Genomic DNA, 257,957 nt, shown 5'->3' with positions numbered 1-257,957 from the left:
TGAGTACTTCATGGCTAAAAATGACACACGACCCTGAAGAAATCCTTTAGGGTCAGCTGGATGATAGAGAGGGCTGGGTTCCCAGGCAGAACTGCAATCTTCTTAAGATAATTTCTCCACAGCTGATCAGCCACTGTCTAAGTTGAGGCAAGATGATAGTTGATATATCGGCCATTGGCTTTTAAAAATGTGGAAAAGCAGGTCACTCTAGGGATACTGTATATTACGCTCTTCCAGTGAGGCTTATGGGCCAATAGAGATGAGGACCAACAGTTCTGGGGCTGGTGGGTCAGGACACAGTCAGCACCCCAGGTGGTGTTTGCATCAGGTGCCAGTCATGCTGAAGTCCTGAGTCCACTGGGGTGGAGGGGGTCCCATTCAGAGGGAGGATCAGTACCACCTGATGATGCTGTTATTATATCATGATGCATGATGATGATGCTCTAAATAGTGCATGATGTGCAGCACTTATTATTTGATGTGGGATGACATGGTCTGACAATAGTTGTGACTACACCTCTTTCTGACACCATAGCCTATTACAGAATACCCTATTACACCATATAATTAAATATATAATGGTAAGCACATCCTGTCTGTGACCACAACAACCAATAGCATTGAAGCGTGAGGATCAACTTCTCTACTGTTTTGGTACCCTGGCAACCACACTGTGAACAGCGTGAAGTGAACCCGTGCACATGCGCCGATACTGTGCGTGACTGTGTGAGAGCAAGGTCTTGCATCTTGCTCATCTCAATATCTGCGGTGCTGTTCGTGGCATCATTTAGCTGAGTCCACCTTTTTAAAACAAGATCTCTCAAGACGTGATGGCTGGGTATGTTATACTTTTTTTCCCTTCACTGTTTCTGTTTACTCGCCAACTCTTTATGGAATTGTTATGCCAAACTGTAGTGAATTCCCACTCCCAGTGGTGCTGTCCCTCTGTTATCACATCTCAGACCTCACGCAACCCATCCCCGACAGTGCCAGAGTGAAACCAAAATAAAAAATCCCTGTGACCTCTGTGACCAGGCCACTCATAGGTTGCTAAGGGGGTGGACACCTGACAGCACTTCTGCCTGCTCAGATCCGAGACTCCTCAGTCTCTCTCCAGGTGAACATGTGTGATGGTGTGCCTGGACAGAAGTGGGTGTGACTATTGTAACTTGTTGTGTACTTAAACTTGTTATTGGTTGTAGTTATTTTGTCTAGTTGTCATGATGTTTTTGTTGTAAACATGCTCAGGAAGCAATCTCATATTCATACAGTCCTTGGATATAAGAGCAACGTCAACTTACCAACATTACGTCCAGGAATATGACTTTCTCGAAGTGGATCCTTTGTTTGGACCACCACCCAGAACATTGGATCGGATCCCAGTAGACGACCCAAAACAACGGCGAGCAGAAGGGACAGATGGAGCGGCCTCCTGGTCAGGCTCCGTAGACGGGCACATCGCTCACCTCTCCTGAGTATAGACCTCAGGAGGCTTAAGAAATTTGGCTTGTCACCGAAAACACTCACAAACTTTTACAGATGCACAATTGAGAGCATCCTGTTGGTCTGTATCACCGCCTGGTACCACAACTGCTCCACTCACAAGTGTAAGGCTCTCCAAAGGGTAGTGAGGTCTGCACAACGCATCACCGGGGGCAAACTCCCTGCCCTCCAGGACACCTACACCACCCGATGTCACAGGAAGGCCAAAAGGATCATCAAGGACAACAACCACCCGAGCCACTGCCTGTTCACTATCATCCAGATGCGAGGTCAGTACAGGTGCATCAAAGCTGAGACTGAAAAACAGCTTCTATCTCAAGGCCATCAGACTGTTAAACAGCCATCACTAACATTGAGTGGCTGCTGCTAACATACTGACTCAAATCTCTAGCCACTTTAATAATTAAAAATTGAATGTAATAAATGTATCACTAGTCATTTTTAACAATTATACTTTATATAATGTTTACATACCCTACATTACTCATCTCATATGTATATATTGTACACTATATCATCTACTGCATCTTGCCTATGCCGCACGGCCATCGCTCATCCATATATTTATATGTACATATTCTTATTCATTCCTTTAGACATGTGTGTATAAGGTAGTTGTTGTGAAATGGTTAGATTACTTAGATATTACTGCACGGTCGGAACTAGAATCACAAGCATTCCGCTACACTCACATTAACATCTGGTAACCATGTGTGACAAATAACATTTTATTTTATTTTGATATAGATTGCTCTAGTTTGCTATTCACTGTTAAATTCCCCATTGCATTGTATTGCTACTGTTTGCATTGTAATGCTACTGAATACTGTATGAACAGTATTCTTTCATATCGCTCTTTGTACAGAACCATGTCCACCTCATATGTCCTCTGGAAATAAAGATCATTCTTGTGTGTAACTTCGGTGTAATTCCTCTGACCAGCAAAGGTCGCACTGGATTTGTGACTTATTGGCACCACTAAATCAAATCAAATCAAATCAAATTTTATTTGTCACATACACATGGTTAGCAGATGTTAATGCGAGTGTAGCGAAATGCTTGTGCTTCTAGTTCCGACAATGCAGTAATAACGAACAAGTAATCTAACTAACAATTCCAAAAAACTACTGTCTTATACACAGTGTAAGGGGATAAAGAATATGTACATAAGGATATATGAATGAGTGATGGTACAGAGCAGCATAGGCAAGATACAGTAGATGATATCGAGTACAGTATATACATGTGAGATAAGTATGTAAACCAAGTGGCATAGTTAAAGTGGCTAGTGATACATGTATTACATAAGGATGCAGTCGATGAGATAGAGTACAGTATCAACGTATGCATATGAGATGAACAATGTAGGGTAAGTAACATTATATAAGGTAGCATTGTTTAAAGTGGCTAGTGATATATTTACATCATTTCCCATCAATTCCCATGATTAAAGTGGCTGGAGTAGAGTCAGTGTCATTGACAGTGTGTTGGCAGTAGCCACTCAATGTTAGTGGTGGCTGTTTAACAGTCTGATGGCCTTGAGATAGAAGCTGTTTTTCAGTCTCTCGGTCCCAGCTTTGATGCACCTGTACTGACCTCGCCTTCTGGATGACAGCGGGGTGAACAGGCAGTGGCTCGGGTGGTTGATGTCCTTGATGATCTTTATGGCCTTCCTGTAGCATCGGGTGGTGTAGGTGTCCTGGAGGGCAGGTAGTTTGCCCCCGGTGATGCGTTGTGCAGACCTCACTACCCTCTGGAGAGCCGTACGGTTGAGGGCGGTGCAGTTGCCATACCAGGCGGTGATACAGCCCGCCAGGATGCTCTCGATTGTGCATCTGTAGAAGTTTGTGAGTGCTTTTGGTGACAAGCCGAATTTCTTCAGCCTCCTGAGGTTGAAGAGGCGCTGCTGCGCCTTCCTCACGATGCTGTCTGTGTGAGTGGACCAATTCAGTTTGTCTGTGATGTGTATGCCGAGGAACTTAAAACTTGCTACCCTCTCCACTACTGTTCCATCGATGTGGATGGGGGTGTTTCCCTCTGCTGTTTCCTGAAGTCCACAATCATCTCCTTAGTTTTGTTGACGTTGAGTGTGAGGTTATTTTCCTGACACCACACTCCGAGGGCCCTCACCTCCTCCCTGTAGGCCGTCTCGTCGTTGTTGGTAATCAAGCCTACCACTGTTGTGTCGTCCGCAAACTTGATGATTGAGTTGGAGGCGTGCATGGCCACGCAGTCGTGGGTGAACAGGGAGTACAGGAGAGGGCTCAGAACGCACCCTTGTGGGGCCCCAGTGTTGAGGATCAGCGGGGAGGAGATGTTGTTGCCTACCCTCACCACCTGGGGGCGGCCCGTCAGGAAGTCCAGTACCCAGTTGCACAGGGCGGGGTCGAGACCCAGGGTCTCGAGCTTGATGACGAGCTTGGAGGGTACTATGGTGTTGAATGCCGAGCTATGGTAGCATACAGAGAGTTCACAGTGGACTTGCCATCCAGACCTCCGCTCTATTCACCAGCATGCTGAGTAAATGCAGCTTCCGGTTGTGGGGAGGATTCAAATAAAGTATTTAAAATGTGTGTGTGTGTGTGTGTGAGAGAGAGAGAGAGAGAGACTGTGTATGACTGTGTGTGTCTTCAGTGCACTCTGCACCTTTCTGTCTAGATCTGACACACTTTGTGCTTTTTGGAGCAGTGGACCAGGGGTAAGGACTCGGCATGTAGAATTATGAATCTGGCTTTTCCACCACAATGGCTGTGAGATGCATTAAACTTATGGAGTTGCTTATTTCTATCTAGTGGTTTGCCTCCCTTCTCCACTCTGCTGACCCTGTTCTAGATAATTCCATAGATCACTATAATAAAGCACTGTGGCCAATAGGAGGTTCACACTTTGATTAAGATCCATGCTATTATGCAACCGTCAAAAACTGTAATGCACCTTGGAATATTGCTTAAATTTTAAAACCGTCTTTTGCTAGTGGACCCACTCTTTATATGCACGTATGTAATACATTAACAGAATAAAGGATTTGTATTGAGCTCTAAATTCAGACTCAATATCTGTGGCTTCCTGCACTCACACACACACACACATACAAAGAAACAGTCTTGGAGTGGTTATAGCTGTCTCACCTGGGCCGCTGGCCATTTTTCTCATACTTAATTACATTACAGGGCTGCATATTTTAGGACACGGCTTGTCAGCTGAAGCTGAAACTTAGGCAAGTGACTTCCCTATCATTATACTGTATTATAAGATATATTTGTTTGTTTGTTATGGATTCAACAGGTGTGTGTGTGCGTTTTAGTGCGATAACATAGACACAGTCCTGTGTGTGAACAATACATGGGATGGGAAAACGTGTTGTGCTAGCTTTTGCAGTGTAAAAGGTAACCGTTGTTGACATGGGATATGTGTGTGAGTGTCTCTGGCCAGGTTCCTGGTCTGCAACTATCAAGAAGCTTTCTCCCCAGGCAGGAGAAGAACTCACACTCAGTCCCTCTTATTTCCTTTTCTCTTCTTTTGTGGGTTTTCTCTGCACTCTGTGGGTGTCACGCCCTGACCTTAGTTATCTATGTTTTATGTATTATTTTGGTCAGGTCAGGGGGTGACGAGGGTGGGTATGTGTGTTTTTAGTCTTGTCTAGGGGTTTTTCTATATCTATGGGGGTTTTGTATGTCTAGGTATTTGTAGGTCTATGGTGGCCTGAATTGGTTCCCAATCAGAGAGAGCTGTTTATCGTTGTCTCTGATGGGGGATCCTATTTAGGTTGCCATTTTCCATTTTTATTGTCTATGTGTAGTTGCCTGTCAGCACTCGTGTTATATAGCGTCACGGTCGTTTTGTTTCTTTGTTTAGTCGTTAATTAAAAGAGGAATGTATCACGCTGCGCCTTGGTCTCATCAATATGACGAACGTGACAGAATAACCCACCAAAAAAGGATCAAGCAGCGTGAAAGGGAGGAACCGCGCTTTGTGGAAAAAATGGACCTGGGACGAAATACTGGACGGTAAAGGATCCTGGACGTGGGAGGAGATTTTAGCAGGAGAGGATCGCCTACCATGGAGGCAGGTGGAAACAGCACAGGAGGAACGGTGAAGTAAGAGGGGACAGCAACGACGCCGGGGAGGTAGGCCACAGAAACACCAAAATCATTTTTGGGGGGGGGGCAACATGGCGCAGTTGGCGAAGTTGAGGGGTGAGTCTGAGATGGTCGAGGAGTTATTGGACAGATTGGAGGAGAGTGAACAGAGGGGAGATTATGAGACCTTCGAGGAGTTGTTGATTAAATTGGAGGAGAGTGAAGAGAGAGAGCCGTTGGTTTGGCATAGTATGCATGGCATTCGCCCTGAGGAGCGTGTTAACTGTCCGATGCCACCTGTGGCAGTTCCTCGTACTCATCCTGAAACATGCGTTAAAGTTTCGGAACAATTGATGCCGGCTATACACACCAGGTCTCCAGTGTACTTTCACAACCCAGTGTCTCCTGTTCCTAGTCCTCGCACTCTTCCTCAAGTGCGCCTCCAGAGTTCAGTACGTCCTGTTCATCCTCCCTGCACTCGCCCTGAGGTGCGTGTCACCAGCCCAGTACCACCAGTACCGGCACCACGCATCAGGCCTCCAGGGTCCAGTACGCCCTGTTCCTCCTCGCCCTGAGGTGCGTGTCCCCAGCCCAGTACCACCAATGCCGGCACCACGCACCAGGCATACAGTGTGCCTCGGCAGTCCAGAGCGTCCGGCGACAGTCCCCAGCCCGGAACCTCCGGCGACAGTCCCCAGCCCGGAACCTCCAGCGATGGTCCCCAGCCCGGGGTCTCCGACGATGAGCCACGGTACAGCTCAACAAAGGCGGAGGGACCAGTGTAAAGATGGGGGGGTGGCGTCCAGAACCAGAGCCGCCACCGAGGGTAGATGCCCACCCGGACCCTCCCCTATAAGTTCAGGTTTGCGGTCGGGATTCTACACCTTTGGGGGGGTTCTGTCACGCCCTGACCTTAGTTATCTATGTTTTCTGTATTATTTTGGTCAGGTCAGGGTGTGTCCCCAGTCCATCTGACCGTGCTGCTGCTCCAGTTTCAACTGTTCTGCCTTATTATTATACGACCATGCTGGTCATTTATGAACATTTGAACATCTTGGCCATGTTCTGTTATAATCTCCACCCGGCACAGCCAGAAGAGGACTGGCCACCCCACATAGCCTGGTTCCTCTCTAGGTTTCTTCCTAGGTTTTGGCCTTTCTAGGGAGTTTTTCCTAGCCACCGTGCTTCTACACCTGCATTGCTTGCTGTTTGGGGTTTTAGGCTGGGTTTCTGTACAGCACTTTGAGATATCAGCTGATGTACAAAGGGCTATATAAATAAATTTGATTTGATTTGTGATGAGGGTGGTTATGTGTTTTTTGTCTTGTCTAGGGGTTTTTCTATATCTATGGGGGTTTTGTATTTGTAGGTCTATGGTGGCCTGAATTGGTTCCCAATCAGAGACAGCTGTTTATCGTTGTCTCTGATTGGGGATCCTATTTAGGTTGCCATTTTCCATTTTGGTTTTGTGGGTTATTGTCTGTGTAGTTGCCGGTCAGCGCTCATGTTATATAGCTTCACGTTCGTTTTGTTTCTTTGTTAGTTTGTTTAGTGTTTATTCGTTAATTAAAAGAAGAATGTATGCTTATCACACAGCGCCTTGTTCTCATCAATATGATGAACGTGACAGTGGGTCTGTTAATGCTACAGAATTATTCATGCTGTAACCCTTGTCGTCATCAAAGGGAGACTGCAAAAATGGAGAATGCAGGTGTGAACACTCTCCGTACTCCGCCATGTGTATTAACTCTCCCATCTGGTCTGGGACCCAAGGAATACCAAGCACACATGGCCTAAGGGTCAAAGCATTGTTATAATAAAATCACTTGGGATCATGAGCAGCAGTGTGCAACTGTTTCCTTTTTGTTTTCCATGAATTCACCTACAACTCCAGCACCTACAAAAAGTACCTGGATGTGCATATGTTCTTCAGCTTTTATACAGAAATAAAAGATCCCCGAAAATGTCCATGCGCACAAAAAGCTGATTTCTCTCAATTTGTGTACACAATTGTTGACATCCCTGTTAGTGAGCATTTCGCCTTTGTCAAGATAACCCATCCACCTGACAGGTGTGGCATATCAAGAAGTTGATTAAACAGCATGATCATTGCACAGGTGCACTTAAAATAAACAATAAAAGGACACTCTAAAATGTGCAGTTTTGTCACACAACACATTGCCACAGATGTCTCATGTGCTATTGGCAGGGAGTGTGCTATTGGCATGCTGACTGCAGGAATATCCACCAGAGCTGTTGCCAGAAAATGTTCATTTCTCTACCATAAACCACCTCCAACGTCATTTCAGAGAATTTGGAAGTACATCCAACAGGCCTCACAACCCAGACCCTGTGTAACCACACCACCCCAGGACCTCCACATCTGGCTTCTTCACATGCAGGATTGCCTGAGACCAGCCACCCGGACAGCTGATGAAACTGAGTTTGTTTGCATAACCAAAGAAGTTCTGCACAAACTGTCAGAAACCGTCTCAGGGACGCTGCCTGTCCGTCGTCCTCACCAGGGTCTTGACCTGACAACATTTCGGCGTCGTAACTGACTTCAGTGAGCAAAGGCTCACCTTCGATGGCCACTGGCACGCTGGAGAAGTGTGCTCTTCATGGATGAATCCTGGTCTCAACTGTACCAGGCAGATTGGTAGACGGCGTGTTTGGGATTGTGTGGTTAAGCTGATGTCAACATTGCGAACAGAGTGCCCCATGATGGTGGTGGGGTTATGGTATGGGCGGGCGGGCATAAGATACGGACAACGAACACAATTGCATTTCATTGATGGCAATTTTCATGCACAGAGATTTTTATAATTTAAAAAAATGTAACCTTTATGTAACTAGGCACGTCGGTTAAGAACATTCTTATTTACAATACCCTGACGAGATCTGGAGGCCCATGTGCCATTCATCCGCCGCCATCACCTCATGTTTCAGCATGATAATGCACAGCCCCATGTCGCAAGGATCTGTACACAATTCCTGAAAGCTAAAAATGTCCCAGTTCTTCCATGGTCTGCATACTTACCAGACATGTCACCCATTGAGCCTGTTTGGGATGCTCTGGATCAATGTGTACGACAGCGTGTTCCAGTTCCTGCCAATATCCAGCAACTTCGAACAGCCATTGAAGAGGAGTGGGACAACATTCCACAGGCCACAATCAACAGCCTGATCAACTCTATACGAAGGAGATGTGTCGCGCTGCATGAGGCAAATGGTGGTCACACCGATTCTGACTGGTTTTTTGATCCACGCTCCTACCTTTTTTAAGGTATGTGTGACCAACAGAGCATATCTTTGTTCCCAGTCATGTGAAATCCATAGATTAGGGTCTAATGAATTCATTTCAATTGACCAATTTCCTTATATGAACTGTAACTCAGTACAATCTTTGAAATTGTTGCATATTGCCTTTATATTTTTGGCCAGTGTAAATTGGTCATCACTAGTTAGCACATTCAGTTATAAACAGATAAAATCTGATTTTTAAACCTAACCTTAACCACACTGCTAACCTTATGCCCAACCCTAACCTTCAATTAAGACCAAAAAACTCATTTTGGTTTTCAGGAATTTGTATGATATAACCAATTTGGACTTTGTGACTATGGTAACTAGTGCCACAATCGTATTACATGTTAATATATTTGACTGTGAGACAATTACTGGACAAATGCAATGGATATTTTTGGCACAAATGTGATAATGAAAGTGCCTTTTCAGTCATTTTGAAACGGACCCTCTGAGGACTGTGGAAAGTGTGATTCCAGAGCTGAACCCTGGCCCCCTGATGGGGAGTGACAACTTGGAGCAAGGACATGGAGAAAAGAGCGATATATAAATATGTAAATTTAAAAGAAGAAAGTGCTGTTGTGTTGCGTGGCGGGCGCGCAAGAGAGTATGAAACGCCAGCCTCTCTTGCGGTTGTCAAACTGTGTCTCACCGACCACACATATCAAGTCCCATAACCTACGTAGACTGTAGTCAATTAACATTCATATCGAGAATCGATAACTTTCCAGAACAGATTCCCACTGTGGAGCCAACAAGAGAAGTTATCATCACTTGGCCATATTGAAGTTGGATATTCCACTCTAGCCGGACAGCTGTCGGATTTGTGTCCGGACTCCCAGTTTATTTCTCTTTCCCATCGTCCGCCTACAGTCCATCTTGGGTGGCCCGTCAGTCTTGGAGGGCGAAAGTGGAGAGATGAGCGGCGCCATGCGCTCGGTTCCGAAGGGCATCTCGTGTCCGTTCCAGGACCAGAACTGCACGTGCATCGTGGAGACCCTCTCCTCCTGGAACGACACGGGGGTCAATGAGTACCGGATGGTGGACCTGCCGTCTGTTACCACCTCTGTAAGTGTTTCGCCTGTTTATTATTCTATCCCAGGTTGAAGTAGCCTGATCATTCATGCAGGACATGCGTTTGGTTTGATCGTGATTGTAAGACTTCGCTATGTTTGTAACGATAACAGATTGCCGTTCCTCATGTCAAAATATTTATTTCAATGACTGATGCAGCTATAATTTCTGAATGACATTGTCTTGTTCAGAAATAATAAATAATTCAGATTGACATCCACAACAAAAGTAACAATGAGATAGGCAGACTGCAGAGAATCTGCTCAGCTAAAAAAGCTCTCTTGACAGCTGTCCTGAAATGCATGAATAACCTTATTCTCTTGGGGCACATCTGAATGATCAAAAATGCTCATTCATTCACCCTGCAATACAAAGTGTTCTGTTCTACAGTGCAGATTTGACTTTAGAGAATGGAAAGTAAGAAAGATGTGCATTACATTTACAGTCATCTAGTATGTGCATCAAACGTCCACTGTACATCAAGATTCAGATGGACTCCCTTACTTCAGCCTCACTCTACCTAAGGCTACCATGGTGCTCTATTGATTTGGCACCTACTTGCAAACCTTTAATTGATGATCCATTTCAATGATCCTGGCTTTTGCATTTACTCACTTTTTTTGTGGGTTAAAATGTATTTATTAAAGAATTCGGAGCAAAGGGGTACCTTTTAAAGGGTAAACAAATTATGTTAACGCTCCATTCCGATTGTGCTGTTCAACTGAAGCCCCTTTAAGATGCTGGTTATTGGTTATTTGTGATGGAGTGACTACTCTCTCTCTCTCTCTCTCTCTCTCTCTCTCTCTCTTCCTATCCTCTCCTCTCAATTGGCATGGAAAACATATGTTAACATTGCCAAAGCAAGTGAAGTAGATAATAAACAAAAGTGAAATAAACAATCAAAATTAACAGTAAACATTACACTCACAGAAGTTCCAAAAGAATAAAGACATTTGAAATGTCATTATGTGTATCTATACAGTGTTGTAATGATGTGCAAATAGTTAAAGTACAAAAGGAAAAATAAATACACATAAATATGGGTTGTATTTACAATGGTGTTTGTTCTTTATCGTTTGCCCTTTTCTTATAGCAACAGGTCACAAATCTTGCTGCTGTGATGGCACACTGTGGTATTTCACCCAGTAGATATGGGAGTTTAACAACATCGGGCTAGTTTTTGAATTCTTTGTGGATCTGTGTAATCTGAGGGAAATATGTGTCTCTAGTATGGTCATACATTTGGCAGGAGGTTAGGAAGTGCAGCTCAGTTTCCACCTCATTTTGTAGGCAGTGTGCACAGCCTGTCTTCTCTTGAGAGCCAGGTCTGCCTACGGCGGCCTTTCTCAATAGCAAGGCTATGCTCACTGAATCTGTACATAGTCAAAGCTTTCCTTAAGTCTGGGTCAGTCACAGTGGTCAGGTATTCTGCCACTGTGTACTCTCTCTTTAGGGCCAAATAGCATTCTAGTTTGCTCTTTTTTTTTGTTTATTATTTCCAATGTGTCAAGTAAATATATTTTTGTTTTCTCATGATTTGGTTGGGTTTAATTGTGTTGCTGTAATCCTGGGGCTCTGTGGGGTCTGTTTGTGTTTGTGAAGGGAACTCTCCAGGTTCATCTGTCTGTGGGTGATGGCTTTGTTATGGAAGGTTTGGGAATCGCTTCCTTTTAGATGGTTGTAGAATTTAACGGCTCTTTTCTGGATTTTGATCATTAGCGGGTATCAACCTATTTCTGCTCTGCATGCATTATTTAGTGTTTCACGGTGTAAACGGAGGATATTTTTGCAGAATTCTGCATGCAGAGCCTCAATTTGGTGTTTGTCCCATTTTGTGAATTCTTGGTTGGCGAGTGGACCCTCTCTCTCCCTCTCTGTGCGTATGTCCCTCCTCTCTGTCTGTCTCGCTCTGCATGTGTGTTTTTGTCTGTCATACGTATTTTAGTGGTAGTTAGTGTAAATGTCTAGCTTACATTCTCATCTGTCTTACTAAATGGTCTTACAGAATGTTACCCACAGTGTAAATACTAATGCTGTTTTTTGTGGGGGTTTTTTAACCAAAGGGACAATGAGGTGCAGAGCCCTTTCAGTGGGTAAATATCACCTGCCACCTTTGATGAAATATCAAGTACATTCTGATGGCATTTCCGTGTTAGTCTGTCCCAATCCCTGAGATGACGCAGCTGTGAATAATTGCATTCAGAAAAAGGTTGCCTGAGCATCACAATTAGACAGCCCAACTTCAGTCAGAACCGTCCTGTCAGATGGCTAACTCATTGTCACAACTTCGGCCGAAGTTGGCTCCCCTGTCTGTTCAGGCGGTGCTCGGCGGTCGTCGTCACCGTCCTACTGGTTTTGTCTTATTAGTTTCACCTGTGTGTATTTTGGTTTAATTAGCTTCCCTATATGTAGTATTTTGACCCGCCCTTGTGTTGTGCGGGATTGTCTTTGTTACGTGTGTACATATTCGGTCGTGGTGTATTTATTTTCTATACTGGACACCCTGTGGTTTTGGGTTGTCTGGTATAGTGTCCTTCACCCTGTATTGTATTGGGCTTAGAAGTTTGGCGTGCAATAGTAAAGCACTTTACTCCGTTACTCTCTCTCTCTGCGTCTGATTCCTGCACACACACCAAGTCCCGCGTGACACTCATTTTAGCCGCCCCCTCCAGATTTCCCTCCAACACGCAATATTTCATCTGGGTTATTGTTATTTTAGCTCAACATAACTCCATAAAATCCACTCTCAATATTCTAAAAATGCAGATTCCTGCATTTCCAGATTTAGTTTGTCTGTTCATTCTGGGGTTTATGGTTTTGATTTTGGGCACACACTCAAACTGCCGCCGTCCCCTTTCAAGAGATAACGCTTCTTGGCATGCACAGACAGGTGCTGAGTTGCTCGGGCATTACTATACATGGTTGGGTTTTGCATAGAGAGTGCACTTCATTGATGTTGTGGAACAATAGCAGGACTCCCTCATTGAAAAACAGCTGTGGCAAATCTTTGGCAAATTTGCCACAAGTTCATATTTTCACATGGACATTTGTTTTGTGACAAACTTGCAGCAAATTTGCAAATTTGCGACTTGTGAACTTCTGGGAAACAATTCTGGGAAACTTGTGACTAACGTACTGTTTGCTGCAAATTATATCTGTTTTTTGGTTACTTTGTGTATTAACGACATTGAAATGTCGTATCTATGTAAACCAAATCACATAACTTTTAAATTAACTTGCTTCTCACAAAGTAAAAAAAAAGTAAACTAAAAAAAAAAGTAAACTAAAAAAAAGTAAACTAAACATATTAAAAGTACTAAATATACTAAACAACGTGTATTAAATGTCTTACCAGTATGATAAAAAGAAATCCAATTCAACTTCAAATCATCAGCATGCTAATGACGGAAAGAGCAAAGACTGAATATTTCCCAAATAAATAGTTTATTTAATATTTTTATGTAGCTTCAACATTTAACATCAAATCAAAATGTCTTGGTCGCGTACAAAGATTTGCAGATGTTATTGCAGGTTCAGCAATATGCTTATGTTTCTAGCTCCAACAGTGCAGTAATGTCTAGAAACAATACAATAACTAATTTATTACAATTTTTATTTAAAAAAAATACCAGAACGAGCAATGTCAGAACCTGTAATGTCAGACTCCAGAATATATATGGTGCCAGTGCCACATTTGTGTGGGAACCTCTTAGCCTATCACATCTTAGCCTTAGAACATAGTCTGTGGTAGTCGTTCAGGAGGGGATACACAGAGTGTGCAAAACATTATTGCTCTTTCCATGACATAGACTGACCAGGTGAAAGCTATAATGTCCTTATTGATGTAACTTGTTAAATCCACTTCAATCGGTGTAGATTAAGGGGATGAGATTTGTAAGCCTTAAGACAGTTGGGACATGGATTGTGTATGTGTGCCATTCAAGAATGGTCCACCACCCAAAACACATCCAGCCAACTTGACACAACTGTGGGAAACCTTGGAGTCAACACGGGCCAGCATCCCGGTGGAACGCGTTGGAACCAAAAATCTTACATTTGGATTCATCAGACCAAAGGACAGATTTCAACTGCTCTAATGTCCATTGCTTGTGTTTCTTGGCCCAAGCAAGTCTCTTCTTCTTATTGTTGTCCTTTAGTAGTGGTTTCTTGGCAGCAATTCGACCATGAAGGCCGGATTCATGCAGTCTCCTCTGAACAGTTGATGTTGAGATGTGTCTGTTACTTGAACTCTGTGAAGCATTTATTTGGGCTGCAATTTCTGAGGCTGGTAACTCTAATGAACTTATCCTCTGCAGCAGATGTAACTCTGGGTCTTCCTTTCCTGTGGTGGTCCTCATGAGGGACAGTTTCATCACAGCGCTTGATGTTTTTTGTCACTGCAGTTGAAGAAACTTTCAAAGGTCTTGAAATGTTCCGCATTAACTGACATTCATGTCTTCAAGTAATGGACTGTCATTTCTCTTTGCTTATTTGAGCTGCTCTTGCCATAATATGGACTTGATATTTACCAAATAGGGCTATCTTTTGTATACCACGACTACCTTGTCACAACACAACTGATTGGCTCAAAGGCATTAAGAAGGAAAGAAATTCCACAAATGAACTTTTAAGAAGGCACACCTGTTAATTGAAATGCATTCCAGGTGACGACCTCATGAAGCTGATTGAGAGAATGCCAAGAGTGTGCAAAGCTGTCATCAAGGCAAAGTGTGGCTACTTTGAAGAATCTCAAATATAAAATATATTTTGATTGGTTTAACACTTTGTTTTTGTTGGTTACTACATGATGCCATATCAAATTAAATCAAATTGTATTTGTCATATGCATTGAATACATGTGTAGACCTTACAGTGCAGTTTTAAGAAATAAGTGTTAAATTATTTACTAAAATAAACTGAAGTGAAAAATAAGAAAATAGTCCACAATCATCTCCTTTGTCTTGATCATGTTGCGGGAGAGGTTGTTGTCCTGGCACCACACTGCCAGGTATCTGACCTCGTCCCTATAGGCTGTCTCAACATTGTCCTTGATCAGGCCTAACGCTGTTGTGTCGTCGACAAACATAATGATGGTGTTGGAGTCGTGCCTGGCCATTGCAGTCATGGGTGAACAAGGAGTACAGGAGGGGACTGAGCACACACCCATGAGGGGCCCATGTGTTGAGGATCAGCGTGGCAGATGTGTTGTTACCTACCCTTACCACCTGGGGGCGGCCCATCAGGAAGTCCAGGATCCATTTAAAGAGGGATGTGTTTTGTCCAAAGGTCCTTAGCGTAGTGCTGATCTTTGAGGGCACTATGGTGTTGAATGCTGAGCTGTAGTCAATGATTAGCATTCTCACGTAGGTGTTCCTTTTGTCCAGGTGAGAAAGGGCAGTGTGGAGTGCAATCGAGATAGCGGGATAGCGGATAGCGGGATTTCACATACACATGGTTAGCAGATGTTAATGCGAGTGTAGCGAAATGCTTGTGCTTCTAGTTCCGACCGTGCAGTAATATCTAACAAGTAATCGAACAATTTCACAACAACTAACTTATACACATGTTTAAAGTAATGAATAAGAATATGTACATATAAATACATCGATGGCCGAACGGCATAGGCAAGATGCAGTAGATGGTATAGAGTACAGTATATACATTGAGGGGGAAAAAGTATTTGATCCCCTGCTGATTTTGTAGGTTTGCCCACTGACAAAGAAATGATCCGTCTATAATTTTAATGGTAGGTTTATTTAAACAGTGAGAGACAGAATTACAACAAAAAAATCCAGAAAAAACGCATGTCAAAAATGTTATAAATTGATTTGCATTTTAATGAGGGAAATTCCTCCTCCTCCAAACACGGCGAGTTGAGTTGATGCCAAAGAGCTCCATTTTGGTCTCATCTGACCACAACACTTTCACCCAGTTGTCCTCTGAATCATTCAGATGTTCATTGGCAAACTTCAGACGGGCATGTATATGTGCTTTCTTGAGCAGGGGGACCTTGCGGGCACTGCAGGTTTCAGTCCTTCACGGCGTAGTGTGTTACCAATTGTTTTCTTGGTAACTATGGTCCCAGCTGCCTTGAGATCATTGACAAGATCCTCCCGTGTAGTTCTGGGCTGATTCCTCACCGTTCTCATGATCATTGCAATTTCACGAGGTGAGACCTGGCATGGAGCCCCAGGCCGAGGGAGATTGACAGTTCTTTTGTGTTTCTTCCATTTGCGAATAATCGCACTAACTGTTGTCACCTTCTCACCAAGCTGCTTGGCAATGGTCTTGTAGCCCATTCCAGCCTTGTGTAGTTCTACAATCTTGTCCCTGACATCCTTGGAGAGCTCTTTGATCTTGGCCATGGTGGAGAGTTTGGAATCTGATTGATTGCTTCTGTGGACAGGTGTCTTTTATACAGGTGTCATGACATTGGCCTGGGGAGGTAGGTTTATGACAGTCAAAAATACCTCTTCCCCGCTGTTTCCTCTCTCTACCATACTGATGTGACATTTGAAACCCCTTGGTTAACAGAGATTCTGGGAACATCAGACAGTGGGGGGAAAATAACTATATTCTGGTAATCTGACCAATTGAACATATGCGGTGGTACTTCATGAATATAATGTCAGTTCGGTTGTCATCTGAGTCATTCTCATCAATGATAAGATGACAAACGCTACAGTGGAAAGTCTGCACATTGTAGTTATCGGATTCACATGGAATTGTTGTTCAATTTAAATGTTTGAATATAAAATTATTGGTGAAGAGATGAAATGTAATTTTCGCTTCCAAATGAGAGATTTAGGGTTAGGGCTCTGCTCAATCAGTGGCCCGCCCCTGTGAAGGGATGGGCCAAAGACACGTGACAAACTTTTCAAACACGCCCTCCTCTCCCTTCCTATATAAAGCCTTTTCAACAATATAACCTCCTGTTCCAAGTACGTGAGGTCTGCAGCCTCTGTGTTAAAAGGACTAACATGTCAACCACAGAACTAACCCAACCCCAGCGTGAGCTTTGGTTGCGAATTGTATGAACTTTAAACTCTTATTCACTACAGAAGTGATACCTCCTAGCCGTTGAGTTAGCAACAACAGCTGCACACACAGGCTAGGAAAGAACAGAGTATCCCGTCTATCACACAACAACGTAACTACAATGTATTCAATTGACCAGCAGAGACATTCTTCAAAGGACTTGGTTTTGCAACATGGCTTTCCATCTACCACCAACCTACCGAAGCGCAGCTCAGAGTAAATATTTATTTCCTTTTCCTTTTCCAAATGGGCGGTAATTTAGAATGCATAAAATACTGTATTTACGATATCACAGCTTCTCCCTTTGTCCCTCAGTCTTCCCGCTCTTTTACTCAAACCCAGCCACTTTTCTTTTGTGTAACCAGCTGTCATATCTGTTCCGTCCGCTAGGGACCGTTTCCTTTTATGATGTAATTTGTAATCAAGGTATGATTAATTATGTGTATTTGTAATTCTGTGTGATTAGTTAGGTATTTAGTAAATAAATAATTAAACCCCATTTTTATTGCTGATTCAAATTGTTAGCCAGGGTTCGCGAAGATAACCAAGAATTTACCATTTTCAGATGAGACTGAATTAAAGTGACTATTAATATTGACTGCTATTGATGTAAAATATTACTAGGTCTTTAAGAGTTTATTCGGAAGATAACGGCTCTATAAATATTATTTTGTGGTGCCCCGACTCTCTAGGTAATTACATTTACATGATTAGCTCAATCAGGTAATATTAATTACGGAGAAAGGATTTTATAGAATAGCATGTCATATCACTTAATCCGGCATAGCCAAAGACACAACACAGGTAACAAACTGAGATTAGGAGCACTCCCTTTAAGAGTGTGCTCCTAATCTCAGCTCGTTACCTGTATAAAAGACACATGGGAGCCAGAAATCTTTCTGATTGAGAGGGGGTCAAATACTTATTTCCCTCATTAAAATCCAAATAAATTTATAACTTTTTTGGCATGTTGTTATTCTGTCTCTCACTGTTCAAATTAACCTACCATTAAAACTATAGATTTGGGCAAACGCACAAAATCAGCAGGGGATCAAATACTTTTTTCCCTCACTGTAAATATGAGATGAGTAATGTAGGGTATGTAAACATTATATAAAGTGGCATTTTTGAAAGGGGCTAGTGATACATTTATTACATCCAATTTATAAATATTAAAGTGGCTAATAATTTTGCACGCCCAATTTTTCAGTTTTTGATTTGTTAAAAAAGTTTGAAATATGCAATAAATGTCGTTCCACTTCATGATTGTGTCCCACTTGTTGTTGATTCTTCACAAAAAAATACAGTTTTATATCTTTATGTTTGAAGCCTGAAATGTGGCAAAAGGTCGCAAAGTTCAAGGGGGCCGAATACTTTCGCAAGGCACTGTATATGCATAGTCAAGCATCTTTTCGTGACAAAATATCTTGTTTAAAACGGGAACGTTTTTCATCCAAAAAATTAAAATAGCGCCCCCTATATCCAAGAAGTTAAGGACAACAAAGTCGAGGTATTTGAGTGGCCATCACAAAGCCCTGACCTTCATCCTATAGAACATTTGTGGGCAGAACTGAAAAAGTATGTGCGAGTAAGGAGGCCTACAAACCTGACTCAGTTACACCAGCTTAGAAATTCTAGGGACAGTAAGGAGGCCTGCATTTTGTGACCGTAGCGTACGTGTAGGTATGTACGGCAGGACCAAATCGGAAAGATAGGTAGGAGCAAGCCCATGTAATGCTTTGTAGGTTAGCAGTAAAACCTTGAAATCATCCCTTGCCTTAACAGGAAGCCAGTGTAGAGAGGCTAGCACTGGAGTAATATGATCACATTTTTTGGTTTTGGTCAAGATTCTAGCAGCCGTGTTTAGCACTAACTGAAGTTTATTTAGTGATTTTTCCGGATAGCTGGAAAGTAGAGCATTGCAGTAGTCTAACCTAGAATTGACAAAAGCATGGATACATTTTTCTGCATCATTTTTGGACAAAGTTTCTGATTTTTGCAATGTTACGTAGATGGAAAAAAGCTGTCCTTGAAACAAATCAAATCAAATCAAATTTATTTATATAGCCCTTCGTACATCAGCTGATATCTCAAAGTGCTGTACAGAAACCCAGCCTAAAACCCCAAACAGCAAGCAATGCAGGTGTAGAAGCACGGTGGCTAGGAAAAACTCCCTAGAAAGGCCAAAACCTAGGAAGAAACCTAGAGAGGAACCAGGCTATGTGGGGTGGCCAGTCCTCTTCTGGCTGTGCCGGGTGGAGATTATAACAGAACATGGCCAAGATGTTCAAATGTTCATAAATGACCAGCATGGTCGAATAATAATAAGGCAGAACAGTTGAAACTGGAGCAGCAGCACAGTCAGGTGGAAGTTGAAACTGGAGCAGCAGCATGGCCAGGTGGACTGGGGACAGCAAGGAGTCATCATGTCAGGTAGTCCTGGGGCATGGTCCTAGGGCTCAGGTCAGTTGAAACTGGAACAGCAGCATGGCCAGGTGGACTGGGGACAGCAAGGAGTCATCATGTCAGGTAGTCCTGGGGCATGGTCCTAGGGCTCAGGTCCTCCGAGAGAGAGAAAGAAAGAGAGAAGGAGAGAATTAGAGAACGCACACTTAGATTCACACAGGACACCGAATAGGACAGGAGAAGTACTCCAGATATAACAAACTGACCCCAGCCCCCCGACACATAAACTACTGCAGCATAAATACTGGAGGCTGAGACAGGAGGGGTCAGGAGACACTGTGGCCCCATCCGAGGACACCCCCGGACAGGGCCAAACAGGAAGGATATAACCCCACCCACTTTGCCAAAGCACAGCCCCCACACCACTAGAGGGATATCTTCAACCACCAATCAAGAAACAGTCTTGATATGTTCGTCAAAAGAGGGATCAGGGTCCAGAGTAACGCCGAGGTCCTTCACAGTTTTATTTGAGACGTTCCCCATGACAAACCCGGATACTAGACAAAAACCTCTAGGGAACATGACACAATGTCCCAAGAACGTCCATAAAAAGTCCTTGGAACATCCCCGGGACAAACCGGGAACTAGACAAAACCTCCAGGGGACCATGACTCAACGTCCCAAGAATGTCCTAAAAACATCTTCCCAATGACTCATTATTTTTTACAGGCAGGGCTCCTAAAGTGTGTCCAATTTGGGTTATCATTTTTCCCTGTGTGAAAAACGCATAATTATGCATTAAACTTGCGTTATCTAAGCAAGTGGCTGAATTAATAAGGTCACAGGGTGTCATATAGTGTTCGCTTTCTGCAGTGTTTGAGAAGTCAAAGCCCTTTGGATGAGTTATCTGTACAGCTGCCACTGCTTGATTTCCTCTCTGTTCTCAGCCTGTCTGCTCCTCCCCCCTCTTCTCCTAGCAGAGCAGGCAGACCTGTTGCCCTACAGACTCCAGACTCCACACAGACACCGCATGTACACATGCTGCTTTGGAGCGAGTACTGTTCTTCCTTCATGGGCCTATGATTTCTTTATCCAGTCCTGGTTCCAGAGTAAAACTTTGAAGGTCCCCTGGTTTTAGTGTTGAAGTGGGTAATTCAGTCAGCTACCTTGGGTGTGAATTGGGTAGGTACTTGACTGGTGAGACTATGGCCCTGAATGTTTTAACAAAGAAAACCAAAAAATGCAATTCCTACAGAAGCTCGGACCTCAAAATAACTTGATAGTGACACCTAAAGACTCTGGCAGGTGCGCTAGTTCAGTGTCACTTTGATTATGGCTGCACATCATGGTTCACCAGCAGGCCCAAACATCAAAAGAATAAGCTACATGCCAAACAAGCTGGTGAGAATTGTACTTAAACTCCCCCCTCTTACTCATTTTAAGCAGCTAGGCTGGCTCTCTGTAGAAAAAAGTGTAATATTAATTAACTCTGTCTGGTCCACAGAATTTTTACAGACTCATCCCCCAGGTACATTTCAAATAATTTCACAAATATTAGAGATGTCCACCAATGCAACACCAGGGCCAGAGACTCTGATATTGCCGGTTTTAAATTTAAGAGTCTATCTGGTAAGAGCACCTTTTTATACCAGCGCTGTGGAGTAGAACAAACTACCACAGCAACTCAAAGCTACGCCAACCATAACTTATATTAAATAGAATGTCAAAAGCTGGCTAATGATCAAAGAATAGAAACATTGTTTAATATCTGCATCTACTGTATCTGTATCTATGTAATGTTGTAATGTTTTTGCTCTATGGAATTTAGGGACCACAATATCAATGTCTCTGACTTTTTTGTGATATCCCTGTCACGTTTTAAAAATGTATGTACTGTGAGTATGTTTGTTTTTTTAACTGGCAAATAAAATCAATCCATCAACTTGTTTTCCATTTTCAAACAGATTTTTCTTCTCCTGGTCTTCAACGGTTACTGGTCTTTGAACTCATATGATCACCAGAAACGGCTTCTGGTAAACTGTTTGCCACTACTGGCAATAAATATTGTTGCCACAGATTGAAATAGAATCTTGAGAGAATTGTATGCCACAAAATGGCAATACATATTATTGTGCCTAAGGTTTGTTGCAGATTTACCACTAGTGGAAAAACCTTTGCAAACTTCGGGCAACATTTTTGTAGGACAATATTTAGTTTGCAGCAAATTTGCCACAAACTTGGGGAAGTTTGCCCCAACAAATTATTTTTTGTAAGGGAACTGTCCGTTTGTGATAAGATGTGCTCATGGGAGATGTACCCATCCCACTTTATTTCTGAAGGAAGTCAGGCACTGAATGCAGGAGGTTAATGATTTGTGCAATAAAAAGACATGACATGTATATTAATAGTCTTAAATACTATCCATATACCCCATAGGCACTTGACAGGTCGGATTTTTGTGGCACTTCTGCATCTGTAGCCAGACATAATGATATCACTGGAGGCTGGTGAAAAATGGGTTAGTGGCACTCGAGAATCAGTGTCTCATTCATATAAACATGAATTTAAAAAATATGAATCCATTAACACTTGTTCCAGAGGGACTAGGCTTGTTGATTCATAAAACAGGCCTTCCAAAGATTGAAACTTGAATCCTGGCCTCCCAGGTGGCGTAGTGGTTAAAGGGGCTGTACTGCAGCGCCAGCTGTGCCACCAGAGACTCTGGGTTCGCGCCCAGGCTCTGTCGTAACCGGCTGCGACCGGGAGCTACTAAACAATTGGATACCACGAAATTGGGGAGAAAAAGGGGTTTTAAAAAAAAGAAAAAAGCCTTGAATCCTTGGTTGCTAGATACATGTTTTGTGGTGTGGCGACCCACATTTTTAGCTAAAATGTTGCATGTTTTGCATGTTATTTTGGCATTGATACGTTTCACATATCAGTTTGCAAGCAATGTAAAAAGAAATATATACTATTGAGTTAATAAAGCCACATACAAACATGGTCTCTTTTTTGTTAAGAAAGGCAGCTCCAAAATGCAGGTGTTTCAGCCTACTGTAGCTCAGTACTTTCTGTGATGGTGGGGCATCCGGCGGAAAATACAGAGCGTGCCACATGATTGGCTCAGTGTTCTTTCACTCATGGGGACACTACGTCACCACCAAGTCTAAGGGTAGAGCTAAAAAATTCCAGCCCCTTGGGTGCTGACATAGAGTTACATTAGAAGTGCCCATCCAAGAAGGCTCAAGGTCATTGGTCACAGATAACATTACGTCAAATCACGTTATATCGATAGTAGCTTTGATTGGACTGATCATGTCAACATCATACTTTCAAAATCTTAGCTAGCAACCATCATCATGAACCAAGTTGACAATCTACTGGCAAATTCTTTTTAATCATTGTCATCCTTTTTAATCCTTGTCATATGAAGAGAAATAATGAAGAAAATCTATTGGTGCTCAACGGCCATTAGACAAACATTACACAAGTTGGAAATCGCAAATTTAACAATGAGTGGTTTGGAAGGAATCAGTGGCTAACTGCAAGCACTGCAAAGCAATCACTAGCTTACTATTCAGTGGAGTGGCTGTGTGGTCCCAAGTCTAGGATTAATGGTGTCTTTTCCAATCTTAAAATTATAAACATTCAACATTGGCCATTATGTCAATGAAGGATGATTTGTGCCGCGCTCAAAACAACTTAACTCGGAACTGCAACATCTGACTAGTGAGTTCAAGACAACTAGTAACTAGGGAAAAAAATGAGCTACGACTGGGAAAATTAAGTTTTGAACGGTCATCCAATTCGAAATTGTACATCTGGAACTTGGGCCTCTTTTCTAGAGCTTTCATGAATCAACCTTGTTCCCAGTTGTCTTGAAAGCACCATAAATCCAGAGAATGACAGACTTTGATGACAAAGTTTGATGACAGAATTTGCCCACGAAGGACCTTCCTGTTCAAGTGACCACAGCACGACAAGGTGAGTCCAAAAATGTTTTGTATGCTGCTGCATAAATTATGTAATATGCCAGGGAGATATGCACTCCATACTGTAGCTAAGAAAGTAATACTAAATGCACGTTGTGTAGTAAGCTGTTAGTAGCCCATGTGCCTCACCCTAATAATACAATTTGCCTACTGTTCTGACTTGGTGGTGCACATGTAGCCTATAACCTGTTTTAGAGAAATGTAGTAATAAAATATTCTAAGAGCTTTCATTGTCTGCTTATATGCCCCCTTTAGTTATCCTACGGTTCTGACTTGGTGTACAGGGAGAACACTGTAAGAAAGGTCCGTGTTCTGAATTCTGTCGCTGTAGGCTACATTTCAAATAGTTATATTGACTACGTCCGTCCTAGCTCACTAATTAATGTCTTAATCGAAATTACGGATTGCCTCTTATCCGATTGTCGTTCCATTATGGCATAGTTTGTACATATCAATTGTCAGCAGAAACCACATTTGTTTAAGCAAGTCAGCCATATCAGCTATGTTTTTTAAAGGCAGTAAATGAGGCTGAATGAACTGTTTCACTGCCAGACAAGGCTCCGCTGTTAGCCAGGTGTAGCAGTGGTAAGGTGTTGGGACAGCTTTATGTAGGCCCTAACAGTTTGTGGGCACCGTTTGTCACCCTTATAGTGCAATTCATGTATTGTTTAGTGTTGTGATGTGGCTTTGCTGGCATGCATCCGCAATTTCTTTGTTTTGCCCAACCAAGATTTACATGCTAAAATCACCACTGATTAATGATATACACTGAGTGTACAAACATTTAGAAACATTAATCAAATCAAATTTATTTATAAGGCCTTCGTACATCAGCTGATATCTCAAAGTGCTGTACAGAAACCCAGCCTAAAACCCCAAACAGCAAGCAATGCAGGTGTAGAAGCACGGTGGCTAGGAAAAACTCCCTAGAAAAGCCAAAACCTAGGAAGAAACCTAGAGAGGAACCAGGCTATGTGGGGTGGCCAGTCCTCTTCTGGCTGTGCCGGGTGGAGATTATAACAGAACATGGCCAAGATGTTCAAATGTTCATAAATGACCAGCATGGTCGAATAATAATAAGGCAGAACAGTTGAAACTGGAGCAGCAGCACGGCCAGGTGGACTGGGGACAGCAAGGAGTCATCATGTCAGGTAGTCCTGGGGCATGGTCCTAGGGCTCAGGTCCTCCGAGAGAGAGAAAGATAGAGAGAAGGAGAGAATTAGAGAACGCACACTTAGATTCACACAGGACACCGAATAAGACAGGAGAAGTACTCCAGATATAACAAACTGACCCTAGCCCCCGACACATAAACTACTGCAGCATAAATACTGGAGGCTGAGACAGGAGGGGTCAGGAGACACTATGGCCCCATCCGAGGACACCCCGGACAGGGCCAAACAGGAAGGATATAACCCCACCCACTTTGCCAAAGCACAGCCCCCACACCACTAGAGGGATATCTTCAACCACCAACTTACCATCCTGAGACAAGGCTGAGTATAGCCCACAAAGGTCTCCGCCATGGCACAACCCAAGGGGGGCGCCAACCCAGACAGGATGACCACATCAGTGAATCAACCCACTCAGGTGACGCACCCCTTCCAGGGACGGCATGGAGAGCCCCAGTAAGCCAGTGACTCAGCCCCTGTAATAGGGTTAGAGGCAGAGAATCCCAGTGGAAAGAGGGGAACTGGCCAGGCAGAGACAGCAAGGGCGGTTCGTTGCTCCAGAGCCTTTCCGTTCACCTTCCCACTCCTGGGCCAGACTACACTCAATCATATGACCTACTGAAGAGATGAGTCTTCAGTAAAGACTTAAAGGTTGAGACCGAGTTTGCGTCTCTGACATGGGTAGGCAGACCGTTCCATAAAAATGGAGCTCTATAGGAGAAAGCCCTGCCTCCAGCTGTTTGCTTAGAAATTCTAGGGACAATTAGGAGGCCTGCGTCTTGTGACCGTAGCGTACGTGTAGGTATGTACGGCAGGACCAAATCAGAGAGATAGGTAGGAGCAAGCCCATGTAATGCTTTGTAGGTTAGCAGTAAAACCTTGAAAGATATAACTCTTTCCATGACATAGCTTTCACCTTGTCAGTCTATGATCCCCTTATTGAAGTCACTTGTTAAATCCACTTCAATCAGTGTAGATGAAAAGGAGGAGACAGGGTCAAAAAATATTTTTAAGCCTTGAAACAATTGAGACATGGATTGTGTATATTTAAAAAGATTTAGTGCCTTTGAACGGGATATTGTAGTAGGTGTCAGGCGCACCAGTTTGTGCAACGCTGCTGGGTTTTTCACATGCAACAGTTTCCCATGTGTATCAAGAATGGTCCACCACCCAAAGGACATTCAGCCAAATGGACACAACTGTGGAAAGCATTGGAGTCAAAATGGGTCAGCATCCCTGTGGAAAGCTTTTGACACCTTGTAGAGTCCATGCCCCTGACAAATCGAGGCTGTTCTGAGGGCAAACATTGCCTCAAAACATGGTTAAAACTATCATTCTGTTATCATAGATGGTCAGTCCTTGCATACATAGCTCTCGCTTTTGAATTTGAGAGTAATTACAGACTGCTTTGGTATTTCCATTCAATTCCAGCTTTAATTAAGCCAGTGTAATGCCAACCTCTGGGAGGCCATATCCCAATCATCTTAGTCACCTTGTGTCGAACAGGACTGTATTATAATGACACAGCTGAAGCTGCAGGGTGCGCATAGCCTCCTGAGATTGGCTGATGGTCACTGACCTCCAGATTACTGACATGTGGCCTTTCCTCAAACCTTACTCTCTTAATACTTGATAGCATCTCTGTTTTAAGAGTTGACAGGTAATAACTGTACCAGAGTTGATCACTGGACTGTAAAATGGACTCATTCATGTTCATGATCACTAATGATGAGGAAATCGCTTGGCTGATTGAAGAATATCACTGTGGCTGCTTCTTTGAATCGAAAACCCTTCATATCTTTCTATATGCGTCTCACGTGCCTTCTTCACACTCTAAATACTCAATTAGTAAATTAATTGATTTTCAAGGTCAAAGTCATGTTTTAATTGTTTTAACCTTTAACCTCTGTTTTTAGTAATTAATTTAAGCATGATGCAAAACCACACCAAGTTCTTGTGTGGTATTTAATCCAAGCTTTGAAAGACCGTGATGAGATGAGGAGCGCTCCAAATAACGGCCTTAAGTCCCCATATCAACAGATCTTCCCATGGAGGAGGCCTTGTGACTGGGTTCAGCACATGAGTAAGGCTGACGCTGGGGCGTTGTCTTTACATGCAGGTGATGGATGAGCGTCTCGCCTGTCGGAATCGATTCTCCCCCACTGAGCTGTAGACACACGATAGACAACCAAACACCCAGCTAACCCAGCCAGAGGCCTTCAGAATTATCGAGAGAAAATGAGAGAAACTCCGAAAATAAGCTCCCCAAGTTTACCGTCTATCGTTGTGTTATGCTTCAACGTTAGGCTTGGAGAGTGAGAGAGAAATTCAGAAAACATGAAGGAACGTTCACTAGAGTCGTGGTCGTCTCATCCTCAGCCATGTGTACCCTGTAATACTATAATCCTGGCAAGCAAAGTCAGGCTCTCACTCACTGAGATTCTTATTTCTACCCCACCATAACCATTTCAAATGGTGGTTTTCCAATTCAAATATCCAGATTCCAGAAGCATGGGGGTCCATTGAGAAAATGGATTGTGAAGAACCACAGACACACTGTTTCCACAAAGTATCCTCGTCCTATAATAGATGAAAAGCCTGTCAGTCTGTGTGCCGTACATTCTCAGCATGAAAGGTTGTGTGTGTTAGCATACACAGTGCTTTTGGAAAGTTCAGAGCCCTCCACTTTTTCCACATTTTGTTATGTTAAAGCCTTATTCTAAAATTGATTAAATATGTTTTCTTCTCATCAATCTAAACACAATACCACATAATGACAAGGTGATAATTAGGTTTTTAGAATGTTTTACAAATTTATTAAAAATATAAACAGAAATATCTTATTTACATAAGTATTCAGACCATTTGCTATGAGACTCTAAATTGACCTCAGGTGCATCCTGTCTCCATTGATCATCCTTGAGATGTTTCTACAACGTCATTGGAGTCTAACTATGGTAAATTCAATTGAATGGATATGATTTGGAAAGGCACACACCTGTCTATATAAGGTCCCACAGTTGACAGTGCAATGTGAGAGCGAAAACAAAGCCATGAGGACGAAGGACTTGTCCGTAGAGCTCCGAGACAACAAAACATTTCTGCAGCATTGAAGATCCCTAAGAACACAGTGGCCTCCATCATTCTTAAATGAAAGAAGTGTGGAACCACCAAGACTCTTCCTAGAGCTGGATTCCCGGCCAAACTGACCAATCGTGGGGAGAAGGGCCTTGGTCAGGGAGGTGACCAAGAACCCAATGGTCACTCTGACAGAGCTCCAGAGGTCCTCTGTGACCTTCCAGAAAGACAACCATATCTGCAGCATTCCACCAATCAGGCCTTTATGGTAGAGTGGCCATGCTTGGAGCACGCTTGGCACCATCCCTACGGTGAGGCATGGGGGTGGCAGTATCATGCTGTGGTGATGATTTTCAGCGGCAGGAACAGACTTGGGTGAAGGTACACCTTCCAACAGGACAATGACCCTAAGCACATAGCCAAGACAATGCAGGAGTGGCTTCGGGACAAATCTCTGAATTTCCTTGAGTGGCCCAGCCAGAGCCTGGACTTGAACCCGATCGAACATCTCTGGAGAGTCCTGAAAATAGCTGTGCAGTGACGCTCCTCATCCATCCTGACAGAGCTTGAGAGAATCTGCAGAGAAGAATGGGAGAAACTCCCCAAATAAATGAATGACAAGCTTGTAGCGTCATACCCAAGATGACTCGAGGCTGTAATCACTGCCAAAGGTGTTTCAACAAAGTACTGAGTAAAGGGTCTGAATATTTATGTAAATGTGATGTTTCCATTAAAAAAAAATACATAATACATAAACCTGTTTTTGCTTTGTCATTATGAGATATTGTGTGTAGATTGATGAGGGAAAAGAACAATTTCATCAATTTCCCTATCTCAGCAGACTCTGTCAACCCTCTGATGTTAGCTCTCTGCCCTCGTATCATATGTGCTCTGTAACTGATCTCAACCCAGCTTAGTTGTATCAAATGAAGTGTCCCCTAGCGTCTTAAGAATGTGCAAACTCATTTGCCTGAAATCCTCAGTGTGTGAAGGGAATATTAGAGCAGCCTGATATGATATTGCTGTTTATTTAATTCTCTCCTTTTCTAATTAGCAAGAGATTTAGTCTCAACAATACATGCCCGGGTGCCGATGGGAGGGTATGTACTGTATGGATTGATCACTGTGTTCCTTTTCACTCGCCTCACAGAAATTGAAGCGTTGTGGGAAAAAAATGGACCCCAGAAGGACAACAATATGCTGCAAATATCAACCACAGGCTCTTCCAAAAGGGGTAGGAATGTTTCAGATGAGTGAGTTGGACGACTAGCGTACTGTTAGCATGACTGGCCAACACGGCTTTATCTCTTAACAGAGCGTCACAATCCCAATCTCACAGGCCAGGGAGAGGGCCAGGAAAAAGTGTCCACAGATAACTGAAATAGTGAAGCTACGGCAGAATTGTTGCCATACCTCCCACATGATTTTTAGCTGACTACTGTAGTGTGTCCTCAGACAGTAAGGATATTGCTAATTTTGGATGTCAGCTTCATACATGAATTCATATGAGCTCATATTTGTCAAATCAAATTGTATTGGTCACATTTACTTGTTTAGCCGATGTTATTGCATGTGTAGCAACCTGCTTTCTAGCTCCAACAATGCAGTCCTTCCTGTGACATCAGGTCTGGAGTTTATTTAAATTCCTTCCATCTTCAGAAGAACATTGGAATTCACGGTTGGAGGAAGAGGAGTAGAGGGAAGATTGAACAGTTATTCAACACTCTGTTTCCTGTCTGGTGCCCTTGAAAACACTCTCCCACTGACTCTCACATGCCTCTCTCACTTATTACCACCCACCACGCCACTGATCGCTGGCTCTGATAGCGACACCTTGTAGTTACTGTTCTAAAGAGGGAGACCTGAACTATCCCTGCTCCTAATTAATGCCAAATTAAATTAATTAAGCTAATGTGCCAAGATGGCAGGACTTCAGTAGCTTTAAAGCTATCAATTAATGCAAATGGTATTCAGATATTGTTGGCATTAGCAAGTTTTGGAATGTAGCATTAGAGTCAGAACTGGTTTGGTTCAATTAGATATGAGTATCATTAATCCCCTCTGGGATTATTATTATGGCGAGAGATCATACGAGCACAATTATATCCTCCACAAGAAGACAGAAAGAGACATTAATGTTATCTTAGATCTGACAATTAGACTGTAAAAGCGCGATAAAGGATGAAACAGGAATGATTAAGTCCATGATGTAATTGATGTTGCGTTAGAATTGATTAAACTGTGGAGAGACAATGACCCAAATACTGTATACCCTGATGTATTTAGTATATCTCGAGGTGCAGTATGATGGTGCATTCTGTCGCTCCCAAAGAGAGGGTCGACTGCCTTTTAGCACGCACACACACAGCGCGCACAAACACAAATACACACACAAACACGCGCAGGCACACACACCACAAAAAGCGAGTGAGGCGGCAGTGTAGCCTCCTCACTAATGAACAAGCACTGCATCTGCCATCAGACAGAGACGACTCTCAGAGAGAGAGAGAGAGACCAGGGAAAAGAGCCCCTGAGGATCTCTATGGCATTATCATTTGCTTTTTAATAAGCAAACCTATTCAGAAATTATACATCTCAACAACATGGTGTCAGGAAGGAACTCTCAGTAGTCAGTCATCCAGATCTCAGTTGGTCTTTAGTGTCACTATGTCAGAAGTCCCTCTCCTGGGCTACAGAGTGAGCTCCAAAAGTATTGGGACAATGACACATTTTGACACATAATGACGTGTGACAAAGTTAGAGATGCACAAATATCATACCAGAAGAGGACTGGCCACCCCTCAGTCTGGTTCCTCACTAGGTTTCTTCCTAGGTTTCTGCCTTTCTATGGAGTTTTTCCTAGCCACCGTGCTTCTACATCTGCATTGCTTGCTGTTTGGGGTTTTAGGCTGGGTTTCTATGTAGCACTTTGTGACATCTGCTGATGTAAAAATGGTTTTATAAATACATTTGATTGAATGTGATTGATACCCCCAAGACATGCTAACATCTCACCATTACAATAACAGGGGAGGTTAGCATTTTTTTTTCTTCACGATTAGTTCAGGATTATTCGTAATTATGGTAGCATCCACATTATTAATGAAGACGTGGTAAGAAACATATTCTATTTTGATTTTCAATAAAAGAGACTCCAACATGTCAGAATACATTATTTACCATTCATTTCTATTTGGCATAAAAGTATCTGAAATACAACCACAACAAACAAATGTGTAGAGTCACAAGCTTGATATAGTCATTGCCTGCTTTAAATATGGGACCAAATACTTAACATTTTACTACTTTAATATACATAAGTGCATTTGTCCCAATACCTTTTGTCACCTAAAGTATTTCTAAACGGTTCACCCAATATGGACAAAAATACCCTCAAATTAAAGCTGACCGTTGCACTTTAACCTCAGTCATTGTATCATTTCAAATCTAAAGTGCTGGAGTACAGAGCCAAAACAACCAAAAAATTGTCACTGTCCCAATACTTTAGAAACTCATGGATGTACTGTAGTAGCACATGTCATATCTGATCCATGTTCATCAGCCAGAATGTAAAAAAATATTTTGCGATTTTCACTGCGATCCTTTGAACAATTCCCAATCGATATGCTCATTTGAATGCTGTACACTTTCTGTTCGGAAAAGCCAGCCCTGTTTTGGGGATAATGACCAGTGCTCTGATCTCTTTGCAACCCAGTAGCACCAGATTGTATTGTGCTGTGTATTGGTACCTAATGGTCTAATAGCTGACCTGCATGCATACCAAAATATGGGCAGAGAGATTTAAAAAAAAAATGTATAGCTCAGAAAGCAAAGCTAGAAACAGTCGCCTTTTCAAAAACCACGTTGGGTATTATCTTCAATGTTTTTTTCAAGCTTGATGTATCACTGCTTATTTGTTAATTGAAAGGGCAAAGCTTTTAAGATAATGACCTTTTTTGTTCATCCACTCTTGTGATCCAGAGCCTTTTGATAATATTCGGACTACTACCTACATTGATTTAACCTCATGGCCGACCCAAACACATTTTTGTTGAATCAGGGTGTCTTCTATAGAAAAAGATTTCAAACAAATGTGCAGCCAGAGACAAAGTTTATATCATAAGAGTCATCTAATCACATAGAATAATATGAATGATGGAAACTGTCCCAACTAAATGAAATAAAAGGAAATGGAGAAATAAAGTGGTTGCCAGATGTGTATTGTTCCAAATTTTTCCCTTTTATATTGAGGTTTCCCAGGTGTTATGTCTGAAGTTGTGCAATTGGATTGTTATTAAGTATCTTATTGGCGGCCCACGTCTCATCCAATACTATGGTCATAATGGGGGAAAGAAAGTCTTAATACCCCATAGTAATCACTCCAGGTAAAATCATTCCGGTGGACTTCTCCAAGGTATCAATGGATCAAATAGATGGTGTGATAGTGACAGAATAAGATTGACTGCCATAAAAGTTGAGATCTTCAGCTTAACATTGGCCCAGAGAGTTGGACGTGGAACGCATTGTTCTCTTTGAAAGTTGTCAGTTACCTGGAGAAGCCCAAACTATCCCAGACATACAAAGTATTCAGCCCCTTTGACATTCTCCATATTTTGTTACGTTACAGCCTTATTCTATAATTCATTTTTAAAATAATTCCCCTCATAAATCTGAACGCAAAACCCCATAATGACAAAGCAAAAACAGTTTTTTAGACATTTTTCTAAATGTATAAAAAAATCTAAACTGAAATAGCATAAGTATTCAGACACTTTACTCAGTACATTGTTGAAGCACCTTTGATAGCGACTACAGCATTGAGTCTTCTTGGGTATGACACTACGAGCCTGGTACATGTGTATCTTGGGAGTTTCTCCCCTTCTTCCTGCAGATCCCCTCTAGCTCTGTCAGATTGGATGGGGAGTGTTGCTGCACAGCTATTTTCAGGTCTCTCCAGAGATGTTTGATCGGGTTCAGGTCCGGGCTCTGGCTGGGCCACTCAATGACATTCAGAGACTTGTCCCAAAGCCACTCCTGCGTGGTCTTGGCTGTGTGCTTAGGGTTGTTGTCCTGTTGGAAGGTGTACCTTCGCCCCAGTCTGAGGTGCTGAACGCTCTGGAGCAGGTTTTCATTAAGGATCTTTCTGTACTCTGCTCTGTTCATTTTTGCCTCAATTCTTACTAGCCTCCCAGTCCCTGCCGCTGAAAATCATCCCCACAGCATGATGCTGGGATGGTGCCAGGTTTCCTCCAGACGTGACGCTTGGCATTCAGGCCAAAGAGTTCAATCTTGGTTTCCTCAGACCAGAGAATCTTGTTGCTTATGGTCTGAGAGTCTTTAGGTGCCTTTTGGCAAACTCCAAGTGGGCTGTCATGTGCCTTTTACTGAAGAGTGGCTTCTGTCTGGCCACTCTATCCTGAAGGCCTGATTGGGGAAGTGCTACAGAGATGGTTGTTCTTCTGGAAGCTTCTCTTATCTCCACAGAGGAACTCTAGAGCTCTGTCAGAGTGACCATGGGGTTCTTGGTCACCTCCCTGACAAAGGCCCTCCCTCCCCGATTGCTCAGTTTGGCCAGGCAGGCAGCTCTAGGAAGAGTCTTGGTGGTTCCACACTTTTTCCATTTAAGAATGATGGAGGCCACTGTGTTCTTGGGGACCTTCAATGCTGCAGAAATGTTTTGGTACCCTTCCCCAGATCTATGCCTCGGCACAATCCTGTCTCAGAGCTCTACGGAAAAATGGCTTGGTTATTGCTCTGACATGCACTGTCAACTGTGTGACCTTATATAGACAGGTGTGTACCTTTCCAAATCATGTCCAATCAATTGAATTTACCACAGGTGGACTCAAATTTTTGAAATGTCTCAAGGATGATCAATGGAAACAGGATGCGCCTGAACTAAATTTCGAGTTTCATAGCAATGGGTGTGAATACTTGTGTAAATAAGGTATTTCTGTTTTTTGTTTTTAGTACATTTGCAAACATTTCTAAAAACCTTTTCTCTTTGTCATTATTGGGTATTGTGTGTAGATTTCTCAGGACGTTGTTTAATTTAATCCACTTTAGAATAAGGCTGTAATGTAACAAAATGTGGAAAAAGTCATGGAGTCTGAATACTTTCCAAAGGCACTGTATATAGACTAGAACAGTCCTCATCAACATTTTCCTAGTCGAGATCATTTTCAGAGTCAAAATGCAAGCCGAACGAAGGTTACTGAACTAAATGACTATTGCCCTGTAGCACTCACTTCTGTCACCTTAAAGTGGTTTGAGAGGCTATTTAAGGATCATGTCACCTCCACCTTAACCAACACCCACTACAATTTGCATACTACCCAAGCAGATCCATGGATGATGCAATCGCCATCGCACTGCACACTGCCCTATCCCATCTGGACAAGAGGAATACTGACACTACATGACCAAAAGTATGTTGAACATCTTATTCCAAAATCATGGCATTAACATGGAGTTGGTCCCCTGTTGCTGCTAAACTGTAACAGCCTCCACTCTTCTGGGAAGGCTTTCCACTAGATGTTGGAACATTGCTGCGGGGACTTGCTTCCATTCAGCCACAAGAGCATTAGTGAGGTCGGACACTCATGTTGGTCAATTCGGCCTGGCTCGCAGTCAGCATTCCAATTCATCCCAAAGGTGTTCGATGGGGTTAAGGTTAGGGCTCTGTGCAGGCCAGTCAAGTTCTTCCACACCGATCTTGAGAAACCATTTCTATATGGACCTCGCTTTATGCACAGGGAATTGTCCTGCTGAAGCAGGAAGGTACTTGCCCAAACTGTTGCCACAAAGTTGGAAGCACACAATTGTCTAGAATGTCATTTTATGCTGTGGCGTTAAGATTTATCTTCAATGGAGCTAAGGAGCCTAGCCCAAACCATAAAAAAACAGCCTCAGACCATTATTCCTCCTCCACCAAACTTTAAAGTTGGCACTATGCATTGGGGCAGGTAGCATTCTCTTTGCATCCGCCAAACCCAGATTCGTCCATCAGACTGCCAGGTGGTGAAGCGTGATTCATCACTCCAGAGAACGTGTTTCCACTGCTCCAGATGCTTGGCATTGCACATGGTGATCTTAGGCTTGTGTGCAGCTGCTTCACCATAGAAACCCATTTCATGAAGCTCCCAACGAATAGTTCTTGTACGGACGTTGCTTCCAGAGGCAGTTTGGAACTCGGTAGTGAGTGTTACAACAGAGGACAAAGATTTTTACTCGCTACACGCTTCAGCACTCGGCAGTCCTGTTCTGTGAGCTTGTGTGACCCACCACTTCGCGGCTGAGCCGCTGTTGCTCCTAGAGGTTTCCACTTCACAACAACAACACTTACAGTTGACCAGGGAAGTTATAACAGGGCAGAAACTGAAATGACTTGTTGGAAAGGTAGCATCCTATGACAGTGCCACGTTGAAAGTTACTGAGCTCGTCAGTAAGGCCATTCTACTGACAATGTTTGTCTACGGAGATTACATGGCTGTGTGCTCGATTTTATACACCTCTCAGCAACGGGTGTGGCTGAAATAGCCAAATCCGGCCTCCTGGGTGGCGCAGTGGTTAAGGGCGCTGTACTGCAGCGCCAGCTGTGCCATCAGAGTCCCTGGGTTCGCGCCCAGGCTCTGTCGTAACCGGCCGCGACCGGGAGGTCCGTGGGGCGACGCACAATTGGCCTAGCGTCGTCCGGGTTAGGGAGGGCTTGGTCGGTAGGGGTGTCCTTGTCTCATCGCGCACCAGCGACTCCTGTGGTGGGCCGGGCGCAGTGTGCGCTAACCTAGGTGGCCAGGTGCACGGTGTTTCCTCCGACACATTGGTGCGGCTGGCTTCCGGGTTGGATGCGCGCTGTGTTAAGAAGCAGTGCGGCTTGGTTGGGTCATGTATTGGAGGACACATGACTTTCAACCTTCGTCTCTCCTGAGCCCGTACGGGAGTTGTAGCGATGAGACAAGATAGTAGCTACTACAACAATTGGATACCATGAAATTGGGGAGAAAAAGGGGTAAAAAAAATGTAAAAGTAAAAAAGAAATAGCCGAATCCACAAATTTGAAGGGGTGTCAAAATACTATTGTGTATATATAGTGTGTATATACAGTACCAGTCAAAAGTTTGGACACACATTCATTTCAAGGGGTTTTCTTTATTTTTACAATTTTCTACATTGTAGAATAATAGTGAAGACATAAACTATGAAATAACATATATGGAATCATGTTGTAACCAAATATATTGTATATTCTTCAAAGTAGCCAGCCTTTTGCCTTGATGACACTATTTGCATGCTCTCAACCAGCTTTACCTGGAATGCTTTTCCAACAGTCTTGAAAGACATCCCACATATGCTGAGCACTTGTTGGCTGCTTTTCCTTCACTCTGCGGTCCAACTCATCCCAAACCATCTCAATTGGGTTGAGGTCAGGTGATTGTGGAGGCCAGGTCATCTGATGCAGCACTCCATCACTTTCTTTCTTGGTCAAATAGTCTTTACACAGCCTGGAGGTGTGTTGGGTCATTGTCCTGTTGAAAAACAAATGATAGTCTCACTAAGCGCAAACTAGATGGGATGGCGTATCGCTGCAGAATACTGTGGTAGCCATGCTGGTTAAGTGTGCCTTGAATTCTAAATAAATCACAGACCATGTCACCAGCAAAGCACCCTCGCACCATCACACCTGTCGTGGTACTTTCCTGTATTACTAAACATTGAGAGAGCAAACCACACACAAGTCAGTTATATTATGGTCCAAAAATAAGATAAAACATCTTATTTATCTATGTTACCTAACTAATTCTGATTCAGCCAAGACACACCTCCTTCTCCTTCATGCTTCACGTGGGAACCACACATGCAGAGAGCATCCGTTTATCTACTCTGCGTCTCACAAAGACACTGCGGTTGGAACCAAAAACCTCAAATTTGGACTCATCAGACCAAAGGACAGATGTCCACCAGTCTAATCACGCAGTTGATGTTGAGATGTGTCTGTTACATGAACTCTGTGAAGCATTTATTTCGGCTGCAATTTCTGAGGCTGGTAACTCTAATGAACTTATCCTCTGCAGCAGAGGTAACTCTGGGTCTTCCTTTTCTGTGGCGGTCCTCATAAGAGACAGTTTCATCACAGTGCTTGATAGTTTTTCTGACTGCACTTTGAAGAAATTTCCAAAGTTCTTGAATTTTTTTGGATGACTGAACTTCATGTCTTAAAGTAATGCTTATTTGAGCTGTTCTTGCCATAATATGGACTTGGCCTTTTACCAAATAGGGCTATCTTCTGTGTACCACCCTTTCCACTACTGATTGGCTCAAACGCATTAAGTAGGAAAGAAATTCCACAAATTAACTTATAATAAGACACACCTGTTAATTGAAATGCATTCCAGGTGACTACCTTAAGAAGCTGGTTGAGCGAATGACAAGAGTGTGCAAAGCTGTCATCAAGGCAACGGGTGGCTACTTTGAAGAATCTCAAATATAGAATATATTTAGATTTGTTTAACACTTTTCTGGTTACTACATGATTCTATATGTGTTATTTCATAGTTTTGATGTCTTCATTATTATTCTACAATGTAGAAAATAGTAAAAAATAAAGAAAACCCCTTGAATGAGTAGGTGTGTCCAAGCTTTTGACTGGTACTGTGTATATATATTAGTAATTCGCGGGTTGACTCATGACCCGCAGTCCCCGCGGTTATATCCACCCGGCAGACAGGTCTAGGGTCATGAAATATTGTGTGGCTGAGGGGCGGGTGAGTGGCGTGCGTAATAGAAACAATAACTTTAAAAAATCCATACATTTATATTCTTGTGGAAATTATATAGGCTACAATTAGTTTTTTCTTTCATTATATTAGGCTGTCTGGGATTTGTGCATGAGCCTAAGCTTCAAGATGTAACTGTACGGGTGCCAAATAGCCTACACAGCCAATCGACAAATAATGCTTTTGGGAATGGGCAGAAAAAGTTCATGTCAATACATGGAGGCAAAAAGGGCATTGTCAAAGTGTATTTCCATAAACAAAAGCTATGAAAGGAGAATTGAAAATAATGATAAGGGAGGGGCTGAAAAGTCATGTTTGGAAAAGATTTGGTGAAGTGGTAAGAGGATGATAGCAGTGCCAGTTATGTTATGTTTGATGATAATGAGGCGCTATACAAATTTGACAGTCACAAGACGGGAATTCAAAATATACCTGTGGCATGTCAAGGGAACTGTAGCCTACTGTTTAGATGGGTTAAATGGAAATTGAAATCTGGACACTGACTGTAGGTCTATAATCTCTCATATAGCCTTAATAATAACTCCTGCAGAATAAGGCATTTCTTGCAATAAAATGATATACCAAATGTAGGCATTTGGACTCCACAGGAGTGGAGAAATATGATTGATTTATTTCTGCATCTTGAGAGAATGCCATGCTCAGTTGGATACCATCTGTAGAGGTGTTGTCTTCACCATGAAAGCTGATAGTATTTTAACCACATAACACATGTGTCGAAACCACACTGAAATCTTATCAGAAACACTTTGGGTAATTTTCACAGCTTTCTTTTTCCTTACAACAATTGTATTTTCTCCCCAGTCCCTAAACGTCTTTGCTCGGTGAAAGATGACAGAGTAAACTTTACCTATGTCAACTAGATTGAAGGATTAATTCGATCGATCCATTACATTATTCTGTTGAGAAAGGGTTTATTTGTACTCTTCTAGGGCAACATATAATGACAAAAGAGAAACTACATGTATCTAATTATAGACAAGCTGAGTAACAAATAGCCTACCAAAATGTCGAAAATTATAAGCAGAAATATATCTAAATCAGACCAAAAAAATATCCTCCAACCCCTGTCAAAAAAATCACTGTGCATATCCGATGGTGCATTTTCTATGTTTTTGGATTAGGGTTGGGTGGAGGCGGATGGGTTATTAGCAATTGCGGGCTGGTGCGGGTGAACAAACGGCTGACCCGCACACCACTAAAATACTGTACATATATATCTTTATATTCTTGACTCTGACATTGCTCATTCTCTTAATCTTTGGGATTTGTGTGTATTGTCTTGTATTGTTAGGTATTATGCACTGTTGGAGCTAGAAACAATTCTCTGCTGGATGCGAGAGATCAAGGGCGCCTACAATGTATCAAATCAAATTGTATTTGTCACACGCGCCGATATACAACAGGTGTAGGTAGACCTTACAGTGAAATGCAACTTACAAACGCTAACCAACAATGCAGTAAAAAAAAATAAAAAACTTAAATAAAATAAGAATAAGAAATAAAAGCAACAAATAATTAAAGAGCAGCAGTAAAATAACAATAGTGAGTCTGTATACAGGGGGTGCAGGTACAGAGTCAAGGTAATTGAGGTAATATGTAGGCCTACATGAGTTAGAGTTATTAAAGTGACTATGAATAGATAATAACAGAGTAACAGCAGTGTAAAAGAGTGGGGGGGGGGATGCAAATAGTCTGGGTAGCCATTTGATTAGATGTTCAGGAGTCTTATGGCTTGGGGGTAGAAGCTGTTTAGAAGCCTCTTGGACCTAGACTTGGCGCTCCGGACAGCAGAGAGAACAGTCTATGACTTGGGTGGCTGGAATCTATGACAATTTTTAAGGCCTTCCTCTGACACCGCCTGGTATAGAGGTCCTGTATGGCAGGAAGCTTGGCCCCAGTGATGTACTCGGCTGTATGCACTACCCTCTTTAGTGCCTTGCCGTCGGAGGCCGAGCAGTTGCCATACCAGGCAGTGATGGACCCGTCAGGATGCTCTCGATGGTGCAGCTGTAGAACCTTTTGAGGATCTGAGGACCCATGACAAATCTTTTCAGTCTCATGAGGAGGACTATGTTTTGTCGTGCCCTCTTCACGACTGTCTTGGTGTGCTTGGATCATGTTAGTTTGTTGGGGATGTGGACACCAAGGAACTTGAAGCTCTCAACCTGCTCCCTTACAGCCCCGTCGATGAGAATGGTGGCGTGCTCGGTCCTCCTTTTTCTGTAGTCCACAATCATCTCCAATCATTGGAGGCCCCTTAGTGGCTGGGGGCCCTAAGCAACCGCTTATGTTGCTTATGCCTGGGGCCGGCCCTGGTTAGCATGCTCTACAGTCAGTAACAACTTTGCTGTGGGCTCGTGGAAGCTGCTGAAGACACAGTGATCTAAGCTATCCATTTGGCCAGTGGTATGCACCTATCTGATTGGCCAGCAATATGCCTACAGGTGAACCTGATTTAGCTCTCTGGGCCTGCCAATAGGAGGAGTTTGTATCTTTAGACAAATTAAATGGTTCAAAATGGGAACACTTCACCTACCCGGCATGCAGGGCAGCTGAATCAAGTGCACCTATCGTATTATTGGTGAATAGGCTACTAAATATAAATATTTATAAAAATAGCTAGCCTGATTGGCTGAGACAAGATTCAAATTCAGGTGCCCTGCCAGGTCGTGCCGTGGCTTCAGCCCTGCCAAATTGTCTGGTTGCCAGTCTGTATCTCAAAATTCAATATTGTTGCTTTTCCCTCCCAAGTCCACTACCACGGATGCATTCACAACACTGCCAACAGACAGAAAACATTCCCCATCATTTTTTTAAATTTTAATTTTTTTAATTTGACCTTTATTTAACCAGGCAAGTCAGTTAAGAACAAATTCTTATTTTCAATGACGGCCTAGGAACAGTGGGTTAACTGCCTTCAGGGGCAGAACGACAGATTTGTACCTTGTCAGCTCGGGGGTTTGAACTTGCAACCTTCCGGTTCTAGTGAATAGAATAGAATGCCATTCAATGTTCTGTGAATAATGTGAAGCACTAGATTGTACACCTCTGGACACTTCAGGATTGTACATTTCTTGTCCAGTCGGGCTGTTATATACACTGAATGTACAAAACCAGGAACACTTTCCTAATATTGAGTTGCACCCCCTTTTGCCCGAAAAACTAGTCGGGGCAAGGACTCTCTCTATAAGGTGTCGAAATGTTGAATCCAATGCTTCCCACAGTTGTGTCAAGTTGGCTGGATGTCCTTTGGGTGGTGGAACATTCTTGACGCACATGGGAAACTGTTGAGTGTGAAAACCCAGCAGCGTTGCACTTCTTGAAACAAACCGGTGCGTATAGCACCTACTACATTACCTCGTTCAAAGGCACTTAAATATTTTGTCTTGCCCATTCACGCTCTAAATGGCACACATACACAATCAATGTTTCTATTGTCTCAAGGCTTAAAAATCCTTCTTTAACCTGTCTTCATTCAAGTCTATGTAAACTGGAAACCATATATCCTGAGGCTGCATTTATTGTAGCTGGGGATTTTAACAAGGCTAATCTGAAAACAAGGCTCCATAAATTATAACAGCATATCTATTGTGCAACCTGGGCTGGCAAAACCCTGGATCATTGTTATTCTAACTTCCGCGATGCATATAAGGACCTCCCCCGCCCTCCTTTCGGAAAGTTGACCACGACTCCATTTTGTTGCTCCAAGCCTATAAACAGAAACTTAAACAGGAAGCACCCGCGCTCAGGTCTGTTCAACGCTGGTCCGACCAATCGGATTCCACGCTTCAAGATTGCTTCGATCACGTGGACTGGGATATGTTCCGCATAGCGTCGAACAACAACATTGATGAATACGCTGATTCAGTGAGCGAGTTTATTAGCAAGTGCAGCGGTGATGTTGTACGCACATCGTCTATTAAAACGTTCCCCAACCAGAAACCATGGATTGATGGCAGCATTCGTGCAAAACTGAAAGCGCGAACCATTGCTTTTAATCAGGGCAAGGTAACCGGAAACATGACCGAATAAAAACAGTGTAGCTATTCCCTCCGCAAATCAATCAAACAAGCTGTGTCAGTATAGAGACAAAGTATAGTCGCAATTCAATGGCTCAGACAGAAGAGGTATGTGGCAGGGTCTATAGTCAATCACGGACTACAAAAGAAGAACCAGCCCCGTCGCGGACCACGATGTCTTGCTCCCAGACAGACGAAACAACTTTTTTGCTCACTTTGAGGACAATACACTGCCACTGACACGGCCCGCTACCAAAACCTGCAGGCTCTCCTTCACTGCAGCCAAAGTGAGTAAAACATTTAAACGTGTTAACCCCCGCAAGGCTGCAGGCCCATACGGCATCCCCAGCCGCGCCCTCAGAGCATGCGCAGACCAGCTGACTGGTGTGTTCACGGACATATTCAATCAATCCTTATCCCAGTCTGCTGTTCCCATATGCTTCAAGAGGGCCACCATTGTTCCTGTTCCCAAGAAAGCTAAGGTAACTGAGCTAAATAACTACCGCCCACAGGTGGTGAGGGTAGGTAAGAACATCTTCACCCCACTGATCCTCAACACTGGGGCCCCACAAGGGTGCGTTCTCAGCCCTCTCCTGTACTCCTTGTTCACCCATGACTGCGTGGCCATGCACGCCTCCAACTCAATCATCAAGTTGCAGACGACACTACAGTGGTAGGCTTGATTACCAACAATGATGAGACGGCCTACAGGGAGGAGGTGAGGGCCCTCGGAGTGTGGTGTCAGGAAAATAACCTCACACTCAATGTCAACAAAACAAAGAAGATGATCGTGGACTTCAGGAAACAGCAGAGGGAGCACCCCCCTATCCACATTGACGGAACAGTAGTGGAGAAGGTGGAAAGTTTTAAGTTCCTCTGCGTACAGATCATGGACTAACTGAAATGGTCCACCCACACATACAGCGTGGTGAAGAAGGCGCAGTCGTGCCTCTTCAACCTCCGGAGGCTGAAGAAATTTGTCTTGTCACCAAAAACACTCACAAACTTTTACAGATGCACAATCAAGAGCATCCTGTTGGGCTGTATCACCACTTGGTATGGCAACTGCTCCGCCCATAACCGTAAGGCTCTCCAGAGGGTAGTGAGGTCTGCACAACGCATCACCGGGGGCAAACTACCTGCCCTCCAGGAAACCTACACCACCCGATGTCACAGGAAGGCCAAAAAGATCATCGAGGACAACAACCACCCAAGCCACTGCCTGTTCAACCTGCTATCATCCAGAAGGCGAGGTCAGTACAGGTGCATCAAAGCTGGGACCGAGAGACTGAAAAACAGCTTCTATCTCAAGGTCATCAGACTGTTAAACAGCCATGACTAACATCGAGTGGCTGCTGCCAACACACTGACTCAACTCTAGCCACTTTAATAATGGAAAAATGTATGTGATAAATGTATCACTAAAAAATGCCACTTTATATAATGTTTACATACCCTACATTACTCAGCTCATATGTATATACTGTACTCTATACCATCTACTGCATCTTGCCTGTGCCGTTCGGCCATCACTCATTCATATATTTTTTATGTACATATTCTTATTCATTCCTTTACACTTGTAAGGTAGTTAGGTAGTTGTTGTGAAAATTGTTAGGTTAGATTACTTGTTAGATATTACTGCATGGTTGGAACTAGAAGCACAAGCATTTCGCTACACTCGCATTAACATCTGCTAACCATGTGTATGTGAAATATAAAATGTGATTCGATTTTATTTTATTTGTCTCCCCCTTCATCTACACTGATTTGAAGTGGACATCAATATGGGTTCATAGCTTTCATCTGGATTCACTTGGTCAGTATATGTCATGATGTGTATACTCAGTGTATACAGTGTGGTCATCTAGGTGAGTCATTCACGGCAGGCCTTTTTAGATCACTGGGAAAGGAGATTACCTATTTTCAGATGTCTAGTGGAGATTGTTCCTATTGACTCTTGTTAGCTCACAGAGATGCTGCTGTACGTGATCTTGAGGTGCACAGACAACCCAGGTTCAATGTCTGTGTTCGGTAATTATTGTGTAGGGGTCTCCTACAGCTCAGTAAGTCCTCTATGTGAAAAGTCCCGACTTTGAGAATCCCTAAGTCACTCCGTACAACCTTTTGTCAGTTAAACTGTAGAAAAGATGTCCACGGGACACATAATGGCCCCAGAATGATATCTGGCAGACAAGGTGAGGTGAAACAATTTAAAACAGATCTCCTCAGATAATAGTTTCTTGACAAGGGCTTTTGGGTGATCTTAAAGTTTGAACATGTATTTTCTCTCTGCTCTTATTGAGGAAGTTGGGATTTTACCCTATGAGACAAATAGAAATAGAAAAATGTAAATCATTAACTCATTCCACCACAATCAAAAGTTGATAAAGGGGATGCTGAGAACTGGCGCCAAAAGCCCACAGGACACAGTCATAAGCCGCTGTTACCAACTTCATCAATTTACTGGGAGCAACAAAAAAAAAAAGGTTTTTACTGGGAGCAAAGGTACAACTGTGAAACAGATGAAACTGACATTTCTCTTCCCACCATGCTTCATTTTCATGCATATGCAAATTATATATATATAACATTCAGGAGAGGAGTCCATTTCATTACAATTCACAGGATGAATGCATTCCTATTCACATCATAATAAAAGAGGGAGAGTTTATTTCAGTTGTTTTTTTATCTAGACGAAGGTCCTGGTGCAAGCTAGGTTTCCGCTCTTGCCGTTTTAAATTAGCGGTTAACTTAGTTTTGGGCAGTCAGTGACATTAATTCTTCAACTAGGCTTCAGGGGAAAATAAAAACTAGCAGGACTGTGACTGTAGACAACTGGATTTAGACCATATGATGCTGTTTTCAACCTTTTCCTTTTCTCTTAACAAGCTGGAAACAGAAAGATGAAGTGATTATCCAACCTTAAAGCACCAAGCACACTAACTCTGCTAATAATCATCTGGAGTTGCACATTTAAATGAACTTCTCTGAGCTTCAATATGAATGGAGACCCATTTGCATCCAAAGGCTTGAAGCCAGTTTCCCCATTAACTCACACCAGTTAAACTCAACATACAAACATCACACGTTGTTTTTGAATCCCTCTCCATCTGTCATGTTGTTCTGGAGTCTCTCCGGAATGTCTTTAATGAAGAGATCATTTGTTTGAGTTAGGAACTCAGGGCACGCAGGGCCAATTTCCTGCTCGACTGCTCTGAAGCCGCCGCAGGAGAACACAAATCAACAGGGATAAGCGTCCCCACCATCAAAGGCGTGATGGAATAAATAAGACCAGGCAACATCTCCCTCTGTCATTTAAAATCTCAGTAATTTCAGACTGAGTGGAATGTACATATGGTTGTCTCACTACCTCACTCTAACATAGTCTAACAGAGATGGCTAAAGCATGTTTAGTGAAGGTAAGAACATGGTGAAATACAATGATGGGGAGGAAGAGGAGGAGAAGGCGGAGAAGAAGAAGGAGCAGATGGAGGACAATTATGAGGAAATGGAAGAGGTAAAAGAGGTGGAAGAAAAAGAAGAGGACAATTGTGAGGAAGCTGAGAAGGAAAAAGGAGAGGACAATTATGGTGGTGATGGTGATAATGGCTCCCACTCTCACTGCACCCACACAAATACACCCAGACAAATAGTCCAAGGCCAATATCACTGTAGACAAATACCTTGAATTCCTCTGATAACTTCAGAGAAAAACAGACCTGTCTGTTCCCAATTTACAATTCCGAGTTGGATGACCATTCAAAACGTATTTTCCCAGTCGGAGCTCGTTTTTTTGCAGAGTTCCCTTTTCTCTTGAACTCACTGAAGTCAAATTTTGCAGTTCCGAGTTAACAGTTGTTTTGAGCGCGGCACAAATCATGTTTCATTGACATCATGGCCAATGTTGAATGTTTATCATTTTAGGCTTAGAAAAGAGACCCTTAATCTCAGACTTGGGACCACACACTCCACTGAATAGTAGGTTAGTGATTGCTTTGCAATACTTGCAGTTAGACACCGGTTCCTTCCAAACCATTCATTGTTGAATTTGCATTTTCCATAATGTGTATGTCCAATGGCCGATGAGCACCGATACGTTTTTTCTACCATTTCTCTTTGTTATTTCTCTTCACGTGACAAGGATTAAAAAGGATTTGCCAGGAGATTGTCGACTTGATTCATGATGATGACTGCTAACTAAGATTTTGAAAGTATGATATTGACATGATTAGTCCAATCAAAGCTACTGTCGATATAACGTGATGTAATTTTATCTGTGGCCAATGACCTTGAGCCTTCTTGGATGGACACTTCTAATGTAACTCTATGGCAGCACCCAAGGGGCTTGAATTTCCAAGCTCTACTCTTAGACATGGTCTTAGACTCTTCCCCACCTGCCCTGTATGACGGATCATCACTGTGCTGTAGGGATGTTTTTCAGCGGCAGGGACTGGGAGCCTAGTCAGGATCGAGGTAAAGATGAACGGAGCAAAGTACAGAGAGATCCATGATAAAAACCTGCTCCAGAGTGCTCAGCATCTCAGACTGGGGCAAAGGTTCACCTTCCAACAGGACAACGAATGTCCTTGAGTGGCCCAGCCAGAGCCCAGACTTGAACCCAATCGAACATCTCTGGAGAGACCTGACAATAGCTGTGCAGTGATGCTCCCCATCCAACCTGACAGAGCTTGAGAGGATCTGTAGAGAAGAATGGGAGAAACTCCCCGAATACAGGTGTGCCAAGCTCATAGCGTCATACCCAAGAAGACTCGAAGCTGTAACTGCTGCCAAAGTTGCTACATCAAAGGATTGAGTAAAGCGTCTGAATACTTATGTAAATATGATATTTCAGTTTTTATTCGTAAGAAATTACACTATTTTTGAAAAACCTGTTTTTCCTTTGTCATTATGGGCTATTGTGTGTAAATTGATGATGGATTTGTTTTTTTTAAATCCATTTTTGTATAACGCTGTAGCCTAACTACATTTGGAAAAAGTCAAGGGGTCTGAATACTTCCCGAAGGCACTGTAGGCTACAATATGCCCTATTGTTATGTGTATTAGCATATTTTTGTCATTTATGTTTCCAATGTGATGGTGTTTAACCCTTTTCTGACTTTCATTTATCTGCATGTCCAACACTTGTTTTCCCCGTGTTCTTTTCAGGACAACCATTTCTACAAGTTAAACACCAAACTATTTGACATAAACATTCATGAACATTCATCATGTTGCATTCATGAGTTTTATTGAGAAATGTCGATAAAAAAAATAAGGTCAGCGAAAGTAAAAACATTATATGAACGCTGTAAGTACAGAAATTGTACTTAGTCAGTGACAACAGTGTGGAGTTTGGTGTCAAACTCAACTTGATATTGAGTCCCCGAGCTGACAAGGTAAAAATCTGTCGTTCTGCCCCTGAACAAGGCAGTTCGGTAGGCTGTCATTGTTAATAAGAATTTTGTTCTTAACTGACTTGCCTCGCTAAATAAAGGTTAAATAAAAATGTTTCAAAAAATATCCTCCATGTGGCTTGTGATGGTCTTTGGGTAAGATTAACTTATAAGTAGACTCATGCAAATCTCAAATGAGGATTCTGGTCTCAGTCCAGTCATGTGTTGAACGTGTACAGCTTCCCCCCCCCAGTTGTTTGGCCCCCTGGGATCACATTTCCTGGGTACATCCTATCCTAATGACTATCAAATAGGCTCATGCAAGTGTGCAGGCCAGCATTTTACAATTGTTCTATCCTGCATAAGGATTCTGGGGGCAGGTTTCAAGAACAAAATTAAGAAACTAAATCCTTGTTTTAAAAGAATACAAACCAGAGGGGAAACAAGTTTACTGGTTAGTTTATTTTTGAAATGCCAACATGAATCAAAGGATTAAGAATTAGAATGAGACAGGATGCATTGTTTGATCCTTCACAAAGGACTTGATTTAAAACCCAATTATTTGTGAAATGTCAGTCAGTTTGAAGAGAGATTTGTAACATATTGCACAAATTGGATTCTTAACATATCACATGAATTGCAAAATTCACATATCATACAAATTGCTAAATTCGTAACATATCACAGGAAATGGATGACTAAAGGAAGGACCGTTTTGGCTCGTGAGCACCACTTTCAAAACTACTGGCTGAAATTATACAAAAAGTTTGAGAGTGCACATTAACAAGTGGACAAGTGGATACGGTTAATTAATCACAATTTAGTATTGCCAACTGTGGCTGTTGCACAGGTTCCTGTTTAAATGCAGTTATTTTCGTTTACCTGTAGGTGGCCATGGTGCACGAGGCCCCTCGTCACCCCTTCCCCACTGTGGATGTACCTGACCACGCCCATTATACTATAGGGGCCGTCATCCTGGCTATCGGCATCACCGGCATGGTGGGCAACTTCCTGGTTATCTATGCCTTCAGCAGGTAAGGGACAGTTGCTCCCTATGGTAGTGTAACTCTCTCTCTCTCCACTTTAGAAGAGCAGATAATCTAGGCTCTGTCGTAACCGGCCACGACCGGGAGGTCCGTGGGGCGACGCACAATTGGCCTAGCGTCGTCCGGTTTAGGGAGGTTTTGTCCGGTAGGGATATCCTTGTCTCATCGCGCACCAACGACTCCTGTGGCGGTCCGGGCGCAGTGCGCGCTAACCAAGGTTGCCAGGTGCACGGTGTTTCCCCCGACACATTGGTGCGGCTGGCTTCCGGGTTGGATGCGCGCTGTGTTAAGAAGCAGTGCGGCTTGGTTGGGTTGTGTATCGGAGGACGCATGGCTTTCAACCTTCGTCTCTCCCGAGCCCGTACGGGAGTTGTAGCGATGAGACAAGATAGTAGCTACTAAAACAATTGGATACCACGAAATAGGGGAGAAAAGGGGGTAAAATTCTAAAATAATATACATACAGGCATACACACACAATCATATGCAGATATAAGTCATACGTGTTGGACAAATTGATGGCACAAGCTCTATCCATAGCTAAAAAGTTGTCAACAATAATAAACCCTTCACCATAAAAAGAGGGGTACTACTGTACGCAATTACAGAACAATAACCATCTTGTGTTTCCCTGTGCTGTATGTGTTGTGTTCGACAGGAGCAGGTCACTGAGGACTCCAGCCAACATGTTCATCATTAACCTGGCCATCACTGACTTCATGATGTGCATCATACAGGCACCCATCTTCTTCACCAACTCCATGCACAGGAGGTGGATCTTCGGGGAGAAAGGTACTCAACACCCATCTCCGAACATGTCTGAGGCCAATATTTTCCACTCAGACACCCCCCCCCCCCCCCAAAAAAACAAAAAAACTATAATTGACTTCAAACCAAAAAACACAAAATAGCATAGAATTGTGTGGACAAATTCAGTCTTTGAATTGCGTCCGTTTCCTATAATTGACTGGAAGGAGGTGGAATGAAGGAATTGACAGAGCTTGTGTCTTACAAGGTTAATACGTTGGACAGAAAAGGCGGGGGATGGAAAGAGGGAGAAGTCTATGAAAGGAATGTGTTTATTTATTACCATAGTCATGGAATTAAAGAACATATGAATGGAAAACTCTCAATGAGATGTTGCCTAGAGATACAGGGAAAGGCTACTTACTTCTGCAAACACCTCACACAACATCACTACACTCTTAGAAAAAAGGGTTCCAAAAGGGTTTTTCAGCTGTCCCCATAGGAGAACTCTTTTTGGTTCCATGTAGAACCCTTTTTGGTTTCATGTAGGAACTTGCAACCCAAAAGGGTTCTACCTGGTACCGAAAATGGTTCTTCAAAGGGTTATCCTATGGGGAGAGCCGAAGAACCCTTCTAGGTTCTAGATAGCACTTTTTTTTCTAAGAGTGTACAATAGCTGTGGGAGAAAGAAGAAGCCCTAACTGGCACAGCTGCTTTATTCTCATTCTGTATTATAAACAGCAAGTGCTAGAATATCTCGATTTTTATTTATGAGCATGGAAGATAGATTTATTCTCGTTGAATTACAGACCTTTTGACATCATGAGGAATTATATTGAACCTAATCCATTTTTATAAATCCTAGTGATCTTCAGATCACATATCTCTAACAACCCCCTACCCCCACCTACCCTCCTACCTTATTGTTGTCGTCCAAATTAACTGGGAAAGAATAAATAAAGTGGAAATTGTGTTCAAGTGTATTTCCTGTGTCCTGGTGGGCAGCACTCATATACAACTCAATACCTGCAATTTAGGTGATTACAGATGACTCAAGCTTGATATTGAAAATCGTTGTGCCAAATCTGCTTCTTCATTGATATATTCAAGAGTTTTAATATCTTTATCTATTTTTGCTCAGTTGAAATAGCCAGAACCGGAGCTGTACTGTGTATTCCCAGTTCTGCCATTGGTAAACCCAACTTGCTCCAGTAAGTTAAGGCGTCAAATCTTCCCTGGCATCACCCACCATTGAGGGTGTGTAACAGCCTTAGGCTACTGCCATACCACACTAACACAAGGTATTACCCCAGGCAAGACATCACCCCTGGAGTGTGTGATTTGTATTAACACAGCTATGGAGTGGTCTATCATGACATATATACAAATAATATGTTGCACAATATCTATATTTTGCGAGACATTGAGGTTTTGATTGAGGTACAGTACCAGTCAAAAGTTTGGACACACCTACTCATTCAAGAGTTTTCTTTATTTTGACTATTTTCTACATTGTAGAATGATAGTGAAGACATCAAAAACGATGAAATAACACATATGGAATCCTGTAGTAACCAAAAAAAGTATTAACAAATCAAAATATATTTTAGATTTTGGATTCTTCAGAGTAGCCACCCTTTGCCTGGATGACAGCTTTGCACACTCTTGGCATTCTCTCAACCAGCTTAAAGGAGTTCCCACATATGCTGAGCACTTGTTGGCTGCTTTTCCTTAACTCTGCAGTCCAACTCATCCCAAACCATCTCAATTGGGTTTAGATTGGGTGATTTTGGAGGCCAGGTCTTCTGATGGAGCACTCCAACACTCTCCTTCTTGGTCAAATAGCCCTTACACAGCCTTTAGGTATGTTGGGTTATTGTCCTGTTGAAAAACAAATGATAGTCCCACTAAGCGCAAACCAGATTGGATGGCGTATCTCTGCAGAATGCAGAGCCATGCTGGTTAAGTGTGCCTTGAATTCTAAATAAATCAGACAGAGTCACCAGCAAAGCTCCCCCACACCTCCTCCTCCATGCTTCACGGTGGGAACCACCCATGCAGAGATCAGCCATTTATGTACTCTGCGTCTCACAAAGACACTGCGGTTGGAACCAAAAACCTCATATTTGGTCTCATCAGACCAAAGGACTGATTTCCACCGGTCTAATGTCCATTGCTCGTGTTTCTTGGCTCAAGCAAGTCTCTTCTTCTTAGTGTCCTTTAGAAGGGGTTGCTTTGCAGCAATTTGACCATGAAGGCCTGATTCACACAGTCTCCTCTGAACAGTTGACATTCAGATGTCTGTTGAACTCTGTGAAGCATTTATTTGAGCTGCAATTTCTGAGGGTGGTTACTTTAAGGAACTTATCATCTGCAGCAGAGGTAACTCTGGGTCTTCCTTTCCTGTGGCGGTCCTCATGAGAGCCAGTTTCATCATAGCACTTGATGGTTTTTGCGACTGCATTTGAAGAAAAGGGTGGCTACTTTGAAGCATCTCAAATATAACATACATTTTGATTTGTTTAACATTTTTTTTGGTTACTACATGATTCCATATGTGTTATTTCAAAGTTTTGATGTCTTCACTATTATTCTACAATTTAGAAAATAATACAAATAAAGAAAAACCCTAGAATGAGTACTGTAGGTGTGTCCAAACTTTTGACTGATACTCTATATGTTCTGGTCCCTGCAGAGTGGAGGTGGATGGGTGTCACAACAGGGTGAGTGTTGAGTGTGAATCTGAGATGGGGTGAGTCATTACCCTCTGCTAGGCCCACTCTCTCTGCAGGCTGGCCCTGTGTTTGACCTGGTTCTCTGCTGATCATTATCCAGGCTATGGAGTGACTATCACCCACAGGGGGCATTACAACACACCAACCGACGTATCTCTTTCTCTCTCTCTCTTTCTCACCCTTTCTGTTTCCTTCTGGGGGGTTTTAATACTTTTCTCAGTAATTAACAGTACTCTGACTCTCTATCAATCTGTTTCTTTTCTATTCCCACCTTTGATCTCAGTAGTTAACTGTACTCTCTCTGTCTCTGTGTCTTCTAGGCTGTGAGCTCTATGCATTCTGCGGGGCTCTATTTGGGATCTGCTCTATGATCACTTTGACGGTGATAGCAGTGGACCGCTACTTTGTGATCACGCGTCCGTTGGCCTCCATTGGGGTGCTCTCCAAGAAACGAGCCCTGCTCGTCCTCATGGCTGCCTGGGCCTACTCACTGGGGTGGAGCCTGCCCCCTTTCTTCGGCTGGAGTAGGTCCACACATACATGATCATCACTCACGCACGCATCCGCACATACACACATATTGGGATGAGATTCAGTATGCCAGGGCTGTACACGCTGTATGGGAGAGTTGTGGTTGTGTCAGTGTATGCATGTGTTAGAAAGAGCTAAAAAAGACAGCAAGATAGAAAGACAGCGGGAACGAGTGCTCCCCCTGGCTCTGTGTTCTCTCTTTGAACTCCAGTTAGCAGTAGCTTAGTTTAGGAATGAGGATTTAGGCATTGGATCAGGTGTTCTGAGCTGCCTGAGATCTTTCAGTGATAAGGAATTAAATTAAACTAGTGGGCGAACTGGCTGGAATGGGCCCCTCATAAGCCTCACATGGGCCTGGCCTTACAGTATGCTGTCCTCAGAATTACTCGCACCCCATCATTGTGTGAATCTCTGGCAAATAACAAATGTATCCAGCCCGATTCTGCCCAGCACGTTAATGGGTGATATGCTGGAAAGGACCTTGGGGTGACACTAACTCAGACAATGTGGAGGGTAGAGGGGGTTTGGGGAGAGGGATAGGGATAGGGATAGGGATAGGAGATCATGGACTGGCTACCTCCTGCAACAGTCTGGGGCTGGGCTCTGCATGCAGGCGTGCCAACCCAGACATGGTTTCGCAACACGAATGTCCTATCTGACAACAAGAAGGGCGTCTGTCTCCTTAAACCCATCTGACGTCCCCATCTTTGCCCCGTCTCCGCAGATTACCACATCATTTCACCCCCTCTGGGGAAAAAACATTAATAACATGAAAGCAAAACAAAACTGCGCCGTTATACAATTTGAGGCTTTGATCGTCCAGAGCATTTAGTTAATCAGGAGTGCTCCCTTGATCCAAACTTTGGTTTTCTTGTGTCTTCCTATTGATGCGAATGTCCTTTGCTTTCCCTGACTGATTGTTTTACCATAGCAGGGCTTCAATGGATGATGCATGACAAACAACTTGTAGATGACTTTGAAGTGGTGTTGAAGAAAGAACATTGTCTCTCTCCTTATATGTTACCCTTTTCCCCCTCTCTGTTCCCTTTCTCTTTCCCCTTCTCTCTCATTTCTCTATCCCCTTCTCTCTCCTTATATGTTACCCTTTTCCCCCTCTCTGTTCCCTTTCTCTTTCCCCTTCTCTCTCATTTCTCTATCCCCTTCTCTCTCCTTTCTCTATCCCCTTCTCTCTCCTTTCTCTATCCCCTTCTCTCTCCTTTCTCTATCCCCCTCTCTGTTCCCTTTCTCTTTCCCCTTCTCTCTCCTTTCTCTATCCCCTTCTCTCTCCTTATATGTTACCCTTTTCCCCCTCTCTGTTCCCTTTCTCTTTCCCCTTCTCTCTCATTTCTCTCTCCTTTCTCTCTCCTTTTTCTCTATCCCCCTCTCTGTTCCCCTTCTCTCTCCTTTCTCTATCCCCTTCTCTCTCCTTTCTCTGTTCCCCTTCTCTCTCCTTTCTCTATCCCCTTCTCTCTCCTTTCTCTATCCCCTTCTCTCTCCTTTCTCTTTCCCCTTCTCTCTCCTTTCTCTATCCCCTTCTCTCTCCTTTCTCTATCCCCTTCTCTCTCCTTTCTCTCTCCTTTCTCTCTATCCCCTTCTCTCTCCTTTCTCTATCCCCTTGTCTCTCCTTCCCCTTTCCTCTTCCCTCTCCCTTACCCCGTACCCCTCTCCTTTCCTCCTTTCTTTATCCCCTTGTCTCTCCTTCCCTTTTCCTCTCGTCTCTCCCTTACCCCCCCCCCTCTCCACCCAAGGTGCCTATGTTCCAGAGGGTCTGTTGACCTCCTGTACATGGGACTATGTGACCTTTACCCCGTCTGTGCGTGCCTACACCATGCTGCTCTTCACCTTTGTCTTCTTCATCCCCCTGATCGTCATCATGTACTGCTACTTCTTCATCTTCAGAGCCATACGTACAACTAACAAGTGAGTGGATTTGACACCAGAGAGCTGGTCTAGAGATGTCACTGGAAGTGTCAAATTAAGTTACTGCATTGGATTCTCTAAGCATTTCTAATTTCTCACATGAAAAAATAAATCTGTGTGTGTGTGTGTCATAGGGCTGTAACCAAGATCAACGGCACTGGTAGCACCAGAGACTCCATTAAGAGTTTCCATCGGCTGAAGAATGAGTGGAAGATGGCTAAGATCGCTCTTATTGTCATCCTCCTCTATGTCATCTCTTGGTCCCCCTACTCTGCTGTTGCCCTGACCGCATTTTCAGGGTGAGTGGTTTTGATATACTATACTATATAGACACAATACACACCCACTTCTAAAAGCATTGCCGCAGCCACAACATTCATACCTTGACCATTCAATATATTATACAATATATATTGTATAATTCTACCTTAAAGCCTAACAGCCCTCTCTCTCTGCCCTCCTCATGTCCCCTGTAGGTATACAGATTTTCTGACCCCCTACATGAACTCAGTGCCTGCTGTGATCGCCAAGGCTTCAGCCATTCACAACCCCATCATCTATGCCATCACCCACCCCAAGTACAGGTACTGTAGTCTTGCTGCCACCCCAAGTCCAGGTACTGTAGTCTTGCTGCAACCCCAAGTACAGGTACTGTAGTCTTGCTGCAACCCCAAGTACAGGTACTGTAGTCTTGCTGCAACCCCAAGTACAGGTACTGTAGTCTTGCTGCAACCCCAAGTACAGGTACTGTAGTCTTGCTGCCACAAAATAAAATATAATGGTTTCTATTGTTGCAGTATGGGTCAAATCTGCTTACCCAACCCCATTTGGAAATTCCGCTAAGCAACAAAGTCAAAGGGCTATTCTGTTGTTTTTAATTTCACTAATCTGATACTGGCCAAGTGAACCATTTGCATTCCATCCCATAAGAATCGATCAAATCTGAGAGACAGGAAGGGTATAGCCCCTGTCAGCTAGCGATCAGACTGGTGTTGTCACGATACCAGAATGTTTACTTTGATACCAATACCAGGTTTAGTATCACGATACTCAATACTAAAACAATACCACAGCAAAAAAAGAAAGAGAGGACAAACTTTTTAAAATGTGTTCTTAGTTCCAAACAATTCTTACATCAGGAGATCACACCTAGTTAGCACTGTTGTTTTGGTTAGCAGTGATTCTGTTGTGTTGGAGTTTGCAGAAGAAATGAACACTGGATTGCAACAAATAATCATAATTCTGCCCAGTAGACATACTGTTACAGTAGGTAACTTTGTACTTTGTACTTGGTTAGATTCTACAGTTGAAACAATAACAAAGTGTTCACCCTCCTTCCCACTGGACACAGACGTCATTTAAACATCACGTTTTGATTTACATTTGTTTGAGTTGTCAACTCAATGTGAAAAACTGTCACCATGTCATTGGATTAACTGTAGGTTAAAAGTTGGAAGAAAATGGTCACTTCCCTTAATTGAATGACTTTTTGCAAATCCAATCAGTTTTCCACGTTGATTCAACGGCATCACATATGTTTTGGTTGAAATGACGTGGAAACAACATTGATTCAACCAGATTTTGTTTTGGTAAAAAGCTGTGGGATGGGCCTGGAGAAATATAACTCTCAAATTCACAGACAGAGCTATGGATGCAAGGACTGAACATCCATGATATCAACATTATAGTTGTAATCATGTCTTGGGGCTAAACAGTGTTTGTTTACATTTTGGGTATATAACATACATTTATTAGTCCAAAAATGGATGTAGCAACCAAGGATTCTAGCTTTAACTTTTAATTGAGAATATCAGGAATCAAGCCAGAGCAGAGTCCAAGGTACAGGACGGCAGGCAAGCTCAGGGTCAGGTCAGGTCAGGCAGAGGTCGGTTATCCAGAGGTGGAGCAAAGGTACAGGACGGCAGGCAGGATCAGGGTCAGAGACAGGCAGTGGTCAGGCGGGCTGGTACAGGGTCAGGATAGGCAAAGGTCAAAAACCAGGATGAGTAAAAGAGAGACTAGGGTAAAACAGGAGCTGAGACAAAAAGCTGGTAGGCTTGAACTAACAAGACGGACTGGCAACAGACAGACAGAAAACACAGGTATAAATACACAGGGGATAAATGGGGAAGATGGGTGACACCTGGAGGGGGGTGGAGACAAGCACAAGGACAGGTGAAACAGATCAGGGGCGTGACAGAGAAGGTTTTTGAAAAAGCCTTTCCGTCTACCTGAAGACTTACCTGAAGGTTATCATTAGCATCGCTAACGGCTACACAAAACGGTAGAAATATGCGCACTGCCCACATACAGACTTCAGAAAGTTGCAAGGGAATACGAATCACTGATGCATTCTGGTCATGTCTTTTGACCCAACATGGTCCCGCTTTGGTAACTGACGTGCAGCTTTTTAAAGCTTTCATAAAGCCGGCATAAACACTGCATCAATGTGTTACAAATCATCTAGAACCGTATACCTTTATAAAGGGTTCATAAATATGGCCTAACTGTGTGGCAACCACCAATGTCAAATGTGACATAACCCACTATGTCAAATATGACATAAACCTGTGCTTTATAAAGGGTGGCATAAGCACCACTTTAAAAAAGCCTTATAAATCATGTTAAATGGAAGCTTCACAAAGCATTTATAACACTGTCATTGCAATGCCGGGATAGTGGGTTTGATTCCCGGGACCACGCCATATGTAAACATTTATTCACCAATCGCTGTAAGTCACTTTGGATAAAAGCGTCTGCTAAATTGTATATATTACATTACTCTAAAACATTTCTAGGGTGGCCGAAATGCTTTCCCTCTTAGGTGCATTGTCAATATTGGACCTAACCTCAACTTTCCCCAAAATGCTGTGCTGCAGGATGACTCACACTCTAAATTGCAGTCATGCACATCAAAAAAAACTTAGTGAGGCCTTTTAAAATCCATTTACACTTTTTGCTTTACTTCAGTTTTTTCCCCCAAATTCCATTTTCTCAGTTTTGTTTTCCAGGTTTCGATTTCCCCCAGATTTTCCCCAATTATTTTCAAACTTTTTTAGTAGAAAAACAACATTTGACTTTCTGTGTTCACAACAATGCTTGAACCACATTGGGGATTACTTTTGAGGTCTGTGAAAAATCTACGAAACTTACAATACCAGTCAAAAGTTGACGCACCAACTCAAAAGTTTTTCTTATTTTTCTTATTTTCTACATTGTAGAATAATAGTGAAGACATCAACACTATGAAATAAATATGTAATCATGTTGTACCAAAAAATATATTTTAGATTCTTCCAAGTAGCCACCCTTTGCCTTGATAACAGCTTTGCACACTCTTGGCATTCTCTCGACCAGCTTCATGAGGAATGCTTTTCCAACAGTCTTGGAGTTCCCACATATGCTGCTTTTCCTTCACTCTGCAGTCCAACTCATCCCAAACCATCTCAATTAGGTTGAGGTCGGGTGATTGTGGAGGCCAGGTCATCTGATGGAGCACTCCATCACTCTCCTTCTTGGTCAAATAGCCCTTTACATAGCCTGGAGGTGTGTTTTGGGTCATTGTCCTGTTGAAAAACAAATGATAGTCCCACTAAGCGCAAACCAGATGGGATGGCGTATCCCTGCAGAGTGCTGTGGTAGCAATGCTGGTTAAGTGTGCCTTGAATTCCAAATAAATCACTGACAGTGTCCCCAGCAAAGTACCCCCATACCATCATACCTCCTCCTCCATGCTTCACAGTGTGAACCACACATGCAGAGATCTTCTGTTTATCTACTCTGCGTCTCTCAAAGACAAGGTGGTTGGAACCACAAATCTAAAATTTGGATTCATCAGACCAAAGGACATATTTGCACTGGTCTAATGTCCATTGCCTGTGTTTGTTGACCCAAGCAAGTCTCTTCTTCTTAGTGGTGTCCTTTAGTAGTGGTTTCTTTGCAGCAATTCGACCATGAAGGCCTGATTCATGTAGTCTCCTCTGAACAGTTGATGTTGAGATGTGTCTGTTACTTGAACTCTGTGAAGCATGTATTTGGGCTGCAATCTGAGGTGCAGTTAATCCTAATTAACTTATCCTCTGCAGTAGAGGTAACTCTGGGTCTTTCTTTCGTCATAGCGCTTCGTGTTTTTGCGACTGCACTTGAAGAAACTTTCAAAGTTCTTGAAATGTTCCGGATTGACTGACCTTCATATCTTAAAGTAATGATAGACTGTCGTTTTGACAGTCCTCGCCATAATATGGACTTATGATCTTCTGTATACCAATCCTACCTTATCACAACAAAACTGATTGATTCTAACGCATTAAGAATAAATAAATTCCAAAAATTCACTTTTAACAAGGCACACCTGTTAATTGAAATGCCTTCCAGGTGACTACCTTATGAAACTGGTTGAGAGAATGAAGGTAAAGCAGCCAACAAGTGCTCAGCATGTGTGGGAACTCCTTCAAGACTGTTGGAAAAGGATTCCAGGTGAAGCTGACTGAGAGAATGCAAAGAGTGTGAAAATATATTTAGATTTGTTCAACACTTTTCTGCCAGCTCAGGGACAAGCTACACTATTCACACTCCTGTGTAATCAAATAAAAAATGCCCTGAATACAACAGGTATTCCTTACCGTGAAACGCTTGCTTACAAGCCCTTAAACAATGGTGCAGTTCTAAAAAATAAAGTTAAGAAGGGGCTTGATTACAACCTGTTACAATGGTGCCTACGTCATCCCCCAGGCCATTGCACACACAGCACATAGAAAGAAGCCTGAGATATCAACTATTCAAAGTTGGCCTACAGTAGGTGGGAGTGACCATAGAATTCTAAAGGAGTGACCTTACTGAGTAAAGTTATTGTCATCGTCACTAGTTAACACAGTAACAAAGTCCTAATTATGGCAAAAATGTGACTTGATAAAGCTAACCCTAACTAATGAAGGCCAAGTTTGATGCGTTGGTCCACCAGGCCTTCAGCACATTTGGGGGGGATGTCTTGGAACGAGATTAGGTGTAATGTGACTACCATGACTTCACTTTAGAGCGCTTTCCAATCCTTCGACCCAACATGTGACCCTTTATAAAGCACGTTTAGATCATATTCGACATAGTGGGTGTCGTGGTCATTCTTACACAGGGACACTCAAAGTCAATCTTAAATGAATCATCCTTTATTTGTCAGCACGCTGGAAAGGTTCCAACCAACTCAATGCACCAATATACACGTTAATCAGGAGCTCTGCCAAGGCAGACACAGCAGTTGTCTTATATACAACTATACACAGACAATCTAAACTTTCCTCTCTACAATCACTCATTAACCTGGATGTTAATACAACTGGACATTATTTTATTCCCACCACACAGGAAGGATGCCAAGGGTTAATAAACTGGATAGGGCACCTAGATTGTTTCCTCTGACATGATACATCAGGCCAAGTCCCTGCCATGTTCTGTCCCATCAGACTGCCTATGGTGTCGCCTTGTACTGTATGGTACTTTGCCTTTCTGTCTTATGCTAGAGGAAATATATTAGTTAACCTCTGGACCTACATCTCCTAAATCTGCCCCCTGCACTCTTGGTCTTCAGGATGGCCATAGCCAAGTACATCCCATGCCTGGGGTTTTTGCTGTGTGTACGTAGACGCGACCTGCAATCCACCAACAGCAGTTTCATGTCCACCCGGCGATCCACTGTCACCAGCCAGACCTCCGACATCGGCGACCGCTTACACCGCACCAGCACTGTCAAGTCCCGCCTCTCTTCCGCCTCCGACAGCGAATCGGTATGAATAAATATGTCCTGATATGAAATCATGAGATTGTCTGTGTGCGTGTGTGTGTGTGTGTCCGACGTTTATATAATGGTTCCATCCCCCCAGGCCTGGACAGATACTGAGGCTGACCTATCCGGTATGGGCTCCTGGCTGGCTAGCCGCCAGGTGTCCTGTGATATCAGTAAGGACACCGCCGAGCTCCCACACTTCAAGCCCTCCAGCTCCAAGTCCAAGATGAAGAGCCACGACTCTGGTATCTTTGAGAAGGTAACTAACACATCAAGGCAAGGTCAGGTCAAGCCTGCTCCCTGTCCTCTTTCACATGTGTGACAATGTACCAAATGTGTGGAGGATATTTTGGGCTCTAGAGGCAGAACAGTGTGAATGCGTTGTCTAACACAGTAAAGGTCGGTAAGTAAGCCAATTTAGGGTTTAAAAAAAAATCCCACTTGCACTTATGTGCTCATCTCCCAACATCAATACACATTAATGCCACCAATGATACCTAACATTCAGTGCCTCTACCTGAGAAGCACCTAATCAAACAGTAACACACTTGCTGTACTGTAATGCAACAAGATTCATAGGAGAATTAGGCAAGAACTAAGTACACATTTCCATCATAAAGGATTCTTCTGTGTAGTCCGCCACAAATCTATTAAACCAACTATTGGCCTGGAAAGCACCCCTGGATTTGTGTCAGCCAATCGCATGGCTCCTAAATTAATCTGGCACCTTGTTACAGACAGGATGGTAAGATGAATCCACAGCAGAGGGGTCACTCCAGGGAGGAAGCTTTAGGAGGGCTTTGCTGTACCATAGACGTCTAATCCAATTTTGACATTTTTGAAACGTGTTCATCTTTACGGCGTCTTTCAGTGTTACTATTTAAAATGTGATGTCACCTGCTAAAGCGGTGTTTTATTAACTGTGGTATAGGGTGCCCCCATGAGAACACAAGCTATAGCTCTATGGAGCACAGTACTTGTAGAGGCAATCTGTATCGGAGGATAAGAATCTATTTTTTAAATGTATGAGCAATCGTATAGGGGTCAGCAGACATATTTCTGTAAAGCGGATATATAGAGATAGCTGATGTGTCTTATCAGGGTTCATTACAAATAAAAATGGTCTTTTAAATGTGTCTTAAATCTCTTTACAACATATTGTGATACAATTATAATCTTTATTGAGAGGTTAGATTTCACTGTTAATTAAATGTCCTGAAATATTCTTTAGGAGTTCTTTAAATTAAAACTGTGGTGGAACCCCTATTAGTTCTTCAAAGAACCCTTGAAAAAAGGTTATTTAAGGAACCTTGTGGGGGAACCCCTATAAGTTCTTCGGAAAACTTCTCAAAAGGTTATAATGGTTCCTCTAAGAAAGAACCTTTTGGGGTTAATTTTTTTCACTCCCTGTCCACCATTATACAAACATATTTTAATAACAATGACAATATTGATTTAAATAATTCATTGCTAATTTAGTGGCACCACTGTAACGGCTTTCTTTAGGTGAAGTAGAGGCGGACCAAAATGCAGCGTGGTTGTTATTCATTGTACTTTAATAAAGAAACTGTACACGAATAAACTAACAAAACAACAAACGTGCGAAAACCTAAAACAGTCCTATCTGGTGCAAAACACAGAGACAGGAACAATCACCCACTAACACACAGTGTAACGGTTTTCTAGTGGTGATGAAGGAGAGTCGGACCAAACTGCAGCGTGTCGATTGAGATTCATGTTTAATCAAACAAAGAAACACGAACACTACACAAAACAATAAACGTAATCGAAACCGAAACAGCCTATCTAGTGCAAACTAACCGAGAGTACACATAGGACACTAAGGACAATCACCCACGACAAACTCAAAGAATATGGCTGCCTAAATATGGTTCCCAATCAGAGACAACGATAAGCACCTGCCTCTGATTGAGAACCACTCCAGACAGCCATAGACTTTGCTAGATAACCCACTAAGCTACAATCCCAATACCACCACCAAAACCCCAAGACAAACACACCACAATTACAAAAACCCCATGTCACACACCCTGGCCTGACCAAAAACATAAAGATAAACACAAAATACTTTGACCAGGGCGTGACAGAACCCCCCTAAGGTGCGGACTCCCGAACGCACCTCAAAACAATAGGGAGGGTCCGGGTGGGCGTCTGTCCATGGTGGCGGCTCCGGCGCGGGACGTGGACCCCACTCAGTTAATGTCTTAGTCCCCTCTCCCTTCGTCCCTGGATAGTCCACCCTTGCCGCCGACCATGGCCTAGTAGTCCTCACCCAGAACCCCACTGGACTGAGGAGCAGATCGGGACTGAAGGACAGCTCGGGACTGAGGGGAAGCTCGGGAGTGAGAGGAAGCTCGGGAGTGAGAGGAAGCTCGGGAGTGAGAGGAAGCTCGGGAGTGAGAGGAAGCTCGGGAGTGAAGCTCGGGAGTGAGAGGAAGCTCGGGAGTGAAGCTCGGGAGTGAGAGGAAGCTCGGGAGTGAAGCTCGGGAGTGAGAGGAAGCTCGGGAGTGAGAGGAAGCTCGGGAGTGAGAGGAAGCTCGGGAGTGAGAGGAAGCTCAGGCAGGTAGATAGATCTACCAGATCCTGGCTGGCTGGTGGTTTCAGCAGATCCTGGCTGACTGGCAGATCCTGGCTGACTGGCAGATCTGGAAGAGTCTGGTTGACTGGCAGATCTGGAAGAGTCTGGCTGTCTGGCAGATCTGGAAGAGTCTGGCAGATCTGGAAGAGTCTGGCTGACTGGCAGATCTGGAAGAGTCTGGCTGACTGGCAGATCTGGAAGAGTCTGGCTGACTGGCAGATCTGGAAGAGTCTGGCTGACTGGCAGATCTGGAAGAGTCTGGCTGACTGGCAGATCTGGAAGAGTCTGGCTGACTGGCAGATCTGGCGGCGCTGGGCAGACTGGCGACGCTAAGCAGACTGGCGGCGCTGGGCAGACTGGCGACGCTGGGCAGACTGGCGGCGCTGGGCAGACTGGGGGCGGCGCTGCTGGGCAGACTGGCGGCACTAGCTGGGCAGACTGGCTGACAGCTGGGCAGACTGGCGGTGCTGGGCAGACTGGCAGCTCGACTGGCTGGGCAGACTGGCGGCGCTGGGCAGACTGGCGGCACTAGCTGGCAGCTCCATATAGGCTGACAGCTTCGTTACAGACTGAGCCGCTCTGGCAGCTCCGTGCTGACTGGCAGCTCCTTGCAGACTGGCAGCTCCGTGCAGACTGGCAGCTCCGTGCAGACTGGCAGCTCCGTGCAGACTGGCAGCTCCGTGCAGACTGACAGCTCCGCAGACTGACAGCTCCGTGCAGACTGACAGCTCCGTGCAGACTGACAGCTCCGTGCAGACTGACAGCTCCGTGCAGACTGACAGCTCCGTGCAGACTGGCAGCTCCTTGCAGACTGGCAGCTCTATGCCGACTGACAGCTCTGGCTGCTTCATGCAGACTGACAGCTCTGGCTGCTCCATGTAGACTGGCTGCTTCATGCAGACTGGCAGCTCGGGCTGCTTCATGTAGACTGACAGCTCTGGCTGCTCCATGCAGACTGACAGCTCCATGTAGACTGGCTGCTTCATGCAGACTGACAGCTCTGGCTGCTTCATGCAGACTGGCAGCTCTGGCTGCGCTGAACAGGCAGGAGACTCCGGCAGCGCTGTAGAGGAGGAAGGCTCTGGCTGCGCTGAACAGGCGGGAGACTCCTGCAGCGCTGTGTCGGAGGAAGGCTCTGGCTGCGCTGAACAGGCGGGAGACTCCGGCAGCGCTGGAGATGAGGAAAGCTCTAACAGCGCTAGATAGGCGGGAGACTCCGGCAGCGCAGGAGAGGAGAAAGGCTCCGACAGCGCTGGAGAGGCGAGGCGCACTGTAGGCCTGATGCGTGGTGCTGGTACTGGTGGTACTGGACCGAGGACACGCACAGGAAGCCTGGTGCGGGGAGCTGCTACCGGAGGGCTGGGTTGTGGAGGTGGTACTGGATAGACCGGACCGTGCAGGCGCACTGGAGCTCTTGAGCACCGAGCCTGCCCAACCTTACCTGGTTGAATGCTCTCGGTCGCCCTGCCAGTGCGGCGAGGTGGAATAGCCCGCACTGGGCTATGCAGGCGAACCGGAGACACCGAGCGCAAGGCTGGTGCCATGTAAGCCGGCCCAAGGAGACGCACTGGGGACCAGATGCGTAGAGCCGGCTTCATGGCATTTGGCTCGACGCTCAATCTAGCCCGGCCGATACGTGGAGCTGGAATATACCGAACCGGGCTGTGCACCCGCACTGGAGACATCGTGCGCTCCACAGCATAACACGGTGCCTGCCCGGTCTCTCCAGCCCCCCGGTAAGCACAGGGAGTTTGCGCAGGTCTCCTACCTGGCATAGCCATACTCCCTGTAAGCCCCCCAAGAAATTTTTGGGGCTGACTCTCGGGCTTCCATCCGCTCTGCCGTGCTAGCTCCTCATAATGCCGCCTCTCTGCTTTTGCTGCCTCCAGCTCGGCTTTGGGGCGACAATAATCTCCAGGCTGATTCCAGGGTCCTTTACCGTCCAATTCCTCCTCCCATGTCCATTTCTCCCACTGTAGCAGCTGCTGCTCCTGCTGCTGCTGCCTCTTCTCCTGTTGCACCTTTGGGCGGCTACACTCCCCTGGTTTAGCCCAGGGTCCTCTCCCGTCGAGGATTTCCTCCCATGTCCAGAAATCCTTATTTAGCATCTCCTTTTTCGGCTTCTCCTGCCTGTTGACACGCCGCTTGGTCCGTTGGTGGTGGGTGATTCTGTAACGGTTTTCTAGTGGTGATGAAGGAGAGTCGGACCAAACTGCAGCGTGTCGATTGAGATTCATGTTTAATCAAATAAAGAAACACGAACACTACACAAAACAATAAACGTAATCGAAACCGAAACAGCCTATCTAGTGCAAACTAACCGAGAGTACACATAGGACACTAAGGACAATCACCCACGACAAACTCAAAGAATATGGCTGCCTAAATATGGTTCCCAATCAGAGACAACGATAAGCACCTGCCTCTGATTGAGAACCACTCCAGACAGCCATAGACTTTGCTAGATAACCCACTAAGCTACAATCCCAATACCACCACCAAAACCCCAAGACAAACACACCACAATTACAAAAACCCCTGGCCTGACCAAATACATAAAGATAAACACAAAATACTTTGACCAGGGCGTGACACAGTGACACCCAGGCTACCTAAATATGGTTCCCAATCAGAGATAATGACTAACACCTGCCTCTGATTGAGAACCATATCAGGCCAGACATAGAAATAGACAAACAAGACATCCAACATAGAATGCCCACTCAGATCACACCCTGACCAACCAAAACATAGAAACATACAAAGCAAACTATGGTCAGGGTGTGACAACCACAAATGTGAATGAACAATTACACAACAATTTACCAAACAAAACACATAAAAAACATTGGAACATCTATGCAGACATGTCAGAACATAATAAATAATACATTTACTTTGTATAGTGCTTTTCACTCTCATGGTGAAAATATAAAATACAATAAAAACAACATACATTAAAAAATAATTAAGGTAAACTAACAAAATTGTAAACTTGATGCTAAATACAAATTTGATTTTTTTTGCTTTAGTGTGTGTGTGTGTGTGTGTGTGTGTGCGCACGTGTGTGTGTGTGTGTGTCCAACAACCACTTGCCCAACAACCATTTATTTATGTTAGGAAGTTTGCCATCTTTATGTCCGGCCCTAGTAACTTTACCCCAACTTCTCTTATACCCAGAACACCGCAACTTAAGAACATCACAAATGTTCAGCTGTAATTTTATATAAGCATGCACACTTATGTTTATGAAGAAACAGATTATTTGTGCAGAGACATACCTTGTCACGGACATAAAGGGCACTCGGGTCCTCATTGAAGCGTTAGGGCAAGAGCAGGATCGCTGCTGGGGTCTCGAGTCCTGGGGAAAAGTAAAGTAAAGATCTTACTACATTTGCAAAAAAATGTGTTACAATTCTATTACAAAATACATATTTTGTATGTACTATGTACTGTATAGGCTACATTAGAGAAAGGGAAGGAATAAGAGCAAATACCCGTGCGCCTCTTCTGTATTGTCCTTCAGGACCTGTCGAAATAGCAGGTCCTCGCCCATGCCTCGCCTCTCTGCCTCTGCTATTATTTTGCCACTAGCCTTGCAGAGTCCTTGAATGATCTTTTTATCTATATCCATTCCATGGAAGATCTGAAAAGATAATTTGCACATATTTTTTATTTCTGGAGGTTTAACTTGATTCACATAGATTTAAAAAATAGCAAATGTGTAACCAAACTAAAAAAAAGTGAGAGTTTGTTTCATATTTGCAGACAAGAGATTGCCTTTCTTTTTTTTCAATCATCCCATGCCACGATTCCTTCGTAAAGGAGAATTGAGGTTGAGTTATTAGTAATGACCAAGTGTACAAAAATGTCATAAAAATATCACTCACATATCCTTGTCCTGTACAGTCCCTTAGAAATGGGTACTTGGCCACCAATGATGTCACTATATAGTCTGCTTGTAGGGTACCTTTGAAAAGGGTAGATCAATGTGGTGTTCCATTACAGTATAACACATCCTATGACTACACACAAATCAAATCGTATTGGTCACATACACATATTTAGCAGATGTCATTGCGGGTGTAGTGAAATGTTTGTGTTTCTAGCTCCAACAGTGCAGTAATATGTAAACACACACACACTCACATGATGTACCAAATGTATAAACTTACCAGGTATATGTGCACGTGATATCAACTAAAACCTGGATGATTAGTCTCCTCCACTTGGACCAATTAGTGGGAAAGTTGGAACTCTTCTCTCTGTTGGTTGAGTTTACACTGTAGGGCTGTGAGGAACTCAGGAAGGGTGCATATTGTGGGCCACAGTTTTGTGTTGGTTGGTGGATGCTGGTTATTGGTTGGTTGTTGGCTTGTAGCAAATTGTGGTGGGTTGGTCTTTTTGGAGTGGTACTGTGATTCCTAAGCATGTGTTCTTTGACTGCTCCCAGCATTGTCTCATCTGGTGTCTTTTGGCATGTGTCTTTGCAATGTGTTTGTAGTCACAGATGACATGTGCAATTCTCTTGAAGTGCTGATGTTTGGCTTCAAAGCACATACACGACAGATGGATAAGTGGTCCTTATGCCATCAGCAGTCGGTAGTAATGGTTCGGAAACTGCATCTTGGGTGTTTGCTTGTTTGGGAAAAGCATGAAATTGAAAAAGCATGAAATTCCATTATTTTCTCTTCCAGGTATGGTGCCCAAGACCTTTTGATAGTAGGTGCCATTATTATGTCCCCAAGTTATCTCAGTAACAGGCACACTTCCCATGCATCACAGCTGGCTATTTGCCACCCAATCATTAGCATTTCTCAGATGCACTCCCAACCAGATGTCCATTATTCCTCAGGACGCGCTCAGATAGTGGTATTTGTCTAGATGATCTGTCGTAGTTGCCATTCGGGAAGTCATCAATCTCGTCATTTAGCGGAGCCACAGTGATTTGTTTCGTCTTCACAAGCTTGTGTAACACCATCCAGGTATGATGCCCTCAAGGAAGTCATGCATCACATCGAGGGGAATAAATACATAAAGGGTAAAGGTGCATATGTCATCTCAGAGACGTGGCACGGACTTCTAACACCATAGACTCTGGCATTTTCTGGGTTTTCTTGGACTGCCTGCAGGTGGTAGCTGTAATTTGTTGAGTCGCGCATGGTGAGCAGACGGATTACCGGGAGGTGTATTCCGAGCATGCGCTGACCAACTGGCAAGTGTCTTCACTGACATTTTCAGTGAAGACCCACTCCAATTTGCATACCGCCCCAACAGATCCACAGATGATGCAATCTCCATTGCACTCCACACTGCCCTTTCCCACCTGGACAAAATAAACACCTATGTGAGAATGCTATTCATTAACTACAGCTCAGCGTTCAACACCATAGAGCCCTCAAATCACTAAGCTAAGGACCCTGGGACTAAACACCTCCCTCTGCAACTGGATCCTGGACTTCCTGACGGGCCGCCCCCAGATGGTAAAGGTAGGTAACAACGAGGGACGCAGCGGTCTAAGGCACTGCATCTCAGTACAAGAGGTGTCACTACAGTCCCTGGTTCGAATCCAGGCTATATCAAATCCAGACGTGATTGGAAGTCCCATAGAGCGGCGCACAATTGGCCCAGCGTCGTTCAGGTTAGGGGAGGGTTTGGCCGATGTAGGCCGTCATTGTAAATACGAATTTGTTCTTAACTGACTTTCCTAGTTTAACAAATATTATGATTCTCCACTATACTGCCCTGCATAGTAACACAATACTTCTCTCTGATCTTCACCATAAACATGCAGAGGTTTCTCATAAGGCCTCTAACTAAGTCTTCAGTTTTGAAGTCCATGGACTCAACAACATTAGTTGCAGGTGCCCACGCGAGATCAGAGTCATCATCATTCACATTTTCCTTAATGTAGTCAGGCACAGGGATTACAGAACCATTAGGCCTACTTGTCAGCAAATGATTGTGTTTTTTTGTATACATGTGTCCTATATGAAGCAAAGCATTTGCATGAAAACATGTAACCTCCAAGTCCACATGTTAACAGGAACCATTGGTACAGACCAATGTGGCGAATCCGTTTTATGATTCCTCAAAAAATGCTTGTTGCATATTTGGCAGTTAGCAGGTATTTTGACTGGTGTTGACTGATAGGTAGCTTAGCATTTAAAGCATTCCAATTGTCCAGCCGACAAGGTGAAAAAATCTGTAATTTGGTCCTTGAGCATAGCAGTTATAACACCCCCACAACAAGAGCTACCTGGTAGTTGGGTTAAAAGCAGAAGTAAAGTTTTGGTTGGACCTAGCATGCAATTGATTTTTTTATTTAAATGTAAAACCTTGGAAAGGAGAGGTGTAGTCCTCCAACTGATTTTGCTGAAGCCACTGGCAGACATCCTCCACTGACCATCCAGATACTTCAGAATTTCTGAAAATAAACAACAGAATCAGGTTCAGTTAGGCTATGCAAAGGCACTACATACAGTGTCCCGGAATACCCATGAAATTACCCAAAACCAACTAAAAGACACTTTGTTGTGCCATTTGAATGCCATTGTTAGTTTGTATTGACTGCTATGTAGGTTAAATTCACACTTCAAATGCAGCTGTCCTACAACATATCCTTACCTTCTTCTTGATCCCAATTGCATTGTGTCCATGTTCTGTCTTACAAGAATTTAAATAAAACATATATTAAATAAATATTAAAAGATAAATGGCATCGACATACAATTGAATGCAAAATAGAATAACATACTGGAGAAAGCACTAGCCAATACAGTACTGCCAAACAGTAAAAGTACTGCCATACAGGCCTAATATCACATTTAATTGTGTCTGTTGTTTTATGGAGAAATTGGGGGGGTCATGTTTGCATTAACAACAAAAAGTTACAGTGAAACCAAGGAAAAAGGCAGCAGCTGCCATCACTAACCTCAGTTACTGCTTTTTACCTTTGGGCTGCTGGCTCAAAGGTTTACCTTGGTATTATGTATTGTTCTTCGCTGATACAAGTATAAAACTATATGACACTGACAGCCACATACAAATAATTATATTAACAAGTTTTTGTATATAAAAAAAATCGTAATGGAAACGTATTCCAGTGGGTGTACCAAGCAAGAAGGCAGTAACTGCCGTCTAGGGTCAGGTCAGAGGTCAGGGTCAATATGAATAAAAAAATAACCTCCATAGTAAGACAACAGAACCACCTATCCAATGATCTGCCTACAATTCATTTGGCCGGACAATAATAAAAACAAAACGTCATTTTTCCACATTTTGTTACGCTACAACCTTATTAAAAAAATCGATTAAATTGTTGTTATTCCTCATCATTCTACACACAATACCCCATAATGACAAAACAAAAACAGATTCTTTGAAATTTTTGCAAATGTATTAAAAATTAAATATCACATTTACATAACTATTCAGACCCTTTACTCAGTACTTTGTTGAAGCACCTTTAGCAGCGATTACAGCCTGGAGACTTATCTCCCTCACCAACTTTAAACATCTGCTCTCTGAGCAGCTAACCGATCGCTGCAGCTGTACATAGTCCATCGGTATATAGCCCACCCAATTTACCTACCTCATCCCCATACTGTTTTTATTTTATTTACTTTTCTGCTCTTTTGCACACCAGTATCTCTACCTGCACTCTACCTGTTCATCTGATCATTTATCACTCCAGTGTTAATCTGCTAATTGTAATTATTCACTCCTATGACCTATTTATTGCCTACCTCCTCATGCCTTTTGCTCACAATGTATATAGATTCTTTTTTTTCTTTTTTCTACTATGTTATTGACTTGTTTATTGTTTACTCCATGTGTAACTGTTGTTGTCTGTTCACACTGCTATCCTTTATCTTGGCCAGGTCGCAGTTGCAAATGAGAACTTGTTTTCAACTAGCCTACCTGGTTAAATAAAGGTAAATAAAATAAAAATAAATAAAGTCTTCTCGGGTATGACGCTACAAGCTTGGCACACCTCTGCTTGAGAAGTTTCTTCCATTCTCAAGCTCTGTCGGGTTGGATGGGGAGCATCGCTGCACAGTTATTTTCATGTCTCTCCAGAGATGTTAGATCGGGTTCAAGTCAAGGCTCTGGCTGAACCAGTCAAGGACGTTCAGAGACTTGTCCCGAAGCCACTCCTGCGTTGTTTTGGCTGTGTGCTTAGGGTCGTTGTCCTTTTGAAAGGTGAACCTTCGCCCCAGTCTGAGGTCCTGGGTGCTCCGGAGCAGGTTTTCATCAAGGATCTCTCTGTGCTTTGCTCCGTTCATCTCTCCCTCGATCCTGACTAGTCTCCCGGTCCCTGCCGCTGAAAAACATCCCAACAGCATGATGCTGCCACAACCATGCTTTCCTGTAGAAATGGTGCCAGGTTTCCTCCAGATGTGACTCTAGGCATTCAGGCCAAAGAGTTCAATCTTGGTTTCATCAGACCAGAGAATATTGAGTCCTTTAGGTGCCTTTTGGCAAACTCCAAGCGAGCTGTCATGTGCCTTTTACTGAAGAGTGGCTTCCATCTGGCCACTCTACCATGAAGGCCTGATTGGTGGAGGGCTGCAGAGATGGTTGTCCTTCTGGAATGTTCTCCCAACTCCATAGAGGAACTCTGGAGCTCTGTCAGAGTGACCATCGTGTTCTTGGTCACCTCCCTGACAATTCCTCCTCCCTAGATTGCTCAGTTTGGCCGGGCGGCCAGCTCTAGGAAGAGTCTTGGTGGTTCCAAACTTCTTACATTTCAGAATGGAGGCCACTGTGTTTTTGGGGACCTTCAATGCTGCAGAAATGTTTTGGTACCTTTCCCCAGAACTGTGCCTTGACCCAATCCTGTCTCTGAGCTCTATGGACAATTCATTCAACCTCATGGCTTGGTTTTAGCTCTGACATGCACTGTCAACTGTGAGACCTTATATAGACAGGTGTGTGCCTTTCCAAATCATGTCCAATCAATTGAATTTACCACAGGTGGATTCCAATCCAGTTGTAGATACATCTTAAGGATGATCAAGGGAACAGGATGCACCTGAGCTCAATTTTGAGTCTCATAGCAAAGGGTCTGAATGCTTATGTAAATAAGGTATCTGTTTTTTATTTTTAATACATTTGCAAGAATTTCTAAAAACCTGTTTTAGCTTTGACGTTATGGGGTATTGTGTGTAGATTGATGAAGACATTTTTTATGTATTATTTTTTATTTGTATTTATCTATTCTCCAAGATGGCATAGCAGTCAGACGTCCTTTGTCCTCATCTTGTCGTGTCCCGTATATATATATATTTACATCTTTCTTCACATATCTTTTATGTATTTTCTTTTCCAAAAACTCAACTTCAAAACATTCTCCTGCAACCCGCCTCACCAATTTAAAAAAAGCATTATTTACCTCAAATCTGAAATCCACAATAGAAGCTAGCCATAAGCTAGCCAGAAGCTAGCCAGAAGCTAGCCAGAAGCTAGCCAGAAGCTAGCCAGAAGCTAGCCAGAAGCTAGCCAGAAGCTAACCAGAAGCTAACCAGAAGCTAACCAGAAGCTAACCAGAAGCTAACCAGTTTACTGGCTAACGTTAGTATTAAGCTAACCACGGTTGATGGTCATCAGCTATCCTTTAGCTCGAAAAGCTATCGCCAGTTTTGTACAACGTGACTCAGACCAGAACATACCAGACCTATTTTTCTCTCCATATTCCCAGATTTCAACTAAAAGCTCTGGAAATTTACACCTGGATCTCACAGCTAGCTAGCTGCTATCCGTGTGACTATTGGCGTACGTCGATCCCGGAGCAAACATAAATTATTCCAGAGCTAGCCAGCTGAAGAGTCCCATCAGCCACTCCTGGGCTACCATCACCTATCCGGACCCGTTTTACTGCCGACGCGGAGCCCCACCGGGCCTTCACGACTGGACTACCAACGTTATCTGCTCGAGGGAGTTATCCAACTGGCCCTTCCGTCGCGACGTTACCTGAACGCCCATCTGCGTCCCGCTAATCGTTAGCGGTCTTATTGGCTGCTATCTGAATAGATCTATCGGACAATTTTTCTTGGGTCACTATAACTATATCTATTTTGCCAATTGGATTGATCCCCTTTACCACATGGAACCCCACTAATCTACCGACGGAAATGCACGAGGTGGCTAAAAACAGACCTCCATCCTATGCTAGCTTGCTATCGATGGCCCGGCTAGCTGTCGGAATCGCTGTTACCCCAACCAACCTAACTGGACCCTTATGATCACTCGACTAAGCATGCCTCTCCTTAATGTAAATATGCCTTGTCCATTGCTGTTCTGGTTAGTGTTTATTGGCTTATTTCACTGTAGAGCCTCCAGCTCTGCTCATTATATCTTATCCAACCTTTCAGTTCCACCACCCACACATGCGATGGTTTCAATGATGTTTCTAGAGACAATATCTCTCTCATCATCACTCAATACCTAAGTTTACCCCCACTGTATTCACATCCTACCATACCTTTGTCTGTACATTATACCCTGAAGCTATTTTATCGCCCCCCAGAAACCTCCTTTTACTCTCTTTTCCCGACGTTCTAGACAACCAATTCTCATAGCTTTTAGCCGTACCCTTATCCTACTCCTCCTCTGTTCCTCTGGTGTTGTAGAGGTGAATCCAGGCCCTGCAGTGCCTAGCTCCACTCCTATTCCCCAGGCGCTCTCTTTTGATGACTTCTGTAACCGTAATAGCCTTGGTTTCATGCATTTTAGCATTAGAAGCCTCCTCCCTAAGTTTGTTTTATTCACTGCTTTTAGCACGCTGCCAACCCGGATGTTCTAGCCGTGTCTGAATCCTGGCTTAGGAAGACCACCAGAAATTCTGAAATCTTCATCCATAACTACAACATTTTCAGACAAGATAGAACGGCCAAAGGGGGCGGTGTTGCAGTCTACTGCAGAGATAGCCTGCAGAGTTCTGTCCTACTATCCAGGTCTGTACCCAAACAATTTGAACTTCTACTTTTAAAAATCCACCTCTCTAAAAACAAGTCTCTCACCGTTGCCGCCTGCTATAGACAACCCTCTGCCCCCAGCTGTGCTCTGGACACCATATGTGAACTGATTGCCCCCCATCAATCTTCAGAGCTCGTGCTGCTAGGCGACCTAAACTGGAACATGCTTAACACTCCATCCATCCTACAATCTAAGCTTGATGCCCTCAATCTCACACAAATTATCAATGAACCTACCAGGTACCACCCCAAAGCCGTAAACACGGGCACCCTCATAGATATCATCCTAACCAACTTGCCCTCTAAATACACCTCTGCTGTTTTCAACAAAGATCTTAGCGATCACTGCCTCATTGCCTGCATCCGTAATGGGTCAGCGGTCAAACGACCTCCACTCATCACTATCAAACGCTTCCTGAAACACTTCAGCGAGAAGGCCTTTCTAATCGACCTGGCCGGGGTATCCTGGAAGGATATTGACTTCATCCCGTCAATAGAGGATGCCTGTTTGTTTTTTAAAAATACCTTCCTCGCCATCTTAAATAAGCATGCCCCATTCAAGAAATGTTGAACCAGAACAGATATAGCCCTTGGTTCTCTCCAGACCTGACTGCCCTTAACCAACACAAAAACATCCTATGGTGTTCTGCATTAGCATTGAACAGCTCCCGTGATATGCAACTTTTCAGGGAAGCTAGAATCCAATATACACAGGCAGTTAGAAAAGCCAAGACTAGCTTTTTCAAGCAGAAATTTGCTTCCTGCAACAAACTCAAAAATGTTCAGTGACACTGTAAAGTCCATGGAGAAAAAGAACACCTCCTTCCAGCTGCACACTGCACTGAGGATAGGAAACACTGTCACCACCGATAAATCCACTATAATTGATCATTTCTATAAGCATTTTTCTACAGCTGGCCATGCTTTCCACCTGGCTACCCCTACCCGGGTCAACAGCACTGCGCTCCCCACAGAAACTTGCCCAAACCTCCCCCACTTCTCCTTCACCCAAATCCAGATAGCTGAAGAGCTGCCAAATCTAGACCCCTACAAATCAGCCGGGCTAGACAATCTGGACCCTCTCTTTCTAAAATTATCTGCCAAAATTATTGCAACCCCTATTAGTAGCCTGTTCAACCTCTCTTTCGTGTCATCTGAGATTCCCAAAGATTGGAAAGCAGCTGCGGTCATCCCCCTCGTCAAAGGGGGGACACTCTAGACCCAAACTGCTACAGACCTATATCTATCCTACCCTGCCTTTCTAAGGTCTTCGAAAGCCAAGTCAACCAACAGATTACTGACCATTTCGAATCCCACCATACCTTCTCCGCTATGCAATCTGGTTTCAGAGCTGGTCATGGGTGCACCTCAGCCACGCTCAAGGTCCTAAACAATATCTTAACAGCCATCGATAAGAAACAATACTGTGCAGCCGTATTCATTGATCTGGCCAAGGCTTTCGACTCTGTCAATCACCACATCCTCATCGGCAGACTCGATAGCCTTGGTTTCTCAAATGATTGCCTCGCCTGGTTCAGACGAGCTTTAATGCCATACAACTCTCCTTCCGTAGCCTCCAATTGCTCTTAAATACAAGTAAAACTAAATGCATGCTCGTCAACCGATCGTTGCCTGCACCTGCCCGCCCGTCCAACATCACTACTCTGGACGAATCTGACTTAGACTATGTGGACAACTACAAATACCTAGGTGTCTGGTTAGACTGTAAACTCTCCTTCCAGACTCACATCAAACATCTCCAATCCAAAGTTAATTCTAGAATTGGCTTCCTATTTCACAACAAAGCAACCTTCACTCATGCTGCTAAACATACCTCTGTAAAACTGACCATCCTACAGATCCGACTTCGGCGATGTCATTTACAAAATAGCCTCTAATACCCTACTCAATAAATTGGATGCAGTCTATCACAGTGCCATCTGTTTTGTCACCAAAGCCCCATATACTACCCACCACTGCGACCTGTACGCTCTCGTTGGCTGGCCCTCGCTTCATACTCGTCACTAAACCCACTGGCTCCAGGTCATCTACAAGACCCTGCTAGGTAAAGTCCCCCCTTATCTCAGGTCGCTGGTCACCATAGCAGCACCCACCTGTAGCAGGTATATCTCTCTGGTCACCCCCAAAACCAATTCTTCCTTTGGCCGCCTCTCCTTCCAGTTCTCTGCTGCCAATGACTGGAACGAACTACAAAAATCTCTGAAACTGGAAACACTTATCTCCCTCACTAGTTTTAAGCACCAGCTGTCAGAGCAGCTCAAAAATTACTGCACCTGTACATAGCCAATCTATAATTTAGCCCAAACAACTACCTCTCCCCCTACTGTATTTATTTATTTTGCTCCTTTGCACCCCATTATTTATATCTCTACTTTGCACATTCTTCCATTGCAAATCTACCATTCCAGTGTTTTACTTGCTATATTGTATTTACTTCACCACCATGGCCTTTTTTTGCCTTTACCTCCCATCTCACCTCATTTGCTCACATTGTATATATACTTATTTTTCTACTGTATTATTGACTGTATGTTTGTTTTACTCCATGTGTAACTCTGTGTTGTTGTATGTGTCGAACTGCTTTGCTTTATCTTGGCCAGGTCGCAATTGTAAATGGGAACTTGTTCTCAACTTGCCTACCTGGTTAAATAAAGGTGAAATAAATAAAAATAAAATTAATTTTAGTATAAGGCTGTAACGTAAACAAAATGTGGAAAAAGTCAATGGGTCTGAATACTTTCTTAATGCACTGTAGAATTGGGCTGTAATAATACATTATGATCTTTCTCTTGAATTTCAAAGATGATGGTACAAAAAAAATTGAAAATAACGGTTGGTTTTTTCTTTGTATTATCTTTTACCAGATTTATTGTGTTATATTCTCCTACATTCCTTTCACATGGTACCAAGAATATGCATATCTTTGCTTCAGGGCCTGGGCTACAGGCAGTTAGATTTGAGTATGTCATTTCAGGTGAAAATTGAAGATCCTCAATTGTTATGGGTCTCCTCTTAATATAAGGAGTGACCAATCCCTACAATTATTAGTACGTCTTTACTTACATGTGACCCAACAAATGTGTTTTGTGTGACTGGAATTTAATTGAGTTACACCTTGAAATGACTCAGAGTTGTCACTTATTATAATAGCAGAAACCAACCTCTACGTCATATATTTTGTATCTTCCAGAGCTCTAATGCCATGGACAACATCTCCATGACAGGCGTGGGCCACAGTGACCACGGCTTCCCTCCAAGTGTAAGTACCCATAATTAGTGTCAGTTAATTCCTCGTGGCTGTATCGTCTAGTGTGGCTTGCCATTACCTACCTCCAATAAAAAACAAAGCAGCACTGGTGCCCTATTTAATCTTCTCTCAGTCTGAAATATAAACACAACATGTTTCCCCCTGTTTTCTACCCTCTTGATTCCATCTACGTAATATGGATCCCAGTTTCCCATATAGAGAAGGCACTATAGCAGGGATCATCAACTAGATTCAGCCGCAGGCAGATTATTTCTTGAGTGGATGGTCAGGGGCCCGGAACATAATTACAAATAATTTGTAGACTTCAAGAAGCCCAGATATAATATTTGACTAAAATGTAACAATGTCAAACCTTGCTTACAATTGTAAACAATCCAATATATCTCTCGTTCATGCGTGGAAATACTTTGGAACAGATTTTCAAAATGAAAATCATTTGGAGCTGAGTTGCTGCTTTTAAAAGTACTTTATGTCCAACAATAAAAAATTAAAAAAATTAATCACCCACGGGCCAAATTCGGGGAACCGTTCACTATAGTCTCTGCCTTAGCCAAATATGACTGATGTGAATGTGTTCCTGTGCAGTCAGACAGGGATTGGCCATGAGCAGACAGCAGGCATGCAGATGGCACAGAACAAGTGGCCTTGATAAATCACGGCAGTTTAATCTTAATAAATGTCGCAGTGGACTAACCAGGTTTATGAATGAGAGACACAATTAACTGTCCTGTGACATGCCTGGTGGCAGGCTAAGCCAACGGGGGAGAAATATTGCCACTTTCCCTTTCATTTGTAGTCAGTGCTGATAATGTCAGGGTAGGAACGGCAGTGGCTGATTATATTGACACTGATCTGTAAAGACAAAGGAAAATAAATCTAACGGTCTTGTTCAGGGATGGGCAACCCCCTTTTGTACGCCAGCAGATCAATTTCCAAAGACAAAAAAAAAAATATATATATTATATATATATATATATATATATATATATATATTATTTTTGGGGGTTACTCAGTCTGGTCTCAACTTACTGTATAGTAAAATACACAAGATTTGGTTGTGCATCAGCAGTTTTTCTCTTGTTATGTCAGTCACTGACAGTCACTCAATTGGCCCATGTCAGCTAAAATGTTTTAGATTGGTAAATTAGTCTAGCGCCCTGCCAGGGGTTGGAACCAAAACAATTTCCCAATCGTTTTGTTCTGAACAGAGCCTAGGGTAGCCTAGTGGTTAGAGCGTTGGACTAGTAACCGGAGGGTTGCAAGTTCAAACCCCCGAACTGACAAGGTACAAAATCTGTTGTGCCCCTGAACAGGCAGTTAACCCACTGTTCCTAGGCCGTCATTGAAAGTAAGAATTTGTTCTTAACGGACTTGCCTAGTTAAATAAAGGTAAAATTGTTCCACTGTTCTGAAGAGCAAAATAAAGTTCTGGACCGGTTCGAACTCCAAAAAAGATCCGGTTTATATCATTCTGTTTTAAACCTCTGAAATCTATGGACTTACGAGAGTTGGCTTAGAGTTGGACCATAGCTTACGTTAGCTAGCTGGCTAACACGTCGGTGTGTGCAGAGCGGCACCACAATTAAAAACACATCTTACCTGATTGTAGTTAATAAATCCAAACAAAATTTTGCTTAGGGCCGCTGGTTCTGACGACATGTGGATATTGATGTGGGTATGCAGACCCACAAGCCACCGCAGCCCTACAATTTCATTGTGGCCCCTACCGCCATTAAAGTTAACCATCCCAGGTCTAAATAGTCTTTTATCCTTCAAGGACTGTCTTTTAGTGAAAATAATGTCAAACCATAAATCCAATCTTTGTCTTAAATTGCAATGCTGCATAGCTAGACAATTGGGTGTGAAAGTCAATCATTTAGCATTTTATGTTCGCTGTTCTCATCTCACCTTCTGTTTGACATCGATAGGCAGGAGATTCGTCAGAAGGCACCATAACTAGAGGAATGATTGGCCGGATTCCCAGCATCGTCATCACCTCTGAGACCAGCCCCTTCTTACCTGTCCTTAAAGCCAGTTCCCATGGTTCCAGTACTAGGCCAGCCAGTGGCAGTGTAGATGTAGGATCTGTAACCAAGGGGCCACGGGAGAGTGTCCAGCAGGGGTCAACACTTCCCTCTAACAGGGATGGCTCTACACCACTCATCTGATCACAACCACCCAGCTTTTATGTACAGCACTTGATTATTTATAGTAAATGCCAGGGTCTGTACTCAACATGCAACTTTTCTAAAAGTCAAGTTAACCCCCATGTGAATATGTTCTTTATTAAAACGTTTTTGTTTTGTTGCTTTGTTAATGTGCAAGGTGACAAAGTACAGAATTGCAGTTTGGTATCTACTGTAAGCAAATGGGATAGGTTGTGTTGTCTGCTAAACTTTCACCAGGTCATCTGAGTGAGCTACAATCATACAAGAAGCCCAGCCATTTCAAATGCCTTTCAAACATTTCCCCTAGCTCAGGTCCCCTCCTCTTAGATCTGCAAGAGGAAGATGGCTGAAACAGATGATATAGAACTGTTGTGTGTAGTAATGCATTTGTGACTGAAACAGGCAGCACTGATCTGAGCTGGAGATGGCCATCTGAGTGATCTACACTATATATACAAAAGTATGTGGACACCCCTTCAAATTAATGGATTCGGCTATTTCAGCCACACCCATTGCTGACAGGCGTATAAAATCAAGGACACAGCCATGCAATTCCATAGGCAAACATTAGCACTAGAATGGCCTTACAAACTGCCTCTGGAAGCAACGTCAGAACAAGAACTGTCGGGAGATTCATGAAATGGGTTTCCATGGCAGAGCAGGAGCACAAAAGCCTAAGATCACCATGCTCAATGCCAAGCGTCGGCTGGAGTGGTGTAAAGCTCGCAACCATTGGACTCTGGAGCAGTGGAAACACGTTCTTTGGAGTGATGAATCACGCTTCACCATCTGGCAGTCCGACGGACAAATCTGGGTTTGGCGAATGCCAGGAGAACACTTCCTACCCAAATGCCTAGGGCCAACTAAAGTATGGTGGAGGAGGAATAATAGTCTGGGGCTGTTTTTCATGGTTCGGGCTAGGCCCCTTAGTTCCAGATAAGGGAAATCTTTACGCTACAGCAAAGGATGACAATTCTGTACTTCCAATTTTGTGGCAACAGTGGGGAAAGCCCTTCCTGTTTCAGCATGACAATGCCCCTGTGTACAAAGCGAGGTCCATACAGAAATGGTTTGTCAAGATTTGTGTGGAAGAACACTGACCTCAACCCCATCAAACACCTTTGGGATGGATTGGAACGCCGACTGCGAGCCAGGCCTAATCGCCCAACATCAGTGCCTGACCTCACTAATGCTTGTGGCTGAATGGAAGCAAGTCCCTGCAGCAATGTTCCAACATCTAGTGGAAAGCCATCCCAGAAGAGTGGAGGCTGTTATAGCAACAAAGGAGGACCAACTACATACTAATGCCCATGATTTTGGAATGAGATGTTCAACGAGCAGGGGTCCACATACTTTTGGTCATGTAGAGCATCTTCATGGGAGAAATATCAGGCCGTTAAGGATATTGTCCTTATTGTGGATCCAGGTTGTAGTCAATTCAGATTCCGTCACACGACCGTGGGCCTTAAGAAAGAGAGACTTAAATGTAATTGGCCATTAGAATGTGTAAGACGCTGAATTTGATAGAACCTACATTGTAATACAGTATTCTGTTGCTGTATTTATGCAGTATAGATTCAATCCGTATTGCAGAAGATTCACGTTGTGGCGCGATTGAAATTTAAAGGCAATGTTCCCGCGTTCGGCACAATCGGAAATTACCTTTACATTTGAACCTGGATCGAATCCAGCCCCATTTTCTTTCTTAAAAAAAAAAAATCACAGAACGGTTTAAGCTATTCTAGAAGCATCCAGTTTACTGAATAATAAGTGGTTGGTCCATAGGCAGTAGCTTAGTTGGTAAACAAAGACACTGTGTAAATATGGTCTATGGCAGATTTGAATTCCAGCATCAAATCCAATTTTATTGGTCACATACACATGGTTAGCAGATGTTATTACGAGTGTAGTGAAATGCTTATGCTTCTAGATCTGACAGTGCAGCAGTATCTAACAGGTAATATCAACAATTCCACAACCAAACCTAATACACACAATCTAGCAAATGAATGGGATGAGAATATAGAAATATATATGGATGAGCAGTGACAGAGCGGCTAAGATGCAATAGATAGTAAAGAATAGATAGTGTAGATTATAGTATATACATATGAGATGAGTAATGCGAGATAAGTAAACATTCTTAAAGTGGCGTTATTAAAGTGACTAGTGTTCCATTTATTAAAGTGGCCAATGATATCAAGTCTTTAGGTAGGCAGCCGCCTCTCTGTGCTAGTGACGGCTGTTTAACAATCTGATGGCCTTGAGATTGAAAAACAGCTCCTATCTCTTGGTCCCAGCTTTGATGAACATGTACTGACCTCGCCTTCTGGATGGAAGCGGGGTGAACAGGCAGTGGCTCGGGCGGTTATTGTCCTTGATCTTTTTTGCCTTCCTGTGACATCGGGTGTTGTAGGTGTTCTGGAGGGCAGGTAGTTTGCCCCCCGGTGATGCTTTATGCAGACCGCACCACCCGCTGACGAACCCTGCGGTTGTGGGCAGTGCAGTTGCCATACCAGGCGGTGATACAGCCTGACAGGATTCTCTCAATTGTGCATCTGTAAAAGTTAGTGAGGGTTTTTGGTGACAAGGCACATTTCTACAACCTCCTGAGGTGAGTTTCATCAGTTTCCAGTGGCATGTATTCATGGAATAGAAAATTAATTTCATAGAAAATTATTGAAGTAAAAGTGAAAGTCACCCAGTAAAATACTACTTGAGTAAAAGTCTAAAAGTATTTGGTTTTAAATATATTTAAGTATCAAAATTAAATGTAATTAATAAAATGTACTTAAGTATCAAAAGTAAAAGTATAAATCATTTCAAATTCCTTATATTAAGCAAACCAGATTTTCTAATTTACAGATACAAACAAAGCATTTGTGTTTAGTGAATCTGCCAGATCAGGTAATAGGGATGACCAGGGATGTTCTCTTGATAAGTGTGTTGTACCATTTTGTACCATTTCCCTGGTAAACATTCAAAATGTAACTTTTGGGTGTCGTGGAAAATGTATGGAGTAAAAAGTACATTATTTTCTTTAGGATGTAGTGAAGTAAAAGTTGTCAAAAAATAAAATATGGTAAAGTACTTTACACCACTGCTTAATATACTAAAAATATTTCCACACCAAGATAACCAGAAGTATTTATTTTTATGTCCCATGGGGGTCTTTCTGCTTGTAATTCATGGAAGAATCAGTATCAGACGATTCATTGTGAAGCTTAATGCTCTAATGGCATCAGGGTTAATAACGCCACTCTTGTGAAATCAAACTTCTAAATCATCCAATAATGTTATGATCTGCAGAAGCAATTTTTTGTAAAGTACATACTGTATATTGAAGTTTTTTTTTTTAACAATTCTTATTCGCTTCTGTATATTTGTGTTGTACTGCTTTTATTTCGTGATTCAAGCTTTTGGAAGTAACTGTAAAGTGCATTGTACAGTACAGTTCTATGAGGAGTGTTGTGGAATGTGAATTCAATGTTCCCTGTGTTTGTATGGGTGGCAAAAAGGAACATTATTGTTGATTGTACCTCAGCTGTTATATAGCCTTCCCTAAATTGTGTCTATAGTGAGTTTCAATACAGAGCATCACTATAATATATGTGACTATAATGATATTATAGGGTATGAAAGACTGCATCATACTCTAGAATAGGTCTGAAGATCAGAAACACAAAATATTGAGTCACGTGCAGCAAGTTGTTTTGTTGTCTAATTTGGAAAGTTAGAATGTGAACATAAAATAACCTCACCCCAGTGTTTGCAATTTATCTGCCTGTATGAGTAGAATACACTTTTACAAAGCTTTCTCATTGCGGTACAGGATGTGTCTCACTGAGCCTTGTCCCTACGAAGTGGAAAACACACTTCCTGTTGACTGATACATCAGAGTAAATTGACCATAAATTGCTCCTTGGCAATTGCATTGGCACTCAATCATGAAGACGGCCTGTTTGTCAGATCATGCTTGGTTATTATATCTCACTGACAACTCAGTGGGTAGTGTCATCCATATAATGTTTTGGGAAAGGGAAACTGTGGGCCAATCCAAAATCGTCCCATAAAACCTAAGCCCTATGCACTTGTGGATATCTGAGAGGTTTTGGTATGGTGAAACTTCCACCTAGCCTATCAGAGGGCAAGGTGGTGCTATTACCAGATTGATTACCATGTGTCAAATCCTCTCCAACTACACAAGTGCACAGGGGGCGATTGGGACCGTGTCACCATGCCCGTGATTATATATGATTGAGCCACACAGTGACATGTAAATAGTGTTCCCAATGTCTCATGGCGAGAGATTTGAGAGCTCCGCGTCATTTCAGATGGACTGAGATTGAAAGGTTGATTCAAAAGCATTCCTAACAATGAAAGATAACTTTATTCCCCCCTCCGCTCTCAGAGGAGGAAGTGTTCCTAAAATGGATTCATTTGCCGAATGTTTTCAAAATAAATGTTATTCAGTCTTATCAAATGCTAAGTTGTAATCTAATTTTGTTGTTCTGTAGTATAATAGTGTTTAACTTAAATACAGGTGTTTAATTAATTTGTTTATGTGTATTTGTATAATTGAGAGACATCTATCGTACAGAAAAGGACTATATGTTTGGAAATATGAAAAAGGATTTACTGTAGATTTGTTACTTAAAGTATGTCCAATCAGTGTTAATGTTATTTATTTTTGTAAATAAATATATATTACTCAATGTACCCTCTACCTTGTGATGCTTCAGTATTTTTAAAGAATTGTCCAAACAAGAGGCAAACAAAAGATAATAAAAGATCCAAAATGTGAGACAGCTTAGGTCCATGTCGACAACATAATTACTATGATTGCAACTTTAAAATAGTCATCTATTCAACACTTAGTCTACTAACACAGTACAGTATGTGGTTGTTGTAATTTATTCACCATTAGAAGTTTCTGCAGTCTCTTTCTAACCATTCTCCTGGCACTCCTACAGCAGCCATGCTCCCTGTCAGCCATCATTACCTCATTGATTTCTCTCCCTGGGGTTCCGGCATGGAACGCTGTTCTCAGGAGGCTGCTATTTTAACAAACACGCGCATACTGACGCGCACACTCACGCACGCACACCTTCCTTTAAAACCTCTGATCTCCTGAGCCAGATAAGGGGTAATCCCTGGTGGGTGGACCTTATGAAACAGCAGATTTATGGCCCCAGTAGTCAGAAAGTGAATTTAGGAATGAAGAATTATGGATGCTTTGTTACCCACTTTGTTCTCATTAGATACCCCCTGAGCCCAAAGTATATGGCCATTGGCCACTAGCAGAATTGATCCCACCTCCTCTGGTAGGAGGTTGAACTGCAAAACACCTATAGGATCAATACTTAGAGTCATAATGTACTTGTAGGCCACTTTAGTAGGCTTCAAAGAGAGCGTTATGCAGGTTATTTTTACAGTATTCCCTCCTGAGATTTCCTGTCACTTATTTTTTGATAACAAAAACAAGGTTCTCTCAACTTCTATGTGTTTGAAAATAATGTTTGACCTTATGGGCTCCATACATGGTTATGATACAATTAGTTTCCATTGCACTTGACATTGGCATCTTAAACCTTCTCATGTTTCTACTTGAACATGTGAGTAAGAAAGAACGTGTTGACGTCAGATACCATCTCCTGGCAAATAATGGAAGCTGTTTCACCAACAGCATTTTTCACCGACAACATTTAAAAAAATATACCAGCATAGCTGGATCCAACTATGAAGACGTTATGCAAACATTCGACATGCAGTCATTAGTTCTCATCCATATTGACTTTAAGGCTATCTGGACAGACCAGTTTATACAAACCACTCATATCATCAGACCTGCATTGGTGAGTCTGTAACATGCTATTCTGTACATCTAACTCTACTGAATACGCAAAAAGAATGTATTTCAACATGTCTGCCCCATTGGGGATTTGGTATTGCTTGCTTACTGCAACCCTAGTCATGTCCCAGATAATGGATTCACACATTACAGAACATGGGATGGGAAGTCTAAGGAACTGCATCTCAGTGCAAGAGGCATCATTACAGACCCTGGTTTGATTCCAGGCTGTATCACAACAGTCCATGATTGGGAAGTCCCATAGGGTGGCGCACAATTGGCCCAGCGTCGCCGGAGTAGGCCGTCATTGTAAATTAGAATTTGTTCTTAACTGACTTGCCTAGTTAAATAAAGGTGAAATGTAAAACAACATTTTTTTTTTTAAATATAGAGATTGTGTAAGGGCTGAACCTGTCAATCAACTGTCCATTTATATGCAAGAATGGGATGGCCCATAATTGAACACACCACTTGACAAATAATATATGTAAATCCGGCTGCAATGGGATGTTCTTTTATACAAAAGTAATCATTCCCACGTTCATGTGGCATGCTCAGTAATAAGTGGTTGTGCCCATAGGCCTAGAAGAACAAGAGAACGACAGCTACTCCAGGATATAGCTCCAACTACTACACATGAAGAATGATCAACAAGAAGATTATACAATGTCCAAAGGTCTTGAAGTGCATGCCTCAACTGACAAACTACACATTCTCTGTACACTACCTTTGTGTTTCATCATAATGGTTTTGCAATTTCAGGTGAAATCTCTGTGCACTATCTTTGATGACAGGAAATAAACAACTCATATACCGAGGCTGTTATTCACCGAACAGACAGATTGTTCTGAGAAACAAATGTTGTTTTCCTGTCTGTGAGGCCTTTTGCTATTTCATACACAATTTACGCTTATTTAGGTGTTTTGAAAAGTCAGACAGTATGTCCTCCAGACAGCCTAAATTATATATGTATCTGTGCCACACCAAAGTCACCCTTTGGTCTGTTATTTACAGTTTAATGACAGCAATGGAATCAGAAAGATGGATAAATATAGTGTGTGAAATGACTCTTTCTGCCCCATAAATTGCCGCTGTTGTTGTAAGCCAGCTAGCCCTATTTCTCATCCAAGGGCACTTATAAAATTGTGACTATCACATTATCACACTGACTTGAGGTTTAAAAACTTCAGGGTCTATTTGGACATTTTACAGAGCTCTGGGGTTGTTCATGCAAACCCAAAACAAGGTCCATATGAAAAGGGACAGAGGCTAAAATGCCAGGTAAACATGGATCATGTGATGGGGATTATATTATTGTACTAGCACTTGGGATATTTTTGCACTGGTGTACCACTACTGTGATTATACAGTACCAGTCAAGTTTGGACACCTACTCATTCAAGGGATATTCTTTATTTTTACTTTTTTCTACTATTGTAGAATAGCAGTGATAACACATATGGTAGTAACCAAAAAAAGTGTTAAACAAATCAAACTATATTTTAGATTCTTCAAAGTAGCCACCCTTTGTATTGATGACAGCTTTGCACACTCTTGGTATTCTCTAACCGACTTCTCCTGGAAGGCTTTTCCAACATATGCTGAGCACTTGTTGGCTGCTTTTTCCTCACTCTGCAGTCCAACTCATCTCAAACCATCTCAACTGGGTTGAGGTCAAATGATTGTGGAGGCCAGGTCATCTGACACAGCACTCCATCACTCTCCTTCTTGGTCAAATAGCCTTTACACAGCCTGGAGGTGTGTTTTGGGTCATTGTCTTGTTGAAAAACAAATGATAGTCTCACTAAGTTCAAAACAGATGAGATGGCGTATCGCTGCAAATGCTGTGGTAGCCATGCTGGTTAAGTGTGCATAAATAAATCACAGACAGTGTCACCAGCAAAGCACCCCCACACCATCATACCTCCTCCTCCATGCTTCATGGTGGGAACCACACATGCAGAGATAATTTGTTCACCTACTCTGTGTCTCACAAAGATATGGCCGTTGGAACCAGAAATCTCAAATTTGGACTCATCAGACCAAAGGTCCTTTAGTAGTGGTTTCTTTGCATCAATTCGGGCATGAAGGCGTGATTCACGCAGTCTCCTCTGAACAGTTGATGTTGAGATGTGTCTGTTACTTGAAATTTGTGAAGCATTTATTTGGGATGCAATCTAAGGTGCAGTTAACTCTAATTAACTTATCCTCTGCAGCAGAGGTACCTCTAGGTCTTCTTTCCTGTGGAGGTCCTCATGAGAGCCAGTTTCATAATAGCGCTTGATGGTTTTTGTGATAGCACTTGAAGAAACTTTCAAAGTTCTAAATTTGTCAGATTGAGTGACCATGTTTTAAAGTAATGGATGGACTGTTGTTTCTCTTTGCTTATTTGAGCTGTTCTTGCCATAATAGGGACTTGGTATTTTACCAAATGGCTATCTTCTGTAAACCATCCCGACCTTGTCGCAACACAACTGATTGGCTCAAATGCATTAAGAAGGAAATAAATTCCACAAGGCACACCTGTTAATTGAAATGCATTCCAGGTGACTACCTCATGAAGCTGGTTGAGATAATGCCAAGAGTGTGCAAAGCTGTCAAGGCAAAGGGTGTGTACTTTGAAGAATCTCCAATATATTTTGATTTGTTTAACACTTTTTTGGTTACAACATGATTCCAAGTGTTATTTCATAGTTTTGATGTCTTCACAATTGTTCTACAATGTAGAAAAGAGTAAAAAATAATGGGAAAACCCTTGAATGAGTAGGTGTGTCTAAACTTGTGACTGGTACTGTATATGTAGCATACCACTGCATTTACACCCTCACTCTCCATAAGGTAGGAAAAATAAATGTACAATGATTTTCCTTACCTGTGAAATTCAGAAGAACCTTTTCCTTCTCCATTTGGATTCCCCCCCACAGAGAGGGTGTGTGTGCTCAGAGCTCAGGGCCTGGGAGGCAGGTGAGGAGATGACATGAAGGAGTCCCCTGGACACATCCTTCCCTCACTGATCTCAGGCCTGCTGTGACTGACACCTATGGGCTATGCTGGTATTTCAGTCCATGAACTATACACCACCATCAATGTAGGAAAACATTTGAACATTATCTTCTCTCATTGTCTCACCTGGAGCAAAATATGCCATTTTCAGCATATTTGTGACATATCATCTTCATCAAACAGACAGTCATCTCTCTTGCAATGAGGTGAATAAATGCTATTTAATCTACCTGCCTAGCCTACTGTGCATTTGACAACATTGACACTAAAACATGCATACAGCGAATCTGCAGTGTTATTATGATTGGCAGTTTAGGCCTAGTCAGCTGACAGGTGTGGAATTGTTTATATATCGTTCCTGTTTTGGTGCTTCAACATGTAACTCTGAGATGGCCTGTAGATAGATAAAGGACGACTGTCGCTTTAATAATCCCACTTGAATGAAAATCCACCGTTAACAACAGCCACGGGTCCCGGGGATCAGATAATGTTGTCCCGAGTAACATAGCGGCAACACAAGACTGGACGGAAAGGAGAACTGCAAAAACAACGGCAGGTAGTAACGTTAAAGCCGTCAGCTTGTTTAGAGCGCTTACCGTGAGCCCTGAACTGAATGCAATTTAAAGCAATTGTAGTTCTTTACAATAATCCTTGTTGGTCGCCATTGGATGCAACAGGCTCACTGTACGATCGGGACCTCATGTTTGTTTGTCATAACAGCTATAAAGCTGCACTTGCAGCACCGGTTTTGCATAGAGGACCTTGAACGCAACACCCCCATTCAATCAAAAAATTCCATTCATTTATGCTGGATCTCATCAAGGAATTCGTTTGCATAATGACACTGTCAGGTGTGGGATGGTGCTAGTGTTGCCTCTAACAATTGGAGCTTTCAAGACAACCGGGAACTCGGAAAATAACGAGGTCAAATCACGATGTCCGTGGTCTTTAGGTCGAAAATTCAGACGTTTAAATAATGATCCCCGAGTTTCCAACAAAAAAATCTTCATTGTATGACCATTATAAACCATTTTCCCCAGTAGGAGCTCGTTTCTTTCCTGATGTCCCAGTTGTCTTGAACACACTGAAGTCGGAGATTTCCCAGTTCCCAGTTATTTTGAATATGCAACTTCAGTGTAGGACGAATTGTATGTGTGTGTTTGTGGTGGTCAGTTAGTGGGCGGGGTTGACTTAATGTCGCATGCTTCCCAGTCGAAACAGTTTGTGCTTATTATTACGTTTTTGTGTTCGGCAAGGTTTCCTTTTCCGGTTGTTTGCGCCCCTTCTCCAGTGATTGGTCAACAGTAGTCTACTACTCCTAGTAGGAATGGGAAATAGGCACGGAATTCTCCAATGAAGTGTTTGTTGGCGTTCAGTAAAATATTAGTTTTCATTAACATTTTGTTTACTGAAGATATACTACACATCTTAATGGCTAAGACCTTGGCAAAAATTGTAATTAATTACAGATTCTTGATTTATTTGGACTATTTTTAAGGATGCATTTCTGACTGTTGTTGCTATGGTGGCTCAATAAGTACATACAACAGTAATTTTGCAATTTTTTCCCCTAGATTTTCAAGCAAAGGTCTTTAGGGAGTAAGCAAGGCACAGACATTCACATTACCTAGCCTAGTTCTGCTAGGAGCAAACCAAACCTAATATGCTTGCACCTTTAAGCCTGTCACATGCTTCCAAGTCTAAACAGTTTGTGTATATATTATGAAGACATTTTGTGATGTATTTGTTTCTTGAGGTAAGTCGAAGTTCGATAGTCGACGTCTACGCACCCTTCATCTGTGTTTGGTCGACAGTAGCGGTGGGAACTATGGACGGGATTCTTCAATTCAGTGTTAGCTGTCGTTCAACGAGAGTGCACATTTTTCACTTGAGCGGTATTGCACCAAACATTTTCGCTCAACGTAAAATTGTGTGACCAAGACCTACTCTGCAAAAATGTCAAAATGAATTACAGATTTCTATGTTGTTGCTACGGTGGCTCAAGAGGGGCAAACAAGTGTAATATTGCTGCTTTTTTTTGTTTGTTTTGTTTTTCAAGCTAAGGTCTTTAGGGAGTTTGCGAGCACAGATGTTCACTTTGCCTAGTTGAACCTATGTATGTGGATGCCTCGAGTCTCGACAGCTCTCGAGTCTCGACATCACTAGCCATTGTTTTTGAGGGGTAGCACAGTAGCCTAGTTATTCAAAATGTTTAGAAAATGTTGCCCAATAGATTAAAAAAATATACACTGCTCAAAAAAATAAAGGGAACACTTAATGAACACAATGTAACTCCAAGTCAATCACACTTCTGTGAAATCAAACTGTCCACTTAGGAAGCAACACTGATTGACAATAAATTTCACATGCTGTTGTGCAAATGGAATAGACAACAGGTGGAAATTATAGGCAATTAGCAAGACACAGACCACTTCTCAGTTCCTATGCTTCCTGGCTGATGTTTTGGTCACTTTTGAATGCTGGTGGTGCTTTCACTCTAGTGGTAGCATGAGACAGAGTCTACAACCCACACAAGTGGCTCAGGTAGTGCAGCTAATCCAGGATGGAACATCATTGCGAGCTGTGGCAAGAAGGTTTGCTGTGTCTGTCAGCGTAGTGTCCAGAGCATGGAGGCGCTACCAGGAGACAGGCCAGTACATCAGGAGACGTGGAGGAGGCCGTAGGAGGGCAACAACCCAGCAGCAGGACCGCTACCTCCACCTTTGTGCAAGGAGGAGCACTGCCAGAGCCCTGCAAAATGACCTCCAGCAGGCCACAAATGTGCATGTCTGCTTAAACGGTCAGAAACAGACTCCATGAGGGTGTTATGAGGGCCCGACGTCCACAGGTGGGGGTTGTGCTTACAGCCCAACACCGTGCAGGACGTTTGGCATTTGCCAGAGAACATTAAGATTGGCAAATTCGCCACTGGCGCCCTGTGCTCTTCACAGATGAAAGCAGGTTCACTCTGAGCACATGTGACAGACGTGACAGAGTCTGGAGACGCCGTGGAGAATGTTCTGCTGCCTGCAACATCCTTCAGCATGACCGGTTTGGCGGTGGGTCAGTCATGGTGTGGGGTGGCATTTCTTTGGGGGGCCGCACAGCCCATGATGTGCTCGCCAGAGGTAGCCTGACTGCCATTAGGTACCGAGATGAGATCCTCAGACCCCTTGTGAGACCATATGCTGGTGTGGTTGGCCCTGGGTTCCTCCTAATGCAAGACAATGCTAAACCTCATGTGGCTGAAGTGTGTCAGCAGTTCCTGCAAGAGGAAGGCATTGATGCTATGGACTGGCCCGCCTGTTCCCCAGACCTGAATCCAATTGAGCACATCTAGGACATCATGTCTCGCTCCATCCACCAACGCCACGTTGCACCACAGACTGTCCAGGAGTTGGCGAATGCTTTAGTCCAGGTCTGGGAGGAGATCCCTCAGGAGACCATCCGCCACCTCATCAGGAGCATGCCCAGGCGTTGTAGGGAGGTCATACAGGCACGTGGAGGCCACACACACTACTGAGCCTCATTTTGACTTGTTTTAAGGACATTACATCAAAGTTGGATCAGCCTGTAGTGTGGTTTTCCACTTTAATTTTGAGTGTGACTCCAAATCCAGACCTCCATGGGTTGATAAATTTGATTTCCATAGATCATTTTTGTGTGATTTTGTTGTCAGCACATTCAACTATGTAAAGAAAAAAGTATTTAATAAGAATATTTCATTCATTCAGATCTAGGATGTGTTATTTTAGTGTTCCCTTTATTTTTTGGAGCAGTGTGTGTGTGTGTGTGTGTGTGTGTGTGTGTGTGTGTGTGTATATATATTTTATTTATTTATTACCAGTTATGGGTCTAAGTTTTATTATTGTATTTATTTTTTAAGTTCATTACAAAATGTGTTTTGTGCAAACAAAGCCTGTGCTTGTTCACATTCAAATCCCTATGTAGCCTAGAGGCCTTACATGTTCTGACTTTTCAGCATGTTTGAATGGGTTCATTAGTAGGACATTTCCATTTATAACAATTTGTAAATATGCCTTTTGATATATTTAACTCACTTTTATTCTTCAATATTTCTAGTCAATATAGGCATTATATTGTCACATTATTGGCAGTTACCTTTGTTAATCAAACTATTTTCCTCATTGATAATCTACGAGATGTTTCCAACTATAGACAGAAAGTCTGTCTTTGCAGACAGAAATGGAACATGGCTATAGTAATAACTTGTGATTCTGAGGGGCCTGGATTGTGCACATTATTATTGAGTTTCAGTCCAAGGAGGCATGTAGGTAGATGGACCACAGCCTTTGCCAGTGTTTTCCAATGTCCATTTTCAAAGCATTCCACTCCAGGCTCTCTCTCAGGAGATGGCAGACCAGAGAGAGTGAGCACCACCCCTGAATGTCCTTTGAGTGGTGAACCATTCTTGATACAAAAGGGAAACTGTTGCGTGTGAAAAACCCAGCAGCGCTGCAGTTCTTGACACACTCAAACTGGTGCTCTTAGCACCTACTACCATACCACATTCAAAGGCACTCAAACCTTTTGTCTTGCCCATTCACACTCTGAATGGCACATATACATAATCCATGTCTCAAAAGACTCAAGGTTTATAAATCCTTCTTTATTTTAAACTAGGCAAGTCAGTTAAGAACAAATTCTTAATTTCAATGACGGCCTAGGAACAGTGGGTTAACTGCCTGTTCAGGGGCAGAACAACAGATTTGTACCTTGTCAGCTCAGGGGATTTGAACTTGTAACCTTTTGGTTACTAGTCCAACGCTCTAACCACTAGGCTACCCTGCCTCCTCCCCTTCATCTACACTGATTTTTAACAGGTGACATCATTAAGGGACCATAGCATTCACCTGGTCAGTCTGTCATAGAAAGAGCAGGTGTTCCTCATGTTTTCTATCATATCCTGAGCATAAAGTCCATGTAAGAGATATTTTCTAGCCTAGCTAACAAGATACTTATTATGCTGAGAGGTCTCTTATTATTAGCTTAGCTAAGTACAATAGCCCAGGTTGTGGTTAAGTAACATATGTAGTAGTCATGTGATGGATGCTTCACAAAAAGGCTTTGCAGTTTGCTCTGAAAATACTAATAGCAATAGTAGCAAGCTTCAGGTTTTTATGGTGTGTTTTATGGTTTTAGTGTCTGTCAAAGACAAAATTACCTTTGCCTAAACATCAGGTGGTCTAACTTTCAGAGACCCGCAGCTGATGAGACTATAGCTCTGAGCTTGTTTGAATTGGCAGGAATTGGACCACTGGTACTTAGTCTGCCCTCTCAGGAGCGTGAGTTCCAGGGAGGGCACCCAACACACTAGGATTAAACCTCCCTTTTGTGTTTGTCCTGGATGGAGGGTCAGCCTGGCTGTGTGTGTGGATTGGGATCCTGGGGAGATACGGTGAGAGTGGGTTTAATAACACAATGGCATGTGCAGACTCACAGTCGGATCCCTCCTTTTGATCCTACATTAAGTCATGGCTATTCAAAGGACATATATACACGCCCCATCACAATATAGTTGACTCTACTGCTGAGGACAACGGTGAGCTACAAATAAACACATAAGCACACACAGAGAGAGAAACAATGTCTCTTAGGGATAACTCTTCCCGAAAGGTCACTCTAAATTAGATGTATTAGATCACTGATGGGGTTTGGGGCCACAAAAAATATGAACCCCATCATGAGGGGCCACAGTAGCTCACAGGTCTGCGTACCCACATCCGTACCCACATCCATACCCACACATGCAGCCTTTTGGGCAAAACATTGACAGCGGAGAGAAATATACGTTTTAGAGTTCTTTACTTCAATTCTACACATTTTGTCATGGGACGGAGAGAAATGTTTGCAGTTTTTAATATATCTGAGGGAGAATGACTAACTGATTTAAAGAATCAATAAAACCGGCCTTCTTTAGACGAGTTGAGTATCTGGAGCATCAGCATTTGTTACAGGCTCAAAATGGCCAGAAACAAACCACAAATGCTGATACTCCAGATACTCAACTAGTCTAAAGAAGGCCAGTTTTATTGCTTCTTTAATCTGAACAACAGTTTTCAGTTGTGCTTGACATAATTGCAAAAGGGTTTTCTAATGATCAATTAGCCTTTTAAAATGATAAACTTGGATTAGCTAACACAACGTGCCATTGGAACACAGGACTGATGGTTGCTGATAATGGGCCTCTGTACACCTACGTGGATATTCCATAAAAAATCTGCCGTTTCCAGCTACAATAGTCATTTACAACATTAACAATGTCTACACTGTATTTCTGATCAATTTGATGTTATTTTAATGGAGAAAAAAATCATTGCTTTTCTTTCAAAAACAAGGACATTTCTAAGTGACCCCAAACTTTTGAACGGTAGTGAATATATATTATTTTTGGGGTAACTCAGTCGGGGTCTCAACTTGTTGAGAGTTAGAATAGTAGAATACACAAGGTGCAAAGTGACCCCAAACTTTTGAATGGTAGTGTGTGTATGCGTGTGTATGAGGACTCCCCTTCAAATTAGTGGATTCGTCTATTTCAGCCACACCCGTTGCGGACAGGTGTTTGATATCGAGCCCACGGGGTAGGCCACCAGTTGCCCATCCCTGTATTAGATGATGCTGCACTGTAGTTCACATCATATCAGAGGTTGGACTCTCACTTATCCCAGCCAGACTCCCAGGAGAGTCATTCAGTGGAGTGAATGACTGCCAAACATAACCAAAGGTTTCTTTCACCATCTTCACTCTTTCCAACGTATTCCTCCGTTGACAATGAGAGCTAAACTTAGTGCATGTGACGTCTCTTTAGGAGGGTGTCAACCAAATTAGGCTGGGTTTCAGATTGGGGAGCGAGCCCTTAATTATTATCTCTTGTCCTGTGTTGTGTCAGTACACAGCCCCTGTGACACACTACCCTGCCTGCCTGCCTGTATCAGAACACTGCTCTTATCGTGGCAGGGCATGGCCGCATGATCCGACTTGTTCTTTTCCCAGAACTACACTACCTAGATCCTCTTTGGCTTCTGAACGCACAGTACCAGTCAAAAGTTTGGACACCCCTACTCATTCAAGGGCCTCTCTTTGTTTTGACTGTTTTCTACATTGTAGAATAATAGTGAAGACATCAAAACGATGAAATAACACATGGAATCATGTAGTAACCAAAAAAGTGTTAAACAAATCAAAATATATTTTAGATTCTTCAAAGTAGCCACCTTTTGCCTTAGTGATTGTGGAGGCTAGGTCTTCTGATGCAGCACTCCATCACTCTCCTTCTTGGTCAAATACCCCTTACACAGGGATGTCGTATCTCTGCAGAATGTGGTGGTAGCCATGCTGGTTGTGTGCCTTGAATTCTAAATAAATCACTGACAGTGTCACCGGCAAAGCACCATCACACCACCTCCTCCATGCTTCGCAGTGGGAACCACACTTGCAGAGATCATCCTTTCACCTACTCTGTGTCTCACAAAGACACGGCGGTGGGAACCAAAAATCTAAAATTTGGGCTCATCAGACCAAAGGACAGATTTGGTCTAATGTCCATTGTTCGGGTTTTTTGGCCCAAGCAAGTGTCTTCTTCTTCTTATTGGTGTCCTTTAGTAGTGGTTTCTTTGCAGCAATTTGTTCGTGAATGCCTGATTTCACACAGTCTCCTCTGAACCGTTGATGTTGAGATGTCTGTTACTTGAACTCTGAACGATTTATTTGGGCTGCAATTTCTGAGGCTGGTATCCTCTGCAGCAGAGGTAACTCCAGGTCTTCCTTTCCTGTGGCGTTCCTCATGAGAATCATTCATCATAGAGCTTTATGGTTTTTGCGACAGCCCTTGAACAAACGTTCAAAGTTCTTGAAATTTTCCGCATTGACTGACCTTCATGTCTTAAGGTAATGATGGCCTGTCGTTTCTCTTTGCTTATTTGAGCTGTTCTTGCCATAAAATTGAGTTGGTATTTTACCAAATAGGGCAATCTTCTGTATACCACCCCATACCTTGTCACAGCACAACTGATTGGCTCAAACACATTAAGCAGGAAAGAAATTCCACAAATTAACTTTTAACAAGGCACACCTGTTAATTGAAATGCATTCCAGGTGACTACCTCATGAAGTTGGTTGAGAGAATGCCAAGAGTGTGCAAAGCTGTTATCAAGGCAAAGGGTGGGTACTTTGAAGAATATCAAATACATACAATACATTTTGATTTGTTTAACACTTTGTTTTGGTTACTACATGTCTTCTATAATGTAGAAAATAGTAAAAACAATGAAAAAACCTTGAATGAGTTGGTGTGTCCAGACTTTTGACTGGTACTGTATGGTGTACAAAGAAGTGTCTTTTTGCCAAAATGCCAAATTTAATGGACTCGGATGGTGGTCAGTTTTTAACCTGTTGCTCACCTGTTGCTCAACTGTTGAGAATCTAAACTGGGGTAGATTGTTGTGGAAGTGGAGCACATGGAGAAATCAAACAGGATCAAACCTTAGCCTCGACTTAACAATCAAGACTATGTCTTTTGCAACCTGTGTACTGTTACTGTAATATTAACGAGATGTTTCCTGAAACCACCCACATTGTGAGGTGTTGACGAGACACGGTTTTGGGAAGACCCTAGTCTGGAGTTGGCCTAGGAAGAGGCTATATTAGCCCCGTGAAACATGGCATGCCTGGCGTGCTGGGTGTTCCCTTACATGCCATATAAGGGACCCCCCCCCCCTCCCCCTGCCACTGTGCTATTGCTTTCTGTAGAGGGGTGACTATTCTTAGGCTGTCACTTCAGCTCATCTAAACAGGCAAGACCTCTCTTCCTCTGGCTCTCTACTCTCTTCTGTCTCTCTTTCTCTCATTATTTAAAAAGGGTTAGGTGTGAATAACATATTTGTCTGTGACTGAACTGGGTTGGTTTTTAATTTGCTGTGCTCCCAGTCTCATTTGACATTTCGGGGAGATATTGTATCTTTTTTTTTTCGTCCTCACCTGTACTTCTATTTTTTTTGCACCTTTTTTTCTGCTTTCAGAGGCTACTTGGCTCCTGCTCCACCCCCTCTACCTCCATTTTTGGACACCACTTTGCAGGAAGATTAAACCACACAAGCAATCAAAGCCTTTGGAAGAATGAGTAGCTACAATATTTCTCTGAGTGGGCCGGCCCCATGGGGCTTCCGATTGCAGGGAGGCAAGGACTTCAACATGCCCCTGACCATCTCCAGGGTAAGAGCTTGATTCATCCAATTCAAAGTACATATAATCATACTTTGTGTACACACACATGAAGATATTTATACATCCCATAGCCCATGTGTCTTTTGACCAATGAGACAATCCTTTGTCCTGCATTAAGCTTGAATCTCAATGTTGTGGTTTACTTGACGGTCGGTGCTTGACGCAGTCACCCAACCCTTGTATGACGTCAAGTATTGTATTACTGCTACGGTACTAGTACAGTACTTGTGGGTATGTTAAACATGGTGGTCCTTTTTGGGAAGTTTGGTTGATTTGATAGATTGTTTGGGATGCAGTGTTTATTGTAGTAGTTTCAATACATTTGTCTCATTGGTTGGTATCATTGTGTGGTATTGACAATCCAGTGCTAAAGCTTGGCATTTGCTGAAGTCTGAGAATAGGCTTTGTTGTGTTTGACCTTTTTCTGTAGTAGTATGTTCACCTTACACATTGTAAAGCCCTAAAGGCCATGCATAAAATGATGCCAAAACTCTGCCATGTGAACCTAGAACCCGAAATTGGTGGATGGGTGAGGATGTCGGCCAACTTGTGTATTTTCAGTCTGGAATCGTGGCACGACGTACATAGTTACTTCAGTTGCTACTCCAGGTGTGGTTATGCCTTTTTGAGTGTTTTGCGTTTGTGCTGTCACGACCCGATATGTGGGTTCATTGCCATTTCCTCTCCAAAAACTGAACCAATTGGTTTTTTTTTCACCCTGTAATTTTGAGGTTTCGAGGTGTATTTCCCCACAACACCCCAGAGGTGTTGTGACCTGAATATTACAAGTTATTTTCTGGGAAGAAAAAAATCCATTTTCAATGAACATCTCTTCTAAGAACATCAATCTATCAGTGCCATTCAAACAGATATTTGTAGAAGAGATATTTCCTAGAAGAAACGAGGAAACTGGTATAATAGGAGTCTGGTATGTGTGCTCTGGTGTGTATTCCTGAAGCATATGTGTTCATAACGGGTGCGTCTTTGGATATATGTGCATAACTCACTTGTAGATTACCTTGACAGTATGTTAGGACTGGTGACTGTATGTGTATGTGTATGTGTGTGTGTGTGTGTGTGTGGTGTGTGTGTGTGTGTGTGTGTGTGTGTGTGTGTGTGTGTGTGTGTGTGTGTGTGTGTGTGTGTGTGTGTGTGTGTGTGTGCGTGCGCACGCAGATCCTTTTCTATTCCTAGGCCCCAGGTGAGGAAAGTCTCTCCACTCAGTGACTGACTGGCATTAGAGGAACCTGAGGTTGGAGAAAATAGAGGCATATAATTAGACCCAGGGGTGTCAAACAGTGGCAGTTGGATGTGCTCCACACTGAAAGGATTCAATGATGTTCCGTCACCCATCCACACATACATTGTGGCCACAGAACAATGTTCACTGGACAGGCTCTCCATTTATCCCTCTACGGTGATGAAAACTCCCTGTCATGGACTGGTTTTCAGCACCCACACCGCAGAATAGAAAGATGCACAGCCAGATGCCGTGCCTGTCAAAGTCATGTCTCTGTCTTTGCTCTGTCTCTGCACAGAAGTTGGCATGGAGAATGCAGCTATTTCCAAATCAACCTATTGCCCCTTCTCCTTACTTGATCTGAAAGGATTGGAGAAGTGTAAGCCACACAGTAAAAAGTCCACCTACTGTAGCATTTCAAAGGGCAAAGTAGTATAGCTATTACTATTGTTAATACAGTCCTTTCAGATCTACAGGAAGTGGATAGGGATAGGGGCAAGGGGTCCATTTGGAATTGGGGCATACATGTAGCCTCAGCACGCACTAACTTTGATTTCAGTGAGCCTTTAGAACTGGTTGTTGAATACCTTACTGTACAGTCTTGTATAGAGGAGGCCTTCAAGCTGGGCTCTCCAGTCTGCAGCACAGGAGCACAAGGCCCAGTCACTCAGCACTCTGACAGGTGGAGAGGAACTTCCGCCTGCTTAGAGCTGCTGCTCCCGCCTATAAATAGTTCCTGTCCCACCGGTGGACAATGCTGTTTGTTTGGGTGGTCCATGACTGCTGTCTTTTTTTTTTCCATAGCCAGGTGTGACAGAGGGAGAGAATGTGTGTTGTGTTGTAGCCTACATACTTTGCGTGCACTGTATGATAGAGAGGGAAGTTAAGGGGGTGGGGGGGGATTGGGTTGGGTTGTTAAGTTGCTGATGACCAAGCTGCTGCTCGTGTCACTCACATGTGACGGCCTGGACTGCATAACCTCAGCCCTGTACACACATACTGCAACGGCTACTGTGGTGGTTCCAATTACCCATGTCATGTTACAGTATGTTCGTGATATAGCTGGCTACATAAGATCTAGCACTGTGAGACAGATCCCCAGGGCCGAGGTCTGGTTGGATGGATTATGGCTGTAAAAAGATGTGTTGTGTTATAAGGTGCTCTGTGTGCAGTACATCTCAAGCGACTTAAAACATGACTCAAATTCAAATCTGAAACATTATTATAACAGTATAGCTGTGAAGGTTGAGTACACTTCCATGATGCGGGCACAAGTAACATTCCATTTTTGCCGCTGTAGATTATTCTTCCCATTTGTCTGCATGCTTTACTGTATATTACGCTGGGTTTATCAGGGTTAGAATAGTTCAAGGGATTTTCAGAGTACTTTTGTATACTTTTTAGCCAGTAGTTCTGAAAGTATAGCTCACGAGCCAAAAGTGGTCCCCGAAAATTGCGTACATATGTGCAGATACAGTGCATTTAGAAAGTTTTTTTAAATTGGCAAGTCAGTTATGCACACATTCTTATTTACAATGATGGCCTAGGAACAGTGTTCAGGGGCAGAACGATTTTAACCTTGTCAGCTCGGGGATTCGATCTAGAAACCTTTCGGTTACTGGCCCAACGCTCTAACCACTAGGCTACCTGTCGCCCCGGCAAGTCAGCTAAGTGTTCAGACCCCTTGACTTATTCCACATTTTGTTATGTTATGTTGTTCTAAAATAGTTTTTTTAAAGGTCCACAAGAACACAGTGGCCTCCATCATTCTTAAATGAAATAAGTTTGGAACCACCAAGGCTCTTCATAGAGCTGGCCACCCGGCCAAAGTAAGCAATCTGGGGAGAAGAGCCTTGGTCAGGGAGGTAACCAAGAAACCGATGGTCACTCTGACAGAGCTCCAGAGTTCCTCTGTGAAGATGGGAGGACCTTCCAGAAGGACAACCATCTTTGCAGATCTCCAATCAGGCCTTTATGGTAGTGGCCAGAGGGAATCCGCTCCTCAGTAAAAGGCACATGACAGCCCGCTTGGAGTTTGCCAAAAGGCCCCTAAAGACACTCAGGCCATGAGAAACAAGATTCTCTGGTCTGATGAAACCAAGGTTAAACTCTTTGGCCTGAATGCCAAGCGTCACATCTGGAGGAAACCTGGCACCATCACTACAGTGAAGCATAGTGGTGGCAGTATCATGCTGCGGGGATGTTTTTCAGTGGCAGAGACTGGGAGACTAGTCAGGATAGAGGGAAAGATGAACAGAGCGAAGAGCAGAGATCCTTGATGAAAACCTGCTCCAGAGCGCTCTGGACCTCAGACTGGGGAAAATTTTCACCTTTCAACAGGACAACGACCCTAAGCACCCAGCCAAGACAACGCAGGAGTGATTTCGGGACAAGTGAATGTCCTTGAGTGGCCCAGCCAAAGCCCGGACATGGCAGTGACACTCCCCATCCAACCTGAAAGAGCTTGAAAGGATCTGCAGAGAAGAATGGGACAAACTCCCCAAATACAGGTGTGCCAAGCTTGTAGTGTCATACCCAAGAAGACTCGAGGCTGTAATCTCTGCTTTAACAAAGTACTGAGTAAAGGGTCTGAATAGTTATGTAAATGTAATATTTCGGTTTCATTGAAAAAAATTCTAAACCTGTTTTTGCTTTGTCATGTGTGTAGATTGATGAGTAAAAAAAAACAATTTAATCAATTTTAGAACATGGCTGTAACATAACAAAATGCGGAAAAAGTCAATGTTGTCTGAATACTTTCCGAATGCACTGTATGTGCACCACATCATTGCTCTCTCTCTGCTATGGATGAATCATGTGCATCTTGCTAGCTGTCACTCAAGGGACTGAAGCTCATTGGTTGAACTGGAATGGCTAGGGGGCTGGCCCACGTGGGGGGAAAATGTAGGGAAAATGGCGCAGTACAGCATCCAGAAAAACAGTTTCTTTCAAACTATGGGTTTTGTGGCTCATTGAGGGAAGACCGTAATTGTGCTCAAAGACGATGGATGTATGAACTACACATTGACACATCCAACCCAAAGCAGGAGGTTTTGAAAATACTTGGTAGTCGCGAATGTTCTGGAGCATGTCTTAAACTCTAGGTCTGGCTTTGGGTATACTGAAACAGGTTAAGAGTTCTGTCTAACTTTATACAAAATACCTGGTTCAATGACCTCTCTTCCAAAATTCATTACATTGAAAAAATATTTTTTTATTAATGTACATGTATGTGTGGGCTATGAATTAGATACCATCACCTTTGCATGTGAAATGTAATTTCAATTCTTGGCTCAAGTTTAAAGCATTTGAGCTCAGTCTGTTGCCTAAGATACCATGTACAGCAATTTAACCCCAGTGGTTTGGTTCATGTGAAATGTTTACAATTCATCGATACCCCTGGAATTGTAGATATCTACATTAGATAATGGCCCCTGTCCCGTAGAGGCGATAACAACCATGTAGACCAGGGTTTTTGAACTCTGTTTGCCAGAGGGGCCACATTTGGTCTTCATTTTTATTTATTTAACCTTTATTTAACTAGGCAAGTCAGTTAAGAACAAATTCTTATTTACAATGACGGCCTAGGAACAGTGGGTTAACTGCCTATTCAGGGGCAGAACGACAGATTTGTACCTTGTCGGCTCAGGGATATGAACTTGCAACCTTTCAGTTACTAGTCCAATGCTCTAACCACTAGGCTACCCTGCCATCAACATTTGCAAACATTTGCAAAAAATTGTCCTCTCTCTATTGTTTTTGGAATTTTTAATGCTCTCTGACTGTCTAATGATTATTAGTGTGCTGGACTATCAATAAACTGTATGAATGTAGGTCCATTATCATTTCTACACAGTTTCAATTATTATTTTTTTAAATTACTCAAACCACCCGCGGGCCGTATTGGAGCGCCCGCGGGCCGGATTGGAACGCCCGGGCCGTAAGTTTGACACCCCTGGTGTAGAGGTGAAAACAGGAGTGATGCTAAAGTAGATACCACATGGGAAGCATGAACTTGAAACCCTGCTATAATATCAAGCAGCAGACTGTGATAAATACCTCACTGTGAGGCTGGGATGAAAATAAACCTCATTGGAAGAGAGGCCTTTCAAAAATATTTCTGCAGTTTTCAAGTGGGACACTGTGAGGTTGGGATGAAAATAAACCTTGTTGGAAGAGGGGCCTTTCAAAAAAAATGTTCTCTGTTTTCAAGTGGGGCACTTAATTTGTCCACATTCCGGTCCTGGCTGGCTTGCATGTGACTTGGCTTCTTTGTGTGAGAAAAATCAGCTGCTGTCTCTGTCGTCCTCGAGAACGACTCATCAAATCAAACTTTATTTGTCACATGCGCCGAATACAAGTGTAGACCTTACAGTGAAATGCTTACTTACAAGCCCTTAACCAATAGTGCAGTTCAAATAGAGTTAAGAAAATATTTACCAGATAAACAGAGGTAAAAAAAAAAAATTATAATAAAAAGTAACACAATAACAACAATATGAGGCTATATATAGGGGGTACTGGTACTGAGTCAGTGGGCGGGGGTACATGTTAGTTGAGGTCATTTGTACATGTAGGTGGGGGTGAAGTGACTTTGCATAGATAAAAACAGCGAGGAGCAGCAATGTTCAAAACAAATGGAGGGGGGGGGCAATGTAAATAGTCTGGTGGTCGTTTGATTAATTGTTCAGCTGTCTTATGGCTTGGGTGTAGTAGCTGTTGAGGAGCCTTTTTGTCCTAGACTTGGCGCTCCAGTCCCGCTTGCCATGCGGTAGCAGAGAAAACAGTCTATGACTTGGGTGACTGGAGTCTCTGACAATTTTATGGTCTTTCCTCTGACCGCCTTTCCTATCACCGCCTATTATATAGGTCCTGGATGACAGGAAGCTTGGCCCCAGTGATGTACTGGGCAGTACGCACTACCCTCTGTAGCACCTTTTGGTCAGATACTGAGCAGTTGCCATACCAGGCGGTGATGCAAACGGTCAGGATGCTCTCGGTGGTGCAGCTGTAGAACTTTTTGAGGATCTGGGGACCCATGCCAAATCTTTTCAGTCTCCTGAGGGGGAAAAGGTGTTGTCGTGCCCTCTTCACGACTGTCTTGGCGTGTTTGTACCATGATACACTACAGCCCTGTCGATCTTAATGGGGGCCTGTTCAGCCCGCCTTTTCCTGTAGTTCCTCGGATGTGAGTCACCATTTTATTGGATTATAAATTCCCCATAGTTATGAGGGAGCACTGTGACATTTCCTTTTAATATTGGACTGCTATTAAAAACTAATGTGGCCTTCATAAGATGTCTGAGAGAAATGTCAGCAAGGAGATCCATTAACTCGTAATGCAAAATGTGTACATAGCAAATCTCTGGGGTACAGTAAGGAGAATAGCACTGAATTGGAAAAGGGGCATACCTAGTTAGGTGTATAATTGAAATGTGTCTTCCGCATTTAACACTGAATCAGAGAGGTGTGGGGGGCTGCCTTAATTGACATCCACATCATCGGCGCCCGGGAAACAGTGGGTTAACTGCCTTGCTCAGGGGCAGAACGACAGATCTTTTTTTTTTTACCTTGTCAGCTCAGGGATTCGATCCTGCAACCTTTCGGTTACTGGCCCAACGCTCCTACCCACGCTATTGAGAGGCACATGCAGGATTGCTGGTTGTGATATGATCCTTTCTATTCTGCGTTGCCTGTTAGGACACCTTGGTTCGCAACAATTCATGTTATCAAGAAGTTTATGGGACTCATGAAAGTGATTAAAACAAAATGTAATTTATTTGAGCTTCTTCGACTGTCCTCTAATATAGCCTCAGAAGATCACGTTTTTACAACAGGCTTTAATCTGATCTGTAATAATCCTTTACGGAAATTCTGTTTGCAGTTTGCGGCTTCAGCTGTGTCATGTTGCTATTAAAATGTGTCTCTTCTCCTCCCCTGGGCAGTGGCCTAGGTTGTTGAGTTTCGAGTGTCTTCTTACCTTCCGCAATAGTATTTGTTTCAATTGAGGGAGGGCTGGTTATCCAACACAGAAGGGCTCATCTGACAGTTTTAGTTGAAGCTTCTTGGCTATAGTATGTTGCGGCAAAGTGGTCATTGCTTACGGCCTTTAGTCTGGCTGAGAGATTTGATATTGACAGATGAACACATCCCCTGGAGTGGATGCGGGTGATTATGTTCTTTCTGTTTGAGTGTCGGTCCGAGATCGAGGGCAAATGGGGCCATGCTTTTCAAACTTTAGAGTCATTGCCTCTCATACACTGATCCTCATGTTGGGTATGTGACCCTGTCTGTGACAAGGTGGATTTGAGGAGCTGATTCGTTCATTCAAATCAGTAAATACAGTACACCATCCAGCCATCACTAAACGCGTCTAATTATCTTAACGTAGGCTAAATGCAACCTTGTGTGAGGGTGAAGCACATCATGTTTATAGGCAATATCTAGCAGAATAGCACTGTCTGTTTTACCTTTGGACCGCTGAGTTGTAAACCTTTGTAGAGCGTCGCCCTTGTAGATTTGCCATAAATCCGTGTCATACACTAGACTTAAATACTGTACCTGTCTTAGAATCAGCAGACAAGGCACACCCTCTAAACCCATCTGGTGTACATTAGATGAATGTAAAACTCCTCCCCTTGCCCCCAGGATCTAACAAGGTCTGCTTGATGCAGTTTGTACCCTTTCAATTTACTGTGCGGTCTGAATTCCCCCACTTCTCCGAATCCATACGGGTTTATGTATAGTTTTATGGGCCGTATCTTCCTCCCCAGTTAAATAGTTTTATGGGCCGTATCTTCCTCCCCAGTTAAATTCCCTCTTCCTATCAATCAAGCTCGCTGCAACTCTAAACAAGATGTAACCCTCCCCCCACAGTAGCAGACTGAAGATTGAGGTCCTGAGCAGTCAGTAGGCTGCTGACTCAGTCTGATAACGTGTCTGTGATGTTAGCCCGGGTCTCACAGGCCTCTGCATTCCAGCACCCCCCAGGCCTGTGGTACGAGAGTCAGTGACTGGGGCTGCTGACAGGCAAGGCTGTTTTTAGCAAACCACTGAAGGTCAGCGCTGCTCGGCAGATTGTGAGGGCTATATATACCAACAGTGCCCACCTCCAACCCTTCAGGGGTCAGGGGACCGGGTTGGGACTCAGCCTTTCTTAGCTGTCCATTGGTGTCAGCGGTGGGTTAATGTCTCTTGGAGCCTATGATGGCTGTGTTCTCATGGTGTTTAATTGCTGTTACTGAGAGGTAATCTGGACTGTTGACCTGTGAAGAAGCATTGATGCTTTCCCATGGCAGACTAGGACTGCTGGGTAGAGCAGTGGTGTGGGGGATAGGATATCGGGTCACCCTGATTCTTTTTGCGCTTGCTAGCAGAAACTAACCTAAGACTCAAGCTTTGGTCTTCAAGTATGTGGCTTGTAAAATTACACATATTTTGGACAAATGAAACACTATATTCTGTGTAAATTTGGTGTAGTCCTTATTTCCCCCTGAAATGAATACAGTACTAGCAAGGGAACTTCTGGGTTTTTAAGTGTTTTCCTCTCATAAACCTGTTGTTAATTTATGTAAAAGCATTGCGTGTACTTTTGAAACCTCAGAATGATCTTGTGAAAGAGCAGTTTGAATTAATACGTATTGAATCAAATGTGTTGGGGACACATAGATGAATCAAATCAGAAGTTCTGTGTCATGATAAGTGGACAAACCCATAATGAACAAAATATGAATTAAACCATGATCTGATGAAGCGATTACATCGTGGCAGGCCAGTGAAACTGTGATACAAGTGTGGGGCCTCATTTCAGCATATCGATACTGTAGCTCTTCGGCTGGCAATCACTCTTTCTTTAGTTAGCTACTGTACTTTTGACTCTTTGCGGATTTCCCTCTTTCTTTCTTTCTTTCTTTCTTTCTCTCTCTATTTTGTTCCCTTTTGCCTTTATCTCTTTCAAGTCAAAGGGCTTTATTGGCAACATATGTTATAGATAATAAACAAAAGTGAAATAAATAAGGAACAGTAAACACTCATAAACCTTCCAAAGGAATAGAGACATTTGAAATGTCATTATGGCTATATATTTCTTCTCTCTGTCTCTCTGTGTGTGTGCCCCCACTTTCCTGCATGGTCTTTGCCTGGCCCATAGAACAGGCCAGTCCTTTGTGTGTTGTGAGTGCACAGGAGATTTGAGCTGGCATATCAGCCAGCCATTCACCCAGATATCAATAGACCAGAGTCGGGGTGGAGGGTTAGTACAAGTTTTGTGAGCCAGTTGGTAATCCACTCCTCACCCTCTCTCTCAAGCCCTTTGTTTTTCCTGGTTGCCCCAACATTTCTTCTTCTTATTTGCTTGGTGGCTCCAGTGAGAAACAAAAGTTTCAATGAACTTGGATTTTGTAGCTTATTTAGTCATCATTTACTGATGGAGGAAGTTTTCCATTTTAGTCATCATTGGGGGAAAGATTGTCTAAAAAATGGAGCAACACCTGTTGCATGTTTTACTCCAGTAGCATTGTAATCACTGTGTTATCTCATTTCCTGCATTATTACGGCGTGACCCTGATGGTCAACTTGACTGTAAGATGTCACTAGTAACTCTTTGATCAAACTATCTTGTCCTCTGTGGCACCAATTGTAATAGAGTTGACTTGACTGACCAGTGGAGCACAAACACCATTGTAAATACAACGTATATTTATCAATCAAATGTATTTATAAATCCCTTTTTACATCAGCCGATGTCACAAAGTGCTATACAGAAACCCAGCCTAAAACCCCAAACAGCAAACAATGCAGATGTAGAAGTACGTTGGCTAGGAAAAACTCCCTAGGAAGACCAGAACCTAGGAAGAAACCTTGAGAGGAACCAGGCTATGAGGGGTGGCCAGTCCTCTTCTGGCTGTGCCGGGTGGAGATTATAACAGAACATGGCCAAGATGTTCAAACGTTCATAGATGACCAGCAGGGTCGGATAATAATAATCACAGTGGTTGTAGAGGGTGCAACAGGTCAGCACCTCAGGAGTCAATGTCAGTTGGCTTTTCATAGCCGATCATTCAGAGTTCGAGACAGCAGGTGCGGTAGAGAGAGTCCCCTCTTTGGGATGGCATGGAAGAGCACATTTATCTGTTTTATTTATTTTCCCTTTCATACTTCAGCTACATGCACATTGTTACAACACTTGACACAGCAAATAATATAACAGTTGAAATGTCTATATTCTTTAAAGAAAATTGTGAGTGTAAAGTTTACTGTATTTATTTCCCTTGTTTATTTCCGTTTTTGTTTGTCTATTCCACTTGCCTTGACAATGTAGACATATGTTTCCAATGCCAATAAAGCCCTTTAAATTGAATAGAGGGGGGAGCAGCTCTCAATGGACAGGGAGGGTGTGCTTTGATCCTCAAATCATAATTATTTATATAGCCCTTCTTACATCAGCTGATATCTCAAAGTGCTGTACAGAAACCCAGGCTAAAACCCCAAACAGCAAGCAATGCAGATGTAGAAGTACGGTGGCTCTGAAAAACTCCCTAGAAAGGCCAGAACCTAGGAAGAAACCTAGAGAGGAACCAGGCTATGTGGGGTGGCCAGTCCTCTTCTGGCTGTGCCGGGTGGAGATTATAACAAAACATGGCCAAGATGTTCAGAAATTACCAGCATGGTCAAATAATAATAATCACAGTGGTTGTCGAGGGTGCAGCAAGTCAGCACCTCAGGAGTAAATGTCAGTTGGCTTTTCATAGCCGATCATTAAGAGTATCTCTACCACTCCTGCTGAGCAGCAGCACAGCCAGGTGGACTGAGGACAGCAAGGAGCCATCATGCCAGGTAGTCCTGAGGCATGGTCCTAGGGCTCAGGTCCTCCAAAAGAGAGAATTAGAGAGAGCATACTTAAATTCACACAGGACACCGGATAAGACAGGAGAAGTACTCCAGATATAACAGACTGACCCTAGCCCCCTGACACATAAACTACTGCAGCATAAATACTGGAGGCTGAGACAGGAGGGGTCAGGAGACACTGTGGCCTCATCCGATGATACCCCCGGACGGGGCCAAACAGGCAGGATATAACCCCACCCACTTTGCCAAGCACAGCCCCCACACCACTAGAGGGATATCTTCAACCAACAACTTACCATCCTGAGACAAGGCCGAGTATAGCCCACAAAGATCTCCGCCACGGCACAACCCAAGGGAGGACGCCAACCCAGACAGGAAGATCACGTCAGTGACTCAACCCACTCAAGTGACGCACCCCTCATAGGGACGGCATGGAAGAGCACCAGTAAGCCAGTGACTCAGCCCCTGTAATAGGGTTAGAGGCAGAGAATCCCAGTGGAAAGAGGGGAACCGGCCAGGCAGAGACAGCAAGGGCGGTTCGTTGCTCCAGAGCCTTTCCGTTCACACTCCTGGGCCAGACTACACTCAATCATATGACCCACTGAAGAGATGAGTCTTCAGTAAAGACTTAAAAGGTTGAGACCGAGTCTGCGTCTCTCACATGGGTAGGTAGACCATTCCATAAAGAAGGAGCTCTATAGGAGAAAGCCCTACCTCTAGCTGTTTGCTTAGAAATTCTAGGGACAATTAGGAGGCCTGCGTCTTGTGACTGTAGCGTACGTGTAGGTATGTACGGCAGGACCAAATCGGAAAGATGGGTAGGAGCAAGCCCATGTAATGCTTTGTAGGTTAGCAATAAAAACCTGCCAGTCTCTCGGTTTCTCGGTCTGTCCCTATAGTCTGTCCCCTCAGACTAATGACACATTTTCAGACATTCACTGGGTACAGTTTGATTTATTCATGGATGATGATAATAATAAATATTTAGAGGGGCTTGATCAGATTTTTTTTTTGGGGGGGGGGAACTATTTTTGTTAAAACATTGTGGGGTTTTAGTCTCTTTTTCAAATTATTATTTTAATCACAACCTTTTACATAGCAAAGCATAAATTCTATTAATAAGCTCCTGTCAATTGTCCTGGACCCTGTCATAAACGATGACTGTCATCATTCTTTTCCCTCAATATTAATGTGAGAAACAGCACGGACACAATGTCTAGGAGCTCCATTAATACATTATGACTGGCTCAGGAGATTTTCCTTTATCATGATCAAGAAACACTTTATTTAGGGACAGGATTTTATGACAAACCACTCTGTGATCCAGCAGTGGTTTTGGCAGTAGAATAGAAAGTCAGTTTTACCAATTGAGTGTGGGGCAATCAATAGCCATTAATGGCTATCGAAGGGCCTTAAGATTGTGGTTTAGCAGTGACCCATCTGTAAAAATGTAGTGTACACCAGGAATGTGTACACCAGGACTCCCCACTAAATACAGCATCAGGCTCCGTGTTTAACATTTGAACCTGTCTTGAGAATAAAGTCTTATTTACAGGATCACTGCAATATAATAAATGCCATTGTTCTTCAAATTATGTATTTTATTTTTGAAAAATAAATGTGTATTTTTTTTGGGGGGCTGTTTTTACCTTTTTTTTGCACTCAAAAGCACACTTTGTTTTAAAATGGAAAAACAACAACAACAACATTGCATGTTTTAAGTACACAATAATGCTTCAACCACATGAGGAGACCCCTTTTGAGGAGACCCCTTTTCTGATAATATTTTTTTAGGGGTGTAGTTACCCTTTAATTCAAGTGCACACCTAGCAAGAGGCTGTTGTTTATCAGTGTTTTTGTAGTGCCAATGTGATGGTAGAGTTTGCAAATACTCACTGGATTGATGAAAATAATCATGATACCATTCTGCCAGGTAAGCATAGGCAACTTTGAAGTTAACATTTTATTTGAAGGTTTTTAGGAAAGCTTTTCCATCTAGACTTACCAGAAGACTGTTTTCATTAGCATCATCGCTAACGGTTACACAAAGCGGTAGATGCGCACATCATACACAGACAGGGGCATTCTCATTGCCTCTCCAGGTTAGCTGCAGGAAATACAAATCACTTAATCATTCTGTTAATGTCTTAGATAGATATATATATCTATCTATCAGTTGAAGTCGGAAGTTTACATACACTTAGGTTGGAGTCATTAAACCACTCCACACATTTCTTGTTAACAAACTATAGTTTTGTCATGTCGGGTAGGACATCTACTTTGTGCATGACACAAGTAATTTTTCCAACAATTGTTTACAGGCAGATTATTTCACTTATCACAATTCACAATTGTATCACAATTCCAGTGGGTCAGAAGTTTACATACACCAAGTTGACTGTGCCTTTAAACAGCTTGTAAAATATCATAAAATGATGTCATGACTTTAGAAGCTTCTGATAGGCTAATAGACATCATTTGAGTCAATTGGGGGTGTACCTGTGGATGTATTTCAAGGCCTACCTTCAAACTCAGTGCCTCTTTGCTTGACATCATAGGAAAATAAAAAAATTGTAGACGTCCACAAGTCTGGTTCATCCTTGGGAGCAATTTCCAAGGGCCTGAAGGTACCATGTTCATAAGTACAAACAATAGTACACAAGTATAAACACCATGGGACCATGCATCCGTCATACCACCTAGGAAGGAGACGCATTCTGTCTCCTAGAGATGAACATACTTTGGTGCGAAAAGTGCAAATCAATCCCAGAACAACAGCAAAGGCCCTTGTGAAGATGCTGGAGGAAACAGGTACAAAAGTATCTATATTCACAGTAAAACGAGTTCTATATCGATATAATATAACCTGAAAGGCCGCTCGGCAAGGAAGAAGCCACTGCTCCAAAACCGCCATTAAAAAGCCAGACTACGGTTTGCAACTGCACATGGGGACACAGATCGTACTTTTTAGAGAAATGTCCTCTGATCTTATGAAACAAAAATGGAACTGTTTGGCCATAATGACAATCATTATGTTTGGAGGGAAAAGAGGGAGGCATGCAAGCCGAAGACCACCATCCCAACTGTGAAGCTGGGGTGGCAGCATCATGTTGTGGGGGTGCTTTGCTGCAGGAGGGACTGGTACACTTCACAAAAAAGATGGCATCATGAGGAGGAAAATTATGTGGATATATTATAGCAACATCTCATGACATTAATCAAGAAGTTAAAGCTTGTTCGCAAATGGTTCTTCCAAATGGACAATGACCCCAAGCATACTTCCAAAGTTGTGGGAAAATGACTTAAGGACAACAAAGTCAAGGTATTGGAGTGGTCATCACAAAGCCCTGACCTCCATCCCATAGAAAATGTGTGGGCAGAACTGAAAAAGCGTGTGCAAGCAAGGAGGCCTACAAACCTGACTCAGTTACACCAGCTCTGTCAGGAGGAATGGGCCAAAATTCACTCAACTTATTTTGGGAAGCTTGTGGAAGGCTACCCGAAACGTTTGACCCAAGTTAAACAAATTTAAAGGCAATGCTACCAAATACTAATTGAGCGTATGTGAACTTCTGAACCACTGGGAATGTGATGAAAGAAATAAAAGCTGAAATAAATACATCTTTCTTGTTACTGGCCTACGCACAATACCCCATAATGTCAGTGGATTTCTTTTTTTTTTTAAGAATGTATGATTAAAAAATAAAAAGCAGACGTGTCTTGAGTCAATAAGTATTCACACCTTTTGTTATGGCAAGCCTAAATAAGTTCAGGAGTAAAGATTTGCTTAACGAGTCACATAAGTTGCATGGACTCACTCTGTGTGCAGTTGTGTTATTGACTGTACGTTTGTTTATCCCATGTGTAACTCTGTTGTTTTTGTCGCACTGCTTTGCTTCATCTTGGCCAGGTCGCAGTTGTAAATGAGAACTTGTTCTCAACTGGCCTACCTGGTTAAATAAAGGTGAAATAAAAAAATAAAAAATAGTTATTCAAAATCATGTTAAACACCATCTCATCTCTGTACCCCACAGATACAATTATCTGTAAGGTCTCTCAGTCAAGCAGTGAATTTCAAACACAGATTTAACCACAAAGACCAGGGAGGTTTTCCAATGCCTTACAAAGAAGAACACTATTGGTAGATGGGTAGAAAAAAGCAGACATTGAATATCCCTTTAAGCATAGTGAAGTTATTAATTACACTTTGGATGGTGTATCAATACACTCAGTCACTACAAAGATACAGGCCTCCTTCCTAACTCAGTAGCCGAAGAGGTAGGAAACCGCTCAGGGATTTCACTATGTGGCCAATGGTGTTAGAGTTTAATGGCTGTGATATATATATTTTTAGGATATATCAAAAACATTGTAGTTGACCTGAAATACTAACCTAAATGACAGTGCAAAGAGGAAGCCTGAACAGAAATAAAAAATATTGTGGAGAAGAAATTGTTATCCCGAATACAAAGCGTTGTGTTTGGGGCAAATCTAACACAACACATCATTGAGTACCACTCTTCATATTTTCAAACATGGTGGTGGCTGCATCATGTTATGGGTATGCTTGTCATCGATAAGGACTAGGGAGTTTTTAGGATGAAAATAAACGGAATAAACTAAGCACAGGCACAATCCTAGAGGAAAACCTGGTTCAGTCTGCTTTCCAACAGACACTGGGTGGCAAAATCACCTTTCAGAAGGACAATAACCTATAACACACAAGTTCAAATATACACTCGAGTTGCGTACCAAGCGGCCTAGTTACAGTTGTGACTTAAATCAGCTTCAAAATCTATGGCAAGACTTGAAAATGGCTGTCTAGCAATGATCAACAACCTACTTGAAAAAATATATAATATTGTACAATCCAGGTGTGCAAAGCTCTTAGACTCACGCTGCCAAAGGTGATTCTAACATGAATTGACCCCAGGGGTTGAATACTTATGTAATCAAGATATATTAGTGTTTTTATTTGTTATACATTTTTTACCTATGTTAGAATTCTTCTTCCACTTTGACATTAGAGTATTTTGTGTCGATCGTTGACCAAAAAGGACAATTAAATACATTTGAATCCAACCTTGTAACACGACAATGTAAAAAAAAAATCGAGGGGTGTGAATACTTTCTGAAGGCCCTGAGAATATATGTTCCAACACCGGTTAGTTCCAGTTCCCTGTTGGTGTGTGTTTTAAATGAACTCTTCACAGTGGTCTCACCAGCTAGTTGTAGGCTGTCTTGCACGTGCCTAGTGACAACTGAGCTCCCCAGGGAGATACAGACAGGGACCCATTTAATTTTTTCACTCAGAGAGAGATGGATAGGGATGGAGGGAGGGAAGGAGAGAGTGATGAGTAGAGGGAGAGAAAAAGAGGGAGAGCGGGGTGTGAGAAAGGGAGCGAGATAATGGGATAGAGAGAAGGAGTAAGAAGAAGGGAATTAAGGAGGGGGAGAGTGGAAGAGATAGCGAGAGAGGGATATATGTGAAGGCAACAGACCGAGATGGCTGGTGGAGCTTGATACCAGCCTCAGACAGCCTTCTGCACCGCTGTGGGACAGTCTGTTTTTTACCGGAATGAGGTGTAGGCCAATTTGAATTAGTTTCATTTATAGAACTGTGAGGAGTGACAAGGAAGCGGGGGGGGGTGCTTGTTTCCCGAAATGCATAGCTGAAAAGCCCTCCTGGATGTAACTGATTAGTGGAGACATTTCAACAACACACTCAAACGGGTCTGCAACAGTGTGTGATTACTCAATTATTTGTATTTTTGGTAAACAGCTGAGGGATGGGGCGGGAGAAATGTAACCACTCTCAAACTCATAGACAGTTATAAGTTATATTCTTAAAAACTTCTATGGCTATATATCATTCATTTAACAGTCCATAAATGGTTGTAGCAATCACCGATACTAAACCCCTTAATGCTAAAGTTTACTTTGATTTTGAAATCTTATTTGCACTTCTCTGAAGTCAGTGCCCATTCACTTCTCCATTTTCTGTGCTCATTTGCATTTCTATCTTCTCTGTGAAATCGGTGCCCATTCATCTTGGCTTCCGAGTGGCGCAGCGGTCTAAGGCTCTGCATCTCAGTGCAAGAGGTGTCACTACAGTCCCTGGTTCGAATTCAGGCTGAATCACATCCGGACGTGATTGAGAGTCCCATTGGGCGAGGCACAATTGGCCCAGCATCGTCCGGGTTTGGCTTGGGTAGGCCGTCATTGTGAATAAGATTTTTTTCTTAAACTGACTTGCCTAGTTAAATAAAGGTTAAATAAAATAAATAAAAATCTCATTCTAATGAATGAAGTGTGTCTCGGTCTACAGCCGACTCACTCTCTTCACTTTGATGAAAGTGCACACAGACCCTATTGTTGCAATGTTATTCCATGTTCTTTTAACAGTAATAATGAATAAGCCACCCTGACTTTCATTTTCCACTCAAGGGATTTAGTCAGTTAGATTGCTTTATGAGAGCTCTCTCACTTCTCTCGCTCTTTTATTCCTCTCTTCCTGAATGATGGAAATTATTGCGGGAATGTGAAAAGTGAACAGTTTGAACAGGAAGCAGCCAATTACTGTGTACTACTCCTGGGAGTAAAAGTTGGGGATAAAGACCATGAGATTAGGTGAGGTAAGGGTTTTTAACAGGAGGGATATTTTGGGGCGAGGGTGGTTTTTATAAATGAGGGCAGATGGTGTCAAAACTGGAGGGTTAAAGAATAAAAATAAATAAAACCCTGCCTCTGATAAATCGGCTAATGAGTGGTCTGGAAGCCTCCCCATCCTTTCTCCCCTAGTTTCATCATTAAATGGTGGAAATTACAGATAGTTTCCAGTGTACTAATGATCCTGGGCACTTAATTAGATGTTTCCTGGTTTGTTCGGAGGCATGAATCGCATTGGTGACTACGCTAACACTTTATTTAGATTAGTCTGTAGAGCACCTACAGATGGCGTATCATTAACATTTCAACTAACTACACTACATGACCAAAAGTATGTGGATACCTGCTCGTCGAACATCTCATTCCAACATAATGGGCATTAATATGGAGTTGGTCCCCGCCTTTGCTGCTATAACAGCCTCCACTCTTCTGGGAAGGCTTTCCACTAGATGTTGGAACATTGCTGCGGGGACAGATTCGTCTGTCGGACTGCCAGATGGTGAAGGGTGATTCATCACTCCAGAGAACGCGTTCCCACTGTTCCAGAGTCCAATGGCGGTGAGCTTTACACCACTCCTGCCGAGCGCATGGTGATCTTAGGCTTGTGTGCGGCTGCTCGGCCATGGAAACCCATTTCATGAAGCTCCCGATGAACAATTATTTTGCTGATGTTGCTTCCAGAGGCAGTTTGGAACTTCTGTGGCCTACCACTTTGCGGCTGAGCCGTTGTTGCTGTGGCTGGGTGGTAGCCTAGCGGTCAAGAGGTTGGGCCAGTAAATGAAAGGTTGCTGGTTCGAATCCTGAAGCTGACTAGATGAAATCTGCCGATGTGCCCTTGAGCTAGGTACTTAACCCTAATTGCTCTGCATAAGAGCATCTGCTAAATGACTAAAATTAGTTAGTTTTTTTAAATGCTCAGAGACGTTTCCAATTCCCAATAACAACACAGTTGACCGGGTCTAGCAGGGCAGAAATTTGATGAACTGACTTGTTGGAAAGGTGGCATCCTATGATGATGCCACGTTGAAAGTCACTGAGCTCTTCAGTAAGGCCATTCTACTGCCAATGTTTTGTCTATGGAGATTGCATGGCTGTGTGCTTTTATACACCTGTCAGCAACAGGTGTGGCTGAAATAGCAGAGTCCACTAATTTCAAGGTATGTCCATATACTTTTGCGTATATATATTGTATCTACTAACCCTAACCTTAACCCTTATCCTAACCCTAAACGTAACCCTTATTCTGAACCGAGCCATAGCACACAGTTGCTTATCAACAGATAGTTTGGTGATAGTATGACCATGTATTGAGCATCTACAGATGGACTTTCTGGACTATCCAAATAAAGTGTGATCGTGATTACTGATGAACTGATCGTCCAAGTTCAGTCTTCTACACCCATAATAACATACTGTACTACAACTGAGATAACGTAATAATCACAGAATATTCCGCATGTTCGGTTATGTAGTCAGCTGTCAAAGATTAGACATGGAGGCCTGCCTGTACACTTGTGTCCTCTTATTGTGTCCAGTGTAAACGGGTTGTCGGGCTCCACCTGACTGTGATTGGGAGGAGGCTTTGCACCTCTGAGAGACTTAAGCCGAGCCCTACGTGACAGGCAGCTCACTCATAACACCATTGATCAATTCCATTCCTATTTCATTGACCTAAGATATTTACTTCTCTGCTGTGATTAAGTGGTAGTAAATAAGGCATACTTTTATGACTGTTTAATACCAACTATCAATCACTTACGTCATGTATTTTCAGGTAGAGGAAGTCCTGCAATGCAACTGATTTTATCCCTCTCGTGCGTTGTCTCTCATTCAACAAGCTCTTAGTGTCTGCTCCACACAGACCGAGACCGTGCAAGTAAGCGAGCGGACAATGGATTATGGTCATTGTAGTTAATCACCACATTTTTTGCACTAAACTATGTAGAATATTGGCCTGTTGGAAACTACAAATCCTTACTAAATTTCAAAGTTCGGGGTTGATCTAATTTCTCTCTATAGAAACTGACCATCAAGCTCACAGAATAAAACAGAACAAAATGTTATTATAATAATTGAACTGATGTCTGTCAATTAGCTGTTTTTTGTATTTTATTTTTTTATGTTTAGACATTTTGGTTAATCGCTTAGCACTAGTTTCCATTTGACAAAGCACATTATGATTGACCTATGTGTGTGCTCACCGTCCCCAGATCACCCCAGGGAGTAAGGCACAGCAGGGCAACCTGATCCAGGGTGACATCATCGTGGCCATCGACGGGGTCAGCACTGAAGGCATGACCCACCTAGAGGCCCAGAACAAGATCAAGTCTGCCAGCTTCAACCTGGCCCTCACCATGCAGAAGTATGTCACACACACACACACACACACACACACACTCCTCTCACGCCAACTCTTATAGTGTTATAGTGGCATAATTGATGATCAGACAGAGATATTAGCTGTCATTTTAAACACGCACAGGGAGACAGAGTGGGCTGCCTCAGATCTTTTTAGAGGTAGAGATGTGGCCTTTCTGTCATCTGAGGATTGAGGAGAGAGGGAATGTATGGAGGGAGGGAATAGAAATAATAATATTTTTACACCTGTTGTCCTGGTTAAAACTAGAGAACCAAAGATGGATTTGGTATACTTTTATCATGGGATATACATCAATTCGATTATACTTTTTTTCCCTCTGACACAAGTGTGCTCCCCATTTAAATAACCAGAAGTGCACTCATTTTTTTTGTCAATGTTACTATAGGAAAAAGAAAATCAGTGGAACAATATTATTAGCATGCAGCATCGGTCTGTGGACCATGCTTAAATTGATTTAGTTTGGAACAAATGCTTGTGTACAGACACATATCTCACAGCAAAACCTAAGTATTTTACCCATCTACCAATAGGTTCCCTTGTTTGCTAGGCATTGGAAAACCTCCCTGGTCTTTGTGGTTGAATATATGTTTGAAATTCACTGCTCAACTGAGGGACCTTACAATTATCTGCATGTGTGGAGTTCAGATATGAAGTAGTCATTCAAAAATCATGTTAAACTCTATTATTGCATACAAGGTGAGTCCATGCAACTTATTATGTGACTCGTTGAGATCAAGTTTTACTGCTGAAATTTAGGCTTGCCATAACAAAGGAGTTGACTGAAGACATATCAGCTTTTCATTTTTAATTAATTTGTAAAATAATTCGAAAAACTTTATTCCACTTCGACATTATGTTGTATTGTGTGTAGGCCAATGACAAAATAATTTTCAATTCAGGCTGTAACAACAAAATGTGAAGAAGTCAAGGGCTGTGAATTATTTCTGAAGGCACTGTATGTGTTGTAGTTGTTTTAAGTTTAAACTGAAAACATTTTTACCATCCTGAAAAATTCTTATTTTTTGGGGGAGTGGTGGCAATAATTTAGCAGAGAAGGCCCGTCACTGAAAAATGAATATACAGTTGAAGTCGGAAGTTTACATACACTTAGGTTGGAGTCATTAAAACTTGTTTTTCAACCACTCCACAAATTTCTTGTGAACAAACTATAGTTTTGGCAAGTCAGTTAGGACATCTACTTTGTGCAAGACACAAGTCATTTTTCCAACAATTGTTTACAGACAGATTATGTCATTTATAATTCACTGTATCACAATTCCAGCGGGTAAGAAGTTTACATACACTAAGTTGACAGTGACTTTAAACAGCTTGGAAAACTCCATAAAATGATGTCATGGCTTTAGAAGCTTCTGATAGGCTAATTGACATAATTTGAGTCAGTTGTAGGTGTACCTGTGGATGTATTTCAAGGCCTACCTTCAAACTCAGTGCCTCTTTGCTTCACATCATGGGAAAATCAAAAGAAATCAGCCAAGACCTCAGAAAAGAAATTGTAGACCTCCACAAGTCTGGTTCATCCTTGGGAGCAATTTCCAAATGCCTGAAGGTACCACGTTCATCTGTACAAACAATAGTACGCAAGTATAAACACCATGGGACCAAACAGCTGTCATACCGCTTGGGAAGAAGACGCATTCTGTCTCCTAGAGATGAACATACTTTGGTGCGAAAAGTGCAAATCAATCCCAGAACAACAGCAAAGGACCTTGTGAAGATGCTGGAGGAAACAGGTACAAAAGTATCTATATACACAGTAAAACGAGTCCTATATCAACATAACCTGAAAGGCCGTTCAGCAAGGAAGAAGCCACTGCTCCAAAACTGCCAGACTACAGTTTGCAACTGCACATGGGGACAAAGATCAGACTTTTTGGAGAAATGTCCTCTGGTCTGATGAAACAAAAATAGAAATGTTTGGCCATATTGACCATCGTTATGTTTAGAGGGAAAAGGGGGAGGCTTGCAAGCCGAAGAACACCATCCCAACTGTGAAGCACGGGGGTGGCAGCATCATGTTGTGGGGTGCTTCGCTGCAGGAGGGACTGGTGCACTTCACAAAATAGTTGGCATCATGAGGATGGATATATTGAAGCAACATCTCAAGACATCAGTCAGAAAGTTAAAGCTTGGTCGCAAATGGGTCTTCCAAATGGACAATGACCCCAAGCATACTTCCAAAGTTGTGTCAAAATGGCTTAAGGACAACAAAGTCAAGGTATTGGAGTGGCCATCACAAAGCCCTGACCTCAATCCCATAGAACATTTGTGGGCAGAACTGAAAAAGCGTGTGTGAGCAAGGAGGCCTACAAACCTGACTCAGTTACACCAGCTCTGTCAGGAGGAATGGGCCAAAATTCACCCCTTATTGTGGGAAGCTTGTGGAAGGCTACCCGAAACGTTTGACCCAAGTTAAACAATTTAAAGGCAATGCTACCAAATTAGTAATTGAGCGAATGCAAACTTCTGACCCACTGAGATTGTGATGAAAGAAATAAAAGCTGAAATAAATCATTCTTTATACTATTATTCTGACATTTCACATTCTTAAAATAAAGTGGTAATCCTAACTGACCTAAAACAGGGAATTTTTACTAGGATTAAATGTCAGAAATTGTGAAAAACTGACTTTAAATGTATTTGGCTAAGGTTTATGTAAACTTCCGACTTCAACTGTAGGTGAAACCATGCGTCCTTAATAGTGTCCCATGTCGTCTTTTCATTCATTTGAATCTGCTTTGCTGCAAGGCGTGACTACTGCTGATTCACCACCTGCCGTTTAAACTACAGCAAACACAGTGGATGCCTTCAATTACTTACACGTGCACACACACATGACTTCCAAGGTTGCAGAGACCAGATAAAGTGCTAATGAAAAAAAGCACCGCAATATAGCTGTAGTGTGCATGTGTGATATGAATACTTCCTATATCAAACAATCAGCCAATTACATCCTAATAATAGACTGCTGAATGTCTAGGGTGAGATGTTAGCACTGGCGGACTTGCCATTGGGCAGAAGAGACAATTGCCTCAGGCCTCACATCATCAAGGGGCTAGAGGTGCCGCCAGGCTCTGCTCGAGGCATAATACATAAAGAATCCCCATCAAAATCTGTTTAAGATATCTCTATCTGCACGGGCTGCGTCTCAATCCCCCGCATCCGCCGATATCAGCCTTCTGCATCTGCGGTGGAAGGTGGTGTTTGACAAACAGAGGTGTTTGTCAGACCAGGAGACATCTCAAAAATCTGTCTTCTCACTAAAACGTCTGTAGCGTCCGAACGCTAATAAGCCGGTACCGAGCCGAAACATTTCTAGAAGTGAATAGCGCATTTCCACGTTCAAGTCATACAGGTAATTCCACGGTAAAATAAGCTTTCTTATATCACTCGGATATAGGACTAATATTTCAAAACATACTTCCTTTTGATAAACATCTTGACTATCAGTTATTCATTGTGTTTCTTTGGGCTGATAGCAGTAAGGCCAAATTCAATGTTTCAACATAATTTTATTCAATATAATTTTTTATACATACAGGGGACTTACAATTCTGAATCAAATAGCTAAATTATCCTTGGTATGACAATCTTAAAACAATTCCATATGCTAGCTTAGTCACGTCACTGTCACACCTCCCTTGGAAGTCTAAAGAATTTTGTATTGCAAAAACTTTTAAGAATGGTCCGCTGACTCCCAGCGACAAAATTTTGATTGGATGCTACATTTCAAGAACCTTTCTACCACATGCCTGTTGGTGCTACGTGTTATGTTTGTCACTGTTTTCAGACAGGGATTGACACATTTTGCAGAGAGTTGTTCCGTATGCTAGTTTGCACCATTGCAGAAAATGGACGAAAAGCTGAATTGTGTTTTGTCAGAAGTGTGCTCTATACACAATCGGAATACATCAACATATTTTGATGGGGTTTTAATCTGCGATTTCCCAGCCATCCTCACCATAGACTGTAAAAAAGAATCGTCACGCACTGTTGCACCTATGACACTAATCTAGTGAGCACTATTGGTGCTCCACCCAAGCAAGGCATTTGATTGGTTTGACGTGTAGTGAGGTGTCACTGATTTACACTGGGACCCACCCATTTGTTTTAGCTATTTTTCTGTCATGAACTAGGCAAGCCTTGTTCTTGACATTGCTAGCTTAGTAGAAACCCAGCCTCGGGCCCTTAGACTCTAGGGGCATACAATACGCATTTCTGTAGTAAAAAGACCGGTGCTGCTGATAATACTGTCATCTTTGTCGAGGCAGAGGACATATGTGTAGCCCATGTATCTGATGCTGTCTGGCCAAAAAGAGTATGGCATGTCATACCTTTTTTATATATATATTTTGTCTAGACAGCATCAGATACAGTGGGGCAAAAAAGTATTTAGTCAGCCACCAATTGTGCAAGTTCTCCCACTTAAAAAGATGAGAGAGGCCTGTAATTTTCATCATAGGTACACTTCAACTATGACAGACAAAATTAGAAAAAGAAATCCAGAAAATCACATTGTAGGATTTTTAATGAATTTATTTGCAAATTATGGTGGAAAATAAGTATTTGGTCAATAACAAAAGTTTATCTCAATACTTTGTTATATACCCTTTGTTGGCAATGACAGAGGTCAAACGTTTTCTGTAAGTCTTCACAAGGTTTTCACACACTGTTGCTGGTATTTTGGCCCATTCCTCCATGCAGATCTCCTATAGAGCAGTGATGTTTTGGGGCTGTTGCTGGGCAACACAGACTTTCAACTCCCTCCAAAGATTTTCTATGGGGTTGAGATCTGGAGACTGGCTAGGCCACTCCAGGACCTTGAAATGCTTCTTACGAAGCCACTCCTTCGTTGCCCGGGCGGTGTGTTTGGGATCATTGTCATGCGGAAAGACCCAGCCACGTTTCATCTTCAATGCCCTTGCTGATGGAAGGAGGTTTTCACTCACAATCTCACGATACATGGCCCCATTCATTCTTTCCTTTACACGGATCAGTCGTCCTGGTCCCTTTGCAGAAAAACAGCCCCAAAGCATGTTGTTTCCACCCCCATGCTTCACAGTAGGTATGGTGTTCTTTGGATGAAACTCAGCATTCTTTGTCCTCCAAACACGACAAGTTGAGTTTTTACTAAAATGTTTTATTTTGGTTTCATCTGACCATATGACATTCTCCCAATCTTCTTCTGGATCATCCAAATGCTCTCTAGCAAACTTCAGACGGGCCTGGACATGTACTGGCTTAAGCAGGGGGACACGTCTGGCACTGCAGGATTTGAGTCCCTGGCGGCGTAGTGTGTTACTGATGGTAGGCTTTGTTACTTTGGTCCCAGCTCTCTGCAGGTCATTCACTAGGTCCCCCCGTGTGGTTCTGGGATTTTGTTCACCGTTCTTGTGATCATTTTGACCCCACGGGGTGAGATCTTGCGTGGAGCCCCAGATCGAGGGAGATTATCAGTGGTCTTGTATGTTTTCCATTTCCTAATAATTGCTCCCACAGTTGATTTCTTCAAACCAAGCTGCTTACCTATTGCAGATTCAGTCTTCCCAGCCTGGTGCAGGTCTACAATTTTGTTTCTGGTGTCCTTTGACAGCTCTTTGGTCTCTCCATAGTGGAGTTTGGAGTGTGACTGTTTGAGGTTGTGGACAGGTGTCTTTTATACTGATAACAAGTTCAAACAAGTGCCATTAATGCAGGTAACGAGTGGAGGACAGAGGAGCCTCTTAAAGAAGAAGTTACAGAAGTCTGTGAGAGCCAGAAATCTTGCTTGTTTGTAGGTGACCAAATACTTATTTTCCACCGTAATTTGCAAATAAATTCATTAAAAATCCTACAATGTGATTTTCTGGATTTTTTTTCTCTCATTTTGTCTGTCATAGTTGAAGTGTACCTATGATGAAAATTACAGGCCTCTCTCATCTTTTTAAGTGGGATAACTTGCACAATTGGTGGCTGACTAAATACTTTTTTGCCCCACTGTACATGGGATTCGTATAGTAAGACAGAGGGGCGCTGTTTCGCTCACCTGGAAGCTTTCTCGGTTGAGGTAGTTTCATCCACTTGCGAATTGAACGAAAGAACACACGTGCACTCATCGGATGCTGGAATTATTTTGGTTAAATGTGTGACGGTAGTGATTTGTTTGACAATCAGATGACAACATCATGAGTGGTTGTGTTCATGGCACATTTACAGTTAAATTACGTCTCAACTATAAAACCCATTTCAAAAATCACAAAGGAGTGGCGGGGAGGGTAGGGTTGGGTTGGCACTCTCTGGTTAATCATTAGTGATGGGCCAGTTTCTCGAACTCTAGCCCCTTTTCACTTTCTATCACTTCATTATAATTTGAATAACTTCCCTGACTCTGACAGACTAATCAAAATGGATTCTATAAGGCAACAGCCTTCGTCACTACAATGAATGGGTCGCTGAAATGAAGACTATGTTGGGGTCCAGGGTGACATTTCCTTTCAACCTACCATCTCATAACTGTTTTTTTAAAAACAATTTTTAACTCTGGTATTAATTGTTTGTTGTGTTTGAGGGCTCTCTAAGTCTGCTGGCAGTGTTGTTGTTACACAAACCTTTGAAGGCTAAGTCCCTGAATGCACCCCTACATAAAACCAGACAGTGTCTGTCCTTTAGAGATCCTATTCAATTACATGTTATTCTTATTCCTAATCCGATTGGCCTGTCCTTTGTCAGAGGGGGGCAGTGAAAAGGTCAAGGCACTTTATTTTCTCTGTTTCATCTCCAAGTCAATTAGCAAAGTGACAGGCTGCGGTATTTATCATGACAGATGGGTATTACATTGGACACTCTCCCTCTTACCGGACTGTAACCCTTAGTTAGGCTACGCAAACGTCTCCCTATCTCGTGGCTCTTTGGTAGCTGTTTGTACTGCTTTTACCCTGTCTTTTAACTGGCTGAACAACTAACTCACTCAGGTCAGGGGTTAAAGCATGCTAGGTCTCACTTTTTAATCCCCACTGACTCTACCTCTACTTTATTTTGGGAGATTTGTGTTTGTTCACCTCAGACCAGAGGTGCCTGATAGTTTGTTTTCCATTCGGACACTCAGAGGAGCCACAAATGGCCTGCGCTCTGCTTTGGAATGTGACAATTTACTTAAGAGTCACTCCCAGCCATCTCTGTACTGTGGTAGATGTCAAGAGTCTGAGTCGGGCTGCTCTCAGTAACAGTGTTTTACACTCGGGGCCAATTCGGTTTGTCTCATTACACATGTCAAAGGAATGTGGTGATTCCTTGTTTTGATGGGTATATTATACAACCACACACATACAGTACAGTACATTTTTAAGAAGAGGTTGTTTCCGTTATAGTGGGGGGGTTTGAGTAGGGTCCTAAGTGTCCCTCCAATCTCCTCACATCTGCACCTGCTCCTCAACTTCAACCCCCCCCCCCCCGTACTCCGCCCACTCCGGCTTGCACAGCTGAGACCCACCACAACCACCCCAACCTCCCTCCCCTCATCTCCTGTGGTTTCACAGGCTGCTTTTCATCAGCCGTCTGATTGTTGTAAAATGGGGAGGAAAGGCTGGCATAGGCTGGATTGATGAAGTGCTTGTCCTCCCCCTGGTTGATTGATTCAAGGAGGCACTCCGCCGTGCCTTTCCAGAGCTTGTCATCGTCTCTCCTCTTCCTCAATTTTTCTTCTCCCTTTTCCCAAGAAACACTTTTCCTCTTGTTTAGTTTTTCTTTTGCCGAAAAAAAACAACAACTGTCAGAGACAGCTTGTTTTAAAAAATGGGTTGAAAACAAACTCTCACCACCAGACAGAAGAATCCCGCTCGGATAAGAGGAGGGTGTTGTGGATGGATCTGACCTCTGCTTGTATAATGTGTGGAGATGTGAGAGCAGTGCATAAACAGGGGAGGCATGCCAGGTTCACTGTGTCTACCACCATATGGAAGGAACCTGCACCAGATAGTCCTTTAATCCTCAAATGATGGGTTCCTCAAAACGACCTTAATCTTCTCATACTGCTGTGTGCAATACCAATAAATATACTCCCGAAATCAATCAAGAGAGGTTTATCTGCGGTTCAGTCGGTCGTAGAAAAAGGAGCTTAAAAAGGAGCCGCTTCACCCCCTCTACTCTGTTTGCGTACTGTGGGAGATTAGCAGTGGGGAGGTCAACCCTCTGTCTTTAACACTCTTCAGGTCAGCAGGGCACTGCTATTCCACAGTGCCTTGCGGTCCAGTGCTGTCACGTGTTGAGGTGATGGTGTGTGAGACTGAAGTAATGCCTTAAGGAAGGTCACTCATAACGACGTCAACCAAATAAACAATGTGTCAGTATTTCTACATGGGCTATTGTGGCTTTCATTTCCACCAGCACAAGAACAGCGTATTAGTGTGCATAAGACTAAGAGCTATAAAGACAAGTGAAGACAGTCAAGAGTTGATGAGCAATGCAGGTAGTCAACACATGAAGCATCTATTATAAATGTGCATTTTGTCAGTGTTTTTTCACCCCTTACATTCTGAAGCCTTTCTAATCCAATGCCAAAACCTTTTGGTAAATTGGAACTTTTGGTAAGAATACTCAGTCGTCAGGTCACTGAATCCTTTTCTTTGTGCTCAATTTGTTTGCCAGAGCCATTTGGGCCTTTTGTGTAGCAGGCCGACAGAGGCCAAAAGGCCAGAGAATTCTTTCAAAAAACGGCATTGAATTCTGCCCTACAATACAAATGGATTATGTCAGTGTCATTTTTTTCTGCAGCTCAGAAATCCTTATTTAGCATTCATGTAATTTCTCACCAGCCACTTTAATGTAACACAGTTAACGGCTACTTCGGTTTGTCCATATATATATATATTGAACCTTTATTTAACTACACAAGTCAGTTAAGAACAAATTCTTATTTACAATGACAGCTTACCCCAGACGAAGCTGGGCCAATTGTGCGCCGCCCTATGGGACTCCCAATCATGTCCAGTTGTGATACAGCCTGGATTTGAATCAGGATGTCTGTAGGGACGCCTCTAGCACTGAGATGCAGTGACTTAGACCGCTGCGCCACTGATTATACCTTTAGAAGCCAGACATGTCTATCTTTATACACTGAACAAAAATAAATGCAACATGTAAGGTATTGGTCCCATGTTTCATGAGCTGAAATAAAAGATCCCAGAAATGTGTTCAATGTTCAATGTGCAAAAAAAGCATATTTCTCAGATTGTGCACAAATTTGTTTACATCTGTTTGTGAGCATTTCTCCTTTTCCAAGATATTCCATCCACCTGACAGGTGTTGCATATCAAGAAGATGATTCAACAGCATGATCATTACACAGGTGCACCTTGTGCTGGTGAAAAAAACAAGGCACATCTAAAATGTGCAGTTGTCACAACACAATGCAACAGATGTCTCAAGTTTTGAGGAAGCGTGCAATTGGCATGCTGACTGCAGGAATTTCCACCAGAGCTTTTGACAGAAAATGTAATGTTCATTTCTCTACCATAAGCCACCTCCAACATCGCTTTAGAGGATTTGGCAGTACGTCCAACCGGCCTCACAGCCGTAGACCACGTGTATGGCGTCGTGTGGGTGAGCGGTTTGCTGATGTCAATGTTGTGAACAGAGTGACACCTGGTGGAGGTGGGGTTATGGTATGGGCAGGCTGTTTTCAACTCTCTAGAGACAGCAGGAGTGGTAGAGATACTCTTAATGATCGGCTATGAAAAGCCAACTGACATTTACTCTTGAGGTGCTGACATGCTGCACCCTCGACAACTACTGTGAATGTTATTATTTGACCATGCTGGTCATTTATGAACATTTGAACATTTTGGCCATGTTCTGTTATAATCTCCACCCGGCACAGCCAGAAGAGGACTGGCCACCCCTCATAGCCTGGTTCCTCTCTAGGTTTCTTCCTAGGTTCTGGCCTTTCTAGGGAGTTTCCCAGCCACTGTGCTTCTACACCTGCATTGGGGTTTTAGGCTGGGTTTCTGTACAGCACTTTGAGATATCAGCTGATTTATGAAGGGCTATATAAATACATTTGATTTGATAAGCTACGGACAACGAACACAATTGCATTTTATCGATGGCAATTTCAATGCACAAAAATACCGCGATGAGATCCTGAGGCCCATTGTGAAACCCATTTTATCTGTGACCAACAGATGCATATCTTTATTCCCAGTCATGTGAAATCCATAGATTAGGGTTGCATGTTGTATTTATATTTTTGTTCAGTATAAATAACCACTATTTGGATAACCACTGTACGGCACAGAAGAACACAATTCAGAGATTTAACAACCTTCTACAATGAAGACTTAAAACATTGGACACTTACAATATGCACTTACTAATTTATTTGAAGTTAGGAAACCTCGTCCTCAACTGTCACATAACACTGTGTGTTATGTGTCATCTGTGTGCATTGTGCTGGAATGTCAATAAGAAAATAAATGAATGTGTCCTTCAAGATGCATTCGGGGCTTGATAAGTGCAGAAAGGCAAGCACTCCCAAGTCTTGACTCACTCAAACGATGAAGCACCCACGTACTGTTTTCTTTCCATTTCACTTGTGTATCTGAACTTGACCAACAGTGTTAAAACCGAACGTTCTCAACCCATGAGCCTGAGCATACTCTTATACCACCTCCGTAGATCTAGGTCAGGGTCTACAACGAGTACAGTTCACTCCAAAAGGGGTTTTCGGCTGTCCACATAGGAGAACCCTTTTTGGTTCCAAGTAGAACCGTTTTTGGTTCAAGGCTGGGTTGAAGATGGGAAGGGGAAGACAATGAAGTAATTCCATTTGGAAGTGTTAGAAAATAAACAAATTCATGGAACCAACTCCATTGATATCCTTCTAGCGCCTTTTTCTAATTAGCAGTGCCGGTCCCAAAGAGTTATGGAATATTCAAATCCTCTTGTCTTAACCTAAATATTTTTTTACCTAGGTTCAATGCAGAACCCTTTAGAATATCATGTACTCTCTGTGGAATGGATTCTACATGGAACCCAAAAGGGTTCTACCTAAAAACCAAAAAGTGTTCTCCTATGGGGACAGCCCGAAGAACCCTTTTAGGTTGTTAGATAACCTTTTTTTCTAAGAGTGTAGACAAACAACATCAGGGATCAATCTCTGAAGTATTCTGTAAACATTCACCTTATTCTCTGATTTAGACCCCACCTCATTGTTGTTTCAAGTAAACATTAGCTGTGCGAACAATATGGTGGATTGACTCTTGCTGAGCTTGGAGAATATACATTTTCTCGTCTAAAATTGTATGTAATTGACTTTATTCTGGCTCTGGAATCTATGTTCTGTTCTTGTTGATATGGATCACCACCACTTATGATAAGGAGGGTACACCGTTTGTATCCGAGTGGTCTGTGAAGGTTTCAGGTTTAGCCTAGCTCTCTGTGGGCCTCTCTCTGGGACCTTTGACCTTTTTGCTCCTTGTATCCAAGTAGTAATGGGCTTGTTGGACACTGGTCTTTCTCCGGTAGACTTTGCCTCTCTCGATCTCTCTCATAAACCATGAAAAAGCTTTCAGTGCAGAACATCTTTCTGGCAGCCACTTGTTATGTGGTAGAATTCCAAGACACACTCTAATAACTGTAACATCTTCTAATGTATCTGTTTTTTGTTTTTGCTACAGGTCAAAGCGCCCATTTCCACTTTCCACATCCACCCAAAGAATGGATTCTCCCATGCAACAGATCCCTCACCAGAAGGTATGCATGACCGCAGCCAGCAACACTCTGTTCAGTCTCACTCTCCCAACATATTCAGCACACCGAATGCTACGTTTTCATACTTCCCTAGTTGTAGAATTTGTTGCCTGCACTTATAAATAAAAGAGAAACACACTCTTCAGTCACACTCATATGGGATCGAAGTGGTTTGAGGTCTTTCAGTGAAACCACTTCTTCCTTCCAGACCGGAGGCTTCATAGGGAGCTTCAGGAGGCTCCATGCAAAGTTCCTCAATTAGGGGTGTCAGGAGCCATAGAGGCAGCACAGCACATCCAGCTCTGAGGTCTATAAGAACCGCCCTGGGCCGTGCTGGGCTGATCCGCTCAGGCACTGTCTATGTTGTCTCTCACTGCCCTCTACTGGTGATACTGGGGACAATGCAGCACCCTCCCTGCCTTCCAAGTTTAAGTTCAAACAGCTATATTTTTGAGTATCATATAGTACCTTTTGCGTTGTTCTCTCTGACCACACCTCTATCTGTCTTCCCCCTTATCCACCTCACCCACGTCTCTTCCCTCCTGAAGGCTCAAACTACCAAAATAAATGGCGGCCTCTCGGCCTGCAATACCTCCTCCGTGTCACTAGAGGCGTCTGGCGAGAAAAACTCCTACTCGGGGTCGCCCACCAAGAGGCAAACTCCAAGCCCTGGGGGCAAGACGACCCCCACAAAGAAGGCACAGTATAACACTCCTATTGGGCTGTACTCAGCTGAGACCCTGCAAGAGATGGCTCAGCTCCAGGAGAGCCACAGAGGAAAGGGCTCTGCAGCAGGCCTCTCAGTGGGGTATGTAACCAAGTGGAACAGACAGTAGTAAAAGCAGCACCAGCCAGGGGTGGCCAGGCCTGGTGAACCCCATAGTGAAGAGGAGGGAGTGGGGTAGAAGCTCCGGGTGGAAGTTGCCTATAGGCTCAGGTGTCGGATTAGCCAGCACTCTCCAAAGCCTAACCTTCAACATTCAGAGAGAACCCCCCCCTCAAAACTTACCATAGATCAGTGCCTATGGCCAACTTCACCCTACTCCAAGGGGCTTCACCCTACTCCACCCAGTCCCTGCTGCTCTGCTGACCGGCCCTCGTGGGGCAGAAGGATAGAAAGCCTCAGAACATTCAGATTTAGCTGTGTATTCTGATCCCGAGCTGGGCTCTAGACAGCCTGGTGACCCTAATGGGTTCTAGTGATTTAGGTTCCCCCAGAGGGGAATGTGCAGGGCAGGCAGCACAGTAAAGGCCCCTAGCTCAGGCTGTGGCCCTTCTCCAGGTAATACTAAGAGCCCCCGGGAGATTAGGTGTCCCCTCTGCCAAAATATGAACATGTGACGTCCCAGGCAAGCCTTACAGTGCTTGTCTATATGAAGAGCTAACTATTGCTTTAAACGTGGCCAGGATGGACTGCACCGTGACATGGAGATTTGTTTTTGGTATGTGTCTGATGTGTCAGTTAAGCGCTAATAGCAGAACTTCTTTAATGTGAGAAAGGTGAATCACTAAAAGAGATGAATCGCTAAAAGTGGTGAATCGCTAAAAGTGGTGAATCGCTAAAAGTGGTGAATCGCTAAAAGTGGTGAATCGCTAAAAGAGGTGAATCGCTAAAAGAGATTAATCGCTAATAGCAGGGTTTGCTATATCAGTCTTTGTAATGAATACAGTGAACTAGCATTCCCCTAGTTTTATCTAAAACAGAAAGCAGTCACGTGACCTAATTAAAAAACCTCACACACATCTGAGGCATGGGGTTCCCACAATAATTGCAGAGTGCTATAAGACACTATGGTTCAGGGCCAGCACCTGTTCTTGTTGTCTCTTTAAAAAGCCATGGAATGGCTAGGTTCAGGTTCCTCTCTACTCTGCTCTGCTCCCATCTCTAAACATACAGCACCCCAATATGTCTGCCTCTGTCTCGTCTGACCCTCTCTCTTCACCTCTCTCCCTTTTATTTATTTCTCTATCTCGCTTTCTACCCTCGTCTACAAAACATACAGTACAACGTTCTCTCTTTGGTCAGTTGCACTCTCTGCCACTTTCTTTATCACTTCATACCACTGCTCTGACGTAAAAATAGTATTTTAGCGCCACGTTATAGATTTAAAGAGCCTGCAATGCCACGGCTTTATATTAGTGATGGACGAGCCTCAGTAATGATCATAATCAAGAATGAACGGCAACAAAGGTGAAAACATATTTTTTTCATTGATGGCTTTCACTGTTGCATTGTGTGATTCTCAGTATTCACCTTCACCCTCTTCTATCTATATTTTCTACTTTCACGCCGAATAAGCGACCTCGGCGGTGGCGGGTGGTAGAGTGTAATTGCCTTGTTAATCACTGTCTCTTTCTCTCTCTCTCCTCTGCCGCCGCCTCAGGTTATTTCCAACACTCCTGCCAAGTTAGTACCCTACCCTGCATGTGGCGTAGCAGCGATCGCCCCCGAACGGTTCCGCGGTTCAGCTGCATGGTGTAGTGTGTCACGTTATCGTGTCAGGCTCTTTGGTGTGAAGTGGATGTGCATCGTCTTGGCTTGTTGTGTAGTGATTATGCCTTTTTTGAGACCGATGAGCAGTTCTAGGATCGGTAATGATAATGATAGTTTTGGTTTGGTCTGTAATGATTGTCAAAGTCCCAGAGAGAAAGGGGAGTGACCGTCTAATAAATCCTAACCTATCATAAAACAAATTTGCCTGTGATCATTAACTTGAAAACCCCTCGCAGATGAGATTCCTGTTCATTAATAGTGGTTTTGGGATATTTTGTATGAGAGAATAAAGGTCCTTTTCTGACATTATGCTAAATTCTCCCATGAGCCATCAGCCATGTACATACAGTATGGCATTTAGGTGGAGCGTGTGGATGTGTGAAGTATTTGCTTGTGTAATTGACTTGTAAAAAACTGTCATTGGCTGATCGTTTTGAAATTGCATTGCCTGCGTTGATCAACTGTGTTTTATTTGTGGGATTTGAATGATGAAGTCAGCCTTTGTGCTTTTGTAACGTAGATGACAGCGCATGTTGATATTAACACATCCATTTGCTCTTTATCTTGATCAGTTTAGTTGTGGGCCAGCTGTAGAACATCATCTGAGCCTGTAGGCACCCACATACCTGGGAGGGCTGACCTGTAATCTGGAGGGAAACCTGTGTGTGTGTGTGTGTGTGTGTGTGTGTGTGTGTGGTGTGTGGTGTGTGGTGTGTGTGTGTGTGTGTGCAGATATGTGAGCTGTGCTGTGCCTGCTCTACTGGGGAATTTACAGAGCATGTTTGCTGTGTAACATACAGCGCCTCGATGGCTCTTTATCCGCCTTTCTCTTCAAAACCCCACGCTGTTGTAGTAGCAGATCTCTATGGGGGGAATTCTGACCCGTGTTAAGCACGAGTAAATGGAACTTAATTCCCTTTTTATGCACCTTTTTCTCTCTGCACGTATTCATAGGTTGAATTCAATTCATTCAAAGCAAGTTAGCCACACCTGCAGAGCACGTTACGTAGGTGAATAAGGTAAAGGCTGTATAGCAAATACTGAGAAGTGCATAGAAAAGGCGTGAATGTCCCCAGTCTTAATTGTCCCCTTTTGTGCATTAGCCAACTCCTTTGTTGTGCCACCCGGTGTTGTGTGCTGTACATGCTGATGTTCCGCATGGCATTATACAGGACAGAGGAGTTGGCTAGAGCACAAACTGATCTGCTAACAGGCTATTACACTGTTTCACTTAACATCTCACACCATTTCTCCTTCCACTGCCACCCTCCTTCCTCACTTTCCTTCACTTTCCCCTCTTTCTCCGTCTTTACTTCTTCTCCTCTTCACCCTAATCATCACTATCCTGCCTACTTCCTCCAACCCTCTACCGCTCCACGACAGCAACGAGTATGTGCCCAGCTTCAACCCCATTGCGCTGAAGGACACTGCCCTGTCCACCCACAAGCCCATCGAGGTGAAGGGTCCCGGGGGCAAGGCCACCATAATCCATGCCCAGTACAACACCCCCATTAGCATGTACTCCCAGGACGCCATCATGGACGCCATCGCCGGACAGTCCAAGGGCCACGAGGCCGGGTAAGACCCTCCCTTCCTCTGCACTCCTTCCCTCACTTTCCTTCTCTTTCTACCTTTCCCCCAACCTGCATGACCTAAGTAGTACCCCTCCTTTCCTCTCCTTGGCTGGCTGTGCTGAACTAGCCTAGCACTACAGTGTAATGTAGCCGCGCTGTGCTGGAGAAGCTAAAGCCGCAGACTTACTTCATCAGGATGCCTTTTCAGGCCCTGATGATCTAGGATTGTTACCATCCTTTAAAATATTTCTACAGGACTGTATATCCTAAGTGTATTTTGTATGTGTCAAGAAGGAACATACAACTCAGACTGTTTCAAGTAGGTAGCAGTGAGATCTGTTTGTTTAAGGGTGGTGTTTGTGGTGTGTTACTATTTGTATTGCCTGGAGGGGTTTGGTTTGATGCTCTAAGGCACAGATGTAGATTTGTATTTTTTTTTTTTTTACAAAGGCATAGATGGTTTGGTTGTTTAGCAACAAAACCGACGTGTGCGCAAATATGGGGCAAAGCAGACGGGGTTGGCTTAGATTCTTGACATGTAAGCTACAGTTGAAGTTGGAAGTTTACAAACACTTAGGATGGAGTCATTAATTTGTTTTTTAACCACTCCACACATTTCTTGTTAACAAACTATAGTTTTAGCAAGTCGGTTAGGACATCTATTTCGTGCATGACACAAGTAATTTTTCCAACAGTTGTTTACAGACCGATTATTTCACTTATAATTCACTGTATTACAATTCCAGTGGGACAGAAGTTTACATACACTAAAGTGACTGTGCCTTTAAACAGCTTGGAAAATTCCATGGCTTTAGAAGCTTCTGATTGACATAATTTGAGTCAATTGGAGATGTACCTGTGGATATGTTTCAAGGCCTACCTTCAAACTCAGTGCCTCTTTGCTTGACATCATGGGAAAATCAAAAGAAATCAGCCAAGACCTCACTAAATAAAATTGTAGACGTCCACAAGTCTGGTTCATCCATGGGAGCAATTTCCAAACGCCTGAAGGTACCATGTTCATCTGTACAAACAAGAGTACGCAAGTATAAACACCATGGGACCACGCAGCCGTCATACCGCTCAGGAAGGAGATGCATTCTGTCTCCTAGAGATGAACATACTTTGGTGCAAAAGTGCAAATCAATCCCAGAACAACAGCAAAGGACCTTGTGAAGATGCTGGAGGAAACAGGTACAAAAGTATCTATATCCACAGTAGAACGAGTCCTATATCGACATAACCTGAAAGGCCAGTCAGCAAGGAAGACGCCACTGCTCCAAAACCGCCATAAAAAAGCCAGACTACAGTTTGCAACTGCACATGGAGACAAAGATCGTACTTTTTGGAGAAATGTCATTTGGTCTGATGAAACAAAAATAGAACTGTTTGGCCATAATGACCATCGTTATGTTTGGAGGAAAAAGGGGGATGCTTGCAAGCCAAAGAACACCATCCCAACTGTGAAGCACGGGGCGGCAGAATCTTGTTGTGGGGGTGCTTTGCTGCAGGAGGGACTGGTGCACTTCATAAAATAGATGGCATCTTGAGGAAGGAAAATTATGTGGATATATTGAAGCAACATCTCAAGACATCAGTCAAGATGTTAAAGCTTGGTCGCAAATGGGTCTTCGAATGGACAATGACCCCAAGCATACTTCCAAAGTTGTGGCAAAATTGGCTTAAGGACAACAAAGTCAAGGTATTGGAGTGGCCATCACAAAGCCCTGACCTCAATCCCATAGAAAATTTGTGGGCAGAACTGAAAACGCGTGTGCGAGCAAGGAGGCCTACAAACCTGACTCAGTTACACCAGCTCTGTCAGGAGGAATGGACCAAAATTCACCCAACTTATTGTGGGAAGCTTGTGGAAGGCTAGCCGAAACGTTTGACCCAAGTTAAACAATTTAAAGGCAATGCTACCGAATACTAATTGAGTGTATGTAAACTTCTGACCCACTGGGAATGTGATGGTTCAGAAGTGAATGTGAAAGAAATCATTTTCTCTACTATTATTCTGACATTTCACATTCTTAAAATAAAGTGGTGATCCTCAAAACAAGACCTGGTATCAAGAACAAGTTGAAACGAGCCACTTACGATTCCCGACATTGCAGTTTCTTGTCATTGTTGGTAGCTATCTGGCCATCCAGAATCACAATAATATGCTGACTTCTGTTTTTGTGACATTATCAGCTAATTGATCTATATTCCTTGTTACAAATGCAGGTCACCTGTTGCAATATTCAAGTGTATTTGTTAGATTCCATCCATTCTATGAATGTCTTCATGCTGCTCACCTTCAAGCATAAAGCCACCCAATCACCTTTAGTCACCAAGCCTTCCCTGATCTTTTTGAATTTTAGTAATTTAGCAGACGCTCTTATCCAGAGCAACTAGGATTAAGTGCCTTGCTCAAGGGCACATCTGCACATTTTTCACTAAGTCTGCTCTGGGATTCAAACCAGCGACATTTAGGTTACTGGCCCAACCCTCTTAACCGCTAGGCTACCTGCCACCCTTTTACATACCCTCACCCACACTCATAATTGCCTTTCAAATACCTGAAGATCCCAGTACAGACATCCCAGTGCAAAATGTATAGTTTAATGAAAGGGACTGTAAACTCTTGATTTGTATCAATGTATGTAAATATATAGACACACATGCTTCATGTAAACAGAGAACTTTCTTTAGAAATTGATGACCAGACAAATTGTTTTGTTCATATGTGGAGAAAAGGGAAATTTCTCTTGGTGAGATTAACGAAAGCTGAGGGTCTCACTCTATGCCTTCCTTCCGCTACTGGGCCCATATCTAATCCTCCCTCTTTCACTTCCTCGGTTCCTCCTCAACAATCCCAATCACCGCACTGTCCATCCCACCCACCATGCCATGCTGCTTCCCCCCACCCCTCTCCATCCATCCATCCACTGCCCCACCTCGCCCGCCCCACCCCTTCCCTGCCGAACAGAGAGGAAGTCCCAGCCGGCTCCCCCTTGGCGTAAGTAGACCGCTCTGTGACAACCTACGAAGCACAGCCTGTGTGCTGTCTCCTCCCTCCTTACGTCCGTTCCCCTCACTGCTAACCAACTACATCCTCACTCTGATTAGAGATTTTGTTACCCATGGCAATTTTCTACACGCCACCAATTGGCGTAGTTTGTGGGTTGATGGAATGATGTCTAGAATTGCCGGATGTTGCCTCTACACCGTAATGCAATGATGACGTCAAAGTTTGACGGGAGTCGATTGCAGAGCAGCTGTTTGTCGAGGACATCACTATAAGTATGGTGTTTTGATATTCAGGGATTGTGGGTCTTTATCAATGACTGATTACTAACAAACAATTTTTCATTCCGTTGGAAAATTGTGCTGAAATTGTATTGTGATTGAAATGCATGGAAAACAGACATGGATTAGTAGTTTTCATGCCAAACAAAGATTTTGTTTTTAGAAAAGCAGAGTGTGTTGCAAACCGATATTGCTCAACAGGTCAACCACAGAATCATAATTTTGTTATTTTGTTATTTAAAAAAATATATTATTATTGTCTTGGTATAGCAAATCGTTTCTTAGGCGGAGTCCACTGCCCTGCTGGCTACACAGGGATAATTTATGTTTCAAGGCTCTCTGTAAAATAGATTTTATTGTCAGCTGCGACGTTATCACAGGTCAGTAATCTCTTGTATTGCAAAAGAACTGCATGATTTATATGGATATAAAAAGGAACGGAGGACGAACACATTAAGTGCTGCTGGCCTCAATACTCTGAACCTCCCAATCAGTAATGTGCAACTAACCAGCACTAGCTATGCCATATACCAGGAACTATACTAGTTTAATAATGACACTAAACTGAATGTTCTGAGCTCTTTCCTCCTGCTAGAGGTACAGTATGTGTGTTTTTATTTTATGAAATTAGATTTCTGAAATATGCTGTTGAGAAAAGATGCCACAGGGTTTGTTATGTAGCCATAGTGCTTCGCGTGCAAAGCTTCTGCAAATAGGAAACTATTTGACAGCTTTTTACCATTTTATCACTGGTTTGTGTGAACAGATGCTGGTGGATGCTGCTTTTCAATGTCCAGTTTTTAGCTCCTCTCTTGCAGCTCCCCTTATGCAAGACCGAGCCTGTTTTTTACATCTCAAATTAAAAGTGAAGAGGGAGCCTTTGAAATAGATCCTCTCCCCATTCTCCTAAATGCTCCTTAGTCATCTAAGTAGGCTACAAAGGTTAGTTATAGTACTTTATATGTATACACTCAGACATACCCCAGTAATATAAAATCACCTCCAGACTGCAGTTTGTAACACTGTGATCAGAATTCGATTAACACCCCACATTTCCTATTCGCCCTGATTGCTGTCAGGCTATGGTGGGCATGAATTAGTGCAAGTGTGACGAGCCAGCTCTCTCTCTGTGGTTCCAGTTCGCTCCCAGTAAAAGATGCTCAGGTAGACAGTGCCTCCCCAGTTTATCAGGCTGTGATCAAGACTGCAGACAGGGACACGGAGTTGAATGACTGGGCCCGCAGCTCCTCCCAGGTGCAGTCCAAGTCCTTCCGCCTTCTCGCCCACATCACGGGAACGGAGTTCAGTAAGTAGTGCTGCTTTTCTATTTCTATTCTGTTCTTGTTTAATTTAGTTTAGTCTACCCCTCTTATCCTGCCACACACTCAGTTACTGATGGTTCTTCTCTCTCCCTCTCCGTTTAGTGCAAGACCCAGATGTGGAACATCTGAGGAAATCAAGGTAGGCAGCTAGCAGCAGCGACCGGTGTGGCCTAGCAAAAAGGCTGTATTTGGTCATTGCCCCAGATGATCCCAGAGCAGAGTTTCTGCTGTTAGCTAGTGGTCAAGGGTCACTGAGTCACTCAGCCCTACCAAACGGCCCAGCTCCACACCACTCTCTGTGGTGAACTTGAAGGTTAGAGTGTGAGTCATGTCCTGCTGAGCCAACCGTGAGAATAGCATGAGGTGTTTCGACGCTGCAGTCCCCCTCACATGGATTACGGATAGCCCTCATGATGAGCCGTCTGTTAGACTCCTCTAGCTGAAAATCGTAACGTAACGTGTTGCTGCCACACACACAGAGCAGAAATATCCCTTTTTGTTTCTTCATGAGGCATTTCTCAAGCCTGGGCTTATTCCCTGATACAGTATGGTGCAGGACATCATAGAGCCCCCAGTGGGGTTGTGTTGATTTTGTGTTTGTTGAGGATTTGGGAGCCCCCAGTGCACTCTGACCCTCACAGGACTCAGGGCAGGGGAGTGGAGGCCACAGTCCCTAACCCGTCTCTCACTCCCCACCCCCCTTTCTTCCTTTCTCTCTCTTCCCCCCATTTTCCTTTCTCTCTTTCCTCATGCCACAGGGAAAAGTTTGACACGGAATTTAAAGGTCCACGTTTTGCCAAATTGAAAAATTGGCACAATGGCCTGTCTGCTCAAATCCTTAACCTGCCAGAAAAAGCCGTGGTTTAAAATACGTGTCAGACCGAACGTAACTGTAGCAACCAGAGAAGTGCAGAGCAGGTAAAACAGTTGGACTGTGAGTGAGGAGAAGGTCAGGCTAGAGATGCTGGAATGTGAGTTCATGGAAATAGGGTTGTTCAATACTTGTTGATCACATGTTGTAATGAAGATTTTAGCCCAATGTCATATTCCCTTCTTATTTTGGCTATTTAAGTTGATGCCAGCTTTCTAAAGTAATTGCAGCTGTGTAAGAAAGTTGTATTGTATTTCAACCCTAAATTATCACTATTTGAGTTTGACATTGTGATAAGTATGAATAAAAACAATGCCACGAAATAAAAAATGTTCCTTTAGTTGCTTTCATATCAGATTGTTACTGAAAGGAGAAGAGATTATGTTTTGATGTAGCAGTTTACAGGCTTTAAATGGAAGTTATGGAGGAAATAGTTGCCTACCTTTATAGCATAGCAACCCAACGCCCTCTTAGAGACAATAAACAATTATACATATGAGTCATCACAAACGTCAGTTTTTTATATATATATATTTATTAACTTTCACAGGAACCATTTCACCAAGGAACCATTAAATAGAACTTAAACAAGATGTCAAGGGTCCAGTTAAGGATAAACAATTCCCCCATATCAGCAAACGTCGTATTGAATCTCAAGATGAATCCCTCACCGATGAAACATGGTGTGTTTGTTTCCTTATCCCCGGGCTCTGACTCATTGGAATGTGTGGAGAGCAGCAAACCCTTGCAGCCTATGAGAAAGTGAGGAATTTGAGATTTTCCCAGAGAGGATGAATGGCATAAATTAAACTAAGGATAATTAGGAGTGCTGCCTGCATTGTGCAATGCACTGATCTTTAAACATGAAAAGGATAGGTTCCAATCTGGCTCATGGCCAGATGGCCACGTGATTACGAGTATGACTTCAATCAGAAGGAAAAGGATTGGATTCCATATTGACCATGACCTTGCTTTCGACATCAATGAGAGGAGTTCACTCATTTTCTTTGACGGTAACTTTGAATTTCATCATTGGTAATTGAAAAGGTTTGAATAGCTGTTTTCTTTTCAGCTACCAAGGGCAGGGCTATTCACTATTTAAGCAAGTTGGTCAAGGATTTTTTTTCACCGAAGCTCCTGATAAAGGCCTTTTGGCGTTTGAGCTGTTATATACACAACTTGACCTAGAAAGAAACGGAGAGATTTGATATAAAGCAGGTGGCTTTGCAAAACCTTTTCCATACATAATTCTAACCTACTGTATGTTGCATCATGTCAAGTGTTTTGTAAGATATCTATTACAAATACAATCTCAAAGCGATTGTTTAATGTTATCCCGAAAAGTTCTTCAGAAGCACTGTAAAAATAAACCAAGCTAATTATCACATGACTCACAGAAGGATGAACTGACGTGCTTCATTGGTACACCTTTAGAAAACAGGGCTTTGTTCCTCTCCACACATGCCATTTAGTCTGTTCCACAGGGCCATTTTTTGTGTAATTATTGTACTGAACTCAGCCATCATTAGCTCTAGTGTAATCATGCCATCAATTGTTAGCAATTGTTGATCGTCTGTTATTACGTAGAAGCAGTATTATATCAATGGTCTGTCCATGAGGCAAGAGTCTCTGTAGCTGCTAACTATAAGGAGGTCAGATGTGGCTGAAGTTAGGGACTATCATATCAGGATTCAAGCACAGCCGTCAGACAACACCCTGTTGGGTTTCGTCCCATCCTCCTGCATAAGAAAGGCGAACAGGAAGTCAAATATGTGAGTAGTGAGAGTCGGCGAGGCGATGTTTGAAGGTGTTGAAAGCCCTTTGAAAGATAACTCTGCTTGTCTGGTTGTAACATTAGCGGAACTGGTGTTACTTAGCTCTGCTGTGGGCTGATGAGTGGATTATTACTGGCCGTTTGTAACTGTTGGAAATCTCTGCTAACTGCCTTTTCCCTGCCTGGACATGCTCCTTGGCATCATTCCTCTTCCCCCTTCTTCTTCACCTCACCTGAGGGATATTTCCACCTGCATGCAATGCATGCTGGGTAGACAGTGTGTTTGCACTGGAGTGCCTCTGGGTGGCTGACCCCCTCTTGCCCTTCATCACGCTTCCTCTTCCTCCTCTATCATACTCAGGCCTCAGTCTCCGCCCCACATACAAGATCTCCTTCTACACTTCAGTTCCATTCAGTATTCTGCTCCTCCTATCCCTCACTCCCTCTTTTTTTTCATCACAGATTCTAGAACTGACACACCAGACATTCCAAAACATCAGGACCTGCGCCATTGCTTTGCATCAAACACTCCATAGCTATCTCATCCCACCCTCAACTCCAAATTAGTGGAAAGTAATTTGGTGTGTGTGCTCAGTTCCCGGCAGGATTTGTGTTTTTGCAGTTTGTGACTTCTCGGGACCTAGGGCTCATTTTCGGGACCTAATGCTCATTTTAGGGGCCTAGGGCTCATGTGACTTCCTATTTTCTTAATGATTATTTTTGAAAATGATAATGTTTTCAAAAGCCTCAAGGGCCCAACTAGTTGTCTCAATATTATAGAGGAGCTTGTGACAGTAGGCGATAAGAAGTTATGTTGTAGGTTTAATTCATGGGACTAATGACAGTTTTTGCCAATCAAGAAGGTAGAGTTAATGTAGACTTACCGTACGTCCCGTTTGAAAACCAGGTAAAGGGCACAGAAGGTGAGGGGTACCTGTGGACAGCTATGTGTTTGCGTCTGTCTTCATGTTGTGTGTCTGAATCATTGTGTTTCCTTGTGTTTAGTCTTGCCTGTATCACCTGTCAGTCAGTGTCTTCCTCATCTACGACAGCTCTCCAGTAACCCATCCATCCCCCTCCCTCAACCCCCTCCCACGAATCCTAACCTCTATGGTTAAAGCGTACTACTGCTTTGATGTACAGTAGACAGCTGAACATGGTAAAGTACATACCTGTTTGATGTCTCTAAACCACCTAGTACTAGACCCATTGCTCGTTCCTTGACTATCTGTAATCTCAATTCTCATCCTCCTAATTGCCTGTAAGAGCATGCACCGGTCTCTCTCTCCCCCTTGCTAAAGACTCCCCTGCCCTTGCACTTGCCTGCCCACCTCACCAGTATCATGCAAACACACGCCAGTGTTTGCCTACCTACCGCGGAGTGGTCTCTCCCAGAGAATGAGGAACAGAGTGAAATGGTACGCGAGGTGTCAGGTTGCCTGCCCATGGAGCTGCCTTACTAACCCAGCTGCTTTAGTGGGAGAGATCACAATTTCCCTATGTTGACAGTTGTGCCAAGCAGATGTTACCAGTGGGGGGCGCTATACATTTGTTACCCTTTAAAACTATCCTCAAATTAGTGTCCTCAAGTTTTTCCCTTCCACGGTGAGATAAAGTGAGAAATGAAATGGCGTCATTTAGTTTACGGATCAAGTATTTCAAATTCCAAACTGTTTATAGATCCTTGGCAGATGAAAGAGTGGTGCATGTATGCAATCTTCTATTTTGAACATCTCTGTCGGGTGTGGCCTCTTTCTACTTCTATCTAGTTCCCCTTGTGTTGTTAATCTGAGGCACCAGATTTTGACTTCAGCCTTCAAAGCACACTATCCTTAATCTGCCCCTAATTTGAAACAGTCATTCCCTCGGAAACATCTGGAAATACATCCCAGCAATTCAGCCAATGCAATCTATTAATCCTGCATGAAGAGGGTAAATGCGTTTTGAAGGCCAGTGTCCTCAGTGTGTACCTAATGACCTGCACAGAATGCCCATTTATGTAAACCCCTTGTTGTGAGGCAAGTCTGTCTGTGTCTGTGTGTGTGTCTGTGTACATGGCTGTCTGCGTTCAAATAGAGATCCAGTGGTATTGAAGTTAGATGTCTGAACCTATGCCAGATGAGTTAATGTAACTTATACCCAAGGATGGCCAGTTGAAACACAATTGAGAGGGGTTTCCTAGACTCCCATCTGCTAAAAGGGACTTTGTTGAGGTCTCTCTAGAGCAGGGCTCTTCAACCCAGCTGCTGGAGAGCCCCCCTCCTGTAGGTTTTCAATCCAACTCCTGTTGTAACAAATCAGGTGTTCTAGATTATAATACTTTATCCTAGTAATAGGTTTCATTGGTTGGATTCAGAAGTAATTGAAGATAGTGACTTTTGTATCTGTGTGACTGTGGCCTGTCCTGTCCTTGTACCCAGCCTCAAAGGCACTTCCTCTGTTAACTGTCACTCAAACTGAGAGCATCTACCACCTGTCTATTTGTGCTGATCCTCACACCTCCCTTGCCAGCACTCCACTCCTCGCTCCACACATCTAGCTGTGAGACACACCATAGACAGACCCACTATCACCACAACCTAGGAGCACTTGCTAACCTCCAAAGTTCACCACAGAAAGTGATGAAGGGTTAAATGACTGCCTGAGACCACTGTTTCCTGGTCAGATTGATGTCCAGGAGAGGAGGTCAGGGTGCTGGAAGTGAGTAGGGGTCAGCCATCGGTCTACCACCACCAGGCCTGTTGCTGCTAGATGCCTGCCACCCTCTCTGTCCCCCAACCTGCACCAGCCTGGGCAGCTCCCCCTGGGCATTGCATTCATTCCGTTCTCCCTAGTCCTCAACCCCACCTTCTCCCACAGTCATTCACTCAATGTTTTGGCCTCATGTCAAAGTCAGCTGTGTTTAAATGTCGAGATCTGGGGAGACGCCACTGTTCATGTTCACTCATGTTTAAAAGTAAATTCACAAATGTTCTGTAGCGTACACTCATTGATTAGGCCATGCTCACTGAGTGTGTTCATTTTTCTCTCCTTTTTGCTGTTGTTGGTATATACTCTGTTTAATCCTTTTCCCCAACAGAGTTTATGGCTGAAACTCTCCCAACACCTTAGATTGTCTCTGATTATATTATATTAGTATGATACACTATACAGTTCCAAATCAATGTGTAATGCACTGTGTTAATTGCGTAAGGACTGTGTATATCAAGCATATAGTGAGGTGGTTCCCTCTGACCCTGGACATGGTTGATGAAGCGCTCGTCTTGACGCAGTTATTTAATCATTCCCCATTATGCTCAATCGATTCCTGCAGTAGCAGCTAGGCAGCTTTCCATTGAGAGTGAAATACAACCAGGTATCACCCCACTCACCCCTGCCAGTCTCTGCGCTTTCTCCAGTGACTCACCCAAAATCGATAGTTCAAACATTCGTTTTTATCTTATTATGAGCAGATTGTGAGGTTTTGTTTTCCCGCAGAGGGTTTTTTTCCTCACTTCTGGCACTAAATCCTGATATTGAAAGATAAGGCTTGTGAATAATTGTCATTGATTTATTTTCCTACTCTTTCTCCATTTGTTCCTTGATGGACATCCTTGCTTTGGGCTGAGCAATGTCAAGGCTTTTGGTTTTGCATGTGATTGAGGCCATATAACCTTACAGGTCTATTTGTGCTGACATTAACCCTCTAGTTCATATACACACAGCCCTACATATGGATTTCGGCCCCAGACTGCTGATGGTTTTCTCTCAATGCAATTGAACCTCCTTATGCAGTAGCCCTGTTGAGCATGCTCCAGTTTCCACCAGCCCCACACATGTCGCTCTCCCTGCTAGCGCTGCTTCGCCCAATCAGGCAGCTTCGCCTACTGCTGCTTACCAGTCTCCAGAGCCTGCCCCCGTAGACCCTGAACCCACCCCTGAGAGGTAATTCTGTGTGGGTTGAACATTTTTGCCTGTTGTGGTTTTATTGTCCTCCGCCAACTGGGTGCTCTTCTCTTTAATTGGTGTGTAGCTATATTTGTGTGTGTACCTTCGTTGAGGGGGACTGTTTTGTTTTGATGTTTTCCCCGTTTGTCATCTGTTTCGTGATTGATTGAACATAGATTGAAATGTGTGTTTTTGTTTTCATGTTCCAGCTAAACCGGTAAAAGGTTTCATGAGCAGTATGTGTGTAAGTGGCTAGGGCTTTGGGTTTCGTACATTCACAAGGGAGAGTGTCCATATTCAGTGTCCACGGTAAGTCAAACAGTCTGGTGTTGTGATCCCCTGGACTGTGTGGAACCTGTGAGGAGAGAGACACTGGGAAGACCTGACCTCCCATGTCTGTGAGCGGTGTGAGAACAGAGAGCCTCAATGCAGTGGAGTGCTGTAGTCATTACAGAGCGAGTCTGCAAAAACCATCATCCTTAAACCTGTAACGCCCTCATCATCATAACCATCCATCCATCTTAATCCTGTTTTTTTTTTTTTTTGACCAGCCTTAACACAACATATGCCCTGGGCCTGTGCAGGCTGTTGCTTCTGTAGTTGGTCATCACTGCCACTGCCTTGGACTCCTGGATTTGGTTTGTGGACCATTCCGAGCTGTGTTTATACACATTTTTTGGACCCTCAAAGATAACCATGTTTTGACCTTCACAGCAGATGAATGGTAGTTTGTCAATAGGATGTCTAATGTTAATAAACGTTTTGTGTCCTATCTAGGGGACCAAGAAAGGCCATACAGTGGGGCAAAAAAGTATTTAGTCATCCACCAATTGTGCAAGTTCTCCCACTTAAAAAAGATGAGAGGCCTGTAATTTTAATCATAGGTACACTTCAACTATGACAGACAAAATTAGAAAAAAATCCAGAAAATCACATTGTAGGATTTTTAATGAATTTATTTGCAAATTATGGTGGAAAATAAGTATTTGGTCAATAACAAAAGTTTATCTCAATATTTTGTTATATACCCTTTGTTAGCAATGACAGAGGTCAAACGTTTTCTTTCATTGTCATGTTGAAAGATACAGCCACGTTTCATCTCCAATGCCCTTGCTGATGGAAGGAGGTTTTCACTCAAAATCTCACGATACATGGCCCCATTCATTCTTTCCTTTACACAGATCAGTCGTCCTGGTCCCTTTGCAGAAAAACAGCCCCAAAGCATGATGTTTCCACCCCAATGCTTCACAGTAGGTATGGTGTTCTTTGGATGCAACTCAGCATTCTTTGTCCTCCAAACACGACGAGTTGAGTTTTTACCAAAAAGTTCTATTTTGGTTTCATCTGACCATATGCCATTCTCCCAATCTTCTGGATCATCCAAATGCTCTCTAGCAAACTTCAGACGGGCCTGGACATGTACTGGCTTAAGTAGGGGGACACGTCTGGCACTGCAGGATTTGAGTTCCTGGCGGTGTAGTGTGTTACTGATGGTAGGCTTTGTTACTTTGGTCCCAGCTCTCTGCAGGTCATTCACTAGGTCCCCCCGTGTGGTTCTGGGATTTTTGCTCACCGTTCTTGTGATCATTTTTACCCCACGGGGTGCTATCTAATACAGAAGATCGCCCTATTTGGTAAAAGACCAAGTCCATATTATGGCAAGAACAGCTCAAATAAGCAAAGCGAAATGACAGTCCATCATTACTTTAAGACATAAAGGTCACTCAATGTGGAATATTTCAAGAACTTTTAGAGTTTTTTCAAGCACAGTTGCAAAAACCATCAAGTGCTATGATGAAACTGGCTTGTGATAATTTTGACCCCACGGGGTGAGATCTTGCGTGGAGCCCCAGATCGAGGGAGATTATCAGTGGTCTTGTATGTCTTCCATTTCCTAATAATTGCTCCCACAGTTGATTTCTTCAAACCAAGCTGCTTACCTATTGCAGATTCAGTCTTCCCAGCCTGGTGCAGGTCTACAATTTTGTTTCTGGTGTCCTTTGACAGCTCTTTGGTCTTGGCCATAGTGGAGTTTGGAGTGTGACTGTTTGAGGTTGTGGACAGGTGTCTTTTATACTGATAACAAGTTCAAACAGGTGCCATTAATACAGGTAACAAGTGGAGGACAGAGGAGCCTCTTAAAGAAGAAGTTACAGGTCTGTGAGAGCCAGAAATCTTGCTTGTTTGTAGGTGACCAAATACTTATTTTCCACTAATTTGCAAATAAATTCATTAAAAATCCTACGATGTGATTTTCTGGATTTTTTTCTAATTTTGTCTGTCATAGTTGAAGTGTACCTATGATGAAAATTACAGGCCTCTCTCATCTTTTTAAGTGGGAGAACTTGCACAATTGGTGGCTGACTAAATACTTTTTTGCCCCACTGTACGTATTGACATAGGACAAATAGAATGTTGACAGTTAATTGAACATACAGTACCAGTCAAAAGTTTGGACATACCTACTCATGCAAGGTTTTTTCTTTTTTTAGACTATTTTCTACATTGTGGAATAATAGTGTAGTCATCAAAACTACGAAATAACACATGGAATCATGTAGTATCCAAAAAGGTGTTAAACAAATCAAAAGATATGTTATTTGAGATTCTTCAAAGTAGCCACCCTTTGCCTTGATGACAGCTTTGCACACTCTTGGCATTCTCTCAACCCGCTTCATGAGGTAGTCACCTGGAATGCATTTCAATTAACAGGTGTGCCTTGTTAAAGTTCATTTGTGGAATTTCTTTCCTGCTTAATGCATTTGAGCCAATCAGTTGGGTAGGGGTGTTATGAAGATCGCCCTATTTGGTAAAAGACCAAGTCCATATTATGTCAAGAACAGCTCAAATAAGCAAAGCGAAATGACAGTCCATCATTACTTTAAGACATAAAGGTTACTCAATGTGGAAAATTTCAAGAACTTTTAAAGTTTTTTCAAGCACAGTTGCCAAAACCATCAAGTGCTATGATGAAACTGGCTCTCATAAGCACCACCACAGGAAAGAAAGACCCAGAGTTACCTCTGCTGCAGAGGATATGTTCATCAGAGTTACAGAAGTCAGAAGTTTACATACACTTAGGTTGGAGTCATTAAAACTTGTTTTTCAACCACTCCACAAATGTCTTGTTAACAAACTATAGTTTTGGCAAGTCGGTTAGAACATCTACTTTGTGCATGACACAAGTCATTTTTCAAACAATTGTTTACAGACATATTATTTAGCTTATAATTCACTGTATCACAATTCCAGTGTGTCAGAAGTTTACATACACTAAGTTGACTGTGCCTTTAAACAGCTTACAGTGCCTTTAAACAACAACAGTAAAATTCCATGAAATGATGTCATGGCTTTAGAAGCTTCTATTAGGCTAATTGACATCATTTGAGTCAATTGGAGGTGTACCTGTGGATGTATTTCAAGGCCTACCTTCAAACTCAGTGCCTCTTTGCTTGACATCGTGGGAAATCAAAAGAAATCAGGAAGGAAGGAAATGCATTCTGTCTCCTAGAGCTGGACGTACTTTGGTGCGAAAAGTGCAAATCATTCCCAGAACAACAGCAAAGGACCTTGTGAAGATGCTGGAGGAAACGGGTACAAAAGTATCTGTATCCACAGTAGCATGAGTCCTATATCGACAGATAGCTTGTGGAAGGCTACCCAAAACTTCTGTCCCAAAGTTAAACAATTTAAAGGCAATACTACCAAATACTAATTGAGTGTAATGTAAACTTCTGATCCACTGAGAATGTGATGAAAGAAATAAAAGCTGAAATAAATCATTCTTTCTACTATTATTCTAACATTTCACATTCTTAAAATTAAGTGGTGATCCTAACTGACCTAAAACAGGGAATTTTTACTAGGATTAAATGTCAGCAATTGTGAAAAACTGAGTTTAAATGTATTTTGCTAAGGTGTATGTGAACTTCCGACTTCAACTGTAACTGCACCTCAGATTGCAGCCCAAATAAATGCTTCACAGAGTTCAAGTAACAGGCACATCTCAACATCAACTTTTCATAGGAAACTGGTTGAATCAGGCCGCTATGGTCAAATTGTTGCAAAGAAACCACTACTAAAGGTTTCCAATAAGAAGAAGAGACTGGCTTGGGCCAAGAAACATGAGCAATGGACATTAGACCGGTGGAAATCTGTCCTTTTGTTCTGATGAGTCCAAATTTGAGATTTTTGGTTCCAACCACTGTGTCTTTGTGAGATGCAGAGTAGGTGACCTGGCCTCCACAATCACCCGACCTCAACCCAACTGAGATGGTTTGGGATGAGTTGGACCGCAGAGTGAAGGAAAAGCAGCCAACAAGTGCTCAGCATATATGGGAACTCCTTCAAGACTGTTGGAAAAGCATTACTCATGAAGCTGGTTGAGAGAATGCCAAGAGCATGCAAAGCTCTTGGCTACTATGAAGAATCTAAAATATATTTAGATTTGTTTAACACTTTTTTTTGTTGGTTTCTACATGATTCCAACTGTGTTATTTCATAGTTTTGATGTGTTCACTGTTATTCTACACTATTATTCTAAAATAAAGAAAAACCCTTGATTGAGTAGGTGTGACCAAACTTTTGATTGGTACTGTATCTAACACATCTATTAGGGACTATCCAAATAGTGTTGCCTTATTTTTTCCATTACAGTGTAGTATTTCAGAGAGGGTTTAAGATTGAATTTCTTATACAAAGTAATCAATGTATATGTGGAGTGAGCCCTAAACCGTCTCTCAGACCTCTCTTGTTGACTCTCGTTAAGAAACTAGGTTTAGAAGCAAGGGCTACCTCCCACCCTGTTCCGAACCAGCACTTTGCCCAAACGAAAGCCCTGCCCTCGGGTTCTGAACCGAGCACCTGAGGTATACACGCAACATAACAGACTGCCACAGTGACTGACAGACAGACTGACCACATCACAGACAGGTGGTGTGCGGAGTTGCTTAGGTATGTGTGGGATATGGGACAGGAGAGTAAAAAACAAACATGTAAACTTTTACTGGAGAGTGGGACACTATCCGGATCAAAAGAGCAAGGCCATGACTACAGCATTGCTTTATTCACATTGGCTATGTTTCATAAGAAAATACAAATAATTATATCTGAAAAGTGGTGCAAAATGAACTGCAACAGCCCCCAATTGGAAACATGCTATTGAGTGCAATTAGGTCTGTGCAACTGTTTTGCTTGCCTGCACAGGGACAAACTTCTTTCCAACGCTCTTTGAATTAGTTCTCTCCATCACAGCTGAATGGAAAGGAAAAGGTCCACGAGGTTTGATGTGCAGAATGTACACTGCAGACTGCTTAAGTACACTGTGTAAGCTCGTGGGGGTTTGGCAGCATTTGCGATTGCTGACTCAAGTTTTTGTTTGACTAATTTGCACCTCTTCCTCCACAATGTCAATAGTCCCTTCACAGCATTAATGGTGAAATATGTTTGACCCAAATATAAAAATGCCTGTTTAATGCAGAATGTAGCTAACATTACTCTCTGAAGTAGTCTTTTTGACATTCCATCTCTCATCTTGAATTTTCAGGTCAACCAGTTTCTTAAATGAACAAACGCACAAAATCCCTACAGGCCCATTCAAGTCTGGACCTTTGCATGCCATAGTAAGGAGAAGCATACTCTTGGAATTGGTATTTATGGGGACTGTTCACCCTGTGAAGGCCACACAATTAGTGATATGACAGTAGCTCACTTGGTTGAGCACCTAGTAGTCACAGTTGGAGATCGCACCACATCGAGTGATGATGGTAGCTCCTCTATCCCACACTCTTCCATGCTCACTCTGCATGTCGCTGCTCAACTGCGAGCTTACACACTGGCTGGACTCATTATGATTTTGGGGGGTAGTTTGTCAAAGAACAGTGAACACTTGAATGTCAATCACAATCATTTGTATCCTGCAAATCAATGATAAACTCAGCAAGAAAAAAATATGTCCTCTCACTTTCAACTGCGTTTATTTTCAGCAAACTTAACATGCGTAAATATTTGTATGAACTTAACAAGATTCAACAACTGAGACATAAACTGAACAAGTTCCACAGACATGTGACTCAAATAAATGGAATAATGTGTCCCTTGACAGAAGGGGGGTCAAAATCAAAAGTAACAGTCAGTATCTGGTGTGGCCACCAGCTGCATTAAGTACTGCAGTGCATCTCTTCCTCATGGACTGCACCAGATTTGCCCGATCTTGCTGTGAGATGTTACCCCACTCTTCCACCAAGGCACCTGCAAGTTCCCGGACATTTCTGGGGGGAATGGCCCTAGCCCTCACCCTCCGATCCAACAGGTCCCAGACGTGCTCAATGGGATTGAGATCCGGGCTCTTCGCTGGCCATGGCAGAACACTGACATTCCTGTCTTGTAGGAAATCACACACAGAACGAGCAGTATGGCTGGTGGTATTGTCATGCTGGAGGTTCATGTCAGGACCCTCTTTAGTGTCTTAAGTTTTCATAACTGTGACCTTAACAGCCTACCTTAACAGTCTGTAAGCTGTTATGGTCTTAACGACCGTTCCACAGGTGCATGTTCATGAATTGTTTCTGGCTCATTGAACAAGCATGGAAAACAGTTTTTAAACCCTTTACAATGAAGATCTGTAAAGTTATTTATATTTTTACGTATTATCTTTGAAAGACAGGGTCCTGAAAAAGGGACTTTTTTTGTTGCTGAGTTTATATGGCTGTGATGCACCATTCTAATCAACTACTGAATGGCTAACTAGTGGCAACAGGCAATAGCAGCTGTTGATAGATGTACTGCTTAAAAGTGCAATGGCTGAAAAGGTCAAATGATGTAGAATTTGGTACTCATGTGAACATTTTAAATGGGACTCATACAAAGGAGGACCATTGTATAAATAATTGTATATGCTCGTAAAATACCCTCTTCCGATTTGTAAGTGTCTAGTGAGGATAATATTAAATCATTGGTTAGTTTTGCATAACAAGGAGTATGGTACATATTACTCCCTCAGTTTGTGTCGTTCAGCCAACCATTGTCATTTTTGTTTTGTATAAACAGCGGGCTTAAATAAGGAAACACATCCATCCACCCTTTAGTTTTAATGTAATAGTGGTACTTTATAGGGATCTCCTGGAGCCAGTGTGGTGACCACAGTTGCTTAAAACTGTGAACGTTATATCAACTTATGATGTGCAGTGGTGGAAAAAGTACCCAATTGTCATACTTGAGTAAAAGTAAAGATACCTTAATAGAAAATGACTCAAGTAAAAGTGAAAGTCATCCAGTAAAATATTACTTGAGTAAAAGTCTAAAAGTATTTGGTCTTAAGTATCAAAAGTAAATGTAATTGATAACATGTACTTAAGTATCAAAAGTAAAAAATCTTTTCAAATTCCTTATATTAAGCAAACCAGACGGCACGATTTTCTTGTTTTTTAATTTTATGGATAGCCAGGGGCACACTCCAACACTCAGACATAATTTACAAACTAAGCATTTATGTTTAGAGAGTCTGCCAGATCAGCGGTAGTAGGGATGTTCTCTTGATAAGTGCATGAATTGGACCATTTTCCTGTCCTGCTAAGCATCTGAAATGTAACACGTACTTTTGGGTGTCAGGGAAAATGAATGTATGGAGTAAAAAGTACATTAATTTCTTTAGGAATGTAGTGATGTAAAAGTTGTCTAAAATAAAAATAGCAAAGTACAGATACCCCAAAAAACGACTTAAGTAGTATTTTTATCAAGGCACAAGGCGAGACCCAAATGCAGACACAGGAGGCAGAATGGTCATGCAGGCAGGTACAAAGTTATGAAACAGGCAAGGGTCAAAACCGGGAGGGCTAGAAAAGGGAGAAGGCAAAAAGCAAGAGAATGGGGGAAACCACTGGTTGACTCGGAAACATACAAGACGAACTGGCACAGAGAGACAGGAAACACAGGGATAAATACACTGGGGAAAATAAGCGACACCTGGAGGGGGTGGAGACAATCACATGGACAGGTGAAATAGATCAGGGCATGAAACTAAAGTATTTTTACATAAGTACTTTACACCACTGGTTTGAAGGGAATTTATCTCGCCTGCATGTTAGTGTGTTTGTGAGAAGTGGGTCCTCTGGCTCACCTTACAGATTCCTAATAATGATGTCATTGTTTTCTCTTTAATGTGGATTTTGGATGTGTTAACTAATGTTGCAAGGCGTGTTGGCCTTTGCAATGGAGCCAGTTGTGGTGGTTGTGTGCAGAGTGTAGAATATGAGTGGTTTTGTGCATGTGTGTGTGTGCTGTATCATATATGGTTTCCTTGATTGATGGTGATGAATACAAATATGGTATATAGGAGCAGAGCTGTGTATCAATTTCATTTGGTTTGGCAGTGTTAGGATCTTGGATTTTCAGAACCTGTTTTATTTGTCTCTCTAGGACATACAATTTTCCTTTGTGTGAATGTGTGCTCGCACAAAGGTATTACTATGACACCAAGTTCACCAACACCTCAAAGGGACTATTGGGTGCTGCCCTCTTCAAAAGCTACACAGCTGACTATGTGGTCAAACTAGGCTGACTGACTAGCAGTTAGCATGAAACAGGTGCGATCTGATAATGTTACAATTTATGAGAAATCGGATGATTCTTGATTTACACCCCATCTTAGAGTAAACAGTGGAGAAAAATTAGATGGAAAAATCTGCAAATTAAATATTTAAAAACTGGATGCCATTATTGGTAATCTTGCAGGTATAGGTGTACATGGCCTTAATCCAAAAAAACTGTGTTTGACCCGTTTTTGACCCCAGACCCTTTTCTGTTGCGTTATAGCTACAGTCTGCAACAGTCTGCCTCCGTCTCCAGGTACTTCTGTGGGGAAGCTTATCCAGATGGCACTGCTCATAGAACATCTGGATAGTGTGCTTCCTTCCCTTATTGTCGATTTCACCTTTGAAATAACACACACTTATTCCCCTCCCTCTATTTATAACTCTAAGGATGATAATCATGCTTTGACAGTGTTCATTTAACCTGCGTTTTAACCTTCCCCTTTCTTACAAATGTATCAACCTGTTTCTCTCTCCTTTCAAATGAAATCGGTTGGCGGCTCTGTGAATCTCTCTCACTGCTATAACCGAGGCTCTCTGTTCTAACACTCTCTCTGATACCAGGCTGTCTTTATCTCTCTCTCTATCTCTCTGTGGGTCTCTGCAATATTAAACTCCCACTAACCTTTACGTTAAACGTGTCTGGGGAAGTGGAGGAGATCCAGGTAAGACTCAAAACATATGTGGACACAGAGTCAGGAAGGAGATAGGTGGCTGTTCAGCATACTAGGTTTTATCATGAGGCATATTAGTGTTAAAGGGATACGTCAGGATTTTGGCAGGGTCAGATGGATATGATGTTTATGTCTCTGCATCCAGTATGAAGGAAGTTAGAGGTCGTTTTTAGAACCAATGCTAACTAGCGCAAGGAGCCAATGCTAGTAAGCAGTTGTGCTAGCGCTAGTTAGCAACTTCTTTCAAACTACACGCAGATGATATCCATGAGTTCATCTGACTCTGGGAAAGTAGATAAAGGGCCTCATTGCCAAGATCCTGAAGTATCCCTTTAACAGTATCCTTATGAGTAACTGGTACTTGTAGTACAGTTTCCTAATTTAGATAGTTTATATAATATATCAATGACAGTTCAGAAAACTTCTGAAGTAATAAGACTAGTAGAGATATGTTTGAATTTAGGTGGTGATGATGTCACTCAGCTTCTTGTTTATCCTTCTGCAGCCTATATGGCCAGGCTCCCCCCATGCAAAAAGCCCCTCCCATGTACCAGGGGCAATCCATGTACCAGGGGCTTTGTATGCAGAAGGGACCTCCCATGCAGCAGGGACCTTCCATGTACCAGGGGCCTGCTATGCAGCAGGGACCTCCCATGTACCAAGGGCCTCCAATGCACCAGGGACCACCCATGTACCAGGGCCCCCCTATGCACCAGGCCCCGCCTATGCAGCGACATCCCATGCAGCAGCCTCCTCCCATGCAGCAAAGCTCCATCCATATCCCTGTTGGCCCTCCTCCACCCAAGGTGGTCAGCACAGCCTGCATTGTGCCAGGTAGTTACAGCAGGTGGTGCTGTGTGGCCGTTTGTTTGTGTTAATAATATGGTAAGTATGGATAGTGTTGACTTAACCGTGTGTCTCTTTGGGTCATAGCTCCAGCCCCTGTTCCAACCCCAGCCACAGCCCCGGCCGCCCCTGAACCCCCCTCAAGCAGGCCACCCTGGATCACAGACAACTCTTTTGCCAACAAGTTTGACCCCAGCAAGAGCACCAGCACCAGCATGAAAGTGCCCGCTCTACCTCAGAGTGCCCCACCAGCACCGGCCTACATCCCAAACCCTGGCTCCGCCCATGCCCCTCCCTCTGCCCCAAGCCCTGCCTATAATCCCAGCCCCACCCCCTACAACCCCGCCCCTGCCCCCTTCCCTCCCATTGCCCGGGGCGTAGCCCAAAGGGCGGAGCGCTTTGCTGCCAACAGCAGCAGAGCACCCCTCTGTGGCGCTTGCAACAACATGATCCGGTAACAACAACGATACACCGTCAGTGGAAACACAGCCACTCAAACAGAAACACAGTGTTTGGCTTCAGAAATGGCCGTTGTCACCGCCTTTGTCCTCATTCGCTATCTGTCGTTACAGGGGACCCTTCCTGGTGGCCTTGGGTCGCTCCTGGCACCCAGAAGAGTTCAACTGTCACTACTGCCACACATCGTTGGCAGACTGCAGCTTTGTGGAGGAGCAGAACGCAGTGTACTGTGAGAACTGCTACGGAGAGTTCTTTGCCCCCACCTGTGCACGCTGCAACACCAAGATCATGGGGGTGAGATGTCAAATACAAACACACAGACATGTATGACACACACAAAAGCGCTTTGTTTAGCCTATGCAGCATATAACCACAAATGCACCCAGACAATAACCTTTTGTCCCTGTGCAGGAGGTGATGCATGCTCTGCGGCAGACATGGCACACCACCTGCTTTGTGTGTGCTGCCTGTGGCAATGCCTTTGGAAACAGCCTATTCCACATGGAGGATGGGGAGCCTTACTGCGAGAAAGGTACTTTACGTAAATGGAATGGCACATAATGAAAAGCCACAAATGTTAAATATTTCCTTTAGAGCCCAAACCAGCTTCTGCTGACATTTTTGCCATAATGTACTCTGTGCAAGCAGCTTCTACAACTGAACTACATTTTGAATTATACACATAAAGACACATTTTTTATGCATGTAACTTTGTTACTATTTTCACCATTTGCTAGTGTTTTCAGTCTATCCTCTCTCTTTCAGATTACATTTCACTTTTCAGCACCAAATGCCATGGCTGTGACTTCCCAGTAGAAGCGGGAGACAAGTTCATTGAAGCACTGGGTCATACCTGGCACGATACCTGCTTTGTCTGTGCAGTAAGAATGACTACACAGCTGTACATGTTTCTGATGTATAAAACTGTTATAACTAAGATCTCTAGGAATGTAACACAAATGGATGGTTTGTGAGATTCACAATTCTGTTTGTCTCACACAGGTGTGCCATGTGAACCTGGAGGGCCAGCCCTTCTACTCCAAGAAAGACAAGCCCCTGTGCAAGAAGCATGCTCACGCCATCAACGTGTAAATGCTCCATCTGCAGCCTTATTGGGTGGTGGGCAGGTACTTACGTAGCTATGCCCAAGCCTTGGCAATGAGCCCTGTAGAGGGGGCATTGATCCCAGTGTTAATGATGAAAAATACAAGCTGAAGATGATAGCGGCAAGATTGACCGTCAGTCGTGACAAAATATTAGTTAGGTTTGTGTTTATTAATTTCACTGACAAATGAATTCTAACGTATATTTTATATCAGAGAATTCTGATGTAAACCCTTTGCTATTCCACTGAGTTCCTAGAGGGCCTCAGGGAGGTTGGAGCTACAGCCTACAGACACATGCAGACTGAGTGGAGTAGCAGGGTTCTTCAGTAAATAAGATGCCTTATTTCACAGCAACACGGTGTGCTTTGTTTTGAATGTAAAACCCCAAATAGCGAAACACAAATAGCTTGCAGTGAATGTAGTAAGACCGTTTTAGGATTGTATACACTAGATTTAACATGATAATGCCTCACACTGTGAACTGTTACAGTATATCATGACACATGTAAGCCTACTAATACTGTTGGATTTCAGAGCTATTATTATACATTATAGTTTAGTAGGTGATATTTATTGCAACTTTGACCGTTATAGTATTTATTTACATAGAATAAAATGAAAGCATAACATCCATGGATGTTTATATTGCTGATAAAGCAAAAAAAGTTATATTGCATTTTGTTGACAGCTGCATGATACAGAGGTTCATAGTATTATATGAAGTACATCACTCAAACTTTTTCATCCTGGATTCATTTGAGATCCAGTCAAAAAACAATACAAAGATAGCAATATGTTACATTATGATACAGTAGTAACATACATCCTTAGGGATACAGGTAGAAGATGAGGAAACCTCTATTTATGGGGTAGGGAAGTTAGGGGTTTTGGAATGTGTCTCATAAACGTGGAAATCGAGGAAGTACCCTGGATCTTTTTACAGCATGTAAGAGAGACGAGCACTGGCCTGGGGTCTTACAAATACATTTTACGCAGCAAAAGTCTATGCATCCTCTGTATGAAGCGCTACAATTAAACAAGAATTTATAGAAAATATCTGTCAAGGCCAAAAACAGCCATTCACAATCATTTCGCTCTCACTAGCACACACCTTAAAGGTCAGTTGTGACCTTGTGCTTGTGTACAGATGCTTTACTTTGAGTTTATTTTGTACATCTGTGTATTTTCTGTGTTTGTGTATGTATGCATGCAAGAGTCTGTACATGATTGTCAGTGCATGTCTACTGAGGCAACATCCGTATTAGTTACTGTATGTATTTGTGCCACTGGAATAGCAAGGTTTATTGTGATTTGACATAACTCTGAGAACACTAGACTAAGTACTTTTGATATGCGTATGTATGTAGATCAACGTGTAAGGAAAGCATAGTCAGTGCCAGTTCAGAATAAACCTTACATGGTACCATTGAGGGAAATGAAGGAAGACTTGAATTGTTGCTAAATAGTTGTTTAAGCAACTCGTTTTTTTAAAGTTCAGCATATTGAAACTAGTTATATAGTTTCCAACCACTAGAGTGCAACAGAGTGTTGAAACCATGCTGGCTACTTGGTATGCCTCACATGCTAGTCACTATTTATACATCATACACTCACTGTATGTTCCCTTGGCCCCACCCCAGCAAACACTGCAAAGCTATTTGTCACCCCTGTACACTGATCTTACGCAACAGCTCAATGTCAATATTTTTTACAGACCCCATGTGTCAGCCATATACTGTATTGACACTTCCTCCATAATCAGATACATAATCTATATTGTGAATTTTGCCAAGAGGAAGAGGACATAATGCTTAATCAAGATGGGTAGAACTGAAAGTTGATGATAAAATGGCTGTGCATCCCAGTAAGGCCATTTTTAGGCAATGCGATTTTGTGTTACCTGGTATCCGAAAGACCTTGTCATCAGCCCAAACTGTCAATATACAGTACCAGTGAAAAGTTTGGACACACCTACTCATTCAAGGGTTTTTCTTTATTTTTACTATTTTCTACATTGTAGAATAATAGTGAAGACATCACAACTATGAAATAACACAGTTGGAATCATGTAGTAACCAAAAAAAGTGTTAAACAAATCCAAATATATTTTATATTCTTCAAAGTAGCCACCCTTTGCCTTGATGACAGCTTTGCACACTCTTGGCATTATATCAACCAACTTCAAGAGGAATGCATTTCCAACAGTCTTGAAGGAGTTCCCACATATGCGGAGCACTTGTTGCCTCCTTTTCCTTAACTCTGCGGTCCAACTCATCCCACACCACCTCAATTGGGTTGAGGTCGGGTGATTGTGGAGGCCAGGTCATCAGATGCAGCACTCCATCACTCTCCTTCTTGGACAAATAGCCTATACACAGCCTGGAGGTGTGTTTTGGGTCATTGTCCTAATGAAAAACAAATGATAGTCCCATTAAGCGAAAACCAGATGGGATGGCGTATCGCTGCAGAATGCTGTGGTAGCCATGCTGGTTAAGTGTGCCTTTAATTCTAAATAAATAACAGACAGTGTCACCAGCAAAGCACCGCTACACCATCAAACCTCCTCCTCCATGCTTCACGGTGGGAACCACACATGCGGAGATCATCCATTCACCTACTCTGCATCTCACAAAAACATGGTGGTTGGAACCAAAAATCTCAAATTTGGACTCATCAGACCAAAGGACAGATTTCCACTGGTCTAATGTCCATTGCTTGTGTTTCTTGGCCCAGTCTCCTCTGAACAGTTGATGTTGAGATGTGTCTGTTACTTGACCTCAGTGAAGCATTTATTTGGACTGCAATTTCTGAGGCTGGTAACTCTAATGAACTTATCCTCTACAGCAGAGGTATCTCTGGGTCTTCCTTTCCTGTGATGGTCCTTGTGAGATCTAGTTTCATCATACCGCTTGATGGTTTTTGCGACTGCGCTTGAAGAAAGTTCTTGAAATTTTCCGGATTGACTGAGCTTAATTTCTTAAAGTAATGATGGGCTGTCATTTCTCTTTGCTTATTTGAGCTGTTCTTGCTATAATATGGAGTTGGTCTTTTACCAAATAGGGCTATCTTCTGTATACCACCCCATACCTTGTCACAACACAACTGATTGGCTTAAACACATTAAGAAGGAAAGAAATTCCACAAATTAACAAGGCACACCTGTTAATTTAAATGCATTCCAGGTGACTATCTCATGAAGCTGGTTGAGATAATGCCAAGAGTGTGCAAAGTTGTCATCAAGGCAAAGGGTAGCTACTTTGAAGAATCTCAAATATTAAATATATTTTGATTTGTTTAACACTTTTGGTTACTACATAATTCCATATGTGCTTTTTCATCATTTTGATGTCTTCACTGTTATTATAAACGTGGTGGTTTGAGCCCTGAATGCTGATTGGCTGACATCCGTGGTATATCAGACTGTATACCACACACCCTCGTGCCATATTGCTGAATTCTACAATTTAGAAAATAGTAAAAAATAAAGAAAAACCCTTGAATGAGTAGGTGTGTCCAAACCTTTGACTGATACTGTATGTGGTTCCAATGCTCACTTGTGTAGTCAACATTGGCAATAACACTATAAAACAATAGTGTATCACATATATTACAGTTTTATATAATTTCACAGTCCATTCCCAAATATGACCATAACTTCTCTCTGCTGTTTGTCATTCATTCCATTTAGGTAAGAGGTCTCTCATGTTGCATCTCTGCCCTCTGTATAGAGAGACCATACGTATCCTCATCATTCACTTCACTCTCAATTCTTTCCTCCCTCCTGGCTAGTTCTCCCTAAACAATCTATGGCACACATGTTACTTTGCTATGACACTGTATTAAGATGATCCCTTTTAATGTCAGTTTTAGTTTGCTGAGTGGTCTTTCTGATTTTGGTTCACATGTTATTTCTGTATTGCTGTATATTAAACACTTGTAAGGCTGCAAGATGTATATCCAGTGTGTAAAAGGGATTGCTTCTTCTTCCATGTTCTGTGTTTTGATGGGGGAAAGTATTTTTCTTAAAATAGACATATTTGGAATGATATAACAACCACTAAAATCTGATAATTTATTTAATTATTTACATTCATTTGTTTTTGAAGCACTAACTGAAATATGGCCTTGATCTTTGAGTAGTTGTATGATTTTATTTTTGGGGGCTGGACTGTGTTGGGGGAATAGGATTGTCATTTTTCTATTGTATATTATCAATAACACATTACCTTGTTTCATATCTTGCTGCATTTGTACTTAGAACCCTATCGTCTTTATAAACAAGGTATTTTTATGTGGAACATTGATGTATTTGGAGTGTAAAACCCCATATTTCAAATGTATCGCCATGCCTGGCCTGCGATAACACTAACTATGCATCAAAATAGGAAAACGTTTTATGCATTGCTTTTAGTGAACTGCATCTGACTGCTATCAGAACAGAATTACATGGAGAAAGGATATACATTGAAGATTTTAGATTTGAACAGTAGTCTACTGTGACATGGTATATATAATTGTATGAGATGAATCTGTGCGTGTGTGTATCAATCTTGGGAAGGAAATGGGCTTGATTTCCTCTCTATTGAGGACATCCTGAATGGACTGTGTTAGAGGGATGGCCTTAATTTATGCATGCTGTGTATTGAATAGCATGATCTTAATGTCCTGTATATTGTTCAGTAAAGACTACCAATTACAATTTTTTGTTTTACAACCACGTTTGCCTGTATTATGGGAGTCAATGTTGAAAGGCTGCTGGTATCTCTAGGACAGGTTGAATCTTTGAAATTTGTCAATAAACATTTTATTTCACAGCGTGAATGTCTTTCACATTGATTTATCGTTCCACCTCATCTCCCTTATTCTTCATCTCCTATCCTCCTCATCACTATCCTTTCCACCCTTTAGTTCTTAATCTCCTTTATCCATGTTTTTGAATCCCTCATCTCCTCACTCGCCCTTTCCACCTTGTCCTCCTTTTTCACCCTCTCTTTGCTTCTCCAGTTTGCAATACTTGTCCAGCCCATTGCCTCCTCCCTCTTCCACGCCACCCTTCTTCTCTGACATATGTCTCTTACTCTCCAGACTGTTCTATTTGTGAGTAGAATACTGCATGCATGTGTCTAATTTCATGTCAGAGAAATACGAATACAGTAGATCTGTCCATTTTACGCCAGGGGGCGTTAGAAGTAATTGGGACATACTTGAATTATCCACAGAAATACTCCCACCGCGACCCGCTCCCCCTCAAATGGTTGCGCACTCGCTGCAGTGATTGGAAGGTTTTGGTCTGGAATTATCTCTTCTCGCGCAGGACTGGGTATGTGCGCTTGATCAAATGACATAGTCGGAGCCTGAAACATAGCAAGGAGAGCTGGGCCGTTGTAAAAACAGAATTTTTGGAAAATATACACAACATTTTGCAACTTCAATACGAAATATATAGATATAAGGGAGTGATCGCCCGGAACCAAAAGGATTGGCCACATCTGCTGGAGAAAAAGGTGAGGTGGGATTACATCTAGGCTACATCATAAACCTGTGAATTCTGTTCTGACTTTTTAGAAAAAGTTTGTTTTAGCTTCTGAAAAATAACAGAACGTAGCTAAAGAAAAGTTGTATTCGTTATAAAAGTTGCTGTAGTTTTATTTTTGTTAGACTATGTTGGCAGTGTTTTGAATGTAGCCACTTGTTTGCCAGAGTTTACTATAAGTGAACTAGATTGTTGGCGCTAGCCTGCTAACGTTAGCTTAGCCACTTAACTCGTTTTCTAGTAACGTTACTTCGACTAGCAAACCTTACACTGAACTTTGATATTTACAGAATTGGTTATCCAGAGTATTATTTGTTTATTTTTTGCCTCCAGTTTAAATTGTTTTATAAATTAATTCACTCTTTACACAATGAAAGTTGTCTTGCTAGTTAGCACAGAGCGGTGCTAGCCAGCAACAATTATTGTACTTACTGCGCTTCCGGAGACATTGCAACAATGTGTTACAAATTGTACTGAGTGAATGTCTTGAGGTTGGAACCATTTGTATCAAATTATGATATTAATCAAGTATTTTTCCCTTTCTGCGGAGGTTGACTGCGTTTAGTTAATTGTCAACATTGTTGACAAGTAACGTTAGACAATATTTTTGAATTTACTTACTTACAAGCCTAGCTAGTAGGCTATAGCCTAACGTTCCTAAATGTATTGATTATACATTGCTAACAGTAACTTTAGTTGTTCACTGATAAAAACGGTCAGTTGTCTCAAAGTAGGCCAATTCATTGTTCTGTCGTTGTGAGTGTGTTTTGTAACAAGTGTTGACGGTCCAGAAGATTGAAGAAGGCATAATGTTACCACCTCAAGTACTGATAACAAGTGGGCATTAATGATGCTTATTTATAGGTGTTACACACAGGATACTTTTTTTGCATTTCAGAACATGTTGCTAATAGTGGAATGATAGTGTTTCACACTATTACTAACCCCCCAGTGTTGATTGGCTGTGATATTTGCGGGGGGGGGGCGGGGCGCATCTGACAAAATGGGAAAGCTGTTCTGACTTTGGCTGTGTTATTTAGTGGAAATTGCTCTGTTATGTTCTGGTTGTTAATTCTACACTGTTTGCTCAATTTCAGTCTGTGAGAAAACAAGCACTGAATAGTATAGCTAATCATTGTACCAACTGAAATATATATATATATTTTAAGCGGGAGTTGAGCCTTTTTTACTTTGGGATTTGGTCCAACAGTTTACAAACACCTGTAAAAACAAATGTTTAATTGAAAATATATTTTACATAAATTTTTATATGGTACAATAATTCCCTACACTAATCCTATGTGTAGCGCTATTTAAATAATGAGACTTCACATCAGCTCTCAATTTGCTAGCTATAAGCACACACGTAGTTTGAATGAAGGAGTTTTGGGTAGGCTATCAAATTTTATTTGTCGCATGCGCCGAATACAACAGGTACCGTGAAATGCTTACTTACAAACCCTTAACCAACAATGCAGTTCAATAAATAGTTAAGAAAATAATTAAAAATAAAGTTTAAAATAAATACATTAATGTATATCTCTGTCCTGTAATCTATGGCTTCTGGTTGGGACATGTATGTACCGTTACTGTGGGGACGATGTCGTTGATGCACTTACTGATGAAGCCGATTGACAGGTGGTATACTCCTCAATGCCATTAGATGAATCCCGGAACATATTCCAGTCTGTGCTAGCAAAACAGTCCTGTAGCATCTGCGTCATTGACCGAGACACTGGTACTCCCTGCTTTAGTTTTTGCGTGTAAGCAGGAATCAGGAGGATAGAATTATGATGGTCTAGTATTTTTTTTCTCTCTCCTCTGGTTGCACATGTGACATGCTGGTAGAAATGAGGTAAAACTGATTTAAGTTTGCCTGCATTAAAGTCCCAGGCTACTATGAGTGTCATTTCTGGATAAGCATTTTCTTGTTTGCTTATGGACTAACACAGCTCATTGAGTGCGGTCTTAGTGCCAGCGTCGGGTTGTGGTGGTAAATAAACAGCTACGAATAATATAGATAGTGTGGTTTACAGTTTATCATGAGGTACTCTACCTCAAGCAAGCAATACCTCGAGACTTCTTTAATATTAGACATTGTTATTGGCAAATAGACACACATCCTCGCCCCTCATCTTACCAGACGTAACTGCTCTGTCCTGCCGATTCACGGAAACCCCAGCCAGTTCTAGATTATTTGCGTCGTCGCTCAGCCACAGCTTGGTGAAACATAAGATATTACCGTTTTGAGTGTCTCGTTGGTAGGATAGTCTTGATCATACAGTTTATTTTCCAGTGATTGCACGTTGGCCAATAGGACGGATGGTAGTGGCGGTTTACACACTCGCCGACGAATTCTCGCAAGACGCCCCGAACTCCGCCCCCTGTATTTCCGTCTTCACGCGAATGACACTGATTTGGGCCTGGTCTCGGGAAAGCAGTATATCCTTTGCGTAGGACTCATTAAAGAAAAAATCTTTGTCCATTTCGAGGTGAGTAATTGTTGTTCTGATGTCCAGAAGCTCTTTTTGGTCATAAGAGACTGTAGCAGCAACATTACGTACAAAATAAGTTACAAACGTTGCGAAAAAAACAAACAAAATAGCACAGTTGGTTAGGAGCCCATAAAATGGTGCCAGGTCAACGGTTGAATTCCCTGTGGACTATCATCATTGCTCATCATAAATGATTCTATCATCAACATGTAATGTGATAAAGTCCTCAGTGATTATGAAAGTATTAATTCAGGTTTTTGGTCCCCTGCTAGTTCATTTGTCTGGATGTGGTATGTGGCCTAAATTGAAATTACAGTTGTATGGCACAATATTTAATCTAATGTTGAAGGCCTCAATTATACACACCACATTCAATCAGCGAACCTTGTTAGTGAGACACCTTCAAATCTAGTAATACACACACTCCAAACACTCATACACACACTACTTCAGTAGAGGTCTGCTTTTCACAGGGAAAATACTCAGTGTCTCCTCTCTCTCATGGGGTGTCAGTCACATCTGAATGGAACATTTTTGGCCATGCTTATTTCTCATCTGTACAAAGTGAATAGCTGGCTTTAATCTGAGCCTGGAGTGGGATGGCACTGCATTGTGCTACCCACAATCCAATGCTGAAGGCAACCTTGGAGTGAAAGGGGTCCGGAACGTAGGGAGGTCAAAAACCAGATGGAGGACCTGACTGTGAAACTGTCTACTTTAAGGGGCCTGGAGGAGAGGCATGGGGTAGGAGAAGTAGATTTATAAAGGGGGAGGAAAAATAAATTAAATCTAAAGTCTAACATTATACATATGCCAGACAGCTGAACATTCTACGGCTTACCCCGGGGCTCTCCATTACTGAAATAACACAGGCCAGTAGTTGGGGAGGGAGACTAGGCGAGGATGAAGAGGTAGAGGAAGAATGGCTAATAATCTCATGGTGGGGATTGTTCCAGGTATTCAAACCATAAGCACTTGACAAGAAATGTCAATATTTAGACATGGCTGAAAGTCTTCATAGTTCATATAGACCTAAGCCTAGTGTCTCTAGCAGTAATTGTGTACCCAGTATCTTGATCTGACACAGTGACTAGCAGGAGTCTAGCCCTGCTCTGCAGCGGAGGGTGATTCATTAGCCAGAGCTCTGTTACTGTGAACGTAATGGAGTTTAGACAGGAATGGGCATGGATTCAGTAACTGGTACATAATTCTGATATGATTTATATGCACATGATGTACAGATCATAGGTTTGCTGTTTATCAGGAGGATATAGCTAGATGGAAGTATCATCTTTTTAATAGAATGATTATCACGCATGGGCCATTTGTTTTGTCTCCCATGCTCCTGCTCGACAGCTGCCATTGCAGTTGAACTTTGAAATGGGCATAGCCTACATGTGGGAAATCAAAATATGCTTATGAATGTACTTTCATTAAATAACCTACATTGTTTTCATGAAGTCCATTCTTAGTATGTGGTGTGTGTATTGATAGGACTATTTATTTCCTAGAAATACAGTTGTTTCAGTACTAAAGTCTAACATAAACCAGAACTTGCCTGCTCTTGCTTGCTCTTAGTGGAGGGAAAGAGGGAAGCAAAACATTCTCCTGCTCATATATTTTCTCAAGCACTTTAAATCCACAATGCTTGTTTTTCTAACCTCCCTTTATGTTTAAGAATGTCTTTCCCCCTGCCTTGCTTCTGTTGTCTTGCAGCCCTCTCTCCCCTCTCTGAGAGCGTTTCCAATCTGAGACAGAGTGAGGGATCAGATTGCTCGGGGAGTCTCAAAGGCTTTCTGGCGAGGTGGCAGTGGGAAGGTGGTGGAGATGAAGGCGGGGAGGGAAGGGGCAGCGCACGGATCAAGTTTCAAATCCCAACGCCTTCCTCTTTCTGCTGCGCCTCCCCCAGCCAACCCCCCTCTCCTTCCCATAACCCCCCTCCCCATCCCCTCAGCCTGGAGACAGAGTGGCTGAGATGGCGGAAGAAAACATGCAATCCTACTCTCTCTCCATACATCCACCTCAGACTCCAGCAGCCTCTCTGGAGCGTAGAGAAGCAGATAAATAGAGACTTTAACTCTAACCCATCACCATTAGAATGTACACAGAGCACTGTTTCACCCAGTGAACGATGGAGGTTAGGAGTGCTCTAGGCTTGGGTGGTATCCAGATTGTCATACCTTCATACCGACATTGTGCCATACTGGGATATTTGGTAATACCAACACTGAATACAAGGGCTGCTATTTTCAAACTCCTCTGAGCTTTTGTAATCCTAAGGTTAGCAACGCTAACAAGTAGGGGATTCTCTGCTGTTACCGGCAAGCAAAACACTTAGCTAGATAGCGAACTTAGTTACTAAATGATCAAGTCAAATGTCGAACTGCAGAGAATTTAGCACATTTTAGACAGTTAACTTAATAGTTATAAGATGTCTTGCTGGAAAACATTTAATTGTGAATTCCAGTCTGTAACTAGATCACCTGGCGCGTGCCGCACAACATTGAGTGACTCAAGGCCACAGTCTCTCTTCATTGTGTGCTTGTAAATAAACACCACGTGCCTGGGTACTACCGGTAAGCTTCATAATGAAAAATGATCTGACAGGTGAAAGCTACACATATTCAATGTATTAAACTTCGAATAAATTGTTTAGATTGTATTGAAAAAACACCCTGTCGCTCTTTCCAAATACCCCAATATACAGTTTACAGCCTAAGTTTGCTCTGCTCCCCGTAGGCTGTATAAACCTGTAGCAATTCACGCTGGCTTTTGAAAATATGCTGGACATTTTATTCTCTTGACATTTCATCCATTTGCATTCTGTACACTTTGTTTTCTTGTGGCAAAGATGTATTTACATATGTAACAATTCAACACAAGGCTGGGCGATATGACCAAAATATTAGGCTAGATCACTTTAAAAAAAGAAAAAAAAATCCGATATGGCGTTTTATTTTATGTTTCTGAACAATATAAGTTCTAAATACGTTTTATGAGTAGTGCATGACCCTAGGATGGCAACAAATGAATTCTAAGTGGTTTTAATGGGTCATTCTGATTTTGTTTTATACTGAACCAAACGAGGACAACTGACTATAACCATATTTACAGCCAACCTTTTTTATGCGAATATAGTACATGTCGGATAAAATAAATAAAAATGACAGGCTTGATGGAAACTGAATATATTTTGGTAGACTTTCCAAATGTTGAAACAAAATATGCTAGACAAGGTGATCTTTTTGTGTCTGTAAAATTAATTATGCGAGAAATGTCTATGGAACTGCTTCTATGGGCAAATATTGATATAATAACCATCCTATCGAAGTAAATTTGATATCACGTTGTGTGGTCCTCCCATTAGGACTTGCTGGGAAAGCATGCAGTTTATTAAACTAAAGATGAAATAAATTATGAACTTCACAGGGTGGTGAAAGTGCAAGGGGGGGATGAGCTTGATGTTCCTTTCCAATGAATATCGAGTCTTATGCTGTTGATAATCAATATTTGGCTGCCGTTTGAAAAAATAGAAATCTCACTTTTGTCCATATAATCTCATGTAGGCTATACGTGCACTCTAGCCAGCAGCTCACAGACAGCACTGTTGGCTAGAGCGCCCGTGCCAATACCAGAGTGGGCACAGTCACTATATAAAGCAATTATTTTTTGGTGCAAACCATCAGAAGAGTTAAATGCAATAGAAACCCATTTAACATGTTTTTTTTAAATTTGGTACATTGGAATTTAACTGCAAAACTAATTTGATGTGCACTACGTCATCACGCACAGCCTTTTAACGGCAACAAGTCAGTTGGTGGGAACATGTGCGTTTAGGTTTTATGCAGATTTTAGAATATTCACATGAGAATGTTGCCAATTGGATGGAAACCTAGCTAGGTGAAGTAATCTTATTTCTTTATTTTTTTTGTGCATTGTATCAACATTTTAAGCTGTTTGGATCCGTAGCGGTATACCTTAAACAACGATATCACCCAGCCCTAATTCAACATGTTGCCTGTAAAGGAATAGCCCATTTAGTTTTTCCAATATATGCGCACAGTGTGCGAGAAGCCATTTATCGAGTCTTCAAATGTTTACATCTTCCCTGCACTTGTTGAATAGTGATTGACTTAGAAGGGTTCAGGTGTGCAAACGTTTGTCTTCCATCCATTTCGACTCAACAGCCTTTCATTGACATGCAGTGAAGAGTTTAGTGGCATGGTATAGGTTTGTTCTACATTATTGGTTTAAGAATGACTGGCCTTGATGATATTTACCATGCAAGCTTCAGTTGTCCTTTAATGGTATTGATCTTTCTTTAAATACACTGAGCCATCCGAGTGAATAATTTAGAGCTCACGCTAATGTGAACAGAGGGAGGGACAGAGATTGTGTGGATGGCAACTGAAATGATTTTGTATCTTTTAATGGATAAAGTAGAAAAGGCCAGGGAGTTTTTTTAATGTAGTTTTATATTGGGAAATCCCTTATTTGTAAACTAAGAAAATGTTCTTATTTTGAGCAATGTGATTTATAAAATCAAGCATTGTATGATGGAGACCTTAATGCTTCTGTGAAAGAATGCTGTTTTTTTGTGTTTAAATGTTGAAGGCAACTAAAAGGATAGCATTCCTGGAGAATTCAAATGCTGGAATATTCAGAAAACTGGGGGGGGTTCTGAATCTTTTTGTCTTGTTTTGTCTTTGTAAACGAGAAAAGTTGATAAACAGTTAATGCCTATGATATGATGCAGTTTATCCTATGTTCTGCTTTCTTTTTCAAACTGTGCCATGATTGTAAATACTGGATTACCCAGATAAAGGAAAGGAGATCAAGTTTATAGTGTTCATCATTCTTTCTCTTGGAGGGTTTGCATTTTATTTTGGGGTAATTATTTTGCCTGAGTTGTGTGATTTAATCTTTTGAAGTTAGTATGGCTCCAGCTCCTTTCCTATCCCCTGTAAACTAACCCTGTCATCCGTTTCCCACCTGGATTTGACCATACATTTGCAGAATAGCTTTTTTAGTGAGTCCTTTCGAGCATGGGTGGCCGATGTGGGTATCAACGGGCCTTTCTCTCATTTCCGGGTTGGGACATCTGTTTTTGGGGGAAATCCTATATCCGGTCTAAGGCAAATGGTCTTTTTGCAATAGAGATGGTGCAAACCAAGAGAAAGTCCTGTTGTAGTGTACCTCTGTTTAGAATACGGGAATAAAATGTATGTTAGAGCTGTGACAGTAATCTAATAAAACGGAAAGGGGATACCTAGTCAGTTACATAACTGAAATGTGTCTTCTGCATTTAACCCAACCCCTCTCAATCAGAGATGGGAACAGTGGGTTAACTGCCTTGCTCAGGGGCAGAAAGACAGATTTTGACCTTGTCATATCGGGGATTCGGTCGGTTACTGGCCCAACGTTCTGACTACTAGAATAACCGGGTAACTGCTGGTTATGGATGAAGACCATTGTGAAAATAAAATAACTGTCAAAACCGTCCTAAAATGGGCCTACATTAATTTTAGGATTGGTAAAAAAATATATACTATTTTCATATAGATAAACTATACCTACTAGGGGGACTGTTTATTTCATTATATATATATATATATATACTGCTCAAAAAAATAAAGGGAACACGTCCTAGATCTGAATGAATGTAATATTCTTATTAAATACTTTTTTCATTACATAGTTGAATGTGCTGACAACAAAATCACACAAATTATCAATAGACATCAAATGTATCAACTCATGGAGGTCTGGATTTGGAGTCATACTCAAAATTAAAGTGGAAAACCGCACTACAGGCTGATCCAACTTTGATGTAATGTCCTTAAAACAAGTCAAAATGAGGCTCAGTAGTGTGTGTGTGTGTGTGTGGCCTCCACGTGCCTGTATGACCTCCCTACAATGCCTGGGCATGCTCCTGATGAGGTGGCGGTCTCCTGAGGGATCTCCTCCCAGACCTGGACTAAAGCATCTGCCAACTCCTGGACAGTCTGTGGTGCAACGTGGCGTTGGTGGATGGAGCGAGACATGATGTCCCAGATGTGCTCAATTGGATTCAGGTGTGGGGAACGGGCGGGCCAGTCCATAGCATCAATGCCTTCCTCTTGCAGGAACTGCTGACACACTCTAGCCACATGAGGTCTAGCATTGTCTTGCATTAGGAGGAACCCAGGGCCAACCGCACCAGCATATGGTCTCACAAGGGGTCTGAGGATCTCATCTCGGTACCTACAGTGCCTTGCGAAAGTATTCGGCCCCCTTGAACTTTGCGACCTTTTGCCACATTTCAGGCTTCAAACATAAAGATATAAAACTGTATTTTTTTGTGAAGAATCAACAACAAGTGGGACACAATCATGAAGTGGAATGACATTTATTGGATATTTCAAACTTTTTTAACAAATCAAAAACTGAAAAATTGGGCGTGCAAAATTATTCAGCCCCTTTACTTTCAGTGCAGCAAACTCTCTCCAGAAGTTCAGTGAGGATCTCTGAATGATCCAATGTTGACCTAAATGACTAATGATGATAAATACAATCCACCTGTGTGTAATCAAGTCTCCGTATAAATGCACCTGCACTGTGATAGTCTCAGAGGTCCGTTAAAAGCGCAGAGAGCATCATGAAGAACAAGGAACACACCAGGCAGGTCCGAGATACTGTTGTGAAGAAGTTTAAAGCCGGATTTGGATACAAAAAGATTTCCCAAGCTTTAAACATCCCAAGGAGCACTGTGCAAGCGATAATATTGAAATGGAAGGAGTATCAGACCACTGCAAATCTACCAAGACCTGGCCGTCCCTCTAAACTTTCAGCTCATACAAGGAGAAGACTGATCAGAGATGCAACCAAGAGGCCCATGATCACTCTGGATGAACTGCAGAGATCTACAGCTGAGGTGGGAGACTCTGTCCATAGGACAACAATCAGTTGTATATTGCACAAATCTAGCCTTTATGGAAGAGTGGCAAGAAGAAAGCCATTTCTTAAAGATATCCATAAAAAGTGTCGTTTAAAGTTTGCCACAAGCCACCTGGGAGACACACCAAACATGTGGAAGAAGGTGCTCTGGTCAGATGAAAGCAAAATTGAACTTTTTGGCAACAATGCAAAATGTTATGTTTGGCGTAAAAGCAACACAGCTCATCACCCTGAACACACCATCCCCACTGTCAAACATGGTGGTGGCAGCATCATGGTTTGGGCCTGCTTTTCTTCAGCAGGGACAGGGAAGATGGTTAAAATTGATGGGAAGATAACCTGATGGAGTCTGCAAAAGACCTGAGACTGGGACGGAGATTTGTCTTCCAACAAGACAATGATCCAAAACATAAAGCAAAATCTACAATGGAATGGTTAAAAAATAAACATATCCAGGTGTTAGAATGGACAAGTCAAAGTCCAGACCTGAATCCAATCGAGAATCTGTGGAAAGAACTGAAAACTGCTGTTCACAAATGCTCTCCATCCAACCTCACTGAGCTCGAGCTGTTTTGCAAGGAGGAATGGGAAAAAATTTCAGTCTCTCGATGTGCAAAACTGATAGAGACATACCCCAAGCGACTTACAGCTGTAATCGCAGCAAAAGGTGGCGCTACAAAGTATTAACTTAAGGGGGCTGAATAATTTTGCACGCCCAATTTTTCAGTTTTTGATTTGTTAAAAAAGTTTGAAATATCCAATAAATGTCGTTCCACTTCATGTCCCACTTGTTGTTGATTATTCACAAAAAAAATACAGTTTTATACTTTATGTTTAAAGCCTGAAATGTGGCAAAAGGTTGCAAAGTTTCAAGGGGGCCGAATACTTTCGCAAGGCACTGTAATTGCAGTCTGGCTACCTCCGGCGAACACATGGAGGGCTGTGCGGCCCCATGACTGACCATGACTGACCCACTGCCAAACCGGTCATGCTGGAGGATGTTGCAGGCAGCAGAACGTTCTCCACGGCGTCTCCAGACTCTGTCACGTCTGTCACATGTGCTCCGTGTGAACCTGCTTTCATATGTGAAGAGCACAGGGCGCCAGTGGTGAATTTGCCAATCTTGGTGTTCTCTGGCAAATGCCAAACGTCCTGCACGGTGTTGGGCTTTAAGCACAAATCAAATCAAATTTATTTAAATAGCCCTTCGTACATCAGCTGATATCTCAAAGTGCTGTACAGAAACCCAGCCTAAAACAGCAAGCAATGCAGGTGTAGAAGCACGGTGGCTAGGAAAACTCCCTAGAAAGGCCAAAACCTAGGAAGAAACCTAGAGAGGAACCAGGCTATGTGGGGTGGCCAGTCCTCTTCTGGCTGTGCCGGGTGGAGATTATAACAGAACATGGCCAAGATGTTTAAAATGTTCATAAATGACCAGCATGGTCGAATAATAATAAGGCAGAACAGTTGAAACTGGAGCAGCAGCACAGCCAGGTGGACTGGGGACAGCAAGGAGTCATCATGTCAGGTAGTCCTGGGGCATGGTCCTAGGGCTCAGGTCCTCCGAGAGAGAGAATTAGAGAAAGCACACTTAAATTCACACAGGACACCGAATAGGACAGGAGAAGTACTCCAGATATATCAAACTGACCCTAGCCCCCCGACACACAAACTACTGCAGCATAAATACTGGAGGCTGAGACAGGAGGGGTCGGGAGACACTGGCCCCATCCGAGGACACCCCGGACAGGGCCAAACAGGAAGGATTAGCCCCACCCACTTTGCCAAAGCACAGCCCCCACACCACTAGAGGGATATCTTCAACCACCAACTTACAAGGCTGACTATAGCCCACAAAGATCTCCGCCATGGCACAACCCAAGGGGGGGCGCCAACCCAGACAGGATGACCACATCAGTGAATCAACCCACTCAGGTGACGCACCCCTTCCAGGGACGGCATGAGAGAGCCCCAGTAAGCCAGTGACTCAGCCCCTGTAATAGGGTTAGAGGCAGAGAATCCCAGTGGAAAGAGGGGAACCGGCCAGGCAGAGACAGCAAGGGCGGTTCGTTGCTCCAGAGCCTTTCCGTTCACCTTCCCACTCCTGGGCCAGACTACACTCAATCATATGACCTACTGAAGACACAACCCCACCTGTGGATGTCGGGCCCTCATACCACCCTCATGGAGTCTGTTTCTGACTGTTTGAGCAGACACATGCACATTTGTGGCCTGCTGGAGGTCATTTTGCAGGGCTCTGGCAATGCTCCTCCTGCTCCTCCTTGCACAAAGGCGGAGGTAGCGGTCCTGCTGCTGGGTTGTTGCCCTCCTACGGCCTCCTCCACATCTCCTGATGTACTGGCCTGTCTCCTGGTAGAGCCTCCATGCTCTGGACACTACGCTGACAGACACAGCAAACCTTGTGGATGTGCCATCCTGGATGAGCTGCACTACCTGAGCCACTTGTGTGGGTTGCAGACTCCGTCTCATGCTACCACTAGACTGAAAGCACCGCCAGCATTCAAAAGTGACCAAAACATTAGCCAGGAAGCATAGGAACTGAGAAGTGGTCTGTGGTCACCACCTGCAGAACCACTCCTTTATTGGGGGTGTCTTGCTAATTGCCGTTAATTTCCACCTGTTGTCTATTCCATTTGCACAACAGCATGTGAAAGTCATTGTCAATCAGTGTTGCTTCCGAAGTGGACAGTTTGATTTCACAGAAGTATGATTGACTTGGAGTTACATTGTGTTGTTTAAGTGTTCCCTTTATTTTTTGAGCAGTGTGTGTATATATATATATATATATGTATTTTTTTTTTATTTCACCTTTTATTCAACTGGGTAAGTCAGTTTCCCCAATGCTGGAATGGGGGGGAGCTGTACAGTGTCGGCCCGTAATGCAATTTTATGAATGTTCATGTGGTAAGTAGCTTATCGTTTATAAAACAGGAAATTTACTGTTAATTCCTGTTATTTGGTTACATTAATTTCTGTTGATGCATGTATTAATGAGTAATTTACTGTCCTCATTCTCGGAGAGGAAATGCAGAGTTCACAACCTGCAACACTTGTGAGAAACCAATTTTGGGTTATTTCATACCATTTACACGCTTCATGTCAGCAATGAACATGTGTCTGGTTTCTTTGTCCTGTTAATGCTAATGGAGCCCATGTGCCTGAGCACGCATAAGTACCTGGCCTCAAATGTAGGGAAGTGTCCATTTGGCTTTTGATTAAATGTTTTAGTTTTTTTTTTTTTTTTGTCTTTTAACTCACCACCACTAATAAGCTGAGCTTCTCAGTAATTGTGTCTTCACCTCACACAGTAATTCAACAAAGATGGATATATATACATTTTTACATCCATTCAAATTTATAATGGCTCCTCACAGTATTTGAAAAATCTTTCCAGCGCTCTCCCTCTCGGGAATCGGCGTTGCTGATAAATAGGCTGTGGACATGTTTCGTCTATCTTAACGATTGTTAATTTCCTCTTTATACTATAGCATAGCTGTCCCCTTTATAATTTCCTTGTCAATTCTAGACTTGGGTGGTATACTGGGTGTTTTGGAAATAGCCACAGGATGTTTTTTTAATACATTGTAGCTATTTTGTAAGTAAATGCCTGAAGTCAACTTGTGCAATACATTAGGAGATAAAGCAGGTCTCATACTTCATTTCACCTGTAACCTTTTATGAAGCTTACTGCTACACCAAGAAAAGTAACTACACATCAGTCAGAGCTGAATGCTCGTTCGTGAATTCTCATCCAAATTACAAGTGCAACTGAAGCACGAAATGTGTCTGATGCCGAGCAGAAATTACAATAAGAAGCATTTTAGATCTACAAGATGTTTCTTTTGTGTTTTAGCTTTCTGCTGTGTTTTGAAAAGGCAAAGCCCTTAGGATGAGTTCTCTGCCACTGCTGTCTTGGTTTCCTTGTGGGGTTTTTTCTCCTTTGTTCTCGGCCCGTCTGCTCCTCCCCCTCTTCAAGCAGCGCAGGCAGGCCTGTTGCCCTAGCGACTCCAGATTCCACACAGACACAGCGTGAACACATGCTGCTCCAGAGCAGAACTCTTCTTCCTTCAGACAAGCGTGCGTCAACTTTGTTCATTTGCACAATGTCTCTCGTTCACAATCGCTTGTAAAAATCCAAACTCACCAAAATGTGTAACTTTATGAGCTGGATTGCCTGTTTTTGCAATTAGTTTATTTTAATTTGTGTTGTTTAGCATATTTAGCTAGCAGCCTCCATGGGACATTTGCTATTACTACAGCTAATTTTGTTAACATTCTGATAATAGGTTTTCCAAAAGTAGAATTTACCATCTAAGGTAGGCCTTGGTTTTTTTGGAGATGAAAGAAACGCACACCTGTTTAGGTGAGGTGCTGGCTAGCGGAGTAGAATGCTTGAAAAAGAAGAGCCGCACACTCTAGGAGCTCCAATGCAGTAAGGTTTTTAAATATTTAAGGAAAGGATAGTAAATATTTGCTCTTCTGACAAGCGCTGGTGGCTTTTATTGGCGGGCGCATTTACAGGGTGTGCGTGTGAGTTCCCTCATTCTCTCTATAGGCCTATTTGTCCGTTCAGAAAGTTTCCTAAAGTACCCTGACTGGACTCCATCTCTTTAAGAAGAATCAAACGCTCCTGTCATGATGTAATCTTGTAAAAGGTCTATTTTCAGTAGCTTAGGCTACATTCTTTCTCTCATTACGGCGTCCTCTCTTTAAAGAACATATGCCAATGCAATTGCCACCGAATAACGTCAGCAGCAGGGTTTGTGACGTTATACAAATATTTCAGGGAAAGATAGCCTAACAAGAAGAAAAATCTTCCTCCCACTGCTGCTGGCCTTCGCAGATTCTGCTGTTACGATCCTAATACTGCTTTTACCGATCTGCTTCCCAGTTATGATTTTTATATGCACATTTTCGAGGAACAGTTTAATTTATAATTGTCTTCGTATCTCAAAATCATTGTGGTTAATCGAAATTGCAAAAGTAATGCATATTGCCAACTTTATAAAAATAGCCTACTTAAAGCCAAAAAATAAAAACATTGCCTGCAGGTAGAAAATATCCTGGTTTTAAAAAGAAATAGTATAAATCACATTGAAATGCATGACCTGTCTGCAAGGAACTTGAAACGTTGTATCAACTAACTTGGCTCAGGCCTGAACCTCATGCTAGCAAACCTGCAACATTGTATAAAATATATATCTGCCAGTGAGCTCCGGACAGGCAAGGGTAAGAAGTAATCGGGTAGGCCTATTTGATGACGTTTCCATCAGAGCATAACCCCCCCCTTTCACGCTGAGTGGTTATCGAAAGACAGATAGAAGATTATCAAATGGGCCACGTTGAGGAGCTATTGTCATTCTCAATGGATGTAAAAACAGACTCTGGTCTGCCCTAGATCCAACTATGTTGGTAATTCGTGTCATGTCTGACTACTGCAGTAGGTTACTATGTGCTAGCTAACAGTAACAAACCCAGACGAGCTAAATGTGAAAGCATCCCGCAGATATCAGCTTCTCATTAGCTAGCTAATGTTAGCTTTATTATAGTTATAAAGCATTGCTAACTGTTTAATGTTTTGAAATAACTTTTATTTGACACATTATATACATAGACTTGGCAAGCTCTTTTGCAGCAAGCTTTTTTTTAGCTATAATATTTAGCTATCTAGCTAGCATCCAGTGTAGGTGAGTAGAAAAATTGCCGTAAAAACAGAAGACCTGATGTTTTATTTTTTTACCGGTTAATTACTTTTGATGCATCCATTGCAAAGATTTGTATAACTTGCTCCTTGTTCTATTTGTGCCTGTAGTCTACAGCAGCTGCCATTACTACATCAGTGAAAAACCGGAGCCAGTAATCCCCAGAATATCCCCAACAACTTAACCCCCCCCAACTGGCCTACTGCCAAGTCAAATATTTTGATTAGTTGAATCAGTGTTACTGCTTGGCTGGAACAAAAGCATGCACCCACACTAGCCTCTTCTTTCTTTGTTCTTATTATTGTTTCTTTGTCCTACCCCTCTCTGACACAAGTTAAATGCACACAAGTATTTTAATTGCTATGTCATGAACCACTGCAGTACATAACCTAGGCCCTTGTTTTATAAGATTTAGGATAGGCTGGCAAGTGTTTTAAAATAGATTAACTCATGAAAAACATGGCTGAGTAAGTTTACTATAGGCCTGCATTTTCACAGCTTAATTTTCAAATGACAGCAGGCTGTTATTCATTTTTCCTTTTGACCTGTTTGGCTGTGTAATGTCTGGTGTGTGCCATCCATTAATATTTGCCATGCTATTCAATGTTAACTGGTATGCTCACAATTTATGAGAATAATTTAATGTTGGGAGCATTATTAAGGTAAGTGCAGTGGTATCCTTTTTGCATAAATTATATATTTTTCACCTGAGTAATAATGGATGGTAGCCTACAGCCTGGAATCGAACTAGGGTCTGTAGTGACGCCTCTAGCACTGAGATGCAGTGTTTTAACCTTTTAATGATAGTGGGCAGCATTTTCACTTTTGGATGAATAGCGTGCCCAGAGTGAACTGCCTCCTACTCTGTCCCAGATGCTAATATATGCTTATTATTATTAGTAGTAGTAGTAGTAGTAGTAGTAGTAGTAGTATTGGATAGAAAACACTCTGAAGTTTCTAAAACTGTTTGAATGATGTCTGTGAGTATAACAGAACTCATATGGCTGGCGAAAACCTGAGAAATATCCAACCAGGAAGTGGGATATCTGAGGTTTGTAGTTTTTCAAAGCTTGGCCTACACAGTGTCTATGGAGTCAAGTTGCACTTCCTACGGCTTCCACTAGATGTCAACTCTCTTTAGAAACTGGATTGAGGATTCTACTATTAAGGAGGGGCTCATAAGACCTGTTTGAGTCAGTGGTCTGGCAGTGTCTCAGGCTTGTGACGCGCGCTCCCGACAGAGTTAGCTCTTGTTCCAGTGCTTTTCTTCAGACATAGAAATTCCCCGGTTGGAAGCTTATTGATGTTTTGATGTTAAAAACATCCTAAAGATTGATTCCATACATCATTTGACTTGTTTCTACGACCTGTAATGGAACTTTTTGAGTTTGTCTGGACGAAGTGTTCGTGCCTCATGAAGATGGATTACTGGGCTGAACGACAAGTGGCTATTTGGACATAAATGACGGACTTTATGGAGAAAATCAGTCATTTTTTGTCGAACTGGGATCCCTGGGAGTGCCTTCTGATGAAGATCATCAAAGGTAAGTGAATATTTATAGTGTTATTTCTAACTTCTGTTGACTCCAAAATGGCGGATATTTATCTGGCTGGATTGAGCTCTGAGCGCCGTTCTCAGATGATGCTTTTCCTGTAAAGTTTTTAAAAAATCTGACACAGTGGTTGCATTAAGGAGAAGTCTATCTTTAATTCTGTGAAAAACAGTTGTATCTTTTATCAATGTTTATTATGAGTTTCTGCAAAATCACGAGATGTTTTGGAATCAAAACATTACTGCATGTAACACGCCAATGTAAACAGAGTTTTGTATATAAATATGCACATTATCGAACAAAACATACATGTATTGTGTAACATGATGTCCTATGAGTGTCATCTGATGAAGATCATCAAAGTTTAGTGATTCATTTGATCTATATTTCTGATTTTTGTGACTCTTCTCTTTGGCTGGAAAAATGGCTGTGTTTTTTGACATGGCTATAACCTAACAATCATATGTTGTACTTTCGCTGTAAAGCATTTTTTAAGTTGGACACGATGGGTAGATTAACAAGATATTTATCTTTCATTTGCTGTATTGGACTTGTTAAAGTGTGAAAGTTACATATTTCGAAAAAAATATATTTTTGAATTTCTCACGCTGCCTTTTCAGCGGAATGTTGTCGAGGGGTTGAGCTAGCGGAACGCCTGCGCTAGAAAGGTTCAACTGCTGCACCACTTGGGAGCTCAATGAGGTGGGAAGACGACTCCAACCCACAAGACTCATCTCCACTCCAAGCAGAACACCTCAGTCTTAAAATATGACACATGAAGTTGGATAAAAACAGATAAAGGAGCAAGAAAAAATGTAGGCTAGTTCAAAATGCTTAGGGCGTTGTCCAAAAATGAAAAACGTGTAGTTGCTTGATCCCTGTCGAAGGATATGTTTAAAAAAACATTTTGTGTATGACCGTAAAACATTCTTATGATGACTATAACATTTGATGACACCTTAAATTCTTACACATTTTCTCATAAGTATATTTCAACATGGTCTGCTCAGGCAAATATGCCGAACTACTAAACTTGTAACCAATCAGAACTCCTGCAGGGCTTGTTCAAACTGCACTAGGATGGTTCTCCTCACAGGTGAGTGAATAGCACTTGGTTGATTTCTGGGAGCAGGACACTGGAGAGCGGAGGAGCTCATGTGAGACAAAAGTGAGGGATGAGAATTTAATAAAAAATAAATCATCACAGCAAAGGAATGTAGTTTGGCAGCTAGAAAATGAACATCCTGCCACTCTGGCAGGGTGCTCTTCAATCATCCTACTCCATCTATTTACAGGGATAATGTGCCATTTCTTATTTGTCAGTATGGATGAATTTAGTGGGTCCTGCCTTGATTACTTGAAATAAACTGGTAGGTGTGCCGGAATGACATGGTAGCTAGTCATAAAGCTATTTGCTCAGCTAGCTAGCAACAGATCTACTTGCTAACTCAGAAAATGTATTACTAAAAGCCAAACAGCAGATGTAAGATATAGGTTAGGGCTTCATGAAAAAGTATCTAGTTGACAGTAGGCTGTTTTTCCTGTAAGGAGGCATTTGGACTGGAGGTGTTGAGAGCGAAGGGGGAAATCTGGTGTTGGCCCTGGTGAGGGTAGCACATTCCCACAGAACGGGCCCTGTGAACGGACTGGAGCACCCCCCCCTGGTCTTTAATTTCAATTAGCTATGGCTGATCGTTCACTTTGATGGCATTAGTCGCTCCTCCAGGCCTCGACACATTTCCCTCTGCTCTCGTGCCTCTCTGTTAGTTTTGCTAAAGCCGACGGAATTAACTTCAGCGATGGAATCGCCAAATGCTTGACTTCCACTTCCTTTTTCAAGCCTATGTCACATACACAAGCTCACACATATCAACCCAATAATGTTTCTTTTTAGTTTGTTGACTTTAGTTTTTTCAGTGCCGCGGGGATCCTCTCTGCGCTCTTTTGGGACACGGTGTTCTCTCATGGCTGACATACTTCTCTTCCAAAAACTGGTTACACGACTCCCGTCAGACAGTAAAGTTGAACACCTCACTGACACCTGGTGTTGTGAGGATTTTGCATAATAAAGCTACGAGGCACTAGATGCTTTTCCCTTTTCACAACAGATATTGTGTTAGTGGTCTGTCCATCAACCTTCGGTCTGTTTTGCGGATCACAGTATGCAGTAGGCTAACTCTCCAACTTAAAACATGAGTCCATTTGTCTGACTTCTTTGAAGCTTGAGTAGAACTACAAGATGTCTAGTACTTTCGTCTTCCCTTTTAATACGCTTCCTTTATTTCTCTCTGCATTGTTGCTTTTACTCAAAATATATCTCCCCGAAGCCATACCCCTGTACTGTGACAGCTCGCAGCCTCATAATATATTCCTGCATGCTCTCAGGACTTTATAAATAGCCTGCGCAGTTAGTTGCCAATTATTGGCTGCACCCTTGAGTGACCTTGGCCTGGTGAGGAGACACTGAGGCAGTATTGTAAACAGATGAGCACAGCTGATCTCTATTGCCTTTCAGTGTTATGAACGTGCTCACTGTGTGTGTTCATCTATTTTCTTCGATTTGTTTTGTATTTGCTCATACTAACCACTCTAGCACTTTCAAATGGCTATTTTCTTGTCATTCGGCCTAAAAATAGTTGGCGCATGGAATGCCCACTGCAGTTATGTCCTTTTACAAGGTCACTTTGACTTGGCTATAAGGCCCTCAAATGCCTTTACACCAGCAGAAAAGCTTCCCACTTGCAGGAATTAAGATTTCTATTTGATGTACTGCATTTATTTTCCCTGCAAAAGAGTTTGTTGCTGAATGTAAACTCACATTGTTGTCTCTGGCTAATAAATAGTCCATGAGCCAGGGTGGTCAGTCAGGCTCACTTGGGCAGACGATGTCTCACAGTGATTTTCTTGAAGGCTTATGTTAGTGATGAGCAGGTTAACTTAAAACCCGCTGTCCCTGCGGTTATATCTGCAGGGCAGGTGGGTTTGGGGTCATTAAATATTGTGTGGGGTTGAATAAAAGGAATAAAGGTTTCATTCTTGTGTAGTTTATATCTATAGGCTATATAGAGGTTTTTTCTTTCATTATTTTAGGCTTTCTGGCATTTATGTGTAAGCTTGAGGGCCTAACTGTACTCGCACCAAATAGCTTACACACCAATTGCTTTTGGAAACAGGCAGAAAAAGTTAGCATAGACCCACGGAGGCAAGAAGGACAATGTCGAACTTAATTTCATTAAGAGAAATGCTACGAAATGGAGAGTTGAACATAATGGGAGGGCCCAAAAATGATTTGGTGAAGTGGTAAAAGAGGATGATGGCTATGTTATGTGTGATTGTGAGGCGCTATACAAATTCCACAGTCACAAGATGGGGCCTTCAAGCGAACTGTAGCCTGCTGTTTAGATCGGTTAAATGGAAACTGAAATCTAGGCACTGACTAGGTCTATATCCACTCCCGTAGCCTTAATAATAACTCCTGCGCATATGTGAATCCTGTGATCGCTCTGTATCTAGAAATCTTTTTAAAACCCTGTTCTAGCTGTGAGTGTCAAATGTGGTGCCTTTATCACCAAAGTTACATTCCAAAAACTGCCCCACCACATGGAATCCTATGGCTAAGCTTCTAACATTCTAACGTCAATGGCACAATATGGGTTATTTTTTAAATAAGAGTTGTAGCTGGTGTGCTTTCAGTGACAATTCCAGATCCACTTGTCAAAGGTTAAAATGTATCGGGTGTTTCCTTTTTTAAAGCAACAGCTAATTCTGATACTTTAGGTCATGTAGTGCATGTGGACACCTGCTTGTCGAACATCTCATTCCCAAATCATGGGCATTTAATAAAGAGTTGGTCCCCCCTTTGCTGCTATAACAGCCTCCACTCTTCTGGGAAGGCTTTCCACTAGATTCGTGAGGTAGGGCACTGATGTTGGTGCATTAGGCCTGGCTCGCAGTTGGTGTTCCAAATCATCAATGTTTGATGGGGTTGCGGTCAGGGCTCTGTGCAGGCCAGTCAAGTTCTTGCACACCGATCTTGACCAACCATTTCTGTATGGACCTCGCTTTGTGCACGGGATCATTGTTATGCTCAAACCGGAGAGATCCTTCCCCAAACTGTTGCCACAAAGTTGGGAGCACAGAATTGTCTAGAATATCATTGTATGCTAAGATTTAAGGGTTAAGATTTCCCTTCACTTGAACTACGTGGCCTAACCCAAACCTTAAAAACAGCCACAAACCATTATTCCTCCTCCACCAAACCTTACAGTTAGCACTATGCATTGGGGAAGGTAGCATTCTCCTGGCATTTGCCAAACTCAGATTCGTCCGTCGGACTGCCAGATGGTGAAGTGTGATTCACCTCTCCAGAGGACGCGTGTCCAATGGTGACGAGCTTTACGCCACTCCAGCCAATGCTTGGCATTGTTCATGGTGCTCTTAGGCTTGTGTGTGGCTGCTTGTGTGTGGAAACCCATTTCATTGAAAGGCAATTTTTACATGCTTCAGCACTCGGCGGACCTGTTTTTGAGCTTGTGTGGCCTATCACTTCTCGGCTGAGCGTTGTTGCTCCTAGACGTTTCCACTTCACAACAGCACTTCCAGTTGACCGGGGCAGCACTAACAGGGCAGTGATTTGACAAACTGACTTGTTGGAAAGATAACATCCTATGACGGTGCCTCGTTGAAAGTCACGGCGATCTTCAGTAAGGTCGGTGTACTGCTAATATTTGTCTATGGAGATTGCATGGCTCTGTGCTCAATTTTATACACCTGTTGGCAACGGGTGTGGCTGAAAAAGCAGAATCCACTAATTTCAAGGGGTGTCCACATACTTTTGTAAATATGAGTTATGTACGCTAGAGGTCAAGGTTCTGTTGACTTGAACATTCCAAAAATGTGTCTGATAGCTGTGAATCTAAGCTTTCCAATAGTATATTATTGATGTGAGCAATAGCTTGTTGTATACTGAACCCTATGGGATAGATGGAGGGATGAAAAAGAGTAGCACAGAGAATGCTACCATTTGATGTAGTGCTATCACACATTTTTCAACTCTAGGGACAGAGCTTCAATAAAATTACTTAGCCATCGTTGGCCCAAGTGAGCCCGATGGCCCAAATTTGTCTGGCTCATGGACTAAAAGGCCCTTTGAGTCACAAGGAGCTCTCCCATGTGGAAGAATAGCCCCTGTGTTGGTGCTGAGAGCAGTGCCTGGCTCTCAGGCTGCTGGGCCACATCCAGACCATGCTGCTCCACTTATCTCCCTGCCACAGCAGGGGCTTTTGGCCCACAGTTGCCCACTCAAAGGAGGCTTTATGGGTACACCATGGACAACCTCCTCTCCCACCCCCTGGAATAGCACATCCCTCAGGTCTAAAATCAGATGTTTGTGTGTCCAAATGTGCTGTTGGGGTATCTGAGCTGAAATGTCTTAAACTGTGCGCTAAATGAGGATTCCCTGGTATTGAACAGGGAAGTGACTGACACTCTTTGCCCCTATGTTTTCAGGTTCATGTAGGCAAGGCCTAAAGCTGTTTTGAAAGGCTAAACCTAAAGATCAACTATGAAGAAAACCCTCTGCCATTTCCTGGTTGCTAAAATTCTAGTAGTTTGCCTAACTTCAGTTGTGACAACAATCAAGTAGTGTATTTCCATTACCAAAAATATTGTATTTTCAGCTGTTTTAAAGCTGGTGTACAAAACCGAATGTAAAAGACACAAAAACAAAACTTAAAAACGTGAGGCATAGAAATAAGGCACATAGATCGGCTCTACCGCTTGCTTCTTAGACTTGCTTTCAATAAGTGACAGATCTATAATGCAGATTTCTAATGAATTTGTTTGGGTCGCCCAAAAAGTTACATCTTTCATTTTTGTTATTTACAGACTTGACTAATCACACAAGTGAGTCAATGTATGAGTATCCAGCATTAATTTGTCAGACACAGAAATCACACTTTGATAAGCCCTCTAAGAGCTTCAGCTCTTATATTCCTGTTTGAACTTGCCTCTGTTTCTCTGAGGTGGCGTCCTTCTGAAGACAGTGATGCTGAAGTGGCGGTAATTACACACATACACCGATCCGGCTCTGCTAATGACTTTTAAAGTTGGAAGATGTTAGTTGTGGGCTGCAGTAATGTGTAATGTCTTTCCATCAGTGTAGGTCGTAGTGTACTGCGGCTGGGTCCCTGGGCTCTGGGCCTCGGTGACAGTCTGTCTGCAGCGCTGTGCTGTGGCTCCTGCCCCGTCATCTGATACCTCCGCACAGCTTGGGTTGCCCAGCAACCCCCTCGGCCTGCTTTATTTTACTATAGGGGTTGTGCGCAAAATCTTAGGGCAGAAATAAAATGGAAATGTTTGGCTAAATCAAAACTTTTTATTTTCATGCAGACATATCAAGACTGGTGATATGCAGTCCTTCCCGACCTGTTATTGACACACTTTGGTCCATTTACAACGTCCCATTTGCTTGGTGCGTGACTAACTTGAGGCTCACACTCTCTCCTGCTCAGGTCTCCATGGTGCCATGCTGGATTTCTGTCTCCACCATCAATATGTTCTCTCTCCCCATGGATCTGTATGACCCCCAGCACCAACTCTGGTCTCTCTACAAGCTTCCTCAACATGCCCCTGCACCATGGATCCCCCAGTGAGGTAAGGCTGCTCTCTCTGGCTGTTACAGTGAATCCGAGGGATCACTCCTGCTTTAGATTATACTTGTGATGATACATGTTCAACCCCATACGGTGTGTAATTTGTGCAAGATGTGTTGTGGTCACATGCTTGGTTGGTGAATGCATCTCTGTTTGGATTCCTTCTCTGAGCCTTTTTCTTTAACCTAACAAATGTTTGTTTCTCTGCGGAGGGCACCGGTGATTACCACACAACCTGATTATACCCCTCCCCCTCTGAGGAGATTAAACCCTGACCTCTCCCGGCAGACAGAGCTGGCCAATCAGCGGGTGGTTACCCGGCTCTTAATTGCCGACGCAGATAGGGTCATTGGAGCTGTCTGCTGATGTGATTAATAACTAGAGGAATAAGAGCAGGAAAGGACCTGATTGCACATGCTCCCGGAGGTTTACACATCTGTGAGTTTTTCATGGGTGGAGTGACTCCCACCATGAGAGAACATCTAGAATGGGTTATTTTTGGGCGGGGGACGTTCTCTTATTATAAAATACATTTTTAAAAAGAGGTATCTCCTTGTCATTAAGTCACCATCTTAGTTCACAGTTTAAACATGTATAAAAGATGAGACGACAATGAAGTGATCGGTGGCTTATATGTTCTCTTTTGTTTTTGTTTGAGGAAAAAAACTAAAACACTGAGCCTGAGTTTGCGCACTCCGCCGGCAGACCTTCAAACAGAGTCAGGGAGTCTACTCGAGCAAATTGCTACCATATGTTCACAGAGGATGTTGAACCCAATGTATTTCACGTCCTCACTTTTAAACACGACTTAAGGCGAGTTGGTGAGTTTCCCAATTTGTGCCGGTCTACTTTTGTGTCCAACTTTTTCTCCTGAATCATCACTCATAGACTGAAGAGTGGTGTGACTTTAAGAAAGCAACCGGGATCTTCTCTCCTTATAGAGGTAGTGGTTGAGGGTGACACAGGTCTAGTCTCTGGAAGAGGGGGGAGGGGTCCGGTTGACAGGGATAAAGTGAGGCTTTTATTGTGGGAAGCTTGCACTCCCACTGGACCGTTAATTACAGCAGTAGTCTAACTGTGTGACTCCTGGCTTATTGACGGAAGAAGCTAGCAGTTATCCTGACAGATTAGCCAAACTTGGCTCTGTGCAGTTGAGAGCCTTTCGGCCTTGCTCCATTGTTCTGGTATGTGTCAGCAGAGTTCCAATCCAGCACAGTTCTAGATGCATAAGAAAACAGGAGGGGGGCATACAGGTAACTGCCCAAATACAGGAAACACTTGAGTAAATGAGGGACACAAAGTATATTGAAACACACAGGTATGGTTCCTGGGTTAATTAAGCAATTAACATACCATCATGCCTAGGTTCATGTATAAAAATTCCCAATTGCCCATTATTTTGGCTACCATGGCGAGAAGAGATCTGTTATTGGAAAGAGGGGTTTCGAAGGAGCATAGGGGGTTTAAAAATGACATACCCAAATCTACTGCCTGTAGCTCAGGACCTGAGGCAAGGATATGCATATTCTTGATACCATTTGAAAGGAAACCCTTTGAAGTTTGTGGAAATGTGAAAAGAATGTAGGAGAATATAACACACAAGATCTGGGAAAAGATCATGCAAACAAAAACAAGTTATTTTTTATTTATCTTTGAAATGCAAGAGAAAGGCCATAATATAATATTGCAGTTTATGCGCTATTTAGATTTTGGCCACTAGATGGCAGCAGTGTATGTGCAGTTTCAGACTGATCCAGTGAAGCATCACTTTTTTTTTTAAATCAAGTCTGCCCAGAAACGGCAGGGGTTCAAACTGTAGAACTCAGTACCTACATTTTTAATTTAAAAATAGATTTGATCAAACAAAACTATGCTACATGTTATGTCTGGAACCCTCAGGAGGACAAATCGGAGCAAGGTTACTGAATTTAAGTACATCAGAGGTGAATGTGTCAAACCAAGTGCCATGAGAAAAGTTTGTTGTGCACTCTCCTCAATAGCATGGTATTTTTTGACTGTAATAGCTACTGTAAATTGGACAGCACACTTAGATTAACAATAATTTAAGCTTTCTGCACATACAAGACATGTCTATGTCCTGGAATGTTGATGTTACTTACATCATTCTAGTCACATTAGCGCACATTCGCAATGCCCAAACTGGACTTGTCGCGTGCGCGAGCATTGCAAAATAAATGTACACACGCATGTGATTCAATCATTGCACCCACACTGCTCGCGCGCGCCAACGAACGTCTGCGTTGCCAGGCGCTAAAATATAAGTTGATTCTATTTGTGACGCAGAACGCGATGCAAGTCCTGCCTCTCCAATTTCCTCATTGGTTTTTAGAAACGTATACCCACATGCCATCTTCTCATTGGTTTTTAGGAACATATACCCAGGTGGGTGATTGAAAGATGAACTGAGGTCGGATGTGGTAATGCACCTTTAATATGAAAGTTAGTTTCCCATCGCCATATAAAGTCCAAATAAGAAAAAGAAGCCTGGAAGGAGGAGAGATTACTAGAAACGATTCGGTTGACCATTTTATGTGTGGATTAATTGTCAGAGTAGAGGACCTTGTGCATTTCAGATAAAATAACAACTCAATGTTTATGTCCAGGGACAAATTAGCTACCAACTGCTAGCTAGCTAAATTGCCATAAATGTTTAATGCTTTTTGACCTGTCCCCAAATGAATCAAATCAAATTTTATTGGTCACATACACATGGTTAGCAGATGTTAATGCAAATGTAGCAAAATGCTTGTGCTTCTAGTTCTGACCGTGCAGTAATGTCTAACAAGTAATCTAACAATTTCACAACAACTACCTTATACACGCAAATGTAAATGAATTAATAAGACTATGTACATATAAATACATGGAAAAGTGATGGCCGCGCGACATAGGCAAGATGCAGTAGATGGTATAGAGTACAGTATACATATGAGTAATGTAGGGTATGTAAACATGATATAAAGTGTCATTGTTTAAAGTGACTAGTGATACATTTATTACATCCAATTTTTAATTATTATAGCAGCTAGAGATTTGTGAACAGACAGTGGCTCGGGTGGTTGTTGTCCTTGATGATCTGTTTGGCCTTCCTGTGACATCGGGTGGTGTAGGTGTCCTGGAGGGCAGGTAGTTTGCCCCCGGTGATGTGTTGTGCAGACCTCACTACCCTCTGGAGAGCCTTACGGTTGTGGGCGGAGCAGTTGCCGTACCAGGTGGTGATACAGCCCGACAGGATGCTCTCAATTGTGCATCTGTAAAAGTTTGAGTGTTTTCAGTGACAAGCCAAATTTCTTCAGCCTCCTGAGGTTGAAGAGGCGCTGTTGCGCCTTCTTCACCACACTGTCTGTTTGGGTGGACCATTTCAGTTTGTCCGTGATGTGTACGCCGAGGAACTTAACTTTCCACCTTCTCCACTACTGTCCCGTCGATGTGGATAGATAGGGGGGTGCTCCCTCTGCTGTTTCCTGAAGTCCACGATCATCTCCTTTTGTTTTGTCGATGTTGAGTGTGAGGTTATTTTCCTGACACCACACTCCAAGGGCCCCCACCTCCTCCCTGTAGGCCGTTGTTGGTAATCAACTCTACCACTGTAGTGTCGTCTGCAACTTGATGATTGAGTTGGAGGCGTGCATGGCCACGCAGTCATGGGTGAACAGGGAGTACAGGAGAGAGTTGAGAACGCACCCTTGTGGGGCCCCAGTGTTGAAGGTCAGCGGATGGAGATGTTATTTCCTACCCTCACCACCTGGGGGCGGCCTGTCAAAAAGTCCAGGACCCAGTTGCACAGGGCGGGGTCTAAACCCAGGGTCTCAAGCTTAATGACGAGTTTGGAGGGTACTATGGTGTTAAATGCTGAGATGTAATCAATGAACAGCATTCTTACACAGGTATTCCTCTTGTCCAGATGGGTTAGGGCAGTGTGATTGCATCGTCTGTGGACCTATTGGGGCGGTAAGCAAATTGGAGTGGATCTAGGGTGTCCGGTAGGGTGGAATTGATATGATCCATATCCTTGCTTCCTTCTCTCAAAGCACTTCATAATGACGGAAGTGAGTGCTATGGGGCGGTAGTCGTTTAGCTCAGTTACCTTAGTTTTCTTGGGAACAGGAACAATGGTGGCCCTCTTGAAGCATGTGGGAACAGCAGACTGGGATAGGGATTGATTGAATATGTCCGTAAACACACCAGCCAGCTGGTTTGCGTATGCTCTGGGGACGCGGCTAGCGATGCTGTCTGGGCCGGCAGCCTTGCGAGGCTTAACGCGTTTAAATGTTTTACTCACGTTGGCTGCGGTGAAGGAGAGCCCACAGGTTTTGGTAGCGGTCCGTGTCAGTGGCACTGTATTGTCCTCAAAGCGAGCAAAGAAGTTGTTTAGTTTGTCTGGGTGCAAGACATCGGTGTCCTCGTGGGGGCTGGCTTTCTTTTTGTGATCCGTGATTGACTGTAGACCCTGCCACATACTTCTCGTGTCTGAGCCGTTGAATTACTTTGTCTCTATACTCTGACGCTTAGCTTGTTTGATTGCCTTGCGGAGAGAATAGCTACACTTTTTGTATTCGGTCATGTTTCCGGTCACCTTACCATGATTAAAAGCAGTGGTTCGTGCTTTTGGTTTTGCTCAAATGCATATACATCAATGTTGTTTTTTGAGGCTATTCGGAACATATTCCAGTCCACGTGATTGCTTCAATCTTGAAGTGTGGAATCTTACCAGCGTTGAACAGACCTGAGCACAGGCGTTTCCTGTTTTTAGTTTCTGTCTATAGGCTGGGAGCAACAAAATTGAGTTGTGGTCAGATTTGCTGAAAGGAGGGCGAGGGAGGGCTTTGTATGCATCACGGAAGTTAGAGTAGCAATGATCCAGAATGCTGCCAGCCCGGGTCGTGCATTCGATATGCTGATAAAATTAAGAGCCTGACCAGAAGACCGCTCCGTCTGCCCCTTCTGCGGCGGCTTTGTTTAGGGTCGCCTACTGGGATCCGATCCATTGTCCTGGGTGGTGGTCCAAACAGAGGATCCGCTTCGGGAAAGTCGTATTCCTGGTCGTAATATTGATAAGTTGAAGTTGCTCTTATATCCAATAGTTCCTCCCGGCTGGATGTAATAAGACTTCAGATTTCCTGGGGTAACAGTGTAAGAAATAATACTTAACTATGCAGTATTTTTGTCATTTTTTCTAAGAACGCGAAGCGACCATCTCTGTTGGCACAATGTCACTGTCATAATTGGTTCAGAGTTTGTTTTGATATTTCAACTTGTGTGTCGTGATTGCGTTTGGTGTGGGGGGGGGGGACAAAATCAATTTGCGCACGATGGTGTCCGGTTTGGGCATGGTGCTATGGGAGATTCTGGAGCGGTACCTGAGACAGCATCGACAAAACACCAAATTATAGAATTTATTGCGCAAGAATTTTGTTGCATCCCTCCAATAGAGTTCCAGACATTTGTAGAATCTTTTCCAACAAGCATTGAAGCTATTCCCGGTTGTGTTGGCCTAATGCCCTATTAAGACACTTTGTTGGTGTTTCCTTTATTTTGTCAGTTATCTGAATGTACAGCTAACACACAAAATATTTACAACCTGTCAGCTACTTTCAAGGCTAGGTGTGTTTTTCTTCTGTTGTCTGGTTACATCTTGGAATGCCAAACCAGTCTTAAGTATTAAGGATTAAGCCTATGTGTGGTCAGTTCAAACCACTGAACTGCTAGGCCTATACCCATTATTCCAAAATGTGTTCCAATAAAATGCATCACTTGTCCCTCCTCCCCTCATCTTCCCATCTTCAAGGTCAGTCGATTGACAACCGGAGAGATCCTGTCTGCCATACAGTAGCTACTAGCAGATTTATTGTCCTGACTGGGGATGTTAATCGGTTCGCAGTCCAAAATACATTTGACCGGTCATGCTTATCGGTCTCTAGGTTCATTTGCATATGTTAGTGGATCATTTCAATTGGCCCGTGTGTATTTTCCTTAGTTGTCATGCGCACAGAATACAGAGGCTAGTTTGAGGAGCCGAATGGTCTATCACCTATTACCTGGAGTGAAACATGCTTTTGTAAGCCCAGTCATTGCGCAACAAATAACAATTCTAAATGCAACTGCGTGTTAAACTGTTTTGAAGACCAAGATTAAAAATAGCATTTTTTTTCTTTCTCAACTCGTAATTAAAATGCGTCTCCCATTCGCCATCGGAATGCATAGGCTATAGTCAATGGTAGGCACACTTTTGAAATGTGCGCTAGAGGCAGTGTAATTGTTTGAAACCTGGACGTTTGACTTTACTTCAAATAATGAGGAATGTCTTACGTTGCTTCAATTATTTTATGAAGACTTCCTCATGCCATTACTGTTGTGTTTCTCTCTTGTTCTATTGGTTTTCATATAAAGAAGTGGTTTATATTAGCAACCCATCCTAGTCCCGCTCTTTCTATGTTTCTAATGGAGATTTTCATCTGTCACACATGGAACCACTTGCATTAGGAGCACTGTTTAGAACGGTGGTGACCCACCAATTGGATTTTGGCAAATGCTTGAATTAGGTTTTATTAGTTGCTTCATTACAGTAGTTGCATATTCAATAATAGGCCACAGTCTTTTGATTAAGATTATAGGCTTGCTATTGTTGCATGTTTTCATTAAGCTCTTAATGAAATATGTCCGTTCCTTGCATGCATAGTTTTTTTTGTTGCTCACTTCATTTAACTGTTTAGAAAAAATGTTGCTGTTTGTTGACCGGTTAATGAGGGTTGGTTAGTCGGCAGCAAAATTGACCGAAATTTGCATCCCTAGTCCTGACAAAGCCTTATTTCAGACCATCTTCTGTGAGGGATCTGTCAGTGAATCCCAAACTATCCCCTCGCACCCTAACTGGCTCGGAGGGCCCTCTGTTGTCACATGTTGCTGACAACTTAGAGGGTGGCTTCCAGAGAGTGGCGAGGGGATCAATAAACCCATCAACTGCAGGACACACTTGTGACTTGAATGATGCAATTCATGTTCCACTTTTAAATGATACGAGTATGAAATTCTAATGAACAAATACCCACTGTTTTAAACCTCAGTGTTTTTATTTATTTATTTGTGAGTATTTAATCTGTTACATGTGTCAAGTCTCGAAATCAGACAAACAAATGCACGTGGCCCCAAACATATCGCAGTTCGTATTGGGGTAGCACTTTGCTCTGAACCCTGCATCTGTGCTGGCTAGGTCAAAGTGGCTATCGAGGGACTAATTAGCCCTACACCATCATCAATAATTTTCACTCCCTCAGCTTTGGGACACTATAGCAAATAGAGGAGGCATGCGTGAATGTGCAAATGGAGGGGCGAGGGAAAGGATGTGGTTTGGGATTAAGGATGTGGTTTGGGATTCAGCCTGTGTCTCCGTGTGGGATGGTTTCTCTCAGGAGGATTGCAGTTCTGGAGCGCTGCCTGGCCCCAGCTCTTATCAGCACCCCCCGCTAGTGGAATGTGTGAGCAGGTAATGGAAAATAAACTGGCAGAAAATCTCAGCTCATGGAAATTTGAGTGATAATGGGCACCTTGCCGGAGCAGAGCCTGTGTCAAAGGAAAGTCAATTAAAAAATAGTGGTTTTGAATTGGCCTGCTTGACGTTCTATTTTTTTCCCGCTGCCTTCTTGAAGAGGGCCTCTGTTTCAACAAGGGTGCCAACACTGTTTAGATCAGAGGGTGTTCAGTTGAGTTCAGATAGTATTATCAAAATATTATGCCAAACAGTGCTGTAAAACGCCAGCTACCATGTACTGTGTGGTTTGATAAGAGGGTGGCCTAGTCTTCCATGGGTGTCCTGTGTGTGTGTGTGTGTGTGTGTGTGTGTGTGTGTCCGTGTGTGTCTGTAAAAACCATTAGCATGTGTAGTTCCTCACAAAAAACACAAGGATTGACACCCACCATCACAGATTGTTTCTGTAGTTAGTAACAGATAAGATTAGCAGTGCTGAAATATTTTTGTTTTGAAATTATATCTGAGAAATTACTCTTAATTGATTTCACCCAAATTGACCATTTACATTTATGGGGTTCAGATAGTAATCAACATCCAATTTGAACCAAACTTCTTCCTACCAATGAGTAAGACACCCACAGATCCCCACACCCCATGCCAATCCCATACCAAGAACTAGTATCAGTTCTCTATGTTTAAGTAGTATGAAGCTGTGGCTTGGAGTATTGCTTCTCCATACTATGCAGTGTATTCCCTGTGAATCTGTTTTTTCACCTTTGAGAGAATTTGTCATTGAAGCTGCTTGCATTATTTGCCATAAACAATTGTGACAGTAACATGTGTTGACCTCTAGATGTCGCTGTTTCTGCTATACCGCCACAATCTTTTATACATGTTTCTTGTCTCTTGTGTTTATTGAATAGATGTTTGCAATTTGGGTCGAAAACTAAGAGATTTGTTTCATTGAAATAAATTGTGTGGTCATCCTAGAACTGGGATGACAAACCGAAAATTAGCAACCATACCGATCACTTATCGCAGGCATTTTGCTGATATTGTTCATTACAATAACTAGCTTATATTATATAGATGTGAAGTTTTTAAATGAAATACGTTTGCTAATATGGGTGCTTGTTAATGGGGCAATTGATGGCTACAGGTATCAAACTAGTAGTTGGTTTTCTTTGCACATCAAAATTATAAATGTATTGTTCTGTTTATCATTATCGCATCAATTCAGGCAATTTATTGTGATATGGATGTTTGTCCATATCGTCCAGCTCTAGGTCATCCTCACAATTCAAGCCAGTCTTCCATGAATGCAATTCAGTTTTCTAATGGCAGGAAAAAAGAAAAAGCCATGTCTCAGACTGGCCAATAAAAAGAAAAGATTAAGATGGTCAAAACAATAGACACTGGACAGAGGGATGGCTTTTTCTTTGCAACTCTGCCTAAGAAGGCCAGCATCCAGGAGTCGCCTCTTCACTGTTGACTAGACCCTCGACTGTATTTGTCCTCTTGTCGCTCAGTTGTGCACCGGGGCCACCCACTCCTCTTTCTATTCTGGTTAGAGCCTGTCTGCGCTGTTCTGTGAAGGGAGTTGTACACAGCGTTGTATGAGATCTTTAGTTTCTTGGCAATTTCTTGCATGGAATAGCCTTAATTTCTCAGAACAAGAACAGACTATTTTCAGAAGAAAAGTTCATTGTTTCTCGCCATTTTGAGCATGTAACCGAACCCACAAATGCTGATGCTCATTAGTCTAAAGGCCAGTTTTATTGCTTCTTTAATTAGCACAACAGTTTTCAGTTGTGCTAACATAATTGCAAAAGGGTTTTCTAATGATCAATTAGCCTTTTAAAATGATCAACTTGGCTTAGCTAACACAACATGCCATTGGAACACAGGAGTTCATGGTTGCTGCTAATGGGCCTTTGTACATCTGTGTAGATATTCCATAAAAATCAGCCGTTTCCAGCTACAATAGTCATTTACAACATTAACAATGTCTACACTGTATTTCTGATCAATTTGATATTTTAAAGGACAAAAAATACTTTTCTTTCAAAAACAAGGACATTTCTAAGTGACCCGACATTTGGAACATTAGTGTATAGGCTCAGAATGTGGTGTTGGCATGTCATATGCCTAAGTTTGCTAGTCTTGCCAATAGTTGGCAATATCAGTGGGTTTTGTGATGAATGAGCCATGTGATTCAGTAAATGATGGAGCCGAGTTCCAAAAATTACAATCATTCTTTTATATAGACACACCTGTCTATATAAGGTCCTACAGTTGACCGTGCATGTCAGAGCAAAAACCAAGCCATGAGGTCGAAGGAATTGTCCGTAGAGCTCCTTTACAGAATTGTGTCGCGGCACAAATCTGGGGAATTGTACCAACAAAAATTCTGCAGCGTTGAAGGTCCCAAAGTGTCCTCCATCATTCTTCAATGGAAGACGTTTGGAACCACCAAAACACTTCCTAGAGACCTGAAAATAGCTGTGCAGAGACGCTCCTTATCCAACCTGACAGAGCTTGATAGGTTCTGCAGAGAAGAATGGGAGAAACAACCCAAATACAGGTGTGCCAAGCTTGTAGCGTTATAACCAAAAAGACTTGGCTGTAATCGCTGCCAAAGGTGCTTCAACAAAAGTACTGAGTGAAGGGTCTGAAATATTTGTAAATGTGATTTACGTTTTTCTCTTTTTTTATAAATGTACAAAAGTCATTTTAATTTTTTTATTTGTTTAACTAGGCAAGTCAGTTAAGAACAAATTCTTATTTTCAATGGTGGCCTAGGAACAGTGGGTTAACTGCCTGTTCAGGGGCAGAACGACAGATTTCTACCTTGTCAGCTCGGGGATTTGAACTTGCAATGTTTTGGTTACTAGCCCAACGCTCTAACCACTAGGCTGTCATTATGGGGTATTGTGTGTAGATTGATATGTAGATATATAAATAAATAAATACATTTTAAAAATCCATTTTAGAAAAAGGCTGTAACGTAACAATGTGGAAAAAGTCAAGGGGTCTGAATGCACTGTAGACACATGCTATGGTTTTAATCAACTATATTCACTGAGCATATTTTATGCTCATTGATTAAATAAGATGGTCAAATGACTAGTGGGAGAACGACTAGCATTTGATTGTGCCGTGCCGGGCTCAGACTTCATGCGCTGTGTTAAAAGATAGTGATAGTGTGACCATTGTCTCCTCCCTGCTGCAGCGACCACCACAGAACATAAGTGTTTATTGCGCTGTTCGTGTTGCTGAAGCTGCAACATAATTACAGCATTCCTGACAAAGGTTCTGTTACCGAAATCCCTCATTTGTTTAGGATAAACATGACCTATTCCCTCATCCCTTGTTCTCCTTATGACACATGTATGCATCGCATGCACGTGACCAATAGGGCCTGACCTAGAGCATATCATAATCACTTAATAAATTGCTTATAACAAACTCCGAACACCATAACAGCAAAATGGGTGCAGAGGGCGTGACAAACTCAAAACGGGGGAATGTTACTGGTTGCTCAGGAGGTAAAGGGGAAGTCAGATGTGTGGAATAAATGTGACTAGTTGTGGAAAATACTGGAGATCAAGAAAAATAAGTTAAGGAGCAAGCGCTGTGTGCATATTATGTGTACCAAACAGGTGCTGTTAAATTACAATATAATTTTTCTGACCATTTGGAACAATGTAAACAACTCTAAATACATTATAAGCGTACCAGAGAGTCTGTTGTCAAAAAAATAAGCTGTGCAGATTTTTAAGCCTTTATTACTTCAAAGACTAAAAACAGTCACATTCATTAATGCAATTTCCCGAAATGGAATGGGTTCAGCCTATTTAAAACTAAATGCTTGATTACATTTCAAATCACGAATGACTCGTATGCTGTGTGATGACATGAACAAATTAATTATTGATACAGTAGCCTAAACTTTTGACTGGTACTGTATATGGATGATAAATAAAGCCATATTTAACAGTTAGGCTATTGATTGTAGACCTTATTTAGTTGGTTTCCTCTCTCCTCACTTTTCTTAGACAATGAGACACGGGCTCTTTTTCACATCTCCTCATTCTGCTGCTGCCTCTGTCGCATTGTTCTCAACACCAATATGCTGGTGTCTTTGCTATTATGCGCATAAAGCAGGAGAAAGCGCATTTTGTTATTAAATGTTTTATTAGTGTTGCGCTGTTGTTCTTACGTAACAACCATCTACAATTTCAGTAGCACATGACTTAGTGATGGACTGTGCATCCCCACTGCCTCCACAATGGATTAGTCCACTCAGACGGGTGTCTTGTACACCATGAAATATTTGTATTACTATTGCTCGGCTAAAGAAATCTCTGTCGACCAAACAATCGACTAGTCCTAATTTAGGTCACCCAGAAAATATGCCTCTGTTGATATCACATTTCACTCATTATCCAGACACTGACTTTTAGCACTTGGAGGTCTATCGCAGCTTCCCAAAAGGAATGGTTTTTAGGTGAGGCAGTTGGACCTGCAGCCATATTACTTCTACAGCAATGTGTGTTATAGTTCTGCCAAATGGCATGGCATTGCATGCAAGGGTGTGGCCTTTGGTCCTTTACCTTTCTAACATTTACAGGAATATGACTCTGAACAAAAACGTCAACACCTCCACCATTTGGATTCCTGTCTCTTCTGAGGAAGTTGAAACCATGTATTGCCTACCACTGTATCATCAAAGGTATTTTCAAAGTGAGATTCAGAGATAGTCAGTATATGAATGTTATCCATTACTAGCAAGTTAGCCCACGTTAACGTATGTAGCCTATTTTTAGCACTTTTCTCATTCTTTGTTTGTATTGCTTTACTGGGAGGCTTATCAGAGGTAGACATGACAGTAATATTTGTGTTTGAGCTGATAGTGCAGGCTGAGCTGCACAAAGTGGACTTCCTACTAGGGCAATCCGCCTCAGTGCTAACAGTATAACTCGGGTTCATAGGCGGATATAGCGCCGCCAATTGGCGTGGCATTGCATGAAAGGGTGTGAAGTTTGGTCTTTTACTATCATGCAAGGTTGCACCTTCCTAGGCCTCACCATGTCACATGAATTTGCATTTTAAGTTGGCCTTACGGAAGAAGAGGAATAATAATATTAATGAACGCCAACAAACACAATAGGGATTTATCATTTTTATTGAACCTTTATTTACCTGGGCAACAATGTATTGTGATTAGTGACATTTACTATTAAACCCAACGCAACCCAATACTATTACAATTGCGAAACACTATAGTGTTTTTGGGACTTTTACCATCGAAGACCATTAGAACTGCTGTAGCCTAATGGTTTGCTTGTTTATCAGGAATGGTCTAATGGTAACTAATCCAGACCTTTTTGAAAGGAATAAACTATACACAATGGGGCCGTTTCCTGCATACAGATTAAGTGTATAAAAAAAAGGACAAACTGATTTGCTTTCATTGAGGACTGGCTTGAATTATGAGCGTGACCTAACAATGTATTTTTATCACAAGCCAAATCTATTGGTTTTCTACCCCCAAGTATATGCGGGTGCTTATTCTTTGTAGGCACCTGATATGAGCCATAAGGGAGACTAGACATCTACCACCCCACTATGGTTCTGATATCACCATCACCAACTAATTTACCTGTCATGTTTGCAGATTAACTGTCTCTTTCACTTTGGTCATGCAGTATGCCTCCCTACAAGAAATGTTAATCATTTGATGGGTGCTTAGATCTATCCTGTTTCACACATGTACAAGTGTGTATTATACACATGTGAATTGGAAATGTGTTTTATGCATATCCCAACTCCCCCTGAGACACCCTTGGAGAGTGGCGTCACGACCAGCATCAGCCCATCTACAGATTTTTCATATTGTCAGCTCATGGATTCGTAGTGGCAACCTTTCGTTTACTGGCCAAACGTTCTAACCACTAGGCTACCTACCTCCCAGGTTTGTAAGATCTAGTGTAACACTAAAGACTTGCAGCGAGCAGGATGGAGTAAACTATCGATGACAGTATCATCTACCTGTGCATCATCAAGACAGTTGCTTTGTGCGTGGGTTAACATCCTATGGTTAGCACCTATGTTCAAACTTAGCCATTGTTATATAAATGATGGTTGAAACGTAAGTGGCCAGGCCTTGGTCCCAAGTCAGAGCAGGTCCGCAGAGGCCATGGCCCAGTGAGGCACGGGTACCGGTCCGTAGAGATGTAAACAGAAAAGTCTGAGCCTTTTGGGTAAAACACTGGGGTAAGTCTTGGGTGGAAACTCAGCACTGGAGTATGGCTCAGGGAGTCAAGTGGAAAATGCAGAAGTCAAGGATGGGGAATGAGAGGAGAGGGTGTGGGTTGGAGGCAGCTCCGTGTGGATGGGTATTCTTATGCTAATCCACTCCCGGGATGAGGCGCAAAGCAGCCAAGCAAACAATGGCAGTGGAGCCAGAAAGTCTGCCCTGCAGTCTAGCAGGCCTTGAAAGGCATGTTGGTCGGGGCGCCGACACTGGGAGAAGGCTGCCTGCAGCACGGAGAGGGCTGCCTGCAAGGAGGGGCCCCAGGAGAGGCCATGGATCTGGGCCAAGGCATGGAGAGCGAGTGGGGGAGCAGGCTGGAAGAAGGGGGGTGAAAGGTAGAAGGAGACAAATGACATACCACATCACTCTGTTCACTTTATAGGCAGCAGGGCTGCAGTGAAGAGCTCCTTCCAAGGCTGTGTGAGAGTCGTAGCGAGAGTGTTCGGTTGTACTTGTTTTTTATTTTTTATTTATACCCCTTTTTCCAGAATACCTCCATTTACCAGGCCCTTATTGGTCAAGTCTACATTTTTACCCTCCCCTAAAACAGCAAAGCCCAATATTATATAGTGGGGCAAAAAAGTATTTAGTCAGCCACCAATTGTGCAAGTTCTCCCACTTAAAAATATCAGAGAGGCCTGTCATTTTCATCATAGGTACACTTCAACGATTTTTAATGAATTTATTTGCAAATTATGGTGGAAAATAAGTATTTGATCACCTACAAACAAGCAAGATTTCTGGCTCTCACAGACCTGTAACTTCTTTAAGGGGCTCCTCTGTCCTCCACTCGTTACCTGTATTAATGGCACCTGTTTGAACTTGTTATCAGTATAAAAGACACCTGTCCACAACCTCAAACAGTCACACTCCAAACTCCACTATGGCCAAGACCAAAGAGCTGTCAAAGGACACCAGAAATAAAATGCACCAGGCTGGGAAGACTGAATCTGCAATAGGTAAGCAGCTTGGTTTGAAGAAATCAACTGTGGGAGCAATTATTAGGAAATGGAAGACATACAAGACCACTGATAATCTCCCTCGATCTGGGGCTCCACGCAAGATCTCACCCCGTGGGGTCAAAATTATCACAAGAACGGTGAGAAAAAATCCCAGAACCACACGGGGGGACCTAGTGAATGACCTGCAGAGAGCTGGGACCAAAGTAACAAAGCCTACCATCAGTAACACACTACGCCGCCAGGGACTCAAATCCTGCAGTGCCAGACGTGTCCCCCTGCTTAAGCCAGTACATGTCCAGGCTCGTCTGAAGTTTGCTAGAGAGCATTTGGATGATCCAGAAGAAGATTGGGAGAATGTCATATGGTCAGATGAAACCAAAATAGAACTTTTTGGTAAAAACTCAACTTGTTGTCTTTGGAGGACAAAGAATGCTGAGTTGCATCCAAAGAACACCATACCTACTGTGAAGCATGGGGGTGGAAACATCATGCTTTGGGTCTGTTTTTCTGCAAAGGGACCAGGACGACTGATCCGTGTAAAGGAAAGAATGAATGGGGCCATGTATCGTGAGATTTTGAGTGAAAACCTCCTTCCATCAGCAAGGGCATTGAAGATGGAACGTGGCTGGGTCTTTCAGCATGACAATGATCCCAAACACACCGCCCGGGCAATGAAGGAGTGGCTTCGTAAGAAGCATTTCAAGGTCCTGGAGTGGCCTAGCCAGTCTCCAGATCTCAACCCCATAGAAAATCTTTGGAGGGAGTTGAAAGTCCATGTTGCCCAGCAACAGCCCCAAAACATCACTGCTCTAGAGGAGATCTGCATGGAGGAATGGGCCAAAATACCAGCAGCAGTGTGTGAACCTTGTGAAGATCTCTGTCATTGCCAACAAAGGGTATATAACAAAGTATTGAGAAACTTTTGTTATTGAACAAATACTTATTTTCCACCGTAATTTGCAAATTAATTAATTAAAAATCCTACAATGTGATTTTCTGGATTTTTTTTCCTCATTTTGTCTATCATAGTTGAAGTGTACCTATGATGAAAATTACAGGCCTCATCTTTTTAAGTGGGAGAACTTGCACAATTGGTGGCTGACTAAATACTTATCTCATATATATATATATATATATATATATATATATATATATATATATATATATATATATATATATATATATATATATATATATATATATATATATATATATATATATATATATATATATATATATACTGTATATGTGTGTGTATATGTGTATATATATATATATATATATCATATATATATATTTAGCTCTGGAGTTGGAAATAAAGCATTGTAGTCAATCAGGAAGCTTTGTTTTTATTCAGACTGCAGCCTTCCAGAGCGGGAAATGCAGATGTGTGAAGGTTGGTTATAGATGTCTGTCTTCTCTGCAGCGACGGACACAACCCCCCCCCCCAGGCTCATTTTACAGAGCTTTATTACAATATGGGTGTAGCAGCGTCAGCGTCTAAACCATATCTCAGTTGAAGAATGGATTAATGAATAAGCTGACCTTTAAGAGAAGAATTTTGAGATTAACGTCTGTAAAATAGGCCTATTAGTTATATACATTTTGTGCGGGTTGGACATATGAAGATCATTCCCAACTCTGGCTCTACCATATGGCCATATGCAGCTTTTAAGGGATTGTTCAGTCAAATCTAAATGTGTCAGAGGAATGAGTTACCATTTCAAATTCACCTCAGGTTAAACCCTTTTCTAGATGTGCTCCCACTTGTCCTAATAATATGCACCCTGCGGTGTTCTGAAACGATGCCAATTTCATTTCCATCATTGTTGTCTCTGACCTAATGGAATGATTTTGACTCTTATCAGTTCACCTCAGTCTCCAGATGGGATTTAAAGACCTCTTTGGGAGCGTTTTCTCAGTGTTTTCCTGTCTGTAGCCACTCCTTGGATTTCCAGCCCATTGAATTTCCTGGCATCCATTGAGTGGTGCGACCCAGAATTCCTTCCCTAGGGGGATGACCATGCATCAGTGGTTCGCTATAAGAGTGATTATTCTATACAGGTGGCACCACCGTTTTCACATGACAATGCCCCCTTTCATTCTCTTCATCTGATGGAAGAGTGAGCAGTGATGCAATTTTCCAGCTACCTATAGGCCTACATGTTTCAGTAGACCTCTTGGTAAAGTTTTCATTTAAGGCAGTGGTATAGGGGTGCCTGGAGAAGTGGGCATACTCACATTTAGCCCAAAATGTCCCGCCCGGCGGAATAAAGTTTGCAGGGTTTCAAGTTCAAAACCACTTAGAACATCTGAGTTATGTTTTTTTTGTGTGTTTTTAAGTCCACAACAATGCTTAAACCATATCAGGAGACCCTTTTTGATGTCTGCGGAAAAATATAAATGTTTTTGGTAGAGGGTAGTTGCCCTTCAATTCAGTTGCCCACCTAGCAAGAGACGGTTTTGCTAGCGGTGTTTCTGTGGGCGACTCGGGGGGGGCAGGCAGAGTTTGCGAAGCAAAATCCCCATTGCAACCTTCCGGTTACTAGTCCAACGCTCTAACCACTAGGCTACCCTGCCGCCCTGGGTATGCAAAGAAATGGGTATGCAAACCAGGTATTGTAAAAGTTTGGTCTGAAGACTTAGTTGAATCGGTGATGTGCAGTTCAGTCATCACGGGCTGTTTCAATGAACATCTCTAAATGCTGCCCCCGCTCAAAAAAACCTTCCTAATTAAATGTTGACTAAAAAGTAGGCCTACCCCTATGTACCTGTAGTAGGCCTGCATGACTCAATTTGTAGAGCACGGCACTTGCAACGCCAGGATTATGGTTCGATTCCCGGGGCCACCCATACGTAAAATGGTTGAGCGCATGACTAAGTCACTTTGGATCAAAGCGTCCGCTAAATGGCGTAGGTTATATTTTAAACGGCAGAATGTTATGATGATTTGTATCAAATCAGAAGGGGATTTTGCAGCCCTGCCTGCCCCCCCCCCGATGCCCACAGAAACACCGCTAGCAAAACAGTCTCTTGCTAGGTGGGCAACTGAATTGAAGGGCAACTACCCTCTACCAAAAACATTTATATTTTTCCGCAGACATCAAAAAGGGTCTCTGATTTGGTTTAAGCATTTCTTTGGACTTAAAAACACACAAAAACATAACTCAGATGTTCTAAGTGGTTTTGAACTTGAAACCCTAGTTTATTCCGCCGGAAGGGACATTTTGGGCTAAATGTTCAAACCCCAGATTTGTACCTGACAAGGTACAAATCTGTCATTCCACTAGCCCCCACTAGGCCGTCATTGAAAATAAGAATTTGTTCTTAACTGACTTGCCTAAATAAAGGTAAAATAAAACGTGTTGCCTTAGTTAGCTGGTAGATCCCATAAGTTGAAACATCTATCCTACCGTACCGGCTACCGATGTGGTTTGAGAACTGTGTGCTCTTGATGCCATATTCTGCTGAAACTAGGCTATATGTGCGCTTATATGTAGGCTGCTTTGTGCATGATTTCGCCATTGTTCTACACCACAGCCAGGGATTAAGAAGTGAGCAATACCCACTGAAGAAGAAAAAAAGGTGTGTGTATATGCCATATCCCCGCGTAAAGCCCCCACTACACCACGGCTTTAGGGTAAGGTACATTTCCTGGATGGTCGCAACCAAGGTTTGAGATTAAAATGAGCAATACCAGGTAAACATGTATGCAGTGTTAATTCTGCTTCACCACATCAACCCAAACACAAGTGCTCCCACCCAGACGATGGGGGATTTATTTTGTAACACTATATATATACAAAAGTATGTTTTATAATTATTCAAATGAGGTGGGTACGGTTATTTCAGCACCGTGAGTTGAGAATTGAGCACACAGCCATGCAATCTCCATAGAAAAACATTGGCAGTAAAATGGCCTTACTGAAGAGCTCAGTGACTTTCAACGTGGTACCGTCATAGGATGCTACCTTTCCAACAAGTCAGTTCGTAAAATTTCTGCTTAGCTGCGATGTGATAGGCCACACAAGCTAACAGAATGGGACCACCAAGTGCTGTAGCCCGTAAAAATAGTATGTCCTCTGTTGCAACATTCACTACGAGTTACAAACTGCCTCTGGGAGCAACGACAGCACAAGAACTGTTTGTTGGGAGCTTCATGAAATGGGTTTCCATGGCCCGAGCAGCCCCACACAAGCCTAAGATCACCATGGGCAATGCCAAGTGTCGGCTGGAGTGGTGTAAAGCTCACTGCCATTGGACTCTGGAGCAGTGGAAACGTGTTCTCTGGAGCGGTGACTCGTGCTTCACCATCTGGCAGTCCGACGGACGAATCTGGGTTTGGCGGATGCCAGGATAACGCTACCTGCCTGAATGCATAGTGCTAACTGTAAAGTTTGGTGGATGAGCAATAATGGTCTGGGGCTGTTTTCTTCTTGGTTCGGGCTAGGCCCCTTTCTTCCAGTGACAGGAAATCTTAACGCTGCAGCATAACATGCAATCTAGACAATTCTGTGCTTCCAACTTTGTGGCAACAGTTTGGGGAATGCCCTTTCCTGTTTAAACATGACCATGCTCCCTTGCACAAAGCAAAGTCCATACAGAAATGGTTTGTCGAGATCGGTGTGGAAGAACTTGACTGGCCTGCACAGAGCCCTGACCTCAACCTTATCGAACACCTTTGGGATGAATTGGAACTTCGACTGTGAGCTTGGCCTAATTGCCAACATCAGTCCCCGACCTCACTAATGCTTGTGGCTGAATAGACGCCAGTCCCCGCAGCAACATTCCAACATCAAGTGGAAATCCTTCCCAGAAGAGTGGAGGCTGTTTATAGCAGCAAAGGGGGACCAACTCCATATTAATGCCCGTGATTTTGGAAAGAGATGTTCGACGGGCAGGTGTCCACAGACCTGTTGGTCATGTAGCGTAGTCTGCTAGCTCTCGCTGTCATAAGAAGATATTGCAGAGTCCTGTGCCATGTAGAGGTGGCGTTACTACTCAGCAAAAAATTACCTGACACCATCGCAGAGACTAGAGGATGACTATCTTAAGCCTCTTAAACCCAAGCCCACTTTTTTTTAGTACCTCAATGTTAGCTCATTCTCCTTTTGATTGTAGGTGTTTTTTTAACAGTTGTTGCCTGTCTTAACTGTAGGCTATGCCCTTTGCTGGTTACTTTACTAGTCAGTTTTCCTCTTTTTGTTGGCTTCTGTTAATCTCAGAGAAAAGCCAGCAGCTACGCTAGTATCTAGCGACTGTTTTTGAAGGGATAGTGTGTCTCCATGTCAATCAGCAACCCCAGCTGTTATGTTTGTGCCCTGTTCATCTCATGTTTAGGAAGGGAAGTGTATGTGTCAGGGGTGATGGGGACAGCTTCCCGCTTTGCTCCTGTGGGCACACTCACAATGGCTTCCAGTCCATCCATTATGCCAGAATTGACTCGAATGGGGGGGACGCCCGTTCTATTCATTCTATTTCTATGGTAGCACATGCAGACAGGAGGAGAGGAGAACATTTGTGTAAATAAATAATGCATGCTATTCGAACGGTTATTACGGTGACCGCGGTCATTTGGCTGGTCAATTTATCGTCTTCTAAAGCTCCATGACAGTCACAGCCCTACTCACAACAGGCTTTTTCTCTGCATACCTCATCTTGCCTCCACCTGACAGGGGTAGAAACTAGGGAGGTGACAAACGGACAATTTTGCTTAAAGTATAAACTGCAATTTTTCCTTTTTAAAAAGATAACAAAAAAATAATTAATTCCACATAAATTCCTAATGCAGAATAATGTTCCTATTATGCATGTATGATGCTAGAGTCGGGCAATGAAGTTTTATCTACCGCAGTCATATATCCTTTAAAGAGTCTCGGCTACAGCATGTTTGTTTGTCTGTAAAGGGTACACTACGACTTTTGAAATGTCGACACAAAACCTTCTCTAGAGATGGTTTTGAAGCTCCACTGAACAGGTATTTTACTTCTGTAAAGGAATGCTGCTTCTGAAGCGGGACTAACGTTCATCACTAGGCGACCGGAACCAGGGCTCGACATTAACTTCTAGAATGTTCAAAATTATGTGGCTTATTTAATTGAATGTAAGTTGAGTTAAATCAACAAATGATAGCACTTATTTTAGCACACATTTTACTTCCTTCGTTACTCATAAAAAGTAGTCGGACAAGAATAATATAGGCTTAAGTTGTCCGAATGAACAATTGAAAAGAAGAAAAAAAATCACATCACTAACAAACAATCAGAATTGGATCAGAGGTCAACATTGGAATAATATTCAGACCTATTTTTCATTTAGGCCTTCATAAGTCTACGTGGTAGGAATAGGCTACACCCTTGTCCAAACGATGCTGACGTGAGACTTTTAATTACATACATATAGGCTAAACGCCAGTCATGTTTGACAAATGGAATGAAGAATAATTAACTTCTAAAAGCACGGTTCGTTCAGCTCAAATGGTCATTGAAATGCTGAGGGAATTATCTTAAACGCTTCATAGGCCATTGAAACCAGCCTTTTTGTCATGTTCTGTTGGTTGTCAAATTAACTTTCTTTTATTGTCCTGCAGCCAAAGGCAGAATCCTAGTCCTATTAGGAACGCATCCTAGTTGTTGTTGTTAGATTTCCCCTCTTTCTATGTTTTTCTAATTGAGATTATCATCTCTGTCACATGAAACCACTCGCGGTGCGCTTTTGAGAATTGTGTTTTCCCACTAATTGCATTTTGCTATATACATGCATAGGCCTATAATAGTTTACAGCCATGTGCGCATTGTTGAGCTTATAATATGAAGAAATAAGACGTTATCAACATTTTAAGCTAAACAGTCTGATGTGTTGCTTCAACCTCATTGCTCTCTGAACTGTCCCAGAGTCTGTTTTGAACCGTATACATTTTCTTTGTCTGAAGGACGACGGGACACCCTTCATTTTGAACCCTGGTTGGGAATTATTTTATAACGACAGTTATTTGGTTGTAATTGTAATGTTGCAATATTTTATAGGGTAGCAATGGTGGCCAACCATCCTCCAGGAGAGCCTTAAAGGGGCAGTGTTGTATTTTGAGACAGGCTTGAATATGCAAGAAGCCAATAGGCAGGGAGTAGCCTACAGTTTTGTATGATTATCTATGGTATTTTGTAAAGTGGTTCCTTGCATCATACATTGATGTGAAAAAATGTTCTTTTTGCGGGGGGAGGACAAGTGACTTGAGTCCTACATGGCAAAAAAAGTTGATGTCCTGCCCTGAAAACTCAATCAAATAATCTTGAACTCCCTGCTCGCACACCACTCTCCTAAGAAATTACTTTTTAAGTTTAAATACTGTGATTTACCAAGACATTTAGTAGAAAGAACACACATCTTCCACTATGTATTTTTTTGAACGTAGGAGACATGATTAGTTGCCGTACTTCTGAGAACACAAACACTTGCATCTTTTATAGCGAGCTACCAAGGGACAGAGAGAGAGGGGAGGTGCACAGTGTAGTCAGGTCGGCCACCAGGCAGACAGTCGGAATCGTGAACTAGGCCTATCCATCGGCAATCAAAAGCTGTTTCTCGAAATGGAATGCTGTATTTCTTGGCTTGCAATGTCTCGTGACTTCAGGGGGGGGGGCACAACTGTTTTCCGTTAGTGACTTTTCTTAACGTTAAGGATAAATAGTAACAACTCCTCTCCCAGGGCTGAGACTGTTTGTATTATGTCTGCATTGCAATATTGTTTTGTCATTTGGCTTAAAGTAATGGAGATTGCATATACATTTGATTAGACTACCACTTTGGTAAAGTTCTAACCTTGATTTGTCTCATTTTTGGTCTGCACACCGGTTTATAAAAGAAAGGTCAAACTCTTAGTCATTCGAAGATATACAAACGGCTAGCTACAGTTGTCATCCTGACCATCACCCCATAACACACTTGTTCCCTTTCTCTCGCTCTCTCTTTCCGTTCTCTCCATCGCACCTAATCCCTCACACACACGGTGTGTCCTGCTGCTCTCCCTCTTTAAAGGTGCCTGGTTGGCTGTCTTGTCCCCCAGCCTTGAGGAGGCCTTCTTTGTTCCCTCATTACCCAGTCAGGGATGTGTGAAAAGTGGGGCACAGGTCGGGGCTCTTTGTCCCCCTCGGGCAAATCAAAAGTGACAGACACCGGCCGCTCTGCCACTAATTTGTCATCCCCCCCTCGGAACGGGCACTTCTCAGGGCCGCTAATTGCAGTGAGACGCGCAGGGAACAGACACATCTCGTTATTAACGCTGGACGAGGCCAACACGGGTAATTGCGAAACATCCTTCAACAAATAATTTGGGCATGTTTAGCCATTCAAGAGTAGCGCCAGCCTGACCAGGGTCGTGGGGTCAAGCCGGCAAAGATGGACAACACACACAATAATAGAAGGAGAATTAAAAAGGGGAGAATGAAGTGCAGTTTTGGCTTCTCGAGGGGTTCTCATCCGAGGCTGGTTGTCACCCCACATGTTCGTTAGCTATTAGAGCGACGGAGAGCCCTGCCTTGCCCCATTGGCTTAGTCCCTCTGATCACTAAAGTGTAAGGTTAGAAGTCAGCAGGGTCATATCAGCCTTATATCCTTCTTACCATTTATGCCGCGTTCAAGACAACTTGGAAAACCTGACATTTCTGACTTGGAAACTCGTTGTAGAAAGATGAGCTCAGTTTCCTACTTTAAAAGTATCAGAATCAACCAATAGGAAGCTCTCTGCAAAAAAAATCCCAAGTTTTAACTTGGAGGTTCCAAGTTTCCGTGTTGTCTTGAAAGCACCATTAGCCCCAAGCACTTCTTGCATCAGCCATGTAATGCCACAATGGAATCACCTGTTCAAATGACAGAGGAAGTGTTCTGCTTTGTTAAAAGATTGTACAGCAGGGCACCTTTTTCCCAATACCTATTCCCAACCGATCATAAGTGGCTTTTCTGTCTGCTCTTTTTGGCCGAAGGAGCTGATCTAATCGGTTGGGAAGCCGCTGCTGCGTCATTTTGTTCTGTCAGAGTAACATCCTCTAGTGGAAAATCCATTTGTTAGTTGGGAGGAGTGTTAAGGTGACCGCAAGCTTTCCAACTGAAACTGTTTGGAATAGTTTGTGCATAATACATTTGCAAAATCGTCTAAACCTGTTTTCGCTTTGTCATTATGGGGTATTTTGTGCAGATTGAGGATTTTTATTTATTTAATCAATTTTAGGAAAAGGCTCAAATCAAAATGTGGAAAAAGTTAAGGGGCCTTGAATACTTTCCAAATGCATTGGCTGTGGTGTCTCAAAATGGACCAACTGTACTATTGGCACTTTTTTTTCTAATTTTCCAGTGAACATTGTTGTTTTTATCCACCACAGTCTGGTATGTTTGCTCCCAATTTGTGCTAAATTGCTCAGCAAATCTGATCACATGCAGCCGAGGGCTTACAAAGACAATAGGGGTTGACTGTCAGTGTCAACCCGCTGGCCTCTCCAAACTTGATCACAACATTGCTGTGCAAGGGCCTGCCACTTTGCAGTGACACATGCAAGGAAAATCCAGGTTGTAAAATGGCGTTAAAGTGTTCTAGAAGCTGTGTTTTATACTGTACTTCCTCTCTAACAATATTTCCCTTTTCTCTCTAATTTTCCAGGGTTTCCAACCGAGGTAGCCTGTGCGAAGGAAGATTTTAGTTTTTTGTTTTTGTGCCATCCTACCCATCCTCCCTCACCCACTTGCCTCACCCTCCCCGTACATATTCACCCGTACCTCCACTCCCCCAACGGGGGAAAACTATGCTCCTGCTCTCCCTGAGCTGAATCAGGAAGGGACAGGACGAGGCACACCATCAGAGCCCACAGGGGTGACCACCAGTGACCAACAATCTCCCACAGAGCGCAGTCCAGCCCACTCAGCAAGTCACTGTGCCAAGATGACTGTGCTTCCCTTTTTCATCACTGCGGTGGGAGTCTGGATCCTACTGGTGATCAGAGCTGAAGGTATTCAAAGTAAGACTGGCTCCTCTGTTATTGTTGTCCCACTGCCCCCGCCACCTCTCTTATTACTACGCACAACTGTCTGTGCCTCCCACTCTCTTTAGTTGGAAGGATACTCTAATATGCTGTTTTTGATGTAAGGTTATTGGGTAACTGTGTTGGGGGGAATTGCTCATAAATATTCATAGTTGTACCTGATCTAGGACTGACCAAGAGTCGTCTGTTCTTTTGACCAATTGCTTAACCTTGTATTTTTCCATATATAGACACATCCTATGTAATTGAATCAAATCAACTGTATGCACTGATCTTGTCTGATGCCTTAAGCAAACTGTTTGATTAAATAATTAAGACTCATAAATGACTAGAGGGAGTCTGACCGCAATTGATTTGATTGTGCCGCCGGGCTCTGACTTATAGCGCCTGACTGTGACTAGCAACCGTTGTCTCCTTCCTCCCTGCTGCAGTGACCACCACAGAATGTCCGTGTGTATAGCTCTGTTCCTGAAGCTGCAACATAATTACAGCCATTTCTAACTGAAAGGGAATCTTACAGAAATCTCTCATTTGTTTAGGAAAAAACAATTCCTCACCCCCGTGACCAATCGGGCCTGACCTATGTCATATCATAATCGCATCAATAAATTGGTTATAACAAACTCTGAACACTGTCACACATGTGAAAGCAAAATAGATGCAGAGGATGTGAAAAACTAGAAACGGGGAATGTGTTTACTGGTTGCTCAGGAGGTAAAGGGGAAGTCAGATGTGTGGAATAAATGTGACTAGTTGTGGAAAATATTGGAGATAGAGGTAAAATAAGGTATGGAGCAAGCGGTGTGCATATTATGTGTGCCAAACAGGTGCTGTTAGATTACAATATTTTTCTCACCATTTGGAACAATGTAAACAACACTGAATAAATTATAAGCGTACTAGAGTATTTTCTTTTTATATATATGTTTTTTTTTGGTAATGTCTTTATTACATCAAAGACTAGAAAAGTCATTAATTTGTGAATGCAATTTCCGAAATGGAATGGTTTAGGCCTATTTATTGTTTATGCTCATTTTATTTTTAAACTAAAGCGCTTGATTGCATGTCACGTCATTAATGACTAGTATGCTGTGTCATGACATGAACAAATAAATTATTGATACAGTAGCCTATATAAGTATTTAAATTATAGGCCAAAGTAAGTTACGGTACTACGACTAAACTGGTTGCGCTCTAAGGCCTACAGCTCGATGGTGGTTATACAAGGCTGCTATACTAACACGGAACCCAAACCAGCTGTGTGCGTGCGCCATCGTGTATACATTTATTTTGTCCCCCTACACCAAACGCGACCACAACACGCAGGTTAAAATATCAAAACAAACTCTGAACCAATTACATTAATTTGGGAACAGGTCAAAAAGCATTAAACCTTTATGGCAATTTAGCTAGTTAGCTTAAACTTGCTGGCTAATTTGTCCTATTTAGCTAGCTTGCTGTTTGCTAGTAAATTTGTCCAGGGATATAAACATTGAGTTGTTATTTTACCTGAAATGCACAAGGTCCACTACTCCGACAATTTATCCACACATAAAACGGTCAACCGAATTGTTTCTAGTCATCTCTCCTCCCAGGCTTTTTCATCTTTGAACTTGTATGGTGATTGGCATCAAAACTTTCATAGTATTACCACAATGACCAGCAATACAGTTCGTCTTTCAATCGCCCACGTGGGTATAATCAATGAGGAGATGGCACGAGAGGCAGGACTTGCAGCGCGATCTGCGTCAGAAATAGAAAGGACTTCTATTTTAACCCTTGGTGACGCTCGCGAGCAGTGTGGGTGCAATAATTGAATAACAGATTTCTAAACTTATTTTGAAACGCTAGCGCACATGACGCGAGCGGTGTAGTCAGGGTATAAGCCTACTAATTACGACATTACTTATCCATTTCGCAAACATTTTGCTACACCCGCAATAACATCTGCTAAACATGTATGTGACGAATAAATTGTTTTTTAATCAAATTTGATTGAATGATGATCATAATAACAACAATAAGGAGATTGAGGAAAGAGGGTTATTAGAAATAGAATTTGTATGACCATTTTGAAAATTTGAACAAAATTAAATAAATTATAAAATAGAGTGTAAAGCATTTTACTTAATAGCGAAAGATTAAAAACAGCTGAATTTGGGAAATTGCTGCATGAGGATTGGTGCTCATGGAATCGGAATCATGGAACAGAGGCAGGATCTGTCTTATTTCTGTAGATATGCAGTGCCTCCAGAAAGTGTTCAAGACCTTGACTTTTTCCACATTTTGTTACATTACAGCCTTACCCTAAAATGTATTTAAAAAACAATATCCTCATCATTCTACACACTAACTTAAATGACAAAGTGAAATCAGGTTTGCAAATATTTTCAAAACAGGAATGCCTTATGAGACTCTAGACCAAGAACCAGATGGTCACTCTGACAGAGCTCTAGACTTCCTCTGTGGAGATGGAAGAACCTTCCAGAAGGACAATCATCTCTGCAGCACTCCACCAATCAGGCCTGTATGGTAGAGTGGCCAGACGGAACCCACTCCTCATTAAAAGGTACATGACAGCTCGATTGGAGTTTGCGAAAAGGCCCCTAAAGGACTCTGACCATGAGAAACAAGATTCTCTGATCTGACTAAGAATAAACTCTTCGGCCTGATTGCCAAACCTCACATCTGGAAGAAACCTGGCACCATTACTATGTTGAAGCATGGTGGTGGCAGCGTCATGCTGTGGCAATGTTTTTCAGCAGCAGGGATGACTAGTCAGAATCGAGAGAAAGATGAGTGGAGTAAAATACAGAGATCCTTGATGAAACCTGCTCCAGAGCGCTCAAGACCTCGGACTGGGGCGAAGGTTCACCTTCCAACAGGACAACGACCTTAAGCACACAGCCAAGACAATGCAGGAGTGGCTTCGGGATAAGTCTGAATGTCCTTGAGTGGCCCAGCCAGAGCCTGGACTTGAACCCAATCAAACATCTCTGGAGAGACCTGAAAATAGATGTGCAGCAATGCTCCCCATCCAACCTGACAGAGCTTGAGAGGCTCTGCAGAGAAGAATGGGAGAAGCTCCCCAAATACAGGTGTGCCGTGCCATCTTACCCAAAAAGATTTGATGCTGTAATTGCTGCCAAAGGTGCTTCAACAAAGTACTGAGAAAAGGGTCTCAATACTTATGTAAATGTAATTTCAGTATTTTAATAAATTAGCAAACATTTCTAAACTGTTTTTGCTTTGTAATTGTGTGTAGAATTGAGGGGGAAAAAACAGTTCAATCCATTTTAGAATAAGGCTGTAACGTAGCAATGTGGAAAAAGTCAAGGGGTCTGAATAGTTTCCTAATGCAATGTGTGTGTATATGGAGGATTTTACAACATTTTAAGTTAGTCTATTGATTATAGACCTAATTAAGTTGGTTTCCTCTCGCCTCACTTTTCTTTTTGTCTCCTATCTCTCCTGCTGCCCCCGCTGCATTGTTCTCAACACCAAGATGCTGGTTAACTTTGCTATTATGCACAAAGCAACATGGCCTAGTAAAAGGCACCAATTCAACAGCGCAGTAATGTGTTTCAGAACCGCGGACAGCGACCACTATCCAACTCAGGAGTCTTAGTTATAAAATAATCATATTTTTATTAGTGTTGCACTGTTGTTCTTACATAATATAAACGTATGCAATTTCAGTAGCACATGTCTTAGAGTGATGGACTGTGCCATTCGAACGTCCTCCACAATGGATCAGTCCACTCACAGGCGCTAATCAGACAGGTGTCTTGTACACCATTAATTTATTTATATATATTTTTTGCTACTGCTTGACTAAAGAAATCTCGGACGATCAACAGCCTCTCAACCAATCGACTAAATGTGGTCAGCCCTAACATGATACCAACACTTTCTCAGTAAAGCATACTAACCAGAAGTCCACTGGCAGGCTCTGATAATAAGATGATCTGCATCGCGAGCAAATACGTCTCTGGACCGTTGGCTTACAGCTGTAAGGCATCGAGTTCCTGGCATCTATTACCACTTGCGGTCTAAGTTCGAATTCCCCATGGGTCGCAAAAAAAATGATATTTGGAACGTGGACTCACATTTATTGCGATATTGTTTTGGGGAGAAACATGCTATCATCACCTTGAAAATTAAGATTAGGGGCTCAATTCAATCCAACCCGCATTGCAGTATTTACACTAGCTCTTTTTCCAATTGTCAAATGAATTTACAGATTGGTCTTGGGTGCTTTATAAAAACCTACAATTACTACCAGGGCAACCCCTCTGAGGTATGCTCACGTTTCAGAATTAGAGGTGTGTGGGCACGTGACGAATATTGTAAATACAGGATTTGAAATATTTACTTTCAATTTGATCTCCGTTATGAAGGGGGACACCAAGACAAAATAAGAAGTTTTGAAACACTCCCATCTATTGCATATGGAGGAGGGGCATGATAAATGTTGTTCAACTAAATTAGCATAAATACTTATTTCTGCTTTTGTTTAAGCAAGGCCCTTATGTGACCCACAGTCTCCCATCCCCCACTATGGAGAGATCAGTATTTTAAGCCATTGTAATAGCTGTGATGGAATTCATTAGCTGGTGATGCAATGCCTTTTGAAATGCATGACCTAAGTAAGCTACCTAGTTAAATAATAGTAACAAAACCTCCATGTGGTCCTAACAGGATAATATGGCAATGACATTGAACTTTTGCATATATGCTAATTAGGGAACCAAGCACCATAGGTACAACTCAGTCCTTTCTCTCAATATCAAGGTTACCGTGATGTGCAGAAACACCCATTTCCCACTTGGGAAATGCCCTGTTCTCAATGAGATTAGATGTTGAATATCGTGATGTTCCGATGATATTGCCTCATTTTGCCTTGTCGTGAGAGATCGATGTATGGAAGAGACACTGAATACGCTCTGATCACAGCACAATTTAGTCACCAAGATCGTTTTCTTCTATGTACCAGGCACACGCAGGTCTCAAGTATAACGCTGGTTTTATGCCGGGAGGATATGGATCTTAATGGGCTGGGGCCTCATAAAAGGGCCTCCCTCTAGCTGCTCCTACTGTTGCTCTCATACTGCCTGCCCGGCGGGGCCTCCACAGTGAACCAACCAGCAGCCATAAAGCCAACCAGGGCCATAAAGACGGAGCTCTCAGGCTCGTAAAAGGTTACCTTTAACCAGCCAATGAGATGTGAAGGCAAATATCAGGATCTGATTACTCTAAAAGCAGAGCTTTTTAGCACTCCGTCACACACACCCACACGCAGGCTGATAAGAGGAAGGCAAGGCCGGTCCAAGTCTTAGGGATGATTAAATCAGAGCGTCGCTCTCTGAGACTGGTTGGGACCCTGTTTTGTTATCAAAGAGCCCATGCTATTGTTTTGATTAGTGTCCGTTAACTCTGGGTCTCCCATGTCTACCTTGTACCAGGCATACTGTACAGTGAAACAGTGCCTCTGTACCCAGGCAGGGCCAGGTTAGCCTCTCTCCTTCCTTCCCGCCAGCAGCTCAGTCATTGATGCCCCCCCCTCTCACTACAGGAAGCTGTTGAAGTGATTGTTGGCACTCTGGGTTCCTTTTTCACGTGAACCATTTCCTCTATAATACTGTCAGTCGTTACAGGGCAAAAAATACTCCAAACATTCATTGTTCTCCGGAAATAATTCAATCCCACGAGAGGTTTTTCTCTATCGCTTTTTTTTTCTTTCTTTTTTTCTCCCCCGCTGCGCTTGCTGATTAGTAAGGGAGTGTGGGGCCTGGGCCTGGCATATGCCAAGCGTTATGGGGAGAAGGGGCAGGTACAGAGGTGCCCGCTGGGCAAGAGGCTGCCAGAGTGGCTGTATAAGGGGCCTGCTGTGCTAGCTCATGAATGCTCTTTTCACACTCACTTTTTTTGCTCCTGAAGTGTCAACAAACCAATTAGAATTCCACTTTTGTCTCACCAAGGGGAAAAGGCGCATGTTTTATAGGTCTAGTTTTTTAAATTTGCTGTTGTTTTCCATGTGTGAGGAGTTTTAATTAGCGTGAGGCTGTTGCAGCTTGTTAAATACCTATTTCAAGGTATTTAACTGTTGCCAGGTAACCGAGGTTGTTGAATGAACTCCTCAGGAAATTCTCCAATAACATTCAAAGAACACACACTGGGGTTTTTTCTCTTTTTGTCCTACATCTTGGGCAAAAGCCTTGTAGTGAATCACTGACTAAGATGAACAGAATGTATTGGATTTGTGCTGTGGTGAAGAGGTTCCAGTAACACCTGCGAGGAGGAGATTTGGTAACAGCCGATGTCACTTTTCTATTGTCATCACAAACCGGAGGAACAACGCAAGAAGTATAAATATCTTCTCTGTATACTGTCCTTTGCCACTGGGAAAGTGATGATGGAGCTAAAAGGGGGAGCCATCGAAGTCTCTGGGTTCACTTGTAAGGCTTACAGTGGGGGTCCGAAATGATTGACACCCTTGATAAAGATGAGCAAAAATAATTTTTAATATTGGAACTATATTGTATTCTCCAAAAAGTGGAAAATATATATCATTTTATATGAATATAATTGCTCAGAGAAATAGATTTTGTCTAACAAGTACTACTTTCCCCCCCTCAAAGGTAGGGGTAAAAATGATAAACAACCCTGTTTTCAATACATCACCAACGAGCTCTATTTTCCAAAACAATGTAAACGCCTTGAGTTTGCTAAATGTCATTGTATTGGAACCGGCACTTTGGTCAGATGACATGAAAATAGAGGTCTTTGACCACACACACCAGTGTTGGGTCTGGTGTTGAAATGAGAACGCATACGCAGAAAATAACCCCACACCTACTGTAAAATATGGTGGTGGCTTTTTGATGGTTTGGGGCTATTTCTTTTCCACTGGTCCTGGGGCCCTTAAGGTCAATGGCATAATGAACTTTACCCACTACCAGGACATTTTTAGCCAAAAACCTGGTTGCCATTACCAGGAGGCTGAAACTTGGCCACAGGTGGATCTTCTAGCAAGACATTAACCTCAGGCACACATCAAATCCACAAAGAAATTGTTAATTGGGCACAAAATCTAAATTTTGCAATGGCCATCTGTCTCCAGACAAAACCCATTGAAAACCTGTTTGAATTGAAGTGGGCAGTCCATAAACGCAGACATGATTTTTATTTATCTATTCAACCCTTATTTATCGAGGCAAGTCAGTTAAGAGCAAATTCTTATTTACAATGACTGCCTACATATCAAGGATCTGGAAAGATTCTGTATGGAGGAATGGTCTAAGATCCCTCCCAATGGGTTCTCCAACTCAGAAAACTTTTTAGAAAAAGGCTCTGCTGTTATTGTCATTGAAAACAGGGGTGCCAAACATGTGGACCCCTACCTTTTTTGAGAATGTTTTACAACTTGTTAAACAAATCTTTCTCTGAGCAATTGTATTAGTATAAATAATTTTTTTGAGAATACAATATAGCTCAGTATTTGTTATTATTTATTGAATGCAGTCATTTTTGCTCATCTTTATCAAGGATGTATATACTTGTCAGCTAATACCTCCAAACTTCTCATTTACTTGTCGACTCACCCACTTCAAGAGTTGTAATTTCATGTAGCTTTCTCTCCCCGTCCAGACCCCCCACCCCCAAGGTCAGAGAGGAAGGTTGATCGTCTCTGGGGTTTGTTGCTGTGAGCTGATCTCTCTTTCTCTCTCTTTCTCTCTCTCTCTCTACCTTTCTCTCTCTCTCTCTACCTTTCTCTCTCTCTCTCTCTCTTCTCTCTCTCTCTCTCTACCTTTCTCTCTCTCTCTCTACCTTTCTCTCTCTCTCTCTACCTTTCTCTCTCTCTCTCTACCTTTCTCTCTCTCTCTCTACCTTTCTCTCTCTCTCTCTACCTTGCTCTCACCTTGCTCTCTCATTTTCTTCTCACTTGTTCTTCACACACACTCTTACTCAATTTCGCCTGAGACTTTAGGAGAGGGCAGGTTTCAGTGACTGTGTTTGTGTGCAGATATACGACTCCCCTCACCTCCACAGTGTGTCCTGTTAGAAGAACAACCAGTTCAGAACACTGTTTATCTCATGTCGCTGCACTCTTATGGCTGGCTCTGACAAAAATAGGCTCTGCTGCTGGCCCTTTAAGAGCACTGCATTCCATTGCCAGTAGATGGGTTGGCTCGTTAGCATTGGAGTGTGCTGGCCCTTTAAGAGTGCAACATGTGGCTGACTGGAGATGGAGAGGCTCATTACTGGGGGTGCTCTGCCAGACCTCAGACTCCGCCGTGACTGGCGGCAGAATTAAGCACACATGTGGAGGCAGAGAGAGCACCAGCAGCCATTTCCAGCCCCACTGACAGCTGCTGCTCCCCATCAATCACGGCCCCCAGCCAATCACAGGCCTCCTAGTCGAGGGGAAGAGAGGTACTCTGTGTCTTCACTAGTGAGACCCAGCCAAATAGAAACAAAAAGGGCCTTGAGGCTCTGTGGGTTTGATGGTGAACTTTAAGTCTTGTATTGTCAACATGGCTTTCTCTGTAGACTCCAGTGGGAGAGAGGCCTCAGAAGTCTTCGACGCTCCCAGTCACTACAGTAAAAACGTGTCCCGAGGTTTATGTGCTTTACTCAGGGACTATAAAGAGGCTTTCATCACCTCATCAAAGCATCCGGGAGCCTCCTGAATCCCTTTCCCCATCCCTCAAACATGACTCAAGCCAGTCGAGACCGAGCACAGCTCCCAGAGGGAGAGTGAAGGAGCGGAGAGAGAGAGAAGGAGTGTGGGAGGGAGAAAGAGAGCCATCTACCCTCAGCTCTCTGGTTTCTATTTGGGGCTTGGCCCGTTTGATCTGGTTCCAGTCTGCTGTGTGTTTATAAGTTTCCACACTGCCTCCCAACACTGCTCTGTGCCAATCTGACTTCGCCAGGGGACAGCCCAGCTCAAACTGGGCCCTGGGCCATGCCACCACTTAAGTATAGTTTATTAGTGCAACAATTTCAGATATTATTTTGATTAAATCTCCTGTGTGTAATATCAACGGCAAGAGGTCTAGACTATCTGCCTCCTTTTAGGAGCTTTATTTCTTTGGATCTTGTGTGTGTGTGTGACGCATGTAGAGTAAAGAGACTGAGTTTACCCCCCCCAGGAGGATGTTGGTCTGAGTGTTTGGTTGGAACTCTGGAGTCCTGTAATCGGTGTGTTCTTTTCCTCTTCACTGGTAGAAGGCGGACATCAAAAGCCCCGGATTTCACAGCTTCTGAGACCGGCTCTGCTATCTCACTCGAGAACTGCTCAGGACTCTTTTTTTCTTTCAGGGTGTTGCCGTCAGTTCCGCCACCGATAACTCCTGCCACCCTTGTTTGTACAACAGATTAGGGTTTGTTCTATGCCCCGAGGACCCCAGCTCAAGCATACGGCTATGATCTCACAACCCCCCGCCACAGTGATTTCTCTCTGCTCTGGTGATATGACCTTAGTGTTGACCACATTGAGGATTGTAGTGAGTCACTTGCCTGGTTGTCTTAAAATATTACTGAACAGTTCTGGTCTGCTTTGCTTTAGTTGTTATACAGAGGCCTAACAGTTGCTTTTAATTTGATACAGTTATGTTTTTACATAATAGCTTTTGATTCTAAAGGATCCCAAAACTAAGTTAAGATTGGCACACTTTTGTCTGCCACCCTATGGGGTTCCATCATTTTGGCTGAAGTACAACACTAAAAGTGAAGCGTTCGTAGAAGTAGTGGTCCTGGTCGACTGTTAGGCTGTCTGACGTCAGGAAGCCGGTGAGTCTGTAAGTACATGATCAGCGTACAAATGAACTGTAAAAAAGGAGCCGAAGCCCAACAGGAGCTCCTTTATCTCTCGGGCTCTCCTTTTAAATGGTCATTTACCAGTAAAATTACTCTGAGAATGCAGCCTGAATCTAGAGCCACCAGGGCACTCAGTTGTAAAAGGAAAGAGAGATGTTGAGGAAAACAAGAACGGCAACCCTGAAGCCAGTAATGGGGTCTCGGGAAGGAATGCGGAGCTGGAGACAAGCAGCCGGGAGAGGGAAGAGGGAAAAAAGGGTGCCGTTCTGCTGCCGAGACGTTTCAAAGTGTAGGTTTGCAGGTGATTGGCTCTCTGCAGACATGTCTGAACTGGAGCAGGCTCGAGTCGCGTCATGCTCCAGAGGAAGTGCCGAAGCCGCGCCGAGCGCTGCACACAGACATCACTTTGTGCTTTATGCTCACGACTCACAGGAGCCCCACAGCCCAGGTCCACTCTCCTGAGGGAGGGAGGGGGCAGCAGACTGAGAGGGGGAGGGGAAGAGAAAGGAGGGGCTCGGACGAGGTATAAGTCAAGAAGAGAAGGATATGGAACAAGGAGGACAATGGAGGAACAACAGACAGGAGAAGCAAAAAGATTGTACAAAAAGAAGCGGGCAAGAGGAGGACTGATAAGGAAAGTGGGTCAGGGCATTGCAAGGGGAGAGGAAAAGAGATCAGGAGAAAGGGCATGAGAAGAGGTGGAGGGAGTACCAGACAGTAACGTGAGGATAGGAGTAGTCACACAGTGAGCTCATACTCAACATTTTAATGCAGCATTAGGGACTTAACGTATATTAGTGTGCCTCTCTGTAAAATGTCCTCTTCCTGGCTTTGTATCCATGGTGCCATGTATCTAGTCTTAATGGCTCTGACTGGCTCCTTAAGATGTCAGTAGATTTGTTGCCAAGGCCCCTTTTTTAGGTGCGGTTAATACAGAGTCCTGGCAGTGCCCCCTCGGCTAGTTTAACCAGCGTAAACTGATTTTAGCAGTGAACATTTGCTGTGTACTAAACCTTGCCATTATAAAGAACCACAACATAATGGCCTGCATGAATATTAGGTTTTTCCTCCATTAAAACCATGCCGTTGTTTTCAATTTCATATGTAACTGCAATCAGATTGACAACAGTGATAATGTAGCGAACAACAGATGTTGGCTTGGCCCGCCAGTATTCTGCTCTGCTTACGCTCATGCATGTGATGGCTCTAACTGGACACTAGCACGGAGTATAAATAGCCCTCTGGCCATATATGGATCAGACTTATCACATGCGCGCACAATTAGGAGCGGACCGCTCTCATATAAAAACAAATAGAGATGGGGGGCAGATAAATCAAACCCACCATAGGACAGTTGTGTTTACTATGAATATATAGCCTAGTATTTGACTACTCTAACTCTTCAAACCAGATGTTGTGTTAGGCGGGGAATGAAAATGTTACACAATGTGTTTATGTTCTGTATTTCTGGCAACAGTGACGTGTGCGACGGCAGACAGTGTCTCCCAGATGGAGGGGGAAAAGGATGGATTGTGACATTTTCACTGTCATTATAAAACGAAACCATCCCCCTCTCTCTCTCTCTCTCTCTCTCTCTCTCTCTCTGTCCATCCAGCTGGTCAGAATCCAGACCACATGCTCCACGGCACCGGGCACAAGCATGAGTCCAGGAAGCCCGGGGACGACACCACGGTGGCCCCAGAGGACGCCGCCCGCTTTCTGAGCTGCTACTGCTCGGGTTACTGTCCAGAGGACCACAAAAATAACACCTGCGAGTGAGTAACCAACCGAGGCCAAATTCTTAATTGATATGTTTGTTCCAACTCTGACTTTTGGGTCTGTGATGAATGTCAACTCTGACTTAACTCCTCGATCTCAGCGTCATTGCCTTTTGGTACACCAGAAGTACATTAATATCCAATGGAACGATTTGTTTGCCTCGCTGCGTTGCAGTTGCAGTGTCGTTCGGTGTGGTGCGTACGTTGGATTTATCGAACGTATGCGTCATACTGTATGCGTAAACGACTTGACAGAAATGGTAGCAGAGGGTGAATGTTGAACTTTTGTTGCATACACATCCAGATGGTGATGTGTACCATTTTGTGCAATGACTCTGAAGGTGTGATCGAGGCGTAAGTGTGTTTGGGAACTGTACTCATTGAATAATGAATTTTTTATTGCAGGACGAATGGCCAATGTTTTGCCATCATAGAGGAGGATGAGAACGGAGAAGCTATTCTGACCTCTGGCTGCATGAAGTATGAAGGCTCACATTTTCAATGCAAGGTAAGCGTGTCTTGTGGTCTGTATGGAAGGGGGCAGGACTGTGACACAGGGGTGTCAATTATATGTTGTAACATGTGCCTGTATTGTTATTATACGTGTGTATATAGCTATTATTCATATTTGAGTTATTGCTTGAATAACCCCTGTTGAATTGAGTGCCACAACACCAAAAAACATGGTTTCATTTAATTATTTTCAGGATTCGCCCAGGGCTCAGACAAGGCGAACGATCGAATGCTGCGGGACGGACTTCTGTAATCGGGACCTGCAGCCCACATTACCTCCCCCAATGGACACTGGTGAGGCTTAGGGCCAACTATGTTACTCTACTGCTGGTGTTCCTCTGTATAGTGGCCCCAGAAGAGTATTCTTGTGGTGGTATGTCAGGGTCTGATACTCAATTTCGTGACTCAGACTCGTGGTGTTTTGCAGGTTCCTACTTTGGCAGTGCCCACTGGCTGGCGTTCCTTATATCAATGACCGTATGCTGCTGCACTCTCATCTGCATCACAGTAGTCTGTTACTACAGGTAGGACTACTCCAGAGAAAAGCTGACAAAGCGAGATTCAAACTTTATTTCCATATGTATATGGGAATTGAGTCCTGGTTAACTTAACTTGTGGGAGAATATTAGTCAGTCACATTTTGGTGTCAGTTAGCATTTCTATGAATACTTTCATGGGTTTGTGACTAAGTTGGACTGTTTTCGACTGTTTGGGGATAAAGGCAGATTGTTGCGACCGTACTGCGTTTGACATTCATCTATTGTAGCTTTAGCATGTGAGCCCTGTACTGATCTGTATGTGTTCCTGTCAGGTACAAGTGGCAGACGGAGCGGCAGCAGTACCACCGGGACCTGGAGCAGGACGAGGCCTTCATCCCTGTGGGAGAGTCTCTCAAAGACCTCATCAACCAGTGCCAGTCTTCTGGCAGTGGCTCAGGGCTCCCCCTGCTGGTAAGGACCCCTCACTGCACAGGGAGGGGCTTTGGAGCATGTGACCTGGGTGAAAAGCCTTTAGCTATGGTTACATAATAGGTGACTCAAAATGTGACTTCTGCTTTCCAGGAAAGAGTAACAGCGGTTATGTGTGTGTCTTTGTCCATATGGAGGTTATATTAGGTTAAGTGAATTTGTAAATTATAAACTGGATGGTTCGGGCCCTGAATGCTGATTGGCTGACAGTCGTATACCACTGGTATGACAGAACATATTTTTACTACTCTCATTACATTGGTAAGCAGTTTATAATAGCAATAAGGCACCTCTGTGGGTTTGTGGTATATGGCCAGTATACCACAGCTAAGGGCTGTATCCAGACACTCCGCGTTGCGTCGTGCTAACAACAGCTCTTAGCCGTAGTATATTGGCCATATACCCTCGGGACTTATTGCTTAAGTATAACATCATGGGCCTTACAAAGAAACACGTGCGTATCTGGCTTGCAACAGCGAATACCGAATTAACAAATGGTAAAGGTTGTAGTAGGTATGATCTGTGGTAAGCTACTGTTGATCTGATATGAATGCTCAGTGCCTCTCTCCCTGATGTGTCTTGTAGGTGCAGCGCACCATTGCCAAGCAGATCCAGATGGTGCGTCAGATCGGCAAGGGGCGCTACGGCGAGGTGTGGCTGGGCCGCTGGCGGGGAGAGAAGGTGGCCGTCAAGGTGTTCTTCACCCGGGAGGAGGCCAGCTGGTTCAGAGAGACCGAGATCTACCAGACAGTCCTCATGAGGCACGAGAACATACTGGGTAAATGCCATTCCTATCACTCGCATGTAGCAAAGACGACAGCTAACTCTGCCTCCATCTAAGCCATATACTGCCGTTTTCTTTCTAAATTTATCTAAATTAGTCTCAACGGAAGTGTAATGTAGAGAGCCTTGATTGACTGATCTTAGGTCTACATTTGCCCTTGTACATACATGGCTGAGGTCAACAGTCATATACCAGGGCAAGGCCTACATCTCACTGCAGCACTAAACACCCCTCACCTCTCTTCTCACGTCTGCAGGTTTCATAGCGGCAGACATCAAGGGTACCGGGGCCTTCACCCAGCTCTTCCTCATCACAGACTACCACGAGAACGGCTCCCTGTACGACTACCTGAGGTTCACCACGCTGGACACCCAGAGCCTGCTGCGACTGGCCTACTCCGCCGCCTGCGGCCTGTGTCACCTCCACACGGAGATCTACGGCACCCAGGGCAAGCCGGCCATCGCCCACCGAGACCTGAAGAGCAAGAACATCCTGATGAAGAAGAATGGCACCTGCTGCATCGCTGACCTGGGCCTGGCCGTCAAGTTCAACAGGTAGGATGCTGCTCAGCAATGGAGATTTTAATCAAGGTTCTATTTATTAGCCACCAAAATAAAGAAAACTGACAAATCGGGAGGGGGAGTAGCTGAGGTTGTCCGATGAGCAGCAATCATTTTGTGTTCTAAAATGCTTTGCTACGGTGTGCCCTAATGTACACCACCCATGTTTTCACATATGGCCGTTCCTCTGAAGAGTTCTGAACTGTTGTTTCGGGAGCGCCATTGACCATTTCCCTGTAGATTATTCTGAATTCCCGTTCTTGTCCTCAGTGATACCAACGAGGTAGACGTCCCTCTGAGTACACGGGTGGGGACCCGGAGGTACATGGCCCCAGAGGTGCTGGCCGAGACCCTGAACAAGAACCACTTCCAGGCCTACATCATGGCTGATATATATAGCTACGGCCTCGTCATCTGGGAGATTGCCCGCCGCTGTATAACAGGAGGTACGGACACACATACACGCTTACACACACACATTATAGTTCTGAATCTACAGGCATACCGGTATTTGTGTACACGTTGATACTGGCAATCCAGACCAGTCACTACGAAAACAGTAATGGGCTTAAGATTTCAACTGGTTCTGAAAAGCACTACACACGGTATTGTTTAACCAGTGTTCTGTCGCACATCGTTATCTCTCATCTCTCTCTCTCTCTCATCTCTCTCAGGTATAGTGGAGGATCATCAGCTGCCATACTATGAGATGGTGCCGTCAGACCCGTCCTTCGAGGACATGCTGGAGGTGGTGTGTGTGAAAGGGCTGCGGCCCACCGTGTCCAACAGGTGGAATGGTGACGAGGTGAGTCTGAGAGTGGAGCTAGCCACGAATGTCAACACCTGCGTCACTGCGGGGACGTGATTTATCGGAAAGAAAGTGAAGAGCGTATACTTGGCATTTACACAAAGGCGATTATCCTATTGTAGCAGTGTTGGAGAGAATGCATTTGTGTTTATTAGCATAAGTAGTGCTTTTTCAGAGTGGTATATATGCAAGCTTAGCAGCACTTTAAAAACAATGCATAAGCAGAAGGGAAAACAACTCCTACAATGGTGTGTGTGTGTGTGTGTGTGTTTTCTCCAGTGTCTGAGAACCATGCTGAAGCTGATGTCTGAGTGCTGGGCCCACAACCCCGCCTCACGCCTCACCATCTTACGAGTCAAGAAGACCCTGGCCAAAATGGTGGAATCACAGGACATCAAAATGTGATATTTTACCCCTACGTACTCAACACAGCCCAATCGAGGGCCCGAACTCCCCAGTGTGTCCTAATGTCGTGATGCAGAATATGTCACCTCTGTTCAGGAGGCGGGGGAGGAGAAACAGTGGATGGGGGGAGGGGGGACCCTGCCACAGGGCCTTGGACATTGAGCCTCATGAATCTCTATAACCACAATGGACAGACGCTGCTGCAGAGGTGTTTTTTGACTAAAGGAAACTGTATAGGTTCCCTCTCCCGCCTATTCCCTCCCTGACCAGAGGAGTTCTGGGTTGTAGGAAGCAACGTACTGCGATTTGACGCTTTCTGTGAAAGCCAAAACATGACATGGTGTGAGGAGGGGGAAGGACATGTCTGCTCACATGTTGATGGACAAAGTCATATTATGTAGGAACTTTAGAGCCACACTTCAAACCAAGACACTGCCCTCGCAATCGTCACCTCCCGCCAATCATGTTCAATTTTTGCCTGTAAATGTTTTATGCCATTTTTTTCCCCCCCCTCTTCAGGACAGTCTTCTCCTGCCATATGGAAATATAACTCTTGACTCTTAAGTAGAGTAATTATGAAATAAGGTACTATAATTATGTGAATTTAAATGTAAATGTATATTGGATCGATAGATGCTGTGCCTACAAAAAAGAACCATACTGCAATGGTATTCACGTCCAGTGGGCTTCAAATGCGACCTGCTTCAAGAGCTACGAGCAATCCAGACAACCAAGGACATTAAGAGGGGATACTCGACTTGCCTTAAATCAACAACTCACTGTGCTTCCTATAACAAAGTTCAACTCAGTAACTTCTCCTGTCACATTTGACATGAAAAGGACAACTGGGGAGAAAAATATTTGCTGCATAATTCTATTCAGAAGGAAATGTGTAAATAGGAAGTCAATCTGTGTCCCGTCCTTTCGCTATGCTTACCCCTTCTTCGTATTTGTTCCTTTGTGTATATACGCTATGTCTTCTGGGAGGAGTGTCCAGAACACTAAACATTGAGTCTTGTTCATAGATATTATAAGCGGAATCTCCCTCCAGCTCTTCTCGATTGCTTTTAATTCCATGTTGAGTGATAGACATTCTATGAGTGGCCAACTTTCATATTGCCAAACATCATGTGAGCTCGGCCATTGGACTGCAGTAATGAAGAAGTCCACATTAGTTTGGAAAATATGCCATATTTTATTAACTTAAAGTACAAATATATAGCTTACTCAATGCTATGGTAAATGACAGTTACTTGTGCTAAAAACATTTAGAGCTGTAATGCCAATGAAGTTTGTTGATCCATCAAGCTTCCTCAGGTGTGTGAGACAGAATTACAGCCAAGTAAAGTGAACTTGCAGTAGACACCGAATTTAGACTGTTTCGAGACACATGCGAGTACAGTTGAAGTCGGCAGTTTACATACACCTTAGCCAAATGCATTTAAACTCAGTTTTTCACAATTCCTGACATTTAATCCATGTAAAAAGTCCCTGTCTTAGGTCAGCTAGGATCACCACTTTTATTTTAAGAATGTGAAATGTCAGATTTATTTCAGCTTTTATTTCTTTCATCACATTCCCAGTGGGTCAGAAGTTTACATGCACTCAATTAGTATTTGGTAGCATTGCCTTTAAATTGTTTAATTTGGGTCAAATGTTTCAGGTAGCCTTCCACAAGCTTCCCACAATAAGTTGGGTGACTTTTAGCCCATTCCTCCTGACAGAATGTGTGTAACTGAGTCAGGTTTGTTGGCCTCCTTGCTCGCACATGCTTTTTCAGGTCTGCCCACACATTTTCTATGGGATTGAGGTCAGGGCTTTGTGATGGCCACTCCAATACCTTGACTTTGTTGTCCTTAAGCCATTTTGCCACAACTTTGGAAGTATGCTTGGGGGTCATTGGCCATTTGGAAGACCCATTTGCGAACAAGCTTTACTGGATTAATGTCTTGAGATGTTGCTACAATATATCAACATAATTTTCCATCCTCATGATGCCATCTATTTTCTGAAGTGCACCAGTCCCTCCTGCAGCAAAGCACTCCCCCAACATGATGCTGCCGCCCCCGTGCGTTACGGTTGGGACGGTGTTCTTCGGCTTGCAAGCCTTCCCCTTTTTCCTCCAAACATAACGATGGTCATTATGGCCAATCAGTTCTATTTTTGTTTCATCAGACCAGAGGACATTTCTCCAAAAAGTATGGTCTTTGTCCGCATGTACAGTTGCAAACCATAGTCTGTCTTTTCTATGGCGGTTTTGGAGCAGTGGCTTCTTCCTTGCTGAGCGGCCTTTCAGGTTATGTCGATATAGGACTCGTTTTACTGTGGATATAGATACTTTTGTACCCATTTCCTCCGGCGTCTTCACAAGGTCCTTTGCTGCTGTTCTGGGATTGATTTGCACTTTTCGTGCCAAAGTACGTTCATCTCTAGGAGACAGAACGCATCTCCTTCCTGAGCGGTATGACGGCTGCGTGGTCCCATGGTGTTTATACCTGCGTACTATTGTTTGTACAGATGAACATGGTACCTTCAGGCAAATGGAAATTGCTCCCAAGGATAAACCAGACTTGTGGAGGTCTACAAGTTTTTTTTTTTTGGGGTCTTGGCTGATTTCTTTTGATTTTCCCATGATGTTAAGCAAAGAGGCACCGAGTTTGAAGGTAGTTTTTAAAATACATCCACAGGTACACCTCCAAATGATGCCAATTAGCCTATCAGAAGCTTCTAAAGCCATGACATTTTCTGGAATTTTCCAAGCTGTTTAAAGGCACAGTTAACTTAGTGTATGTAAACTTCTGACCCACTAGAATTGTGATACAGTGAATTATAAATGAAATAATCTGTCTGTAAACCTAAGTGTATGTAAACCTCCGACTTTAACTGTATATACAAATCCACAGGTTTCCTTAGTGCCGTTATCTGTGGGTCAGTACAGAGGGTAGAACCAGCCCATTGATTACCATTTACCACAAGAGGAACTGCATTTTTAGATCGTTCACTTTTCATACAGGACAGAAAGGAGAAATATGAAGTGAGAACTTAATGTCCCTTCATCTGAACCACTGTCCTTACCTCTTGACAGATCGTATTGCCGGTGTGATGATGACGAGGAAGCCTCGTCAGAGATTGTGCCCCTGATAAGTTATGGTTCAACCTCTTGCATAGGCTCTATGTTTTGGCCAGTGTGTTCTTAAAACGTTCTCTTTCAAGTCCCTGGTCCTATTGTGTCTGCTGTCTCTTCTATCTAATGTTGGCTTTTGCTTCACTTTTGTCCATACAAATGCGTAAAACAACATATATGCTGCATAGCTTTAGCAGTGCTTGTGGGTTTGCGCTCATAATGTGTGCTTATGTTTAAGTGTGCATGTCCGCTGAAATCAGTGTGTGTGTGTGTGTGTGTGTGTGTGTCAGGACAGTTTCTCTGTGAATTAAGCTAACAGTACATGGTAGATATTTAAGAAAAATACTTCACCCAAGCAGTAACTAGTGTTTTCCTGTTTGTAACATGCAAGAAAACCATCTAGAATAATCTCTTAATGTGTAAATCTTTAATGTGTTTTTGTACAGCATCGGGCCTTTGAGTTTACCAAGGAAAGAAAACTATTCTCTATACAGCCTGTCCAATGTATCCATTTTTAAGTAAATAACCTTATTTTAGTACACAACTTTGTGGTCTGGCCTTGGGTTATTTACGCTTTCTTTTTGATGAGGGTTAACCTAGTAAGGTGCGTCCGTCTACTGGAGGAGAAACATACAGCATATTGATGTACTGTAATATAGAGTTCACCTCTTCACACAATCAATTCCTCTGTCCCTTCACTTAATTGATTTATGTTCACTGTAGTCTGTATGGAGCCAGTGTCTTGTAGAAAATGTTTTTTCTATACCTGGGTCCTCATACATGTATAAGCAATGTTGCAGTCATAAAGCACTGAAGGCACACTATTATGGTAGCATGGTGATATCTTAAAGAGCCCACCTTCTATTCTGAGTCAGTGTTTTCTATAGAATATGGTTTTATGGTCCAGAATGCTCATGCTCCCGTTCCCCTTATAACAGCCTACAATAACTTCAGGGAAGTTGTATTGCAACGCTTTTAAGTGGTTTACTGTATGACACAGGAAACATGTTTATACTCACTCAACCTTTTTATATACGCTCCTCCCAGTATCAATGTAAGAGATCAAAACACGGGTGGCATAGCAGCTGTTAGTCTAGTGATTTGATTTCACTCAGTCCAACGTCTCTCCTCTGACTGCAGACCGGCCACAGCTCCCTCAGGTGGTGTGATGAAGGAGAAGCCCAGCGAAGACGTTGTCGTTAGGGTCATCAGTCACCAGAGTCCCTCCCAACAGTTCGAGGCGGAGCTCCTCTCCTTGCCGCAGCTGTAGGAGACACACACGGGTGACGGGGCCATACGAAGCCATCTTGTCCTGATGCAGAGTGGCAGCCAGCTCCCCATTCTCTCTCCTCAGCCCAGATAGCGAGGGACCAGTTTCAAAGTTCAATGTCAGCACGAAGAGGTAGACCCCTGCTAAAGGTGCTTGGAACATCCCAGTGTGAGTGGAGTACATCTGGCCGACGTTTAGGTATGTGTCCCCCGACACCAGCAGGCTGTCACTTGGTCTGCTGCGCTGTATGCTTCTGGCCAAAAACATCAGGGGACTGTCCCTCAGCTTGGATAGAACTGAAAGAGAAGAGACAGGGAATTGTCAGCTGTTCTCTGCTATCTGTTCATATGAATCCTTGTCATAGACAGTATACTTATGCTTGGATCACTTTATAAGCTTGAACGAAACAAAAAAAATGTTCACCAGGGGGCAGTCTTGTGTTGTCTGTTAGTGTTGCTGGTAATGTTGATACCCTCAGTCATGCTAACAGCTCCTTTTAACCCATTGCTAACACTTACTTGAGGGTGTTGCACTGTATAGATCCCCAAGGATCTTTCTTTGTTTAAAGTGCATTCTGGTCTTAAGGGAGGTTTAGAAAGAGATGTGGCTCAGCATGATAGAGGTACAGATAACTGCCAAAATAAAGGAAACACCAACAGTGTCTTAATAGGGTGTTGGGCCACCACGACAGTGAACTGCTTCAATGCTCCTTGGCTTAGATTCTAAAAGTGTCTGGAACTCTATTGGAGGGATACGACACTACTTCCATGAGAAATTCCATCATTTGGTATTTTGTTGATGGCGGTGGAAAACGCTGTCTCAGCCGCCTCTGCAGAATCTCCCATAAGTATTCCAATTGGGTTGCGATCTGGTGACTGACAAACACACACCCTTTTAACCCCCTATGCTCCTATGACACCCCTCTTTCGAAGTCTTTGCTAGAATCTCAATTGCATACTCCTCACGTCCTCTCTCCTCTCCGCCTCCTCAAAACCCATTGGATGAGAAAGCCAGAGGTCCCTCCCCTCTGACCTTCTCTTCCAATGGGTTTTGAAAAGGAGGCAAGGAGAGGACATGAGGAGTATGCAGTAGATGAAAGGCCACTAGGCAAAATAATGAGCACCTGGGCATTTTTAAACATGACCCTAAGTATGATGGGACGTTACTTACTTAATTAACTCAGGAACCACACCTGTATGGAAGCACCTGCTTTCAATATAATTTGCATTCCTCAAGTGTTTCCTTTATTTTGGCAGTTCCCTGTTTTTTTAATAGATTGATGCCTACCTGATGTATCCCTCCTGCTGCGAAGGTTAGCGCGCTCTCCAATGTGATCTTTTATCCCCTCTTTCTTGTCCTTGCGCTTCCTCTCTCTCTTTCTTTCCTTCCTCTTCATCAGGGCCCACAGCTGGTCCAGGTCCAGGGTGCTCTCTGATTCGGCCAGCCCCTCTGAGTTACTGAAGACATTTTTAAAGAGCCGCAGATGATTCTCTAGACCCTTCCTCAGCCAGGCCACCTCCACCTGCATTTTGGCCTCCACACCACCAGACGTGCTGTCTTTGGTGATGTTGCAGCTGGCAGGGCAAGGCCTGTACTCCAGCCTGTTGACCTTCTCCCCCAGCTCCTCCACTGCTTTCTCAAGGCTCCGCAGGTCACTGTCCGAGTAGTCTTGCCGGTCCTCAGAGGCTGCTGAGTCCATGAGGTGGTCACTCCTCTGGTCTCCACTCCTCCTCTTCAGCCCGCGGGAGGCCAAGTCTACTAGCACGGAGGGCTCGTCTGAGGATGGGACTTCCTCTGCCCGGGCAGCGTCCAGCAGGGTGGTGAGGCTGAGGTTCTGGCCCCTGATCTGATGCTGCATGTGCTGGAGCCTCTTCTGCAGCGCTGGGATGGAGTGAGCCTCCTGTTTGTGGAGGGGCCAGTCCATGAACCCCATCACCTCCTCCCCCAGGAGCATCTCCAGCACTTCAGTGTGGCGGATGGCGTCCTTCAACAAAGAGTAAAAGGAACTGGAGAGGTGGCGCATCTCAGCCTCCAACCTTTTGTCGCTCTCCTGCAGGCTGAGCACGTCCCTGTGGCTGCCCAGGACTGAGGTCATCAGCTGAGTCAGGTTGTTTTGGAGAGTTTTGCTCTTCTCTTGCTCGAAGGCCAGGGAGGCCATGACGTCGTCCACAGAGGGACCCCAGTGCTCCGACCCAGCATCAGTGCTTCCATCCAGGGCCAGCCGATTGTCGTTGGCCAGCTCGGTGACGTTGGTCAGGCCCTGCTCCAGACGGGAGAAGGAGGCGGTGAATGCCTTGCAGTCACAGTCTCCGGCAGCGCTGACGTTCTGGTAGAATTGTGTGTACAGGTAGTCCATGTCAGTCTCCATCTCCTGCAGCTGCTCCGAGTGGATGGTCAGGTTGCTGGCCAGTTCATTGACGCGGTTCAGCACGGCTACTTTAGCCGCTTCCACCTCCAGGCCCGTCTCCATGAACTGGATCTGGCTGTTCCTCCCCGTCTGGGCAATGTTCTCCTCAAGGTCTCGGAAGCCCCTCTTCAGGTCCAGGACGTTGTCATTGGCCATCTCTAGGTCTTCCACCAGGGCATTTACCCTCACTGTGTTGTTGACCACCTTGTTGTCCAGACGGGTGATAGCCTCCCACACTGCTGAGTCCTTTGGAGGCTGCTGGGCCTGACTGGGATGGACCTGGCTGGGTTCTCTCCTGGCCCCTGGGTTGGTCAGGTGCCTCTGGAGCACTTCACTCAGACGGTCCTGCTCCAGCTTCATGTCTGACAGGGTGGCATTCATGGACTGGAGATTAACCTACCCAGGAGCCATGAAAGACATGAAGAATATTTTTCTCACTTAATGCCCATAATGTGCAAGTCTAAAAGTCTGTTACTAACGCAGAAGTGAGGAACTAAATCTAAAAGTTTTTCATTATGAAATAGTTGCGTTACCATGCCATGAGATACATTAATGAGGGATTCGCTGACCTGTAACATCTTGTGGTTGCGTTTGATCTTGCCGTCAATGTCTGTCTTGAAGTTGGTGATGTTATAGTGCAGCATGGCATGCTGGGAGTGTAGCCTGTCTGCCATCTCAGCTCTCTGTCTCTCCAGTTCCCTCCTCACCTCCTTGGTGTCTTGGAAACTCTGCTCCAGCTTAGCCTCCAAGGCCTCGGGACCCTCTCCAGCCCCTGCTCCACGCAGGGCTGCCTCCTCTACCTTCCACTGAGAGTTCCGGAGCAGAGCCACATCCCGGGACAGACCTTCAACCTCCTGGGTTAGGTGCTCCAAGGTGCGGTTGTAGCCATCCAACATGGGCTGGAGCTGGGACATTAGCAGGGCCATCATGTGGAGTAGAGGGAGGGGAGACTGGGAGTCTTGGTAGGGCAGTAGAGGGACAGCTTCCACCTCATCCCTGATTGGATCTGGGAGACAATCCAGGAAATCAGAGCACAATATTTACTCACATCAATCGGTTTAAAGCATCAGAACTAGACATATTTTCAGTTTTAGACATATCCACTTTGTAACTTCACAAGGCTGAGATGACACCTCAACAATTGTACACACACATCAATGTGTATAGGAACAGAGCAAGACTCCTTTTCAGTACCTGTTAGAATGTATTCTCTTGTAAAGGCCATTCATATCAGTTGTGCCATTAGTTCTTTAGGAACAGTTATGAGAGCCCTTTGTCTCTCAAGAAATCTTCAACGTGTTTGGTTTTATCCCCAAAAATTGTTTTCAAAGTCCAATGGCAAGCTGCCAAAAATAGGAATAATAACATTTTCAGACCTATATTTGGACATTTAATTTCCCTTATGTATTGGTCTTCCTGACTGAACCCCTTTGTTACAAGAAAGCACAGTGAATAATTGTTGGATTGGTTTGTTTCATGGCAGTGTTTTTGCACCCCAGAGATGGCCCTAATGGACGCAGTTCCTTTTACAATGATACAGGCTCCAGGGATTTTCACATCTTCCTAGAAACTGTCCGTGTGAGTGTCTATGTCTGACATTGAATTCCCCCACCCACATGTATTAATTACCAGACTGATTACTGCTGTGCAGCGAACATTGATGTAAACTCACGAGATCAGGCAACTTGCGAGGCTACACATGTATGCCCCCTGGGAATAAGTCCCAGTTCTGACACTGTCACCCTTGTATCTGGACATAGTCCAGACCCCCAAGCTGCTCTGCTTTAAAGTGTGATCTATGTGATCAGAGGGCCTCTCGTCATTTAGGGCTTGTTTTTCTAATAACATTGGAAAGACCCTCCATTAATTCAGGGAGAAAAACACTGTTCCCTTATGCTTTCCCTCTAAGAGGTCAGATACAGTGAGGTCATACTGAGAGAGGAAATCAGGTCGCCCCCTGCCATGAGAGTTCTACAAAGTTGGAAGAGGTTCTCTATTTTTTTTAAATCCCACCGATCAAAAGAAGTAGGAAAGTAGTGTTTTCAAATAATTTCACTAATTTCCCTGCAATGTTAAAGAGAAACTTTAACAATAACATGTAGGCCGATTTGTCTTTAGTCTGAGTTGATGGAAGTCTGATCGGTAATTTATTCATCCAGACATTACGTCATGGCCTTAGCCTGTTGTCTTTCCCAAACAAGAATAATATGTCACAGGAAGTGAGAATATACCACAGCAGCAAAAACTATGGCACCCTTCACTGTGTGTGGCTGTAATATGAGACCTCACGCTATATCACCATCCCACTGCGGATTACATCATCCACACACACAATGTAATGGGGGGGGGGATTTTTCCCAGAAGAAAGAGAGGATTTCCTGAGAAGGAAGCTGTAATGAGTATAAGGGGGGGCACTAAGCTAGAGGTGTCACTGTGGAGGGATGGAGTCGTGGAAATGCTCCCCATAGATGTACGTGTATTTTTCCTGGTCAAGCCTTCCCCCTTTCAACTGTGTTTTTTTTACAGCACTATTCTAAAGCCTGTCGATTCTCTCGGAGGATGTGAATGAGACAGGCAGTTGACCAGACAGTAGTGCATAAATAACAGCTGGGAGTATTAACATGCCAGACAGGAGCTTAGAGAAATAGGAGTATTTCACTGTCAGTTTTGTATTAACATTGTATTTACTTTTTTATTGACTATGAGATGGTGAGTGAGCAGGTGTGTCCAGTATGTGTCTTTGCATGAGTGTCTCAGAGGTTAGAGCAGGGGTCATACATGGGTTTAGGAGTGTTGATTACCCTGCCTCCTTTTCATGGCCCTGATTTTAGGGGTGTTGATTACCCTGTCTCCTTTTCATGGCCCTGATTTTAGGGGTGTTGATGATTACCCTGTCTCCTTTTCATGGCCCTTTTCATGGCCCTGATTTTAGGGGTGTTGATGATTACCCTGCCTCCTTTTCATGGCCCTGATTTTAGGGGTGTTGATGATTACCTTCCTTTTCATGGCCCTGATTTTAGGGGTGTTGATGATTACCCTGCCTCCTTTTCATGGCCCTGATTTTAGGGGTGTTGATGATTACCCTGTCTCCTTTTCATGGCCCTGATTTTAGGGGTGTTGATGATTACCCTGCCTCCTTTTCATGGCCCTGATTTACCTCCTAAAGCACAGTCACAATCCTGGCCTTGGTGGTCCTAACTTATAGTTTATTTAACCAGGCATCCTAATGTTTTCCCACTGTGATTAACATGTTAGTACAGCACTGGTGATTCTAAGGTCCCAACTTACCTCCATGGTTGAAATCCCGCTGGTGGTGGTTAGGGTTGTGGGGGTGGTTGTAGCCATGGTGAGGGATGTGCTCCTGGGCCTGTCGAGGGTATGAGGGGGACTCTCGGGACTCTGTGTGTTTGTTGTTGTTGTCAGCCTCTGAGGCATGGAGTTCGTACAGAGGATTCTCAGACACCTGGAAGTCATTCTGCTCCCTCTCAGCCTGGTGGGTGAGTCTAGACTGTGCACCTAGACCGACAGACAACAGACAGATTGATGGGATGTTAGGAGAGGCTTTCATTCAACACAGTGGCACAGAGTAGTAGCTGTGTCTCTCTTCCCTGACCATGAGAACCATAGCCTTGGGTTAGCTCTCTGTCCCCCCACTTCTGACCCCACTTCAGCCAACCCTGTGTGTGTGTGCTTGATTAGTGTGTGTAACACAATGGTTATTCGACTCCAGTAGTGGTCAAGAATTAGTTATGAGACCTTTGCGGTTTAGGAAGCCCTCTCTATAAGGGGTGTGGAGGTACTGAAAGCAGACCAGCCGATAACGGGGGACTTTACGTCTTTATTTTGGCCTAGAATTGGCCCAAAAGGGCAGAGGGTTATTTTTAGGTCCCTAGTTATTTCTAGGTCACACCCCCTTTACAGCCTTGCTTGATGCCCTGAGAACGGTTCACACACCCTTTCCTCCCTCCCCTGGGAGATGAACTTCCCACGGCCTGCTATAGCTTTTATACAAATGCTCCTTCTTCTGGCGCACTAGCGTTTCCTCAGTTTGTTTGAGGCAGAGAGGGCGGCACGGGGCGTTTGATTGAAGGCCAGCTTACCCAGTCAACCCCCCCCAACATGTAAACAGACGGGTCAGATAGGCAGACCTACCTGTGTGGTGAGGCTCAGTGTCTCTGGAATGTGGTCGTCCTGCCACCGTAGGGTCCGCAGGGTCAGACACTGAGGGAAAGAGGGGGAAAGAGGAAGCGAGAGGATAGCAGGGAGTGGATGTTACTTTTATTGGTTCCACCAGCTTTCGTGAACACGTGACTTTCTCAGCCAGTGTCTATTGCCGAGTTAAGGGCCATTTCACGCATGGGAAATCTGTTTGAGATTTAACCTAAATCTTGCTCTTAGTACAAAGAGTCAGAGCCAAACTCATTAACTAATCCAGGAGAAAGTCTAGAGTAGGCCTGTGGAAACATATTGCACCATGAGGTTACTTCTTATGCCAAAATGCAATTACTAACACTCAACCGTGTTGATGCTCGTCGACTTAGGGGCCGTGGCAGCCCATCATTCAGGGCAGAAAATTGGTGTGGGGGGTCTTGCCTGTTTTGCATGTTATTTTGGCATTAATATGTGTCACATATCAGTTTGAAAGCAATGTAAAAAATTTTTTTATATATATATATATATATATATATATATATATATCTCATTCAGTTAATAAAGCTCCAAATAAAGCTCCAACATGCAGGTGTTTCAGCTCAGTGCTTTCTGTGGTGGGGCAAGCCAGCAAAAAATAGGATCATATTGCCGTGATTGGCTCAGGGTTCTGTCACTCATGGGGACACAACGTCATTGCCAAGTTTATGTCCTTAGTAAGAGTAGACATCCAAAATTTCAGCCCTTTGGGTCCTGCCATAGAGTTATATTACAAGTGGCCTTCCAAGAAGACTCCAGGTCATTGGCCACGGATAAAATTACATCAAATCACGTTACATGTACAGTAGCTTTGATTGGACTGATCATGTCAACATCTTACTTTCCAAGTCTTAGTTAGCAGTCATCATCATGAATCAAGTCGACAATCTACTGGCAAATCCTTTTTAATCATTGTCATATGAAGAGAAATTATAGATAAAACGTATCGGTGCTCATCGGCCATGAAGATTACACAACAGGTTGGAAATTGCAAATTCAACAATGAGTCGTTTGGAAGGAATCAGTGGCTAACTGCAAAGCAAACAGTAGCCTGCTATTCAATGGAGTAGCTGTGTTTCTTTTTTTTCCCAGAGTTCCCACCATAAATCCAGAGAATGTCAGACTTTGACAGTTTGATGACAAAACCACCGCACCACCTTCATGTTTAAGTGAGCACATCACAAGCCATGGTGTAATACGAAGTGTTTGTTGTGTAGTAAACTGTTAGTAGCCCATGTGCCTCACGCTAATAATTTGGTGTATTTTCACTTCTTAATTTCGCCTAACGTTACTGTTCTGACTCGGTGGGCTGCACATGTAGCCTATAACCTGTTTGAGAAATGTAATCTAATATTATAAGAGCTTTCATTGTCTGCTTTTATGCCCCCTTTATTTATACCAACGGTTCTGACTTGGTGTACATGGAAAATACTGTAAGAGCAGACCATGTTCTGCCTTCTGTCGCTGTACTTTTCAAAAGTGCCGAACACATAGTTATATTGTCTACGTCCATCTCAGCTCGCTCATTAATGTCTTAATCGAAATTACAGAATGCCTCTTATCTGCTCATCTTTCCCTCATGCCATAGTTTGTACATCTCAATTGTCAGTAGAACCCACATTTGTTTTAAGCAAGTCAGCCATATCAACTATGTTTTTAAAAAGGCAGTAAAGGAGACTGAATGAACTGTTTCGTTGCCAGACAAGGCTGCGCTGATAGCCAGGTGTAGCAGTGGTAAGGATTCACTCCATTTTACTGGAAAGAAAGCTCTGTTGTTGGGACAGCTTTATGTCGGCCCTAACAGTATGTGGGCACCGCTTGTTACCATTATAGTGCAATTAATGTATTGTTTAGTGTAGTGTCTTTTCTGGCATGCATCTGAACATATTTTGATTGTTTGCCCCACCAAGATGTACATGCTAAAATCGCCACTACTAGGGGTCCTAAAGTATACAGCATGTGTGCATCTCTGTTTCAGTACCTGTTTCCTCACAGTTCTCCCCTCCGTGTCCTGGGCAGCACCTCCACAACAGGGCTGTGAAGATCTTTTGCTTCTCTCTGTACACTGGCCGGGTAGAGAGCTTGTACCTAAACACAGAAAACAAGGTTACAACCACACACACACATTGGATTTCGCCTGCAAATTGAACTGATGGATCGTAAATAAGATGTGTGTTGGAGATATTTGTGTTATCATTGTTATTATATGAGAATGCTGGATCGAGCAGTGTGTGGGGAATTTGAGTGTGCATTGTCAATCTGTGATGTAATGCAGTGTGCTGTTAACATGTGGTTGAAGTTGACGTTTGAATGCACAGTGGGCTGAACTCACATGACGAGCTGGCAGTCAGGCGTGCCATTGGGACAGGGGCTCTGGGACTTGATGGTGTATTTTTCTGTGCCACAGGATTCAACAATGGATTCAATGCGGCGGTGCACGAATGCACACCAGTTTCTGGAAGAGGACACAAGCACACAGCGTCATTCCATTGATACTGTGCAATATCTATGTGTAATGAAACAGGAAGCTGGGAGACGGTTGAGATAATCAGGTTGCCAGGGGTTATAGTTCTCTCTGTCTTTGCTGCTGCTGCTGTCTCACAGTTTGCTTGTTTGCAATTCTGTGGTTATCCTTCCTGTTTCTACAGGTCAGGGCTACAAACATAACATCCGCTCCAGAGAGGCACCGACTACTGGACTTTCCCATAACTTAACAGTTATAATGCATAGTGTTCATTTTCATTTATCTTGATTCATTGTGAACAGGGCCAAAAATGTAAATCCATGTGGCAGCATCTGCCTTTTCATTCAACCTTATTTGGGTGCTGTTAGACTCTTGAAGCATGCATTGTTTGTGTGTTTGGGTGGCCTGCATTTCAAAAGGCGTTTCACAAATATTTTTCCGTTTTACCGGGGCTTTGTTGTTGAGTTGTCTTATCGCTCCTAGTGCGGTCTCCCTCCTGACCCCTATCTACCCCCCACTTTTACAGTTGGCTTCAGAGCCTTGGCATGGTGACTCACCCGCCTGGTTCCTCCCAAGGGTTGCGCTGAAACAAGGATTCCCTGCTTACAACTCTGCCTTCTCAGCACGTACATAGCGCCTAATGACCGGCCAAAGACATCTATGGGCTGGATTTCTTTTCAGGACCTTCACACCGCTGTCTGCATATCTAATCAGGGAAATGGTATTCCCTTTCATTTTCCAGCAGAATTGTTTGATTTCAATGAATTCCACAAGTATTTATCTATCTCAGATGGTTTCTGGAGACTTATGCCGTCGTATTCCATTTGACCCCCATGACCTTCATTTGCTACAGCGGCTCTCCCCTTCTGACCCTGCCTAACCAGCACGTCACGGATCTGTGCTAACCTGTTCCAGACCGACTGTCCAAACATACCATTAGAGAAGATGAAAGATAGCCAGGGGTCAGTCTACATCACAGCAGGGGTCATCTCTCCACCGGCCCCTGACCCAGGTGAAACAGGTGTGGAGGGGGGATGGATTTCACCGCTCCTGGGTGGCCCTGTCTGAGACAAACCCCACGCCCTCTTGTCCCTCGCAATCAAGACACGATCAGACGTGAGGTCATCAGCGAGGGAAAGAGTTGACTGTAAACACCAGGTGAGCAGGCACCCTGGGGCCCCTCGAACTGACACGTGTGGTGGGGGAGCAGTTAGTGTGACCCGTCAGATCTGGTGTTTAGTGTTTTTTCTGGCTCACCTTGCTGAACCTGTGACTCAGAAACCCCACGTGGATGGAAAGGCGAAGTGAAGTGGCTGTCATGTTTTGCCAAACCACTCCCTCCCACTGTAGTCTGTAGCATTGTACGGAGTGGACACCGGTCAAGGGTTAATTAACTCTGCGTGTGTGTGTTTATGTGCGTTTGACTGCGAGGTTTTCCTGAGTAGGACAAGCTCTATCTGACCTAGCTCAACCGTTCAAGGTTAAGAATCCCTTTTAGACATAGCTATGTATGCATGTGCCATTCTCAGCCTTATCCCCCCTCTCTGTTCCTCAGTCATGGTACCAGGACCTTGTATTGGAAGATCCTCCACATGAGTGTGCCATTGGCTCTCTAATCTACCACCTCTGTGTCCAGGCCACACCAAACAAAGACCCTTGAAGTATTCAGGGGTGCAGCTGCAGAGGAGTGGAGAGGATTAAACCAAAAATACTTCCTCTGTTTCCAAGACAACAGGTGGTTAACAAGCAAGCGACCGCATCGTTGTGGCCCTGATATTGGAGTGTGGCCAAAGTCCTTCATGTATTGCACAGACACACGTACCGCCACGGCTCGTTTGAGAATTATTCCAGACTGCAGAGCCCGAGAATGTGTAGACTGGAGACATTTGACCTCTACTGATGAGGAGAACAAGAGGGTTCACCTTTTCCCTCACTCCGATCCAAGCCTGTCTTTCTCTTGGTCAGGAGAGCTATAAATGCGTGGGCTCTGTAGGAGGGGAACTCATGCTGAATAAAGAGTTAGTGGGAGGGGTGTCACAACAACCCAGCACTAATCTCATATTTCATAAACTGAGAGAACACGGTCTCTTGATCCCCCTCGAACAGGCTCCAGCTCTACCACAGTGTTCACCTCCACACAGACTAAACAGTGCCACAACAAACAAGCTCCTCTAATAAATGTTCAGTGCGTGAGGATCGCCATAAGACAGCAAATACAAGGAGATTGTTTCCCTTCCGATGCCAAACAGATAAAATCTTGAGCAATATCCTTGTTCAGCAGGACTGAATGTAAACTCAGTGTGGAATGTTTGATGGAATGACTGGAGGGTCACTGATACTTTGACTATTTATCCCCGTACAGTTTGTTTTGGCCTCTAGTGTGTCACAAACGGTGTTCTGCGCTTGAGCTCGTCTTTTGATATTACACAATAGAACAATATTATGCCATTTTTACAATATGGGAACGTTGGTCTGGTGGCCCCTGCTCTTTCTGCCATCCCAAGTGAAATGTGCACTCACTTTCTGGCAGAGAAACTGGATTCTTACCAGACCCCAGCAGTGGCAATGTGGTTCATAAAATTCTAGGAATTAGGTTTCTCACATACTGCTTGCTTGAACAGTTGAACATTTTCATTGGAAATTCACATTTCTCAATGTGAATTCCAATTTGTTAATTTGTCCTCTTGACCTCTACGATTACTTGCCCCTTCCACGCTCAACCCCACCGGCATGCTACTCGCTTGGCAGGTCTGCGTCAGATCTGCCCCATGTCACTTCCTCCTGGTCTGCTGTGACATCATGGAGGGCCATTCCTGGGAGAGCACAATAGCTGTGTAATTACCTCCTGTAGGCCTACGGCTCCCATCTCTGGCTTCGACCAGGAAGGAAGTCTCTGACGCTCTCATACACCGTAACCTACTCTATCCTGGGACACTCCCCCACGCAGCATATCAACATACACAGACAACATACACACTCTGGGGAAGATGTGAGAATCTCAAATCCTTTTCCCCAGTCACTTTCCACTGCAAATGCATTTGGCAAACCCTCACACAGCTTTGGTGGGGAGTTTCTCTATCGTGGTGATATGATACTAGAGCTGTGTTCACACTTCGACACCGGCCTCTCCCACAGTCTAATCATTGAGGTCAGTGGGGTTGATTAGGCCTCTGGCTGGGAGGAGAGCCGAGGTTGCCAAACAGGTTTTTTTTATTTTTACATTTTAACCATTATTTGACTTGGCAAGTCAGTTAAGAACAAATTCTTATTTACAATGACGCCTTAGGAACAGTGGGTTAACTGCCTGTTCAGGGGCAGAACGACAGATTTGTACCTTGTCAGCTCGGGGATTCGAACTTGCAACCTTAGTCCAACGCTCTAACCACTAGGCTACCCTGCCGCCCCGGTTAATCAAGTTAGCTAAGAGGCTCTGTAGTCTTGTTCAAGGTTGAAGAGTCATGTCATGACGCTAAATCAGATTTTTTTTTTGTAGTACTAACAACACCAGACCCAGATACTCCTTTTGCAAGATAAGTGAAAAACTAATATTAACAGAAGAGCTTTGTTTTTGGTTTCAAAGCCCAGACTCCTCTTTGCTTGTTGCTTATACAGTACAGCTGGCCTGGATAACACTGTCCCCTTTATACTGCGCTGTGGCCTTTTTTTACATGTTTTATTTAGTTCAAGAAAAGCCACATTGTGTCGGAGAGTGTTCAAAGTGTGGACCCTGACTGCTGCAGATGTTGATTTGGAAACAAAAGAGAAAATAACCAGATGATTATGGAGGCCCTGTTAGCCATTGAGTCGACATGGACTCTGAAACCCGACGGTACACAAAAGGCCTTTGTGCCAATGCCACTGGCAGACCGGCAAGACCAAGCACACTGAGAATCAAAGCTGATTCCCTTAGGCCATATTTTATGACCGTGAGTCAGAGGGTGAGTGTAAAGTGAGCGCATAGCAGCAACAAAGCAGAATTTGCCACACATCCATTCCAGACACAAAGCCATTCGTGCTGCGTCGGTGGTGGGTTGGAAGGCCCTTTTCTGAGGGGTCTGGAACCTGGAGCTGGGAGATGTAAGCAGCGGAGCCCCCGGCAGAGCCTCCTGCGAGGGGGGTAAGTACAGCCTCAGAACCCTTCTACGGACCCCAGCCGGAGCGTCAGGTTTTAGACTTGAACATGTCTTGATTTCAGTATTTTAGCTTTTCTTCCTATTATGTTGATTGTAATGATAGTGCGTAATGAAAGACATTTGTGTAAAAGTACAGTTAATCATGCAATGCCATGAGCGACGATGCTACAGATGGTACCTCCATCACACACTAGAGTGCTCTGTGTTGCATTTAAATATCTGAGCAGAATTAATTAAAACAGCTTAAGCAGTTAACTACTCCTCTCTTATACTTGCCTTGTTCATGGGTTCTTGTATTGAGTTGCTTAGCCTGTTGTCTGGGCCTGTTCCAGTTTGAGTCCACATAGTTCTGTTTGCTAGTTACAATGTAGTAGCCCACAGGTCTACAGTACATTCCCTCCCTGTCTGTGGCCTTTCAGAGCTCCCAATGGCCCAAAGCCTCAGGTCAGCCGTGAGCCGTCCATCCCGACGCCCCTTCCATATCCACACTCATCGCCCCACCCCCTGGGTTCTTACACATGCATTGTGTGCAGAATGAAACCTCCTCAGACCCAGCAGTGAAGCACAATGTTTGCACCACCGGAGGGAATTATCCTAGCATCGTAGCACACACACATACGTATCATCTAGACCCTGAGCACTCTCTCAGGCGGTATACACACCAAAACAACCGGATCTGTTACACCCTGGGGATGCCAATAACACTGTACTGAAAACCATTCAGCACTAAAATACACTGAGATCTGATCTGTTAGTCAGTGTTATTCATGTGCTAAAAGGTACTCCTACACTGTTGGAGGACAAATATAAGTTTGTAACAACAAAAAATGGACATTTTAAGAAGAAGAAATACTTTTTCCTTTTCGTAGTCAGTGCTCACTCTGACACTTCAGTTTACAGAATGTTTGATTTTATTCTTAACAACCAATGTGTTTTCCCTTTACAGATTCCAAGGCCAAAGTGCATAGATTTTTTTTTAACAATGAAGAGGAAGGACTCGCCTGAATACCTTTTCACATATCCAGTCTAACCATGAACCTGGGTTGAATTCCGAGGTAGCAAAAGACAGTATACTTTTTCCATTGTAGAGTAAGAGCTCTTCACACACTGACTGAATATACCTTTATTCACAAGTTGAACCTCTCATTGACCCCCCCTCCCTCCCAGCCTCCTCCGCCAGAAGAGCCTCCAATGAAAATTGTCCATCAGAGATATCACAGGTCACAACCTCACACTCCCCGGCCCAAACCTGCACTCCATTACAGTAATGGGGGTGACACACAAGAAAAAGGTATTCTTTGAATAACATCGTAAAGTAAACGTTTAAGTGGCTGCTCTTAAGGAGGGCTAATTGCTGGCTGTTCGGGCTAGCTCCTCAGGGAGCACATTATCGGGGGATCAGACAATTTGGGGTGTAATGTATGTATCTGGGTTAGAAGAATGACGGTGTCCAGTAACTAACTGGAGCAAAGATCAGGCTCTGCCAGCAGCTTGGGCTTTGAGCACAAAGTACAGGAAACCTATGGCTGTCTTATGGCTTTCTCTGCCATTTAAGATTAATTACTATTGATTAGTCTTGGCGAAGGAAAACCACGAGCCTAGTTATGACACACCCGGCCAGTGAAACCGTAGCAGTTTGTTTACGGACTCCTTCTGCTGAGGGCACATGTAAATATTTGCTAAACCACTTTGCCTTTTGTTTAGTTTCCCCCATGAGCACAAGCTTTGTGCTGATTGCAGAGGAAGATTGAAGAGATACCAAATGTTTCCACATAGGAGAGGTCGGAAAGAGTTGAATGTGCTGAGAGGGGAAAAGCCTGCAGGAAGACACCCCCGTTTGAAACCCAGCCCTCATAAAAGACATATTTCTGTATTTGGCATTTGTGTGCTACCCCAGGTTCTCAACCTGGGTAGTTGCTGCTATTACATTCATGCTGGTAGACCAAACATTGAATGTTCTGTTAGATGTGCATGCTGAGAAAGTGCATCTGTGTGTTTGTAGATCCATAGGTGGTGTGTTTTTCTACTCCTATAGATACTTGTCTGCACTGGCTGCCTATCAGCTGAGAAGTGGCTACTGTGAACAAACACTTACCCGGTGCGGGCTGGGTAGCTCCCTTCCTCTCCTGATGCTGGTGCAGTCTCCTTGGGCAGCAGACCCAGGGGGTGTTGTCCAGGACCAGCCTGATGGGGTTGCCCATGTGGTCCGTGCCTTATGGGGTGGTGGGCAGAGCCAGGGATATCAGGTCTGCGGCCATGGGGTCCATTCCTCAGGTGGGGGATGTCAAACTTCCCAGGTCCAGGGTGGACACCCACCCCCTGGGTATCCCAGCCTCCTCTCTCCACAGGCAAGCCTTGGTCCTCTTCCTCCACCTCAGGGTCTCTAGCCCTAACCTCACAGTGGGCCGTCACCATCAGCCCCAGCACCAGCAGCATCAGTTCCCCCACGGCTGTCATGTCTGCTTCCCTGCCTGGTCCTGATCTATCCACGCTAGCTAGCTGCCAAAAGCATCTGAGGCCTCTCCGGGACTGCTATTTGTTTTAAAAGAGTGGGTTTTGGAAATACCCCGCCCCATCTCCAAAAATCCTCCCCAGTCTGATTCCCCTCCCCCTGTTCCCCTCACTCACATATACTCGCAGAACACATGCACTCACACCACATCTCCCCTCCTTCTGAAGTTTTCAAAGCTCTCCAACAATCCTCGGAAATGAGCCTCCCACCCACCAGCCAGTTCCCTATGGAAAGGTCGCAGGCCCTGGAACAATGAGCCTGGCTGTGTCTCTCTCCCCTCTCTCAGGCCCACAGGCTGGAGGTGTTATTAGGATCCCCCCCACCACCACTCACACAAGCACAAATGCAGCACACACACACCAGCCGGGCCGGTGAGGAAGCAGCCCATTTCTCTTGGCAAGTTGGCAGGTCACTGGAATTCTAATGTTCTTATCACCTCGCCTCTGTCTCTCTTCCTCCGATTGGCATAGTGCAGGAAAAGGATGTTAGGGGAGAGAGCGAGGGATTGGACGTGTTTTTTAAAGGAGTGTAAAGGGGTGTTAGCCAGTGGATATAGTGAATCAGTCAAATGTATCTGCATGGGAGAGACTTCAGACTTCCCCTCTGGTTATCTCTGTCTCTATGCATCAGGATCACAAACTGGCCCATATGAGTAATCACCTATTAAATATTTAGTGGGATTCCCCATGTCACTGGCAGCAGTGTGAGAAAGAGGAGATGAATGACGTTATGTCGATACGTTGTTTAGCTTCAGGATGAGTCAGTGTTTGAGTTGAAATTGTATCGCCATGGCGACAGATGTTCCAATAGTTGAGTGGTTATAGTGAAAGTCACCTACCATGGTAACACTTCTGTACAAGTCTCAGTGACAGTGTTATTGTCACATTAACTTTAAGAGTTGACTTGGAATGTGTGCTGTTGCTGTGCTTATCTTCCCCAGTGCTTAGGACAGACTTGTTCACTATGGTATAATTTACTGTGCTCCTAAACATGGATGGCCTTGTAACTCTTTAGTAGCAGCAGGACCTGGGGACATCTGAAGTGCCTCCCTTATATACAAGGACAGACAGATTGTGGAAGCCCATTAAAATAGACAGACTACCATGATCATATACAGTACAGTAACAGGCTGGGACACTGTAGGGTCTGCTGCCCTAGATTCTGACCGTTGAAAGGAAAACAAAAAGAAAGGAAATGTTTTTCTTCTCCATAAGAACTTAATCCTCTGCGTTGTGCTTTACTTGTTTGCTTCCAGATGTAGCTCTAGCAGTGGGGTCGCTCCCTGCGGGTGGTCTGTGTGATCGTGGACTTGATTTTGTGTTCTTGGCTGCAGCAGGAGCAGCGGGGGACCCCAGGGTAAATTATGAGCATAGAGATAAATTAGTGTTCACTGGATCATCAGCAGGTGGCGCTAGTTTTACACGTAGAAAGCTGATGGGCCTTGTTTTGCCAGCTTTTATTCAGACGTTATGGCTAGCTGGGGCTGGGGATCAACATCCCCCCCAGGAGAGAGGTTGCCTCACACAGGGCAAGGAGGAGAGCTCTGGTCGTTACTGATCTGTGTTATTTTATTAGAACTGTGTAACTGTATATGCAGCATAGTAGTTTATATACAGTGGTAGGAAAAAGTACTCATACTTGAGTAAAAATAAAGATACTTTTACTTGAATAATTTTCTATTAAAGGTAAGTCACCCAGTAAAACAGTCAAATACTACTTGAGTAAAAGTCAAAGTATTTGATTTGGAATATATTTAAGTATCAAAAGTAAATGGAATTACTAATATGTACTTAAGTATCAAAAGTATAAACCATTTCAAATTCCTTAAATTAAGCAAACCAGACGGCACAATTTTTTTTTTAATGACGGATAGCCAGGGGGACACTTCAACACTCAGGCATAATTTACAAACAAAGCATTTGTGTTTAGTGACCCCGCCAGATCAAAGGCAGTAGGGATGACCAGGGATGGATGTTCTCTTGATAAGTGTGTGAGTTGGACCATTTTCCTGTCAAAATGTAACGAGTACTTTTGGGTGTCAGGGAAAATGTAAGGAGTAAAAAGTACATTATTTTCTTTAGGAATATAGTGAAGGAAAAGTTGGCAAAAATATAAATAGTAAAGTACAGATACCCTAAAAAACTACATAAATAGCACTTTAATGTATTTTTACATAAGTGCTTTACACCACTGTTTATATATACAGTCGTGGCCAAAAGGTTTGAGAATGACACAAATATTAATTTCCACAAAGTCTGCTGCCTCAGTTTGTATGATGGCAATTTGCATATACTCCAGAATTGAATGAAGAGTGATCAGATGAATTGTAATTAATTGCAAAGTCCCTCTTTGCCATGCAAATTAATTGAATCCCCAAAAACATTTCCACTGCATTTCAGCCCTGCCACAAAAGGACCAGCTGACATCATGTCAGTGATTGTCTCATTAACACAGGTGTGAGTGTTGACGAGTACAAGGAGATCACTCTGTCATGCTGATTGAGTTCAAATAACAGACTGGAAGCTTCAAAAGGAGTGTGGTGCTTAGAATCATTGTTCTTCCTCTGTCAATCATGGTTACCTGCAAGGAAACACGTGCCGTCATCATTGCTTTGCACAAAAAGGGCTTCACAGGCAAGAATATTGCTGCCAGTAAGATTGCACCTAAATCAACCATTTATCGGATCATCAAGAACTTCAAGGAGAGCGGTTCAATTGTTGTGAAGAAGGCTTCAGGGCGCCCAAGAAAGTCCATCAAGCGCCAGGACCGTCTCCTAAAGTTGATTCAGCTGCGGGATCGGGGCACCACCAGTACGGAGCTTGCTCAGGAATGGCAGCAGGCAGGTGTGAGTGCATCTGCACGGACAGTGAGGCGAAGACTTTTGAGGATGGCCTGATGTCAAGAAGGGCAGCAAAGAAGCCACTTCTCTCCAGGAAAAACATAAGGGACAGATTCATATTCTGCAAAAGGTACAGGGATTGGACTGCTGAGGACAGGGGTAAAGTCACTTTCTCTGATGAATCCCCTTTCCGATTGTTTGGGGCATCCTCAAAAAAGCTTGTCCGGAGAAGTCCAGGTGAGCGCTACCATCTGTCCTGTGTCATGCCCAAGGTAAAGCATCCTGAGACCATTCATGTGTGGGGTTGCTTCTCAGCCAAGGGAGTGGGCTCACTCACAATTTTGCCTAAGAACACAGCATGAATAAAGAATGGTACCAACACATCCTCCGAGAGCAACATCTCCCAACCATCCAGGAACAGTTTGGTGACGAACAATGCCTTTTCATGGATGATGGAGCACCTTGCCATAAGGCAAAAGTGATAACTAAGTGGCTCGGAGAACAAAACATCGATATTTTGGGTCCATGGCCAGGAAACCCCCCAGACCTTAATCCCAGTGAGAACTTGTGGTCAATCCTCAAGAGGTGGGTGGACAAACAAAACCCCACAAATTCTGACAAACTCCAAGCATTGATTATGCAAGAATGGGCTGCCATCAGTGGCCCAGAAGTTAATTGACAGCATGCCAGGGCAGATTGCAGAGGTCTTGAAAAAGGGTCAACACTGCAAATATTGACTCTTTGCATCAACTTCATGTAATTGTCAATAAAAGCCTTTGACACTTATGAAATGCGTGTAATTATACTTCAGTGTCCCATAGTAACATCTGACAAAAATATCTAAAGACACTGAGGCAGCAGACTTTGTGAAAATTAATATATGTGTCTTTGGCCACAACCGTACACTACCGTTCAAAAGTTTTGGGTTACTTAGAAATGTCCTTGTTTTTGAAAGAAAAGTTTTAAAAAAATGTCCATTTTAAAATGACATCAAATTGATCAGAAATACAGTGTAAACATTGTTAATGTTGTAAATGACTATTGTTGCTGGAAATGATAGTTAAAAAAAAAGGGAATTTCTACGTAGGTGTACAGAGGCCCATTATCAACAACCATCACTCCTGTGTTCCAATGGCACATTGTGTTAGCTAATCCAAGTTAATCATTTTAAAAGGCTAATTGATCATTAGAAAACCCTTTTGCAATTATGTTAGCACAGCTGAAAATTGTTATGATTTAAAGAAGCAATAAAACTGGCCTTCTTTAAACTAGTTCAGTATCTGGAGCATCAGCATTTGTGAGTTTGATTGCAGGCTCAAAATGGCCAGAAACAAATAACTTTCTTCTGAAACTCGTCAGTCTATTCTTGTGCTGAGAAATTAAGGCTGTTCCATGCGAGAAATTGCCAAGAAACTGAAGATCTCGTACAAAGCTGTGTACTACTCCCTTCACAGAACAGCGCAAACTGTCTAACCAGAATAGAAAGAGGAGTGGGAGGCCCAAGTGCACGACTGAGCAAGAGGACAAGTACATTAGAGTGTCTAGTTTGAGAAACAGACGCCTCACAAGTCCTCAACTGGCAGCTTCATTAAACAGTACCCTCAAAACACCAGTCTCAACATCAACAGTGAAGAGGCGACTCCGGGATGCTGGCCTTCTAGGCAGAGTTGCAAAGAAAAAGCCATATCTCAGACTGGCCAATAAAAAGAAAATATTAACATGGGCAAAAGAACACCGACACTGGACAGAGGAAGATTGGAAAAAGGTGTTATGGACAGAACAATCTAAGTGAGGTGTTCGGATCACAAAGAAGAACATTCGTGAGACGCAGAAAAAATGCTGGCGGAGTGCTTGATGCCCTCTGTCAAGCATGGTAGAGGCAATTTGGTGGTGGTAAAGTGGATCTTGAAGAAGGAAGGCTATCACTCCATTTTGCAACGCCATGCCATACCCTACGGCACTTAATTGGAGCCTATTTCCTCCTACAACAGGAAAAATGACCCAAAGCACAGCTCCAAACTATGCAATAACTATTTGGGGAAGAAGCAGTCAGCTGGTATTCTGTCTAATGGAGTGGCCAGCACAGTCACCGGATCTCAACCCTATTGAGGTGTTGTGAGATTACCTCAACAAATTGACAGCTAGAATGCCAAAGGTCTGCAGGGCTGTAAATGGTGCAAATGGAGCAAATTGCTGCAAATGGAGGATTATTTGATGAAAGCAAAGTTTTAAGGACACTTATTATTAAGGACACCATTACTATTAAAAATCATTATTTGTAGCCTTGTCAACATCTTAACTATAGTTCCTATTCATTTTCCAACTCATTTCATGTATATTTTCATGGAAAACCAAATCAAATCAAATCAAATTTTATTTGTCACATACACATGGTTAGCAGATGGAAATGCGAGTGTAGCGAAATGCTTGTGCTTCTAGTTCCGACAATGCAGTAATAACGAACAAGTAATCTAACTAACAATTCCAAAAAACTACTGTCTTACACTGTGTATAAGGGGATAAAGAATATGTACATAAGGATATATGAATGAGTGATGGTACAGAGCAGCATAGGCAAGATACAGTAGATGATATCGAGTACAGTATATACATATGAGATGAGTATGTAAACCAAGTGGCATAGTTAAAGTGGCTAGTGATACATGTATTACATAAGGATGCAGTCGATGATATAGAGTACAGTATCTACGTATGCATATGAGATGAATAATGTAGGGTAAGTAACATTATATAAGGTAGCATTGTTTAAAGTGGCTAGTGATATATTTACATTTCCCATCAATTCCCATTATTAAAGTGGCTGGAGTAGAGTCAGTGTCATTGACAGTGTGTTGGCAGTAGCCACTCAATGTTAGTGGTGGCTGTTTAACAGTCTGATGGCCTTGAGATAGAAGCTGTTTTTCAGTCTCTCGGTCCCAGCTTTGATGCACCTGTTCTGACCTCGCCTTCTGGATGACAGCGGGGTGAACAGGCAGTGGCTCAGGTGGTTGATGTCCTTGATGATCTTTATGGCCTTCCTGTAGCATCGGGTGGTGTAGGTGTCCTGGAGGGCAGGTAGTTTGCCCCCGGTGATGCGTTGTGCAGACCTCACTACCCTCTGGAGAGCCTTACGGTTGAGGGCGGTGCAGTTGCCATACCAGGCGGTGATACAGCCCGCCAGGATGCTCTCGATTGTGCATCTGTAGAAGTTTGTGAGTGCTTTTGGTGACAAGCCGAATTTCTTCAGCCTCCTGAGGTTGAAGAGGCGCTGCTGCGCCTTCCTCACGATGCTGTCTGTGTGAGTGGACCAATTCAGTTTGTCTGTGATGTGTATGCCGAGGAACTTAAAACTTGCTACCCTCTCCACTACTGTTCCATCGATGCGGGGGGGTGTTCCCTCTGCTGTTTCCTGAAGTCCACAATCATCTCCTTAGTTTTGTTGACGTTGAGTGTGAGGTTATTTTCCTGACACCACACTCCGAGGGCCCTCACCACCTCCCTGTACGCCGTCTCGTCGTTGTTGGTAATCAAGCCTACCACTGTTGTGTCGTCCGCAAACTTGATGATTGAGTTGGAGGCGTGCGTGGCCACGCAGTCGTGGGTGAACAGGGAGTACAGGAGAGGGCTCAGAACGCACCCTTGTGGGGCCCCAGTGTTGAGGATCAGCGGGGAGGAGATGTTGTTGCCTACCCTCACCACCTGGGGGCGGCCCGTCAGGAAGTCCAGTACCCAGTTGCACAGGGCGGGGTCGAGACCCAGGGTCTCGAGCTTGATGACTAGCTTGGAGGGTACTATGGTGTTGAATGCCGAGCTGTAGTCGATGAACAGCATTCTCACATAGGTATTCCTCTTGTCCAGATGGGTTAGGGCAGTGTGCAGTGTGGTTGAGATTGCATCGTCTGTGGACCTATTTGGGCGGTAAGCAAATTGGAGTGGGTCTAGGGTGTCAGGTAGGGTGGAGGTGATATGGTCCTTGACTAGTCTCTCAAAGCACTTCATGATGACGGATGTGAGTGCTACGGGGCGGTAGTCGTTTAGCTCAGTTACCTTAGCTTTCTTGGGAACAGGAACAATGGTGGCCCTCTTGAAGCATGTGGGAACAGCAGACTGGTATAGGGATTGATTGAATATGTCCGTAAACACACCGGCCAGCTGGTCTGCGCATGCTCTGAGGGCGCGGCTGGGGATGCCGTCTGGGCCTGCAGCCTTGCGAGGGTTAACACGTTTAAATGTCTTACTCACTTCGGCTGCAGTGAAGGAGAGACCGCATGTTTTCGTTGCAGGCCGTGTCAGTGGCACTGTATTGTCCTCAAAGCGGGCAAAAAGTTATTTAGTCTGCCTGGGAGCAAGACATCCTGGTCCGTGACTGGGCTGGGTTTCTTCCTGTAGTCCGTGATTGACTGTAGACCCTGCCACATGCCTCTTGTGTCTGAGCCGTTGAATTGAGATTCTACTTTGTCTCTGTACTGGCGCTTAGCTTGTTTGATAGCCTTGCGGAGGGAATAGCTGCACTGTTTGTATTCAGTCATGTTACCAGACACCTTGCCCTGATTAAAAGCAGTGGTTCGCGCCTTCAGTTTCACACGAATGCTGCCATCAATCCACGGTTTCTGGTTAGGGAATGTTTTAATCGTTGCTATGGGAACGACATCTTCAACGCACGTTCTAATGAACTCGCACACCGAATCAGCGTATTCGTCAATGTTGTTGTCTGACGCAATACGAAACATCTCCCAGTCCACGTGATGGAAGCAGTCTTGGAGTGTGGAGTCAGCTTGGTCAGACCAGCGTTGGACAGACCTCAGCATGGGAGCTTCTTGTTTTAGTTTCTGTCTGTAGGCAGGGATCAACAAAATGGAGTCGTGGTCAGCTTTTCCGAAAGGGGGGCGGGGCAGGGCCTTATATGCGTCGCGGAAGTTAGAGTAACAATGATCCAGGGTCTTTCCACCCCTGGTTGCGCAATCGATATGCTGATAAAATTTAGGGAGTCTTGTTTTCAGATTAGCCTTGTTAAAATCCCCAGCTACAATGAATGCAGCCTCCGGATAAATCGTTTCCAGTTTGCAGAGAGTTAAATAAAGTTCGTTCAGAGCCATCGATGTGTCTGCTTGGGGGGGGATATACGGCTGTGATTATAATCGAAGAGAATTCTCTTGGTAGATAATGCGGTCTACATTTCATTGTGAGGAATTCTAAATCAGGTGAACAAAAGGATTTGAGTTCCTGTATGTTTCTTTCATCACACCATGTCACGTTGGTCATAAGGCATACGCCCCCGCCCCTCTTCTTACCAGAAAGATGTTTGTTTCTGTCGGCGCGATGCGTGAAGAAACCCGCTGGCTGCACCGCTTCGGATTGCGTCTCTCCAGTTAGCCATGTTTCCGTGAAGCAGAGAACGTTACAGTCTCTGATGTCCCTCTGGAATGCTACCCTTGCTCGGATTTCATCAACCTTGTTGTCAAGAGACTGGACATTGGCAAGAAGAATGCTAGGGAGTGGTGCACGGTGTGCCCGTCTCCGGAGTCTGACCAGAAGACCGCTTCGTTTCCCTCTTTTTCTGAGTCGTTTTTTTGGGTCGCTGCATGTAATCCGCTCCGTTGCACTGGTTGTAAGGCAGAACACAGGATCCGCATCGCGAAAAACATATTCTTGGTCGTACTGATGGTGAGTTGACGCTGATCTTATATTCAGTAGTTCTTCTCGGCTGTATGTAATGAAACCTAAGATGACCTGGGGTACTAGTGTAAGAAATAACACGTAAAAAAAACAAAAAACTGCATAGTTTCCTAGGAACGCGAAGCGAGGCGGCCATCTCTGTCGGCGCCGGAAGTGTCAAGGACATTTCTAAGTGATCCCAAACATTTGAACGGTAGTGTACATGTACAGTGGGGAGAACAAGTATTTGATACCCTGCCGATTTTGAAGGTTTTCCTACTTACAAAGCATGTAGAGGTCTCATTTTTATCATAGGTACACTTCAACTGTGAGATACGGAATCTAAAACAAAAATCCAGAAAATCACATTGTATGATTTTTAAGTCATTAGTTTGCATTTTATTGCATGACATAAGTATTTGATACATCAGAAAAGCATAACTTAATATTTGGTACAGAAACCTTTGTTTGCAATTAAAGAGATCATACGTTTCCTGTAGTTCTTGACCAGGTTTGCACACACTGTAGCAGGAATTTTGGCCCACTCCTCCATACAGACCTTCTCCAGATCCTTCAGGTTTCGGGGCTTTCGCTGGGCAATACAGACTTTCAGCTCCCTCCAAAGATTTTCTATTGGGTTCAGGTCTGGAGACTGGCTAGGCCACTCCAGGACCTTGAGATGCTTCTTACGGAGCCACTCCTTAGTTGCCCTGGCTGTGTGTTTCGGGTCGTTGTCATGCTGGAAGACCCAGCCACAACCCATCTTCAATGCTCTTACTGAGGGAAGGAGGTTGTTGGCCAAGATCTCGTGATACATGACCCCATCCATCCTCCCCTCAATACGGTGCAGTCGTCCTGTCCCCTTTGCAGAAAAGCATCCCCAAAGAATGATGTTTCCACCTCCATGCTTCACGGTTGGAATGGTGTTCTTGGGGTTGTACTCATCCTTCTTCTTCCTCCAAACACAGCGAGTGGAGTTTAGACCAAAAAGCTCTATTTTTGTCTCATCAGACCACATGACCTTCTCCCATTCCTCCTCTGGATCACCCAAATGGTCATTGGCAAACTTCAGACGTGCCTGGACAAGTGCTGGCTTGAGCAGGAGGACCTTGCGTGCGCTGCAGGATTTTAGTCCATGACGGCGTAGTGTGTTACTAATGGTTTTCTTTGAGACTGTGGTCCCAGCTCTCTTCAGGTCATTGACCAGGTCCTGCCGTGTAGTTCTGGGCTGATCCCTCACCTTCCTCATGATCATTGATGCCCCACAAGGTGAGATCTTGCATGGAGCCCCAGACCGAGGGTGATTGACCGTCATCTTGAACTTCTTCCATTTTCTAATAATTGCGCCACCAAGCAGTTGTAGCCCATCGCAGCCTTGTGCAGGTCTACAATGTTATCCCTGATGTCCTTACACAGCTCACTGGTCTTGGCCATTGTGGAGAGGTTGGAGTCTGTTTGATTGAGTGTGTGGACAGGTGTCTTTTATACAGGTAACGAGTTCAAACAGGTGCAGTTAATACAGGTAATGAGTGGAGAACAGGAGGGCTTCTTAAAGAAAAATGAACAGGTCTGTGAGCTGGAATTCTTACTGGTTTGTAGGTGATCAAATACTTATGTCATGCAATAAAATGCTATTAATTACTTAAAAATCATACAATGTGATTTTCTGGAATCCGTCTCTCAGTTGAAGTGTACCTATAATAAAAATTACAGACCTCTACATGCTTTGTAAGTAGAAAACACTGCCGATTTTCAGGTTATCAAATACTTGTTCTCCCCACTGTATATATACATATACGGGACCCAACGGGTTTCAAAACTCAAGTGGAATGCATCCAACAGTAGTTCCCCATACTGTGCAAATTATGTATTAGCTTTAGCGGGGAGGGTATATAACTCATTTATTTACCCAGCAGGCCCAATGCATGAGTTTCCTCTTAAATCACAGAAATTGATGTCGTTTGGAGAAATAACTGTGACTGAAGTTTAAAGTTGACATAGGAATAGAGCCTTTCCGGCCCAATGATGAATGTCCAAAATGTCGAAAGGTCAAGGAGAGCACAGGGCCATAGTTGAAGGGACAGGGAGGGAGGGGGATTGGAAGGTTCTGTGGCGTTAGACCAAGCTCAACATCAAAGTTGGCAAAGCTGGACCCCAACACTATCAATTTAGTGCTCTGTTTTTGTTTTTCCAAAAGAGAAGCAGCGTGATTTGATTTTCCTTGAGAAATACAATGAGTGAGAAATGGGCAGCTTTTTTTTTTACTGTGGGACCCCAGTGGGGACTCTGAGTACCTAAAGGAAAACATCAGTAACCTGGTACAGGCGATTCTTGAAATAACCCAAGGCTGTGACTCACCCAACAGTTTTCTAACAAAGCTGACGACAAGTTAATGTCACGGGCCCATGGCCAACTTCCAAGATTTTTTGTAACAGGCATACTTTTGTTTCACACACACACCACCCATACTGATACTGTAAATTATGGGCCCCACATTAATTGGATAAAAGCATCCTCTTGCTGTTTGGATGAGGAGGCCATGTGAGCTACTGGATCATTATTGTCAAAATACAAGGAAGGCCCTCTGAAAAATTAGGAAACAACAGTCAAATTATGCACATGAGCAGTTTAAATAGAACTGTAGTGTTAGTTAAGCCGCAACAAAAAGGGTTGGGGGGGGAGGAAATCTAATCAGAGAAATTGGTGAAAACCATAATATCTCTTTGAGGGTATATTAGACTTCTGTTTCACAGGGAGTGCTGTATAATAGTCCTTTGGCCAATAGCCATATCAATATTATAGTGGCGACAATACCCTTTCCATGTTGCTGTGTGACACAGTGGGACGCCGGCAGCAGACTGTATTGGTGCCACGGCTGGCTGCTCTGAGGTAATATCTATTGCGTCTCGCGTCATAGATTTATTGTTTTTTTATGGCCTCGTTACTCCTCCTGCCTGGCCCCCACTGTATGACTATACACAGGTGCATGATGGGACGGACTGCAGCGACGCACTGATCTGCAAGGTGTGGTGGCAGCAGCCTTTGCATGGTGGGTCTGTCTGGAACTAACTGGCAGCAGGCCCGCTATTTGGCACTTTATTTATCATTTGCCCTGAATGTGGAGGCATTTGGTGGAGAAATAGGGGGAGGATTATATCTGCCGACATCGCGCATCCACATCTGCAGTTACTGATGGCAGAGCTAGAGCGGTGTTTGTCAGACCAGAAGACGTCTCGAAAATCAGTCTTCTCACAAATACGTCTGTAGCGTCCGAAAGGTTGGCCTAGAAACTATGACCACTCTGTTGAAGCTGAGACTCTCACAGACACTATGGTTTTCTCCGTTCTGTCGTCTGAAGACTCACCCAGTACCAGTGCCTAAAATAAGGCAGTGGGAGAAGACAAATAAGGGGGATAAATACATGTAAAATATATATATAGTTTCCTGATATTTCTTATTTCGCTCAGATATAGGACAGACGCTTCAGAACAAACTTCCTTTAGATTTCTTTGGGGACTGTTGTTCCATGTAGTGAATATTTTATTCATTGCGTTTCTATTGGCTAATAGCAGTAAGCCCCCCCGGTTTGTACAGGGCTTCGACTCGGGGGTTAACGGACATTAGGACACTTGGATTGTCCTCTCCCACTGCCTGAAGAGGAGCAGAGAGTGGAGAACGATATGAAGAGACTTGAGTAACAGCTATGAAGTGGTTAGCCGATTACTACCACAATAATATTGCTCTATGGATTCTGGCACTTGGAGCTGGGGTTAACAGACTATAGTTGACTCCATTAGTGTTGATCCATTAGTGTTGATATAACATTGGGGAATGGTGAGAGGGTCTGTTTAGGAGCCTGTGCAGTCATAAATCAAATCAAAATGTATTTGTCACGTGCGCCGAATACAACAGGTGTAGGTAGACCTTTCAGTGAAATGCTTACTTACAGGCTCTAACCAATAGTGCAAAAAAGGTAATAGGTGAATAATGGGTTTAGTAAAGAAATAAAAGAACAGTAAAAAGACAGGCTACATACAGTAGCGTGGGTATAAAAGTAGCGAGGCTACGTACAGACACCGGTTAGTCAGGCTGATTGAGGTAGTATGTACATGTAGATATGGTTAAACTGACTGCATATACGATGAACATGCAGTAGCGGAAAAGAGGGGGTGGTGAGACTCAATGCAGATAGCCAATGTGCGGGAGCACTGGTTGGTCGGCCCAATTGAGGTAGTACGTACATGAATGTATAGTTAAAGTGACTATGCATATATGATAAACGGAGAGTAGCAGCAGCATAAAAAGAGGGGTTGGGAGGGGGGCACCCAATGCAAATAGTCCAGGTAGCCATTTGATTACCTGTTCAGGAGTCTTATGGCTTGGGGGTAAAAACTGTTGAAGCCTTTTTGTCCAAGACTTGGCACTCCAGTACCACATTTTTTATTTTTTTTAACCTTTATTTTACCAGGCAAGTCAGTTAAGA

At 43.1% G+C, this 257,957-nt stretch overlaps 4 protein-coding genes and 1 long non-coding RNA gene across 9 annotated transcripts; 3 read left to right on the top strand and 2 right to left on the bottom strand.

Moving 5' to 3' along the window:
* The first annotated feature begins 47,709 nt into the window (after window positions 1-47,709).
* Window positions 47,710-79,308, top strand: LOC112252925 (melanopsin-A). Its single transcript, XM_024424635.2, has 10 exons — window positions 47,710-47,891; window positions 48,562-48,695; window positions 51,706-51,909; window positions 53,665-53,836; window positions 53,971-54,135; window positions 54,313-54,420; window positions 59,418-59,613; window positions 59,710-59,871; window positions 76,402-76,470; window positions 78,408-79,308. The coding sequence occupies exons 1-10, from the start codon at window positions 47,752-47,754 to the stop codon at window positions 78,645-78,647; spliced, it is 1,590 nt and encodes a 529-aa protein (XP_024280403.1). The 5' UTR covers window positions 47,710-47,751; the 3' UTR covers window positions 78,648-79,308.
* LOC112252926 lies at window positions 64,992-67,473 on the bottom strand. Its single transcript, XR_002953914.2, has 3 exons — window positions 66,102-67,473; window positions 65,709-65,857; window positions 64,992-65,572 (listed from the first exon to the last, which is right to left on the bottom strand). It is a non-coding gene; the product is annotated as an uncharacterized LOC112252926 (long non-coding RNA).
* A 17,012-nt stretch (window positions 79,309-96,320) lies between the features above and the next one.
* On the top strand, window positions 96,321-157,561 carry LOC112253521 (LIM domain-binding protein 3). The gene is made up of 17 exons (XM_024425468.2): window positions 96,321-96,732; window positions 116,713-116,864; window positions 128,552-128,627; window positions 131,009-131,031; window positions 132,502-132,696; window positions 135,667-135,696; window positions 137,126-137,292; window positions 137,411-137,447; window positions 138,067-138,169; window positions 140,959-141,012; window positions 143,714-143,877; window positions 153,648-153,976; window positions 154,076-154,442; window positions 154,561-154,741; window positions 154,859-154,979; window positions 155,213-155,328; window positions 155,450-157,561. The coding sequence occupies exons 1-17, from the start codon at window positions 96,637-96,639 to the stop codon at window positions 155,537-155,539; spliced, it is 2,301 nt and encodes a 766-aa protein (XP_024281236.1). The 5' UTR covers window positions 96,321-96,636; the 3' UTR covers window positions 155,540-157,561.
* Window positions 157,562-160,758: 3,197 nt separating this feature from the next.
* On the top strand, window positions 160,759-226,404 carry bmpr1aa (bone morphogenetic protein receptor, type IAa). 5 transcript variants are annotated; one of them, XM_024424630.2, is made up of 13 exons: window positions 160,759-161,057; window positions 184,306-184,447; window positions 208,866-209,211; window positions 220,682-220,841; window positions 221,250-221,352; window positions 221,552-221,651; window positions 221,785-221,881; window positions 222,169-222,307; window positions 222,911-223,103; window positions 223,366-223,663; window positions 223,940-224,115; window positions 224,344-224,474; window positions 224,757-226,404. In XM_024424630.2, the coding sequence occupies exons 3-13, from the start codon at window positions 209,145-209,147 to the stop codon at window positions 224,880-224,882; spliced, it is 1,590 nt and encodes a 529-aa protein (XP_024280398.1). In that variant the 5' UTR covers window positions 160,759-161,057; window positions 184,306-184,447; window positions 208,866-209,144; the 3' UTR covers window positions 224,883-226,404. The 5 variants fall into 5 exon arrangements, with proteins under 5 accessions (XP_024280398.1, XP_024280397.1, XP_024280401.1 ...); XM_024424629.2 differs by having other exon boundaries at window positions 160,771-161,057; window positions 208,866-209,220; XM_024424633.2 differs by lacking the exons at window positions 160,759-161,057; window positions 184,306-184,447; window positions 208,866-209,211 and adding an exon at window positions 218,208-218,226.
* A 1,722-nt stretch (window positions 226,405-228,126) lies between these two features.
* mmrn2a (multimerin 2a) lies at window positions 228,127-245,006 on the bottom strand. The gene is made up of 8 exons (XM_024424627.2): window positions 244,564-245,006; window positions 238,204-238,326; window positions 237,853-237,959; window positions 235,836-235,904; window positions 234,972-235,199; window positions 232,253-232,689; window positions 230,564-232,079; window positions 228,127-229,572 (listed from the first exon to the last, which is right to left on the bottom strand). Exons 1-8 carry the CDS (start codon window positions 244,923-244,925, stop codon window positions 229,163-229,165), a joined length of 3,252 nt encoding a protein of 1,083 aa, XP_024280395.1. The 5' UTR covers window positions 244,926-245,006; the 3' UTR covers window positions 228,127-229,162.
* Window positions 245,007-257,957: the final 12,951 nt, after the last annotated feature.

This window comes from Oncorhynchus tshawytscha, linkage group LG06 (assembly GCF_018296145.1).
Source record: "Oncorhynchus tshawytscha isolate Ot180627B linkage group LG06, Otsh_v2.0, whole genome shotgun sequence".
NCBI classification, from domain to species: domain Eukaryota; kingdom Metazoa; phylum Chordata; class Actinopteri; order Salmoniformes; family Salmonidae; genus Oncorhynchus; species Oncorhynchus tshawytscha.
This window is presented reverse-complemented; position numbering and strand designations above follow the sequence as displayed.

What these genes read in the sequence shown, in the direction of transcription:
- LOC112252925 (XM_024424635.2), top strand. Translation starts at nt 47,752, where the DNA reads ATGGTGCACGAGGCCCCTCGTCACCCCTTCCCCACTGTGGATGTACCT. An exon ending in GTGGATCTTCGGGGAGAAAG is followed by an intron (nt 48,696 to 51,705) that starts GTACTCAACACC and finishes TGTGTCTTCTAG; the next exon opens with GCTGTGAGCTCTATGCATTC. An exon ending in ACCACGGCTTCCCTCCAAGT is followed by an intron (nt 76,471 to 78,407) that starts GTAAGTACCCAT and finishes TGACATCGATAG; the next exon opens with GCAGGAGATTCGTCAGAAGG.
- LOC112253521 (XM_024425468.2), top strand. Translation starts at nt 96,637, where the DNA reads ATGAGTAGCTACAATATTTCTCTGAGTGGGCCGGCCCCATGGGGCTTC. An exon ending in TCCAAGGGCCACGAGGCCGG is followed by an intron (nt 132,697 to 135,666) that starts GTAAGACCCTCC and finishes CCTGCCGAACAG; the next exon opens with AGAGGAAGTCCCAGCCGGCT. An exon ending in GCAACACCAAGATCATGGGG is followed by an intron (nt 154,742 to 154,858) that starts GTGAGATGTCAA and finishes GTCCCTGTGCAG; the next exon opens with GAGGTGATGCATGCTCTGCG.
- bmpr1aa (XM_024424629.2), top strand. Translation starts at nt 209,145, where the DNA reads ATGACTGTGCTTCCCTTTTTCATCACTGCGGTGGGAGTCTGGATCCTA. An exon ending in CTGGCCGTCAAGTTCAACAG is followed by an intron (nt 223,664 to 223,939) that starts GTAGGATGCTGC and finishes TCTTGTCCTCAG; the next exon opens with TGATACCAACGAGGTAGACG. An exon ending in ACAGGTGGAATGGTGACGAG is followed by an intron (nt 224,475 to 224,756) that starts GTGAGTCTGAGA and finishes TGTTTTCTCCAG; the next exon opens with TGTCTGAGAACCATGCTGAA.
- mmrn2a (XM_024424627.2), bottom strand. Translation starts at nt 244,925, where the DNA reads ATGACAGCCGTGGGGGAACTGATGCTGCTGGTGCTGGGGCTGATGGTG. An exon ending in AGCTACCCAGCCCGCACCGG is followed by an intron (nt 238,327 to 244,563) that starts GTAAGTGTTTGT and finishes GTCCTCTTCCAG; the next exon opens with AAACTGGTGTGCATTCGTGC. An exon ending in GCAACCACAAGATGTTACAG is followed by an intron (nt 232,080 to 232,252) that starts GTCAGCGAATCC and finishes GCTCCTGGGTAG; the next exon opens with GTTAATCTCCAGTCCATGAA.